Genomic DNA, 288,358 nt, shown 5'->3' with positions numbered 1-288,358 from the left:
CTCACTGTAACACTCTGATATATCCCACATCCCTCACTGTAACACTCTGATATACCCCACACCCCTCACTGTAACAGTCTGATATACCCCACACCACTCACTGTAAAACTCTGATATATCCCACACCCTTCACTCAAACACTCTGATATCCCCCACAGTCCTCACTGTAACACGCTGATATATCCCACGCCCCTCACTGTAACACTCTGATATACCCCACACCCTTCACTGTAACACTCTGATATATCCCACACCCCTCATGGTAACACTCTGATATTCCCCACACCCCTCACTGTAACGCTCTGATATATCCCACACCCCCTCACTGTTACACTCTGATATACACCACACCCCTCACTGTAACACTCTGATATACCCCACACCCCTCACTGTAACACTCTGATATATCCCACACTCCTCACTGTCACACTCTGATATACCCCACACCCCTCACTGTAACACTCTGAAATATCCCACACCCCCTCACTGTAACAGTCTGATCTCCCCCACACCCTCAGTGTAACACTCTGATATATCCCACACCCCTCACTGTAACACTCTGATATATCTCACACCCTTCACTGCAACACTGTGATATACCCACACCCCTCACGGTCACACTCTGATATACCCCACACGCCTCACTGTAGCACTCTAATATCCCCCACACCCCTCACTGTCACACTCTGATACAACCCACACCCTTCACTGCAACACTCTGATATACCCCACAGTCCTGACTGTAACACTCTGATATAACCCACACCCCTCACTGCAACACTCTGATATACCCACACCCCTCTCTGTTACACTCTGATATACCCACACCCCTCACTGTAACACTCTGATATATCCCACACCCTTCACTGTAACACTCTGATATATCCCACACCCTTCACTGCAACACTCTGATATACCCCACAGTCCTGACTGTAACACTCTCATCTAACCCACACCCCTCACTGTAACACTCTGATATTTCCCACACCCTTCACTGTAACACTCTGATATACCCCATAGTCCTCACTGTTACACTCTGATATATCCCACACCTCTCACTGTAACACTCTGATATATCACACACCCCTCACTGCAACACTCTGATACCCCTCACTGCAACACTATCCAAAACCGCACACCACTCACTGTTACACTCTGTTATATCCCACAGCCCTCTCTGTAACACTCTGATATACCCACACCTCTCACTGTAACACTCTGATATATCCCACATCCCTCACTGTAACACTCTGATATACCCCACACCCCTCACTGTAACAGTCTGATATACCCCACACCACTCACTGTAAAACTCTGATATATCCCACACCCTTCACTCAAACACTCTGATATCCCCCACAGTCCTCACTGTAACACGCTGATATATCCCACGCCCCTCACTGTAACACTCTGATATACCCCACACCCTTCACTGTAACACTCTGATATATCCCACACCCCTCATGGTAACACTCTGATATTCCCCACACCCCTCACTGTAACGCTCTGATATATCCCACACCCCCTCACTGTTACACTCCCAAAAACCCCACACCCCTCACTGTAACACTCTGATATACCCCACACCCCTCACTGTAACACTCTGATATATCCCACACTCCTCACTGTCACACTCTGATATACCCCACACCCCTCACTGTAACACTCTGAAATATCCCACACCCCCTCACTGTAACAGTCTGATCTCCCCCACACCCTCAGTGTAACACTCTGATATATCCCACACCCCTCACTGTAACACTCTGATATATCTCACACCCCTCACTGTAACACTCTGATATATCCCACGCCCCTCACTGTAACACTCTGATATTTCCCACACCTCTCACTGCAACACTCTGATATATCCCAAACCCCTCACTGTAACACTCTGATAGATCCCACACCCTTCACTGCAACACTCTGATGTACCCCACAGTCCTCACTGTGACACTCTGATGTATCCCTCACCCCTCACTGTAACACTCTGATATATCCCACAGCCCCCACTGTCACACTCTGATATATCCCACACCCCTCACTGTAACACTCTGATAAATCCGACACCCCTCACTGTAACACTCTGATATATCGCACACCCCTCACTGTAACACTCTGATGTAACCCACACCCCTCACTGTCACACTCAGACATTACCACACACTTCAATGTAACACACTGATATATCCCACACTACTCACTGTAACACTCTGATATATCCCACACCCCTGACTGTAACACTCTGATATCCCCCACACCCCTCACTTTAACACTCTGATATTTCCCACACCCTTCACTGCAACACTCTGAGATATCGCACACCCCTCACTGCAACACTCTGATATAACCCACACCCCTCACTGTAACACTCAGACATATCCCACACACTTCAATGTAACACACTGATATATCCCACACTACTCACTGTAACACTCTGATCTATCCCACACCCCTGACTGTAACACTCTGATATACCCCACACCCCTCACTGTTACACTCTGATATACCCCACACCACTCACTGTCACACTCTGATATATCCCACACCCTTCACTGTAACACTCTGATGTACCCACACCCCTTACTCTATCACTCTGATATATCCCACACCCCTCACTGTAACACTCTGATGTACCCACAACCCTCACTGTAACACTCTGAAATATCCCACACCCCTGACTGTAACACTCTGATGTACCCCACACCCCTCACTGTAACACTCTGATATACCCCACACCCCTCACTGTAACACTCTGATATATCCCACACTCCTCACTGTCACACTCTGATATAACCCACACCCCTCACTGTAACACTCTGATATATCCCACACCCCCTCACTGTAACAGTCTGATATCCCCCACACCCTCAGTGTAACACTCTGATATATCCCACACCCCTCACTGGAACACTCTGATATATCTCACACCCCTCACTGTAACACTCTGATATATCCCACACACCTCACTGTAACACTCCGACATATCCCACACACCTCACTGTAACACTGTGATGTACCACACACCCCTCACTGTAGCACTCTGATATACCGCACACCCCTCACTGTTACACTCTGATATATCCCACACCCCCTCACTGTAACACTCTGATATACCCCACAAACCTCACTGTAACACTCTGATATACCCCACACCCCTCACTGTAACACTCTGATATATCCCACACTCCTCACTGTCACACTCTGATATAACCCACACCCCTCACTGTAACAATCTGATATATCCCACACCCCCTCACTGTAACAGTCTGATATCCCCCACACCCTCAGTGTAACACTCTGATATATCCCACACCCCTCACTGGAACACTCTGATATATCTCACACCCCTCACTGTAACACTCTGATATATCCCACACACCTCACTGTAACACTCCGACATATCCCACACACCTCACTGTAACACTGTGATGTACCACACACCCCTCACTGTAGCACTCTGATATACCGCACACCCCTCACTGTTACACTCTGATATATCCCACACCCCCTCACTGTAACACTCTGATATACCCCACAAACCTCACTGTAACACTCTGATATACCCCACACCCCTCACTGTAACACTCTGATATATCCCACACTCCTCACTGTCACACTCTGATATACCCCACACCCCTCACTGTAACACTCTGAAATATCCCACACCCCTGACTGTAACACTCTGATGTACCCCACACCCCTCACTGTAGCACTCTGATATACCCCACACCCCTCACTGTAACACTCTGATATATCCCACACTCCTCACTGTCACACTCTGATATAACCCACACCCCTCACTGTAACACTCTGATATATCCCACACCCCCTCACTGTAACAGTCTGATATCCCCCACACCCTCAGTGTAACACTCTGATATATCACACACCCCTCACTGGAACACTCTGATATATCTCACACCCCTCACTGTAACACTCTGATATATCCCACACACCTCACTGTAACACTCCGACATATCCCACACACCTCACTGTAACACTGTGATGTACCACACACCCCTCACTGTAGCACTCTGATATACCGCACACCCCTCACTGTTACACTCTGATATATCCCACACCCCCTCACTGTAACACTCTGATATACCCTACAAACCTCACTGTAACACTCTGATATACCCCACACCCCTCACTGTAACACTCTGATATATCCCACACTCCTCACTGTCACACTCTGATATACCCCACACCCCTCACTGTAACACTCTGATATATCCCACACCCCCTCACTGTAACAGTCTGATATACCCCACACCCCTCACTGTAACAGTCTGATATACCCCACATCACTCACTGCAACACTCTCATATACCCCACACCACTCACTGTAAAACTCTGATATATCCCACACCCTTCACTCAAACACTCTGAGATACTCCACAGTCCTCACTGCAACACTCTGATTTCCCCCACACACGCTCACTGTAACACTCAGATCTTTCCCACTCCCCTCACTGCAACACTCTGATATACCCCACACCCGCTCACTATAACACTCAGATCTTTCCCACTCCCCGCACTGTAACACTCTGATATACCCCACACCCTTCACTGTAACACTCTGATATATCCCAAACCCCTCATGGTAACACTCTGATATTCGCCACACCCCTCACTGTAACGCTCTGATATATCCCACACCCCCTCACTGTTACACTCTGATATACACCACACCCCTCACTGTCACACTCTGATATACCCCACACCCCTCACTGTAACACTCTGATATAACCCACACTCCTCACTGTCACACTCTGATATACCCCACACCCCTCACTGTAACACTCTGATATATCCCACACCCCCTCACTGTAACAGTCTGATATCCCCCACACCCTCAGTGTAACACTCTGATATATCCCACCCCCCTCACTGTAACACTCTGATATATCTCACACCCCTCACTGCAACACTCTGATATATCCCACACACCTCACTGTAACACTCTGACATATCCCACACACCTCACTGGAACACTGTGATGTACCACACACCCTTCACTGTAACACTCCCAAAAACCCCACACCCCTCACTGCAGCACTCTGATATACCACACACCCCTCACTGTAACACTCTGATATACCCCACAAACCTCACTGTAACAGTCTGATATATCCCACACCCCTCACTGTAACACTCTGATATACCCCACACCCCTCACTGTCACACTCTGATGTATCCCACACCCTTCACTGTAACACTCTGATATATCCCACACCCTTCACTGTAACACTCTGATATACCCCACAGTCCTCACTGTGACACTCTGATATATCCCTCACCCCTCACTGTAACACTCTGATATATCCCACACCCCTCACTGTAACACTCTGATATATCCCACACCCGTCACTGTAACACTCTGATATATCGCACACCCCTCACTGTAACACTCTGATATAACCCACACCCCTCACTGTAACACTCAGACATATCCCACACACATCAATGTAACACACTGATATATCCCACACTACTCACTGTAACACTCTGATCTATCCCACACCCCTGACTGTAACACTCTGATATACCCCACAATCCTCACTGTTACACTCTGATATACCCCACACCACTCACTGTCACACTCTGATATATCCCACACCCTTCACTGTCACACTCTGATGTACCCACACCCCTTACTCTATCACTCTGATATATCCCACACCCCTCACTGCAACACTCTGATGTACCCACACCCCTCACTGTAACACTCTGAAATATCCCACACCCCTGACTGTAACACTCTGATATACCCCACACCCCTCACTGTAACACGCTGATATACCCCACACCCCTCACTGTAACACTCTGAAAAAACCCACACTCCTCACTGTCACACTCTGATATAACCCACACCCCTCACTGTAACACTCTGATATATCCCACACCCCCTCACTGTAACAGTCTGATATCCCCCACACCCTCAGTGTAACACTCTGATATATCCCACACCCCTCACTGTAACACTCTGATATATCTCACACCCCTCACTGTAACACTCTGATATACCCCACAAACCTCACTGTAACACTCTGATATACCCCACACCCCTCACTGTAACACTCTGATATATCCCACACTCCTCACTGTCACACTCTGATATACCCCACACCCCTCACTGTAACACTCTGATATATCCCACACCCCCTCACTGTAACAGTCTGATATCCCCCACACCCTCAGTGTAACACTCTGATATATCCCACCCCCCTCACTGTAACACTCTGATATATCTCACACCCCTCACTGCAACACTCTGATATATCCCACACACCTCACTGTAACACTCTGACATATCCCACACACCTCACTGGAACACTGTGATGTACCACACACTCTTCACTGTAACACTCTCAAAAACCCCACACCCCTCACTGCAGCACTCTGATATACCACACACCCCTCACTGTTACACTCTGATATATCCCACACCCCCTCACTGTAACACTCTGATATACCCCACAAACCTCACTGTAACAGTCTGTTATATCCCACACCCCTCACTGTAACACTCTGATATACCCCACACCCCTCACTGTCACACTCTGATGTATCCCACACCCTTCACTGTAACACTCTGATATATCCCACACCCTTCACTGTAACACTCTGATATACCCCACAGTCCCCACTGTGACACTCTGATATATCCCTCACCCCTCACTGTAACACTCTGATATATCCCACACCCCTCACTGTAACACTCTGATATATCCCACACCCGTCACTGTAACACTCTGATATATCGCACACCCCTCACTGTAACACTCTGATATAACCCACACCCCTCACTGTAACACTCAGACATATCCCACACACATCAATGTAACACACTGATATATCCCACACTACTCACTGTAACACTCTGATCTATCCCACACCCCTGACTGTAACACTCTGATATACCCCACAATCCTCACTGTTACACTCTGATATACCCCACACCACTCACTGTCACACTCTGATATATCCCACACCCTTCACTGTCACACTCTGATGTACCCACACCCCTTACTCTATCACTCTGATATATCCCACACCCCTCACTGCAACACTCTGATGTACCCACACCCCTCACTGTAACACTCTGAAATATCCCACACCCCTGACTGTAACACTCTGATATACCCCACACCCCTCACTGTAACACGCTGATATACCCCACACCCCTCACTGTAACACTCTGAAAAAACCCACACTCCTCACTGTCACACTCTGATATAACCCACACCCCTCACTGTAACACTCTGATATATCCCACACCCCCTCACTGTAACAGTCTGATATCCCCCACACCCTCAGTGTAACACTCTGATATATCCCACACCCCTCACTGTAACACTCTGATATATCTCACACCCCTCACTGTAACACTCTGATATATCCCACACACCTCACTGTAACACTCCGACATATCCCACACACCTCACTGTAACACTGTGATGTACCACACACCCCTCACTGTAGCACTCTGATATACCGCACACCCCTCACTGTTACACTCTGATATATCCCACACCCCCTCACTGTAACACTCTGATATACCCCACAAACCTCACTGTAACACTCTGATATACCCCACACCCCTCACTGTAACACTCTGATATATCCCACACTCCTCACTGTCACACTCTGATATACCCCACACCCCTCACTGTAACACTCTGATATATCCCACACCCCCTCACTGTAACAGTCTGATATCCCCCACACCCTCAGTGTAACACTCTGATATATCCCACACCCCTCACTGTAACACTCTGATATATCTCACACCCCTCACTGTAACACTCTGATATATCCCACACACCTCACTGTAACACTCTGACATATCCCACACACCTCACTGTAACACTGTGATGTCCCACACACCCCTCACTGTAGCACTCTGATATACCGCACACCCCTCACTGTTACACTCTGATATATCCCACACCCCCTCACTGTAACACTCTGATATACCCCACAAACCTCACTGTAACACTCTGATATACCCCACACCCCTCACTGTAACACTCTCATATACCCCACACCACTCACTGTAAAACTCTGATATATCCCACACCCTTCACTGAAACACTCTGAGATACTCCACAGTCCTCACTGCAACACTCTGATTTCCCCCACACACGCTCACTGTAACACTCAGATCTTTCCCACTCCCCTCACTGCAACACTCTGATATACCCCACACCCGCTCACTATAACACTCAGATCTTTCCCACTCCCCGCACTGTAACACTCTGATATACCCCACACCCTTCACTGTAACACTCTGATATATCCCACACCCCTCATGCTAACACTCTGATATTCCCCACACCCCTCACTGTAACGCTCTGATATACCCCACACCCCTCATGGTAACACTCTGATATTCCCCACACCCTTCACTGTAACACTCTGATATATCCCACACCCCTCATGGTAACACTCTGATATTCCCCACACCCCTCACTGTAACACTCTGATATATCCCACACTCCTCACTGTCACACTCTGATATACCCCACACCCCTCACTGTAACACTCTGATATATCCCACACCCCCTCACTGTAACAGTCTGATATCCCCCACACCCTCAGTGTAACACTCTGATATATCCCACACCCCTCACTGGAACACTCTGATATATCTCACACCCCTCACTGTAACACTCTGATATATCCCACACACCTCACTGTAACACTCTGACATATCCCACACACCTCACTGGAACACTGTGATGTACCACACACCCTTCACTGTAACACTCTCAAAAACCCCACACCCCTCACTGCAGCACTCTGATATACCGCACACCCCTCACTGTTACACTCTGATATATCCCACACCCCCTCACTGTAACACTCTGATATACCCCACAAACCTCACTGTAACAGTCTGATATATCCCACACCCGTCACTGTAACACTCTGATATACCCCACACCCCTCACTGTCACACTCTGATATATCCCACACCCTTCACTGTAACACTCTGATATGTCCCACACCCCTCACTGTCACACTCTGATATATCCCACACCTTTCACTGGAACACTCTGATATATCCCACACCCCTCACTGCAACACTCTGATATACCCCACACCCCTCACTGCAACACTCTGATATATCCCACATGCCTCACTGTCACACTCAGATATATCCCACACCTCTCACTGCAACACTCTGATATATCCCACAACCCTCACTGTCACACTCAGATATCTCCCACACTTCTCACTGCAACACTCTGACATATCCCACACCCCTCACTATGACACTCAGATCTTTCCCACTCCCCTCACTGTAAAACTCTGATATATCCCACACCCTTCACTCGAACACTCTGAGATACTCCACAGTCCTCACTGTGACACTCTAATATACCCCACACCCGCTCACTGTGACACTCAGATCTTTCCCACTCCCCTCACTGCAAGACTCTGATATACCCCACACCCGCTCACTATAACACTCAGATCTTTACCACTGCCCTCACTGTAACACTCTGATATACCCCACACCCTTCACTGTAACACTCTGATATATCCCACACCCCTCATGGTAACACTCTGATATATCCCACTCCCCTCACTGCAACACTCTGATATACCCCACACCCGCTCACTATAACACTCAGATCTTTCCCACTCCCCTCACTGTAACACTCTGATATACCCCACACCCTTCACTGTCACACTGTGATATATCCCACACCCCTCATGGTAACACTCTGTTATTCCCCACACTCCTCACTGTAACACTCTGATATACCCCACACCCCTCACTGTAACACTCAGACATATCCCACACACTTGAATGCAACACTCTGATATATCCCACACACTTCACTGCAACACTCTGATATACCCCACACCCCTCACTGAAACACTCTGACATACCCCACACGCCTCACTGTAACTGTCTGATATACCCCACATCACTCACTGAAACACTCTCATATACCCCACACCACTCACTGTAACACTCTGATATATCCCACACCTCTCGCTGTAACACTCTGATATATCCCACACCCTTCACTGTAACACTCTGATATACCCCACAGTCCTCACTGTGACACTCTGATATATCCCTCACCCCTCACTGTAAGTCTCTGATATATCCCACACCCTTCACTGTAACACTCTGATATACCCCACAGTCCTCACTGTGACACTGTGATATATCCCTCACCCCTCACTGTAACACTCTGATATATCCCACACCCTTCACTGTAACACTCTGATATATCCCACACCTCTCACTGTAACACTCTGATAGATCCCACACCCTTCACTGTAACACTCTGATATACGCCACACCCCTCACTGCAACACTCTGATATATCCCACACCCGTCACTGTAACACTCTGATATATCGCACACCCCTCACTGTAACACTCTGATACAACCCACACCCCTGACTGTAACACTCTGATATACCCCACACCCCTCACTGTAACACTCTGATATACCCCACACCACTCACTGTCACACTCTGATATATCCCACACCCTTCACTGTAACACTCTGATGTACCCACACCCCTCACTCTATCACTCTGATATATCCCACACCCCTCACTGGAACACTCTGATATATCCCACACCCCTGACTGTAACACTCTGATATAACCCACACCCCTCACTGTAACACTCTGATATACCCCACACCCCTCACTGTAACACTCTGATATATCCCACACTCCTCACTGTCACACTCTGATATACCCCACACCCCTCACTGTAACACTGATATATCCCACACCCCCTCACTGTAACAGACTGATATCCCCCACACCCTCAGTGTAACACTCTGATATATCTCACACCCCTCACTGTAACACTCTGATATATCCCACACACCTCACTGTAACACTGTGATGTACCACACACCCCTCACTGTAGCACTCTGATATACCGCACACCCCTCACTGTTACACTCTGATATATCCCACACCCCCTCACTGTAACACTCTGATATACCCCACAAACCTCACTGTAACAGTCTGATATATCCCACACCCCTCACTGTAACACTCTGATATACCCCACACCCCTCACTGTAACACTCTGATATATCCCACACCCCTCACTGTCACACTCTGATATATCCCACATCTCTCACTGGAACACTCTGATATATCCCACACCCCTCACTGTAACACTCTGATATACCCCACAGTCCTCACTGTAACTCTCTGATATATCCCACACCCCTCACTGTCGCACTCTGATATATCCCACACCTCTCACTGGAACACTCTGATATATCCCACAACCCTCACTGCAACACTCTGATATACCCCACACCCCTCACTGCAACACTCTGATATATCCCACGCCTCTCACTGCAACACTCTGATATATCCCACAACCCTCACTGTCACACTCAGATATCTCCCACAACCCTCACTGCAACACTCTGATATATCCCACACCCCTCACTGTCACACTCAGATATATCCCACACCTCTCACTGCAACACTCTGATATATCCCACAACCCTCACTGTCACACTCAGATATCTCCCACACCTCTCACTGCAACACTCTGACATATCCCACACCCCTCACGATATCACTCAGATCTTTCCCACTCCCCTCGCTGTAAAACTCTGATATATCCCACACCCTTCACTCGAACACTCTGAGATACTCCACAGTCCTCACTGTGACACTCTAATATACCCCACACCCGCTCACTGTGACACTCAGATCTTTCCCACTCCCCTCACTGCAACACTCTGATATACCCCACACCCACTCACTATAACACTCAGATCTTTCCCACTGCCCTCACTGTAACACTCTGATATACCCCACACCCTTCACTGTAACACTCTGATATATCCCACACCCCTCATGGTAACACTCTGATATATCCCACTCCCCTCACTGCAACACTCTGATATACCCCACACCCGCTCACTATAACACTCAGATCTTTCCCACTCCCCTCACTGTAACACTCTGATATACCCCACACCCTTCACTGTCACACTGTGATATATCCCACACCCCTCATGGTAACACTCTGATATTCCCCACACTCCTCACTGTAACACTCTGATATACCCCACACCCCTCACTGTAACACTCCGATATATCCCACACCCCCTCAGTGTAACACTCTGATATCCCCCACACTCCTCACTGTAACACTCTGATATATCCCACACACCTCACTGTAACACTCTGATATATCCCACACCTCTCACTGTAACACTCTGATATATCCCACACCCCTCACTGCAACACTCTGATATCCCCCACACCCCTCACGTTAACACTCTGATATATCCCACACCCCTCACTGTGACACTCTTATATATCCCACACCCCTCACTGGAAAACTCTGATATATCCCACACCCCTCACTGTAGCACTCTGACATACCCCACACCCCTCACTGTAACAGTCTGATATACCCCACATCACTCAGTGAAACACTCTCATATCCCCCACACCACTCACTGTAACACTCTGATATATCCCACACCCTTCACTGCAACACTCTGATAGCCTCCACAGTCCTCACTGTAACACTCTGATATATCCCACACCCCTCACTGTAACACTCTGATACATCCCACACCTCTCACTGTAACACTCTGACATATCCCACACCCCTCACTGTAAAACTCTGATATATTGCACACCCTTCACTGGAACACTCTGATCTACCCCACAGTCCTCACTGTGACACTCTGATATATCCCTCACCCCTCACTGTAACACTCTGATATATCCCACACCCCTCACCTTAACACTCTGATATATCCCACACCCCTCACTGTAACACTCTGATATAACCCACACCCCTCACTGTAACACTCAGACATATCCCACACACTTGAATGCAACACTCTGATATATCCCACACCCCTCACTGTAACACTCTGATATACCCCACACCCCTCACTGCAACAGTCTGATATACCCCACACCCCTCACTTTAACACTCTCATATACCCCACACCACTCACTGCAACGCTCTGATATGTCCCACACCCTTCACTGCAACACTCTGATATACCCCACACCCTTCACTGTAACACTCTGATATAACCCACACCCCTCACTGTAACACTCAGACATATCCCACACACTTGAATGCAACACTCTGATATACCCCACACCCCTCACTGCAACAGTCTGATATACCCCACACCCCTCACTTTAACACTCTCATATACCCCACACCACTCACTGCAACGCTCTGATATGTCCCACACCCTTCACTGCAACACTCTGATATACCCCACAGTCCTCACTGTAACACTCTGATATATCCCACACCCCTCACTGAAACACTCTGACATACCCCACACCCCTCACTGTAACAGTCTGATATACCCCACACCCCTCACTGAAACACTCAGACATACCCCACACCCCTCACTGTAACAGTCTGATATACCCCACATCACTCACTGAAACACTCTCATATACCCCACACCACTCACTGCAACACTCTGATATATCCCACACCCTTCACTGTAACACTCTGATGTACCCACACCCCTCACTGTAACACTCTGATATATCCCAAAACCCTCACTGTGACACTCTGATGTACACACACCCCTCACTGTAACACTCTGATATATCCCAAAACCCTCACTGTGACACTCTGATATATCCCTCACCCCTCACTGTAACACTCTGATATATCCCACACCCCTCACTGTAACACTCTAATATATCCCACACCCCTCACTGTAACACTCTGACATATCGCACTCCCCTCACTGTAACACTCTGATATAACCCACACCCCTCACTGGAACACTCAGACATATCCCACACACTTCAATGTAACAAACTGATATTCCCCACACCCCTCACTGTAACACTCTGATATATCCCACACCCATCACTGTAACACTCTGATATATCCCACACCCCTCACTGTAACACTCTGATATATCCCACACCCCTCACTGTAACACTCTGATATATCCCACACCCCTCACTGTAACACTCTGATATATCCCACACCCCTCATTGTAACACTCTGATATATCCCACACCCCTCGCTGTCACACTCTGATATATCCCACACCCATCACTGTAACACTCTGATATATCCCACACCCCTCACTGTCACACTCTGATATATCCTCATTTCCCGGCGGAGCAGCAGGAGAAGGTAGCGACTCTTCGGTGGGTAAGTGAAGGCAACAGGAGCTGTGTTTTAAAAGTTGTACTTACTGTTTTCCTTGTGTTCAAGTTACTTTTGGCGCGGGAGGAACCGGAAGCTGGACGGCAGCAAGGACTCCTGGGTAGGTATTTTCTTTAAAGGTGCGGAGCAGAGTTAACCCGAGATACTACACATGTAGTGTCTCACACCCATCCTCCTCCTCTAACCTAATAATAAGACCCTTTTTACCCTCCTCCTCTAGCCAAAAAGGACTGAACAGGTAAGCTATTTCACTGTTTTTGTTAATATCTATATTTGTACTTAATTAAGGGGTAATTGAGTAAAAGAAATGGCAGCCAGGGGAGTGCAGTGCTCCTCCTGCAGTATGTTCGAGGTGAGGGGAACCTCCGGTGACCCTGCCGACTTCACCTGCTGGAAGTGCATCCGTCTCCAGCTCCTATCAGACCGTGTTAGGGAACTGGAGCTGGAGCTGGATGAACTGAGGATCATTCGGGAAGCTGAGGGGGTGATAGATAGAAGCTACAGGGATGTCGTTACTCCACAAAACAAAGGCAGCTGGGTAACAGTTAGAGGTGGGAAGAGGTCAGTGCAGGGATCTCCTGTGGTCGTTCCCCTCAGCAACAAGTATACAGTTTTAGATACTGTTGGGGGGGACGGCCTATCGGGGGCAGGCTGCAGTGAACGGGCCTCTGGCACGGGGTCCTGCACTGTGGCTCAGAAGGGAAGGAGGGAGAATGGGAGAGCACTAGTCATCGGGGACTCGATGGTGAGGAGTACCGACAGGCGGTTCTGTGGGCGCAAGCGAGACGCACGGATGGTTTGTTGCCTACCTGGTGCCAGGGTCCGTGATGTTTGTGATCGCGTCTTCAGGATCCTTAAAGGGGAGGGGGAGCAGCCAGAGGTCGTGGTGCACATTGGCACCAACGACGTAGGAAGGAAGGGTGGCACAGATGTTAGAAGTGAGTTTAGGGAGTTAGGCTGGAAGCTGAAAGCTCGGACGGACAGAGTTGTTATCTCTGGTTTGTTGCCGGCGCCACGTGATAGTGAGGCTAGGAATAGGGAGAGAGCACAGCTGAACACGTGGCTGCAGGAATGGTGTAGGAGAGAGGGCTTCCAGTTCTTGGATAATTGGACTGCATTCTGGGGAAGATGGGACCTGTTCAAACAGGACGGGCTGCATCTGAACCAGAGGGGCACCAATATCCTGGGAGGGAGGTTTGCTAGTACTGTTCGGGAGGGTTTAAACTAGTTTGGGAGGGGGATGGGAACCGGACTTGTAGTCCAGGGACCAGTGGGTCCACTCAGAAAGACAAAGAGTGTAGTGAGGTATTGGGGAAGGTAGCACTGTCGCAGAGGACAGATGGGCACGGAGAAGGGTTAAAGTGCGTATACTTCAACGCAAGAAGCATCAGGAATAAGGTGAGTGAATTGAAGGCGTGGATGGGCACTTGGGACTACGATGTTGTGGCCATCACTGAAACGTGGATAGGTGAGGGGGAGGAATGGTTCTTGGAGGTACCTGGTTATAGATGTTTTCATAAGATTAGGAATGGTGGTAAAAGAGGTGGGGGGGTGGCATTGTTAGTTAGAAATAGTGTAACAACTGCTGAAAGAATTTTCGAGGAGGATCTGCCGACTGAGGCACTGTGGGTTGAGGTCAGGAACAGGAAAGGAGCAGTCACCTTGATGGGAGTTTTCTATCGGCCCCCCAATAGCAGCAGGGAGGTGGAAGAGCAGATTGGGAAACAGATTTTGGAAAGGAGCAGAAGTCACAGGGTAGTAATTATGGGGGATTTCAACTTCCCAAATATTGATTGGCAACTCTTTAGATCGAATAGTTTGGATGGGGTAGTGTTTGTGCAGTATGTCCAGGAAGCTTTTCTGACTCAGTATGTAGACTGCCCGACCAGAGGGGAGGCAATATTGGATTTGGTACTAGGTAATGAACCAGGGCAAGTGATAGAGCTGTTGGTGGGCGAGCACTTTGGAGATAGTGATCACAATTCTGTAGCATTCACTGTGGTAATGGAGAGGGATAGGTATGTGCAACAGGGCAAGGTTTACAATTGGGGGAAGGGTAGATATGATGCTGTCAGGCAGGAACTGAGGAGCATAAGTTGGGAGCATATGCTGGCAGGGAAGGGCACGGTCGAAATGTGGAACTTTTTCAAGGAGCAGATAGTAGGGGCCATTGATAAGCATGTCCCTGTCAGACAGGGAAGGGATGGTCATGTGAGGGAACCGTGGTTGACAAGAGAGGTTGAGAGTCTTGTTAGGAAGAAGAAGGATGCGTATATAAGGTTGAGGAAAAAGGGCACAGGCATAGCTCTGGAGGGATACAAGATGGCCAGGAAGGATCTGAAGAAAGGGATTAGGAGAGCTAAGAGAGGGCATGAAAAATGCTTGGCGGGTAGGATAAAAGAAAACCCCAAGGCCTTTTACGCGTATGTCAGAAATATGAGGATGACTAGGGGGACCGTAGGTCCGGTCAAGGACAATAGCGGGAGACTGTGTGTTGAGCCGGAAGAGATAAGTGAGGTTTTGAATGAGTACTTTTCTTCGGTATTTACGAATGAGAAGGGGTGTATTACTGAAGAGGACGGTGTGAAACAGACTGGTAAGCTCGAGGAAGTGCTCGTTAGGAGGGAAGATGTGTTGGGGTTTTTGAATAACTTGAAGATAGACAAGTCTCCCGGGCCTGACGGGGTATATCCAAGGATGTTATGGGAAGCAAGGGATGAAATTGCAGAGCCGCTGGCAATGATCTTTTCATATTCTCTGTTGACGGGGGTGGTACCAGGTGATTGGAGGGTGGCAAATGTTGTGCCCCTGTTCAAGAAAGGGAATAGGAACAACCCTGGGAATTACAGGCCAGTTAGTCTTACTTCGGTGGTAGGCAAGTTGATGGAAAAGGTGCTGAGGGATAGGATTTCTGAGCATCTGGAAAGACACTGCTTGATTCGGGACAGTCAGCACGGTTTTGTGAGGGGTAGGTCTTGCCTCACAAGCCTGATTGAATTCTTTGAGCAGGTGACCAAGCAAGTGGATGAGGGTAAACCAGTGGATGTGGTGTACATGGATTTTAGTAAGGCATTTGATAAGGTCCCCCATGGTAGACTTATGGAGAAAGTCAGGAGGCATGGGATAGTGGGGAATGTGGCCAGTTGGATTAAGAATTGGCTAACTGATAGAAGGCAGAGAGTGGTCTTAGATGGTAAATACTCAGCCTGGAGCCCAGTTACCAGTGGCGTGCCACAGGGATCAGTTCTGGGTCCTCTCCTGTTTGTGATTTTTATTAACGACTTGGATGAGGAAGTCGAAGGGTGGGTCAGTAAATTTGCAGATGATACAAAGGTTGGTGGAGTTGTGGATACCGAGGAGGGCTATTGTCGTCTGCAAAGGGACTTGGATAGGTTGCAGTGCTGGGCTGAAAAGTGGCAGATGGAGTTTAACCCTGAAAAGTGTGAGGTCGTCCATTTTGGAAGGACAAACACGAATGCAAAATACTGGGTTAACGGTAGGGTTCTTGGGCATGTGGAGGAGCAGAGAGACCTTGGGGTCTATGTGCATAGATCGTTGAAAGTTGCAACTCAAGTGGATAGGGCTGTGAAGAAGGCATATGGGGTGTTAGCGTTCATTAGCAGAGGGATTGAATTTAAGAGCCGTGAGGTGATGATGCAGCTGTACAGGACCTTGGTAAGGCCTCATTTGGAGTACTGTGTGCAGTTCTGGTCGCCTCATTTTAGGAAGGATGTGGAAGCCTTGGAGAGGGTGCAGAGGAGATTTACCAGGATGTTGCCTGGAATGGAGAATAAGTCTTACGAGGAAAGGCTGAACATTCTAGGCCTCTTCTCATTAGAACGGAGAAGGATGAGGGGTGACATGATAGAGGTTTATAAGATGATCAGGGGAATAGATAGGGTAGACAGTCAGAAACTTTTTCCCCGGGTGGAGCAAAGCGTTACAAGGGGTCATAAATTTAAGGTGAAGGGTGGGAGATATAAGGGGGATGTCAGGGGAAGGTTCTTTACCCAGAGAGTGGTCGGGGCATGGAATGCCTTGCCTGGGGAAGTTGTTGAGTCAGAAACTTTAGGGACTTTCAAACGGCTTTTAGATAGGTATATGGATAAAGGAGAATGGTGGGGTATAGATTAAATTGTCCTTGACAGAGGACAAAGGATCGGCACAACATCGTGGGCCGAAGGGCCTGTTCTGTGCTGTATTTTTCTATGTTCTATGTTCTATGTTCTATCCCACACACATCACTGTAACACTCTGATATATCCCACACCCCTCACTGTCACACTCTGATATATCCCACACCCCTCACTGTAACACTCTGATATATCCCACGCACCTCACTGTAACAGCCTGATATATCCCACACCCCTCACTGTAACACTCTGATAGATCCCACACCCCTCACTGTAACATTCTGATATATCCCACACCCCTCACTGTAACACTCAGACATATCCCACACACCTCACTGTGACACTCTGATATATCCCACACCCCTCACTGTAACACTCTGATATATCCCACACCCCTCACTGTAACACTCAGACATATCCCACACCCCTCACTGTAACACTCTGATATGTCCCACACTCCTCACTGTAACACTCAGACATATCCCACACTCTTCAATGTAACACTCTGATATTTCCCACACCCCTCACTGTAACATTCTGATATATCCCACACCCCTCACTGTAACACTCAGACATATCCCACACCCCTCACTGTAACACTCTGATATGTCCCACACCCCTCACTGTCACACTCAGACATATCCCACACCCCTCACTGTAACACTCTGATATATCCCACACCCCTCACTGTAACATTCTGATATGTCCCACACCCCTCACTGCAACACTCTGATATATCCCACACCCCTCATTGTAACACTCTGATATATCCCACACACCTCACTGTAACACTCAGACACATCCCACACCCCTCACTGTAACACTCTGATATATCCGACACCCCTCACTGTAACACTCTGATATATCCGACACCCCTCACTGTAACACTCTGATGTATCGCACACACCTCACTGTAACACTCTGATATAACCCACACCCCTCACTGTAACACTCAGACATATCCCACACACTTGAATGCAACACTCTGATATATCCCACACCCCTCACTGTAACACTATCATATACCCCACACCACTCACTGCAACGCTCTGATATGTCCCACACCCTTCACTGTAACACTCTGATATATCCCACACACTTCACTGCAACACTCTGATATACCCCACACCCCTCACTGAAACACTCTGACATACCCCACACGCCTCACTGTAACTGTCTGATATACCCCACATCACTCACTGAAACACTCTCATATACCCCACACCACTCACTGTAACACTCTGATATATCCCACACCTCTCGCTGTAACACTCTGATATATCCCACACCCTTCACTGTAACACTCTGATATACCCCACAGTCCTCACTGTGACACTCTGATATATCCCTCACCCCTCACTGTAAGTCTCTGATATATCCCACACCCTTCACTGTAACACTCTGATATACCCCACAGTCCTCACTGTGACACTGTGATATATCCCTCACCCCTCACTGTAACACTCTGATATATCCCACACCCTTCACTGTAACACTCTGATATATCCCACACCTCTCACTGTAACACTCTGATAGATCCCACACCCTTCACTGTAACACTCTGATATACGCCACAGTCCTCACTGTGACACTCTGATATATCCCTCACCCCTCACTGTAACACTCTGATAAATCCCACACCCCTCACTGCAACACTCTGATATATCCCACACCCGTCACTGTAACACTCTGATATATCGCACACCCCTCACTGTAACACTCTGATACAACCCACACCCCTGACTGTAACACTCTGATATACCCCACACCCCTCACTGTAACACTCTGATATACCCCACACCACTCACTGTCACACTCTGATATATCCCACACCCTTCACTGTAACACTCTGATGTACCCACACCCCTCACTCTATCACTCTGTATATCCCACACCCCTCACTGGAACACTCTGATATATCCCACACCCCTGACTGTAACACTCTGATATAACCCACACCCCTCACTGTAACACTCTGATATACCCCACACCCCTCACTGTAACACTCTGATATATCCCACACTCCTCACTGTCACACTCTGATATACCCCACACCCCTCACTGTAACACTGATATATCCCACACCCCCTCACTGTAACAGACTGATATCCCCCACACCCTCAGTGTAACACTCTGATATATCTCACACCCCTCACTGTAACACTCTGATATATCCCACACACCTCACTGTAACACTCTGACATATCCCACACACCTCACTGTAACACTGTGATGTACCACACACCCCTCACTGTAGCACTCTGATATACCGCACACCCCTCACTGTTACACTCTGATATATCCCACACCCCCTCACTGTAACACTCTGATATACCCCACAAACCTCACTGTAACAGTCTGATATATCCCACACCCCTCACTGTAACACTCTGATATACCCCACACCCCTCACTGTAACACTCTGATATATCCCACACCCCTCACTGTCACACTCTGATATATCCCACATCTCTCACTGGAACACTCTGATATATCCCACACCCCTCACTGTAACACTCTGATATACCCCACAGTCCTCACTGTAACTCTCTGATATATCCCACACCCCTCACTGTCGCACTCTGATATATCCCACACCTCTCACTGGAACACTCTGATATATCCCACAACCCTCACTGCAACACTCTGATATACCCCACACCCCTCACTGCAACACTCTGATATATCCCACACCTCTCACTGCAACACTCTGATATATCCCACAACCCTCACTGTCACACTCAGATATCTCCCACATCCCTCACTGCAACACTCTGATATATCCCACACCCCTCACTGTCACACTCAGATATATCCCACACCTCTCACTGCAACACTCTGATATATCCCACAACCCTCACTGTCACACTCAGATATCTCCCACACCTCTCACTGCAACACTCTGATATATCCCACACCCCTCACTGTAACACTCTGATATATCCCACACCCCTCACTGTAACACTCTGATATATCGCACTCCCCTCACTGTAACACTCTGATATAACCCACACCCCTCACTGGAACACTCAGACATATCCCACACACTTCAATGTAACACACTGATATTCCCCACACCCCTCACTGTAACACTCTGATATATCCCACACCCATCACTGTAACACTCTGATATATCCCACACCCCTCACTGTAACACTCTGATATATCCCACACCCCTCATTGTAACACTCTGATATATCCCACACCCCTCGCTGTCACACTCTGATATATCCCACACCCATCACTGTAACACTCTGATCTATCCCACACCCCTCACTGTCACACTCTGATATATCCCACACACATCACTGTAACACTCTGATATATCCCACACCCCTCACTGTCACACTCTGATATATCCCACACCCCTCACTGTAACACTCTGATATATCCCACGCACCTCACTGTAACAGCCTGATATATCCCACACCCCTCACTGTAACACTCTGATACATCCCACACCCCTCACTGTCACACTCAGACATATCCCACACACTTCAATGTAACACTCTGATATATCCCACACCCCTCACTGTAACATTCTGATAGATCCCACACCCCTCACTGTAACATTCTGATATATCCCACACACCTCACTGTGACACTCTGATATATCCCACACCCCTCACTGTAACACTCTGATATATCCCACACCCCTCACTGTAACACTCAGACATATCCCACACCCCTCACTGTAACACTCTGATATGTCCCACACTCCTCACTGTAACACTCAGACATATCCCACACACTTCAATGTAACACTCTGATATTTCCCACACCCCTCACTGTAACATTCTGATATATCCCACACCCCTCACTGTAACACTCAGACATATCCCACACCCCTCACTGTAACACTCTGATATGTCCCACACCCCTCACTGTCACACTCAGACATATCCCACACCCCTCACTGTAACACTCTGATATATCCCACACCCCTCACTGTAACATTCTGATATGTCCCACACCCCTCACTGCAACACTCTGATATATCCCACACACCTCACTGTAACACTCAGACATATCCCACACCCCTCACTGTAACACTCTGATATATCCCACACCCCTCACTGTAACACTCTGATATATCCGACACCCCTCACTGTAACACTCTGATGTATCGCACACCCCTCACTGTAACACTCTGATATAACCCACACCCCTCACTGTAACACTCAGACATATCCCACACACTTGAATGCAACACTCTGATATATCCCACACCCCTCACTGTAACACTATCATATACCCCACACCACTCACTGCAACGCTCTGATATGTCCCACACCCTTCACTGTAACACTCTGATATATCCCACACCCTTCACTGTAACACTCTGATATATCCCACACACTTCACTGCAACACTCTGATATACCCCACACCCCTCACTGAAACACTCTGACATACCCCACACGCCTCACTGTAACTGTCTGAAATACCCCACATCACTCACTGAAACACTCTCATATACCCCACACCACTCACTGTAACACTCTGATATATCCCACACCTCTCGCTGTAACACTCTGATATACCCCACACCCCTCACTGAAACACTCTGACATACCCCACACGCCTCACTGTAACTGTCTGAAATACCCCACATCACTCACTGAAACACTCTCATATACCCCACAGTCCTCACTGTGACACTCTGATATATCCCTCACCCCTCACTGTAAGTCTCTGATATATCCCACACCCTTCACTGTAACACTCTGATATACCCCACAGTCCTCACTGTGACACTGTGATATATCCCTCACCCCTCACTGTAACACTCTGATATATCCCACACCCTTCACTGTAACACTCTGATATACGCCACAGTCCTCACTGTGACACTCTGATATATCCCTCACCCCTCACTGTAACACTCTGATAAATCCCACACCCCTCACTGCAACACTCTGATATATCCCACACCCGTCACTGTAACACTCTGATATATCGCACACCCCTCACTGTAACACTCTGATACAACCCACACCCCTGACTGTAACACTCTGATATACCCCACACCCCTCACTGTAACACTCTGATATACCCCACACCACTCACTGTCACACTCTGATATATCCCACACCCTTCACTGTAACACTCTGATGTACCCACACCCCTCACTCTATCACTCTGATATATCCCACACCCCTGACTGTAACACTCTGATATAACCCACACCCCTCACTGTAACACTCTGATATACCCCACACCCCTCACTGTAACAGTCTGATATATCCCACACTCCTCACTGTCACACTCTGATATACCCCACACCCCTCACTGTAACACTGATATATCCCACACCCCCTCACTGTAACAGACTGATATCCCCCACACCCTCAGTGTAACACTCTGATATATCTCACACCCCTCACTGTAACACTCTGATATATCCCACACACCTCACTGTAACACTCTGACATATCCCACACACCTCACTGTAACACTGTGATGTACCACACACCCCTCACTGTAGCACTCTGATATACCGCACACCCCTCACTGTTACACTCTGATATATCCCACACCCCCTCACTGTAACGCTCTGATATACCCCACAAACCTCACTGTAACAGTCTGATATATCCCACACCCCTCACTGTAACACTCTGATATACCCCACACCCCTCACTGTAACACTCTGATATATCCCACACCCCTCACTGTCACACTCTGATATATCCCACATCCCTCACTGGAACACTCTGATATATCCCACACCCCTCACTGTAACACTCTGATATACCCCACAGTCCTCACTGTAACTCTCTGATATATCCCACACCCCTCACTGTCGCACTCTGATATATCCCACACCTCTCACTGGAACACTCTGATATATCCCACAACCCTCACTGCAACACTCTGATATACCCCACACCCCTCACTGCAACACTCTGATATATCCCACACCTCTCACTGCAACACTCTGATATATCCCACAACCCTCACTGTCACACTCAGATATCTCCCACATCCCTCACTGCAACACTCTGATATATCCCACACCCCTCACTGTCACACTCAGATATATCCCACACCTCTCACTGCAACACTCTGATATATCCCACAACCCTCACTGTCACACTCAGATATCTCCCACACCTCTCACTGCAACACTCTGACATATCCCACACCCCTCACGATATCACTCAGATCTTTCCCACTCCCCTCGCTGTAAAACTCTGATATATCCCACACCCTTCACTCGAACACTCTGAGATACTCCACAGTCCTCACTGTGACACTCTAATATACCCCACACCCGCTCACTGTGACACTCAGATCTTTCCCACTCCCCTCACTGCAACACTCTGATATACCCCACACCCGCTCACTATAACACTCAGATCTTTCCCACTGCCCTCACTGTAACACTCTGATATACCCCACACCCTTCACTGTAACACTCTGATATATCCCACACCCCTCATGGTAACACTCTGATATATCCCACTCCCCTCACTGCAACACTCTGATATACCCCACACCCGCTCACTATAACACTCAGATCTTTCCGACTCCCCTCACTGTAACACTCTGATATACCCCACACCCTTCACTGTCACACTGTGATATATCCCACACCCCTCATGGTAACACTCTGATATTCCCCACACTCCTCACTGTAACACTCTGATATACCCCACACCCCTCACTGTAACACTCCGATATATCCCACACCCCCTCAGTGTAACACTCTGATATCCCCCACACTCCTCACTGTAACACTCTGATATATCCCACACACCTCACTGTAACACTCTGATATATCCCACACACCTCACTGCAACACTCTGATGTATCCCACACCTCTCACTGTAACACTCTGATATATCCCACACCCCTCACTGCAACACTCTGATATCCCCCACACCCCTCACGTTAACACTCTGATATATCCCACACCCCTCACTGTGACACTCTTATATATCCCACACCCCTCACTGGAACACTCTGATATATCCCACACCCCTCACTGTAGCACTCTGACATACCCCACACCCCTCACTGTAACAGTCTGATATACCCCACATCACTCAGTGAAACACTCTCATATCCCCCACACCACTCACTGTAACACTCTGATATATCCCACACCCTTCACTGCAACACTCTGATAGCCTCCACAGTCCTCACTGTAACACTCTGATATATCCCACACCCCTCACTGTAACACTCTGATACATCCCACACCTCTCACTGTAACACTCTGACATATCCCACACCCCTCACTGTAAAACTCTGATATATTGCACACCCTTCACTGGAACACTCTGATCTACCCCACAGTCCTCACTGTGACACTCTGATATATCCCTCACCCCTCACTGTAACACTCTGATATATCCCACACCCCTCACCTTAACACTCTGATATATCCCACACCCCTCACTGTAACACTCTGATATAACCCACACCCCTCACTGTAACACTCAGACATATCCCACACACTTGAATGCAACACTCTGATATATCCCACACCCCTCACTGTAACACTCTGATATACCCCACACCCCTCACTGCAACAGTCTGATATACCCCACACCCCTCACTTTAACACTCTCATATACCCCACACCACTCACTGCAACGCTCTGATATGTCCCACACCCTTCACTGCAACACTCTGATATACCCCACACCCTTCACTGTAACACTCTGATATAACCCACACCCCTCACTGTAACACTCAGACATATCCCTCACACTTGAATGCAACACTCTGATATACCCCACACCCCTCACTGCAACAGTCTGATATACCCCACACCCCTCACTTTAACACTCTCATATACCCCACACCACTCACTGCAATGCTCTGATATGTCCCACACCCTTCACTGTAACACTCTGATATATCCCACACCCCTCACTGAAACACTCTGACATACCCCACACCCCTCACTGTAACAGTCTGATATACCCCACACCCCTCACTGAAACACTCAGACATACCCCACACCCCTCACTGTAACAGTCTGATATACCCCACATCACTCACTGAAACACTCTCATATACCCCACACCACTCACTGTAACACTCTGATATATCCCACACCCTTCACTGTAACACTCTGATGTACCCACACCCCTCACTGTAACACTCTGATATATCCCAAAACCCTCACTGTGACACTCTGATGTACACACACCCCTCACTGTAACACTCTGATATATCCCAAAACCCTCACTGTGACACTCTGATATATCCCTCACCCCTCACTGTAACACTCTGATATATCCCACACCCCTCACTGTAACACTCTGATATATCCCACACCCCTCACTGTAACACTCTGATATATCGCACACCCCTCACTGTAACACTCTGATATAACCCACACCCCTCACTGGAACACTCAGACATATCCCACACACTTCAATGTAACACACTGATATTCCCCACACCCCTCACTGTAACACTCTGATATATCCCACACCCATCACTGTAACACTCTGATATATCCCACACCCCTCACTGTAACACTCTGATATATCCCACACCCCTCACTATAACACTCTGATATATCCCACACCCCTCATTGTAACACTCTGATATATCCCACACCCCTCGCTGTCACACTCTGATATATCCCACACCCATCACTGTAACACTCTGATATATCCCACACCCCTCACTGTCACACTCTGATATATCCCACACCCATCACTGTAACACTCTGATATATCCCACACCCCTCACTGTCACACTCTGATATATCCCACACCCCTCACTGTAACACTCTGATATATCCCACACACCTCACTGTAACAGCCTGATATATCCCACACCCCTCACTGTAACACTCTGATACATCCCACACCCCTCACTGTCACACTCAGACATATCCCACACACTTCAATGTAACACTCTGATATATCCCACACCCCTCACTGTAACATTCTGATAGATCCCACACCCCTCACTGTAACATTCTGATATATCCCACACCCCTCACTGTAACACTCAGACATATCCCACACACCTCACTGTGACACTCTGATATATCCCACACCCCTCACTGTAACACTCTGATATATCCCACACCCCTCACTGTAACACTCAGACATATCCCACACCCCTCACTGTAACACTCTGATATGTCCCACACTCCTCACTGTAACACTCAGACATATCCCACACACTTCAATGTAACACTCTGATATATCCCACACCCCTCACTGTAACATTCTGATATATCCCACACCCCTCACTGTAACACTCAGACATATCCCACACCCCTCACTGTAACACTCTGATATGTCCCACACCCCTCACTGTCACACTCAGACATATCCCACACCCCTCACTGTAACACTCTGATATATCCCACACCCCTCACTGTAACATTCTGATATGTCCCACACCCCTCACTGCAACACTCTGATATATCCCACACCCCTCATTGTAACACTCTGATATATCCCACACACCTCACTGTAACACTCAGACATATCCCACACCCCTCACTGTAACACTCTGATATATCCCACACCCCTCACTGTAACACTCTGATATATCCCACACACCTCACTGTAACACTCTGATATATCCCACACCCCTCATTGTAACACTCTAATATACCCCACACCCCTAACTGTAACACTCTGATGTTTCCCACACCCTTCACTGTAACACTCTGATATACCCCAAGCCCCTCACTGTAAAACTCTGATATATCCCACACTCTTCACTGTAACACTCTGAAATATCCCAGACCCCTCACTGTCACACTCTGATATATCCCACACCCCTCACTGTAACACTCTGATATATCACACACCCCTCACTGTAACACGCTGATATATCCCACACCCTTCACTGTAACACTCTGATATATCCAACACCCCTCACTGTAACACTCTGATATATCCCACACCCCGAACTGTAACACTCTGATATATCCCACACCCTTCACTGTCACACTCTGATATATCCCACACCCCTCACTGTAACGCTCTGATATATCCCACACCTTTCACTGTAACACTCTGATATATCCCTCACCCCTCACTGTAACACTCTGATATCCCCACAACCCTCACTGTAACAACTCTGATATATCCCACACCCCTCACTGTAACACTCTGATATACCCACACCCCTCACTGTAACACTCTGATATACCCACACCCGTCATTGCAACACTCTGATCTATCCCCCACCCCTCACTGTAACACTCTGATATACCCCACAGTCCTGACTGTAACACTCTGATATATCCCACACCCCTCACTGCAACACTCTGATATATCCCACACCCCTCATTGTAACACTCTGATATATCCCACACACCTCACTGTAACACTCTGATATATCCCACACCCCTCACTGTCACACTCTGATATATCCCACACCCCTCACTGTAACATTCTGATATATCCCACACCCCTCACTGTAACACTCTGATATATCCCACACCCCTCACTGTAACACTCTGATATATCCCACACCCCTCACTGTCACACTCTGATATATCCCACACCCCTCACTGTAACATTCTGATATATCCCACACCTTTCACTGTCACACTCTGATATATCCCACACCCCTCACTGTAACACTCTGATATATCCCACACCCCTCACTGGAACACCACGATGTCTCCAGTGCCTTAAAATAAACAAGTAAACTGTGCCCTGGGGTTCATTTCGAGGAGAACAGAAGTGAAGAGCAGAGAATTTATGTTAATCTTGTTTTGAACCTTGGTGAGATCACACTTGCTTTATTTTGCGCAGTTCTGTTCATGACTGAATAGAAAGGAAATAGAGACAGAGGGCAGGTGTTGAAAGTGATTCAGAAGTACGATAACGCAACTGAGAGGAAGTGGTGCACAGCAAAGGCTGCATCTCCTTCTCAATACTGGAAACATCTGAGGGGTCTGTTTGAACACAGTCATTCTTAGCAACTCTCTGATCGACCCCACACCCCACCCCGTAACACTCTGATATATCCCACCACCCACCGTAACACTCTGATATACCCCACACCCCTCACTGTAACACTCTGATATATCCCACACCCCTCACTGTAACAGACGGGCTGGGACAATATTTAAGTGGGGGAGGGGTAATTACAATGATATTAGGCAGGAACTGGGGAGCTTAAATTGGGAACAGATGTTCTCAGGGAAATGCACGACAGAAATGTGGAGGTTGTTTAGGGAGCACTTGCTGCGACTGCTGGATAGGTTTGTCCCGATGAGGCAAGGAAGGGATGGTCGGGTGAAGGAACCTTGGATGACAAGAGATGTGGAACAGCTAGTCAAGAGGAAGAAGGAAGCTTACTTAAGGTTGAGTTCGCAAGGATCAGACAGGGCTCCAGAGGGTTACAAGGTAGCCAGGAAGGAACTGAAGAATGGACTTAGGAGAGCTAGAAGGGGACGTGAAAAAGTCTTGGCGGGTAGGATTAAGGAAAATCCCAAGGCGTTCTACACTTATGTGAGGAACAAGAGGATGGCCAGAGTGAGGGTAGGGCTGATCAGGGATAGTGGAGGGAACTTGTACCTGGAGTCGGAGGAGGTAGGGGAGGTCCTAAATGAATCCTTGCTTCAGTATTCACTCGTGAGAGGGACCTGGTCGTTTGTGAGGACAGCGTGGAACAGGCTGATATGCTCTAACAGGTTGAGGTTAAGAGGGAGGATGTGCTGGAAATTTTGAATGATATGAGGACAGATAAGTCCCCGGAGCCAGACGGGATGTACCCAAGGATATTACGGGAAGCGAGGGAAGAGATTGCTGCGCCTTTGGCGATGATCTTTGCGTCTTCACTGTCCACTGGAGTAGTACCGGATGATTGGAGGGTGGCAAATGTTGTTCCCTTGTTCAAGAAAGGGAATAGGGATAACCCTGGGAATTATAGACCAGTCAGTCTTACGTCAGTGGTGGGCAAATTATTGGAGAGGATTCTGAGAGACAGGATTTATGATTATTTGGAAAAGCATGGTTTGATTAGAGACAGTCAGTTTGGCTTTGTGAGGGGCAGGTCATGCCTCACAAGCCTTATTGAATTCTTTGAAGATGTGACAAAACACATTGATGAAGGAAGAGCAGTGGATGTGGTGTATATGGATTTTAGCAAGGCATTTGATAAGGTTCCCCATGGTAGGCTCATTCAGAAAGTAATGGGATACAGGGAAAGTTGGCTGTCTGGATACAAAATTGGCTGGCCCATCGAAGTCAGAGGGTGGTAGTAGATGGAAAGTATTCAGCCTGGAGCTCGGTGACCAGTGGTGTTCCACAGGGATCTGTTCTGGGACCTCTGCTCTTTGTGATTTGTATAAATGACTTGGATGAGGAAGTGGAAGGCTGGGTTAGCAAGTTTGCCGATGACACGAAGGTTGCTGGAGTTGTGGATGGTGTGGAAGGCTGTTGCAGGTTGCCATGGGACATTGACAGGATGCAGAGCTGGGCTGAGAAGTGGCAGATGGAGTTCAACCTGGAAAAGTGTGAAGTGATTCATTTTGGCAGGTCGAATTTGAATGCGGAATACAGGCTTAAAGACAGGATTCTTGGGAGTGTGGAGGAACAGAGGGATCTTGGGGTCCATGTCCATAGATCGCTCAAAGTTGTCACCCATGTTGATAGGGTTGTTAAGAAGGTATATGGTGTGTTGGCTTTCATTAACAGGGGGATTGAGTTTCAGAGCCGCGAGGTTATGCTGCAGCTCTCTAAGGCCCTGGTTCGACCACACTTGGAATATTGTGTTCAGTTCTGGTCGCCTCATTATAGGAAGGATGTGGAAGCTTTAGAGTGGGTGCAGAGGAGATTTACCAGGATGCTGCCTGGACTGGAGGGCATGTCCTACGAAGAGAGGTTGAGGGAGCTAGGGCTTTTCTCATTGGAGCGAAGAAGGATGAGAGGTGACTTGATAAAGGGGTACAAGATGATGAGAGGCATAGATCGAGTGGATAGCCAGAGACTTTTTCCCAGGGTGGAAAGGGCTATCACCAGGGGGCATAATTTTAAGGTGATTAGATGAAGGTTTCGGGGAGATGTCAGAGGTAGGTTCTTTACACAGAGAGTGGTGGGTGCGTGAATGCGCTGCCAGCGGTGGTCGGAGAAGCAGATACATTTGGGGCATTTAAGCGACTCTTGGATAGCTACATGGATGATAGTAGAATGAAGGGTATGTAGTCAGTTTGATGTTAGAGTACGTTCAAGGTTCGGCACAACACCGTGGGCCGAAGGGCCTGGACTGTGCTGTACTGTTCTATGTCCTATGTAACACTCTGATATATCCCACACCCCACACTGTAACACTCTGATATATCCCACACCCCTCACTGTAACCCTCTTATCTACCCCACACCGCTCACAGTAACACTCTGATATTTCCCACACCACTCACTGTAACACTCTGATTTACACCACACCCTTCACTGTAACACTCTGATATATCCCACACCACTCACTGTAACACTCTGATATATCCCACACCCCTCACTGGAACACTCTGATATATCCCACACCCCTCACTGTAACACTCTGATTTACACCACACCCTTCACTGTAACACTCTGATATATCCCACACCACTCACTGTAACACTCTGATATATCCCACACCCTTCACTGTGGCACTCTGATATATCGCACACCCTTTACTGTAACACTCTGATCGACCCCACACCCCTCACTGTAACACTCTGATATATCCCACACCCTTCACTGTAACATTCTGATATATCCCACACCCCTCACTCTAACACTCTGATATATCCCACACCCCTCACTGTAACAGTCTGATATATCCCACACCCCTCACTGTAACACTCTGATATGCCCCACACCCCTCACTGTAACACTCTGATATATCCCACACCCATCACTGTCACACTCTGATATATCCCACACTCCTAACTGTAACACTCTGATATATCCCACATCCTTCACTGTCACACTCTGATAGATCCCACAACCTTCACTGCAACACTCTGATATACCCCACACCCCTCACTGTAACACTCTGATATATCCCACACCCCTCACTGTAACACTCTGATATATCCCACATCCCTCAATGTAACACTCTGATATCCCCACCCCTCACTGTAACAACTCTGATATATCCCACACCCCTCACTGTAACGCTCTGATATACCCCACACCCCTCACTGTAACACTCTGATATACCCCACACCCCTCACTGTAACACTCTGATATATCCCACATCCCTCCATGTAACACTCTGATATCCCACACCCCTCACTGTAACACTCTAATATATCCCACACCCCTCACTGCAACAACTCTGATATATCCCACTCCCTTCACTGTAACACTCATATACCCACACCCGTCATTGCAACACTCTGATCTATCCCACACCCCTCACTGGAACACTCTGATATACCCACACCCCTCACTGGAACACTCTGATATACCCACACCCGTCATTGCAACACTCTGATCTATCCCCCACCCCTCACTGTAACACTCTGATATATCCCACACACCTCACTGTAACACTCTGATATATCCCACACCTCTCACTGTAACACTCTGATATGCCCCACACCCCTCACTGTAACACTCTGATTTCCCTCAGACCCCTCACTGTAACACTCTGATATATCCCACACCCCTCACTCTAACACTCTGATATATCCCACACCTCTCACTGTAACACTCTGATATATCCCACACCCCTCACTGTAACACTCTGATATACCCCACACCCCTCACTGTAACACTGATATACCCCACACCCCTCACTGTAACACTCTGATATTTCCCACATCCCTCACTGTAACACTCTGATATCTCCCACACCCCTCACTGTAACACTCTGATATCCCCCACAGTCCTGACTGTAACACTCTGATATACCCACACCCGTCATTGCAACACTCTGATCTATCCCACACCCCTCACTGGAACACTCTGATATACCCACACCCCTCACTGGAACACTCTGATCTACCCACACCCGTCATTGCAACACTCTGATCTATCCCACACCCCTCACTGTAACACTCTGACATACCCACACCCCTCACTGTAAACACTCTGATATATCCCACACCCCTAACTGTAACACTCTGATATATCCCACACCCTTCACTGTAACACTCTGATATACCCCACACCCCTCACTGTAACACTCTGATATATCCCACACCCTTCACTGTTCTTTTTTTCTTTTTCTTTTGGGTCTCCTTATCTCGAGAGACAATGGATACGCGCCTTGAGGTGGTCAGTGGTTTGTGAAGCAGCGCCTGGAGTGGCGAAAAAGGCCAATTCTGGAGTGACAGGCTCTTCCACAGGTGCTGCAGAGAAATTTGTTTGTCGGGGCTGTTGCACAGTTGGCTCTCCCCTTGCGCCTCTGTCTTTTTTCCTGCCAACTACTAAGTCTCTTCGACTCGCCACAATTTAGCCCTGAGTTTATGGCTGCCCGCCAGCTCTGGCGAATGCTGGCAACTGACTCCCACGACTTGTGATCAATGTCACACGATTTCATGTCGCGTTTGCAGACGTCTTTATAGCGGAGACATGGACGGCCGGTGGGTCTGATACCAGTGGCGAGCTCGCTGTACAATGTGTCTTTGGGGATCCTGCCATCTTCCATGCGCTCACATGGCCAAGCCATCTCAAGCGCCGCTAACTCAGTAGTGTGTATAAGCTGAGGGTGTTGGCCGCTTCAAGGACTTCTGTGTTGGAGATATAGTCCTGCCACCTGATGCCAAGTATTCTCCGAAGGCAGCGAAGATGGAATGAATTGAGACGTCGCTCTTGGCTGGTATACGTTGTCCAGGCCTCGCTGCCGTAGAGCAAGGTACTTAGGACACAGGCCTGATACACTCGGACTTTTGTGTTCCGTGTCAGTGCGCCATTTTCCCACACTCTCTTGGCCAGTCTGGACATAGCAGTGGAAGCCTTACCCATGCGCTTGTTGATTTCTGCATCTAGAGACAGGTTACTGGTGATAGTTGAGCCGAGGTAGGTGAACTCTTGAACCACTTCCAGAGCGTAGTCGCCAATATTGATGGATGGAGCATTTCTGACGTCCTGCCCCATGATGTTCGTTTTCTTGAGGCTGATGGTTAGGCCAAATTCATTGCAGGCAGCTGCAAACCTGTCGATGAGACTCTGCAGACACTCTTCAGTGTGAGATGTTAAAGCAGCATAGTCAGCAAAGAGGAGTTCTCTGATGAGGACTTTCCGTACTTTGGACTTCGCTCTTAGACGGGCAAGGTTGAACAACCTGCCCCCTGATCTTGTGTGGAGGAAAATTCCTTCTTCAGAGGATTTGAACGCATGTGAAAGCAGCAGGGAGAAGAAAATCCCAAAAAGTGTGGGTGCGAGAACACAGCCCTGTTTCACACCACTCAGGATAGGAAAGGGCTCTGATGAGGAGCCACTATGTTGAATTGTGCCTTTCATATTGTCATGGAATGAGGTGATGATACTTAGTAGCTTTGGTGGACATCCGATCTTTTCCAGTAGTCTGAAGAGACCACATTACCCCACAGTCCTGACTGTAACACTCTGATATATCCCAGACCCCTCACTGTCACACTCTGATATATCCCACACCCCTCACTGTAACACTCTGATATATCCCACACCCCTCACTGTAACACTCTGATATATCCCACACCCTTCACTGTAACACTCTGATATATCCCATACCCCTCACTGTCACACTCTGATATATCCCACACCACTCACTGTAACACTCTGATATTCCCCACACCCCTCGCTGTCACACTCTGATATACCCCACAGTCCTGACTGTAACACTCTGATATATCCAACACCCCTCACTGTAACACTCTGATATATCCCACACCCCGAACTGTAACACTCTGATATATCCCACACCCCGAACTGTAACACTCTGATATATCCCACACCCTTCACTGTCACACTCTGATATATCCCACACCCCTCACTGTAACGCTCTGATATATCCCACACCTTTCACTGTAACACTCTGATATATCCCTCACCCCTCACTGTAACACTCTGATATATCCCACATCCCTCAATGAAACACTCTGATATCCCCACAACCCTCACTGTAACAACTCTGATATATCCCACACACCTCACTGTAACACTCTGATATACCCACACCCCTCACTGGAACACTCTGACATACCCACACCCGTCATTGCAACACTCTGATCTATCCCCCACCCCTCACTGTAACACTCTGATATATCCCACACACCTCACTGTAACACACTGATATATCCCACACCCCTCACTGGAACACACTGATATGTCCCACACCCCTCACTGTAACACTCTGATATATCCCACACCCCTCATTGTAACACTCTAATATACCCCACACCCCTAACTGTAACACTCTGATGTTTCCCACACCCTTCACTGTAACACTCTGATATACCCCAAGCCCCTCACTGTAACACTCTGATATATCCCACACCCTCCACTGTAACACTCTGATATATCCCAGACCCCTCACTGTCACACTCTGATATATCCCACACCCCTCACTGTAACACTCTGATATTTCCCACACCCCTCACTGTAACACGCTGATATATCCCACACCCTTCACTGGAACACTCTGATATATCCCATACCCCTCACTGTCACACTCTGATATACCCCACACCACTCACTATAACACTCTGATATTCCCCACACCCCTCACTGCAACACTCTGATATACCCCACACCCCTCACTGTAACACTCTGATATACCCCACACACCTCACTGTAACACTCTGATATACCCCACAGTCCTGACTGTAACACTCTGATATATCCCACACCCCTCACTGCAACACTCTGATATATCCCACACCCCTCATTGTAACACTCTGATATACCCCACAGTCCTGACTGTAACACTCTGATATATCCCACACCCCTCACTGCAACACTCTGATATATCCCACACCCCTCATTGTAACACTCTGATATACCCCACAGACCTGACTGTAACACTCTGATATATCCCACACACCTCACTGTAACACTCTGATATATCCCACACCCCTCACTGTCACACTCTGATATATCCCACACCCCTCACTGTAACATTCTTATATATCACACACCCCTCACTGTAACACTCTGATATATCCCACACCCCTCACTGTAACACTCTGATATATCCCACACCCCTCACTGTAACATTCTGATATATCACACACCCCTCACTGTAACACTCTGATATATCCCACACCCCTCACTGTAACACTCTGATATATCCCACACCCCTCACTGCAACACTCTGATATCTCACACACCCCTCATTGTAACACTCTGATATATCCCACACACCTCACTGTAACACTCTGATATATCCCACACCCCTCACTGTAACACTCTGATATATCCCACACCCCTCACTGCAACACTCTGATATATCCCACACCCCTCATTGTAACACTCTGATATATCCCACACACCTCACTGTAACACTCTGATATATCCCACACCCCTCACTGTAACACTCTGATATATCCCACACCCCTCACTGTAACACTCTGATATATCCCACACCCCTCACTGCAACACTCTGATATATCCCACACCCCTCATTGTAACACTCTGATATATCCCACACACCTCACTGTAACACTCAGACATATCCCACACCCCTCACTGTAACACCCTGATATATCCCACACCCCTCACTGTAACACTCTGATATATCCCACACACCTCACTGTAACACTCTGATATATCCCACACCCCTCACTGGAACACACTGATATGTTCCACACCCCTCACTGTAACACTCTGATATATCCCACACCCCTCATTGTAACACCCTAATATCCCCCACACCCCTAACTGTAACACTCTGATGTTTCCCACACCCTTCACTGTAACACTCTGATATACCCCAAGCCCCTCACTGTAACACTCTGATATATCCCACACCCTTCACTGTAACACTCTGATATATCCCAGACCCCTCACTGTAACACTCTGATATATCCCACACCCCTCACTGTAACACGCTGATATATCCCACACCCTTCACTGTAACACTCTGATATATCCAACACCCCTCACTGTAACACTCTGATATATCCCACACACCTCACTGTAACACTCTGATATACCCCACACCACTCACTATAACACTCTGATATTCCCCACACCCCTCACTGCAACACTCTGATATACCCCACACCCCTCACTGTAACACTCTGATATACCCCACACACCTCACTGTAACACTCTGATATACCCCACAGTCCTGACTGTAACACTCTGATATATCCCACACCCCTCACTGCAACACTCTGATATATCCCACACCCCTCATTGTAACACTCTGATATACCCCACAGTCCTGACTGTAACACTCTGATATATCCCACACCCCTCACTGCAACACTCTGATATATCCCACACCCCTCATTGTAACACTCTGATATACCCCACAGACCTGACTGTAACACTCTGATATATCCCACACACCTCACTGTAACACTCTGATATATCCCACACCCCTCACTGTCACACTCTGATATATCCCACACCCCTCACTGTAACATTCTGATATATCACACACCCCTCACTGTAACACTCTGATATATCCCACACCCCTCACTGTAACACTCTGATATATCCCACACCCCTCACTGTAACATTCTGATATATCACACACCCCTCACTGTAACACTCTGATATATCCCACACCCCTCACTGTAACACTCTGATATATCCCACACCCCTCACTGCAACACTCTGATATCTCACACACCCCTCATTGTAACACTCTGATATATCCCACACACCTCACTGGAACACTCTGATATATCCCACACCCCTCACTGTAACACTCTGATATATCCCACACCCCTCACTGCAACACTCTGATATATCCCACACCCCTCATTGTAACACTCTGATATATCCCACACCCCTCACTGTAACACTCTGATATATCCCACACCCCTCACTGTAACACTCTGATATATCCCACACCCCTCACTGCAACACTCTGATATATCCCACACCCCTCATTGTAACACTCTGATATATCCCACACACCTCACTGTAACACTCAGACATATCCCACACCCCTCACTGTAACACTCTGATATATCCCACACCCCTCACTGGAACACACTGATATGTTCCACACCCCTCACTGTAACACTCTGATATATCCCACACCCCTCATTGTAACACTCTAATATCCCCCACACCCCTAACTGTAACACTCTGATGTTTCCCACACCCTTCACTGTAACACTCTGATATACCCCAAGCCCCTCACTGTAACACTCTGATATATCCCACACCCTTCACTGTAACACTCTGATATATCCCAGACCCCTCACTGTCACACTCTGATATATCCCACACCCCTCACTGTAACACTCTGATATATCCCACACCCCTCACTGTAACACGCTGATATATCCCACACCCTTCACTGTAACACTCTGATATATCCAACACCCCTCACTGTAACACTCTGATATATCCCACACCCCGAACTGTAACACTCTGATATATCCCACACCCTTCACTGTCACACTCTGATATATCCCACACCCCTCACTGTAACGCTCTGATATATCCCACACCTTTCACTGTAACACTCTGATATATCCCTCACCCCTCACTGTAACACTCTGATATCCCCACAACCCTCACTGTAACAACTCTGATATATCCCACACCCCTCACTGTAACACTCTGATATACCCACACCCCTCACTGGAACACTCTGATATACCCACACCCGTCATTGCAACACTCTGATCTATCCCCCACCCCTCACTGTAACACTCTGATATACCCCACAGTCCTGACTGTAACACTCTGATATATCCCACACCCCTCACTGCAACACTCTGATATATCCCACACCCCTCATTGTAACACTCTGATATATCCCACACACCTCACTGTAACACTCTGATATATCCCACACCCCTCACTGTAACACTCTGATATATCCCACACCCCTCGCTGTAACACTCTGATATATCCCACCACCCACCGTAACACTCTGATATACCCCACACCCCTCACTGTAACACTCTGATATATCCCACACCCCTCACTGTAAACTCTGATATATCCCACACCCCTCACTGTTACACTCTGATATATCCCACACCCCTCACTGTAACACTCTGATAAATCCCACACCCCTCACTGTAACACTCTGATATATCCCACACCCCTCACTGTCACACTCTGATATATCCCACACCCCTCACTGTAACATTCTGATATATCCCACACCCCTCACTGGAACACCACGATGTCTCCAGTGCCTTAAAATAAACAAGTAAACTGTGCCCTGGGGTTCATTTCGAGGAGAACAGAAGTGAAGAGCAGAGAATTTATGTTAATCTTGTTTTGAACCTTGGTGAGATCACACTTGCTTTATTTTGCGCAGTTCTGTTCATGACTGAATAGAAAGGAAATAGAGACAGAGGGCAGGTGTTGAAAGTGATTCAGAAGTACGATAACGCAACTGAGAGGAAGTGGTGCACAGCAAAGGCTGCATCTCCTTCTCAATACTGGAAACATCTGAGGGGTCTGTTTGAACACAGTCATTCTTAGCAACTCTCTGATCGACCCCACACCCCACCCCGTAACACTCTGATATATCCCACCACCCACCGTAACACTCTGATATACCCCACACCCCTCACTGTAACACTCTGATATATCCCACACCCCTCACTGTAAACTCTGATATATCCCAGACCCCTCACTGTAACACTCTGATATATCCCACACCCCTCACTGTAACACTCTGATATATCCCACCACCCACCGTAACACTCTGATATACCCCACACCTCTCACTGTAACACTCTGATATATCCCACACCCCTCACTGTAACACTCTGATATATCCCACACCCCTCACTGTAAACTCTGATATATCCCAGACCCCTCACTGTTACACTCTCATATATCCCACACCCCTCACTGTAACACTCTGATAAATCCCACACCCCTCACTGTAACACTCTTATATAAATCACACCCCTCACTGTAACACTCTGATAAATCCCACACCCCTCACTGTAACACTCTGATATATCCCACACCCCTCACTGTAAACTCTGATATATCCCAGACCCCTCACTGTTACACTCTGATATATCCCACACCCCTCACTGTAACACTCTGATATATCCCACACCCCTCACTGTAACACTCTGATATTTCCCACACCCCTCACTGGAACCCTCTTATCTACCCCACACCCCTCACAGTAACACTCTGATATATCCCACACCCCTCACTGTAACACTCTGATATACCCCACACCCCTCACTGTAACACTCTGATATATCCCACACCCCTCACTGTAACCCTCTTATCTACCCCACACCCCTCACAGTAACACTCTGATATATCCCATACCCCTCACTGTAACACTCTGATATACCCCACACCCCTTACTGTAACACTCTGATTTACACCACACCCTTCACTGTCACACTCTGAAATATCCCACACCCCTCACTGTAACCCTCTTATCTACCCCACACCCCTCACTGTAACACTCTGATATATCCCACACCCCTCACTGTAACCCTCTTATCTGCCCCACACCCCTCACAGTAACACTCTGATATATCCCACACACCTCACTGTCACACTCTGATATATCCCACACCCTTCACTGTAACACTCTGATATACCCCACACCCCTCACTGTAACCCTCTTATCTACCCCACACCCCTCACTGTAACACTCTGATATATCCCACACACCTCACTGTCACACTCTGATATATCCCACACCCCTCACTGTAACACTCTGATATATCCCACACCCCTCACTGTAACACTCTGATATATCCCACACCCCTCACTGTAACTCTCTGAAAAATCCCACATCACTCACTAACACTCTGATGTACCCCACACACCTCACTGTCACACTCTGATATATCCCACACCCCTCACTGTAACACTCTGATATATCCCACACCCCTCACTGTAACTCTCTGAAAAATCCCACATCACTCACTAACACTCTGATGTACCCCACACACCTCACTGTCACACTCTGATATATCCCACACACCTCACTGTCACACTCTGATATATCCCACACCCCTCACTGTAACACTCTGATATATCCCACACCCCTCACTGTAACACTCTGATATATCCCACACCCCTCACTGTAACTCTCTGAAAAATCCCACACCCCTCACTGTAACACTCTGATATATCCCACACCCCTCACTGTAACTCTCTGAAAAATCCCACATCACTCACTGTAACACTGTGATATGTCCCACACTCCTCACTTTAACATTCTGATATACATTCTGAAAGGGGACGGTGAACAGCCACAGGTTGTGGTACACATCGGTACCAATGACAAACGTAGGAAGAGTGATGAGGTCCTGCAGGGGGAGTTTAGGGAGTGAGGTAGAAAGTTAAAAAACAGGACCTCGAGGGTTGTAATTTCTGGATTACTCCCTGTGCCACGTGCCAGTGTGGCTAGAAATAGGAAGATAGTGCAGCTAAACACGTGGCTGAGCAGCTGGTGTAGAAGGGAGGGTTTCAGATATCTGGACTATTGGGATCTCTTAGGGGACAGATGGGACCTGTACAAGAAGGACGGGTTGCATCTAAACTGGAGGGGCACAAATATCCTGGCTGCAAGGTTTGCTAGTGTCACTCGGGAGGGTTTAAACTAGTGTGGCAGGTGGGTGGGAACCAGAGCAGGAGGACAGCTCGTGAAGTAAATGAGGAGGACATAGTAAATAAGGCCAGTAGGACTAAGAGGAAGAGCAGGCAGGGAGATGTTGCGGAGCACAGCGGGACTGGTGGTCTGAAGTGCATTTGTTTCAATGCGAGAAGTATAACAGGTAAAGCAGATGAACTTAGAGCTTGGATTAGTACTTGTAAATATGATGTTGTTGCTCTTACAGAGACTTGGTTGAGGGAAGGATAGGATTGGCAGCTAAATGTTCCAGGATTTAGAAGCTTCAGGCGGGATAGAGGGGGATGTAAAAGGGGTGGGGGAGTTGCATTACTGGTTAAGGAGAATATCACAGCTGTACTGCAGGAGGACACCTCAGAGAGGTCATGCAGCGAGGCAATATGGGTGGAGCTCAGGAATAGGAAGGGTGCAGTCACGATGTTGGGGATTTACTACAGGCCTCCCAACAGCCAGCGGGAGGTAGAGGAGCAGATATGTAGACAGATTTTGGAAAGATGTAAAGGTAACAGGGTTGTGGTGGTGGGTGATTTTAACTTCCCCTATATTGACTGGGACTCACTTAGTGCTAGGGGCTTGGATGGGGCAGAATTTGTGAGGAGCATCAGAGGGCTTCTTGAAACAGTATGTAGATAGTCCAACAAGGGATGGGGCCATTCTGGACCTGGTATTGGGGAATGAGCCCGGCCAGGTGGTCGAAGTTTCAGTGGGGGAGCATTTCGGGAGCAGTGACCATAATTCCATAAGTTTTAAGGTACTTGTGGATAAGGATAAGAGTAGTCCTCGGGTGAAGGTGCTAAATTGGGGGAAGGCTAATTATAACAATATTAGGCAGGAACTGAAGAATTTAGATTGGGGGCAGATGTTTGAGGGTAAATCCACATCTGACATGTGGGAGTCTTTCAAACGTCAGCTGATTAGAATCCAGGACCAGCATGTTCCTGTGAGGAAGAAAGACAAGTTTGGCAAGTTTCAGGAACCTTGGATAACGCAGGATATTGTGAGCCTAGTCAAAAAGAAAAAGGAAGCATTCGTAAAGGCTGGAAGGCTGGGAACAGATGAAGCACTTGAGGAAAATAAAGACAGTCGGAAGGAACTTAAGCAAAGAGTTAGGAGCGCTAAAAGGGGGTCATGAAAAGTCATTGGCAAACAGGATTAAGGAAAATCACAAGGCTTTTTATACATATATAAAGAGCAAGAGGGTAACCAGGGAAAGGGTTGGCCCACTCAAGGACAGAGATGGGAATCTATGCGTGGAGCCAGAGGAAATGGGCGAGGTGCTAAATGAGTACTTTGCATCAGTATTCACCAAAGAGAAGGACTTGGTGGATGATGAGCCTAGGGAAGGGAGTGCAGATAGTCTCAGTCATCTCATTATCAAAAAGGAGGAGGTGTTGGGTGTCTTGCAAAGCATTAAGGTAGATAAGTCCCCAGGGCCTGATGGGATCTACCCTCGAATACTGAGGGAGGCAAGGGTAGAAATTGCTGGGGCCTTGACAGAAATCTTTGCATCCTCATTGGCTGCAGGTGAGGTCCCAGAGGACTGGAGAATAGCCAATGTTGTTGCTTTGTTTAAGAAGGGTGGTAAGGATAATCCAGGAAATTATAGGCCGGTGAGCCTTACGTCAGTGGTAGGGAAATGATTAGAGAGGATTCTTCGGGACAGGATTTACTCCCATTTGGAAACAAACGAACTTATTAGCGAGAGACAGCATGGTTTTGTGAAGGGGAGGTCGTGTCTTACTAATTTGATTGAGTTTTTTGAGGAAGTGACGAAGATGATTGATGAAGGAAGGGCGGTGGATGTTGTCTGTATGGACTTTAGTAAAGCCTTTGACAAGGTCCCGCATGGCAGACTGGTGCAAAAGGTGAAGTCACACGGGATCAGAGGTGAGCTGGCAAGATGGATACAGAACTGGCTCAGTCACAGAAGACAGAGGGTATCAGTGGCTGGGTGTTTTTCTGAATGGAGGGATGTGACTGGTGGTGTTCCACAGGGATCAGTGCTGGGACCTTTGCTGTTTATAGTATATATAAATGATTTGGAGGAAAATGTAGCTGGTCTGATTAGTAAGTTTGCGGACGACACAAAGGTGGCTGGAGCTGCGAATGGATTCACTGTGGAGCATCCGCGATGCTGAGGAAGTCGTGGATAGCACGTTTAGTGAGGTGGTCACACCGCAGGTAATGGCTGCAGAGGCAGAAAAGTGATGGGTGACCACCAGGAGGAGGAGTAAGCGCAGGCAGTTAGTGCAGGGGTCCCCTGTGGCCATCCCCCTCTCAAACAGATATACTGCTTTGAATACTGTTGTGGGGGGTGGCCTCCCAGGGGAAAGCAGCAACAGCCAAGTTCGTGGCACCACGGATGGCTCTGCTGCACAGCAGGGGAGGAAAAAGAGCGGGAGAGCCATACTGATAGGGGATTCAATTGTAAGGGGACAGCTAGGTGTTTCTGTGGCCGCAAACGAGACTCCAGGATGGTATGTTGCCTCCCTGGTGCTATGTCAAGGATGTCTCAGAGTGGCTGCAGGACATTCTGAAGGGGGAAGGTGAGCAGTCAGAGGTCGTAGTACACATTGGTACCAACGACATAGGTAGAAAGAGGGATGAGGTCCTGCAACAAAAATTTAGGGAACTAGGTAGCAGATTAAAAAGCAGGACCTCAAAGGTTGTAATCTCTGGATTACTCCCAGTGCCATGTGCTAGTGAGTATAGGAATAGGAGGATAGAGCAGATGAATGCGTGGCTGAGGAGATGGTGCAGGAGGGAGGGCTTTAGTTTCCTGGATCACTGGGTCTGTTTCTGGCAAAGGTGGGACCTGTACAAGTTGGACAGGTTGCACCTAAACCGGAATGGGACAAGCATCCTTGCTGGGAGGTTTGCTGGTGCTGTTGGCGGGGGTTTAAACTAACTTGGCAGGGGGATGGGATACAGAGTGGAGGTACAGTAGGGGGGTGATGCACAGTCAAATATAGAAGAGAAACTGAGTCAGTCTGGAAGGCAGAGCAAATATAGACCTGGTAAGGCACAAGTGAAAAGTACAAGGCTGGATTGCATCTATTTTCATGCAAGGAGTCTTACCAGTAAGGCAGATAAATTGAGGACATTGATTAGCACATGGTATTATGATATTATGGCTATCACAGAGACATGGTTGAGGGAGGGGCAGGACTGGCAGCTCAATATTTCAGGGGATAGAATCTTCAGGCATGACAGGGGAGGGGGTAAAAGAGGAGGTGGCATTGCACTGTTGGTCAAGGAGTCAATTACTGCAGTAAGGAGGGATGATATCTCAGAAGGTTCCTCAAATAAGGCCGTATGAGTAGAACTTAAAACCAAAAAAGGGGCAATCACTTGGCTGGGAGTGTACTGAAGGCCTCCAAACAGTCAGGGAGAGATAGAGGAGCAGATATGTAGACAAATCTCAGAGGTGTAAAAATAATAAGGTAATAATAGTAGGGGATTTCAACTTCCCCAATATTAACTGGGATAGTCTTAGTGCAAAAGGCTTAAAGGGGGCGGAATTCTTAAAATGCATACAGGAGAGCTTTTTGAGCCAGTACGTAGAAAGTCCTACAAGAGAAGGGGCAGTACTGGACCTAATGCTCGGGAATGAAGCTGGACAAGTGGTAGAAGTGTCAGTGGGGGATCATTTCAGGGATAGTGACCATAACTCTGTAGGATTTAAGGTAGTTATGGAAAAGGACAAAAATGGACCGGAAATAAAGATACTGAATTGGGGGAAGGCCGATTTCAATCTGATTAAACAGGATCTGGCTAAAATGGACTGGGAGCAGCTACTTGTAGGAAAGTCTACATCAGATCAGTGGGAGTCATTCAAAGAGGAAATAGTGAGGGTTCAGGGCCAACATGTACCCATTAATGTGAAGGGTAGGACCAACAAGTCCAGGGAACCCTGGATGTCAAGGAATATAGAGGATTGGATAAGGAAAAAAAAGGAGGCTTATGGCAGATTCAGAGTGCTGAAAACAGCGGAGGCAATAGATGAGTATAGAAAGTGTAGGGGAGTACTTAAAAAAGTAATTAGGAGAGCGAAGAGGGGGTATGAAAAAACACTGGCGGGTAAGATAAAGGAAAATCCCAAGGCGTTTTATAAGTATATTAAGGGCAAGAGGATAACCAGGGAAAGAGTAGTGCCCATTAGGGACCAAAGTGGCAAACTGTGTGTGGAGCTGGAGGACATAGGTGAGGTTTTTAATGATTACTTTTCATCTGTGTTCACTATGGAGAAGGACGATGTAGGTGTAGAAATCAGGGAGGGGGATTGTGATATACTCGAAGAAATTAGCATTGAAAGGGAGGAGGTATTAGCGGTTTTAGTGGGCTTAAAAGTGGATAATTCCCCAGGCCCAGATGAGAGGTATCCCAAGCTGTTCTGTGAGGCAAGAGAGGAGATAGCAGGGGCTCTGACACAAACTTTCAAATCCTCTCTGGCCACAGGAGAGGTACCAGAGGACTGGAGGATGGCAAATGTGGTACCATTATTCAAGAAGGGTAGCAGGGATAAACCAGGTAATTACAGGCCGGTGAGTCTAACAACAGTGGTTGGGAAAATATTGGAAAAAATTCTGAGGGACAGGATTAATCTCCACTTGGAGAAGCAGGGATTTATCAGGGATAGTCAGCATGGCTTTGTCAACGGGAGATTATGTCCAACTAACTCGATTGAATTTTTCAAGGCGGTGACGAGATGTGCAGATGACGATAAAGCAGTTGATGTAGTCTACATGGACTTCAGTAAGGCTTTTGATAAGGTCCCACGTGGGAGATTGGTGAAGAAGGGAAGAGCCCATGGGATCCAGGGCAATTTGGCAATTTGGATCCAAAATTGGCTTAGTGGCAGGAGGCAGAGGGTGATGGTCGAGGGTTGTTTTTGCGAGTGGAAGCCTGTGACCAGTGGTGTACCGCAGGGATCTGTGCTGGGACCCTTGCTGTTTGTAGTGTACATTAATGATTTAGACGTGAGTATAGGAGGTATGATCAGTAAGTTCGCAGATGACACGAAAATTGGCGGTGTCGTAAATAGTGAGGAGGAAAGCCTTAGATTACAGGACGATATAGATGGGCTGGTGAGATGGGTGGAGCAGTGGCAAATGGAATTTAATCCTGAGAAGTGTGAGGTGATGCATTTTGAGAGGACTAACAAGGCAATGGAATATACAATGGATGGTAGGACCCTAGGAAGTACAGACGGTCAGAGGGACCTTGGTGTACTTGTCCATAGATCACTGAAGGCAGCAGCACAGGTAGATAAGGTGGTTATGAAGGCATATGAGATACTTGCCTTTATTAGCCAAGGCATAGAATATAAGAGCGGGGAGGTTATGATGGAGCTGTATAAAACACTAGTTAGGCCACAGCTGGAGTATTGTGTACAGTTCTGGGCACCACACTATAGGAAGGATGTGATTGCACTGGAGAGGGTGCAGAGGAGATTCACCAGGATGTTGCCTGGGCTGGAGTATTTCAGCTATGAAGAGAGACTGAAAAGGCTAGGGTTGTTTTCCTTAGAACAGAGAAGGCTGAGGGGGGACATGATTGAGGTATACAAAATTATGAGGGGCATTGATAGATTACATAGGAAGAGACTTTTTCCCTTAGTGGAGGGGTCAATAACCAGGGGGCATAGATTTAAGGTAAGGAGCAGGAGGTTTAGAGGGGATTTGAGGAAAAACATTTTCACCCAGAGGGTGGTTGGAATCTGGAACGCACTGCCTGAAGAGGTGGTAGAGGCAGGAACCCTCACAACATTTAAGAAGTATTTAGATGAGCACTTGAAACACCATAGCATACAAGGCTACGGGCCAAGTGCTGGAAAATGGGATTAGAATAGCTAGGTGCTTGATAGCTGGCACAGACACGATGGGCCGAAGGGCCTGTTTCTGTGCTGTATAACTCTATGACTCTATTATGATCATGGCTGATCATCCAACTCAGTATCCTGTTCCCGCTTTCCCCCCATATCCTTTGATCCCTTTCGCCCCAAGAGCTATATCTAACTCCTTCTTGAAAATATACAATGTTTTGGCCTCAACTGCTTTCTGTGGTAGCAAATTCCACAGGCTCACCACTCGCCGGGTGAAGACATTTCTCCTCATCTCAGTCCTGAAAAGTTTACCCCGTATCCTTAGACTATGATCCCTGGTTCTGGACTCCCCACCATCAGGAACATCTTTACTGCATCTACCCTGTTAATTACTGTCCAGTGTTTTATTGGTTTCTATGAGATCCTCCCTCACACTTCTGAGCTCCAGCGAATATAGTGTTACAGTGAGGGTTGTAGGGTATATCAGAGTGTTACAGTGAGAGGTATGGGGTATATCAGAGTGTTACAATGAGAGGTGTGGGGTATATCAGACTGTTAAAGTGAGGGGTGTGGGCTATATCAGAGTGTTACAGTGAGAGGTGTGGGATATATCAGAGTGTTACAATGAGAGGTGTGGGGTATATCAGAGTGTTACAATGAGAGGTGTGGGGTATATCAGACTGTTAAAGTGAGGGGTGTGGGCTATATCAGAGTGTTACAGTGAGAGGTGTGGGGTATATCAGAGTGTTACAGTGAGGGGTGTGAGATATATCAGACTGTTAAAGTGAGGGGTGTGGGCTATATCAGAGTGTTACAGTGAGAGGTATGGGGTATATCAGAGTGTTACAATGAGAGGTGTGGGGTATATCAGACTGTTAAAGTGAGGGGTGTGGGCTATATCAGAGTGTTACAGTGAGAGGTGTGGGGTATATCAGACTGTTACAGTGAGGGGTGTGGGATATATCAGAGTGTTACAGTGAGGGGTGTGGGATATATCAGAGTGTTACAGTGAGGAGTGTGGGATATATCAGAGTGTTACAGTGAGGGGTATGGGATATATCAGAGTGTGACAGTGAGGGGTGTGGGATATATCAGAGTGTTACAGTGAGGGGTGTGGGATATATCAGAGTGTTACACTGAGGGGTATGGGATATATCAGAGTGTGACAGTGAGTGATGTGGGGTATATCAGAGTGTTACAGTGAGGGGTATGGGATATATCAGAGTGTGACAGTGAGTGATGTGGGGTATATCAGAGTGTTACAGTGAGAGGTGTGGGATATGTCAGAGTGTTACAGTGAGGGGTGTGAGATATAGCAGACTGTTACAGTGAGGGGTGTGGGATATATCAGAGTGTTACAGTGAGGGGTGTGGGATATAGCAGACTGTTACAGTGAGGGGTGTGGGATATATCAGAGTGTTACAGTGAGGGGTGTGAGATATAGCAGACTGTTACAGTGAGGGGTGTGGGATATATCAGAGTGTTACAGTGAGGGGTATGGGATATATCAGAGTGTGACAGTGAGGGGTGTGGGATATATCAGAGTGTTACAGTGAGGGGTATGGGATATATCAGAGTGTGACAGTGAGTGATGTGGGGTATATCAGAGTGTTACAGTGAGAGGTGTGGGATATGTCAGAGTGTTACAGTGAGGGGTGTGAGATATAGCAGACTGTTACAGTGAGGGGTGTGGGATATATCAGAGTGTTACAGTGAGGGGTGTGGGATATATCAGAGTGTTACAGTGAGGGGTATGGGATATATCAGAGTGTGACAGTGAGGGGTGTGGGATATATCAGAGTGTTACAGTGAGGGGTGTGGTCTTTATCAGAGTGTTACAGTGAGGGGTGTGGAATATATCAGAGTGTGACAGTGAGGGGTGTGAGGTATATCAGAGTGTTACAGTGAGGGGTGTGGGATATATCAGAGTGTTACAGTGAGGGATGTGGGGTATATCAGAGTGTTACAGTGAGGGGTGTGGGATATATCAGAGTCTTACAATGAGGGGTGTGGGATATATCAGAGTGTTACAGTGAGGGATGTGGTCTTTATCAGAGTGTTACAGTGAGGGGTGTGGAATATATCAGAGTGTGACAGTGAGGGGTGTGAGGTATATCAGAGTGTTACAATGAGAGGTGTGGGATATATCAGAGTGTTACAGTGAGGGGTCTGGGAGATATCAGAGTGTTACAGTGAGGGGTCTGGGAGATATCAGAGTGTTACAGTGAGGGGTGTGGGATATATCAGACTGTGACAGTGAGGGGTGTGGGATATATCAGAGTCTTACAATGAGGGGTGTGGGATATATCAGAGTGTTACAGTGAGGGATGTGGGGTATATCAGAGTGTTACAGTGAGGGGTGTGGGATATATCAGAGTGTTACAGTGAGGGATGTGGGGTATATCAGAGTGTTACAGTGAGGGGTGTGGGATATATCAGAGTGTTACAATGAGGGGTGTGGGATATATCAGAGTGTTACAATGAGGGGTGTGGGATATATCAGAGTGTTACAGTGAGGGGTGTGGGATATATCAGAGTGTTATAGTGAGGGGTGTGGGATATATCAGAGTGTTACAGTGAGGGGTGTGGGATATATCAGAGTGTTACAGTGAGGGGTGTGGGATATATCAGAGTGTTACAGTGAGGGGGTGTGGGATATATCAGAGTGTTACAGTGAGGGGTGTGGGATATATCAGAGTGTTATAGTGAGGGGTGTGGGATATATCAGAGTGTTACAGTGAGGGGTGTGGGATATATCAGAGTGTTACAGTGAGGGGTGTGGGATATATCAGAGTGTTACAGTGAGGGGTGTGGGATATATCAGAGTGTTACAGTGAGGGGTGTGGGATCTATCAGACTGTGACAGTGAGGGGTGTGGGATATATCAGAGTGTTACAGTGAGGGGTGTGGGATATATTCGGGTGTTACAGTGAGGGGTGTGGGATATATCAGGGTGTTACATTGAGGGGTGTGGGGTCATAGAGTCATAACAGCATAGAATGTGGCCATTTGGCCAATCAAATTAATCCCAGCTCTCTGTGGAGCAATCCAGTCAGTCCCAGTACAGCGCTGTATCCTCGTCGCCCCTCAAATGTATTTCTCTCTGGTGCCTATCCAATTTCATTTGAAATGATTCATCATCTCCGCTTCTGTGTCTCCCTGCCTGGACCCAGGATCCACTCACCTGGTGTCTGAAGCCAGGTTATGGAATGGTCTGTATTTATTTTATTCAATGTTCCAGATTGGTATAAGTATCTTCAGACAGCAGAGTGCGTAAGCCACTCCTGGCTCTCAATACATGCTCCTCACCCCCTGGGTCTTTGTGACATTGAGTGACTGAGAATACCCACAGGGAGGGAGGGCCATTTGCAACAAGACTGAGTTGCTCCAAAATGACTCCAGTGGCTGAGGGTAGAACCCAGTGTGGTGCTGAGGGAAACCTGGGTGCTGTCAGCCTCTGTCTGTTCTGAGATCACTAATCTTGAGCTGGGCCAGTCGTTAAGGGAAGGAGAAAATCAGTGACACTGGAAATTGTCTGTGAGATTGTGTGTGTGTAGTCTATATCTGTGAGTGCATAGGATAGCATCAGAGTTTCGTGCTGATGCCCCCCACAGTCGAATAGCCTGCCCTCACTCACTCAGCTTTTAGGTGAATAGCTACTCGGGTGAGGTACTGGAGGGCGGCTGTAATGGAAAGAGTCTGATCCTTGAGGAGTGGAGGGGAGAGAACCCAGGAGGGAAGTTCGATTCATAGACCCTGTAGATTTGAGCTGCAATCACTTACTAATTTTTCCATTATGCGAAAAAGCTTATTTTGCAACAGACTGGCTGCGACACCTCGAACTCACCATTTAAGCAGTCAACTTGCTCCAATGTCTAGTCAGACCCCTCCTCCCAAATGACCTCATTTTTCAGGAACACCCTTTCTCAGCTGAGCTATGAGGGGGCTGGGGTGTCTGCTCCTTGTTCCTGAGTGTGTCTGCGTTTGGCCATGATTCAGGATTGAGTGTTTCACTGGCAAGGACGAGGTACCGAGAGCAGCAGCAGCCATGAGCCGTGCGGCTGGAGTTGGGCAAAGTTTGGGCAAGTTTTTCCGCTGGTCCCTTGTATTTGTGTTGTCCTCTCGTTCACTGGGATTTAACCTGGACTCGCTCAGCCCCGCCGTGTACAGCGGACCCCAGCACAGCTACTTTGGCTTCTCTGTGGACTTTTACATCCCCGACCCAGAAACGTGAGTGATTTTGGAACCTTGAAGACTCTGGGGGAACTTTATGTCCAAAAGTTTTTTTTTGTGTAAAGCCGGTTTTGAGAAGGGAGACAAAAAAGTTTTGCAAACTTTGAATAGAGTTTGTAACCGGGCTTCATCAAAGGGCAGTTGTCAGGGAAAGCAGTTTGTCCCTTGTTCTGATGTCCGATGAGTGAAGAGAATTCTCCCAGTTATTCTCTGCATGAAAAGTTCAGGGGCTTTAATTGCAAGTGTGTGAGCGGCCCGCGAGTATTCCTGTTTCTAACGGTGTTCCTTAGACTGGATTTAATTGATATATTTGTTGTGGTTGTTGGGCAAATTAAAGGGGCACCTCAGGGGTGAACCTGGGACATCATCGGGGGGTGGGGAGGGGGCACAGGGAGAGCGAGCCAGATCGTGAGGATCCTCCTGGGTTGAGTTGGGACACCGGGAGGGTGCGGATGTTGGTCCGGAGCCGGGAGACTGTGTGGAGGATCCGCTCAGCCGCCGAGCTTCTGTGTTCCTGATCGGGGACAGGATTTGAAGAGAGAGCCCGGCCCCCCTGGGCATGTGGCGTTTCAGTGAAATCACAACTCGTCCCACAGAAGATTTGCATTTTCTACCCTCTATCCAATCTCCAGCAAAAAGCTCCTGTATTGTGCAGAAAACCCCCTCCCTCCTTACTCTGCTGGACAGGAGACACCCCCCCCCCCCCTCCCTCCTTACTCTGCTGGACAGGAGACACCCCCCCCCCCCCTCCTTACTCTGCTGGACAGGAGACACCCCCCCCCCCCCTCCCTCCTTACTCTGCTGGACAGGAGACACCCCCCCCCTCCCTCCTTACTCTGCTGGACAGGAGACACCCCCCCCCCTCCCTCCTTACTCTGCTGGACAGGAGACACCCCCCCCTCCCTCCTTACTCTGCTGGACAGGAGACACCCCCCCCCCCCTCCCTCCTTACTCTGCTGGACAGGAGACACCCCCCCCCTCCCTCCTTACTCTGCTGGACAGGAGACACCCCCCTCCCTCCTTACTCTGCTGGACAGGAGACACCCCCCTCCCTCCTTACTCTGCTGGACAGGAGACACCCCCCTCCCTCCTTACTCTGCTGGACAGGAGACCCCCCCCCCCCCACTCCACTCCTTTGCTGGACAGGAGATCCCCCCCCCCCCCCCACTCCTTTGCTGGACAGGAGATCCCCCCCCCCACTCCTTTGCTGGACAGGAGATCCCCCCCCCCCACTCCTTTGCTGGACAGGAGACCCCCCCCCCCACTCCTTTGCTGGACAGGAGACCCCACCCTTGACTACTGTATAGGAGACCCCCTTTATTGTATAGAAGATCCCCTTTACTGTCCTGTCCAGGAGACCCCCTCCCCCTTTACTGTGCTCGACACGAGACGCCCTCCCCCTTTACTGTGCTCTACACGTGATCCCCCCCCCCCCCTTTAGTGTGCTGTACAGGAAACCCCCCCCCCCCTGCCTTTACTGTGCTGTACAGGAAACCCCCTTTATTGTATAGAAGATCCCCTATACTGTGCTGTACAGGAGACCCCCCCCCCCTTTACTGTGCTGTACAGGAGACCCCCCCCCCCTCCCTTTACTGTGCTGTCCAGGAAACCCCCTTTATTGTATAGAAGATCCCCTTTACTGTGCTGTCCAGGAAACCCCCCCCCCTTTACTGTGCTGCACAGGAGACCCTCCCCCTTTACTGTACAGGAGACGCCCCTTTTACTGTGCTGGACAGGAAACCCCCCCCCTTTTACTGTGCTGTTCAGGAAACCCCCCCCCCCCTTTTACTGTGCTGTGCAGGAAACCCCCCCCCCTTTACTGTGCTGTACAGGAGACCCCCTCCCCCTTTACTGTGCTGTACAAGAGACCCCCTCCCCCTTTACTGTGCTGGACAAGAGACCCCCTCCCCCTTTACTGTGCTGGACAAGAGACCCCCTCCCCCTTTACTGTGCTGGACAAGAGACCCCCTCCCCCTTTACTGTGCTGGACAAGAGACCCCCTCCCCCTTTACTGTGCTGGACAAGAGACCCCCTCCCCCTTTACTGTGCTGGACAAGAGACCCCCTCCCCCTTTACTGTGCTGGACAAGAGACCCCCTCCCCCTTTACTGTGCTGGACAAGAGACCCCTTCCCCCTTTACTGTGCTGGACAGGAGACCCCCTCCCCCTTTACTGTGCTGGACAGGAGACCCCCTCCCCCTTTACAGTGCTGGACAGGAGACCCCACCCTTGACTACTGTATAGGAGACCCCCTTTATTGCATAGAAGATCCCCTTTACTGGACTGTCCAGGAGACCCCCTCCCCCTTTACTGTGCTGTACAGGAGACCCCCTCCCCCTTTACTGTGCTGTCCAGGAGACCCCCTCCCCCTTTACTGTGCTGTCCAGGAGACCCCCTCCCCCTTTACTGTGCTGTCCAGGAGACCCCCTCCCCCTTTACTGTGCTGTCCAGGAGACCCCCTCCCCCTTTACTGTGCTGTCCAGGAGACCCCCTCCCCCTTTACTGTGCTGTCCAGGAGACCCCCTCCCCCTTTACTGTGCTGTCCAGGAGACCCCCTCCCCCTTTACTGTGCTGTCCAGGAGACCCCCTCCCCCTTTACTGTGCTGTCCAGGAGACCCCCCCCCTTTACTGTGCGGGACAGGAGACCCCACCCTTGACTACTGTATAGGAGACCCCCTTTATTGTATAGAAGATCCCCTTTACTGTACTGTACAGGAGACCCCCCCCCTTTACTGTGCTGTACAGGAAACCCCCCCCCCCTGCCTTTACTGTGCTGTACAGGAGACCCCCCCCCCTTTACTGTGCTGTACAGGAGACCCCCCCCCTTTACTGTGCTGTACAGGAGACCCCCCCCTTTACTGTGCTGTACAGGAGACCCCCCCCCCTTTACTGTGCTGTACAGGAGACCCCCCCCCCTTTACTGTGCTGTACAGGAGACCCCCCCCCCCCTTTACTGTGCTGTACAGGAGACCCCCCCCCCCCTTTACTGTGCTGTACAGGAGACCCCCCCCCTTTACTGTGCTGTACAGGAGACCCCCCCCCCCTTTACTGTGCTGTACAGGAGACCCCCCCCCCTTTACTGTGCTGTACAGGAGACCCGCACCCCCCCCTTTACTGTGCTGTACAGGAGACCCCCCCCCTTTACTGTGCTGTACAGGAGACCCCCTCCCCCTTTACTGTGCTGTACAGGAGACCCGCCCCCCGCTTTACTGTGCTGTACAGGAGACCCCCTTTATTGTATAGAAGATCCCCTTTACTGTGCTGTACAGGAGACCCCCCCCCTTTACTGTGCTGTACAGGAGACCCTCCCCCTTTACTGTACAGGAGACGCCCCTTTTACTGTGCTGTACAGGAGATCCCCCCCCCTTTACTGTGCTGTACAGGAGATCCCCCCCCCTTTACTGTGCTGTACAGGAGATCCCCCCCCCCTTTACTGTGCTGTACAGGAGACCCCCTCCCCCTTTACTGTGCTGTACAGGAGACCCCCTCCCCCTTTACTGTGCTGTACAGGAGTCCCCCTCCCCCTTTACTGTGCTGTACAGGAGTCCCCCTCCCCCTTTACTGTGCTGTACAGGAGTCCCCCTCCCCCTTAACTGTGCTGTACAAGAGACCCCCTCCCCCGTTACTGTGCTGGACAAGAGACCCCCTCCCCCGTTACTGTGCTGTACAAGAGACCCCCTCCCCCTGTACTGTGCTGTACAAGAGACCCCCTCCCCCTTTACTGTGCTGTACAGGAGACCCCCTCACCCTGTACTGTGCTGTACAGGAGACCCCCTCCCCCTGTACTGTGCTGTACAGGAGACCCCCTCCCCCTTTACTGTGCTGTACAGGAGACCCCCTCCCCCTTTACTGTGCTGTACAGGAGACCCCCTCCCCCTTTACTGTGCTGTACAGGAGACCCCCTCCCCCTTTACTGTGCTGTACAGGAGACCCCCTCCCCCTTTACTGTGCTGTACAGGAGACCCCCCCCCCTTTACTGTGCTGTCCAGGAAGCCCTCCCCCTTTACTGTACAGGAGACGCCCCTTTTACTGTGCTGGACAGGAGACCCCCCCCCCCCCCCTTTACTGTGCTGTACAGGAGACCCCCTCCCCCTTTACTGTGCTGTACAGGAGACCCCCTCCCCCTTTACTGTGCTGTACAGGAGACCCCCTCCCCCTTTACTGTGCTGTACAGGAGACCCCCTCCCCCTTAACTGTGCTGTCCAAGAGACCCCCTCCCCCTTTACTGTGCTGTCCAAGAGACCCCCTCCCCTTGTACTGTGCTGTACAAGAGACCCCCTCCCCCTTTACTGTGCTGTACAGGAGACCCCCCCCCCCCTTTACTGTGCTGTACAGGAGACCCCCCCCCCTTTACTGTGCTGTACAGGAGACCCCCCCCCCTTTACTGTGCTGTACAGGAGACCCCCTTTATTGTATAGAAGATCCCCTTTACTGTACTGTACAGGAGGACCCCCCCCCCTTTACTGTGCTGGACAGGAGACCCCCTTTATTGTATAGAAGATCCCCTTTACTGTGCTGTACAGGAGACCCCCTCCCCCTTTACTGTGCTGTACAGGAGACCCCCTCCCCCTTTACTGTGCTGTACAGGAGACCCCCCCCCCCTTTTACTGTGCTATACAATAAAGGGGGTCTCCTGTACAGCACAGTAAAGGGGGGGGGGTCTCCTGTACAGCACAGTAAAGGGGGAGGGGGTCTCCTGTACAGCACAGTAAAGGGGATCTTCTATACAATAAAGGGGGTCTCCTGTACAGAAGATCCCCTTTACTGTACTGTACAGGAGACCCCCTCCCCCTTTACTGTGCTGTACAGGAGACCCCCTTTATTGTATAGAAGATCCCCTTTACTGTGCTGTACAGGAGACCCCCTCCCCCTTTACTGTGCTGTACAGGAGACCTCCCCCCCTTTACTGTGCTGTACAGGAGACCCCCTTTATTGTATAGAAGATACCCTGTGCTGTATAGGAGACCCCCTCCCCCTTTACTGTGCTGTATAGGAGACCCCCTCCCCCTTTACTGTGCTGTACAGGAGACCCCCTTTATTGTAGAGAAGATCCCCTTTACTGTGCTGTCCAGCAAACCCTCCCCCTTTACTGTGCTGTACAGGAGACCCTCCCCCTTTACTGTGCTGTGCAGGAGACCCTCCCCCTTTACTGTGCTGTGCAGGAGACCCCCTCCCCCTTTACTGTGCTGTGCAGGAGACCCCCTCCCCCTTTACTGTGCTGTGCAGGAGACCCCCTCCCCCTTTACTGTGCTGTGCAGGAGACCCCCTCCCCCTTTACTGTGCTGTGCAAGAGACCCCCTCCCCCTTTACTGTGCTGTGCAAGAGACCCCCTCCCCCTTTACTGTGCTGTACAAGAGACCCCCTCCCCCTTTACTGTGCTGTACAAGAGACCCCCTCCCCCTTTACTGTGCTGTACAAGAGACCCCCTCCCCCTTTACTGTGCTGTACAAGAGACCCCCTCCCCCTTTACTGTGCTGTACAAGAGACCCCCTCCCCCTTTACTGTGCTGTACAAGAGACCCCCTCCCCCTTTACTGTGCTGTACAAGAGACCCCCTCCCCCTTTACTGTGCTGTACAAGAGACCCCCTCCCCCTTTACTGTGCTGTACAAGAGACCCCCTCCCCCTTTACTGTGCTGTACAAGAGACCCCCTCCCCCTTTACTGTGCTGTACAAGAGACCCCCTCCCCCTTTACTGTGCTGTACAAGAGACCCCCTCCCCCTTTACTGTGCTGTACAAGAGACCCCCTCCCCCTTTACTGTGCTGTACAAGAGACCCCCTCCCCCTTTACTGTGCTGTACAAGAGACCCCCCCTCCCCCTTTACTGTGCTGTACAGGAGACCCCCCCTCCCCCTTTACTGTGCTGTACAGGAGACCCCCCCCTCCCCCTTTACTGTGCTGTACAGGAGACCCCCCCTCCCCCTTTACTGTGCTGTACAGGAGACCCCCCCTCCCCCTTTACTGTGCTGTACAGGAGACCCCCCCTCCCCCTTTACTGTGCTGTACAGGAGACCCCCCCTCCCCCTTTACTGTGCTGTACAGGAGACCCCCCCTCCCCCTTTACTGTGCTGTACAGGAGACCCCCCCCTCCCCCTTTACTGTGCTGTACAGGAGACCCCCCCTCCCCCTTTACTGTGCTGTACAGGAGACCCCCCCTCCCCCTTTACTGTGCTGTACAGGAGACCCCCCCTCCCCCTTTACTGTGCTGTACAGGAGACCCCCCCTCCCCCTTTACTGTGCTGTACAGGAGACCCCCCCTCCCCCTTTACTGTGCTGTACAGGAGACCCCCCCTCCCCCTTTACTGTGCTGTACAGGAGACCCCCCCTCCCCCTTTACTGTGCTGTACAGGAGACCCCCCCTCCCCCTTTACTGTGCTGTACAGGAGACCCCCCCTCCCCCTTTACTGTGCTGTACAGGAGACCCCCCCTCCCCCTTTACTGTGCTGTACAGGAGACCCCCCCTCCCCCTTTACTGTGCTGTACAGGAGACCCCCCCTCCCCCTTTACTGTGCTGTACAGGAGACCCCCTCCCCCTTTACTGTGCTGTCCTGGAGACCCCCTCCCCCTTTACTGTGCTGTCCTGGAGACCCCCTCCCCCTTTACTGTGCTGTACAGGAGACTCCCTCCCCCTTTACTGTGCTGTACAGGAGACCCCCTCCCCCTTTACTGTGCTCTACACGTGATCCCCCCCCCCCTTTACTGTGCTGTACAGGAGACCCGCCCCCCTTTACTGTGCTGTACAGGAGACCCGCCCCCCCCCTTTGCTGTGCTGTACAGGAGACCTCCTTTATTGTATAGAAGATCCCCTTTACTGTGCTGTACAGGAGACCCCCTCCCCCTTTACTGTGCTGTACAGGAGACCCCCTTTATTGTATAGAAGATCCCCTTTACTGTGCTGTACAGGAGACCCCCCCCCCCTTTACTGTGCTGTACAGGAGACCCCCCCCCCTTTACTGTGCTGTACAGGAGACCTGCCCCCCCACTTTACTGTGCTGTCCAGGAAACCCCCTTTATTGTATAGAAGATCCCCTTTACTGTGCTGTACAGGAGACCCCCCCCCCCTTTACTGTGCTGTACAGGAGACCCCCTCCCCCTTTACTGTGCTGTACAGGAGACCCCCTTTATTGTATAGAAGATCCCCTTTACTGTGCTGTACAGGAGACCCCCCCCCCCTTTACTGTGCTGTACAGGAGACCCCCCCCCCCTTTACTGTGCTGTACAGGAGACCTGCCCCCCCACTTTACTGTGCTGTCCAGGAAACCCCCTTTATTGTATAGAAGATCCCCTTTACTGTGCTGTCCAGGAAACCCTCCCCCTTTACTGTGCTGTACAGGAGACCCTCCCCCTTTACTGTACAGGAGACGCCCACTTTACTGTGCTGTGCAGGAGACCCCCTCCCCCTGTACTGTGCTGTACAGGAGACCCCCCCCCCTTTACTGTGCTGTACAGGAAACCCCCTTTATTGTATAGAAGATCCCCTTTACTGTGCTGTACAGGAGACCCCCCCCCCTTTTACTGTGCTGTACAGGAGACCCTCCCCCTTTACTGTACTGTACAGGAGACCCTCCCCCTTTACTGTACTGTACAGGAGACGCCCCTTTACTGTACTGTACAGGAGACACCTCCTTTACGGTACTGTACAGGAGACCCTCCCCCTTTACTGTACAGGAGACGCCACTTTACTGTGCTGCCCAGGAGACCCTCCCCCTTTACTGTGCTGCCCAGGAGACCCTCCCCCTTTACTGTGCTGCCCAGGAGACCCTCCCCCTTTACTGTGCTGCCCAGGAGACCCTCCCCCTTTACTGTGCTGCCCAGGAGACCCTCCCCCTTTACTGTGCTGCCCAGGAGACCCTCCCCCTTTACTGTGCTGCCCAGGAGACCCTCCCCCTTTACTGTGCTGCCCAGGAGACCCTCCCCCTTTACTGTGCTGTACAGGAGACCCCCCCTCCCCCTTTACTGTGCTGTACAGGAGACCCCCCCTCCCCCTTTACTGTGCTGTACAGGAGACCCCCCCTCCCCCTTTACTGTGCTGTACAGGAGACCCCCCCTCCCCCTTTACTGTGCTGTACAGGAGACCCCCCCTCCCCCTTTACTGTGCTGTACAGGAGACCCCCCCCTCCCCCTTTACTGTGCTGTACAGGAGACCCCCCCTCCCCCTTTACTGTGCTGTACAGGAGACCCCCCCTCCCCCTTTACTGTGCTGTACAGGAGACCCCCCCTCCCCCTTTACTGTGCTGTACAGGAGACCCCCCCTCCCCCTTTACTGTGCTGTACAGGAGACCCCCCCTCCCCCTTTACTGTGCTGTACAGGAGACCCCCCCTCCCCCTTTACTGTGCTGTACAGGAGACCCCCCCTCCCCCTTTACTGTGCTGTACAGGAGACCCCCCCTCCCCCTTTACTGTGCTGTACAGGAGACCCCCTCCCCCTTTACTGTGCTGTACAGGAGACCCCCTCCCCCTTTACTGTGCTGTCCTGGAGACCCCCTCCCCCTTTACTGTGCTGTACAGGAGACTCCCTCCCCCTTTACTGTGCTGTACAGGAGACCCCCTCCCCCTTTACTGTGCTCTACACGTGATCCCCCCCCCCCTTTACTGTGCTGTACAGGAGACCCGCCCCCCTTTACTGTGCTGTACAGGAGACCCGCCCCCCCCCTTTGCTGTGCTGTACAGGAGACCCCCTCCCCCTTTACTGTGCTGTACAGGAGACCCCCTTTATTGTATAGAAGATCCCCTTTACTGTGCTGTACAGGAGACCCCCCCCCCCTTTACTGTGCTGTACAGGAGACCCCCCCCCCCTTTACTGTGCTGTACAGGAGACCTGCCCCCCCACTTTACTGTGCTGTCCAGGAAACCCCCTTTATTGTATAGAAGATCCCCTTTACTGTGCTGTACAGGAGACCCTCCCCCTTTACTGTACAGGAGACGCCCACTTTACTGTGCTGTGCAGGAGACCCCCTCCCCCTGTACTGTGCTGTACAGGAGACCCCCCCCCCTTTACTGTGCTGTACAGGAAACCCCCTTTATTGTATAGAAGATCCCCTTTACTGTGCTGTACAGGAGACCCCCCCCCCTTTTACTGTGCTGTACAGGAGACCCTCCCCCTTTACTGTACTGTACAGGAGACCCTCCCCCTTTACTGTACTGTACAGGAGACGCCCCTTTACTGTACTGTACAGGAGACACCTCCTTTACGGTACTGTACAGGAGACCCTCCCCCTTTACTGTACAGGAGACCCTCCCCCTTTACTGTGCTGCCCAGGAGACCCTCCCCCTTTACTGTGCTGCCCAGGAGACCCTCCCCCTTTACTGTGCTGCCCAGGAGACCCTCCCCCTTTACTGTGCTGCCCAGGAGACCCTCCCCCTTTACTGTGCTGCCCAGGAGACCCTCCCCCTTTACTGTGCTGCCCAGGAGACCCTCCCCCTTTACTGTGCTGCCCAGGAGACCCCCCCCCCCCCCTTTACTGTGCTGCCCAGGAGACCCCCCCCCCCCCCTTTACTGTGCTGCCCAGGAGACCCCCCCCCCCCCCTTTACTGTGCTGTACAGGACACCCCCCCCCCCTTTACTGTGCTGTCCAGGAGACGCCCCTTTACTGTGCTGTACAGGAGACCCTCCCCCTTTACTGTACTGCATAGGAGACCCCCTTTATTGTATAGAAGATCCCCTATACTGTGCTGTACAGGAGACGCTCGCCTTTACTGTGCTGTACAGGAGACCCCCTGTTTACAGTGCTGTACAGGAGACACACCCCCCCCCCGCCCCTTTACTGTGCTGTACAGGAGACCCTCTCCCTTGACTGTACTGTGCAGGTCACCCCTCCCTTGACTGTACTGTATAGGAGACCCCCTTTATTGTATAGAAGATCTGCATTAATATACTGGAGACCCCCTTCATTGTATTGAAGATCCCCTTTATTGTACTGTACAGCAGACCCGCCCTTTAATGTACTGTGCAGCAGACCCCCTGCCCCCCTTGACTGTACTGTATAGGAGACCCCCTTTATTGTATAGAAGATCCTCTTTACTGTACAGGAGATCCCCTTTATTGTATAGAAGATACCCTTTACAGTGCTGTGCAGGAGACCCCCTCCCCCTTTACAGTGCTGTGCAGGAGACCCCCTCCCCCTTTACTGTGCTGGACAGGAGACCCCCTCCCCCTTTACTGTGCTGGACAGGAGACCCCCTCCCCCTTTACTGTGCTGTGCAGGAGACCCCCTTTATTGTATAGAAGATCCCCTTTGCTGTGCTGTGCAGGAGACCCTCCCCCTTTACTGTGCTGTGCAGGAGACCCCCTCCCCCTTTACTGTGCTGTGCAGGAGACCCCCTTTATTGTATAGAAGATCCCCTTTGCTGTGCTGTGCAGGAGACCCTCCCCCTTTACTGTGCTGTACAGGAGACCCCCTCCCCCCTGTCCTTTACTGTACCATCTAGGAGACCCCTAGCCCCTCCCCTTTCCATTAAACCAGTTCAACACAGCTAAGAGTTTATTAAATTCTCACCTGTACCTGACCCTCAATGCGCCAAAGAGTGAAAAGGGAGCCAGTGCCCTGTGACTGCTGGAACTCTGCCCACGCCATCTCTGGTGCTGGATGGGCAGAGCAGGCCGTCATTTCCTGCAGTGCACTGATCAGACATCAAACAAATCCCGTGGGATATTCGCAAATGTGCCAAATGCTAAATGATCCTCATTTTCCCAATTGCCTGTAATGGTCGTTGAACCTGTCTGTTTCGCAACACAATTCCTGCTTCATGCAGCTCCCCGAACAAATCCTTTTCTTTAACCCCTCACAGAGGGGTGCGAATGGAGCAGAGGAGGGATTGGATCAGATGGTTCAAGGCAGGATTGCTGTGAAATACCACTCCAAGGTGTGGAAGAGATGCGATGGTATTGCTGAAATGGTCCTTTCCAAGATACTGTCACACCAGAGGCTGGCAGGGTGCGCAGAGCCTTGACTGTGTCGTTTCAGAAATGTCTGGTTCTTTTGCCCTCCTCCCTGGTCCTCGCACTATGTGAACATGTTGAACTGGAAATGAGTGTGAAAGTGTGGGGAGGGAGTGGGAGAGAGTGCCAAGTGGTGACATGACTGTTGCAAAAGTTGCAAGCACTTGCGTTCAGCCCTGGCCAAGTAGTCCAGATGTTGTGTGATTTCCTCAGTGCTTACATTTGATCCCCATGGCCCAGCAAACATGTGTGTGACTCGCCTGACGTAATGCTGCAGGATTTCCACTCACTCTGCACTGTGTCTGCCAGGGAGAGAAGAGGGCTGCTTTCCTCTCAAAGCTGCGTATTTAGCCCTGGATTGGAGCTCTGCAGCTCCACGCGCATTTATCCCAATTAACAGCGCGCCAGCGTGGATATTGTTGCCGGGTGAGAAGCTGACGGTGGTCGATTTGCTCTGACCAATCGCTGCTGCCGATGCTTCTTCTGCGCAAGGTGTTTTCCCCCCCCCCCCCACCCCGCCGCCTGCAAACCCCAGAGGCCTTTCCTCATTGTTTGGAAGTCAGGGTGCGAGCAGTATTTAGTGGGGTGCAGCTGTGGGTGGCTCTTTCTGATGGAGAATCCCGCTAGTCGGCAGACTGCAAAGCTGCTGAGGCTGTGCATGGCCCCTTTAAGACAGGCAAATGAAGACAGGAGGAAAAGGCTGTCGGTTGTCAGAGAATTGCCTGCATCCAAACAGGAACTCTGCTTTGAGTCGAGCACTTCAGCTTTGACTTCACTTTGCCCCAGTTCAGTGTGGATTATCATTGCCATTTAGCTCCCCCACCCTGACCGTTTACCACTGCTGACTCTGTCTGGGGCACCATGTTCTGTGGGAATTGACTGTACACATTGAAGTGGCTCACTTGTTATTCTGGACAGTGAGCAGGCAATTGAACTTGTCTGGGTAACAGTTTGTGATTCAGCTCATTACTCAAAGCGCAGGATGTTCCAACAGCATCACTGCATGGTGATCAGCAGCAATCACACTGGCTGATTCCGTTTGCCCAGCAGACAACCCAAAACCCCCGGTCCCTATAGGTTACTGCACAATGCCAGGGTACAGCACTGCAGGGGACATCTCCATCACTCGATATCAATGGGGTACAGTATTGCTGGGGACAAGTCTGTCACTCTGTAGCACTGAGTTACAGTACTGGTGGATACAAGTCTGTCATTGGATAACAAGGTGGGTGCACGTCTGACACTATATAACACTGGGGTTTCAGTACTGGTGGGTACAGGTCTGTCACTGTATAACACTGGGGTACAGTACTGGTGGGGACAGGTCTGTCACTGTATAACACTGGGATACAGTACTGGTGGGGACAGGTCTGTCACTGTATAACACTGGGATACAGTACTGGTGGGGACAGGTCTATCAGTGTATAGCACTGGGGTACAGTACTGGTGGGGACAGGTCTGTCACTGTATAACACTGGGGTACAGTACTGGTGGGGACAGGTCTGTCACTGTATAACACTGGGGTACAGTACTGGTGGGGACAGGTCTGTCACTGTATAACACTGGGGTACAGTACTGGTGGGGACAGGTCTGTCACTGTATAACACTGGGGTACAGTACTGGTGGGGACAGGTCTGTCACTGTATAACACTGGGATACAGTACTGGTGGGGACAGGTCTATCAGTGTATAGCACTGGGGTAGAGTACTGGTGGGTACAGATCTGTCACTGTATTACACTGGGGTACAGTACTGGTGGGCACAGGTCTGTCACTGCATAGCACTTGGGTACAGTACTGGTGGGGACAGGTCTGTCACTGCATAGCACTTGGGTACAGTACTGGCGGGGACAGGTCTGTCGGTGTGCAGCAGTTGGATAAAGTACTGGTGGGGACAGGTCTGTCAGTGTGTAGCACTTGGGGACAGGTCTGTCACTGTAAAGCACTTGGGTACAGTACTGGTGGGGACAGGTCTGTCACTATCACACTGGGGTACAGTACTGGTGGGTACAGGTCTGTCACTGTATAACACTGGGGTACAGTACTGGTGGGGACAGGTCTGTCACTGTATAACACTGGGGTACAGAACTGGTGGGGACAGGTCTGTCACTGTATAACACTGGGGTACAGTACTGGTGGGGACAGGTCTGTCACTGTATGACACTGTGGTACAGTACTAGTGGGGACTGGTCTGTCACTGTATAAAACTCGGGTAAAGTAATGGGGACAGGTCTGTCACTGCATGACACTGGGGTACAGTACTGGTGGGGTCAGGTCTGTCACTGCATAACACTGGGGTACAGTACTGGTGGGGACAGGTCTGTCAGTCTAGAATACTGGAGTACAGTACTGGTGGGGACAGGTCTGTCACTGTATCACACTGGGGTACAGTACTGGTGGGGACAGGTCTGTCACTATCACACTGGGGTACAGTACTGGTGGGGACAGGTCTGTCACTGTATCACACTGGGGTACAGTACTGGTGGGGACAGGTCTGTCACTGTATAATACTGGGGTACAGTACTGGTGGGGCCTGGTCAGTCAGTACATAACACTGGGGTACAGTACTGGTGGGTGCAGGTCTGTCACTGTATAGCACTGGGGTAACGTACTGGTGGGGACAGGTCTGTCACTGTATAACACTGGGGTACAGTACTGGTGGGTGCAGGTCTGTCACTGTATGACACTGGGGTACAGTACTGGTGGGGACAGGTCTGTCATTGTAGAACACTGGGGTACAGTACTGGTGGGTACAGGTCTGTCACTGTGTAGCACTTGGGTACAGTACTGGTGGCTACAGGTCTGTCAGTCCATAATAATGGGGTACAGTACTGGTGGGTACATGTCTATCCTTGTATAACACTGGGGTACAGTCCTGGTGGGTGCAGGTCTGTCACTGTATCACACTGGGGAACAGTACTGGTGGGGACAGGTCTGTTTGTGTATAATACTGGGGTACAGTACTGGTGGGGCCTGGTCAGTCAGTAAAAAACACTGGGGTCCAGTACAGGTGGGGACACGTCTGTCACAGATTAAAACTGGGGTACAGTCCTGGTGGGGACAGGTCTGTCACTAGAAAACACTGGGGTGCAGTACTGGTGGGGACAGGTCTGTCACTGTATAGCACTTGGGTACAGTACTGGTGGGGACAGGTCTGTCACTGTATAACACTGGGGTACAGTACTGGTGAGGACAGGTCTGTCACTGTATAACTCGGGTACAGTACTGGTGGGTACAGGTCTGTCACTGTATAACATTGGGGTACAGTACTGGTGGGGACAGGTCTGTCACTGTATAACACTGGGGTACAGTACTGGTGGGGACAGGTCTGTCAGTGTATAACACTGGGGTACAGTGCTGGTGGGTACAGGTCTATCAGTGTATAGCACTGGGGTAGAGTACTGGTGGGTACAGATCTGTCACTGTATTACACTGGGGTACAGTACTGGTGGGTTGAGATCTGTCACTGTACAAAACTGGGGTAGAGTACTGGTGGGTACAGGTCTGTCACTGGATAACACTGGGGTACAGTACTGGTGGGAACAGATCTGTCAGTGTATAGCACTTGGGTACAGTACTGGTGGGGACAGGTCTGTCACTGTATAACACTGGGGTACAGTACTGGTGAGGACAGGTCTGTCACTGTATAACTCGGGTACAGTACTGGTGGGTACAGGTCTGTCACTGTATAACATTGGGGTACAGTACTGGTGGGGACAGGTCTGTCACTGTATAACACTGGGGTACAGTACTGGTGGGGACAGGTCTGTCACTGTATAACACTGGGATACAGTACTGGTGGGGACAGGTCTATCAGTGTATAGCACTGGGGTAGAGTACTGGTGGGTACAGATCTGTCACTGTATTACACTGGGGTACAGTACTGGTGGGCACAGGTCTGTCACTGCATAGCACTTGGGTACAGTACTGGTGGGGACAGGTCTGTCACTGCATAGCACTTGGGTACAGTACTGGCGGGGACAGGTCTGTCGGTGTGCAGCAGTTGGATAAAGTACTGGTGGGGACAGGTCTGTCAGTGTGTAGCACTTGGGGACAGGTCTGTCACTGTAAAGCACTTGGGTACAGTACTGGTGGGGACAGGTCTGTCACTATCACACTGGGGTACAGTACTGGTGGGTACAGGTCTGTCACTGTATAACACTGGGGTACAGTACTGGTGGGGACAGGTCTGTCACTGTATAACACTGGGGTACAGAACTGGTGGGGACAGGTCTGTCACTGTATAACACTGGGGTACAGTACTGGTGGGGACAGGTCTGTCACTGTATGACACTGTGGTACAGTACTAGTGGGGACTGGTCTGTCACTGTATAAAACTCGGGTAAAGTAATGGGGACAGGTCTGTCACTGCATGACACTGGGGTACAGTACTGGTGGGGTCAGGTCTGTCACTGCATAACACTGGGGTACAGTACTGGTGGGGACAGGTCTGTCAGTCTAGAATACTGGAGTACAGTACTGGTGGGGACAGGTCTGTCACTGTATCACACTGGGGTACAGTACTGGTGGGGACAGGTCTGTCACTATCACACTGGGGTACAGTACTGGTGGGGACAGGTCTGTCACTGTATCACACTGGGGTACAGTACTGGTGGGGACAGGTCTGTCACTGTATAATACTGGGGTACAGTACTGGTGGGGCCTGGTCAGTCAGTACATAACACTGGGGTACAGTACTGGTGGGTGCAGGTCTGTCACTGTATAGCACTGGGGTAACGTACTGGTGGGGACAGGTCTGTCACTGTATAACACTGGGGTACAGTACTGGTGGGTGCAGGTCTGTCACTGTATGACACTGGGGTACAGTACTGGTGGGGACAGGTCTGTCATTGTAGAACACTGGGGTACAGTACTGGTGGGTACAGGTCTGTCACTGTGTAGCACTTGGGTACAGTACTGGTGGCTACAGGTCTGTCAGTCCATAATAATGGGGTACAGTACTGGTGGGTACATGTCTATCCTTGTATAACACTGGGGTACAGTCCTGGTGGGTGCAGGTCTGTCACTGTATCACACTGGGGAACAGTACTGGTGGGGACAGGTCTGTTTGTGTATAATACTGGGGTACAGTACTGGTGGGGCCTGGTCAGTCAGTAAAAAACACTGGGGTCCAGTACAGGTGGGGACACGTCTGTCACAGATTAAAACTGGGGTACAGTCCTGGTGGGGACAGGTCTGTCACTAGAAAACACTGGGGTGCAGTACTGGTGGGGACAGGTCTGTCACTGTATAGCACTTGGGTACAGTACTGGTGGGGACAGGTCTGTCACTGTATAACACTGGGGTACAGTACTGGTGAGGACAGGTCTGTCACTGTATAACTCGGGTACAGTACTGGTGGGTACAGGTCTGTCACTGTATAACATTGGGGTACAGTACTGGTGGGGACAGGTCTGTCACTGTATAACACTGGGGTACAGTACTGGTGGGGACAGGTCTGTCAGTGTATAACACTGGGGTACAGTGCTGGTGGGTACAGGTCTATCAGTGTATAGCACTGGGGTAGAGTACTGGTGGGTACAGATCTGTCACTGTATTACACTGGGGTACAGTACTGGTGGGTTGAGATCTGTCACTGTACAAAACTGGGGTAGAGTACTGGTGGGTACAGGTCTGTCACTGGATAACACTGGGGTACAGTACTGGTGGGAACAGATCTGTCAGTGTATAGCACTTGGGTACAGTACTGGTGGGGACAGGTCTGTCACTGTATAACACTGGGGTACAGTACTGGTGAGGACAGGTCTGTCACTGTATAACTCGGGTACAGTACTGGTGGGTACAGGTCTGTCACTGTATAACATTGGGGTACAGTACTGGTGGGGACAGGTCTGTCACTGTATAACACTGGGGTACAGTACTGGTGGGGACAGGTCTGTCACTGTATAACACTGGGGTACAGTACTGGTGGGGACAGGTCTGTCACTGTATAACACTGGGGTGCAGTACTGGTGGGGACAGGTCTGTCACTGTATAACACTTGGGTACAGTACTGGTGGGTACAGGTCTGTCATTGTATAACACTGGGGTACAGTACTGGTGGGGACAGGTCTGTCACTGTATAGTACTTGGGTACAGTACTGGTGGGGACAGGTCTGTCACTGTATAGCACTTGGGTACAGTACTGGTGGGGACAGGTCTGTCGGTGTGCAGCACTTGGATAAAGTACTGGTGGGGACAGGTCTGTCAGTGTGTAGCACTTGGGGACAGGTCTGTCACTGTAAAGCACTTGGGTACAGTACTGGTGGGGACAGGTCTGTCACTGTAAAGCATTTGGGTACAGTACTGGTGGGGACAGGTCTGTCACTGTATCACACTGGGGTTCAGTCCTGGTGGGTGCAGGTCTGTCACTGGATAACACAGGGGTACAGTACTGGTGGGTACAGGTCTGTCACTGTATGACACTGTGGTACAGTACTAGTGGGGACTGGTCTGTCACTGTATAAAACTCGGGTACAGTAATGGTGGGGACAGGTCTGTCACTGCATGACACTGGGGTACAGTACTGGTGGGGTCAGGTCTGTCACTGCATAACACTGGGGTACAGTACTGGTGGGGACAGGTCTGTCAGTCTATAATACTGGAGTACAGTACTGGTGGGGACAGGTCTGTCAGTCTATAATACTGGAGTACAGTACTGGTGGGGACAGGTCTGTCACTGTATCACACTGGGGTACAGTACTGGTGGGGACAGGTCTGTCACTGTATCACACTGGGGTACAGTAATGGTGGGGACAGGTCTGTCATTGTAGAACACTGGGGTACAGTACTGGTGGTGACAGGTCTGTCAGTCCATAATAATGGGGTACAGTCCTGGTGGGTACATGTCTGTCCTTGTATAACACTGGGGTACAGTCCTGGTGGGTGCAGGTCTGTCACTGTATGACACGGGTACAGTACTGGTGGGTACAGGTCTGTCACTATCACACTGGGGTACAGTACTGGTGGGGACAGGTCTGTTTGTGTATAATACTGGGGTACAGTACTGGTGGGGCCTGGTCAGTCAGGAGATAACACTGGGGTCCAGTACAGGTGGGGACACGTCTGTCACAGATTAAAACTGGGGTACAGTCCTGGTGGGTACAAGTCTGTCACTGTATAACACTGGGGTACAGTACTGGTGGGTACAGGTCTGTCACTGTATAACACTGGGGTACAGTACTGGTGGGTACAGGTCTGTCAGTGTATAACACTGGGGTACAGTACTGGTGGGTACAGGTCAGTCAGTGTATAACACTGGGGTACAGTAATGGTGGGGACAGGTCTGTCACTGTATAACATTGGGGTACAGGACTGGTGGGTACAGGACTGTCACTGTGTAACACTGGGGTACAGTACTGGTGGGTACAGCTCTGTCACTGAAAAACACTGGGGTACAGTACTGGTGGGGACAGATCTGTCACTGTATAACACTGGGGTACAGTACTGGTGGATACAGATCTGTCAGTGTATGACATTGCGGTACAGTACTGGTGGGTACAGGTCTGTCACTGCATAATACTGGGGTGCAGTAATGATGGGGACAGGTCTGTCACTGTATAACATTTGGGTACCGGACTGGTGGGTACAGGACTGTCACTGGATAACACTGGGGTACAGTACTGGTGGGTACAGGTCTGTCTCTGCAACACTGGGGTACAGTACTGGTGAGTCCAGGTCAGTCAGTGTATAACACTGGGTTACAGTACTGGTGGGTACAGGTCTGTCTCTGCAACACTGGGGTACAGTACTGGTGGGGTCAGGTCTGTCACTGTATAACACTGGGGTACAGTACTGGTGGGGACAGGTCTGTCACTGTATAACAATGGGGTACAGTACTGGTGGGAACAGGTCTGTCACTGTATAACACTGGGATACAGTACTGGTGGGTACAGGTCTGTCTCTGCAACACTGGGGTACAGTACTGGTGGGTACAGGTCTGCCTCTGCAACACTGGGGTACAGTACTGGTGGGTACAGGTCAGTTAGTGTATCACACTGGGTTACAGTACTGGTGGGGACAGGTCTGTCACTGTATAACACTGGGGTACAGTACTGGTGGGGACAGGTCTGTCTCTGTATAACACTTGGGTACAGTATTCGTGGGGACTGGTCTGTCACCATATAACACTGGGGTACAGTACTGGTGGGGACAGGTCTGTCACTGTATAACACTTGGGTACAGTACTGGTGGGTACAGGTCAGTCAGTCTATAACACTGGGGTGCAGTAATGGTGGGGACAGGTCTGTCACTGTATAACATTGCGGGACAGTACTGGTGGGTGCAGGTCTGTCACTGTATAACACTGGGGTACAGTACTGGTGAGGACAGGTCTGTCACTGTATAACACTGGGGTACAGTACTGGTGGATACAGATCTGTCAGTGTATGACATTGCGGTACAGTACTGGTGGGTACAGGTCTGTCACTGCATAATACTGGGGTACATTACTGGGGGGGGACAGGTCTGTCACTGTATAACGCTGAGGTACAGTACTGGTGGGTACAGGTCTGTCACTGTATAACACTGGGATACAGTACTGGTGGGGACAGGTCTGTCACTGTATAACACTGGGGTACAGTACTGGTGGGTACAGGTCTGTCACTGTATAACACTGGGGTACAGTACTGGTGGGGACAGGTCTGTCTCTGTATAACACTTGGGTACAGTATTCGTGGGGACTGGTCTGTCACCATATAACACTGGGGTACAGTACTGGTGGGGACAGGTCTGTCACTGTATAACACTTGGGTACAGTACTGGTGGGTACAGGTCAGTCAGTCTATAACACTGGGGTGCAGTAATGGTGGGGACAGGTCTGTCACTGTATAACATTGCGGGACAGTACTGGTGGGTGCAGGTCTGTCACTGTATAACACTGGGGTACAGTACTGGTGAGGACAGGTCTGTCACTGTATAACACTGGGGTACAGTACTGGTGGATACAGATCTGTCAGTGTATGACATTGCGGTACAGTACTGGTGGGTACAGGTCTGTCACTGCATAATACTGGGGTACATTACTGGGGGGGGACAGGTCTGTCACTGTATAACGCTGAGGTACAGTACTGGTGGGTACAGGTCTGTCACTGTATAACACTGGGATACAGTACTGGTGGGGACAGGTCTGTCACTGTATAACACTGGGGTACAGTACTGGTGGGTACAGGTCTGTCACTGTATAACACTGGGGTACAGTACTGGTGGGTACAAGTCTGTCACTGTATAACACTGGGGTACAGTACTGGTGGGTACAGCTCTGTCACTGTATAACACTGGGGTACAGTACTGGTGGGGACAGGTCTGTCACTGTATAACACTGGGGTACAGTACTGGTTGGGTACAAGTCTGTCACTGGATAACATGGGTACAGTACTGGTGGGGACAGGTCTGTCACTGTATAACACGGGTACAGTACTGGTGGGGACAGGCCTGTCACTGGAAAACACTGGGTTACAGTACTGGTGGGTACAAGTCTGTCACTGTATAACACTGGGGTACAGTGCTGGTGGGTGCAGGTCTGACACTGGGGTACAGTCCTGGTGGGTATACGTCTGTCCACTGTATGACACTGGGGTACAGTACTGGTGGGCTCGGTCTGTCAGTGTGCAACACTGGGGTGCAGTACTGGTGGGTACAGGTCTGTCACTGTATAACACTGGGGTACAGTACTGGTGGGTACAGGTCAGTTAGTGTATAACACTGGGTTACAGTACTGGTGGGGACAGGTCTGTCACTGTATCACACTGGGGTACAGTACTGGTGGGTGCAGGTCTGTCACTGTATGACACTGGGGTACAGTAATGGTGGGGACAGGTCTGTCATTGTAGAACACTGGGGTACAGTACTGGTGGTGACAGGTCTGTCAGTCCATAATAATGGGGTACAGTCCTGGTGGGTACATGTCTGTCCTTGTATAACACTGGGGTACAGTCCTGGTGGGTGCAGGTCTGTCACTGTATGACACGGGTACAGTACTGGTGGGTACAGGTCTGTCACTATCACACTGGGGTACAGTACTGGTGGGGACAGGTCTGTTTGTGTATAATACTGGGGTACAGTACTGGTGGGGCCTGGTCAGTCAGGAGATAACACTGGGGTCCAGTACAGGTGGGGACACGTCTGTCACAGATTAAAACTGGGGTACAGTCCTGGTGGGTACAAGTCTGTCACTGTATAACACTGGGGTACAGTACTGGTGGGTACAGGTCTGTCACTGTATAACACTGGGGTACAGTACTGGTGGGTACAGGTCTGTCAGTGTATAACACTGGGGTACAGTACTGGTGGGTACAGGTCAGTCAGTGTATAACACTGGGGTACAGTAATGGTGGGGACAGGTCTGTCACTGTATAACATTGGGGTACAGGACTGGTGGGTACAGGACTGTCACTGTGTAACACTGGGGTACAGTACTGGTGGGTACAGCTCTGTCACTGAAAAACACTGGGGTACAGTACTGGTGGGGACAGATCTGTCACTGTATAACACTGGGGTACAGTACTGGTGGATACAGATCTGTCAGTGTATGACATTGCGGTACAGTACTGGTGGGTACAGGTCTGTCACTGCATAATACTGGGGTGCAGTAATGATGGGGACAGGTCTGTCACTGTATAACATTTGGGTACCGGACTGGTGGGTACAGGACTGTCACTGGATAACACTGGGGTACAGTACTGGTGGGTACAGGTCTGTCTCTGCAACACTGGGGTACAGTACTGGTGAGTCCAGGTCAGTCAGTGTATAACACTGGGTTACAGTACTGGTGGGTACAGGTCTGTCACTGTATAACAATGGGGTACAGTACTGGTGGGAACAGGTCTGTCACTGTATAACACTGGGATACAGTACTGGTGGGTACAGGTCTGTCTCTGCAACACTGGGGTACAGTACTGGTGGGTACAGGTCTGCCTCTGCAACACTGGGGTACAGTACTGGTGGGTACAGGTCAGTTAGTGTATCACACTGGGTTACAGTACTGGTGGGGACAGGTCTGTCACTGTATAACACTGGGGTACAGTACTGGTGGGGACAGGTCTGTCTCTGTATAACACTTGGGTACAGTATTCGTGGGGACTGGTCTGTCACCATATAACACTGGGGTACAGTACTGGTGGGGACAGGTCTGTCACTGTATAACACTTGGGTACAGTACTGGTGGGTACAGGTCAGTCAGTCTATAACACTGGGGTGCAGTAATGGTGGGGACAGGTCTGTCACTGTATAACATTGCGGGACAGCACTGGTGGGTGCAGGTCTGTCACTGTATAACACTGGGGTACAGTACTGGTGAGGACAGGTCTGTCACTGTATAACACTGGGGTACAGTACTGGTGGATACAGATCTGTCAGTGTATGACATTGCGGTACAGTACTGGTGGGTACAGGTCTGTCACTGCATAATACTGGGGTACATTACTGGGGGGGGACAGGTCTGTCACTGTATAACGCTGAGGTACAGTACTGGTGGGTACAGGTCTGTCACTGTATAACACTGGGATACAGTACTGGTGGGGACAGGTCTGTCACTGTATAACACTGGGGTACAGTACTGGTGGGTACAGGTCTGTCACTGTATAACACTGGGGTACAGTACTGGTGGGGACAGGTCTGTCTCTGTATAACACTTGGGTACAGTATTCGTGGGGACTGGTCTGTCACCATATAACACTGGGGTACAGTACTGGTGGGGACAGGTCTGTCACTGTATAACACTTGGGTACAGTACTGGTGGGTACAGGTCAGTCAGTCTATAACACTGGGGTGCAGTAATGGTGGGGACAGGTCTGTCACTGTATAACATTGCGGGACAGTACTGGTGGGTGCAGGTCTGTCACTGTATAACACTGGGGTACAGTACTGGTGAGGACAGGTCTGTCACTGTATAACACTGGGGTACAGTACTGGTGGATACAGATCTGTCAGTGTATGACATTGCGGTACAGTACTGGTGGGTACAGGTCTGTCACTGCATAATACTGGGGTACATTACTGGGGGGGGACAGGTCTGTCACTGTATAACGCTGAGGTACAGTACTGGTGGGTACAGGTCTGTCACTGTATAACACTGGGATACAGTACTGGTGGGGACAGGTCTGTCACTGTATAACACTGGGGTACAGTACTGGTGGGTACAGGTCTGTCACTGTATAACACTGGGGTACAGTACTGGTGGGTACAAGTCTGTCACTGTATAACACTGGGGTACAGTACTGGTGGGTACAGCTCTGTCACTGTATAACACTGGGGTACAGTACTGGTGGGGACAGGTCTGTCACTGTATAACACTGGGGTACAGTACTGGTTGGGTACAAGTCTGTCACTGGATAACACGGGTACAGTACTGGTGGGGACAGGTCTGTCACTGTATAACACGGGTACAGTACTGGTGGGGACAGGCCTGTCACTGGAAAACACTGGGTTACAGTACTGGTGGGTACAAGTCTGTCACTGTATAACACTGGGGTACAGTGCTGGTGGGTGCAGGTCTGACACTGGGGTACAGTCCTGGTGGGTATACGTCTGTCCACTGTATGACACTGGGGTACAGTACTGGTGGGCTCGGTCTGTCAGTGTGCAACACTGGGGTGCAGTACTGGTGGGTACAGGTCTGTCACTGTATAACACTGGGGTACAGTACTGGTGGGTACAGGTCAGTTAGTGTATAACACTGGGTTACAGTACTGGTGGGGACAGGCCTGTCACTGTATAACACTGGGGTACAGTACTGGTGGGGACAGGTCTGTCTCTGTAGAACACTGTGATGCAATGCTGGTGGGGACTGGTCTGTCACTGTATAACACTGTGGTGCAGTACTAGTGGGGACTGGTCTGTCACTGGATGACACTGGGGTACAGTCATGGTGGGGGTACAGGTCTGTCACTGCATGACACTGGTACAGTACTGGTGGGTACAGGTCTGTCACTGTAAAACACTGGGGAACAGGACTGGTGGGTACAGGTCTGTCACTGTATAACACTGGGGGACAGTACTGGTGGGGACTGATCTGTCACTGTATAACACTGTGGTACAGTCCTGTTGGGGACAGGTCTGTCACTGTGTAACGCTGGGGTGCAGGACTGGTGGGGACAGGTCTGTCCCTGTGTAACACTGGGGTGCAGGTCTGGTGGGTACAGGTCTGCCACTGTATAGCACTGGGGTACAGTACTGGTGGGTACAGGTCTGTCACTGTATAACACTGGGGTACAGTCCTGGTGGGTACAGGTCTGTCACTGTATAACACTGGGGTACAGTACTGGTGGATACAGGTCTGTCACTGTAAAACACGGGGGTACAGGACTGGTGGGTACAGGTCTGTCACTGTGTAACACTGGGGTACAGTACTGGTGGGGACAGGTCTGTCACTGTATGACACTGGTGTACAGTGCTGGTGGGAACAGGTCTGTCACACTGACACTGGTGTACAGTACTGGTGGGGACAGGTCTGTCACTGTATAACACTGGGGTACAGTACTCGTGGGGACAGGTCTGTCACTGTATAACACTGGGGGACAGTACTGGTGTGTACAGGTCTGTCACTGTATGACACTGGGGGACAGTACCGGTGGGTACAGATCTGTCACTCTGGAACACTGTGATACAGTCCTGTTGGGGACAGGTCTGTCACCGTATAACACTGGGGTGCAGTGCTGGTGGGAACTGGTCTGTCACTGCATAACACTGGGGGACAGTCCTGGTGTGGACAGGTCTGTCACTGTATAACACTGTGGTACAGTCCTGTTGGGGACAGGTCTGTCACTGTGTAACACTGGGGTACAGTACTGGTGGGGACAGGTCTGTCACTGTATAACACTGGGGTACAGTACTCGTGGGGACAGGTCTGTCACTGTATAACACTGGGGTGCAGTACTGGTGGGGACAGGTCTGTCACTTTATGACACTGGGGTGCAGCCCTGGTGGGTACAGGTCTGTCAGTGTAGAACACTGGGGTGCAGTACTGGTGGGGACAGGTCTGTCACTTTATGACACTGGGGTGCAGCCCTGGTGGGTACAGGTCTGTCAGTGTAGAACACTGGGGTGCAGTGCTGGAGGGGACTGGTCTGTCACTGTGTAACACTGGGGTACAGTACTGGTGGGGACAGGTCTGTCACTGTATAACACTGGGGTACAGTACTCGTGGGGACAGGTCTGTCACTGTATAACACTGGGGTGCAGTACTGGTGGGGACAGGTCTGTCACTTTATGACACTGGGGTGCAGCCCTGGTGGGTACAGGTCTGTCAGTTTAGAACACTGGGGTGCAGTGCTGGAGGGGACTGGTCTGTCACTGTGTAACACTGGGGTACAGTACTGGTGGGGACAGGTCTGTCACTGTGTAACACTGGGGTACAATACTCGTGGGGACAGGTATGTCACTGTTTAACACTTGGGTACAGTCCTGGTGGGGACAGGTCTGTCACTGGATAACACTGGGGTGCAGTACTGGTGGGTGCAGATCTGTCACTGTATGACACTGGGGTACAGTACTGGTGGGTATAGGTCTGTCAGTGTGTTACACTGGGGTGCAGTACTGGTAGGTACAGGTCTGTCACTGTATAGCACTGGGGTACAGTACTGGTGGGGACAGGTCTGTCACTGTATGACACTGGTGTACAGTACTGGTGGGGACAGGTCTGTCACTGTATAACACTGGGGTCCAGTACTCGTGGGTACAGGTCTGTCACTGCATAACACTGGGGGACAGGACTGGTGGGTACAGGTCTTTCAGTGTAGAACACTGTGATGCAGTGCTGGTGGGGACTGGTCTGTCACTGTATAACACTGTGGTGCAGTACTAGTGGGGACTGGTCTGTCACTGGATGACACTGGGGTACAGTCATGGTGGGGGTACAGGTCTGTCACTGCATGACACTGGTACAGTATTGGTGGGTACAGGTCTGTCACTGTAAAACACTGGGGAACAGGACTGGTGGGTACAGGTCTGTCACTGTAAAACACTGGGGAACAGGACTGGTGGGTACAGGTCTGTCACTGTAAAACACTGGGGTACAGTACTCGTGGGGACAGGTCTGTCACTGTATAACACTGTGGTACAGTCCTGTTGGGGACAGGTCTGTCACGGTGTAACACTGGGGTACAGTACTGGTGGGGATAGGTCTGTCACTGTATAACATTGAGGTACAGGACTGGTGGGTACAGGTCTGTCACTGTGTAACACTGGGGTACAGTGCTGGTGGGAACAGGTCTGTCACACTGACACTGGTGTACAGTACTGGTGGGGACAGGTCTGTCACTGTATAACACTGGGGTACAGTACTCGTGGGGACAGGTCTGTCACTGTATAACACTGGGGGACAGTACCGGTGGGTACAGATCTGTCACTCTGGAACACTGTGATACAGTCCTGTTGGGGACAGGTCTGTCACCGTATAACACTGGGGTGCAGTGCTGGTGGGGACTGGTCTGTCACTGCATAACACTGGGGGACAGTACTGGTGGGGACAGGTCTGTCACTGCATAACACTGTGGTACAGTACTGGTGTGTACAGGTCTGTCACTGTATGACACTGGGGTACAGTACCGGTGGGTACAGATCTGTCACTCTGGAACACTGTGATACAGTCCTGTTGGGGACAGGTCTGTCACCGTATAACACTGGGGTGCAGTGCTGGTGGGGACTGGTCTGTCACTGTATAACACTGGGGTACAGTACTGGTGGGTACAGGTCTGTCACTGTATAACACTGTGGTGCAGTACTAGTGGGGACTGGTCTGTCACTGGATGACACTGGGGTACAGTCATGGTGGGGGTACAGGTCTGTCACTGTCTGACACTGGTACAGTACTGGTGGGGACAGGTCTGTCACTGTATAACACTGGGGTACAGTCATGGTGGGTACAGGTCTGTCACTGTAAAACACTGGGGAACAGGACTGGTGGTTACAGGTCTGTGACTGTATAACACTGGGGTACAGTACTGGTGGGGACAGGTCTGTCACTGCATAACACTGGGGTACAGTACTGGTGGGGACAGATCTGTCACTGTATAACACTGTTGTACAGTACTGGTGGGGACAGGTCTGTCACTGTGTAACACTGGGGTGCAGGACTGGTGGGTGCAGGTCTGCCACTGTATAACGCTGGGGTGCAGTCCTGGTATGTACAGGTCTGTCACTGTATAACACTGGGGTACAGTCCTGGTGGGTACAGGTCTGTCACTGTATAACACTGGGGTACAGTACTGGTGGGTACAGGTCAGTCACTTTACAACACTGGGGGACAGTACTGGTGGGGACAGGTCTGTCGCTGTGTAACACTTGGGTACAGTACTGGTGGGTACAGGTCTTTCACTGAAAAACACTGGGGTACAGAACTGGTGGGTTCAGGTCTGTCAGTGTATAACACTGTGGTACAGTACTGGTGGGTACAGGTCTGTCACTGTATAACACTGGGGTACAGTCACGGTGGGTACAGGTCTGTCACTGTATGACACTGGGGTACAGTCATGGTGGGTACAGGTCTGTCACTGTGTAACACTGGGTGACACGACTGGTGGGTTCAGTTCGGTCAATGTATAATACTGTGGTGCAGTCCTGTTGGGGACAGGTCTGTCACTGTATGACACTGGGGTACACTATTCGTGGGGACTGGTCTGTCACGATATAACACTGTGGTACAGTACTAGTGGGTACAGGTCTGTCACTGTATAACACTGGGGTACAGTACTGGTGGGGACCAGACTGTCACTAGATAACACTGTGGGACAGTACAAGTGGGGACTGGTCTGTCACTGTATAACACTGGGGTACAGTACTGGTGGGGACAGGTCTGTCACTGTATGACACTGGGGTACAGTACTGGTGGGGACAGGTCTGTCACTGTGTAACACTGGGGTGCAGTACTGGTGGGTACAGGTCTGTCACTGTGTAACACTGGGGTACAGTACTGGTGGGGACAGGTCTGTCACTGTATGACACTGGGGTACAGTCCTGGTGGGGACAGGTCTGTCACTGTGTGACACTGGTGTACAGTGCTGGTGTGTACAGGTCTGTCACTGTATGACACTGGGGTACAGTACCGGTGGGTACAGATCTGTCACTCTGGAACACTGTGATACAGTCCTGTTGGGGACAGGTCTGTCACCGTATAACACTGGGGTGCAGTGCTGGTGGGGACTGGTCTGTCACTGTATAACACTGGGGTACAGTACTGGTGGGTACAGGTCTGTCACTGTATAACACTGTGGTGCAGGACTAGTGGGGACTGGTCTGTCACTGGATGACACTGGGGTACAGTCATGGTGGGGTTACAGGTCTGTCACTGTATGACACTGGGGTGCAGGACTGGTGGGTACAGGTCTGCCACTGTATAACGCTGGGGTGCAGTCCTGGTATGTACAGGTCTGTCACTGTATAACACTGGGGTACAGTCCTGGTGGGTACAGGTCAGTCACTTTACAACACTGGGGGACAGTACTGGTGGGTAAAGTCTGTCGCTGTATAACACTGGGGTACAGTACTGGTGGGTACAGGTCTGTCACTGAAAAACACTGGGGTACAGTACTGGTGGGTTCAGGTCTGTCAGTGTATAACAGTGTTGAACAGTACTGGTGGGTACAGGTCTGTCACTGTATAACACTGTGGTGCAGTACTGGTGGGGACAGGTCTGTCACTGTATGACACTGGTACAGTACTGGTGGGTGCAGGTCTGTCACTGTATGACACTGGGCTACAGTCACGGTGGGTACAGGTCTGTCACTGTATGACACTGGGGTACAGTCATGGTGGGTACAGGTCTGTCACTGTATAACACTGTGGTACAGTACTAGTGGGGACTGGTCTGTCACTGTATAACACTGGTACAATACTGGTGGGTACAGGTCTGTCACTGCATGACACTGGTGTATAGTACTGGTGGGGACAGGTCTGTCACTGTATAACACTGGGGTACAGTACTGGTGGGGACAGGTCTGTCACTGTATAACTGTGTCACAGTATGAGTGGGGACAGTTCTGTCACTGTATAACACTGGGGTACATTCCTGGTGGGGACAGGTCTGTCACTGTATCACACTGGGGTGCACTGCTGGTGGGGACTGGTCTGTCACTGAATAACACTGGGGTACAGTCGTTGTGGGGACAGGTCTGTCAGTGTATAACACTGCGGTCCAGTCCTGGTGGGGACAGGTCTCTCACTGTGTAACACTGGGGTGCAGTACTGGTGGGGACAGGTCTGTCACTGTATAACACTGGGGTACAGTACTGGTGGGGACAGGTCTGTCACTGTATCACACTGGGGTACAGTACTGGTGGGGACAGGTCTGTCACTGTATAACTCTGGGATACAGTCCTGGTGGGGACAGGTCTGTCACTGTATGACACCGGGGTGTCGGACTGGTGGGTACAGGGCTGTCACTGTATAACACTGGGGTACAGTCCTGGTGGGTACAGGTCTGTCACTGTATAACACTGGGGTACAGTCCTGGTGGGGACAGGTCTCTCACTGTGTAACACTGGGGTGCAGTACTGGTGGGGACAGGTCTGTCACTGTATAACACTGGGGTGCAGTACTGGTGGGGACAGGTCTGTCACTGTGTAACACTGGGGTACAGTCACGGTGGGGACAGGTCTGTCACTGTATGACACTGGGGTACAGTCACGGTGGGTACAGGTCTGTCACTGTATGACACTGGGGTACAGTCATGGTGGGTACAGGTCTGTCACTGTATGACACTGGGGTACAGTACTAGTGGGGACTGGTCTGTCACTGTATAACACTGGTACAATACTGGTGGGTACAGGTCTGTCACTGCATGACACTGGTGTATAGTACTGGTGGGGACAGGTCTGTCACTGTATAACACTGGGGTACAGTACTGGTGGGGACAGGTCTGTCTGTATAACTGTGTCACAGTACGAGTGGGGACAGTTCTGTCACTGTAGAACACTGGGGTACATTCCTGGTGGGGACAGGTCTGTCACTGTATAACACTGGGGTACAGTACTAGTGGGGACAGGTCTGTCACTGTATAACTCTGGGATACAGTCCTGGTGGGTACAGGTCTGTCACTGTCTGACACTGGGGGACAGTCCTGGTGGGTAAAGGTCTGTCACTGTATGACACTGGGGTACAGTCCCGGTGGGGACAGGTCTGTCACTGTCTGACACTGGGGTACAGTTCTGGTGGGTATACGTCTGTCACTGTATGACACTGGGGTACAGTACTGGTGAGCACAGGTCTGTCACTGTATAACACTGGGATACAGTACTGGTGGGTACAGGTCTGTCACTGCATAACACAGGGGTACAGTCCTGGTGGGGACAGGTCTGTCACTGTATGACACTGGTGCACAGTGCTGGTGGGGACAGGTCTGTCACTATGACAGTGGTGTACAGCCCTGGTGGGTACAGGACTGTCGCTCTCGAACTCAGGGGAACAGTACTGGTGGGGACAGGTCTGTCACTGCATAACCCTGGGGTACAGTCATGGTCCCGACAGGTCTGTCACTGTATTACACTGGGGTACTGTCATGGTGGGTACAGGTCTGTCACTGGATGACACTGGGGTACAGTCATGGTGGGTACAGGTCTGTCACTGGATGACACTGGGGTACAGTACGAGTGGGGACAGTTCTGTCACTGTATAACACTGGGGTACATTCCTGGTGGGGACAGGTCTGTCACTGTATGACACCGGGGTGTCGGACTGGTGGGTACAGGTCTGTCACTGCACAACTCTGGGGTACAGTCCTGGTGGGTACAGGTCTGTCTCTGTACAACACTGGGGTACAGTCCTGGTGGGTGCAGGTCTGTCTCTGTACAACACTGGGGTACAGTCCTGGTGGGGACAGGTCTGTCACTGTTTAACACTGCGGTACAGTACTGGTGGGAACTGGTCTGTCAGTGTATAACACTGGGGTACAGTACTGGTGGGTACAGGTCTGTCACTGTATAACACTGGGGTACAGTACTGGTGGGTACAGGTCTGTCACTGTATAACACTGTGTTACAGTCCTGGTGGGGACAGGTCTGTCACTGTATAACAGTGTGGTACAGTACTGGTGGGTACAGGTCTGTCACTGTATAACACTGGGGTACAGTACTGATAGCTACTGGTGGTTGCAGGTCTGTCACTGTATAACACTGGGGTACAGTACTGGTGGGTACAGGTCTGTCACTGTATAACACTGGGGTACAGTACTGGTGGGGACAGGTCTGTCACTGTATAACACTGGGGTACAGTACTGGTGGGGACAGGTCTGTCACTGTATAACACTGGGGTACAGTCCTGGTGGGTACAGGTCTGTCACTGTATAACACTGGGGTACAGTCCTGGTGGGGACAGGTCTCTCACTGTGTAACACTGGGGTGCAGTACTGGTGGGGACAGGTCTGTCACTGTATAACACTGGGGTGCAGTACTGGTGGGGACAGGTCTGTCACTGTGTAACACTGGGGTACAGTCACGGTGGGGACAGGTCTGTCACTGTATGACACTGGGGTACAGTCACGGTGGGTACAGGTCTGTCACTGTATGACACTGGGGTACAGTCATGGTGGGTACAGGTCTGTCACTGTATGACACTGGGGTACAGTACTAGTGGGGACTGGTCTGTCACTGTATAACACTGGTACAATACTGGTGGGTACAGGTCTGTCACTGCATGACACTGGTGTATAGTACTGGTGGGGACAGGTCTGTCACTGTATAACACTGGGGTACAGTACTGGTGGGGACAGGTCTGTCTGTATAACTGTGTCACAGTACGAGTGGGGACAGTTCTGTCACTGTAGAACACTGGGGTACATTCCTGGTGGGGACAGGTCTGTCACTGTATAACACTGGGGTACAGTACTAGTGGGGACAGGTCTGTCACTGTATAACTCTGGGATACAGTCCTGGTGGGTACAGGTCTGTCACTGTCTGACACTGGGGGACAGTCCTGGTGGGTAAAGGTCTGTCACTGTATGACACTGGGGTACAGTCCCGGTGGGGACAGGTCTGTCACTGTCTGACACTGGGGTACAGTTCTGGTGGGTATACGTCTGTCACTGTATGACACTGGGGTACAGTACTGGTGAGCACAGGTCTGTCACTGTATAACACTGGGATACAGTACTGGTGGGTACAGGTCTGTCACTGCATAACACAGGGGTACAGTCCTGGTGGGGACAGGTCTGTCACTGTATGACACTGGTGCACAGTGCTGGTGGGGACAGGTCTGTCACTATGACAGTGGTGTACAGCCCTGGTGGGTACAGGACTGTCGCTCTCGAACTCAGGGGAACAGTACTGGTGGGGACAGGTCTGTCACTGCATAACCCTGGGGTACAGTCATGGTCCCGACAGGTCTGTCACTGTATTACACTGGGGTACTGTCATGGTGGGTACAGGTCTGTCACTGGATGACACTGGGGTACAGTCATGGTGGGTACAGGTCTGTCACTGGATGACACTGGGGTACAGTACGAGTGGGGACAGTTCTGTCACTGTATAACACTGGGGTACATTCCTGGTGGGGACAGGTCTGTCACTGTATGACACCGGGGTGTCGGACTGGTGGGTACAGGTCTGTCACTGCACAACTCTGGGGTACAGTCCTGGTGGGTACAGGTCTGTCTCTGTACAACACTGGGGTACAGTCCTGGTGGGTGCAGGTCTGTCTCTGTACAACACTGGGGTACAGTCCTGGTGGGGACAGGTCTGTCACTGTTTAACACTGCGGTACAGTACTGGTGGGAACTGGTCTGTCAGTGTATAACACTGGGGTACAGTACTGGTGGGTACAGGTCTGTCACTGTATAACACTGGGGTACAGTACTGGTGGGTACAGGTCTGTCACTGTATAACACTGTGTTACAGTCCTGGTGGGGACAGGTCTGTCACTGTATAACAGTGTGGTACAGTACTGGTGGGTACAGGTCTGTCACTGTATAACACTGGGGTACAGTACTGATAGCTACTGGTGGTTGCAGGTCTGTCACTGTATAACACTGGGGTACAGTACTGGTGGGTACAGGTCTGTCACTGTATAACACTGGGGTACAGTACTGGTGGGGACAGGTCTGTCACTGTATAACACTGGGGTACAGTACTGGTGGGGACAGGTCTGTCACTGTATAACACTGGGGTACAGTACTGGTGGGGACAGGTCTGTCACTGTATAACACTGGGGTACAGTACTGGTGGGGACAGGTCTGTCACTGTATAACACTGGGGTACAGTACTGGTGGGGACAGGTCTGTCACTGTATAACACTGGGGTACAGTACTGGTGGGTACAGGTCTGTCACTGTCTAACACTGGGGTACAGTCCTGGTGGGGACAGGTCTGTCACTGTATAACACTGGGGTACAGTACTGGTGGAGACAGGTCTGTCACTGTATAACACTGGGGTACAGTACTGGTGGGGACAGGTCTGTCACTGTATAACACTGGTGTACAGTATTGGTGGGTACAGGTCTGTCACTGTATAACACTGGGGTACAATACTGGTGGGGACAGGTCTGTCACTGGATAACACTGGGGTACAGTACTGGTAGCTACTGGTGGGTGCAGGTCTGTCACTGTATAACACTGGGGTACAGTACTGGTGGGGACAGGTCTGTCACTGTATAACACTGGGGTACAGTACTGGTGGGTACAGGTCTGTCACTGTATAACACTGGGGTACAGTACTGGTGGGGACAGGTCTGTCACTGTATAACACTGGGGGACAGGACTGGTGGGGACAGGTCTGTCACTGTATAACACTGGGGTACAGTACTGGTGGGGACAGGTCTGTCACTGTATAACACTGGGGTACAGTACTGGTGGGTACAGGTCTGTCACTGTATAACACTGGGGTACAATACTGGTGGGGACAGGTCTGTCACTGGCTAACACTGGGGTACAGTACTGGTAGCTACTGGTGGGTGCAGGTCTGTCACTGTATAACACTGGGGTACAGTACTGGTGGGTGCAGGTCTGTCACTGTATAACACTGGGGTACAGTACTGGTGGGTACAGGTCTGTCACTGTATAACACTGGGGTACAGTACTGGTGGGGACAGGTCTGTCACTGTATAACACTGGGGTACAGTACTGGTGGGGACAGGTCTGTCACTGTATAACACTGGGGTACAGTCCTGGTGGGGACAGGTCTGTCACTGTTTAACACTGCGGTACAGTACTGGTGGGAACTGGTCTGTCAGTGTATAACACTGGGGTACAGTACTGGTGGGTACAGGTCTGTCACTGTATAACACTGGGGTACAGTACTGGTGGGTACAGGTCTGTCACTGTATAACACTGTGTTACAGTCCTGGTGGGGACAGGTCTGTCACTGTATAACACTGTGTTACAGTACTGGTGAGGACAGGTCTGTCACTGCATAACAGTGTGGTACAGTACTGGTGGGTACAGGTCTGTCACTGTATAACACTGGGGTACAGTACTGATAGCTACTGGTGGGTACAGGTCTGTCACTGTATAACACTGGGGTACAGTACTGATAGCTACTGGTGGTTGCAGGTCTGTCACTGTATAACACTGTGGTGCAGTACTAGTGGGGACTGGTCTGTCACTGGATGACACTGGGGTACAGTCATGGTGGGGGTACAGGTCTGTCACTGTCTGACACTGGTACAGTACTGGTGGGGACAGGTCTGTCACTGTATAACACTGGGGTACAGTCATGGTGGGTACAGGTCTGTCACTGTAAAACACTGGGGAACAGGACTGGTGGTTACAGGTCTGTGACTGTATAACACTGGGGTACAGTACTGGTGGGGACAGGTCTGTCACTGCATAACACTGGGGTACAGTACTGGTGGGGACAGATCTGTCACTGTATAACACTGTTGTACAGTACTGGTGGGGACAGGTCTGTCACTGTGTAACACTGGGGTGCAGGACTGGTGGGTGCAGGTCTGCCACTGTATAACGCTGGGGTGCAGTCCTGGTATGTACAGGTCTGTCACTGTATAACACTGGGGTACAGTCCTGGTGGGTACAGGTCTGTCACTGTATAACACTGGGGTACAGTACTGGTGGGTACAGGTCAGTCACTTTACAACACTGGGGGACAGTACTGGTGGGGACAGGTCTGTCGCTGTGTAACACTTGGGTACAGTACTGGTGGGTACAGGTCTGTCACTGAAAAACACTGGGGTACAGTACTGGTGGGTTCAGGTCTGTCAGTGTATAACAGTGTTGAACAGTACTGGTGGGTATAGGTCTGTCACTGTCTAACACTGTGGTACAGTACTGGTGGGTACAGGTCTGTCACTGTATAACACTGGGGTACAGTCCTGGTGGGTACAGGTCTGTCACTGTATGACACTGGGGTACAGTCACGGTGGGTACAGGTCTGTCACTGTATGACACTGGGGTACAGTCATGGTGGGTACAGGTCTGTCACTGTGTAACACTGGGTGACACGACTGGTGGGTTCAGTTCGGTCAATGTATAATACTGTGGTGCAGTCCTGTTGGGGACAGGTCTGTCACTGTATGACACTGGGGTACACTATTCGTGGGTACAGGTCTGTCACTGTATAACACTGGGGTACAGTACTGGTGGGGACCAGACTGTCACTAGATAACACTGTGGGACAGTACAAGTGGGGACTGGTCTGTCACTGTATGACACTGGGGTGCAGTACTGGTGGGTACAGGTCTGTCACTGTGTAACACTGGGGTGCAGTACTGGTGGGTACAGGTCTGTCACTGTGTAACACTGGGGTACAGTACTGGTGGGGACAGGTCTGTCACTGTATGACACTGGGGTACAGTCCTGGTGGGGACAGGTCTGTCACTGTGTGACACTGGTGTACAGTGCTGGTGTGTACAGGTCTGTCACTGTATGACACTGGGGTACAGTACCGGTGGGTACAGATCTGTCACTCTGGAACACTGTGATACAGTCCTGTTGGGGACAGGTCTGTCACCGTATAACACTGGGGTGCAGTGCTGGTGGGGACTGGTCTGTCACTGTATAACACTGGGGTACAGTACTGGTGGGTACAGGTCTGTCACTGTATAACACTGTGGTGCAGGACTAGTGGGGACTGGTCTGTCACTGGATGACACTGGGGTACAGTCATGGTGGGGGTACAGGTCTGTCACTGTATGACACTGGGGTGCAGGACTGGTGGGTACAGGTCTGCCACTGTATAACACTGGGGTACAGTCCTGGTGGGTACAGGTCAGTCACTTTACAACACTGGGGGACAGTACTGGTGGGTAAAGTCTGTCGCTGTATAACACTGGGGTACAGTACTGGTGGGTACAGGTCTGTCACTGAAAAACACTGGGGTACAGTACTGGTGGGTTCAGGTCTGTCAGTGTATGACACTGGTACAGTACTGGTGGGTGCAGGTCTGTCACTGTATGACACTGGGGTACAGTCACGGTGGGTACAGGTCTGTCACTGTATGACACTGGGGTACAGTCATGGTGGGTACAGGTCTGTCACTGTATAACACTGTGGTACAGTACTAGTGGGGACTGGTCTGTCACTGTATAACACTGGTACAATACTGGTGGGTACAGGTCTGTCACTGCATGACACTGGTGTATAGTACTGGTGGGGACAGGTCTGTCACTGTATAACACTGGGGTACAGTACTGGTGGGGACAGGTCTGTCACTGTATAACTGTGTCACAGTACGAGTGGGGACAGTTCTGTCACTGTATAACACTGGGGTACATTCCTGGTGGGGACAGGTCTGTCACTGTATCACACTGGGGTGCACTGCTGGTGGGGACTGGTCTGTCACTGAATAACACTGGGGTACAGTCGTTGTGGGGACAGGTCTGTCAGTGTATAACACTGCGGTCCAGTCCTGGTGGGGACAGGTCTCTCACTGTGTAACACTGGGGTGCAGTACTGGTGGGGACAGGTCTGTCACTGTATAACACTGGGGTACAGTACTGGTGGGGACAGGTCTGTCACTGTATCACACTGGGGTACAGTACTGGTGGGGACAGGTCTGTCACTGTATAACTCTGGGATACAGTCCTGGTGGGGACAGGTCTGTCACTGTATGACACCGGGGTGTCGGACTGGTGGGTACAGGGCTGTCACTGTATAACACTGGGGTACAGTCCTGGTGGGTACAGGTCTGTCACTGTATAACACTGGGGTACAGTCCTGGTGGGGACAGGTCTCTCACTGTGTAACACTGGGGTGCAGTACTGGTGGGGACAGGTCTGTCACTGTATAACACTGGGGTGCAGTACTGGTGGGGACAGGTCTGTCACTGTGTAACACTGGGGTACAGTCACGGTGGGGACAGGTCTGTCACTGTATGACACTGGGGTACAGTCACGGTGGGTACAGGTCTGTCACTGTATGACACTGGGGTACAGTCATGGTGGGTACAGGTCTGTCACTGTATGACACTGGGGTACAGTACTGGTGGGGACAGGTCTGTCACTGTATAACACTGGGGTACAGTACTGGTGGGGACAGGTCTGTCTGTATAACTGTGTCACAGTACGAGTGGGGACAGTTCTGTCACTGTAGAACACTGGGGTACATTCCTGGTGGGGACAGGTCTGTCACTGTATAACACTGGGGTACAGTACTAGTGGGGACAGGTCTGTCACTGTATAACTCTGGGATACAGTCCTGGTGGGTACAGGTCTGTCACTGTATAACACTGGGGTACAGTACTGGTGGGTATAGGTCTGTCACTGTCTGACACTGGGGTACAGTCCCGGTGGGGACAGGTCTGTCACTGTCTGACACTGGGGTACAGTTCTGGTGGGTATACGTCTGTCACTGTATGACACTGGGGTACAGTACTGGTGAGCACAGGTCTGTCACTGTATAACACTGGGATACAGTACTGGTGGGTACAGGTCTGTCACTGCATAACACAGGGGTACAGTCCTGGTGGGGACAGGTCTGTCACTGTATGACACTGGTGCACAGTGCTGGTGGGGACAGGTCTGTCACTATGACAGTGGTGTACAGCCCTGGTGGGTACAGGACTGTCGCTCTCGAACGCAGGGGAACAGTACTGGTGGGGACAGGTCTGTCACTGCATAACCCTGGGGTACAGTCATGGTCCCGACAGGTCTGTCACTGTATTACACTGGGGTACTGTCATGGTGGGTACAGGTCTGTCACTGGATGACACTGGGGTACAGTCATGGTGGGTACAGGTCTGTCACTGGATGACACTGGGGTACAGTACGAGTGGGGACAGTTCTGTCACTGTATAACACTGGGGTACATTCCTGGTGGGGACAGGTCTGTCACTGTATGACACCGGGGTGTCGGACTGGTGGGTACAGGTCTGTCACTGCACAACTCTGGGGTACAGTCCTGGTGGGTACAGGTCTGTCTCTGTACAACACTGGGGTACAGTCCTGGTGGGTGCAGGTCTGTCTCTGTACAACACTGGGGTACAGTCCTGGTGGGGACAGGTCTGTCACTGTTTAACACTGCGGTACAGTACTGGTGGGTACAGGTCTGTCACTGTATAACACTGTGTTACAGTCCTGGTGGGGACAGGTCTGTCACTGTATAACAGTGTGGTACAGTACTGGTGGGTACAGGTCTGTCACTGTATAACACTGGGGTACAGTACTGATAGCTACTGGTGGTTGCAGGTCTGTCACTGTATAACACTGGGGTACAGTACTGGTGGGTACAGGTCTGTCACTGTATAACACTGGGGTACAGTACTGGTGGGGACAGGTCTGTCACTGTATAACACTGGGGTACAGTGCTGGTGGGGACAGGTCTGTCACTGTGTAACACTGGGGTACAGTGCTGGTGGGGACAGGTCTGTCACTGTATAACACTGGGGTACAGTACTGGTGGGGACAGGTCTGTCACTGTATAACACTGGGGTACAGTACTGGTGGGGACAGGTCTGTCACTGTATGACACTGGGGTACAGTACTGGTGGGGACAGGTCTGTCATTGTATAACACTGGGGTACAGTACTGGTGGGGACAGGTCTGTCACTGTATAACACTGGGGTACAGTACTGGTGGGGACAGGTCTGTCACTGTATAACACTGGGGTACAGTACTGGTGGGGACAGGTCTGTCACTGTATAACACTGGGGTACAGTACTGGTGGGGACAGGTCTGTCACTGTATAACACTGGGGTACAGTACTGGTGGGTACAGGTCTGTCACTGTCTAACACTGGGGTACAGTCCTGGTGGGGACAGGTCTGTCACTGTATAACACTGGGGTACAGTACTGGTGGAGACAGGTCTGTCACTGTATAACACTGGGGTACAGTACTGGTGGGGAGAGGTCTGTCACTGTATAACACTGGGGTACAGTATTGGTGGGTACAGGTCTGTCACTGTATAACACTGGGGTACAATACTGGTGGGGACAGGTCTGTCACTGGATAACACTGGGGTACAGTACTGGTAGCTACTGGTGGGTGCAGGTCTGTCACTGTATAACACTGGGGTACAGTACTGGTGGGGACAGGTCTGTCACTGTATAACTCTGGGGTACAGTACTGGTGGGTACAGGTCTGTCACTGTATAACACTGGGGTACAGTACTGGTGGGGACAGGTCTGTCACTGTATAACACTGGGGGACAGGACTGGTGGGGACAGGTCTGTCACTGTATAACACTGGGGTACAGTACTGGTGGGGACAGGTCTGTCACTGTATAACACTGGGGTACAGTACTGGTGGGTACAGGTCTGTCACTGTCTAACACTGGGGTACAGTCCTGGTGGGGACAGGTCTGTCACTGTATAACACTGGGGTACAGTACTGGTGGAGACAGGTCTGTCACTGTATAACACTGGGGTACAGTACTGGTGGGGACAGGTCTGTCACTGTATAACACTGGGGTACAGTATTGGTGGGTACAGGTCTGTCACTGTATAACACTGGGGTACAATACTGGTGGGGACAGGTCTGTCACTGGATAACACTGGGGTACAGTACTGGTAGCTACTGGTGGGTGCAGGTCTGTCACTGTATAACACTGGGGTACAGTACTGGTGGGTGCAGGTCTGTCACTGTATAACACTGGGGTACAGTACTGGTGGGTACAGGTCTGTCACTGTATAACACTGGGGTACAGTACTGGTGGGGACAGGTCTGTCACTGTATAACACTGGGGTACAGTACTGGTGGGGACAGGTCTGTCACTGTATAACACTGGGGTACAGTACTGGTGGGGACAGGTCTGTCACTGTATAACACTGGGGTACAGTACTGATAGCTACTGGTGGTTTCAGGTCTGTCACTGTATAACACTGGGGTACAGTCCTGGTGGGTACAGGTCTGTCACTGTATAACACTGTGTTACAGTCCTGGTGGGGACAGGTCTGTCACTGTATAACACTGTGTTACAGTACTGGTGAGGACAGGTCTGTCACTGTATAACACTGGGGTACAGTACTGATAGCTACTGGTGGGTACAGGTCTGTCACTGTATAACACTGGGGTACAGTACTGATAGCTACTGGTGGTTGCAGGTCTGTCACTGTATAACACTGTGGTGCAGTACTAGTGGGGACTGGTCTGTCACTGGATGACACTGGGGTACAGTCATGGTGGGGGTACAGGTCTGTCACTGTCTGACACTGGTACAGTACTGGTGGGGACAGGTCTGTCACTGTATAACACTGGGGTACAGTCATGGTGGGTACAGGTCTGTCACTGTAAAACACTGGGGAACAGGACTGGTGGTTACAGGTCTGTGACTGTATAACACTGGGGTACAGTACTGGTGGGGACAGGTCTGTCACTGCATAACACTGGGGTACAGTACTGGTGGGGACAGATCTGTCACTGTATAACACTGTTGTACAGTACTGGTGGGGACAGGTCTGTCACTGTGTAACACTGGGGTGCAGGACTGGTGGGTGCAGGTCTGCCACTGTATAACGCTGGGGTGCAGTCCTGGTATGTACAGGTCTGTCACTGTATAACACTGGGGTACAGTCCTGGTGGGTACAGGTCTGTCACTGTATAACACTGGGGTACAGTACTGGTGGGTACAGGTCAGTCACTTTACAACACTGGGGGACAGTACTGGTGGGGACAGGTCTGTCGCTGTGTAACACTTGGGTACAGTACTGGTGGGTACAGGTCTGTCACTGAAAAACACTGGGGTACAGTACTGGTGGGTTCAGGTCTGTCAGTGTATAACAGTGTTGAACAGTACTGGTGGGTATAGGTCTGTCACTGTCTAACACTGTGGTACAGTACTGGTGGGTACAGGTCTGTCACTGTATAACACTGGGGTACAGTCCTGGTGGGTACAGGTCTGTCACTGTATGACACTGGGGTACAGTCACGGTGGGTACAGGTCTGTCACTGTATGACACTGGGGTACAGTCATGGTGGGTACAGGTCTGTCACTGTGTAACACTGGGTGACACGACTGGTGGGTTCAGTTCGGTCAATGTATAATACTGTGGTGCAGTCCTGTTGGGGACAGGTCTGTCACTGTATGACACTGGGGTACACTATTCGTGGGTACAGGTCTGTCACTGTATAACACTGGGGTACAGTACTGGTGGGGACCAGACTGTCACTAGATAACACTGTGGGACAGTACAAGTGGGGACTGGTCTGTCACTGTATGACACTGGGGTGCAGTACTGGTGGGTACAGGTCTGTCACTGTGTAACACTGGGGTGCAGTACTGGTGGGTACAGGTCTGTCACTGTGTAACACTGGGGTACAGTACTGGTGGGGACAGGTCTGTCACTGTATGACACTGGGGTACAGTCCTGGTGGGGACAGGTCTGTCACTGTGTGACACTGGTGTACAGTGCTGGTGTGTACAGGTCTGTCACTGTATGACACTGGGGTACAGTACCGGTGGGTACAGATCTGTCACTCTGGAACACTGTGATACAGTCCTGTTGGGGACAGGTCTGTCACCGTATAACACTGGGGTGCAGTGCTGTTGGGGACTGGTCTGTCACTGTATAACACTGGGGTACAGTACTGGTGGGTACAGGTCTGTCACTGTATAACACTGTGGTGCAGGACTAGTGGGGACTGGTCTGTCACTGGATGACACTGGGGTACAGTCATGGTGGGGGTACAGGTCTGTCACTGTATGACACTGGGGTGCAGGACTGGTGGGTACAGGTCTGCCACTGTATAACACTGGGGTACAGTCCTGGTGGGTACAGGTCAGTCACTTTACAACACTGGGGGACAGTACTGGTGGGTAAAGTCTGTCGCTGTATAACACTGGGGTACAGTACTGGTGGGTACAGGTCTGTCACTGAAAAACACTGGGGTACAGTACTGGTGGGTTCAGGTCTGTCAGTGTATGACACTGGTACAGTACTGGTGGGTGCAGGTCTGTCACTGTATGACACTGGGGTACAGTCACGGTGGGTACAGGTCTGTCACTGTATGACACTGGGGTACAGTCATGGTGGGTACAGGTCTGTCACTGTATAACACTGTGGTACAGTACTAGTGGGGACTGGTCTGTCACTGTATAACACTGGTACAATACTGGTGGGTACAGGTCTGTCACTGCATGACACTGGTGTATAGTACTGGTGGGGACAGGTCTGTCACTGTATAACACTGGGGTACAGTACTGGTGGGGACAGGTCTGTCACTGTATAACTGTGTCACAGTACGAGTGGGGACAGTTCTGTCACTGTATAACACTGGGGTACATTCCTGGTGGGGACAGGTCTGTCACTGTATCACACTGGGGTGCACTGCTGGTGGGGACTGGTCTGTCACTGAATAACACTGGGGTACAGTCGTTGTGGGGACAGGTCTGTCAGTGTATAACACTGCGGTCCAGTCCTGGTGGGGACAGGTCTCTCACTGTGTAACACTGGGGTGCAGTACTGGTGGGGACAGGTCTGTCACTGTATAACACTGGGGTACAGTACTGGTGGGGACAGGTCTGTCACTGTATCACACTGGGGTACAGTACTGGTGGGGACAGGTCTGTCACTGTATAACTCTGGGATACAGTCCTGGTGGGGACAGGTCTGTCACTGTATGACACCGGGGTGTCGGACTGGTGGGTACAGGGCTGTCACTGTATAACGCTGGGGTACAGTCCTGGTGGGTACAGGTCTGTCACTGTATAACACTGGGGTACAGTCCTGGTGGGGACAGGTCTCTCACTGTGTAACACTGGGGTGCAGTACTGGTGGGGACAGGTCTGTCACTGTATAACACTGGGGTGCAGTACTGGTGGGGACAGGTCTGTCACTGTATAACACTGGGGTACAGTCACGGTGGGGACAGGTCTGTCACTGTATGACACTGGGGTACAGTCACGGTGGGTACAGTTCTGTCACTGTATGACACTGGGGTACAGTCATGGTGGGTACAGGTCTGTCACTGTATGACACTGGGGTACAGTACTAGTGGGGACTGGTCTGTCACTGTATAACACTGGTACAATACTGGTGGGTACAGGTCTGTCACTGCATGACACTGGTGTATAGTACTGGTGGGGACAGGTCTGTCACTGTATAACACTGGGGTACAGTACTGGTGGGGACAGGTCTGTCTGTATAACTGTGTCACAGTACGAGTGGGGACAGTTCTGTCACTGTATAACACTGGGGTACATTCCTGGTGGGGACAGGTCTGTCACTGTATAACACTGGGGTACAGTACTAGTGGGGACAGGTCTGTCACTGTATAACTCTGGGATACAGTCCTGGTGGGTACAGGTCTGTCACTGTATAACACTGGGGTACAGTACTGGTGGGTATAGGTCTGTCACTGTATGACACTGGGGTCCGGTCCTGGTGGGTATAGGTCTGTCACTGTATGACACTGGGGTACAGTCCCGGTGGGGACAGGTCTGTCACTGTATAACACTGGGGTACAGTACTAGTGGGGACAGGTCTGTCACTGTATAACTCTGGGATACAGTCCTGGTGGGTACAGGTCTGTCACTGTATAACACTGGGGTACAGTACTGGTGGGTATAGGTCTGTCACTGTATGACACTGGGGTCCGGTCCTGGTGGGTATAGGTCTGTCACTGTATGACACTGGGGTACAGTCCCGGTGGGGACAGGTCTGTCACTGTCTGACACTGGGGTACAGTTCTGGTGGGTATACGTCTGTCACTGTATGACACTGGGGTACAGTACTGGTGAGCACAGGTCTGTCACTGTATAACACTGGGATACAGTACTGGTGGGTACAGGTCTGTCACTGCATAACACAGGGGTACAGTCCTGGTGGGGACAGGTCTGTCACTGTATGACACTGGTGCACAGTGCTGGTGGGGACAGGTCTGTCACTATGACAGTGGTGTACAGCCCTGGTGGGTACAGGACTGTCGCTCTCGAACTCAGGGGAACAGTACTGGTGGGGACAGGTCTGTCACTGCATAACCCTGGGGTACAGTCATGGTCCCGACAGGTCTGTCACTGTATTACACTGGGGTACTGTCATGGTGGGTACAGGTCTGTCACTATTAGACTGGCACAATACTGGTGGGTACAGGTCTGTCACTGCATGACACTGGGGTACATTCCTGGTGGGGACAGGTCTGTCACTGTATGACACCGGGGTGTCGGACTGGTGGGTACAGGTCTGTCACTGCACAACTCTGGGGTACAGTCCTGGTGGGTACAGGTCTGTCTCTGTACAACACTGGGGTACAGTCCTGGTGGGTGCAGGTCCGTCTCTGTACAACACTGGGGTACAGTCCTGGTGGGGACAGGTCTGTCACTGTTTAACACTGCGGTACAGTACTGGTGGGAACTGGTCTGTCAGTGTATAACACTGGGGTACAGTACTGGTGGGTACAGGTCTGTCACTGTATAACACTGGGGTACAGTACTGGTGGGTACAGGTCTGTCACTGTATAACACTGTGTTACAGTCCTGGTGGGGACAGGTCTGTCACTGTATAACAGTGTGGTACAGTACTGGTGGGTACAGGTCTGTCACTGTATAACACTGGGGTACAGTACTGATAGCTACTGGTGGTTGCAGGTCTGTCACTGTATAACACTGGGGTACAGTACTGGTGGGTACAGGTCTGTCACTGTATAACACTGGGGTACAGTACTCGTGGGGACAGGTCTGTCACTGTATAACACTGGGGTACAGTGCTGGTGGGGACAGGTCTGTCACTGTGTAACACTGGGGTACAGTGCTGGTGGGGACAGGTCTGTCACTGTATAACACTGGGGTACAGTACTGGTGGGGACAGGTCTGTCACTGTATAACACTGGGGTACAGTACTGGTGGGGACAGGTCTGTCACTGTATAACACTGGGGTACAGTACTGGTGGGGACAGGTCTGTCACTGTATAACACTGGGGTACAGTTCTGGTGGGGACAGGTCTGTCACTGTATAACACTGGGGTACAGTTCTGGTGGGGACAGGTCTGTCACTGTATAACTCTGGGGTACAGTACTGGTGGGTACAGGTCTGTCACTGTATAACACTGGGGTACAGTACTGGTGGGGACAGGTCTGTCACTGTATAACACTGGGGTACAGTACTGGTGGGTACAGGTCTGTCACTGTCTAACACTGGGGTACAGTCCTGGTGGGGACAGGTCTGTCACTGTATAACACTGGGGTACAGTACTGGTGGAGACAGGTCTGTCACTGTATAACACTGGGGTACAGTACTGGTGGAGACAGGTCTGTCACTGTATAACACTGGGGTACAGTACTGGTGGGGACAGGTCTGTCACTGTATAACACTGGGGTACAGTATTGGTGGGTACAGGTCTGTCACTGTATAACACTGGGGTACAATACTGGTGGGGACAGGTCTGTCACTGGATAACACTGGGGTACAGTACTGGTAGCTACTGGTGGGTGCAGGTCTGTCACTGTATAACACTGGGGTACAGTACTGGTGGGTGCAGGTCTGTCACTGTATAACACTGGGGTACAGTACTGGTGGGTACAGGTCTGTCACTGTATAACACTGGGGTACAGTACTGGTGGGGACAGGTCTGTCACTGTATAACACTGGGGTACAGTACTGGTGGGGACAGGTCTGTCACTGTATAACACTGGGGTACAGTACTGGTGGGGACAGGTCTGTCACTGTATAACACTGGGGTACAGTCACGGTGGGGACAGGTCTGTCACTGTATGACACTGGGGTACAGTCACGGTGGGTACAGGTCTGTCACTGTATGACACTGGGGTACAGTCATGGTGGGTACAGGTCTGTCACTGTATGACACTGGGGTACAGTACTAGTGGGGACTGGTCTGTCACTGTATAACACTGGTACAATACTGGTGGGTACAGGTCTGTCACTGCATGACACTGGTGTATAGTACTGGTGGGGACAGGTCTGTCACTGTATAACACTGGGGTACAGTACTGGTGGGGACAGGTCTGTCTGTATAACTGTGTCACAGTACGAGTGGGGACAGTTCTGTCACTGTATAACACTGGGGTACATTCCTGGTGGGGACAGGTCTGTCACTGTATAACACTGGGGTACAGTACTAGTGGGGACAGGTCTGTCACTGTATAACTCTGGGATACAGTCCTGGTGGGTACAGGTCTGTCACTGTATAACACTGGGGTACAGTACTGGTGGGTATAGGTCTGTCACTGTATGACACTGGGGTCCGGTCCTGGTGGGTATAGGTCTGTCACTGTCTGACACTGGGGGACAGTCCTGGTGGGTAAAGGTCTGTCACTGTATGACACTGGGGTACAGTCCCGGTGGGGACAGGTCTGTCACTGTCTGACACTGGGGTACAGTTCTGGTGGGTATACGTCTGTCACTGTATGACACTGGGGTACAGTACTGGTGAGCACAGGTCTGTCACTGTATAACACTGGGATACAGTACTGGTGGGTACAGGTCTGTCACTGCATAACACAGGGGTACAGTCCTGGTGGGGACAGGTCTGTCACTGTATGACACTGGTGCACAGTGCTGGTGGGGACAGGTCTGTCACTATGACAGTGGTGTACAGCCCTGGTGGGTACAGGACTGTCGCTCTCGAACTCAGGGGAACAGTACTGGTGGGGACAGGTCTGTCACTGCATAACCCTGGGGTACAGTCATGGTCCCGACAGGTCTGTCACTGTATTACACTGGGGTACTGTCATGGTGGGTACAGGTCTGTCACTATTAGACTGGCACAATACTGGTGGGTACAGGTCTGTCACTGCATGACACTGGGGTACAGTACGAGTGGGGACAGTTCTGTCACTGTATAACACTGGGGTACATTCCTGGTGGGGACAGGTCTGTCACTGTATGACACCGGGGTGTCGGACTGGTGGGTACAGGTCTGTCACTGCACAACTCTGGGGTACAGTCCTGGTGGGTACAGGTCTGTCTCTGTACAACACTGGGGTACAGTCCTGGTGGGTGCAGGTCCGTCTCTGTACAACACTGGGGTACAGTCCTGGTGGGGACAGGTCTGTCACTGTTTAACACTGCGGTACAGTACTGGTGGGAACTGGTCTGTCAGTGTATAACACTGGGGTACAGTACTGGTGGGTACAGGTCTGTCACTGTATAACACTGGGGTACAGTACTGGTGGGTACAGGTCTGTCACTGTATAACACTGTGTTACAGTCCTGGTGGGGACAGGTCTGTCACTGTATAACAGTGTGGTACAGTACTGGTGGGTACAGGTCTGTCACTGTATAACACTGGGGTACAGTACTGATAGCTACTGGTGGTTGCAGGTCTGTCACTGTATAACACTGGGGTACAGTACTGGTGGGTACAGGTCTGTCACTGTATAACACTGGGGTACAGTACTCGTGGGGACAGGTCTGTCACTGTATAACACTGGGGTACAGTGCTGGTGGGGACAGGTCTGTCACTGTGTAACACTGGGGTACAGTGCTGGTGGGGACAGGTCTGTCACTGTATAACACTGGGGTACAGTACTGGTGGGGACAGGTCTGTCACTGTATAACACTGGGGTACAGTACTGGTGGGGACAGGTCTGTCACTGTATAACACTGGGGTACAGTACTGGTGGGGACAGGTCTGTCACTGTATAACACTGGGGTACAGTACTGGTGGGGACAGGTCTGTCACTGTATAACTCTGGGGTACAGTACTGGTGGGTACAGGTCTGTCACTGTATAACACTGGGGTACAGTACTGGTGGGGACAGGTCTGTCACTGTATAACACTGGGGTACAGTACTGGTGGGTACAGGTCTGTCACTGTCTAACACTGGGGTACAGTCCTGGTGGGGACAGGTCTGTCACTGTATAACACTGGGGTACAGTACTGGTGGAGACAGGTCTGTCACTGTATAACACTGGGGTACAGTACTGGTGGGGACAGGTCTGTCACTGTATAACACTGGGGTACAGTATTGGTGGGTACAGGTCTGTCACTGTATAACACTGGGGTACAATACTGGTGGGGACAGGTCTGTCACTGGATAACACTGGGGTACAGTACTGGTAGCTACTGGTGGGTGCAGGTCTGTCACTGTATAACACTGGGGTACAGTACTGGTGGGTGCAGGTCTGTCACTGTATAACACTGGGGTACAGTACTGGTGGGTACAGGTCTGTCACTGTATAACACTGGGGTACAGTACTGGTGGGGACAGGTCTGTCACTGTATAACACTGGGGTACAGTACTGGTGGGGACAGGTCTGTCACTGTATAACACTGGGGTACAGTACTGGTGGGGACAGGTCTGTCACTGTATAACACTGGGGTACAGTACTGATAGCTACTGGTGGTTTCAGGTCTGTCACTGTATAACACTGGGGTACAGTCCTGGTGGGGACAGGTCTGTCACTGTTTAACACTGCGGTACAGTACTGGTGGGAACTGGTCTGTCAGTGTATAACACTGGGGTACAGTACTGGTGGGTACAGGTCTGTCACTGTATAACACTGGGGTACAGTACTGGTGGGTACAGGTCTGTCACTGTATAACACTGTGTTACAGTCCTGGTGGGGACAGGTCTGTCACTGTATAACACTGTGTTACAGTACTGGTGAGGACAGGTCTGTCACTGCATAACAGTGTGGTACAGTACTGGTGGGTACAGGTCTGTCACTGTATAACACTGGGGTACAGTACTGATAGCTACTGGTGGTTGCAGGTCTGTCACTGTATAACACTGGGGTACAGTACTGGTGGGTACAGGTCTGTCACTGTATAACACTGGGGTACAGTACTGGTGGGGACAGGTCTGTCACTGTATAACAGTGGGGTACAGTACTGGTGGGGACAGGTCTGTCACTGTATAACACTGGGGTACAGTACTGGTGGGGACAGGTCTGTCACTGTATAACACTGGGGTACAGTGCTGGTGGGGACAGGTCTGTCACTGTGTAACACTGGGGTACAGTGCTGGTGGGGACAGGTCTGTCACTGTATAACACTGGGGTACAGTACTGGTGGGGACAGGTCTGTCACTGTATAACACTGGGGTACAGTACTGGTGGGGACAGGTCTGTCACTGTATAACACTGGGGTACAGTACTGGTGGGGACAGGTCTGTCACTGTATAACTCTGGGGTACAGTACTCGTGGGTACAGGTCTGTCACTGTATAACACTGGGGTACAGTACTGGTGGGGACAGGTCTGTCACTGTATAACACTGGGGTACAGTACTGGTGGGGACAGGTCTGTCACTGTATAACACTGGGGTACAGTACTGGTGGGGACAGGTCTGTCACTGTATAACACTGGGGTACAGTACTGGTGGGTACAGGTCTGTCACTGTCTAACACTGGGGTACAGTCCTGGTGGGGACAGGTCTGTTACTGTATAACACTGGGGTTCAGTACTGGTGGAGACAGGTCTGTCACTGTATAACACTGGGGTACAGTACTGGTGGGGACAGGTCTGTCACTGTATAACACTGGGGTACAGTACTGGTGGGTACAGGTCTGTCACTGTATAACACTGGGGTACAGTACTGGTGGGGACAGGTCTGTCACTGGATAACACTGGGGTACAGTACTGGTGGGGACAGGTCTGTCACTGTATAACACTGGGGTACAGTACTGGTGGGGACAGGTCTGTCACTGTATAACACTGGGGTACAGTACTGGTGGGTAAAGGTCTGTCACTGTATAACACTGGGGTACAGTACTGGTGGGTACAGGTCTGTCACTGTATAACACTGGGGTACAGTACTGGTGGGGACAGGTCTGTCACTGTATAACACTGGGGTACAGTACTGGTAGCTACTGGTGGGTGCAGGTCTGTCACTGTATAACACTGTGGTCCACTACTGGTAGGGACAGGTCTGTCACTGTATAACACTGGGGTACAGTACTGGTGGGTACAGGTCTGTCACTGTATAACACTGGCGTACAGTACTGGTGGGTACAGGTCTGCCACTGTATAACACTGGGGTACAGTACTGGTGGGTACAGGTCTGTCACTGTATAACACTGGGGTACAGTACTGGTAGCTACTGGTGGGTGCAGGTCTGTCACTGTATAACACGGGTACAGTACTGGTGGGGACAGGTCTGTCACTGTATAACACTGGGGTACAGTACTGGTGGGTACAGGTCTGTCACTGTATAACACTGGTGGGTACAGGTCTGCCACTGTATAACACTGGGGTACAGTACTGGTGGGTACAGGTCTGTCACTGTATAACACTGGGGTACAGTACTGGTAGCTACTGGTGGGTGCAGGTCTGTCACTGTCTAACACTGGGGTACAGTACTGGTGGGTACAGGTCTGTCGCTGTATAACGCTGTGATACAGTACTGGTGGGGACAGGTAGTCACTGTTTCACACTGGGGTACAGTACTGGTGGGGACAGGTCTGTCACTGTATAACACTGGGGTACAGTCCTGGTGGGGACAGGTCTGTCACTGTATAACACTGGGGTGCAGTACTGGTGGGGACAGGTCTGTCACTGTATAACACTGGGGTACAGTACTGGTGGGGACAGGTTTGTCACTGTATAACACTGGGGTACAGTACTGGTGGGGACAGGTCTGTCACTGTATAACACTGGGGTACAGTACTGGTGGGGACAGGTCTGTCACTGTATAACACGGGTACAGTACTGGTGGGGACAGGTCTGTCACTGTATAACACTGTGGTACAGTCCTGTTGGGGACAGGTCTGTCACTGTATAGCACTGTGGTACAGTACTGGTGGGTACAGGTCTGTCACTGTATGACACTGGGGTACAGTCCTGGTGGGTACAGGTCTGTTTCTGTATAACACTGGTGGGGACAGGTCTGTCACTGTATCACTTTGGGGTACAGTACTGGTGGGTACAGGTCTGTCACTGTCCAATGCTGGGGTACAGTACTGGTGGGTACAGGTCTGTCTCTGTATGACACTGGGGTACAGTACTGGTGGGTACAGGTCTGTCACTGCATAACGCTGGGGTACAGTCCTGGTGGGGACAGGTCTGTCACTGTATGACACTGGGGTACAATCCTGGTGGGGACAGGTCTGTCACTATATAACACTGTGGGACAGTACTAGTGGGGACTGGTCTGTCACTGTATAACACTGGGGTCCTGTACTGGTGGGGACTGGTCTGTCACTGTATAACACTGGGGGACATTACTGGTGGGGATAGGTCTGTCACTGTGTAACACTGGGGTACCATACTGGTTGGGGACAGCTCTGTCACTGAAAAACACTGGGGTACAGTACTGGTGGGTTCAGGTCTGTCTGTGTATAACACTGGGGTACAGTGCTGGTGGGTACAGGTCTGTCAGTGTGGAACGATGGGGTTCAGTACTGGTGGGTACAGGTCTGTTACTATTTTACACTGCGGTACAGTCCTGGTGGGGACGGGTCTGTCACTGTATAACACTGGGGTGCACTGCTGGTGGGGACTGGTCTGTCACTGTATAATACTGGGGTACAGTCGTGGTGGGGACTGGTCTGTCAGTGTATGACACTGGGGTACAGTACTGGTGGGGACTGGTTTGTTACTGTATACCACTGGGCTACAGTACTGGTGGGGACGGGTCTGTCACTGTATAACACTGGGGGACAGTCCTGGTGGGTACAGGTCTGTCACTGTATAACACTGGGCTACAGTACTGATAGCTACTGGTGGTTGCAGGTCTGTCACTGTATAACACTGGGGTACAGTACTGGTGGGTACAGGTCTGTCACTGTATAACACTGGGGTACAGTACTGGTGGGGACAGGTCTGTCACTGTATAACAGTGGGGTACAGTACTGGTGGGGACAGGTCTGTCACTGTATAACACTGGGGTACAGTACTGGTGGGGACAGGTCTGTCACTGTATAACACTGGGGTACAGTGCTGGTGGGGACAGGTCTGTCACTGTGTAACACTGGGGTACAGTGCTGGTGGGGACAGGTCTGTCACTGTATAACACTGGGGTACAGTACTGGTGGGGACAGGTCTGTCACTGTATAACACTGGGGTACAGTACTGGTGGGGACAGGTCTGTCACTGTATAACACTGGGGTACAGTACTGGTGGGGACAGGTCTGTCACTGTATAACTCTGGGGTACAGTACTCGTGGGTACAGGTCTGTCACTGTATAACACTGGGGTACAGTACTGGTGGGGACAGGTCTGTCACTGTATAACACTGGGGTACAGTACTGGTGGGGACAGGTCTGTCACTGTATAACACTGGGGTACAGTACTGGTGGGGACAGGTCTGTCACTGTATAACACTGGGGTACAGTACTGGTGGGTACAGGTCTGTCACTGTCTAACACTGGGGTACAGTCCTGGTGGGGACAGGTCTGTTACTGTATAACACTGGGGTTCAGTACTGGTGGAGACAGGTCTGTCACTGTATAACACTGGGGTACAGTACTGGTGGGGACAGGTCTGTCACTGTATAACACTGGGGTACAGTACTGGTGGGTACAGGTCTGTCACTGTATAACACTGGGGTACAGTACTGGTGGGGACAGGTCTGTCACTGGATAACACTGGGGTACAGTACTGGTGGGGACAGGTCTGTCACTGTATAACACTGGGGTACAGTACTGGTGGGGACAGGTCTGTCACTGTATAACACTGGGGTACAGTACTGGTGGGTAAAGGTCTGTCACTGTATAACACTGGGGTACAGTACTGGTGGGTACAGGTCTGTCACTGTATAACACTGGGGTACAGTACTGGTGGGGACAGGTCTGTCACTGTATAACACTGGGGTACAGTACTGGTAGCTACTGGTGGGTGCAGGTCTGTCACTGTATAACACTGTGGTCCACTACTGGTGGGGACAGGTCTGTCACTGTATAACACTGGGGTACAGTACTGGTGGGTACAGGTCTGTCACTGTATAACACTGGCGTACAGTACTGGTGGGTACAGGTCTGCCACTGTATAACACTGGGGTACAGTACTGGTGGGTACAGGTCTGTCACTGTATAACACTGGGGTACAGTACTGGTAGCTACTGGTGGGTGCAGGTCTGTCACTGTATAACACGGGTACAGTACTGGTGGGGACAGGTCTGTCACTGTATAACACTGGGGTACAGTACTGGTGGGTACAGGTCTGTCACTGTATAACACTGGGGTACAGTACTGGTGGGGACAGGTCTGTCACTGTATAACACTGGGGTACAGTACTGGTGGGGACAGGTCTGTCACTGTATAACACTGGGGTACAGTACTGGTGGGTACAGGTCTGTCACTGTATAATACTGGGGTACAGTACTGGTGGGTACAGGTCTGTCACTGTATAACACTGGCGTACAGTACTGGTGGGTACAGGTCTGCCACTGTATAACACTGGGGTACAGTACTGGTGGGTACAGGTCTGTCACTGTATAACACTGGGGTACAGTACTGGTAGCTACTGGTGGGTGCAGGTCTGTCACTGTCTAACACTGGGGTACAGTACTGGTGGGTACAGGTCTGTCACTGTATAACGCTGTGATACAGTACTGGTGGGGACAGGTAGTCACTGTTTCACACTGGGGTACAGTACTGGTGGGGACAGGTCTGTCACTGTATAACACTGGGGTACAGTCCTGGTGGGGACAGGTCTGTCACTGTATAACACTGGGGTGCAGTACTGGTGGGGACAGGTCTGTCACTGTATAACACTGGGGTACAGTACTGGTGGGGACAGGTTTGTCACTGTATAACACTGGGGTACAGTACTGGTGGGGACAGGTCTGTCACTGTATAACACTGGGGTACAGTACTGGTGGGGACAGGTCTGTCACTGTATAACACGGGTACAGTACTGGTGGGGACAGGTCTGTCACTGTATAGCACTGTGGTACAGTCCTGTTGGGGACAGGTCTGTCACTGTATAGCACTGTGGTACAGTACTGGTGGGTACAGGTCTGTCACTGTATGACACTGGGGTACAGTCCTGGTGGGTACAGGTCTGTTTCTGTATAACACTGGTGGGGACAGGTCTGTCACTGTATCACTTTGGGGTACAGTACTGGTGGGTACAGGTCTGTCACTGTCCAATGCTGGGGTACAGTACTGGTGGGTACAGGTCTGTCTCTGTATGACACTGGGGTACAGTACTGGTGGGTACAGGTCTGTCACTGCATAACGCTGGGGTACAGTCCTGGTGGGGACAGGTCTGTCACTGTATGACACTGGGGTACAATCCTGGTGGGGACAGGTCTGTCACTATATAACACTGTGGGACAGTACTAGTGGGGACTGGTCTGTCACTGTATAACACTGGGGTCCTGTACTGGTGGGGACTGGTCTGTCACTGTATAACACTGGGGGACATTACTGGTGGGGATAGGTCTGTCACTGTGTAACACTGGGGTACCATACTGGTTGGGGACAGCTCTGTCACTGAAAAACACTGGGGTACAGTACTGGTGGGTTCAGGTCTGTCTGTGTATAACACTGGGGTACAGTGCTGGTGGGTACAGGTCTGTCAGTGTGGAACGATGGGGTTCAGTACTGGTGGGTACAGGTCTGTTACTATTTTACACTGCGGTACAGTCCTGGTGGGGACGGGTCTGTCACTGTATAACACTGGGGTGCACTGCTGGTGGGGACTGGTCTGTCACTGTATAATACTGGGGTACAGTCGTGGTGGGGACTGGTCTGTCAGTGTATGACACTGGGGTACAGTACTGGTGGGGACTGGTTTGTTACTGTATACCACTGGGCTACAGTACTGGTGGGGACGGGTCTGTCACTGTATAACACTGGGGGACAGTCCTGGTGGGTACAGGTCTGTCACTGTATAACACTGGGCTACAGTACTGGTGGGTACAGGTCTGTCACTGTATAACACTGCGGTACAGTACTGGTGGGGACTGGTCTGTCACTGTCTAGCACAGGTACAGTACTGGTGGGTACAGGTCTGTCACTGTATGACACTGGGGTACAGTCCTGGTGGGTACAGGTCTGTCACTGTGTAACGCTGGGGTGCAGTACTGGTGGGGACAGGTCTGTCACTATATAACACTGTGGGACATTACTGGTGGGGATAGGTCTGTCACTGTGTAACACTGGGGTACAGCACTGGTGGGGACAGGTCTGTCACTGTATAACACTGGGGGACATTACTGGTGGGGATAGGTCTGTCACTGTGTAACACTGGGGTACAGTACTGGTGGGGACAGGTCTGTCACTGTATAACACTGGGGTACAGTACTGGTGGGGACAGGTCTGTCACTGTAGAACATTGTGGTACAATATTAGTGGGGACTGGTCTGTCACGATGTAACACTGTGGTACAGTACTAGTGGGTACAGGTCTGTCACTGTATAACACTGGGATACAGTACGAGTGGGGACTGGTGTTTCACTGTATAACACTGTGGTACAGTACCAGTGGGTACAGGTCTGTCACTGTATAACACTGGGGTGCACTGCTGGTGGGGACTGGTCTGTCACTGTATAACACTGGGGTACAGTCGTGGTGGGGACGGGTCTGTCGCTATGACACTGGGGTACAGTCCTGGTGGGTACAGGTCTGTCACTGTATAACACTGGGGGACATTACTGGTGGGGATAGGTCTGTCATTGTGTAACACTGCGGTACAGTCCTGGTGGGGACGGGTCTGTCACTGTATGACACTGGGGTACAGTACGAGTGGCGACAGTTCTGTCACTGTGTAACACTGTGGTACAGTACTAGTGGGTACAGGTCTGTCACTGTATAACACTGGGGTGCACTGCTGGTGGGGACTGGTCTGTCACTGTATAACACTGGGGTGCAGTCGTGGTGGGGAGAGGTCTGTCAGTGCATAACACAGCGGTACAGTCCTGGTGGGGACAGGTCTGTCACTGTAGAACACTGGGGTGCAGTACTGGTGAGGACTGGTCTGTCACTGTATAACATTGGGGGACAGCCGTGGTGGGGACTGGTCTGTCAGTGTATGACACTGGGGAACAGTACTGGTGGGGACCGGTCTGTCACTATATAACACTGTGGTACAGTACTAGTGGGGACTGGTCTGTTACTGTATAACACTGGGGTCCAGCACTGGTGGGGACAGGTCTGTCACTGTATATCACTGGGGAACAGTACTGGTGGGGACAGGTCTGTCACTGCATAACACTGGGGTCCAGTCCTGGTGTGGACAAGTCTGTCACTGTATACCACTGGGGTGCAGTACTGGTGGGGACGGGTCTGTCACTGTATAACACTGGGGGACAGTCCTGGTGGGTACAGGTCTGTCACTGAAAAACACTGGGGTACATTCCTGGTGGGGACAGGTCTGTCACTGTATAACACTGGGGTGCACTGCTGGTGGGGACTGGTCTGTCGATGCATAACACTGGGGTGTCGGACTGGTGGGTACAGGTCTGTCACTGTATAACACTGGGGTACAGGACTGGTGGGTACAGGACTGTCACTGTGTAACACTGGGGTACAGGACTGGTTGGGGACAGGTCTGTCACTGTATAACACTGGGGTACAGTACTGGTGGGTACAGGTCTGTCACTGAAAAACACCTGGGTACAGTACTGGTGGGTTCAGGTCTGTCACTGTTTTGCACTGGGGTACAGTACGAGTGGGGACTGGTGTGTTACTGTATAACACTGGGGTTCAGTACTGGTGGAGACAGGTCTGTCACTGTATAACACTGGGGTACAGTACTGGTGGGGACAGGTCTGTCACTGTATAACACTGGGGTACAGTACTGGTGGGTACAGGTCTGTCACTGTATAACACTGGGGTACAGTACTGGTGGGGACAGGTCTGTCACTGGATAACACTGGGGTACAGTACTGGTGGGGACAGGTCTGTCACTGTATAACACTGGGGTACAGTACTGGTGGGGACAGGTCTGTCACTGTATAACACTGGGGTACAGTACTGGTGGGTAAAGGTCTGTCACTGTATAACACTGGGGTACAGTACTGGTGGGTACAGGTCTGTCACTGTATAACACTGGGGTACAGTACTGGTGGGGACAGGTCTGTCACTGTATAACACTGGGGTACAGTACTGGTAGCTACTGGTGGGTGCAGGTCTGTCACTGTATAACACTGTGGTCCACTACTGGTGGGGACAGGTCTGTCACTGTATAACACTGGGGTACAGTACTGGTGGGTACAGGTCTGTCACTGTATAACACTGGCGTACAGTACTGGTGGGTACAGGTCTGCCACTGTATAACACTGGGGTACAGTACTGGTGGGTACAGGTCTGTCACTGTATAACACTGGGGTACAGTACTGGTAGCTACTGGTGGGTGCAGGTCTGTCACTGTATAACACGGGTACAGTACTGGTGGGGACAGGTCTGTCACTGTATAACACTGGGGTACAGTACTGGTGGGTACAGGTCTGTCACTGTATAACACTGGGGTACAGTACTGGTGGGGACAGGTCTGTCACTGTATAACACTGGGGTACAGTACTGGTGGGGACAGGTCTGTCACTGTATAACACTGGGGTACAGTACTGGTGGGTACAGGTCTGTCACTGTATAATACTGGGGTACAGTACTGGTGGGTACAGGTCTGTCACTGTATAACACTGGCGTACAGTACTGGTGGGTACAGGTCTGCCACTGTATAACACTGGGGTACAGTACTGGTGGGTACAGGTCTGTCACTGTATAACACTGGGGTACAGTACTGGTAGCTACTGGTGGGTGCAGGTCTGTCACTGTCTAACACTGGGGTACAGTACTGGTGGGTACAGGTCTGTCACTGTATAACGCTGTGATACAGTACTGGTGGGGACAGGTAGTCACTGTTTCACACTGGGGTACAGTACTGGTGGGGACAGGTCTGTCACTGTATAACACTGGGGTACAGTCCTGGTGGGGACAGGTCTGTCACTGTATAACACTGGGGTGCAGTACTGGTGGGGACAGGTCTGTCACTGTATAACACTGGGGTACAGTACTGGTGGGGACAGGTTTGTCACTGTATAACACTGGGGTACAGTACTGGTGGGGACAGGTCTGTCACTGTATAACACTGGGGTACAGTACTGGTGGGGACAGGTCTGTCACTGTATAACACGGGTACAGTACTGGTGGGGACAGGTCTGTCACTGTATAACACTGTGGTACAGTCCTGTTGGGGACAGGTCTGTCACTGTATAGCACTGTGGTACAGTACTGGTGGGTACAGGTCTGTCACTGTATGACACTGGGGTACAGTCCTGGTGGGTACAGGTCTGTTTCTGTATAACACTGGTGGGGACAGGTCTGTCACTGTATCACTTTGGGGTACAGTACTGGTGGGTACAGGTCTGTCACTGTCCAATGCTGGGGTACAGTACTGGTGGGTACAGGTCTGTCTCTGTATGACACTGGGGTACAGTACTGGTGGGTACAGGTCTGTCACTGCATAACGCTGGGGTACAGTCCTGGTGGGGACAGGTCTGTCACTGTATGACACTGGGGTACAATCCTGGTGGGGACAGGTCTGTCACTATATAACACTGTGGGACAGTACTAGTGGGGACTGGTCTGTCACTGTATAACACTGGGGTCCTGTACTGGTGGGGACTGGTCTGTCACTGTATAACACTGGGGGACATTACTGGTGGGGATAGGTCTGTCACTGTGTAACACTGGGGTACCATACTGGTTGGGGACAGCTCTGTCACTGAAAAACACTGGGGTACAGTACTGGTGGGTTCAGGTCTGTCTGTGTATAACACTGGGGTACAGTGCTGGTGGGTACAGGTCTGTCACTGTATAATACTGGGGTACAGTCGTGGTGGGGACTGGTCTGTCAGTGTATGACACTGGGGTACAGTACTGGTGGGGACTGGTTTGTTACTGTATACCACTGGGCTACAGTACTGGTGGGGACGGGTCTGTCACTGTATAACACTGGGGGACAGTCCTGGTGGGTACAGGTCTGTCACTGTATAACACTGGGCTACAGTACTGGTGGGTACAGGTCTGTCACTGTATAACACTGCGGTACAGTACTGGTGGGGACTGGTCTGTCACTGTCTAGCACAGGTACAGTACTGGTGGGTACAGGTCTGTCACTGTATGACACTGGGGTACAGTGCTGGTGGGTACAGGTCTGTCACTGTGTAACGCTGGGGTGCAGTACTGGTGGGGACAGGTCTGTCACTATATAACACTGTGGGACATTACTGGTGGGGATAGGTCTGTCACTGTGTAACACTGGGGTACAGCACTGGTGGGGACAGGTCTGTCACTGTATAACACTGGGGGACATTACTGGTGGGGATAGGTCTGTCACTGTGTAACACTGGGGTACAGTACTGGTGGGGACAGGTCTGTCACTGTATAACACTGGGGTACAGTACTGGTGGGGACAGGTCTGTCACTGTAGAACATTGTGGTACAATATTAGTGGGGACTGGTCTGTCACGATGTAACACTGTGGTACAGTACTAGTGGGTACAGGTCTGTCACTGTATAACACTGGGATACAGTACGAGTGGGGACTGGTGTTTCACTGTATAACACTGTGGTACAGTACCAGTGGGTACAGGTCTGTCACTGTATAACACTGGGGTGCACTGCTGGTGGGGACTGGTCTGTCACTGTATAACACTGGGGTACAGTCGTGGTGGGGACGGGTCTGTCGCTATGACACTGGGGTACAGTCCTGGTGGGTACAGGTCTGTCACTGTATAACACTGGGGGACATTACTGGTGGGGATAGGTCTGTCATTGTGTAACACTGCGGTACAGTCCTGGTGGGGACGGGTCTGTCACTGTATGACACTGGGGTACAGTACGAGTGGCGACAGTTCTGTCACTGTGTAACACTGTGGTACAGTACTAGTGGGTACAGGTCTGTCACTGTATAACACTGGGGTGCACTGCTGGTGGGGACTGGTCTGTCACTGTATAACACTGGGGTGCAGTCGTGGTGGGGAGAGGTCTGTCAGTGCATAACACAGCGGTACAGTCCTGGTGGGGACAGGTCTGTCACTGTAGAACACTGGGGTGCAGTACTGGTGAGGACTGGTCTGTCACTGTATAACATTGGGGGACAGCCGTGGTGGGGACTGGTCTGTCAGTGTATGACACTGGGGAACAGTACTGGTGGGGACCGGTCTGTCACTATATAACACTGTGGTACAGTACTAGTGGGGACTGGTCTGTTACTGTATAACACTGGGGTCCAGCACTGGTGGGGACAGGTCTGTCACTGTATATCACTGGGGAACAGTACTGGTGGGGACAGGTCTGTCACTGCATAACACTGGGGTCCAGTCCTGGTGTGGACAAGTCTGTCACTGTATACCACTGGGGTGCAGTACTGGTGGGGACGGGTCTGTCACTGTATAACACTGGGGGACAGTCCTGGTGGGTACAGGTCTGTCACTGAAAAACACTGGGGTACATTCCTGGTGGGGACAGGTCTGTCACTGTATAACACTGGGGTGCACTGCTGGTGGGGACTGGTCTGTCGATGCATAACACTGGGGTGTCGGACTGGTGGGTACAGGTCTGTCACTGTATAACACTGGGGTACAGGACTGGTGGGTACAGGACTGTCACTGTGTAACACTGGGGTACAGGACTGGTTGGGGACAGGTCTGTCACTGTATAACACTGGGGTACAGTACTGGTGGGTACAGGTCTGTCACTGAAAAACACCTGGGTACAGTACTGGTGGGTTCAGGTCTGTCACTGTTTTGCACTGGGGTACAGTACGAGTGGGGACTGGTGTGTTACTGTATAACACTGGTACAGTACTAGTGGGTACAGGTCTGTCACTGTATAACACTGGGGTGCACTGCTGTTGGGGACTGGTCTGTCACTGTATAACACTGGGGTACAGTACGAGTGGGGACAGTTCTGTCACTGTATAACACTGTGGTACAGTGCCAGTGGGGACTGGTCTGTCACTGTACAACTCTGGAGTACAGTCCTGGTGGATACAGGTCTGTCACTGTATCACAGTGCGGTACAGTCCTGGTGGTTACAGGTCTGTCACTGTATCACACTGGGGTACAGTCTTGGTGGGGACAGTGCTGTGACTTTTTAACACTGGGGTACAGTCCTGGTGGGGACAGGTCTGTCACTGTATAACACTGGGGTACAGTATTGGTGGGGACCGGTCTGTCACTATATCACACTGTGGTACAGTACTAGTGGGGACTGGTCTGTCACTGGTGATCACTGGGGTACAGTACTGGTGGGGACAGGTCTGTCACTGTATAACACTGGGGTGCAGTACTGGTGGGTACAGGTCTGTCACTGTATAACACTGGTACAGTACTAGTGGGGACTGGTCTGTCACTGGAGATCACTGGGGTACAGTACTGGTGGGGACAGGTCTGTCACTGTATAACACTGTGGTGTAGTACTATTGGGTACAGGTCTGTCACTGTATAACACATGGGTACAGTACTGGTGAGGACAGGTCTGTCACTGTATAACACTGGGGTACAGTCTTGGGGACAGGTCTGTCACTGTTTAGCACTGGGGTACAGTCCTGGTGTGGACAGGTCTGTCACAGTACAACACTGGGGTACAGTACTGGTGGGGACAGGTCTGTCAATGTATAACACTGGGGTATAGCACTGGTGGGGACAGATCTGTCACTGTATAACGCTGTTGTGCAGTACTGGTGGGGACAGATCTGTCACTGTGTCGCACTGGGGTACAGTACTGGTGGGTACAGGTCTGTCACTGTATAACACTGGGGTACAGTCCTGGTGGGTACAGGTCTGTCACTGTATAACACATGGGTACAGTACTGGTGAGGACAGGTCTGTGACTGTATAACACTGGGGTACAGTCTTGGGGACAGGTCTGTCACTGTTTAGCACTGGGGTACAGTCCTGGTGTGGACAGGTCTGTCACAGTACAACACTGGGGTACAGTACTGGTGGGGACAGGTCTGTCACTGTATAACACTGGGGTATAGCACTGGTGGGGACAGATCTGTCACTGTATAACGCTGTTGTGCAGTACTGGTGGGGACAGATCTGTCACTGTGTCGCACTGGGGTACAGTACTGGTGGGTACAGGTCTGTCACTGTATAACACTGGGGTACAGTCCTGGTGGGTACAGGTCTGTCACTGTATAACACTGGGGTACAGTACTGGTGGGTACAGGTCTGTCACTGTATAACACTGGGGTACAGTACTGGTGGGTACAGGTCTGTCACTGTATAGCACTGGGGTACAGTACTTGTGGGTACAGGTCCGTCACTGTAAAACACTGGGGTACAGTACTGGTGGGGACAGGTCTGTCACTGTATAACACTGGGGTACAGTACTGGTGGGGACAGTTCTGTCACTGGATCACTCTGGGGTGCAGTCCTGGTATGTACAGGTCTGTCACTGTGCAACACTGGGGTACAGTCCTGGTGGGTACAGGTCTGTCACTGTGCAACACTGGGGGACAGTACTGCTGGGGACTGGTTTGGCACTGTAAAACACTGGGGTACACTACTGGTGGGTTCAGGTCAGTCAGTGTATAACACTGGGGCACAGTCCTGGTGGGGATAGGTCTGTCACTGTATAACACTGGGATACAGTACTGGTGGGGACAGGTCTGTCACTGTATAACACTGGGGTACAGTACTGGTGGGTACAGGTCTGTCACTGTATAACACAGGGGTACAGTACTGGTGGCCACAGGTCTGTCACTGTATGACACTGGGGTACAGTACTGGTGGGTACAGGTCTGTCACTGGATAACACTGGGGTACAGTACTGGTGGGTACAGGTCTGTCACTGGATAACACTGGGATACAGTCCTGGTGGGAACAGGTCTGTCACTGTCTAACATTGGGGTACAGGTCTGTTACTGTATAACACTGGGGGACAGTACTGGTAGGGATAGGTCTGTCACTGTATAACACTGGGGTACAGTACTGCTTGGGGACAGGTCTGTCACTGTATAACAATGGGGTTCAGTACTGGTGGGTACAGGTCTGTTACTGGATAACACTGCGGTACAGTACTGGTGGGGACTGGTCTGTCACTGTGTAACACTGGGGGACAGTCGTGGTGGGGACAGGTCTGTCGCTATGACACTGGGGTACAGTCCTAGTGGGTACAGGTCTGTCACTGCATGACACTGGGGGACAGTACGAGTGGGGACAGTTATGTCACTGTATTACACTGGGGTACAGTGCTAGTGGGTACAGGTCTGTCCCTGCATAACACTGGGGTGCACTGCTGGTGGGGACTGGTTTGTCACTGTATGACACTGGGGTACAGTACTAGTGGGGACAGGTCTGTCTCTGTATAACACTGGGGTACAGTCCTGGTGTGGACAGGTCTGTCACTGGATACCACTGGGCTACTGTACTGGTGGGGACTGGTCTGTCACTGTATAACACTGGGACAGTACTGGTGGGTACAGGTCTGTCACTGTTTGACACTGGGGTACAGTCCTGGTGGGTACAGGTCTGTCACTGGATAACACTGGGGTGTAGGACTGGTGGGTACAGGTCTGTCACTGTATCACAGTGGGGTAAAGTCCTGGTAGGGACATGTCTGTCACTATAACACTGGGGTACAGTCCTGGTGGGTTCAGGTCTGTCAGTGTGGAACGATGGGGTTCAGTACTGGTGGGTACAGGTCTGTTACTATTTTACACTGCGGTACAGTCCTGGTGGGGACGGGTCTGTCACTGTATAACACTGGGGTGCACTGCTGGTGGGGACTGGTCTGTCACTGTATAATACTGGGGTACAGTCGTGGTGGGGACTGGTCTGTCAGTGTATGACACTGGGGTACAGTACTGGTGGGGACCGGTTTTTTACTGTATACCACTGGGCTACAGTACTGGTGGGGACGGGTCTGTCATTGTATAACACTGGGGGACAGTCCTGGTGGGTACAGGTCTGTCACTGTATAACACTGGGCTACAGTACTGGTGGGTACAGGTCTGTCACTGTATAACACTGCGGTACAGTACTGGTGGGGACTGGTCTGTCACTGTCTAGCACTGGTACAGTACTGGTGGGTACAGGTCTGTCACTGTATGACACTGGGGTACAGTCCTGGTGGGTACAGGTCTGTCACTGTGTCACGCTGGGGTGCAGTACTGGTGGGGACAGGTCTGTCACTATATAACACTGTGGGACATTACTGGTGGGGATAGGTCTGTCACTGTGTAACACTGGGGTACAGCACTGGTGGGGACAGGTCTGTCACTGTATAACACTGGGGGACATTACTGGTGGGGATAGGTCTGTCACTGTGTAACACTGGGGTACAGTACTGGTGGGGACAGGTCTGTCACTGTATAACACTGGGGTACAGTACTGGTTGGGGACAGGTCTGTCACTGAAAAACACTGGGATACAGTACGAGTGGGGACTGGTGTTTCACTGTATAACACTGTGGTACAGTACCAGTGGGTACAGGTCTGTCACTGTATAACACTGGGGTGCACTGCTGGTGGGGACTGGTCTGTCACTGTATAACACTGGGGTACAGTCGTGGTGGGGACGGGTCTGTCGCTATGACACTGGGGTACAGTCCTGGTGGGTACAGGTCTGTCACTGTATAACACTGGGGGACATTACTGGTGGGGATTGGTCTGTCATTGTGTAACACTGGGGTACAGTAATGGTTGGGGACAGGTCTGTCACTGTATAACACTGGGGTACAGTACTGGTGGGTACAGGTCTGTCACTGAAAAACACTGGGGTACAGTACTGGTGGGTTCAGGTCTGTCAGTGTATAACACTGGGGTGCAGTCGTGGTGGGGACAGGTCTGTCAGTGCATAACACTGCGGTACAGTCCTGGTGGGGACAGGTCTGTCACTGTAGAACACTGGGGTGCAGTACTGGTGAGGACTGGTCTGTCCTGTATAACATTAGGGGACAGCCGTGGTGGGGACTGGTCTGTCAGTGTATGACACTGGGGTCCAGCACTGGTGGGGACAGGTCTGTCACTGTATGACACTGGGGTACAGTACGAGTGGCGACAGTTCTGTCACTGTGTAACACTGTGGTACAGTACTAGTGGGTACAGGTCTGTCACTGTATAACACTGGGGTGCACTGCTGGTGGGGACTGGTCTGTCACTGTATAACACTGGGGTGCAGTCGTGGTGGGGACAGGTCTGTCAGTGCATAACACTGCGGTACAGTCCTGGTGGGGACAGGTCTGTCACTGTAGAACACTGGGGTGCAGTACTGGTGAGGACTGGTCTGTCCTGTATAACATTGGGGGACAGCCGTGGTGGGGACTGGTCTGTCAGTGTATGACACTGGGGTCCAGCACTGGTGGGGACAGGTCTGTCACTGTATATCACTGGGGAACAGTACTGGTGGGGACAGGTCTGTCACTGCATAACACTGGGGTCCAGTCCTGGTGTGGACAAGTCTGTCACTGTATACCACTGGGGTGCAGTACTGGTGGGGACGGGTCTGTCACTGTATAACACTGGGGGACAGTCCTGGTGGGTACAGGTCTGTCACTGAAAAACACTGGGGTACATTCCTGGTGGGGACAGGTCTGTCACTGTATAACACTGGGGTGCACTGCTGGTGGGGACTGGTCTGTCACTGTATAACACTGGGGTGTGGGACTGGTGGGTACAGGTCTGTCACTGTTTTGCACTGCGGTACAGTATTAGTGGGGACTGGTCTGTCACGATGTAACACTGCGGTACAGTACTGGTGGGGACTGGTCTGTCACTATATAACACTGTGGTACAGTACCAGTGGGTACAGGTCCGTCACTGTATAACACTGGGGTACAGTCCTGGTGGGGACAGGTCTGTCACTGTATAACACTGGGGTACAGTATTGGTGGGGACCGGTCTGTCACTATATCACACTGTGGTACAGTACTAGTGGGGACTGGTCTGTCACTGGAGATCACTGGGGTACAGGACTGGTGGGGACAGGTCTGTCACTGTATAACACTGGGGTACAGGACTGGTGGGGACAGGTCTGTCACTGTATAACACTGTGGTGTAGTACTATTGGGTACAGGTCTGTCACTGTATAACACATGGGTACAGTACTGGTGAGGACAGGTCTGTCACTGTATAACACTGGGGTACAGTCTTGGGGACAGGTCTGTCACTGTTTAGCACTGGGGTACAGTCCTGGTGTGGACAGGTCTGTCACAGTACAACACTGGGGTACAGTACTGGTGGGGACAGGTCTGTCACTGTATAACGCTGTTGTGCAGTACTGGTGGGGACAGATCTGTCACTGTGTCGCACTGGGGTCCAGTACTGGTGGGTGCAGGTCTGTCACTGTATAACACTGGGGTACAGTCCTGGTGGGTACAGGTCTGTCACTGTATAACACTGGGGTACAGTCCTGGTGGGTACAGGTCTGTCACTGTATAACACTGGGGTACAGTACTGGTGGGTACAGGTCTGTCACTGTATAGCACTGGGGTACAGTACTTGTGGGTACAGGTCCGTCACTGTAAAACACTGGGGTACAGTACTGGTGGGGACAGTTCTGTCACTGGATCACTCTGGGGTGCAGTCCTGGTATGTACAGGTCTGTCACTGTGTAACACTGGGGTACAGTCCTGGTGGGTACAGGTCTGTCACTGTGCAACACTGGGGGACATTACTGCTGGGGAATGGTTTGGCACTGTAAAACACTGGGGTACACTACTGGTGGGTTCAGGTCAGTCAGTGTATAACACTGGGGCACAGTCCTGGTGGGGATAGGTCTGTCACTGTATAACACTGGGATACAGTACTGGTGGGGACAGGTCTGTCACTGTATAACACTGGGGTTCAGTACTGGTGGGTACAGGTCTGTCACTGTATAACACGGGTACAGTACTGGTGGCCACAGGTCTGTCACTGTATGACACTGGGGTACAGTACTGGTGGGTACAGGTCTGTCACTGGATAACACTGGGGTACAGTACTGGTGGGTACAGGTCTGTCACTGGATAACACTGGGGGACAGTACTGGTAGGGATAGGTCTGTCACTGTCTAACATTGGGGTACAGTACTGCTTGGGGACAGGTCTGTCACTGTATAACAATGGGGTTCAGTACTGGTGGGTACAGGTCTGTCACTGGATAACACTGCGGTACAGTACTGGTGGGGACTGGTCTGTCACTGTGTAACACTGGGGGACAGTCGTGGTGGGGACAGGTCTGTCGCTATGACACTGGGGTACAGTCCTAGTGGGTACAGGTCTGTCACTGCATGACACTGGGGGACAGTACGAGTGGGGACAGGTCTGTCACTGTATTACACTGGGGTACAGTACCAGTGGGTACAGGTCTGTCTCTGTATAACACTGGGGTACAGTCCTGGTGTGGACAGGTCTGTCACTGGATACCACTGGGCTACTGTACTGGTGGGGACTGGTCTGTCACTGTATAACACTGTGGTACAGTACTAGTGGAGACTGGTCTGTCAGTGTATAACACTGGGGTACAGTACTGGTGGGGACAGGTCTGTCACTGTATAACACTGGGGTACAGTACTGGTGGGGACAGATCTGTCACTGTATAACACTTGTACAGTACTGGTGGGGACAGATCTGTCACTGTATAACACTGTTGTACAGTACTGGTGGGTACAGGTCTGTCAATGTATAACACTGGGGTACAGTACTGGTGGGGACCGGTCTGTCACTGTATATCACTGGGGTCCAGTACTGGTGGTGACAGGTCTGTCACTGTTTTACACTGGGGTACAGTACTGGTGGGGACAGGTCTGTCACTGTTTAACACTGGGGTCCAGTACTGGTGGTGACAGGTCTGTCACTGTATAACACTGGGGTACAGTCCTGGTGGGGACTGGTCTGTCACTGTATGACACTGGGGTACAGTCCTGGTGGGTACAGGTCTGTCACTGGATAACACTGGGGTGTAGGACTGGTGGGTGCAGGTCTGTCACTGTATCACACTGGGGTACAGTATTGGTGGGGACAGGTCTGTCACTGTATCACACTGGGGTACAGTCCTGGTATGTACAGGTCTGTCACTGTATAACACTGGGGTACAGTCCTGGTGGGTACAGGTCTGTCACTGTGTAACACTGGGGTACAGTAGTAGTGGGTGCAGGTCTGTCACTGTTTAACTTTGGGATACAGTACTGGTGGCCACAGGTCTGTCACTGTATAACACTGGGGTACAGTACTGGTGGCCACAGGTCTGTCACTGTAAAACATTGGGGTACAGTCCTGGTGGGTACAGGTCTGTCACTGTATAACACTGGGGTACAGTACTGGTGGGGACAGGTCTGTCACTGTATAACACTTGGGTACAGTCTTGGTGGGGACAGGTCTGCCACTGTTTAACACTGGGGTGCAGTCCTGGTGGGTACAGGTCTGTCACTGTATAACACTGGGGTACAGGACTGGTGGGGACAGGTCTGTCACTGTATAACACTGGGGGACAGTCTTGGTGGGGACAGGTCTGTCACTGTATAACACTGGGGCAGAGTCCTGGTGTGGACAGGTCTGTCACAGTATAACACTGGGATACAGTACTGGTGGGTACAGGTCTGTCACTGGAAAACACTGGGGTACAGTCCTGGTGGGTACAGGTCTGTCACAGTATCATACTGGGGTACAGTACTGGTGGGGACAGGTCTGTCACTGGATCACACTGGGGTACAGTCCTCGTATGTTCAGGTCTGTCACTGTGTAAGACTGGGGTACAGTCTTGGTGGATACAGGTCTGTCACTGTGCAACACTGGGGGACAGTACTGCTGGGGACAGGTCTGGCACTGTAAAACACTCGGGTACACGACTGGTGGGTTCAGGTCGGTCAGTGTATAACACTGGGGTACAGTCCTGGTGGGGATCGGTCTGTCACTGTATAACACTGGGGTACAGTAGTAGTGGGTGCAGGTCTGTCACTGTTTAACTTTGGGATACAGTACTGGTGGGGACAGGTCTGTCACTGTATAACACTGGGGTACAGCACTGGTGGGGACAGATCTGTCACTGCATAACGCTGTTGTGCAGTACTGGTGGGGACAGTTCTGTCACTGTGCAACACTGGGGTACAGTACTGCTGGGGACTGGTTTGGCACTGTAAAACACTGGGGTACACTACTGGTGGGTTCAGGTCAGTCAGTGTATAACACTGGGGCACAGTCCTGGTGGGGATAGGTCTGTCACTGTATAACACTGGGATACAGTACTGGTGGGGACAGGTCTGTCACTGTATAACACTGGGGTACAGTACTGGTGGGGACAGGTCAGTCTCTGTATAACACTGGGGTACAGTACTGGTGGGTACAGGTCTGTCACTGTATGACACTGGGGTGCAGTACTGGTGGGTACAGGTCTGTCACTGTATAACACTGGGGTACAGTCCTGGTGGGGACAGGTCTGTCACTGTATAACATTGGGGTACAGGTCTGTTACTGTATAACACTGGGGGACAGTACTGGTAGGGATAGGTCTGTCACTGTATAACACTGGGGTACAGTACTGCTTGGGGACAGGTCTGTCACTGTATAACAATGGGGTTCAGTACTGGTGGGTACAGGTCTGTTACTGGATAACACTGGGGTACAGTACTGGTGGGTACAGGTCTGTCACTGGATAACACTGCGGTACAGTACTGGTGGGGACTGGTCTGTCACTGTGTAACACTGGGGTACAGTCGTGGTGGGGACAGGTCTGTCGCTATGACACTGGGGTACAGTCCTAGTGGGTACAGGTCTGTCACTGCATGACACTGGGGTACAGTACGAGTGGGGACAGTTCTGTCACTGTATTACACTGTGGTACAGTACCAGTGGGTACAGGTCTGTCCCTGCATAACACTGGGGTGCACTGCTGGTGGGGACTGGTCTGTCACTGTATGACACTGGGGTACAGTACTGGTGGGGACCGGTCTGTCACTATATAACACTGTGGTACAGTACTAGTGGGGACAGGTCTGTCACTGAATAACACTGGGGTACAGTACTGGTGGGGACAGGTCTGTCTCTGTATAACACTGGGGTACAGTCCTGGTGTGGACAGGTCTGTCACTGTATACCACTGGGGTACAGTACTGGTGGGGACGGGTCTATCACTGTATAACACTGGGGTACAGTCCTGGTGGGTACAGGTCTGTCACTGTGTAACACTGGGCTACTGTACTGGTGGGGACTGGTCTGTCACTGTATAACACTGGTACAGTACTGGTGGGTACAGGTCTGTCACTGTTTGACACTGGGGTACAGTCATGGTGGGTACAGGTCTGTCACTGGATAACACTGGGGTGTAGGACTGGTGGGTACAGGTCGGTCACTGTCTAACACTGCGGTCCAGTCCTGGTGGGTGCAGGTCTGTCACTGTATCACAGTGGGGTAAAGTCCTGGTCGGGACATGTCTGTCACTGTATAACACTGGGGTACAGTCCTGGTGGGTACAGGTCAGTCAGTGTAGCACAATGGGGTACAGTAATGGTGGGGACAGGACTGTCACTGTGTAACAATGGGGATCAGTACTGGTGGGTACAGGTCTGTCACTGTGTAACACTGGGGTACAGTAGTGGGTGCAGGTCTGTCACTGTTTAATTTTGCAATACAGTACTCGTGGCCACAGGTCTGTCACTGTATAACACTGGGGTACAGTACTGGTGGCCACAAGTCTGTCACTAAAACATTGGGGTACAGTCCTGGTGGGTACAGGTCTGTCACTGTATAACACTGGGGTACAGTACTGGTGGGGACAGGTCTGTCACTGTATAACACTGGGGTACAGTCTTGGTGGGGACAGGTCTGTCACTGTATAACACTGGGGCAGAGTCCTGGTGTGGACAGGTCTGTCACTGTGCAACACTGGGGGACAGTACTGCTGGGGACAGGTCTGGCACTGTAAAACACTTGGGTACACTACTGGTGGGTTCAGGTCGGTCAGTGTATAACACTGGGGTACAGTCCTGGTGGGGATAGGTCTGTCACTGTATAACACTGGGGTACAGTAGTAGTGGGTGCAGGTCTGTCACTGTTTAACTTTGGGATACAGTACTGGTGGGGACAGGTCTGTCACTGTATCACAGTGGGGTACAGTCCTGGTGGGGACAGGTCTGTCACTGTATAACTCTGGGGTGCAGTACTGGTGGGTACAGGGCTGTCACTGTATAACACTGGGGTGCAGTCCTGGTGGGTACAGGTCTGTCACTGTATAACACTGGGGTACAGTACTGGTGGGGACAGTTCATTCAGTGTATAACTTTGGGATACAGTACTGGTGGGGTACAGGACTGTCACTGTACAACACTGGGGTACAGTACTGGTGGGTACAGGTCTGTCACTGTATAACATTGGGGTACAGTACTGGGGGACAGGTCAGTCACTGTATCACAGTGGGGTACAGTCCTGGTGGGTTCAGGTCTGTCAGTGTCTAACACTGGGGTGCAGTACTGGTGAGGACTGGTCTGTCACTGTATCGCACTGGTACAGTACTGGTGGGTACAGGTCTGTCACTGTATGACACTGGGGTACAGTCCTGGTGGGTACAGGTCTGTCTCTGCATAACACTGGTGTATAGTACTGGTGGGTACAGGTCTGTCACTGTATGACACTGGGGTACAGTCCTGGTGGGTACAGGTCTGTCACTGGATAACACTGGGGTGTCGGACTGGTGGGTGCAGGTCTGTCACTGTGTAACACTGCGGTACAGTCCTGGTGGGTACAGGTCTGTCACTGTATAACTCTGTGGTGCAGTACTGGTGGGGACAGGTCTGTCACTGTATAACACTGGGGTACAGTCTTTGTGTGGACAGGTCTGTCACTGTATAACACTGGGGTGCAGTACTGGTGGGGACAGGTCTGTCACTGGATAACACTGGTTCAGTACTAGTGGGGACTGGTCTGTCACTGTATAACACTGGGGTCCAGTACTGGTGGGGACAGGTCTGTCACTGTATAACACTGGTACAGGTCTGTCACTGGATAACACTGGGGTGTAGGACTGGTGGGTACAGGTCTGTCACTGTATAACACTGCGGTACAGTCCTGGTGGGTACAGGTCTGTCTCTGTATAACACTGGTGTATAGTACTGGTGGGTACAGGACTGTCACTGGATAACACTGGGGTGTAGGACTGGTGGGTACAGGTCTGTCACTGTATAACACTGCGGTACAGTCCTGGTGGGTACAGGTCTGTCACTGTATAACACTGGGGTACAGTCCTGGTGGGGACATGTCTGTCACTGCATAACTCTGGGGTGCAGTACTGGTGGGTACAGGTCTGTCACTGTATAACTCTGTGATGCAGTACTGGTGGGTACAGGTCTGTCACTGTATAACACTACGGTACAGTCCTGGTGGTTACAGGTCTGTCACTGTATAACACTGGGGTACAGTACTGGTGGGGACAGGTCTGTCACTGTATAACACTGGGGTACAGTCTTTGTGTGGACAGGTCTGTCACTGTATAACACTGGGGTACAGTACTGGTGGGGACAGGTCTGTCACTGTATAACACTGGGGTACAGTACTGGTGTGGACAGGTCTGTCACTGTTTAACACTGGGGTACAGTCCTGGTGGGTACAGGTCTGTCACTGTATAACACTGGGGTACTGTAATGGGGACAGGTCTGTCACTGTATAACATTGGGGTACAGGACTGGTGGGTACAGGACTGTCACTGTATAACACTGGGGTACAGTACTGGTGGGTTCAGTTCTGTCACTGTATAACATTGGGGTTCAGTACTGGTGGGGACTGATCTGTCACTGTATAACACTGTGGTACAGTATTAGTGGGGACTGGTCTGTCACTAAAGAACACTGTGGTACAGTACTAGTGGCTGCAGGTCTGTCACTGTATAACACTGGGGTACAGTACTGGTGGGTACATGTCTGTCACTGTATTACACTGGGGTACAGTACTGGTGGGTACAGGTCTGTCACTGCATAACACTGGGGTGCAGTACTGGTGGGGACAGGTCTGTCACTGGATAACACTGGGGTACGGTACTGGTGGGGACAGGTCTGTCACTGTATAACACTGGGGTACAGTACTGGTGGGGACAGGTCTGTCACTGGATAACACTGGGGTACAGTCCTGGTATGTACAGGTCTGTCACTGTATAACACTGGGGTACAGTCCTGGTGGGTGCAGGTCTGTCACTGTGTAACACTGGGGTACAGTACTGGTGGGTGCAGGTCTGTCACTGGAAAACACTGGGGTGCAGTACTGGTGGGTACAGGTCTGTCACTGTATAACACTGGGGTACAGTACTGGTGGGTACAGGTCTGTCACTTTAAAACACTGGGGTACAGTACTGGTGGTGACTGGTCTGTAACTGTATCTCATTGGGGTACAGTACGGCTGGGGACAGGTCTGTCACTGCACAACACTGGGGTACAGTGCTGGTGGGGACAGATCTGTCACTGGATAACACTGGGGTACAGTCCTGGTATGTACAGGTCTGTCACTGTATAACACTGGAGTACAGTAGTAGTGGTTATAGGTCAGTCACTGTGTAACACTGGGGTACAGTACTGGTGGGGACAGGTCTGTCACTGGATAACACTTGGGTACAGTCCTGGTGTGGACAGGTCTGTCACAGTATAACACTGGGGTACAGTACTGGTGGGGACAGGTCTGTCACTGTATAACACTGGGGTACAGTACTGGTGGGGACAGATCTGTCACTACATAACACTGTTGTACAGTACTGGTGGGGACCGATTCTGTCACTATATAACACTGTGGTACAGTATTAGTGGGGACTGGTCTGTCACTGTATAACACTGGGGTCCAGTACTGGTGGGGACAGGTCTGTCACTGAATAACACTGGGGTACAGTACTGGTGGGGACAGGTCTGTCACTGTATAACACTGGGGTACAGTCCTGGTGTGGACAGATCTGTCACTGTATACCACTGGGGTACAGTACTGGTGGGGACGGGTCTGTCACTGTTTAACACTGTGGTACAGTAGTAGTGGGTGCAGGTCTGTCACTGTATTACACTGGTACAGTACTGGTGGGTACAGGTCTGTCACTGCATGACAGTGGGGTGCAGTCCTGGTGGGTACAGGTCTGTCTCTGGTAACACTTGTGTATAGTACTGGTGGGTACAGGTCTGTCACTGCATGACACTGGGGTACAGTCCTGTTGGGTACAGGTCTGTCACTGTATAACACTGGGGTGTAGGATTGGTGGGTCCAGGTCTGTTACTGTATAACACTGGGGTACAGTCCTGTTGGGGACAGGTCTGTCACTGTACAACTCTGGGGTACAGTCCTGGTGGATACAGGTCTGTCACTGTGTAACACTGCGGTACAGTCCTGGTGGTTACAGGTCTGTCACTGGATAACACTGGGGTACAGTACTGGGAGGGACAGGTCTGTCACTGTATAACACTGGGGTACAGTCTTTGTGTGGACAGGTCTGTCACTGTATAACACTGGGGTACAGTCCTGGTGGGTACAGGTCTGTCACTGTATAACACTGGGGTACAGTACTGGTGGGGACAGGTCTGTCACTGCATAACACTGGGGTACAGTCCTGGTGGGGACAGGTCTGTCACAGTATAACACTGGGGTACAGTACTGGTGGGGACAGGTCTGTCACTGGATAACACTGGGGTACAGTGCTGGTGGGGACAGATCTGTCACTGTATAACATTGGGGTACAGGACTGGTGGGTGCAGGTCTGTCACTGCATAACACTGGGGTACAGTACTGGTGGGTTCAGGTCTGTCACTGTATAACATTGGGGTACAGTACTGGTGGGGATCGGTCTGTCACTGTATAACACTGGGGTACAGGACTGGTTGGGGACAGGTCTGTCACTGTATAACACTGGGGTACAGTACTGGTGGGTACAGGTCTGTCACTGAAAAACACTGGGGTGCAGCACTGGTGGGTTCAGGTCTGTCATTGTATAACACTGGGGTGCAGTCGTAGTGGGGACAGGTCTGTCACTGTATAACACTGGGGTACAGTCTTGGGGACAGGTCTGTCACTGTATAACACTGGGGTACAGTACTGGTGGGGACAGATCTGTCACTGTATCACACTGGGGTACAGTCCTGGTATGTACAGGTCTGTCACTTTAAAACATTAGGGTACAGTCCTGGTGGGTACAGGTCTGTCACTGTATAACACTGGGGTACAGTACTGGTGGGGACAGGTCTGCCACTGTAGAACACTGGGGTACAGTCTTGGTGGGGACAGGTCTGTCACTGTACAACACTGGGGTACAGTACTGGTGGGGACAGATCTGTCACTATATAACACTGTTGTACAGTACTGGTGGGGACAAGTCTGTCACTGTATAACACTGGGGTACAGTCCTGGTGGTTACAGGTCAGTCAGTGTAGCACAATGGGGTACAGTAATGGTGGGGACAGGACTGTCACTGTATTACATTGGGGTACAGTCTTGGTGGGTACAGGTCTGTCACTGTCTAACACTGGGGTACAGTACTGGTGGCCACAAGTCTGTCACTAAAACATTGGGGTACAGTACTGGTGGCCACAGGTCTGTCACTGTAAAACATTGGGGTACAGTCCTGGTGGGTACAGGTCTGTCACTGTATAACACTGGGGTACAGTACTGGTGGGGACAGGTCTGTCACTGTATAACACTGGGGTACAGTCTTGGTGTGGACAGGTCTGTCAGTGGAAAATACTGGGGTACAGTCCTGGTGGGTACAGGTCTGTCACAGTATCATACTGGGGTACAGTACTGGTGGGGACAGGTCTGTCACTGGATCACACTGGGGTACAGTCCTCGTATGTTCAGGACTGTCACTGTATAACACTGGGGGACAGTACTGCTGGGGACAGGTCTGGCACTGTAAAACACTCGGGTACACTACTGGTGGGTTCAGGTCGGTCAGTGTATAACACTGGGGTACAGTCCTGGTGGGGATAGGTCTGTCACTGTATAACACTGGGGTACAGTAGTAGTGGGTGCAGGTCTGTCACTGTTTAACTTTGGGATACAGTACTGGTGGGGACAGGTCTGTCACTGTATAACACTGGGGTACAGTACTGGTGGGGACAGGTCTGTCACTGTATAACTCTGGGGTGCAGTACTGGTGGGTACAGGGCTGTCACTGTATAACACTGTGGTACAGTCCTGGTGGGTACAGGTCTGTCACTGTAGAACACTGGGGTACAGTCCTGGTGGGTACAGGTCTGTCACTGTATAACATTGGGGTACAGTACTGGTGGGTACAGGTCTGTCACTGTATAACACTGGGGTACAGTACTGGTGGCCACAGGTCTGTCACTGTGTAACATTGGGGTAAGGTCCTGGTGGGGACAGTTCATTCAGTGTATAACTTTGGGATACAGTAATGGTGGGGACAGGTCTGTCACTGTATAACATTGGGGTACAGGACTGGTGGGTACAGGACTGTCACTGTACAACACTGGGGTACAGTACTGGTGGGTACAGGTCTGTCACTGTATAACATTGGGGTACAGTACTGGGGGACAGGTCAGTCACTGTATCACAGTGGGGTACAGTCCTGGTGGGTTCAGGTCTGTCAGTGTTGAACACTGGGGTACAGTCCTGGTGGGGATAGGTCTGTCACTGTATAACACTGGAGTACAGTAGTAGTGGGTGCAGGTCTGTCACTGTTTAACTTTGGGATACAGTACTGGTGGTGAAAGGTCTGTCACTGTGTAACACTGGGGTACAGTACTGGTGGGGACAGGTCTGTCACTGGGTAACACTTGGGTACAGTCCTGGTGTGGACAGGTCTGTCACAGTATAACACTGGGGTACAGTACTGGTGGGGACAGGTCTGTCACTGTATAACACTGGGGTACAGTACTGGTGGGGACAGATCTGTCACTACATAACACTGTTGTACAGTACTGGTGGGGACCGATCTGTCACTATATAACACTGTGGTACAGTATTAGTGGGGACTGGTCTGTCACTGTATAACACTGGGGTCCAGTACTGGTGGGGACAGGTCTGTCACTGAATAACACTGGGGTACAGTACTGGTGGGGACAGGTCTGTCACTGTATAACACTGGGGTACAGTCCTGGTGTGGACAGATCTGTCACTGTATACCACTGGGGTACAGTACTGGTGGGGACGGGTCTGTCACTGTTTAACACTGTGGTACAGTAGTAGTGGGTGCAGGTCTGTCACTGTATTACACTGGTACAGTACTGGTGGGTACAGGTCTGTCACTGCATGACAGTGGGGTGCAGTCCTGGTGGGTACAGGTCTGTCTCTGGATAACACTGGGGTGTAGGATTGGTGGTTCCAGGTCTGTTACTGTATAACACTGGGGTACAGTCCTGTTGGGGACAGGTCTGTCACTGTACAACTCTGGGGTACAGTCCTGGTGGATACAGGTCTGTCACTGTATCACAGTGGGGTAAAGTCCTGGTGGGGACATGTCTGTCACTGTATAACTCTGGGGTGCAGTACTGGTGGGTACAGGTCTGTCACTGTGTAACACAGCGGTACAGTCCTGGTGGTTACAGGTCTGTCACTGGATAACACTGGGGTACAGTACTGGTGGGGACAGGTCAGTCAGTGTATAACACTGGGGTACAGTACTGGTGGGGACAGGTCTGTCACTGCATAACACTGGGGTACAGTCCTGGTGGGGACAGGTCTGTCACAGTATAACACTGGGGTACAGGACTGGTGGGTGCAGGTCTGTCACTGCATAACACTGGGGTACAGTACTGGTGGGTTCAGGTCTGTCACTGTATAACATTGGGTTACAGTACTGGTGGGGATCGGTCTGTCACTGTATAACACTGGGGTACAGTACTGGTTGGGGACAGGTCTGTCACTGTATAACACTGGGGTACAGTACTGGTGGGTACAGGTCTGTCACTGAAAAACACTGGGGTGCAGCACTGGTGGGTTCAGGTCTGTCATTGTATAACACTGGGGTGCAGTCGTAGTGGGGACAGGTCTGTCACTGTATAACACTGGGGTACAGTCTTGGGGACAGGTCTGTCACTGTATAACACTGGGGTACAGTACTGGTGGGGACAGATCTGTCACTGTATCACACTGGGGTACAGTCCTGGTGGGTACAGGTCTGTCTCTGTATAACACTGGGGTACAGTACTGGTGGGGACAGGTCTGCCACTGTAGAACACTGGGGTACAGTCTTGGTGGGGACAGGTCTGTCACTGTACAACACTGGGGTACAGTACTGGTGGGGACAGATCTGTCACTATATAACACTGTTGTACAGTACTGGTGGGGACAAGTCTGTCACTGTATAACACTGGGGTACAGTCCTGGTGGGTACAGGTCAGTCAGTGTAGCACAATGGGGTACAGTAATGGTGGGGACAGGACTGTCACTGTATTACAATGGGGTTCAGTACTGGTGGCTACAGGTCTGTCACTGTGTAACACTGGGGTACAGTAGTAGTGGGTGCAGGTCTGTCACTAAAACATTGGGGTACAGTCTTGGTGGGTACAGGTCTGCACTGTCTAACACTGGGGTACAGTACTGGTGGCCACAGGTCTGTCACTGTATAACACTGGGGTACAGTACTGGTGGCCACAAGTCTGTCACTAAAACACTGGGGCAGAGTCCTGGTGTGGACAGGTCTGTCACAGTATAACACTGGGATACAGTACTGGTGGGTACAGGTCTGTCACTGGAAAACACTGGGGTACAGTCCTGGTGGGTACAGGTCTGTCACAGTATCATACTGGGGTACAGTACTGGTGGGGACAGGTCTGTCACTGGATCACACTGGGGTACAGTCCTCGTATGTTCAGGACTGTCACTGTGTAACACTGGGGGACAGTACTGCTGGGGACAGGTCTGGCACTGTAAAACACTGGGATACAGTAATGGTGGGGACAGGTCTGTCACTGTATAACATTGGGGTACAGGACTGGTGGGTACAGGACTGTCACTGTACAACACTGGGGTACAGTACTGGTGGGTACAGGTCTGTCACTGTATAACATTGGGGTACAGTACTGGGGGACAGGTCAGTCACTATCACAGTGGGGTACAGTCCTGGTGGGTTCAGGTCTGTCAGTGTTGAACACTGGGGTGCAGTACTGGTGAGGACTGGTCTGTCACTGTATCACACTGGGGTACAGTCGTGGTGGGGACTGGTCTGTCAGTGTATGACACTGGGGTATAGTACTAGTGGGGACTGGTCTGTCACTGTATCGCACTGGTACAGTACTGGTGGGTACAGGTCTGTCACTGTATGACACTGGGGTACAGTCCTGGTGGGTACAGGTCTGTCTCTGCATAACACTGGTGTATAGTACTGGTGGGTACAGGTCTGTCACTGTATGACACTGGGGTACAGTCCTGGTGGGTACAGGTCTGTCACTGGATAACACTGGGGTGTCGGACTGGTGGGTACAGGTCTGTCACTGTATAACACTGCGGTACAGTACTGGTGGGTGCAGGTCTGTCACTGTATAACAGTACGGTACAGTCCTAGTGGTTGCAGGTCTGTCACTGAATAACACTGGGGTACAGTACTGGTGGGGACAGGTCTGTCACTGTATAACACTGGGGTACAGTCTTTGTGTGGACAGGTCTGTCACTGTATAACACTGGGGTACAGTACTGGTGGGGACAGGTCTGTCAGTGTATAACACTGGGGTGCAGTACTGGTGAGGACTGGTCTGTCAGTGTATGACACTGGGTTACAGTACTGGTGGGGACTGGTCTGTCACTGTATAACACTGGGGTGCAGTACTGGTGAGGACTGGTCTGTCAGTGTATAACACTGGGGTACAGTACTGGTGGGGACTGGTCTGTCACTCTTTAACACTGGTTCAATAGTAGTGGGGACTGGTCTGTCACTGTATAACACTGGGGTCCAGTACTGGTGGGGACAGGTCTGTCACTGTATAACACTGGGGTACAGTCCTGGTGGGGACTGGTCTGTCACTGTATAACACTGGTACAGTACTGGTGGGTACAGGTCTGTCACTGTATGACACTGGGGTACAGTCCTGGTGGGTACAGGTCTGTCACTGTATAACACTGGTACAGTACTGGTGGGTACAGGTCTGTCACTGTATGACACTGGGGTACAGTCCTAGTGGGTACAGGTCTGTCTCTGTATAACACTGGTGTATAGTACTGGTGGGTACAGGTCTGTCACTGGATAACACTGGGGTGCAGGACTGGTGGGTACCGGTCTGTCACTGTATAACACTGCGGTACAGTCCTGGTGGGTACAGATCTGTCACTGTATAACACTGGGGTACAGTCCTGGTGGGCACATGTCTGTCACTGTATAACTCTGGGGTGCAGTACTGGTGGGTACAGGTCTGTCACTGTATAGCTCTGGGGTGCAGTACTGGTGGGTACAGGTCTGTCACTGTATAACTCTGTGGTGCAGTACTGGTGGGTACAGGTCTGTCACTGTATAACACTGGGGTACAGTCCTGGTGGGGACAGGTCTGTCACTGTATTACACTGGTACAGTACTGGTGGGTACAGGTCTGTCACTGCATGACAGTGGGGTACAGTACTGGTGGGGACAGGTCTGTCACTGTATAACACTGGGGTACAGTACTGGTGGGGACAGGTCTGTCACTGTATAACACTGGGGTACAGTACTGGTGGGGACAGATCTGTCACTGTATTACACTGGTACAGTACTGGTGGGTACAGGTCTGTCACTGCATGACAGTGGGGTGCAGTCCTGGTGGGTACAGGTCTGTCTCTGGATAACACTTGTGTATAGTACTGGTGGGTACAGGTCTGTCACTGCATGACACTGGGGTACAGTCCTGTTGGGTACAGGTCTGTCACTGTATAACACTGGGGTGTAGGACTGGTGGGTCCAGGTCCGTTACTGTATAACACTGCGGTACAGTCCTGGTGGGTACAGGTCTGTCACTGTATAACACTGGGGTACAGTCCTGGTGGGGACAGGTCTGTCACTGTACAACTCTGGGGTACAGTCCTGGTGGATACAGGTCTGTCACTGTATCACAGTGGGGTAAAGTCCTGGTGGGGACATGTCTGTCACTGTATAACTCTGGGGTGCAGTACTGGTGGGTACAGGTCTGTCACTGTGTAACACTGCGGTACAGTCCTGGTGGTTGCAGGTCTGTCACTGGATAACACTGGGGTACAGTCTTTGTGTGGACAGGTCTGTCACTGTATAACACTGGGGTACAGTCCTGGTGGGTACAGGTCTGTCACTGTATAACACTGGGGTACAGTACTGGTGGGTACAGGTCAGTCAGTGTATAACACTGGGGTACAGTAATGGTGGGGACAGGTCTGTCACTGTATAACATTGGGGTACAGGACTGGTGGGTGCAGGTCTGTCACTGTATAACACTGGGGTACAGTACTGGTGGGTTCAGGTCTGTCACTGTATAACATTGGGGTACAGTACTGGTGGGTACAGGTCTGTCTCTGCAACATTGGGGGACAGTACTGGTGGGGACAGGTCTGTCACTGTATAACACTGGGGGACAGTACTGGTGGGGATCGGTCTGTCACTGTATAACACTGGGGGACAGTACTGGTGGGGACAGGTCTGTCACTGTAGAACACTGGGGTACAGTAGTAGTGGGTTGCAGATCTGTCACTGTAAAACATTGGGGTACAGTCCTGGTGGGGACAGATCTGTCACTGTATAACACTGGGGTACAGTAGTAGTGGGTGCAGATCTGTCACTGTATAACATTGGGGTACAGGACTGGTGGGTGCAGGTCTGTCACTTTTTAACACTGGGGTACAGTACTGGTGGGTTCAGGTCTGTCACTGTATAACATTGGGGTACAGTACTGGTGGGGATCGGTCTGTCACTGTATAACACTGGGGGACAGTACTGGTGGGGATCGGTCTGTCACTGTATAACACTGGGGTACAGTACTGGTTGGGGACAGGTCTGTCACTGTATAACACTGGGGTACAGTACTGGTGGGTACAGGTCTGTCACTGAAAAACACTGGGGGACAGTACTGGTGGGGACAGGTCTGTCACTGTATAACACTGGGGTACAGTCTTGGGGACAGGTCTGTTACTGTATAACACTGGGGTACAGTGCTGGTGGTGACAGATCTGTCACTGTATAACACTGGGGTACAGTACTGGTGGGGACAGATCTGTCACTGTATCACACTGGGGTACAGTCCTGGTATGTACAGGTCTGGCACTGTGTAATACTGTGGTACAGTCCTGGTGGGGATAGTTCTGTCACTGTATAACACTGGGGTACAGTAGTAGTGGGTGCAGATCTGTCACTGTAAAACATTGGGGTACAGTCCTGGTGGGTACAGGTCTGTCACTGTATAACACTGGGGTACAGTACTGGTGGGGACAGGTCTGCCACTATAGAACACTGGGGTACAGTCTTGGTGGGGACAGGTCTGTCACTGTCTGACACTGGGGTACAGTACTGGTGGGGACAGATCTGTCACTATATAACACTGTTGTACAGTACTGGTGGGGACAGGTCTGTCACTGTCTGACACTGGGGTACAGTCCTGGTGGGTACAGGTCTGTCTCTGCAACACTGGGGTACAGTACTGTTGGGGACAGGTCTGTCACTATATAACACTGTTGTACAGTACTGTTGGGGACAGGCCTGTCACTGGATGACACTGGGGTACAGTACTTGTGGGGACAGGTCTGTCAGTGCATAACACTTGGGTACAGTCCTGGTGGGTACAGGTCTGTCACTGTATAACACTGGGGTGCAATACTGGTGGGCACAGGTCTGTCACTGTATAACACTGGGGTACATTACTGGTGTGTACAGGTCTGTCAGTGTATAATACTGGGGTACAGTACTGGTGGGTACAGGTCTGTCACTGTATAACACTGTGGTACAGTCCTGGTGGGTATAGGTCTGTCACTGTATGACACTGGTGTACAGTACTGGTGGGGACAGGTCTGTCACCAGGACACTGGTGTACAGTACTGGTGGGGACAGGTCTGTCACCAGGACACTGGTGTACATTACTGGTGGGGACAGGTCTGTCACTGTAAAACATTGGGGTACAGTCCTAGTGGGTACAGGTCTGTCACTGTATAACACTGGGGTACAGTACTGGCAGGTACAGGTCTGTCAATGTATAACATTGGGGTACAGTACTGGTGGGGACAGGTCTGTCACTGTATAACACTGGGGGACAGTACTGGTGGGTACAGGTCTGTCACTGTATAACACTGTGGTACAGTATTCGCGGGGACTGGTCTGTCACTAAATAACACTTTGGTACAAGTCTGTCACTGTATAACACTGGGGTACAGTCGTAGTGGGGACAGGTCTGTCACTGTTTCACACTGGGGTACAGTCTTGGGGACAGGTCTGTTACTGTATAACACTGGGGTACAGTGCTGGTGGTGACAGATCTGTCACTGTATAACACTGGGGTACAGTACTGGTGGGGACAGGTCTGTCACTATCACACTGGGGTACAGTCCTGGTATGTACAGGTCTGGCACTGTTTTACACTGGGGTACAGTCCTGGTGGGTACAGGTCTGTCACTGTGTAACACTGTGGTACAGTCCTGGTGGGGATAGGTCTGTCACTATCACACTGGGGTACAGTAGTAGTGGGTGCAGATCTGTCACTGTAAAACATTGGGGTACAGTCCTGGTGGGTACATGTCTGTCGCTGTGTAACACTGGGGTACAGTACTGGTGGGGACAGGTCTGTCACTATCTAACACTGTTGTACAGTACGGGTGGGGACAGGTCTGTCACTGTATGACACTGGGGTACAGTCCTGGTGGTTGCAGGTCTGTCACTGGATAACACTGGGGTACAGTACTGGTAGGGACAGGTCTGTCACTGAAAAACACTGGGGGACAGTACTGGTGGGGACAGGTCTGTCACTGTATAACACTGGGGTACAGTCTTGGGGACAGGTCTGTTACTGTATAACACTGGGGTACAGTCCTGGTATGTACAGGTCTGGCACTGTGTAATACTGTGGTACAGTCCTGGTGGGGATAGTTCTGTCACTGTATAACACTGGGGTACAGTAGTAGTGGGTGCAGATCTGTCACTGTAAAACATTGGGGTACAGTCCTGGTGGGTACAGGTCTGTCACTGTATAACACTGGGGTACAGTACTGGTGGGGACAGGTCTGCCACTATAGAACACTGGGGTACAGTCTTGGTGGGGACAGGTCTGTCACTGTATAACACTGGGGTACAGTACTGGTGGGGACAGATCTGTCACTATATAACACTGTTGTACAGTACTGGTGGGGACAGGTCTGTCTCTGCAACACTGGGGTACAGTACTGTTGGGGACAGGCCTGTCACTATATAACACTGTTGTACAGTACTGTTGGGGACAGGCCTGTCACTGGATGACACTGGGGTACAGTACTTGTGGGGACAGGTCTGTCAGTGCATAACACTGGGGTACATTACTGGTGGGTACAGGTCTGTCACTGTATAACACTGGGGTGCAATACTGGTGGGCACAGGTCTGTCACTGTATAACACTGGGGTACATTACTGGTGTGTACAGGTCTGTCAGTGTATAATACTGGGGTACAGTACTGGTGGGTACAGGTCTGTCACTGTATAACACTGTGGTACAGTCCTGGTGGGTATAGGTCTGTCACTGAATGACACTGGGCTACAGTCCTGGTGGGGACAGGTCTGTCACTGTATGACACTGGTGTACAGTACTGGTGGGGACAGGTCTGTCACCAGGACACTGGTGTACAGTACTGGTGGGGACAGGTCTGTCACCAGGACACTGGTGTACAGTACTGGTGGGGACAGGTCTGTCACCAGGACACTGGTGTACAGTACTGGTGGGGACAGGTCTGTCACCAGGACACTGGTGTACATTACTGGTGGGGACAGGTCTGTCACTGTAAAACATTGGGGTACAGTCCTGGTGGGTACAGGTCTGTCACTGTATAACACTGGGGTACAGTACTGGCAGGTACAGGTCTGTCACTGTATAACATTGGGATACAGTACTGGTGGGTACAGGTCTGTCTCTGCAACACTGGGGTACAGTACTGGTGGGGACAGGTCTGTCACTGTATAACACTGGGGGACAGTACTGGTGGGTACAGGTCTGTCACTGTATAACACTGTGGTACAGTATTAGCGGGGACTGGTCTGTCACTGTATCACACTGGGGTACAGTCCTGGTATGTACAGGTCTGGCACTGTTTTACACTGGGGTACAGTACTGGTGGGTACAGGTCTGTCACTGTGTAACACTGTGGTACAGTCCTGGTGGGGATAGGTCTGTCACTATCACACTGGGGTACAGTAGTAGTGGGTGCAGATCTGTCACTGTAAAACATTGGGGTACAGTCCTGGTGGGTACATGTCTGTCACTGTGTAACACTGGGGTACAGTACTGGTGGGGACAGGTCTGTCACTGTATGACACTGGGGTACAGTCCTGGTGGGTACAGGTCTGTCACTATCTAACACTGTTGTACAGTACTGGTGGGGACAGGTCTGTCACTGTATGACACTGGGGTACAGTACCAGTGGGTGCAGGTCTGTCACTGTATAACACTGGGGTGCAATACTGGTGGGCACAGGTCTGTCACTGTATAACACTGGGGTACATTACTGGTGTGTACAGGTCTGTCAGTGTATAATACTGGGGTACAGTCCTGGTGGGTATAGGTCTGTCACTGAATGACACTGGGGTACAGTACTGGTGGGGACAGGTCTGTCACCAGGACACTGGTGTACAGTACTGGTGGGGACAGGTCTGTCACTGTAAAACAATGGGGTGCAGTCCTGGTGGTTACAGGTCTGTCACTGGATAACACTGGGGTACAGTACTGGTGGGGACAGGTCTGTCACTGTATAACACTGGGGTACAGTCTTTGTGTGGACAGGTCTGTCACTGTTTAACACCGGGGTACAGTCCTGGTGGGTACAGGTCTGTCACTGTATAACACTGGGGTACAGTACTGGTGGGTACAGGTCAGTCAGTGTATAACACTGGGGTACAGTAATGGTGGGGACAGGTCTGTCACTGTATAACATTGGGGTACAGGACTGGTGGGTACAGGTCTGTCACTGTATAACACTGGGGTACAGTACTGGTGGGTTCAGGTCTGTCACTGTATAACATTGGGGTACAGTACTGGTGGGTACAGGTCTGTCTCTGCAACACTGGGGTACAGTACTGTTGGGGACAGGTCTGTTACTGTATAACACTGGGGTACAGTACTGGTGGGGACAGGTCTGTCACTGTATAACACTGGGGGACAGTACTGGTGGGGATCGGTCTGTCACTGTATAACACTGGGGTACAGTACTGGTTGGGGACAGGTCTGTCACTGTGTAACACTGGGGTACAGTACTGGTGGGTACAGGTCTGTCACTGGAAAACACTGGGGTGCAGCACTGGTGGGTTCAGGTCTGTCACTGTATAACACTGTGGTACAGTATTAATGGGGACTGGTCTGTCACTAAATAACACTGTGGTACAAGTCTGTCACTGGATAACACTGGGGTACAGTCGTAGTGGGGACAGGTCTGTCACTGTATAACACTGGGGTACAGTCTTGGGGACAGGTCTGTTCCTGTATAACACTGGGGTACAGTGCTGGTGGTGACAGATCTGTCACTGTATAACACTGGGGTACAGTACTGGTGGGGAAAGGTCTGTCACTGTATCACACTGGGGTACAGTCCTGGTATGTTCAGGTCTGGCACTGTATAACACTGGGGTACAGTCCTGGTGGGTACAGGTCTGTCACTGCATAACACTTGGGTACAGTCCTGAAGGGTACAGGTCTGTCACTGTATAACACTGGGGTGCAATACTGGTGGGCACAGGTCTGTCACTGTATAACACTGGGGTACAGTCTTGGTGGGGACAGGTCTGTCACTGTATGACACAGGTGTACAGTACTGGTGGGGACAGGTCTGTCACCAGGACACTGGTGTACAGTACTGGTGGGGACAGGTCTGTCACTGTAAAACATTGGGGTGCAGTACTTGTGGGTACAGGTCTGTCACTGTATAACACTGGGGTACAGTCTTGGTGGGGACAGGTCTGTCACTGCATAACACTGGGGTACAGTACTGGTGGGGACAGTTCTGTCACTCTATAACTTTGTTGTCCAGTTCTGGTGGGGACACGTCTGTCACTGGATAACACTTTGGTACAGTCCTGGTGGGTACAGGTCTGTCACTGTATAACACTGGGGTACAGTACTGGTGGGTACAGGTCTGTCACTGTATAACACTGGGGTACAGTGCTGGTGGGGACAGTTCTGTCAGTGTATAACACTGGGATACAGTACTGGTGGGGACAGGTGTGTCACTGTATAACACTGGGGTACAGTACTGGTGGGTACAGGTCTGTCACTGTATAACACTGGGGTACAGTACTGGTGGGGACAGTTCTGTCACTGTATACCACTGGGGTACAGTACTGTTGGGGACAGGTCTGTCAGTGTATAACACTGGGATACAGTACTGGTGGGGACAGGTGTGTCACTGTATAACACTGGGGTACAGTACTGGTGGGTACAGGTCTGTCAGTGTCTAACACTGGGGTACAGTACTGGTGGGGACAGGTCTGTCAGTGTCTAACACTGGGGTACAGTACTGGTGAGTACAGGTCTTTCACTGTATAACACTGGGGTACAGTACTGGTGGGTACAGGTCTTTCACTGTATAACACTGGGGTGCAGTACTGGTGGGGATCGGTCTGTCACTGTATAACACTGGGTTACAGTACTGGTTGGGGACAGGTCTGTCACTGTATAACACTGGGGTACAGTACTGGTGGGTCCAGGTCTGTCACTGAAAAACACTGGGGTGCAGCACTGGTGGGTTCAGGTCTGTCACTGTATAACACTGGGGTACAGTACTGGTGGGGACAGTTCTGTCAGTGTCTAACACTGGGGTACAGTACTGGTGGGGACAGGTCTGTCAGTGTATAACACTGGGGTGCAGTACTGGTGGGTACAGGTCTGTCAGTGTCTAACACTGGGGTACAGTACTGGTGGGGACAGGTCTGTCAGTGTCTAACACGGGTACAGTACTGGTGAGTACAGGTCTTTCACTGTATAACACTGGGGTACAGTACTGGTGGGTACAGTACTTTCACTGTATAACACTGGGGGGCAGTACTGGTGGGGATCGGTCTGTCACTGTATAACACTGGGTTACAGTACTGGTTGGGGACAGGTCTGTCACTGTCTTACACTGGGGTACAGTACTGGTGGGTACAGGTCTGTCACTGTATAACACTGTGGTACAGTATTAGTGGGGACTGGTCTGTCACTAAATAACACTGTGGTACAAGTCTGTCACTGTATAACACTGGGGTACAGTCGTAGTGGGGACAGGTCTGTCACTGTTTCACACTGGGGTACAGTGCTGGTATGTACAGGTCTGGCACTGTTTTACACTGGGGTACAGTCCTGGTATGTACAGGTCTGTCACTGTGTCACACTGTGGTACAGTCCTGGTGGGGATAGGTCTGTCACTGTGTAACACTGTGGTACAGTCCTGGTGGGGATAGGTCTGTCACTGTATAACACTGGGGTACAGTGCTGGTGGTGACAGATCTGTCACTGTATAACACTGGGGTACAGTACTGGTGGGGACAGGTCTGTCACTGTATCACACTGGGGTGCAGTCCTGGTATGTACAGGTCTGGCACTGTTTTACACTGGGGTACAGTACTGGTGGGGACAGGTCTGTCACTGTGTAACACTGTGGTACAGTCCTGGTGGGGATAGGTCTGTCACTGAATGACACTGGGGTACAGTACTGGTGGGGACAGGTCTGTCACTATGACACTGGTGTACAGTACTGGTGGGGACAGGTCTGTCACTGAATAACCCTGGGGTACAGTAGTAGTGGGTGCAAATCTGTCACTGTAAAACATTGGGGTACAGTCCTGGTGGGTACAGGTCTGTCACTGTGTAACACTGGGGTACAGTACTGGTGGGGACAGGTCTGCCACTGTATAACACTGGGGTACAGTGCTGGTGGGGACAGGACTGTCACTGTATAACACTGGGGTACAGTACTGGTGGGGACAGGTCTGTCACTATGACACTGGGGTACAGTCCTGGTGGGTACAGGTCTGTCACTATCACACTGGGGTACAGTACTTGTGGGGACAGGTCTGTCACTATATGACACTGGGGTACAGTACCAGTGGGTGCAGGTCTGTCACTATCACACTGGGGTGCAGTCCTGGTGGGTACAGGGCTGTCACTGTATAACACTGGGGTGCAATACTGGTGGGCATAGGTCTGTCACTGTATAACACTGGGGTACATTACTGGTGTGCACAGGTCTGTCAGTGTATAATACTGGGGTACAGTACTGGTGGGTACAGGTCTGTCACTGTCTAACACTGTGGTACAGTCCTGGTGGGTACAGGTCTGTCACTGAATGACACTGGGGTACAGTACTGGTGGGGACAGGTCTGTCACTGAATGACACTGGGGTACAGTCCTGGTGGGGACAGGTCTGTCACTGTATGACACTGGTGTACAGTACTGGTGGGGACAGGTCTGTCACCAGGACACTGGTGTACAGTACTGGTGGGGACAGGTCTGTCACTGAAGAACATTGGGGTGCAGTCCTGGTGGTTACAGGTCTGTCACTGGATAACACTGGGGTACAGTACTGGTGGGGACAGGTCTGTCACTGTATAACACTGGGGTACAGTCCTGGTGGGTACAGGTCTGTCACTGTATAACACTGGGGTACAGTACTGGTTGGGGACAGGTCTGTCACTGTATAACACTGGGCTACAGTACTGGTGGGTACAGGTCTGTCACTGGAAAACACTGGGGTGCAGCACTGGTGGATTCAGGTCTGTCACTGTATAACACTGGGGTACAGTCGTAGTGGGGACAGGTCTGTCACTGTATAACACTGGGGTACAGTCTATTGGACAGGTCTGTCACTGTGTAACACTGGGGTACAGTGCTGGTGGTGACAGATCTGTCACTGTATAACACTGGGGTACAGTACTGGTGGGGACAGGTCTGTCACTGTTTCACACTGGGGTAGAGTCCTGGTATGTACAGGTCTGGCACTGTATAACACTGGGGTACAGTCCTGGTGGGGACAGGTCTGTCACTGCATAACACTGGGGTGCAAAACTGGTGGGCACAGGTCTGTCACTGTATAACACTGGGGTCCATTACTGGTGTGTACAGGTCTGTCAGTGTGCAATACTGGGGTACAGTTCTGGTGGGTACAGGTCTGTCACTGAATGACACTGGGGTACAGTCCTGGTGGGGACAGGTATGTCACTGTATGACACAGGTGTACAGTACTGGTGGGGACAGGCCTGTCACCAGGACACTGGTGTACAGTACTGGTGGGGACAGGTCTGTCACTGTAAAACATTGGGGTGCAGTACTTGTGGGTACAGGTCTGTCACTGTAGAACACTGGGGTACAGTACTGGCAGGTACAGGTCTGTCACTTGCTAACACTGGGGTACAGTCCTGGTGGGGACAGGTCTGTCACTGGATAACACTTTGGTACAGTCCTGGTGGGTACAGGTCTGTCACTGTATAACACTGGGGTACAGTACTGGTGGGTACAGGTCTGTCACTGGATAACACTTGGGTACAGTCCTGGTGGGGACAGGTCTGTCACTGTACAACACTGGGGTACAGTACTGGTGAGTACAGGTCTGTCAGTGTATAATACTGGGGTACAGTACTGGTGGGTACAGGTCTGTCACTGTATAACACTGTGGTACAGTCCTGGTGGGTATAGGTCTGTCACTGAATGACACTGGGGTACAGTCCTGGTGGGGACAGGTCTGTCACTGATTGACACAGGTGTACAGTACTGGTGGGGACAGGTCTGTCACTGAATAACCCTGGGGTACAGTACTGGTGGGTACAGGTCTGTCACTGTCCAACACTGGGGTACAGTACTGGTGGGGACAGGTCTGTCGCTATGATACTGGGGTACAGTACTGGTGGGTACAGGTCTGTCACTATGTAACACTGGGGTACAGTACTAGTGGGGACAGGTCTGTCACTGTATGACACTGGGGTATAGTCCTGGTGGGGACAGGTCTGTCACTGTATGACGCTGGGTACAGTACTGGTGGGTCCAGGTCTGTCACTGTATAACACTGGGGTACAGTACTGGTGGGTACAGGTCTGTCACTGTATACCACTGGGGTACAGTACTGTTGGGGACAGGTCTGTCACTGTATAACACTGGGGTACAGTACTGGTGTGTACAGGTCTGTCAGTGTGCAATACTGGGGTACAGTTCTGGTGGGTACAGGTCTGTCACTGAATGACACTGGGGTACAGTCCTGGTGGGGACAGGTATGTCACTGTATGACACAGGTGTACAGTACTGGTGGGGACAGGCCTGTCACCAGGACACTGGTGTACAGTACTGGTGGGGACAGGTCTGTCACTGTAAAACATTGGGGTGCAGTACTTGTGGGTACAGGTCTGTCACTGTAGAACACTGGGGTACAGTACTGGCAGGTACAGGTCTGTCACTTGCTAACACTGGGGTACAGTCCTGGTGGGGACAGGTCTGTCACTGGATAACACTTTGGTACAGTCCTGGTGGGTACAGGTCTGTCACTGTATAACACTGGGGTACAGTACTGGTGGGTACAGGTCTGTCACTGGATAACACTTGGGTACAGTCCTGGTGGGGACAGGTCTGTCACTGTACAACACTGGGGTACAGTACTGGTGAGTACAGGTCTGTCAGTGTATAATACTGGGGTACAGTACTGGTGGGTACAGGTCTGTCACTGTATAACACTGTGGTACAGTCCTGGTGGGTATAGGTCTGTCACTGAATGACACTGGGGTACAGTCCTGGTGGGGACAGGTCTGTCACTGATTGACACAGGTGTACAGTACTGGTGGGGACAGGTCTGTCACTGAATAACCCTGGGGTACAGTACTGGTGGGTACAGGTCTGTCACTGTCCAACACTGGGGTACAGTACTGGTGGGGACAGGTCTGTCGCTATGATACTGGGGTACAGTACTGGTGGGTACAGGTCTGTCACTATGTAACACTGGGGTACAGTACTAGTGGGGACAGGTCTGTCACTGTATGACACTGGGGTATAGTCCTGGTGGGGACAGGTCTGTCACTGTATGACGCTGGGTACAGTACTGGTGGGTCCAGGTCTGTCACTGTATAACACTGGGGTACAGTACTGGTGGGTACAGGTCTGTCACTGTATACCACTGGGGTACAGTACTGTTGGGGACAGGTCTGTCACTGTATAACACTGGGGTACAGTACTGGTGGGGACAGGTCTGTCAGTGTCTAACACTGGGGTACAGTACTGGTGGGGACAGGTCTGTCAGTGTCTAACACTGGGGTACAGTACTGGTGGGTACAGGTCTTTCACTGTATAACACTGGGGTGCAGTACTGGTGGGTACAGGTCTGTCAGTGTATAACACTGGTGTACAGTACTGGTGGGTACAGGTCTTTCCCTGTATAACACTGGGGTACAGTACTGGTGGGTACAGGTCTTTCACTGTATAACACTGGGGTGCAGTACTGGTGGGTACAGGTCTGTCACTGTATAACACTGGGGTGCAGTATTGGTGGGTACAGGTCTGTCACTGCATAACACTGAGGTACAGTACTGGTGGGGACAGGTCTGTCACTGCATAACACTGAGGTACAGTACTGGTGGGTACAGGTCTTTCACTGTATAACACTGGGGTGCAGTACTGGTGGGTACAGGTCTGTCAGTGTCTAACACTGGGGTACAGTACTGGTGGGTACAGGTCTTTCACTGTATAACACTGGCGTACAGTACTGGTGGGTACAGGTCTTTCACTGTATAACACTGGGGTCCAGTACTGGTGGGTACAGGTCTTTCACTGTATAACACTGGGGTGCAGTACTGGTGGGTACAGGTCTTTCACTGTATAACACTGGGGTACAGTACTGGTGGGTACAGGTCTTTCACTGTATAACACTGGGGTGCAGTACTGGTGGGTACAGGTCTGTCACTGTATAACACTGGGGTACAGTACTGGTGGGTACAGGTCTGTCACTGTATAACACTGGGGTACAGTACTGGTGGGTACAGGTCTTTCACTGTATAACGCTGGGGTACAGTACTGGTGGGTACAGGTCTTTCACTGTATAACACTGGGGTGCAGTACTGGTGGGTACAGGTCTGTCACTGTATAACACTGAGGTACAGTACTGGTGGGGACAGGTCTGTCACTGCATAACACTGAGGTACAGTACTGGTGGGTACAGGTCTTTCACTGTATAACACTGGGGTGCAGTACTGGTGGGTACAGGTCTGTCCGTGTCTAACACTGGGGTACAGTACTGGTGGGTACAGGTCTTTCACTGTATAACACTGGCGTACAGTACTGGTGGGTACAGGTCTTTCACTGTATAACACTGGGGTACAGTACTGGTGGGTACAGGTCTTTCACTGTATAACACTGGGGTGCAGTACTGGTGGGTACAGGTCTTTCACTGTATAACACTGGAGTACAGTACTGGTGGGTACAGGTCTGTCACTGTATAACACTGGGGTACAGTACTGGTGGGTACAGGTCTGTCACTGTATAACACTGGGGTACAGTACTGGTGGGTACAGGTCTGTCACTGTATAACACTGGAGTACAGTACTGGTGGGGACAGGCCTGTCACTGTATAACACTGGGGTACAGTACTGTTGGGTACAGGTCTGTCACTGTATAACACTGGAGTACAGTACTGGTGGGTACAGGTCTGTCACTGTATAACACTGGGGTACAGTACTGGTGGGTACAGGTCTGTCACTGTATAACACTGGAGTACAGTACTGGTGGGTACAGGTCTGTCACTTTTGAACTCTGATTTTGTAGATTATCTGCCTTTGCTTTCAGAGCATCGCAAAATTTGATTTGTTATTTTAGTTGGGATGTGAGGAATTGTGATGCTTCTCTCTGGTGAGTGCACGGCAGCTGATTGTCTGTGTGGCTGAGCTTCAATGTTATGAGGTGGAAGTGTGAGTGATGCTCCTGTGTGTGCAGGCTCTGACATCCGCTCACAATCGAATGCAGTTCCAACCTCTTGTTGTGGCGCCACCCAATGGCTGATATCAATACTGCCATGAGGGAGCACAATCAGATGTTCCCAGTGTCTGGAAGCAGCCTCTGCACCAGAGTTTTTTGTGTTTCCTTGGCCCCCAGCCAATTGCACAGGTGATCGGAATGTATAATAGTCCCTCATTATGATTTAAAAACAGTGGAAATCCCAGTGGCAAACCTTTCTGCTTTTAGAAACAAATAAAGAGTTAGTTGTGCTGCTCTGAACTGCAGTGATGCTGTGGGTTGCTGCTGTGCCTATCCTCCATTGTATAAATGTAGGGTGAGGTTTGTGTCCTGATGTAATGTGTGAATCCCTGTCTGGACAAAGGATACATTGTAATTCTCTTCAGGATTCATTTCCTTAGTTGAATGTTCATACCTTGTTCCCTCCCCTTTCTCTCCTGACTGCCACGTCTGCTGCTGTGACATGATTCTGTGGGCACTGGGCATCGTCTGGGCACCCAACCCCAAGTGTCCATTTTTTTCAGGTGTGTGTGCTGGCATGGTCATTGGCAGCCCAGCAGGCTGAGGGCTGAAGTTGGTGTTGGCAGGTTGCTGGGTTTGAATCTTGCCCGCCGGGCAATAGGAGTGAGATGTTGTAGGATTGCAGAGAGAAAGTGAGGGTTTATATGGAGTGAGCTGGTCCTGCTGTCGTCTCCTGGCTGTTTTGCAGGATAGTGGGATCAGGGTCACGCCTGTCGGTGATTGGTTTGCAGTGGTGACTTCCTGGTATGCAGTCGATTTAAGTATGAGGGAGAATCACAACTGCAAACTTCAGATACCTGCTGCAGCTTAGTTCATTGCATCATGATCTGCCTGAGGCTGCTCCAAGGGTGCAGCATTGACTGAGATCTCCCAACTCAGTACAGACCAGGTATTAAAGCTCTTATTTACATGGGGATTTTGGTGAGAAATAATGGAAAGACTTACATTGATACAGCACTATGAACAAACTCATGACATCCCAAAGCGTTTTACTGCAAATGAATGACTTTTGAAGTCACAGAATCACGACAGTGCAGAAAGAGGCCATTCGGTCCGTCGTGTCTGCACTGGCTCTCCGAAAGAGCAACTCCCTCAGTTCCATTCATCCACTTTCCCCCCATAACTCTGCACATTCTTCCTTTTCATATAACTGTGTAATTCCCTTTTGATTACTTCAATTGAACCTGCCTCCATCATGTTTCCAGGCAGTGCATTCCAGACCTTAACCACTCACTGCGTGAACAAGTTTTTCCTCATGTCACTTTTGCTTCTCTTACCAAATACTTTAAATCTGTGCCCTCTCATTCTTGATCCTTTCACGAGTTGTAACAGTTTCTCTCTATCTACTCTGCCCAGACCCCTCATGATTTTGAATACCTCTATCAAATCACCTCTCAGCCTTCTCTTCTCCAAGGAAAACAGTCCTAACTTCTCCAATCTATCTTCATAACTGAAATTCCTCATCCCTGGAACCATTCTCGTGAATCTTTTCTGTACTCTCTCCAATGCCCTCGCGTCTTTTCTAACGTGCGGTGCCCAGAACTGGACGCAATACTCCAGGTGAGGCCGAACTAGTGTCTTATACAAGTTCAACATAACTTTCTTGCTCTTGTACTCTATGCCCCTATTAATAAATCCCAGGATACTGTATGCTCTCTCAACCTGTCCTGCCACCTTCAATGACTTATACACATATACACCTAGGTCCCTCTGCTCCTGCACCCCTTTAGAATTGTACCCTTTATTTTATATTGTCTCTTCATGTTCTTCCTTGCAAAATGAATCACTTCACATTTCTCTGCATTGAACTTCATCTGCCACCTGTCTGCCCATTCCACCAACATGTCTGTCCTTTTGAAGTTCTACATTATCCTCCTCACAGTTCACAATGCTTCCAAGTTTTATATCATCTGCAAATTTTGAAATTGTGTCCCCGCCACTGAAGTTAAACTGACTGGCCTGTAGTTGCTGGGCTTATCTTTACGCCCTTTTTTGAACAAGGGTGTAATGTTTGCGATTCTCTAGTCCTCTGGCACCACCCCCACGTCGAAGGAAGACTGAAAAATTATGGCCAGTGCCTCCGCGATTTCCACCCTCACTTCCTTCAGTATTCTTGGATGCATCTCATCTGGTTCTGGTGCTTTATCCACTTTAAGTACAGACAGCTTATCTAATACTTTATCAATTCTAAACCTCTCTAGTGTCTGACATACCCCCTCTTTCAACATTGCCTTGGTTGCATCTTCTTCCTTGGTAAAGACAGATGCAAAGTATTCATTTAATACCTCAGCTATGCCCTCTGCCTCCATGTGTAAATCCCCTTTCTGGTCCCTATCGGCCCCACTCCTCCTTTTACTATTTATATGTCTATCGAAAACTTTGGGATTTCCTTTAATGCTAGCTGCCAGTCTCTTTTCATGCTCTCCCTTTGCTTCTCTTATTTGCGTTTTAACTTCCTCTCTGGATCTTCTCTATTCAGCCTGGTTCTCAATAGTATTTTCTACCTGACATCTGTCATAAGCACACTTTTTCTTCTTTATCTTAATCTCTTTTGTCATCCGTAAGCTCTGGATTTATTTGCCCTACTTTTCCCCTTCGAGGGAATATACCCTGACTGTGTCCGAACTATCTCTTCTTTGAAGTTAGCCCATTGTTCAGCTACTGGTTTTCCTGCCAGCTTTTGACTCCAGTTTATTCACCCCAGCTCCATTCTTACCCCATTAAAGTTGGCTTTCCCCCAGTTAATTATTCTTTCCCTGGATTGCTCTTTGTCCTTTTCCATAGTCAGCCTAAACCTTATGATACAATGATCACTCTCCCCTAAATGCTCTCTTACTGATACTTGATCCACTTGGCCCACCTCATTCCCAAGAACCAGGTCCAGCAGTGCCTCCTTTCTCGTTGGACTAGAAACATATTGTTGTCAAAAATTTTCCTGAATACACTCTAGGAACTCTTGCCCCTCTCTGCCCTTTACATTCCTATTATCCCAGTCTATGTTTGAATAATTAAAGTCCTCCATTTCCTTGCAAATTTGTTCCTCCACATCCTTCCCACTAGCTGGTGGCCTATAGACAACACCGAGCAATGTAACTGCAACTTTTTTGTTCCTTAGCTCAAGCCAAATTGATTCTGTCCTTGACCCCTCTAGGACATCCTTTTTCTCCAGCATTGCAATGCTCTCCTTAATATCGCCACCCCTCCCCCTTTTTTCCCCTTTCCTATCTTTCCTGAACACCTTGTATCCAGGAATATTTAACACTCAATCCTACCCTTGTTTGAGCCAGGTCTCTGTTATAGCCACAATATCATATTTCCACATGGCAATCTGCGTCTGTACCTCACCAGTCTTGTTAACCACACTCCGTGCATTCACATACATGCACGTTAACCCTGATTTAGACTTTATTACTTTCTCCCTTACTCTGACCCCAACTCATAACTTACTATTCCCTACTCTCATGCTATCTATCTCCCCCAGTATTCTGCGCACCTTGGTATTCCTCTAATACTTGCTCCTGGTTCCCACACCCCTGACAAGTGACCAGTTTTGCTTTGCTCCAATCTGAACTCCCTCTCAGGTTCCCATCCCCCTGATAATTTAGTTTAAACCCTTCCCAACAGCACTAGCAAAACTCCCTGCAAGGATATTCATCCCAGTCTTGTTACGATGCAACCCGTTCATCTTGTACAGGTCCTACCTGCCCCAGGAGCGGTCCCAATGTCTCAGAAATCTGATGCCCTCCCTCCTACACCAGTTCTCCAGCCATGTGTTCAATCGAACAATTCTTCTATTCCTATGCTCACTCACAAGTGGGACTGAGAGTAATCCTGAGATTATTTCCTTTTGAGGTCCTGCTTTTTAATCATCTTCCTCGCTTCCTGAAATCTGCTTTCAGGACCTCATCCCCCTTCCTACCTATGTCACTGGTACCAATGTGGACCACGACCTCTGGCTATTCACCCTCCCCCAGAAGAATGTCCCATAGCCACTCCGTGACATCCTTGACCCTGGCACCAGGAAGGTAACACACCATCCTGGAGTCACATTTACTGCCACAGAAACATCTGTCTGTTCCCCTAACTAATGAATCCCCCATCACTACTGCTCTTCCACTCTTCTACCTCCCCTCCTGTGCAGCTGAGCCACCTGTGATGCCACAAACTTGGCTCTGACTGCACTCCTCTGCGGAACCATCACCCTCATCGTTATCCAAAATGGATTGTCTCAGGGGACTCCTGCACCATCTGCCTGGTTCTCTTCGACTGCCTGGTGATCACCCATTCCCTCTCTGCCTGCATACTCCAAACCTGTGGTGTGACCACCTCCCTAAACGTGCTATCCACGTAGTTCTCTGCCTCGCGGATGCACTACAGTGACTCCAGCCACCGCTCAAGTTCCAAAACCAGAGCTCAAGCCTGTGCAGCCGGAGACACTTCCTGCAGATGTGTTTGTCTTGGACGCATGGTGCGTCCATGACTTCCCAAATACCACAGGCTATACATTCCACTCGGCCGAGCTGCCCGGCCATACCTTAACTTTACAGACTATTTATTATAAGTAGAATAGCTTACCAGTTACTCACCCAACAGCCCCTTCCACTGCACTGAAGCAAGAACCAAATACTGGAGGTTAAAAAAGGAACACCTCCCTCTTCATCAAACTCGCCACTCACCACACTCAAATCTCCACACTCTGCTTCCAATCTGCACCCAGAACTCTGTATTTATACTTTGTGAAGCTGAAACTGCAGCAACCAGATTGGACCAGTCAACTACTTAGCTAATCAGCTACTCTGCAGTAGAGCCTGTTAATCCCTGCCTAAGACTGGAAGAAACTTACTTTACTTTATTCACCCTACTTTATCTTGAGGGTAAATCCCAGTTAAATGCTAACTGCAGACAAGATTTTTATAAAGATAACACTTAAAATCCCCATTTACCAAACTCAAATCTCCACACTCTGTTTGCAATCTGCATGCCGTTTAGTGCAGTCAATGTTATAGTGTAGGAAATGTGGCAACCAATTGCTGCATAGCAAGATCCCACAAGGAGCAATATGGTAAGAGAAACATAGAAAATAGGAGCAGGAGTAGGCCATTCGGCCCTTCGAGCCTGCTCTGCCATTCATTATGATAATGGCTGATCATCCAACTCAGTAACCTGTTCCCGCTTTCGCCCCATACCCTTTGATCCCTTTAAACCCAAGAGCTATATCTAACTCCTTCTTGAAAACATACAATGTTTTGGCCTCAACTGCTTTCTGTGATAATGAATTCCACAGGCTCACCACTCTCTGGGTGAAGTAATTTCTCCTCATCTCAGTCCTGAAAGGTTTACCCCGTATCCTTAGACTATGACCCCTGGTTCTGGATTCCCCCACCATCAGGAACATCTTTCCTGCATTTACCCTGTCAAGTCCTGTTAGAATTTTATAGGTTTCTATGAGATCCCCCCTCACTCTTCTGAACTCCAGCGAATATAATCCTAACCGACTCAATCTCTCCTCATACGTCAGTCCCACCATCCCAGGAATCAGTCTGGTAAACCTTCGCTGCACTCCCTCTATAGCAAGAACATCCTTCCTCAGATAAGGAGACCAAAACTGCACACAATATTCCAGGTGTGGCCTCACCAAGGCCCTGTATAATTGCAGCAAGACATCCCTGCTCCTGTACTCGAATCCTCTCGCTATGAAGGCCAACATACCATTTGCCTTTTTTATTGCCTGTTGCACCTGCATGCTTACCTTCAGCGACTGGTGTACGAGAACACCCAGGTCTCGCTGCATATTCCCCTCTCTCAGTTTATAGCCGTTCAGATAATCTGCTTTCCTGTTTTTGCTACCAAAGTGGATAACCTCACATTTATCCACATTATACTGCATCTGCCATGCATTAGCCCACTCACTCAACTTGTCCAAATCACCCTGAAGCCTCTCTGCATCCTCCTCACAACTTACCCTCCCACCCAGTTTTGTGTCATCTGCAAATTTGGAGATATTACATTTAGTTCCCTCATCTAAATCATGAATATATATATTGTGAATAGCTGGGGTCCTAGTACCAATCCCTGCGGTACCCCACTAGTCACTGCTTGCCATTCGGAAAAAGACCCATTTATTCCTACTCTTTGTTTCCTGTCTGCCAACCAATTTTCTATCCATTGCAATACACTACCCCAATCCCATGTGCTTTAATTTTACATGCTAACCTTTTATGTGGGACTTTGTCGAAAGGCTCCTGAAAGTCCAAATAAACCACATCCACTGGCTCCCCCTCATCAACTCTACTAGTTACATCCTCAAAGAATTCTAGTAGATTTGTCAAGCATGATTTCCCTTTCATAAATTCATGCTGACTCTGTCCAATTCTACCACTGTTCTCCAAGTGCTCTGCTATAAAATCTTTGATAATGGGCTCTAGAATTTTCCCCACTACTGACGTCAGGCTGACTGGTCTATAATTCCCTGCTTTCTCTCTACCTCCCTTTTTAAATAGTGGGGTTACATTAGCTACCCTCCAATCTGTAGGAACTGTTCCAGAGTCGACAGAATCTTGGAAGATGACCACCAATGCATCCACTATTTCTCGGGCCACTTCCTTAGGTACTCTGGGATGCATACCATCAGGCCCTGGGAATTTATCGGCCTTCAATCCCATCAATTTCCCCAACACCATTTCTCTACTAATACTGATTTATTTCAGTTCCTCTCTCTCACTAAACCCTGTGTTCCCCAACATTTCTGGTATGATATTTGTGTCCTCCTTTGTGAAGACAGAACCAAAGTATGCTTTTAGTTGGTCAGCCATTTCTTTGTTCCCCATAATAAATTCCCCTGTTTCTGACTGTAAGGGACCTACATTTGTCTTCACCAATCTTTTTCTCTTCACATACCTATAGAAACTTTTACAGTCAGTTTTTATGTTCCCCACAAACTTGCTCTCGTACTCTATTTTCCCCTTCTTAATCAATCCCTTGGTCCTCCTTTGCTGAATTCTAAACTGCTCCCAATCCTCAGGTCTGTTGTTTTTTCTGGCAGATTTATATGCCTCTTCCTTGGATCTAATGCTATCTCTAATTTCCCTTGTAAGCCATGGTTTAGCTACCTTTCCCCGTTTTACTTTTGCGCCAGACAGGGATAAACAATTGTTGCAATTCATCCATGTGCTCTTTGAAAGTTTGCCATTGTCAATCCACCGTCATCGTTTCCCAATCCATCATAGCCAACTCGCGCCTCATACCTTCATAGTTTCCTTTACTAAGATTCAGGACCCTAGTCTCAATCAACTACGTCACTCTCCATCTTGATGAAGAATTCTATCACTTTATGGTCGCTCGTCCCCAAGGTGTCTCGCACAACTAGATTGTCAATTATTCCTGTCTCATTACACAATACCCAGTCTAGGATGGCCTGTTCTCTCGTTGGTTCCTCAACGTATTGGTCCAGAAAACCATCCCATGTATACTCCATGAATTCCTCCTCTACGGTATTGTGACCAATTTGATTTGCCCAATCTATATGCAGATTAAAGTCACCCATAATTACAGATGTTCCTTTATCGCATGCGTCTCTAATTTCCTGTTTAATGCCATTCCCAACATCACCACTACAGTTTGGGGGTCTATATACAACCCCCACTAACGTTTTTTGCCCCTTAGTGTTTCTCAGCTCTACCCGTACAGATTCCACATCGTCAGAGCTAATATCTTTCCTCACTATTGCGTTAATTTCCTCTTTAACCAGCAATGCAACTCCACTGCCCTTTGTTTTTTGTCTGTCCTTCCTAAATACTGAATACCCCTGGATGTTCATTTCCCATCCCTGGTCACCCTGCAGCCACGTCTCCGTAATCCTGACTATATCATACCCGTTTACATCTATTTGCGCGATTAATTCAAATTTGCGCAGATAATGACCCGGTTGAGGATTAGATTTTGTAATACTGGGGTACAGTACTGCTGGGTGCATGTCTATCGACAACAACTACCATTTCTATAGCACCTTTGACAAAATGTCCCAAGGCACTTCTTGGGATATTTAGAAAGCAAATTTAACACTGAGCCACAAAGAAACATTAGGAAAGGTTACAAAAAGCTTGGTCAACGAGGTAGGTTTTAAGGAGCATCTTAAAGGAGAAAAGCAAGATGGAGAGGTTTAGGGAGGGAATTCCAGAGCCTGGGGCCGAGGCAACTAATAACACGGCCACCAATGGTGGAGTGATTAAAATCAGGGATGCTCAAGAGGCCAGAATTAGAGGAGTGCAGATATCTCGGAGGGGTGTGGGACTGGAGGAGATTACAGAGATAGGGAGGGGCGAGGCCATAGAGGGATTTGAAAACAAGGATGAGAATTTTAAAATCAAGATGTTACTTGACCGGGAGTCAATGTAGGTCAGCGAGCACAGGGGCGATGGGTGAAAGGGACTTGGTATTAGTTAGGACACGTGTTTTGGATGGCCTCAAGTTTACAGAGGGTAGAATGTGAGACACCAGCCAGGAGAGTATTTGAATAGTCAAGTCCAGAGGTAACAGAGACATAGATAAGGGTTTCAGCAGCAGATGGGCTGAAGCAGGGGTGGAGTTGGGCAATGTTACTGAGGTGGAAATAGGTGGTCTTAGTAATGGCGCATATAAGAGGTCAGAAGCTCATCTCGGGGTTAAATATGACACCGAGGTTGCAAACAGTCTGGTTTAATCTCAGACAGTTGCCAGGGAGAGGGATGGAGTCGGTAGCTGGGGGATGGAGTTTGTGACAATGGCTTCAGTCAGAGAATCATAGAATGGTTTACAGCACAGACAGAGGCCACTCGGTCTGCCATGTCTTGGCTGATTCTCTGCTAGAGCAACTCAGCTAGTCCCACTCCTCTGCCTTTCTCACATAATCCTGCAACATTTTTTTCTTCAGATAATTATCCAATTCCCTTTTTGAATCCATGATGGAATCTGCCTCCATCACACTCTCAGGCAGTGCATTCTGGATCCTAACCACTCGCTGCGTAAAAAAGTCTTTCCTTGTGTTGTTGCTTCTTCTGCAAATTACCTTAAATCCGTGTCCTCTGGTTCTCGACCCTTCCGCCAATGGGAACAGTTTCTCTCTATCTACTCTGTCCAGACAACTCATGATTTTGAACACCTCTATCAAATCTGCTCTTAATCTTCTCTTCTCCAAGGAGCCTCAGCTTCTCCAATCTATCCATGTAACTGAAGTTCCTCATCCCTGGAACCATTCTCGTGAATCTTTTCTGCACCCTCTCTAAAGCCTTCACACCTACTGGGTGTGGTGTCCAGAACTGGACACAATACTCCAGTTGAGGTCAAACCAGTGTTTTATACAGGTTTATCATAACTTCCTTGTTTTTGTACTCAATGCCCCTATTTATTAAGCCCAGGATCCCATGTGCTTTATTAACCATTTTCTAAACCTGCCCTGCTATCGTCAATGACCTGTACGCATATACTCCTAGATCCCTCTCCTCCTGCGATTGCTTTTAGAATTGCACACTTCAACTGATATTGCCACTCCTCGTTCTTCCTACCAAAATGAATCACTTCACACTTCTCTACATTAAATTTCATCTGCCATATATCTGCCCATTCCACCAGCCTGTCTATGTCCTCTCAAAGTCTATCACTATCCTCCTCACAGTTCACAATACTTCCAAGTTTTGTCATCTGCAAATTTTGAAATTGTGCCTTATACGCTCAAGTCTAGGTAATTAATATCTATGAAGAAAAGCAGTGATCCGAACACAGACCCCTGGGGAATTCCACTATATACCTTCCTCCAGTCCAAAAAACAACCCTTCACCACGACTCTCTGTTTCCTGTCATTCAGCCAGCTTCGTATCCATGCTGCTACTGTCCCTTTTATTTCATAAAGTTTAACTTTGCTGACAAGCCTGTTCTGTGGCACTTTATCAAATGTCTCTTTGAAGTCCACGTACACCACATATATATGAGGGTGTATGTTGCATGTCAGATGAATTCTTCAAGAGAGGACCAGGCCAAATACATTAAGTTGAGAGGGGAGGTGAAGAGAAAAGTAAGACTGGCAAAGAGAGAATATGAGAATAGAATAGCAGTTAACAGAAAAGGGAAAAAAATCTTCTCCAGGCATGTCAATAGTAAGCGGGTAGTAAGAGGTGGAGTGGGGCCTGTTAGAACAAAGAGGGTAATTATATGTTTAGAGGCACAGGGCAAGGCTAGAATACTTAATGAGTACTTTGTATCAGAGTTTACTAATGAAGAGGAATCTGACAAAATATCAGTAAAAACAGAGAGTAGAGGCAATGGATGGGGTAAAAACTGAGAGTGAGGAGGTACTGGAAAGGCTGGCTATGCTTCAAGTGGATAAGTCACCTGATCCGGATGGCTTGCATCCCAGGTTGCTCAAGGAAGTGGGAGTGGAGATAGCGGAAGGGCTCACCATAATCTTCCAATCTTCCCTAGATACGGGGGAGGTTCCAGAACCTTGGAGAATGGCAAATGTGACACCCTTATTCAAGAAAGGGTATAAGGACAGTCTGAGTAACTGCAGGCCAATTAGTTTAATATCAGTGAGGGTAAGATTTTAGAAACAGTAATCGGGGGAAAAAGTCAACAGGCACTTGGAGAGGTTTGAGTTAGTTAAGGAGAGCGAGCATGGATTTGTAAAAGACAGATCGTGCTTGACTAATCTAATTGAATTTTTTGATGAAGTAACAGAGAACCTTGATGAAGGGAAAGCAATGGATGTTGTTGAAAGCATTTGATAAAGTATCACATAAAAGGCTGGTTTAACAAAATTTGAGGCTCATGGAACAGGAGGGTCAGTGTCCAGTTGGATTAAAAATTAGCTTAAGGACAGAAAACAGCGAGTTGTGGTAAGTGGTTGTTTTTCCAGACAGGAGGATGGTAGACAGTGATGTTCCCCAAGGTTCAGTGCTAGGATCACGGCTTTTTTGATGTATATAAATGACTTGGATCTTGGAATACAGAGTAGAATTTCAAAATTTGCCGATCATACCAAACGTGGAGGTGTGGCAAATAGTGAGGATGATGCAAACCGCCTACAACAGGACATCAATAGGCTAGCAGAATAAGCAGACAAGGGGCAGATGGAATTCAATACTGACAAGTGTGAGATGATGCACTGTGGCAGAAGGAACGGGGAGAGGCAATATAGACTTAATGGCACAGTTCTAAAGAATGTGCAGGAACAGAGAGACTTGGGGGTGCAGGTGCATCGATTTTTGAAGGTGGCAGGACATAGAATCATAGAACGTTTAAGGCACAGAATGAGGCCACTTGGCCCATTGTGTCTGTGCTGGCCGAAAAACAACCCACCTATCCTAATCCCACCTTCCAGCATTTGTCCGTAGCCCTGCAGGTTACGGCACTTGAGGTGCATATCCAGACTCCTTTTGAATGAGTTGAGGGTCTCTGCCTCAACTACCCTTTCAGGCAGTGTGTTCCAGACACCCACCTCAAAGTTTTTCCTCTTCTCCCCTCTAATTATTCTACCATTCACTTTAAATGTATGCCCACTCGTCACTGACCTCTCTGCTAAGGTGAATAGACCCTTCACCTCCACTCTATTCAGGCCCCTCAAAATTTTGTACATTTCAGTCAGATCTCCCCTCAGCCTTCTCTGTTCCAAGGAGAACAACCCCAGCCTATCCAATCTTTCCTCATAGCTGCATTTTTCCAGTCCTGGCAACATCCTTGTAAATCTCCTTTGTACCCTCTCTAGTGCAATTAGTTCCGCACCTGAAGCTAAAGACCAGTTCTATGAACAACTCCATAACATCATTAGCAGCATCCCCAACACCGAACACCTATTCCTGCTGGGGGACTTTAATGCCAGGGTTGGGGCCGACCATGACTCATGGCCCTCCTGCCTTGGGCGCTATGGCGTTGGAAGGATGAATGAGAACGGGCAGAGACTGCTTGAGTTGTGTACCTATCATAACCTCTGCATCACCAACTCGTTCTTTCACACTAAACCCTGTCACCAGGTTTCATGGAGGCACCCAAGATCACGTCGTTGGCACCAGCTAGACCTCATTGTCACAAGGCGAGCCGCCTTAAACAGTGTTCAAATCACACGCAGCTTCCACAGTGCGGACTGCGACACCGACCACTCCCTGGTGTGCAGCAAGGTTAGACTCAGACCAAAGAAGTTGCATCATTCCAAGCAGAAGGGCCACCCGCGCATCAACACGAGCAGAATTTCTCACCCACAGCTGTTACAAAAATTTCTAAATTCACTTGTAACAGCCCTTCAAAACACTCCCACAGGGGATGCTGAGACCAAGTGGGCCCACATCAGAGACGCCATCTATGAGTCAGCTTTGACCACCTACGGCAAAAGTGCGAAGAGAAATGCAGACTGGTTTCAATCTCATAATGAAGAGCTGGAACCTGTCATAGCCGCTAAGCGCATTGCACTTTTGAACTACAAGAAAGCCCCCAGCGATTTAACATCCGCAGCACTTAAAGCAGCCAGAAGTACTGCACAAAGAACAGCTAGGCGTTGCGCAAACGACTACTGGCAACACCTATGCAGTCATATTCAGCTGGCCTCAGACACCGGAAACATCAGAGGAATGTATGATGGCATGAAGAGAGCTCTTGGGCCAACCATCAAGAAGATCACCCCCCTCAAATCTAAATCGGGGGACATAATCACTGACCAACGCAAACAGATGGACCGCTGGGTTGAGCACTACCTAGAACTGTACTCCAGGGAGAATGCTGTCACTGAGACTGCCCTCAATGCAGCCCAGCCTCTACCAGTCATGGATGAGCTGGACATACAGCCAACCAAATCGGAACTCAGTGATGCCATTGATTCCCTAGCCAGCGGAAAAGCCCCTGGGAAGGACAGCATTACCCCTGAAATAATCAAGAGTGCCAAGCCTGCTATACTCTCGGCACTACATGAACTGCTATGCCTGTGCTGGGACGAGGGAGCAGTACCCCAGGACATGCGCGATGCCAACATCATCACCCTCTATAAAAACAAAGGTGACCGCGGTGACTGCAACAACTACCGTGGAATCTCCCTGCTCAGCATAGTGGGGAAAGTCTTTGCTCGAGTCGCTCTGAACAGGCTCCAGAAGCTGGCCGAGCGCGTCTACCCTGAGGCACAGTGTGGCTTTCGTGCAGAGAGATCGACTATTGACATGCTGTTCTCCCTTCGTCAGATACAGGAGAAATGCCGTGAACAACAGATGCCCCTCTACATTGCTTTCATTGATCTCACCAAAGCCTTTGACCTCGTCAGCAGACGTGGTCTCTTCAGACTACTAGAAAAGATCGGATGTCCACCAAAGCTACTAAGTATCATCACCTCATTCCATGACAATATGAAAGGCACAATTCAACATGGTGGCTCCTCATCAGAGCCCTTTCCTATCCTGAGTGGTGTGAAACAGGGCTGTGTTCTCGCACCCACACTTTTTGGGATTTTCTTCTCCCTGCTGCTTTCACATGCGTTCAAATCCTCTGAAGAAGGAATTTTCCTCCACACAAGATCAGGGGGCAGGTTGTTCAACCTTGCCCGTCTAAGAGCGAAGTCCAAAGTACGGAAAGTCCTCATCAGAGAACTCCTCTTTGCTGACGATGCTGCTTTAACATCTCACACTGAAGAATGCCTGCAGAGTCTCATCGACAGGTTTGCGTCTGCCTGCAATGAATTTGGCCTAACCATCAGCCTCAAGAAAACGAACATCATGGGGCAGGATGTCAGAAATGCTCCATCCATCAATATTGGCGACCACGCTCTGGAAGTGGTTCAAGAGTTCACCTACCTAGGCTCAACTATCACCAGTAACCTGTCTCTAGATGCAGAAATCAACAAGCGCATGGGTAAGGCTTCCACTGCTATGTTCAGACTGGCCAAGAGAGTGTGGGAAAATGGCGCACTGACACGGAACACAAAAGTCCGAGTGTATCAGGCCTGTGTCCTCAGTACCTTGATCTACGGCAGCGAGGCCTGGCAAACGTATGCCAGCCAAGAGCGACGTCTCAATTCATTCCATCTTCGCTGCCTTCGGAGAATACTTGGCATCAGGTGGCAGGACTATATCTCCAACACAGAAGTCCTTGAAGCGGCCAACATCCCCAGCTTATACACACTACTGAGTCAGCGGCGCTTGAGATGGCTTGGCCATGTGAGCCGCATGGAAGATGGCAGGATCCCCAAAGACACATTGTACAGCGAGCTCGCCACTGGTATCAGACCCACCGGCCGTCCATGTCTCCGTTATAAAGACGTCTGCAAACGCGACATGAAATCGTGTGACATTGATCACAAGTCGTGGGAGTCAGTTGCAAGCATTCGCCAGAGCTGGCGGGCAGCCATAAAGACAGGGCTAAATTGTGGCGAGTCGAAGAGACTTAGTAGTTGGCAGGAAAAAAGACAGAGGCGCAAGGGGAGAGCCAACTGTGCAACAGCCCCAACAAACAAATTTCTCTGCCGCACCTGTGGAAGAGCCTGTCACTCCAGAATTGGCCTTTATAGCCACTCCAGGCGCTGCTTCACAAACCACTGACCACCTCCAGGCGCGTATCCATTGTCTCTCGAGATAAGGAGGCCCAAAAGAAAGTGCAATTACATCCTTTCTGTAATGAGGTGACCAGAACTGCAAACAGTACTCAAGTTGTGGCCTAACCAATGAGTTATACAGTTCCAGCATAACCTCCCTGCTCTTACATTGTACACCGAGGCTAATAAAGGAAAGGATTCTATATGCCTTCTTAACCACCTTATCGACCTGTCCTACCAACTTCAGGGATCTGTGGACATTCACTCCAAGGTCCCTCACTTCCTCCACACTTCTCAGTGTTCTCCCATTAATTGTGTATTCAAATGGCACATATTGAGAGAGTGGTTAGTAAAGTATATGGGATTTTGGACTTCATAAATAGAGGCATTGAGTACAAAAGCAGGGAAGTTATGCTGAATCTTAAAAAGCTCTGATTAGGCCCCAACTAGAGCATTGCATCCAGTCCTGGTCACCACACTTTAGGAAGGATGTGAGGGTCCTAGAGAGGGTGCAGAGGAGATTTACCAGATTGGTTCCAGGGATGAGGGATTTTAGTTACAAGGTTAGGTTGGAGAAGCTGGGGTTGTTCTCCTTGGAGCAAAGGATATTGAGGGGAGATTTGATGGAGGTGTACAAGATTATGACAGGTTTAGATAGGGTAGGCAAAGAAAAGCTGTTCCCATTAGCTGATGGTACAAGGAGTAGGGGACACAGATTTAAGGTTTTGGGCAAGAGATATGGGGTGGGGGGATGTGAGGAAGAGCTTTTTTACACAGCGGGTGGTAATGACCTGGAACTCACTGCCTGCAAGGGCGGTGGAAGCAGATGATCAATGATTTCAAAAAGAAATTGGATGGGCACTTGAAGGAAATAAAATTGCAAGGCTACAGGGATCGAGCAGTGGAGTGGGACTGACTGGATTGCTCCGTGGAGAGCCAGCATGAACTCGATGGGCTGAATGGCCTCCTTTTATGCTGTAAATGACTCCATGATTCCAACCGCATTACCTTCATCAACCTCTCTGTTACCTCATCAAAAATCTCAAGCAAGTTAGTTAAACATGATTTGTCCTTAACAAATCTGTGCTGGCTTTCCTTAATGAATCTACGTTTGTCCAAATGACTGTGTAATTTTGTCCCAAATTATCATTTCTATAGGGTTTCCCACCACTGAAGTTAAACTGACTGGTCTGTAGTTGCTGGGTTTATCCTTACACCCTTTTTTGAACAGGGGTGTAACAGTTGCAATTCTCTAGTCCTCTGGCACCATCCCTGTATCTGAGGAGAATTGGAAGATTATGGCCAGTGCCTGTGTAATTTTCACCCTTACTTCCCTCAGTATCCTCGAATGCATCTGATCTACTCCGGGAGATTTATCAACTTTAAGTATTGTACTTAACGGCTCTTCTCTCCCACTGCACTTTGCTGCTCTGCTCCAATATTTAATTGGAGGAAATTTCTGCTCATCCAGTACTGGATGTTGGATAAGCAGTCTGATAATTTAGCAACAGTGGAGGAGTGGAGAGAGGTGGTGGTGAGGTAGAGCTGGGTGTCGTCAGTGAACGTGGAAATTAACAGTGCTTTTGGATTATGTCGCCGAGGAGCAGCATGTAGATGAGAAATAGGAGGGGCCAAGGATAGATCCTTGGGGGACACCAGAGGTAACAGAGCAGGAACAAAGAACAGTACAGCACAGGAACAGGCCATTCGGCCCTCCAAGCCTGCGCCAATCTTGATGCTTGCCATAAACTAAAACCTTCTGCAAATCCGGGGTCCGTCAAGATGCCTCTTAAACGTCTCTATGGTACCTGCTTCCACCACCTCCCCCGGCAACAAGTTCCAGGCACTGGAACTTACCCCCTGTGTAAAGAACTTGCCTCGCACATCCCCTCTAAACTTTGCCCCTCTCACCTTAAACCTATGGCCCCTAGTAACTGACTCTTCCACCCTGGGAAAAAGCTTCTGACTATCCACTTTGTCCATGCCGCTTATAACTTTGTAAACCTCTATCATGTCGCCCCTCCACCTCCGTCGTTCCAGTGAAAACAATCCGAGTTTATCCAACCTCTCCTCATAGCTAATGCCCTCCAGACCAGGCAACATCTTGGTATACCTCTTCTGTACCCTCTCCAAAGCCTCCACATCCTTCTGGTAGTGTGGCGACCAGAATTGCACACAATATTCTAAGTGTGGCCTAACTAAGGTTCTGTACAGCTGCAACATGACTTGCCTATTTTTATACTCTATGCCCCGACCGATGAAGGCAAGCATATGCCGTCTGCCTTCTTGACTACCTTATCCACCTGCGTTGCCACTTTCAGTGACCTGTGGACCTGTACGCCCAGATCTCTCTGCCTGTCAATACTCCTGAGGGTTCTGCCATTCACTGTATACTTCCCACCTGCATTAGACCTTCCAAAATGCATGACCTCACATTTGTCTGAATTAAACTCCATCTGCCATTACTCCGCCCAAGTCTCCAACCGATCTATATCCTGCTGTATCCTCTGACAATCCTCATCACTGTCCGCAACTCCACCAACCTTTGTGTCGTCCACAAACTTGCTAATCAGACCAGCTACATTTTCCTCCAAATCATTTATATATACTACAAACAGCAAAGGTCCCAGCACTGATCCCTGCGGAACACCACTAGTCACATCCCTCCATTCAGAAAAACACCCTTCCACTGCTACCCTCTGTCTTCTATGACCAAGCCAGTTCTGTATCCATCTTGCCAGCTCCCCTCTGATCCCGTGTGACTTCACCTTTTGTATCAGTCTGCCATGAGGGACCTTGTCAAAGGCTTTACTGAAGTCCATATAGATAACATCCACTGCCCTTCCCTCATCAATCATCTTTGTCACTTCCTCAAAAAACTCAATCAAATTAGTGAGACACGACCTCCCCTTCACAAAACCATGCTGCCTCTTGCTAATAAGTCCATTTGTTTCCAAATGGGAGTAAATCCTGTCCCGAAGAATCCTCTCTAATAATTTCCCTACCACTGACGTAAGGCTCACCGGCCTATAATTTCCTGGATTATCCTTGCTACCCTTCTTAAACAAAGGAACAACATTGGCTATTCTCCAGTCCTCTGGGACCTCACCTGTAGCCAATGAGGATGCAAAGATTTCTGTCCTGGTGGGTAAAGGTCTGTCACGGTATAACTTTGGGGTACAGTACTGGTGGGTACAGGTCTGTCACTGTATAATCCTGGGTACAGTACTGGTGGGGACAGGTCTGTCACGGTATAACACTGGGGTACAGTACTGGTGGGGACAGGTCTGTCACTGTATAACACTGGGGTACAGTACTGGTGGGTACAGGTCTGTCACTGTATAACACTGGGGTACAGTACTGGTGGGTACAGGTCTGTCACTGTATAACACTGGGGTGCAGTACTGGTGGGTACAGGTCTGTCACTGTATAATCCTGGGTACAGTACTGGTGGGGACAGGTCTGTCACGGTATAACACTGGGGTGCAGTACTGGTGGGTACAGGTCTGTCACTGTATAACACTGGGGTGCAGTCCTGGTGGGGACAGGTCTGTCACTGGATAACACTGGGGTGCAGTCCTGGTGGGTACAGGTCTGTCACTGTATAACACTGGGGTACAGGACTGGTGGGTACAGGTCTGTCACTGTATAACACTGGGGTGCAGTCCTGGTGGGTACAGGTCTGTCACTGTATAACACTGGGGTGCAGGACTGGTGCTAATCACCACAAAATACATAGTCTCTGTCCTGCTCTTGTCGTCGCAGTGTTGATATGGTTGGTCCAGTTCAGCTTCTGATCAATGGTGACCCCCCCCCCCCCCCACCGCCCCCCCCCCCACAATACTCCAGCTGTTGATGGGGTCTCGGTGATGGTGGTGGCATTGCAGATCAGTGGTAAATAGTTGGACTCTGTTGTTGGAGATGGTCATTGCGTTGTCCTTGGTCAGCCCAAGCTTAAATGTTGTCCTACAGTGGATGGTCTGATTATATTCATCGCAGTTTTGTTTTCCCTCAATGATGGTCTTTTGTTTTTGATTTTTTAAAAAAAAAGGAAAAGAAAACCAGTCATTTCCTGACCTTGTGATTTCCAAACAGTTGTTTAATCTGCAAGGAAACTGTTTCTCTCAAATTGGCTCTGCGACTTGCCCTCTAACTGAAATCAGGAAGTGTCTATGTACACCTGTAAACCTTGTGGTCAGCAGGAACTGAATTGGACACCGTACCACCTTAGCTGCAGAGTAATACATTACGTGTTACATGGTCACATTTTCTGACCTCCTGTAAGAAACCTCAGTTATTAATTGAGCCTTGTGGCAGAATGCCCAACCTTGAATTGACCATTATTTGGTTAACCGTGGGTTACTGGACCATGCTCTTGGCTGTGGGCTATCTGGGAGTTGTCTGATGGCCAGTACAGTTTAAGTTGTGCCTTTGTTTCAGCAACCAGAGGGGTCAAGTGTGTCCTCACATCTATCTGTACCTGCACCATGTTCTGCTGATCAATGTGAAAGGCTTGTTGTTCCTGTCGGTCTTTCCTCATTTGTCAGTGAGTGTGAATGTTCTCTTTTTAAGTGGTGGCTCCAGTGACCTGACTGGTTGGAGGGAGCTGTGTCCAGACAATGCCAGGAAACTGATATAACTTCGGGTGGAAGGAATAATTAGCTCTTGTCAAGCAGCCAACCTTTGGGACTGGGTCATTGTTGTGGTGCAGCTTAACTGTCTGTCAGTTGGGCCCAGTAACTTCCTTCCCCCCCCACAACCATCTCATCCCCAAAAGCCAACTGCAATTCTCTCAATGACGTCCTCAAACAAAAATGTGAAGCAACAGGATGGAATGTTAATCCGAGACTCACTGAGTAAACATCTCTATGTTGATGGACTGAGTCACCTTTCAGTTGCAATGATTAACATTTCCCTGAGGTGGTAGATCAGTCACAGGTGCATGGTAATAGAATGTTCTGGAAGAACACTGGGACACGATGAAAGAATGAGATGCCAAGAGGTGACAGGGAGGGGGTGACCGGCTGGCAGGCCAGGTACTCTGATGTGGTCCGACCCGGATGATGAAGTGAGCCTGTGCAGGTCTAGTCCTGTCCCAGTACCCTTTCTGATGTTTATTGAGAAGTCAGGTTAAATGCAAGTAGTTCCCAAGTGAAAGTTCTGAAAAGTTTGATGTGTCAATGATGTAAGGTTGTATGTGAGACTTTACAGTATAGTAGGGAAGCTCTGAACAATCTAGATTACTCGCATTTATCTTTGGTGCAGAAGGAAGATTGTTTATAAAACAAAAGACGTTTGCGCAATTAATCAAAACTTCTCATGAAAATAGCATTCAAAAACTTAATGAGCTGCCAGGAGCGCCTGTGAGAAATCACGAACAATGAGTTACCGTCTGTTACTGTGCATTCTGTGACACCTGTCAAGATCAGAATGCTACAAAATAAATGATCTATTGTTCTTCAAAGACCTTGGTCAGTGGAGGTCAAAGGTCTGTTGAGGCATTGCAATGTCAGTCTTCCTCTCAGAGATTCTGGGAGTCAACTCTTAAATCCTAGGGGATTGGGCCAATGGAAGTTGTGTTGAAATGTGTAATGGAGATTCTTGTGATCTGGAAAGTGTTGGGTTTGGGGCTATCATGAAGGACTCTGTGCATTGGTGTTATGTGTCAGTGTCCTGCGCATGACTGGGCACACGTTTGGAAATTAATTAGTCTAAGATAATTGTCAGAAATTGCCTCAAATTTGTAAATGGATGACCAGCGGTGACTCTGAAACAACCTCCTCTTACTTGGCGTGTGCAGGAGGAAGGCTGTGTCTTTTTCTGCAACATGCTTAAAGCTGAGCGTGTACTGGAAAGAGAAGAGATGATGTTTCGGGTGAGATGTTTGGCCAGAACAGACATCATCAGTTGGAGAGGTCCCTTTAATAGTGCTGAGGGTGAGGAGAGAGCTGCGGCAGTTTGTATCTAGATCGACAAAGCTGTTATGCACATCCTTTTCATTCCTGTCTCTGCAGCCAGATGAAATCAATGTGCTGGAAAGAGTCCACACAGCTCAATCAGATTTTTAAAATAGCCCAGTCCAAATTCCAGGTCAAATCCTGCTGGCTAGGCTGATTCCTCCATGCTGAGGACAATGTTGGAAAAACTCCAAGTGTCCCCTTCCCTCCTCTCCAGTCTTGCTGGGGCATAGACCATTGGCACTGCTAGGTCTCCAAAACCTCTCATGCCACCCAAAAGTGTATGGGATATTCGACCATGGAGGCGGCATTACAGCCAAGCCTGATCCTGCCCTTGCGATCTGGAGCAAGGGCCCTAGCTGACCTTTTTTGCCCCCTTTCCCTCTCTGGGGCACTGAGACCAATTGTTAGCGGCCTCCCGACTGTTTGAGTCACCTCGGCACAAACTGGGAACGAAACCTGGTACTGTTTGGTCTCGGTGCTTTTTACCCATTTGAAGAGCTTAAAGGCGAAATTCAACCTCTTGCCTAACTCATTATTTGAAGTTGTCTGTTTTGGAGTGGGTTGAGGGGGGAGAAGGATTTGATTGACTTTGGCTTAGTGTCCTGTCGCCCAGATACATCACATGGAAATGAAGGGTGTGTGAGAAAGAAGCTGGAGTGGGCCTGAATTGTGCAAATGCTCGTCAGGACTGTACATGTTGAAATCAGCTTCCTGTACTCCAGCTTACATGGTCCACATCCATTTCCCGACATGTGCTGATGATGAGTGTCACATTATGCAGGATGTGTGATGTGGTTTTACTGCAGTGCTCTGTTTTCGGAATATATGGCTATCAGATTTACGTTGTGCTGGATTTGATGCTAAATTAAATCCTTCTGTCAGGCTCTCTTTCGCCAGCTTTCAATATTAGTGGCCAGTATGTACTCGCTGCATAGTGTGAGTGTGTGCCATTGAGTACATTGCTGTCTGTACAGGGCTCTGTTGGACGTGAGGCTTCATTGCAGGGGTCACATCTGGGCATGCTCCATCCTTTTCACTTTTTACAACATACTTTCTCAGCATTCCTGTCCCTGTTTACAATGAGTAAGAATTGGGAATCACAAGACTTGTGGCAAACAGCAAGCACCTTGGAGCTATTGATTGTAGCACAGTGGGTAGCATTGCTGCCTGTCAATTAGAAGATCATGGGTTCAGGACCCACTCCAGAGCTTTGAGCATATAATCCAGGCCAGCACTCCAGTGGAGTACTAAGTACTAAGAGGCTGTGTCTTTCTGTCTTTCCACTCATGTTCTGGAGGATCTCTGTTCGTTCACTTTAAAACCTGCTTCCTCCTTACTTCATATTGCAGTTATGTCCACTCTGTCATCGTGGTTGGGCTGCTTGGGGATCAATGGTTGCTGTTCTCATTGAGAGAGTCATTACAGCACAGAAGGAGGCCATTCAGCCCGTCGAGTCCATGCCGGCTCTCTGTAGAGCAATCCAGTCAGTCCCATTCCCCTGCTTTATCCCCGTAACCCTGCAGGTTTATTTTTCTCAAGTGCTCATCCAATTTCTTATTGAAATCATTCATCGTCTCCACTCGTAGGCAGTGAGTTCCAGGTCATTACCACTCGCTGTGTAAAAAAAAAAATAGTTCTTCCTCACATTCCCCCTGCATCTCTTGCCCAAAACCATAAATCTGTGTCACCTAGTCATTGCATCATCAGCTAATGGGAACAGCTTTTTTTTGTCTACCTTGTCTACCTTATCTAAACCTGTCATAATCTTGTACACCTCTCTCAAATCTCCCTCAATCTCCTTTGCTCCAAGGAGAACAACCCCAGCTTCTCCAATCTAACCTTGTAACTAAAATCCCTCATCCCTGGAACCATTCTGGTAAATCTCCTCTGCGCCCGTGTCAAAGACCCTCACACTTCAGGAAGGATGGGGGAATGAGACTGATTGGATTGCTCTACAGAGAGTGGGCATGGACTCGATGGGCAAAGCGAGCAGTTCTTCAGGGACTTTGCTGGTTATAATTCAGGAGCGAATGATTAAAGTTGAACATACTTTGTAATCCAGGATGTAACACTGCAGACTGTCTATGTATCCTATGGAGGAGTTATTATTGGAGCATGCTATTTGACCACTTGGGATGTTGTAATTAACCTTAATCTTGGATGCTTGGTCTGTGCGAAATGGTCAGGGGCTCCTTCAGGATGGAAGCCAAACCGTCCCACGGGGACAGGAAGGGACTGAGTTGAGATGCTTCTCGGGAAGACGGAACCAGCCTCCGTGTGCTAAAGGGATGCTGCAGTAAAAGCACCAGTCCTAGTCTAACAGGAACCCCTGCGAGCACTTCACAAGATGGGCAGGGAGAGTCTGAAGGGATGGTCTGAAAGCTAGGTTTTCAATAGATTTTAGAGACAGGGAGAAAGTGAGGCCAGATTGTTGGGGGAGTAGATATGGGCCCACGCAGCCATCTCCTGACCAGTGATTCAGTTCTCAGCGACAGCATCTACCCACACAAATCCACTACCGTAATCACATGACGCTTGGGCGAGTGGGATGCCTGTGGTTCTGTTGTCGCTGCTATTCTGGATGTTTATGTTCCAGTAACATTACTCATAAGAAGTTGGAAGTTCCAAACTCCTACTTAACTTTTTTTTTTTGTAATCCTATTATTTGCGTGCTGGTGTGGGAAGGGAGACACGTAAAAGGGTTAATCTTTGGTAAGATCACGGAACCGTCAGTTTGAAGATAGCTGCGGCACAGGAGATGGAATGCTGAGTGTTGGCTGGGCACCGAGGGATACACATTCTGTATCAAAGCATTCTCCAGTGCTGGCACAGTGCCAGCAAATAGACTTTGAACAATCACACACCACGGGGTGTGCCGGGAATTTAAGTTGCTGCTAATTCCACTCTAATTGAAGCTTGTTCTCTTGTGTTTGTGATTTGATCATTCTCCAGAGGATTGGCAGGGCTGCCAATACCCAGAGCTAATGTCCTGCTGAAAGGTTCTGAGTATTTGCCTGCTCATGGGTGGCAACTAATTGGTAAGGGTGGAGGCTCTGAGATCAACTTTCCGGAGCTAGGCATGGCCTTGGGGGTCCACAGTGAGGTTGGTTGCAAGGCCATACCTCTTCCTTACCAGCCTGCTATTTCCATTCTACCTCCTCATCTCAGAAACGTGTGCAGGGCACACCGAGGACAAAGGCTGGCTTCACTCTTCTTGTCAGAAGTTACTCGATGTTGCCATGCCAATCCAATGATCTTGAAGTTCTGAGGTTTTAGATTAGATTAGAGATACAGCACTGAAACAGGCCCTTCGGCCCACCGAGTCTGTGCCGACCATCAACCACCCATTTATACTAATCCTACACTAATCCCATATACTAGGTCTAACCTAGTAGCTCCCTGTTTACTGTCGGAGTTCAGACCGAGTGTCACCATCCAGGACAATCTCATCAGACAGAAAGCAGGAGCATGGCGGTGACTGCATGGGTGGAATGTACTGGGGCAGGCGCCCCGGGTCATGGGTGCCAACGTCCCATTCAGCCTCCGGCAGAAGGTAGCAGGTGGCATGTTTGGAGGGAGTAGTTTGGAAACTGGCACGATGAAGATGGTCAGATGTTTCTGTACATTGCGCCAGCCGCTGAAATGCTCTGTACAATCTTCAACTCGTCTTGCATTCTTCTGTTGCGAAGGCTTGTATCTTTTCACAGATGAGTGGAGAGATGGTTGAGTGTAGGGGGCAGAGGTGGTATGAGTGGGTCAGCCAATTGAAGAGCATAGGACAGATCCCATTCCTTTCCATGGGCCAGTGCTTTGGCCTGCGCTCAGGGTGCCCGACAGCCTCGTAATGCCAGCAGAATTCAGCAGGATCTTGCTGGGAAAGATTATAACAGCAGATTCCATCAACATTTCTCCACTTCCTAATGTTTTTCCCAGTCCAGGTCTGGGTGTGGAGTATCAGGCAGGACACTGGGCCTCTGGGACGCTGGACCTGTGTTGGTGAGAGAATAATGAATCGAGGAAGTCAGCCCGATCACTGGGGAGCGTGCGGGTGGACTGTGGTGAAGGTCGGGAATGGACTCACTGTCTGGGTTCCCATGAATGTCCACTTGGATGAGGTAGTGGAGGGTGGCTCGCGCCTGTGGAACCCCAGCCCCAGTGCCATCAGGAGGTTGGCCAAGATACTTGTGCTGGCATGTTCTTGTTTTTGTGTCTGGAGAGAGGGTGAGAGGTCAGGTCATTCCTGCTTGTAATTTGATAGGTTAGTGACTGTCGAGGTTACTGAGTGTCGATTTTAACTGTCGCCAAGCCAATCATTGACGAGGAATGGAGGATTTTCTTCCACTCAATAACTTTCCCATGAGTGAGCAGAAATTATAACCTAAACTACGAGAAGCCATCATTTGAGACATAATTAGTGAGTCTTTCAAGATGGGTAGTTTCATCACGCATTGCCAGCATGGATTTGTGAAATACAATCCGTGTTTGATAAATGGAATAGTTTGTTGATGAGGTGACTGATTGCAGAGATAAAGGAAAGGCAATAGCCACTGTGTATATGAAGGTGTTGGGAAAAGTCCCTCTTGAGAGGGTTCTTAAAAGAATTCAGACATGAGGAGCTGGATTTTCTCTCCGGGAGTAGGAAATAGGAATCGGGACTGTTTCCAGATCCCAAACCCTCCCCCAGGAGGAAGCAGTCACTCATTGGGAGGGGCACCCTTTTAATTGGCCTGGAGATAGGCTCGCCGGCCAATTAAGGGCGGTGGGCGGGCTCTCGAAGCTGGAGAGCCAATCAGAGGCCTTCCATCTTGAAAGGAGCAGCAGGCTGTAATGGATGGTAAGAAAGACAGAGGGCTCTTCAAGATAGAGGTGCCCTTTCTCCAACTTCCTTAAAACTTTAATTAAAAAAATGGATCTTGCATCCAGGCAGGCAGGGAGGGCCTGTCTGGATTGCCAGCCCCTGGCCTGCCCCTGGGTGCCCACCTCCAGACATCTAAACTGGCCACCGCCATGCGGGACCCTGGAGGCCGACTGGAAAATTAATTGAACTTAAGTTTCTTAACGGGCCGAATCGGCAACCCAGCACATGCGGGCGTGTAGGTCTGCCGACCCCAATGCCGCCGACGTTAAATGGCCTGGAGGTGGGATGGAGTCAGGGAGCACGCATGTTGGCCAGTGGGGCTAATCTTCAGCCATGCCCACCTCTGAAATTCCAGCCCATGGTGTAGGCAGGGTAGATAGGAAGTTAGTTGACAGACAGAAAACACAGGTAAATGGGTATTGCTCAGATAGGAGAAGGGTTGGAATTGATGTTCCCTGGGAGTCAGTGCTGGGCCCACTTTTGTTCAGTAGAAACAGATGATTTGGACTTGCTATAAGGAGCCTGATATTGGAATTGCTAATAGTGGATTTGGCAAACAGCAAGGAGAAGTGTAAAAAAAAAACCTCAGGAAAACATTGACAGGTTAATGGAATGGGCAGAAGGATGGTGAATGGAATTGAAGGTGAAGTTTTTTTTTAAAATTCATTCCTGGGACGTGGGCGACGCTGGCTAGGCCAGCATTTGTTGCTCATCCTAATTGCCCTTGAGAAGGTGGTGGTGAGCTGCCTTCTTGAACCGCTGCAGTCCATGTGTTGCAGATACAGCCACAGTGCTGTTAGGAAGGGAGTTCCAGGATTTTGACCCAGCGACAGTGAAGGAACGGCGATATAGTTCCAAGTCAGGATGGTGTGTGACTTGGAGGGGAACTTGCAGGTGGTGGTGTTCCCATGCATTTGCTGCTCTTGTCCTTCTAGGTGGTAGAGATCACGGGTTTGGAAGGTGCTGTCACAGGAGACTTTGTGAGTTGCTGCAGTGCATCTTGTAGATGGTACACACTGCTGCCACTGTGCTTTGGTGGTGGAGGGAGTGAATGTTTGTGGATGGGATGCCAATCAAGCGGGCTGCTTTGTCCTGGATGGTGTCGAGCTTCTTGTTGTTGGAGCTGCACCCATCCAGCCAGGTGGAGAGTATTCCATCACACACCTGACTTGTGCCTTGTAGATGGTGGACAGGCTTTGGGGAGTCAGGAGGTGAGTTACTCACCACAGAATTCGTAACCTCTGACCTGCTCTTATAGCCAAGTTGGTCCAGTTCAGTTCCTGGTCAATGGTAACCTCCAGCTTGTTGATAGTGGGGGATTCAGTGATGGTAATGCCATTGATTGTCAAGGGGAGATGATTAGGTTCTCTCTCGTTGGAGATGGTCATTGACTGGCACTTGTGTGGTGCAATTGTTAATTATTACATATCCGCCCTAGCCTGGATATTGTCCAGGTCTTGCTGCATGTCGACACTGGCTGCTTCAGTATGAGGAGTTGAGAATGGAACTAAACACTGTGCAATCATCAGCGAACATCGCCACTTCTGATCTTATGACGGAGGGAAGGTCATTGATGAAGCAGCTGAAGATGGTTGGGCCTAGGACACTACCCTGAGGACACTATCCTGCAGTGATATCTTGGAGCTGAGATGATTGACCTCTAACAACCACAACCATCTTCCTTTGTGCCAGGTGCGACTCCAACCAGTGAAGAGTTTTCCCCCCGATTCCCATTGACTCCAGTTTTGCTAGCACTTCTTGATGCCATACTCGGTCAAATACTGCCTTTATGTCAAGGGCAGTCACTCTCACCTCACCTCTTGAGTTCAGCTCTTCTGTCTATGTTTGGAGCAAGGCTGCAATGAGGTCAGGAGCTGAGTGGCCCTGGCGGAACCCAAACTGAGCGTCAGTGGGCAGGTTATTGCTAAGCAAGTGCCGCTTGATAGCACTGTCACCGACATCTTCCATCACTTTACTGATGATTGAGAGTAGGCTGATGGGGCGATAATTGGCCGGTTTGGATTTGTCCTGCATTTTGTGTACAGGACAAACCTGGGCAATTTTCCACATTGTCGAGTAGATGCCAGTGTTGCAGCTATACTGGAACAGCTTGGCTAGGAGCGCGGCTAGTTCTGGAGCACAGGTCTTCAGTACTATTGCCGGAATGTTGTCAGGGCCCATAGCTTTTGCAGTATCCAGTGCCTTCAGTCTTTTCTTGATATCACGTGGAGTGAATTGAATTGGCCGAAGACTGGCATCTGTGATGCTGAAGATGGATCATCCACTCGGCACTTCTGGCTGAAGATTGCTGCAAATGCTTCAACCTTATCTTTTGCACTGATGTGCTGGGCTCCCCCATCATTGAGGATGGGGATATTTGTGGAGCTTCCTCCTCCTGTTAGTTGTTTAATTGTCCACCACCATTCTTGACTTGATGTAGTAGGACTGCAGAGCTTAGATCTGATCCGGTGGCTGTGGGTTCACTTAGCTCTGTCTATTGCGTTCTGCTTCCGCTGTTTGGCTTCACCAGGTTGACACCTCAATTTTAGGTATGCCTGGTGTGTGGCAGTCTGTTTTTGGAGAAGAATAAGTGATGGGAGGATATACTCAATGGGAAGATCCTGAAGGGTGGGGAGGAACAGAGACTCGGGGGTTCAAATAAATAATTCCTCAAGGATGTGAGTGCAGGTAGATAAAGAAAACGGGGTCAATAACGTGTTGGGTTTTATTAATGGCCTGGGGTGCCAGATTAGAGGGGTAATGATAAATTGGAAAAAACACTGCTTTGGCTGTTAGGCCATTGTTTGAATCCTGTGTTTGGATTTGGGAGTCCCATCATAGAAAAACCACAGGGAGAGCACACAGTTTAGATTCACCAGGATGATGTCACAGATGGGGAACTATTTACAAAGGGTTTTGACAAAGAAATTGATAGAGGAAACCTATTGCCTTGGGTTGTGGAGTCAGTGAGGGGTCATCAATTTAAAATTATCGCTGAGAGGAAGGAGAGTGGTTAGCAGAGATTTCTTGACACTGAGGGCTGGAATCTTACAGCGGGTGATTGAGGCAGAGACTACTGCTTTTCAGGGGAAATTGAATCTGAATATTTGAAGCAGAGGACGTTACAGGGCTATGGGGCGAGTGTGGAGCAGTGGTGTTAGTTTTGGATTGCTGGAGCAATGAGCTGCCACAGAGACAAAGGGAGTAATTTGAAGCGAACTCAACAGATTGGGAGTGGTTTTGTGACAGAAACTGATCACTGGGTGGAATGGGCAGCGACGGGTAAAGCACGTGACCCAGTCTCGAGTGCGCAGATTGTACAATGTACTGGTTGTGAATTTGCCAGCCTGAACCAGACTCAAAATGGCAGCTGGGATCCACACGGTACCATTGGTCAGTCTTGGTATTTGTCAGAGATGGATCCCGCCCCCTACCAACGATGAGCCTCCATGTCCAGAGTCTGGCTGTTGGAGGAGGCACTGTCAATTAGATAGAGTATCTCCTCTTTGTCATTGCCACCCAGGCTGTGCCCTCATCTGTCTCTGTCTAGGTGGCTGCAAGTTCCACTGCCAGTGAGCTTCGAGCTTTGTTAGCGGATGGAGTGTGGTGAGGGTCGAGCATTGGAGGTGAGGTCCATGTTGACTTCATTTGGTTGTGCAGTGTACACTGAGGGTCAAAGTGCAGGTGACTTGGCCAACGTAGCCGACCTCCTCGGCACTTTATTTTTGGGTATGCTGTTATGCAAAATTACTTAAGTGACGATGACATCAGGTCACTGACCTGAAACGTTAACTCTGCTTCTCTCTCCGCAGATGTTGCCTGACCTGCTGAGCATTTCCAGCACTTTCTGTTTTTATTTCAGATTTCCAGTAGTTTGCTTTCTAGTACATTGAAGCCGAACTCTTCTCAACTGCACCTCTGCCTCCTTTTAACCATCTGAAGGTTTCCCCGGTGGCTCGCTAGTAAAATGCACTGCCTGATGGGGTACTCAGCCACATAGAGGCTCCAGGTTTGATCACCCACTGCTGACACTTGGGGCTGGATTTAATGGAGGTGAAAGGGGTCCCGTCACTGGGCACGAAAGCTGGGGGGACGTGGGGGGTGACCCCAAAAGGAGGGCCCCCTTTCCCTGGAGCCCGCTGCCACCTATTCCCTGCCACCCCCATCTCTGGCAAAATGCCCGTGAGGCAGCAAGAGGTCCTTAATTGGCCACTTGAGTGGCTCAATTGGGCTCTGGGCAGGCTGGCCGTCTGCCATTTTGCCTTCGGTGGGAAAGGTGGGTGTGGAGGCAGGAAGACATCAGGCATGCAACCCGATGCCTTCCCGTGCCATTTTGCCAGCCTTCCCACCTCCCAGCCCATTGCCAATAGGCTGGTAAAATTCAGCCCTGGGTGTCTGCGTTCACACATGAAGAATGGGCAAAAACAAAAGCAAATCACTTCGGTTACTAAAATCTACAAGTGCTGAAAATACTCAGCAGGTCAGGCAGCATCTGTGGAGAGAGAGAGACAGAGTTAATGTTTCAGGTCAGTGACCTTTCATCTGGAAAATGTCAGCAAAGTAAGAAGTTTTAAGGAAGAACAGAGCCAGGGAAAGTGGGTGTGTGGAAAGAACAAGAGAAGAAAGTATTTGATTGGGTGGAGGGCAGCAGTGATTAAATGACTAAAGTGGTGAGGCAAAGCATGGACACTTGGCAGTGGGAAGAGAGAGCAACCGATGCCCTTGAAGCTTGACCTAAGCAAGAAGTCTGAACCTTGAGGAGCGGAGGAGGCAAGTGGACCTTCTTGGCAGGCTGTATGTCCCTCAGAACACAACTCATTGTCTGAAACCGAAGCCCTGGTAGATGTTAAGTGTTGGATTTTATTGTTTAAATCTGGCGCACGTTGAGCTGGCTGGGGTTCTGCAGTGCCGATCAAAGAATGCAACCTGCATGTTTTTAAAAATATATTCATTCATGGGATGTGGGTGCTGCTGACAAAGCCAGCATTTCTTGCCCATCCCCAGTTAACCTTGAGAAGGTGGTGCCTTGAACCACTATAGTCCACGTGCTGAAGGTATTCCCAGTGCCTTTAAGGAGGGAGATCCAGGGATTTTGATCCGGCAACGATGAAGGAATGGTGATATTGTTCCAAGTCAGGATGGTATGTGGCTTCGACAAGTCTGTCATTGTGTAACGCTGGGGGTACAGTACTGGTGGGTACAGGTCTGTCACTGTATAACACTGGGGTACAGTACTGGTGGGTACAGGTTTGTCACTGTATAACACTGGGGGACAGTACTGGTGGGTACAGGTCTGTCACTGTATAACACAGAGTACAGTACTGGTGGGTACAGGTTTGTCACTGTATAACACTGGGGGACAGTACTGGTGGGTACAGGTCTGTCACTGTATAACACAGAGTACAGTACTGGTGGGTACAGGTCTATCACTGTATAACACTGGGGTACAGTACTGGTGGGGACAGGTCTGTCACGGTGTAACACTTGGGTACAGTACTGGTGGGGACAGGTCACAAGAGTCATTACAGCACAGAAGGTGGTCATTCGGCCCTTTGAGTCTATGCCAGCTCTCTGTCGAGCAATCTAGTCAGTCCCATTCTCCCCTCTACTCCGTAGCCCTGCAAGTTTTTTTCCCTCAAGTGCCCATCCAACTTCCTTTTGAAAGCATTGATTATCTCCGCTTCCACCACCCTTGTGGGCAGTGAGTTCCAGGTCATTACCACTCACTGCATAAAAAAGTTCTTCCTCACATTCCCCCTGCATCTTTTACCCAAAACCTTAAATTTGTATCCCCTAGTCATTGCATCATCAGCTAATGAGAACAGCTTTTCTTTGTCTACCCTATACAAACCTGTCATAATCTTGTACACCTCGATTAAATCTCCCCTCGATCTCCATTTCTCCAAGGCAAACAACACCAGCTTCTCCAACCTAACCTTGTAACTAAAATCCCTCATCCCTGGAACCATTCTGGTAAATCTTCCCCACAGCCTCTCAAGGATCCTCACATCCTTCCTGAAGTGTGATGACCTGAACTGGATGCAATACTCTGGTTGTGGCCTAGCTAGAGCTTTTATAAAGGTTTGGCATAATTTCCCTACTGTTGCACTTAACACCTTTATTTATGAAGCCCAAGATCCTGTCACTGAATCCCCCACTGTCAACATCCTAGGGGCTACCATTGACCAGAAACTGAACTGGAGTAGCCATATAAATACCATGGCTACAAGAGCAAGTCAGAGGCTAGGAGTCCTGCGGCGAGTAACTCACCTCCTGACTCCCCAAAGCCTGTCCACAATCTACAAGGCACAAGTCAGGAGTGTGATGGAATACTCTCCACTTGCCTGGATGGGTGCAGCTCCAACAACACTCAAGAAGCTCGACACCATCCAGGACAAAGCAGCCCGATTGATTTGCACCCCATCTACAAACATTCACTCCCTCCACCACCGACGCACAGTGGCAGCAGTGTGTACCATCCACAAGATGCAGTGCAGCAACGCACCAAGGCTCCTTAGACAGCACCTTCCAAACCTGCGACCTCTACCAACTAGAAGGACAAGGGCGGCAGATGCATGGGAACACCACCACCTGCATGTTCCCATCCAAGTCACACACCATCCTGACTTGGAACTATGTCGTCGTTCCTTCACTGTCACTGGGTCAAAATCCTGGAACTCCCTTCCTAACAGCACTGTGGATGTTCCCAAATCACATGGACTGCAGCGGTTCAAGAAGGCAGCTCACCACCACCTTCTCAAGGGCAATTAGGGATGGGCAATAAATGCTGGCCTGTCACTGTATAACACTCGGGTACAGTACTGGTGTGTATACCAGTGGATACTCTATAGCACCCCATGCTATGTTTGCCCCTTATTTCATTGTAGGTTCCTTACCTAAGAAGCAAAAGAGGAAATAGCAGAAGGTCTGACCATCATTTTGTAGTCCTCAATGGATACAGGTGTGGTGGCAGAGGATTGGAGGACTGCTAACATTGTACCTCTGTTTAAAAAGGGAGCGAGGGATACACCGAATAATTGCAGGCCACTCAGTCTAACCTCAGTCGTGGGCAAATTATTGGAATCTATTCTGAGAGACAGGATAAACTGTCACTTAAAAGGGCACAGATTAATCAAGCATAGTCAGCATGGATTTGTTAAGGGAAGATCTTGTCTGACCAACTTGATTGAATTTTTTGAAGAAGTAACAAGGAAGATAGATGAGGGTACTGCAATTGATGTTGTCTACATAGATTTTAGCAAGGCTTTTGACAAGGTCTCACGGCACACTGGTTAAAAAATAAAATCCCATGGGATCCAGGGAAATGCAGCAAGGTGGATACAAAATTGGCTCAGTGGCAGGAAACAAAGTGTAATTGCTGACTAGTGTTTTAGCGACTGGAGGGCTGTTTCCAGTGGCGTTCCTCAGGACTCAGTACTGGGTCCCCTGCTTTTTATGGTATATATTAACGATTTGGACGTAACTGTAGGGGGCATGATCAAGACGTTTGCAGATGACACAAAGATTGGTCATGTGGTAGATAGCGAGGAGGATAGCTGTAGGCTGCAGGAAAATATTGATGGTTTGGTCAGATGGGCAGAAAAGTGGCAAATGGAATTCAACTTGGAGAAGTGTGAGGTGATGCATTTGGGGAGGTCAAACAAAGCAAAGGAATGCACAATTAATGGGAAAATACTGAGAGGCGCAGAGGAAGTGAGGGACCTTGGAGTGAATGTCCACAGATCCCTGAAGGTAGCAAGACAGGTCGATAAGGTGGTTAAGAAGGCATATGGAATCCTTTCCTTTATTAGCCGAGGTATAGAATATAAGAGCAGGGAGGTTATGCTGGAACTGTATAACTCATTGGTTAGGCCACAGCTTGAATACTGTGTGCAGTTCTGGTCACCTCATTACAGAAAGGATGTAATTGCACTAGAGAGGGAACAGAGGAGATTTATGAGGATGTTGCCAGGATTGGATAAATGCAGCTATGAGGAAAGATTGGATAGGCTGGGGTTGTTCTCTTTGGAACAGAGAAGACTGAGGGGATATTTGATTGAAATGTACAAAATTGTGAGGGGCCTGGTTAGAATGGAGGTGAAGGGTCTGTTACCTTAGCAGAGAAGTCAGTGACTAGGGGGCATAGATTTAAAGTGACTGGTAGAAAGATTAGAGGGGAGATGAGGAAGATTTGTTCCTGCAGAAGGTGGTGGGGGTCTGGAACTCACTGCCTGAAAGGGTAGTTGAGGCAGAAACCTTCAACTCATTTAAAAGGAGTCTGGATATGCACCTCAAGTGCCGTAATCTGCAGGGCTACGGACCAAATGCTGTTGGAGCTGCAGGTTGACAAGTCCCCGGGTTCTGATGGACTTCATCCTAGGGTGTTAAAAGAAGTGGCTAGTGAGATAGTTGATGCGTTAGTTTTAATTTTCCAAAATTCCCTAGATTCAGGGAAGGTTCCATTAGATTGGAAAATAGCGAATGTAACTCCTTTATTCAAAAAGGGAGGGAGACGGAATGCAGGAAACTACAGGCCAGTTAGCTTAACATCTGTCTTAGGGAAAATGTAAGAAGCTATTATTGAAGACGTTATAGCAGGGCATTTAGAAAAATTCAAGGTAATCAGGCAGAGTCAACATGGTTTTGTGAAAGGGAAATCATGTTTACCCAATTTATTGGAGTCCTTTGAGGGAGTTACATGTGCTGTGGTTAAAGGGGAAGTGGTAGATGTATCATACTTAGATTTCCAGAAGGCATTTGATAAGGTGCCAAATCAAAGGTTATTACAGAAAATAAAAGCTCATGGTGTAGGGGATAACATATTGGCATGGATAGAAGATTGGATAGCTAACAGGAAACAGAGAGTAGGCATAAATGGGTCATTTTCTGGTTGGCAAGATGTAACGAGTGGTGTGCCACAGGGATCTGTGCTGGGGCCTCAACTTTTTATAATTTATATAAATGACTTGGATGAAGGGACGGAAGATATGGTTGCTAAATTTGCTGATGACACAAAGATAGCTAGGAAAGTACTTGTGAAGAGGACATGAGGCTACAAAGGGATATAGATAGGTTATGTGAGTGGGCAAAGACCTGGAAAATGGAATATAATGTGGGAAAGTGGGAAATTGTCTACTTTGGCAGGAAGAATAAAAAAGAAGCATATTATTTAAATAGTGAGATTGCAGAGCTCTGAGATGCAGAGGGATCTGGATGTCCTAGTGCATGAATCGCAAAACATTCATATGCAGGTACAACACATAATTAGGAAAGCTAATAGAATGTTATCGTTTATCGCGAGGGGAATTGAATACAAAAGTAGGGAGGTTATGCTTCAGCTATAGAGGGCATTGGTGAGACCACATCTGGAGTACTGTGTACAGTACTGGTCTCTTTATTTAAGGAAGGATGTAAATGCGTTGGAGGCAGTACAGAGAAGGTTTACTAGACTAATACCTGGAATGGGTCGGCTGTCTTATAAGGAAAGATTGGACAGGCTAGGCTTGTATGCACTGGAATTTAGAAGAGTAAGAGGCGACTTGATTGAAACATATAAGATCCTGAGGGATCGTGACAGGGTGGATGTGGAAAGGATGTTTCCCCTTGTGGGAGAATCTAGAACTAGGGATCGCCCAATTAAGACGGAGATGAGAAGAAAATTTTTTCTTAGAGGGTCGTGAGTCTTTGGAACCCTCTTCCTCAAAAGGCAGTGGAAGCAGAGTCTTTGACTATTTTGAAGGTAGATGTAGATAGATTCTTGATAAGCAAGGGGGTGAAAGGTTATTCAGGGTAGGTGGAAATGTGGAGTAATCAGTTCAGCCACGAACTTATTGAATGGTGGAGCAGGCTCGAAGGGCCGAGTGGCCTACTCCTGCTCCTAATTTGTATGTTCATATTAGACTGGGTGGCTCGTTTTACGGCCGGCGCAGACGCAATGGGCCAAGTGGCTTCTTTCTGTGCCGTAAACTTTCTATGATTCTATACCCTAAGGTTGTGAAAGGGCCCTATGGATCAATTTGACTTAAGGCTATGTGTTTCCTTTTACAGCGTCTTGTAGGATAATGTGAACTTCTAAACCTGTTTCGGGAGGCTGACTTTGTGTTCAATAGAATTGAAGTTTGAGTGTGAAGGTTGTGGCCAAAATCCACCTGGTTTAATTTGTCTCAGCTCCAGTGACAGTGATGTGTAGCATTGTTGCCCCATTGACTACTATCAATACAGAGTCATTTTCTGGGAAAGTCACTCTTCAGAAGAAAAGCAAACTGGATAGTCCAAGACGAGCTGTTCAATTGGCGTCGTCTGCTCAAGGGCGGGAGTGGCCAAAAGCTTGTTTTCCTTTTACCAACCGGTTAACATGCAACCCCAAGTATTGGGCGGGGAGAACTGTGTGAAGAAGTACTAAGTCAAAAGGTCATGGGTTCACGGCTCACTGAAGACCTTGGAACACATGATATATGTTAACACTTTCAGTACTGAGGGAGAGTTGAACACATGATATAGGTTAAGACTTTCCATACTGAGGGTGCATCAGGCAGATGTCGAAGGTTCCTTGGAATTATCAGAAAAAAACTTGGCAGTTCTGTTGTCCTTGCCACCATTCCTCGCTCAACTAACGCCAACACAGTTTATCTCATCCTCTGTCTAATTTCTGTCCCTGGGTACTTTCTGTGCAAAACTGCCTGTAGTCTCTGCTGACATGAGACTGCACTTCAAAAAAAAAACGTAATTGCTTGTGAAGCATTTTGGGGCGTCCTAACAATGTGTTCGGGTGTGATATTTAATGTAAGTTCTTTGTGTGAAGGAGTGTTTCCTGACGCCAGCCCTGAGCGTGTCTCTAACTGGTTTGTACCTGCCCTTCCATCGAATCGGGAATTGGGAGGGTGGGGGAGCATTTGACACCTTTTCGATACCTTGGCACACCTGACCCCCTTACCTCATGGCAAGACTGAAGAGTGCCAACAGTTGTGTTGCATTTCTGTCATGTTGGTAATGTTGCTGGCCAGGGCATGTTAACCAGATGAAGCTGGAGATGTTTCACTGAGTTCAGTGGGTGTTGTGCAATAGGTAATTTCTGAATTGTCTGATCTGACTGCCAGTGAAGAGGAAGGACAGTGTGAGCATGAAGCAACACAGCCCTCCGATTGAATGAAGCTTGCGATTGATGCATTATCTCCCTGACTGGGCCTGTCTACAAGTTCTGATCATCAGACTTGATAGTTTGCAGTGAGGTGTGGGTGCAGAGTGAATAGAGGGAGTGGGATAGGAAAGGCTCATCCTGAGCACTACAAGTTAAGGCATGAACATGGTGCACTTGTGCAAACTGTATACACTGATCAATGCATGGAGCGGGCAGGGCTATCAGTATGGCAGATGAGACCCAGCCTGGTGAATTTCCTCCAAACTCCTCACGCTCCACTGCGGGAATGTCTTTGCAACCCCATTTACACAGTGTACTTCACGCAGAGTTCCAGCAGTGGAACAGGAGCAGCTCCAAGGTAATTTCTGGCCAAAAACTCTGGAGTCATTCAAGGGGCCTTTAGGTACTGCGCTGTGGGGATCGTTTTTATGGAAAGATGAATTAGATGGGCCAAATGGCCTCCCTCATCTGTTAACTCATCTCGGAACATCTGTGATAAAGATAATTCCATATTCTCCATTTTTTTGAGACTGCTCAAACGATCGTCTTGTCTATAAATAGAAAGCTATCTGTTAATTTGCTGAACGTTTCATACGTGTGCTCAAAGGATTACCAGAAGCATTTTTCACAGTCTCACAAAATTGTTACAGTGCACTAGGAGGCCATTCAGCCCATCGTGTCTGCACTGGCTCTCCGAAAGAGCAGTTCACTTAGTGCCATTCCCCGCCTTCTCCCCGTAACCTTGCACATCCTTCCTTTCCATATAATTCCCTTTTGATTACTTCAATTGAACCTGCCTCCACCATGTTTCCAGGCAGTGCATTCCAGACCTTAACCACTTGCTACGTGAAAAAGTTTTTCCTCATGTCACTTTTGCTTCTCTCACCAAATACTTTAAATCTGTGCCCTCTCGTTCTCGTTCCTTTCACGAGTGGGAACAGTTTCTCTCAATCTACTCTGTCCAGACCCCTCATGATTTTGAATACCTCTATCAAACCACCTCTCAGCCTTTTCTTCTCCAAGGAAAACAGTCCTAACTTCTCCAATCTACCTTCATAACTGAAATTCCTCATCCCTGGAACCATTCTCGTGAATCTTTTCTGTACTTTCTCCAATGCCCTCATGTTTTTCTTGAAATGCAGTGCCCAGAACTGGACGCAATACTCCAGCTGAGGCCGAACTAGTGTCTGATACAAGTTCAACATAACTTCCTTGCTCTTGTACTCTATGCCCTTATTAATAAAGTCCAGGATACTGTATGTTTTATTCACCGCTCTCTCAACCTGTCCTGCCACCTTCAATGACTTATGAACATATACACCCAGGTCCCTCTGCTCCTGCACCCCATTTAGAATTGCACCCTTTATTCTACATTGTCTCTCCATGTTCTTCCTACCAAAATGAATCACTTCACATTTCTCTGCATTGAACTTCATCTGCCACCTGTCTGCCCATTCCACCAACTTGTCTATGTCCTTTTGAAGTTCTACACTATCTTCCTCACAGTTCGCAATGCTTCCAAGTTTTATATCATCTGCAAACTTTGAAATTGTGCCCTGTACACCAAGGTCTAGGTCATTAATATATATCAGGAAAAGCAAGGGTCCCAACACTGATCCCTGGGGAACTCCACTACAAAGTGGGCGGCAGAGTGGCGCGATGGTTAGCACAGCAGCCTCACAGCTCCAGCGACCCGGGTTCGATTCTGGGTACTGCCTGTGTGGAGTTTGCAAGTTCTTCCTGTGTCTGCTTGGGTTTCCGCCGGGTGCTCCGGTTTCCTCCCACAGCCAAAGACTTGCAGGTTGATAGGTAAATTGGCCATTGTAAATTGCCCCTAGTGTAGGTAGGTGGTAGGAGAATGGTGGGGATGTGGTAGAGAATATGGGGTTCGTGTAGGATTAGTATAAATGGGTGGTTGTTGGTCGGCACAGACTCGGTGGGCCAAAGGGCCTGTTTCATTGCTGTATCTCTAACTAAACTAACTAACTAACTAACTAACTAAACATTCCTCCAGCCTGAAAAACATCCGTTAACCACGACACTTTGTTTCCTGTCACTCAGCCAATTTCCTATCCATGTTGCTACCGTCCCTTTTATTTCATGAACTACAAGTTTGCTCACAAGTTACGTGGCACTGTATCAAACGCCTTTTGAAAGTCTATGTACACTACATCAACAGCATTGCCTTCATCAACCCTCTCTGTTACCTCCTCAAAAAACTCCAGCAAGTTAGTTAAACATGATTTTCCCTTAAGAAATCCATGCTGGCTTTCCTTAATTAACCCACATTTGTCCATGTAACTATTAATTTTGTCCTAAATTATTTTTTTCTAGAGGTTTCCCCACTACCGACATTAAACTGACTGGCCTGTAGTTGCTGGGCTTATCTTTACACCCTTTTTTGAACAAGGGTGTAACATTTGCAATTCTCCAGTCCTCTGGCACCACCCCTGTATCTAAGGAGAATTGGAAAATTATGGTCAGTGCCTCTGCAATTTCCACCCTCACTTCCCTCAGTATCCTTGGATGCATCTCATCTGGCCCTGGTGCTTTATCCACTTTAAGTACAGACAGCCTATCTAATACATCCTCTTTATCAATTTTAAACCCCCCTAGTGTCTGACTTGCCTCCTGTGTCACCATTGCCTGGGTTGCATCATCTTCCTTGGTAAAGATAGATGCAAAGTATTCATTTAATACCTCAACTATGCCCTCTGCCTCTACATGTAAATCCCTTTATGATCCCTAATAGGCCCCACTCCTCCTCTTATCACCCTTTTACTATTTATGTGTCTATAGAAAACTTTCATTTTCATGACTTGCCCAAGGTCTGAATGTTAGTGCTGGGAATGGGACTGTTACCATTTTAGGCATCCAGTAACAGCATCAAACACTCCCAGGACAGGTACAGCACAGGGTTAGATACAGAGTAAAGCTCCCTCTACACTGTCCCCATCAAACACTCCCAGGACAGGTACAGCAGTGTATAGTTGTCTGCTTTTCCCTGACTCTGTGGTTCTACATCCTACTCAAGCCATCCTGTGATTTTGATGTGCTCCTAACCACATATTCACACCATCACTAAGACCGCCTATTTCCACCTCTGTAACATCGTCCAACTGTGCCCCTGCCTCAGCTCATCTTCTGCTGAAACCCTCATTCATGCCTTTGTTACCTCTAGACCTGACTATTCCAATGCACTCCTGGCTGGCCTCCCACATTCTACCCTCTGTAATCTTGAGGACATCCAAATGTCTGTTGCCCGTGAGCCTTGTCCGATGGGCGGTGACCATTTCAAATGGATTTCCCCTGAGAATGCTCTGTTTGGGTCTGGTTATGTGGAGCATGACTACAGCAAGAAACTAGTCCGGTTCACCTGTAATTGCTGTCGTGACGAGCACCATAACAAGGTGATCAGTTGACTCCGTCCTGCAAACGGTCATAGAATTACCCCACTCTCCAATTTCTCCCCAGGGCTCCAGTATCTATTCTTCATCTCAGAGTATGGACACTGAGCAGATGCAGGTATCCAGCCTTGGAGAAAATTATCTCACAGACACACACACATCGCTGGGTGTTATACAGGAGTGGGACTCTTGGCGGACTCTCTCTCGTTCAACACCAAAACCCAGACGAAATAGGACACACTTATTGCCACCTTAGGCTGCAGTCAGCCAACTCAGCTCAGAATTGAATGAGAGAACATTCGGAACAGGAGGAGGCCATTCAGTCCCTCGAGTCTGTTCTGTCGCTCAACTAGATCATGGCTGATCTGTATTGTAATTCCATCTGCCTTGGTCTGAAGGGAGCAGTTAGTCACTGTGTAAAACACTTCGACCATTGGAATCTTAAACAATCTGTGATTTCCAAAACCTCTTGCTCTCTACAGTTTCGAATGCACAATTTTGGGTGTTTTACACGGCCTTTATGCCTCTTGGGGCTGAGATGAGGCCACAAAGCACAAGAGTAAAGGTTGCAAGGCCATCCAGGTGCTCGCGTGGTGGGGTGTGGGACTGCCTCTGGTGTGTGCTTCCACTTAGCATCAGCTTTGATTTCCAAGACGAGCACCTACTTTGGTCAAACTTCACGACAGAACAGGAATGCTATCAGTTTCCTGATCCCTGCCATGCCCTGTCTGGCCAGGTTTCTCCTACCACTGGTATACAAATTCGCCAGAAAAAACAACAGACCTGAGGATTGTGAGCAGTTTAGAATTCAGCAAAGGAGGACCAAGGGATTGATTTAAGAAGGGGAAAATAGAGTACGAGAGCAAGCTTGCGGGAAACATAAAAACTGACTAAAAGTTTCGATAGGTATGTGAAGAGAAAAAGATTGGTGAAGACAAATGTAGGTCCCTTACAGTCAGAAACAGGGGAATTTATCATGGGGAACAAAGAAATGGCTGACCACCTAAAAGCATACTTTGGTTCTGTCTTCACAAAGGAGGACACAAATATCATACCAGAAATGTTGAGGAATGCAGGGCTTAGTGAGAGAGAGGAACTGAAAGAAATCAGTATGAGATAAATGGTGTTGGGGAAATTGATGGGATTGAAGGCCGATAAAATCCCCAGGGCCTGATAATCTACATCCCAGAGTACTTAAGGAAATGGCCCCAGAAATAGTGGATGCATTGGTGGTCATATTCCAAGATCCTATAGACTCTGGAACAGTTCCTACAGATTGGAGGGTAGCTAATGTAACCCCACTATTTAAAAAGGGAGGTAGAGAGAAAGCAGGGAATTATTGACCAGTTAGTCTGACGTCGATAGTGGGGAAAATTCTAGAGTCCATTATCAAAGATTTTATAGCAGAGCACTTGGAGAACAGTGGTGGAATCGGGCAGAGTCGGCATGGATTTACGAAAGGGAAATCATGCTTGACAAATCTATTAGAATTCTTTGAGGATGTAACTAGTAGAGTTGATGAGGGGGAGCCAGTGGATATGGTTTATTTGGACTTTCAGGAGGCTTTCGACTAAGTCCCACATAAGAGATTAGTGTGTAAAATTAAAGTGCATGGGATTGGGGTAGTGTATTGCGATGGATAGAAAATTGGTTGGCAGACAGGAAACAAAGAGTAGGGATAAATGGGTCTTTTTTCGAATGGCAGGCAGTGACTAGTGGGATACCGCAGGGATCGGTGCTAGGACCCCAGCTATTCACAATATATATCAATGATTTAGATGAGGGAACTAAATGTAATATCTCCAAATTTGCAGATGACACAAAACTGGGTGGGAGGGTGAGTTGTGAGGAGGATGCAGAGAGGCTTCAGGGTGTTTTGGATAAGTTGAGTGAGTGGGCAAATGCATGGCAGATGCAGTATAATGTGGATAAATGTGAGGTTATCCAGTTTGGTAGTTAAAACAGGAAGGCAGATTATTATCTGAACGGCTATAAACTGAGAGAGGGGAATATGCAACGAGACCTGTGTGTTCTCGTACACCAGTCGCTGAAGGCAAGCATGTCAGTGCAACAGGCGGTAAAAAAAACAAATGGTATATTGGTCTTCACAGCGAGAGGATTCGAGTACAGAAGCAGTCTTGCTGCAATTATACAGGGCCTTGGTGAGGCCATACCTGGAATATTGTGTGCAGTTTTGGTCTCCTTATCTGAGGAAGTATGTTCTTGCTATAGAGGGAGTGCAGCGAAGGTTTACCAGACTGATTCCTGGGATGGCAGGACTGACGTATGAGGAGATTGAGTTGGTTAGGATTATATTCACTGGAGTTCAGAAGAGTGAGGGAGGATCTCATAGAAACCTATAAAATTCTAACAGGACTTGACAGGGTAGATGCAGGAAGGATGTTCCCGATGGTGGGGGAGTCCAGAACCAGGGGTCATAGTGTAAGGATACGGGGTAAACCTTTCAGGACTGAGATGAGGAGAGATTTCTTCACCCAGAGAGTGGTGAGCCTGTGGAATTCACTACCACAGAAAGCAATTAAGGCCAAAACATTGTATGTTTTCAAGAAGGAGTTAGATATAGCTCTTGGGTCTGAAGGGATCAAAGGGTATGGGGGGAAAGCGGGAACAGGTTACTGAGTTGGGTGATCAGCCATGATCATAATGCATGGTGGAGCAGGCTCGACGGGCCGAATGGTCTCCTCCTGCTCCTATTTTTTATGTTTCTATGTTTGTTGAAGAGGCGCAGGAAAAGTTCTCGAGTCCCGACAAGCACCTCTCTCTTTATTTGAGGGAATGTTGTAGCTTGTTTCTTGGGGACTCTGCAATTGCAGGAAGCAAGAGACTGACCGCATTCTGTTGGAAATGGAAACCATCAGTGGCGCAATGTGGTGCCTCAGAGGGAGAACTGCTTGTCACTGTCTTGTCAGAACCTGTTTGTTTTCTTGTCTTTCTGTTCTACTAGCATAATTACTTCATGTACCAAATTTACCTCACCCAACCCTCAGCACAGGATCCCTGCTCATAAAGGGCCAGGCCAGGAAGTTAAAATGTTACTACTGGTGATTTACTTTCCCATGTGTGATTTACCAATGGCATAGGACGGCCATTTTCCACTTTGGAGAGTGTGTTAGAAGCTCTTTTACCAGCTGGCAGTGTCCTGATCTACAGCAAACTAGCCTGGCTCTACTGGTATCCTGCATGCTGTGGTAAACTCTCACTCCTAGAGCTGCAATCTCGCCGTAGTGCATCACCACACAGAAAGGGCCCGATCTATAATGTGTGCCACTCTGCCTATTAACATCCACAGGTGGGTAAGATCTGACCTGTTCTTGTAGAGGTGGCAAAAAGCTGGTCTCTCTGGTCGTGACTAGTGGAAGATAATTCCTCTTGTAAATCTATTTTTCAATCTAATTCGCTAATTTGCCATAAATACAATCAATTTTAATCTTTTGAAGGCTCACGTGGAACTTGATAAATGCTTTCTTTGACTTTTTTCCCCCCTCGATCGGATCGGCCTCAAGCAGTGTGACAGCTCCCTTCCACAAAGGTTTAAGCTTCCTGTTTCCTGTTTGTTGCCATGGTGATGGTAGTGCTCCCATGGAGATGAGCTGTGACTGGGTGCAGTGAAGATACTTTGTGTTAAATCATGTTGAGAAAATCAGGCAGTCCACATTTTGGGTCTCTTGTATAGAGTCTGCAATTGAGTTCCACCATCGGCGGCCATGCCTTCAGCTGCTGAGGCTCTCAGCTCTGGAAATTTCTCCATTAACCTCTCCGCCTCTCGATGCTCCTGGAAGGACCTTCCTTAAAACCTACCTCTTTGTCATCTGACCTAATATCTCCTTTTGTGGCTCAGTGTCAAATTGTGCGTTGTAACTTGGGACATTTAATTATGTTAAAGGTGCTATATAAATGCATGTTGCTGTCATTGTTGTTGAGTTCGGTCCTTATAAATGAGGCTTCTTGCAGGTTGTTGGCACAACTCTGCTCGAAGCGTCAGTTAAAGGCTCGCTCATCCCAATTCTGTCAGCATGACGGTTTCTGACATTGTTGATTTTTGTTCTTTCAGGCCAAGCCTTCTTATTGGAGCTCCCAAAGCCAATACCAGTCAGCCGAACATAACGGAAGGTGGCGCCGTATACTCATGTGCCTGGGGCACGAATGACACAGATTGCCAGCAGGTTCCTTTTGATCTAACAGGTACCGTTTTGGTTGTTCTGAGATGCTCTGCTCTGTGGTTGGGAGCCTGAGCCACACTGATCTCATCCAATATATGATAAAATAATGGATAATTAAGAGGCAAACAGGTTCAGGGAAGGGTTGTCGGCTCAAATTTCTGTCTCTTTGAGGGTTGATTTAAATTTTGAGTTTATTTTATTTTTAAATTTTTTTTTCTCTGGAGGTTGCTGCCATCTTTGCCCTTAGAAATTGGTGGGTGTTTTTTTCTTGAAGGTCACTCGGGGGTCATTGAGAGTCAGCCACATCGTGTGAGACTGAAGTCACGTGTAGGCCCAGACCAGGCAGGGTTGGCAGGTTCCCCTCCCTGGAGAACGTTTGTCAACCAAATTTAGTGAATTTAGATTTGCAATTTGCCATAGTGGGATTCGAACTCTCAACCTTCTGGGTTGCCTGCCCAGGACCACAAGGCAGTACACGACCGTACGGGGGGATTTGCCCCTTACACTGTGACTGCTGGGTTCATACTACTGCCTCCGAGAGAAATCAGTCATCTCATGAAGCCCCTCCATTTGATTGAGGTCACAATGCTGCGGTGAGAGGGGGACAACCTCCGAGATTGAACTGCTGCTGAAGGTTGATGGACCCAGTCAGCTCGATGTTCAGCAAAAAAAAAAATTGATTGAATTCCCTGCCGGCAGTGCATGATGTTGTATTAAATGTCTACCTAAAATGTGATGGAATCCAAGCGCCAGTCGATCCATGTTGGGTTTGGTGAGGGGAGCCTGAGGCCTAATCCTGTTGCTAGGAGACGAGCTCAGGTGAAGAAGAAAACGAATTGCGATCGTTCTGTTTTAAAACATAAGACTGTGAGAAACAGGCTCAGGATTTGTGTTTGGTCTACACTCATTGCTGACAAACCACTGCACATTTTAATTCCCTCCAGGCAAGGGTTTTTTCCCTCTGAAAAAATAAATTATTGCAACATGTGGAAGAGTGATATGAAAACCAAATGGGAATTCTCTTGTAGTAGGTCTTTGTGCTAACTCCGGAAAAAATGTGACTCTGAGCCAAAACAGTCCAGCACAGTAGTTGTACAGGGAGAGAGCTCCCCCCAGCCCACCCTCCCCATTTTATAGAAACATAGTTAGATCAAGTGATCTTTTTTTCTGCATTAAGGACATTGAACTTCATGCATGAAGTGAAGTTGGAATGAGCCTATATTTATACTTGAAGTTGGCACTGTTGATGTTAAAATCCCGGCCAACATGCAAATCAGGGAGTCGAGCTTCCTTTCTCTCAGAGGCTTGCAGGCCTGATTCTATTTTAGTGGCACAGGGCGTGAAATGGCAGAAACATGCTGTTTCAGAGACGTGTCATTGTATTTTGGTGGGTCCAAAGCGAGAGGGTCACGGGAGCAACCGTTAGCCCCTTGCCTCCACATGATGAATGAAGAGAAGTGGTCCAGGAATGATTTGTGAGTGTTTGGAGCTCGAGAGCATAGATGCCCCGTCTTTCATTCTCCCTTGACAGAAGGGGTGGGAAGACGGAGCAATTTGCAAACATTTTCTCAGCAAATTGGAGGGGTCTCCCTCAGAAGGAAGAGGGCGGCAGTGTCAGGGAGTGGCCCTTAAATACCACCTAGCCCCGGCCCTCAGTGCTCTTCCTTGAGGGAGCTGGCGGCCTTCTGAAGGCTTCAACTGAGCACACGTAACACGACAGGATCTCAATGGTCACTTTTTATGAACAATATCCAACAATACAGTAAGACCTGGTTGCAAAGAACTTCCTGTCTCACTCAGCAGCCATGAGGTGATTGGCTGTCTGTTGCGAGGTGACTGTGCTCCAGCTGGAAGTTGGCAGAAAAGATCAAAGGTCGCGGACAATTGCCACCACTCTCCCCTCGACACCCTTCAGTTTTCTCCCAGGTTCAAGCCCCAGACTGTTCTGAAACCAGGGCTGAGGAAGGGATGCTGTAATTGGCCTCAACCTCCATAGACCAGAATACGAAGGGTCAATCCCTTGCTCCTGATTACTCTCCAGTGGGTCAACCGCTGGGTTGCGCACTACCTAGAACTGAACTCCAGGGAGAATGTTGTCACTGAGACTGCTCTCAATGCAGCCCAGCCTCTACCAGTCATGGATGAGCTGAACATAGAGCCAACAAAATCGGAACTCAGTGATGCCATTGATTCTCTAGCCAGCGGAAAAGCCCCTGGGAAGGACAGAATTACCCCTGAAATAATCAAGAGTGCCAAGCCTGCTATACTCAACACTACATGAACTGCTATGCCTGTGCTGGGATGAGGGAGCAGTACCACAGGACATGCGCGATGCCAATATCATCACCCTCTATAAAAACCGAGGTGACTGCAACAACTACCGTGGAATCTCCCTGCTCAGCATAGTGGGGAAAGTCTTTGCTTGAGTCGCTCTAAACAGGCTCCAGAAGCTGGCTGAGCGCGTCTACCCTGAGGCACAGTGTGGCTTTCGTGCAGAGAGATCGACCGTTGACATGCTGTTCTCCCTTCGTCAGATACAGGAGAAATGCCGTGAACAACAGATGCCCCTCGACATTGCTTTCATTGATCTCACCAAAGCCTTTGACCTCGTCAGCAGACGTGGTCTCTTCAGACTACTAGAAAAGTTTGGATGTCCACCAAAGCTACTAAGTATCATCACCTCATTCCATGACAATATGAAAGGCACAATTCAACATGGTGGCTCCTCATCAGAGCCCTTTCCTATCCTGAATGGCGTGAAACAGGGCTGTGTTCTCGCACCCACACTTTTTGGGATTTTCTTCTCCCTACTGCTTTCACATGCGTTCAAGTCCTCGGAAGAAGGAATTTTCCTCCACACAAGATCAGGGGGCAGGTTGTTCAACCTTGCCCGTCTAAGAGCGAAGTCCAAAGTACGGAAAGTCCTCATCAGGGAACTCCTCTTTGCTGACTATGCTGCTTTAACATCCCACACAGAAGAGTGTCTGCAGAGTCTCATTGACAGGTTTGCGGCTGCCTGCAATGAATTTGGCCTAACCATCAGCCTCAAGAAAACGAACATCATGGGACAGGACGTCAGAAATGCTCCATCCATCAATATTGGCGACCACGCTCTGGAAGTGGTTCAAGAGTTCACCTACCTAGGCTCAACTATCACCAGTAACCTGTCTCTAGATGCAGAAATAAACAAGTGCATGGGAAAGGCTTCCACTGCTATGTCCAGACTAGCCAAGAGAGTGTGGGAAAATGGCACACTGACACAGAACACAAAAGTCCGCGTGTATCAAGCCTGTGTCCTCAGTACCTTGCTCTATGGCAGCGAGGCCTGGACAACGTATGTCAGCCAAGAGCAACGTCTCAATTCATTCCATCTTTGCTGCCTCCGGAGAATACTTGGCATCAGGTGGCAGGACCGTATCTCCAACACAGAAGTCCTCGAGGTGGCCAACATCCCCAGCTTATACACACTACTGAGTCAGCGGCGCTTGAGATGGCTTGGCCATGTGAGCCGCATGGAAGATGGCAGGATCCCCAAAGACACATTGTACAGCGAGCTTGCCACTGGTATCAGACCCACCGGCCGTCCATGTCTCCGCTTTAAAGACGTCTGCAAACGCGACATGAAATCCTGTGACATTGATCACAAGTCGTGGGAGTCAGTTGCCAGCGATCGCCAGAGCTGGCGGGCAGCCATAAAGGCGGGGCTAAAGTGTGGCGAGTCGAAGAGACTTAGCTGTTGGCAGGAAAAAAGACAGAGGCGCAAGGGAAGAGCCAACTGTGTAACAGCCCCGACAAACAAATTTCTCTGCAGCACCTGTGGAAGAGCCTGTCACTCTAGAATTGGCCTTTATAGCCACTCCAGGCGCTGCTTCACAAACCACTGACCACCTCCAGGCACTTACCCATTGTCTCTCGAGATAAGGAGGCCAAAGAAAGAAATCCCTTGCTCCTGACCACTATCCAGTGACCCCCACTGGAAAGGTCAGCTGAGCAGCAGATTGTTCTCTGCTCTGATGCTCCTGCTGATCAAGGAGCTGCTACCACGCGTTGCAGAGACTCACACATGAGTAAAGGCAACGCAGGGAGATAAACGAGGGTTGCTGGGGCCAATGGGGTCAGCTCCCTCAGGCGACAGAGAGAGAAACCAACCGTATCCCAGTGAGAGTCAACACCTTCAGGAGAGAGAGAGAGAAACCAACCGCATCCCAGTGAGAGTCAACACCTTCAGGAGAGAGAGAGAGCAAGAAACCAACCGTATCCCAGTGAGAGTCAGCACGTTCAGGAGAGAGGGAGAGAAACCAACCGTATCCCAGTGAGAGTCAGCATCTTCAGGAGAGAGAGAGAAACTCTACCCCAGTGAGAGTCAGCACCTTCAGGAGAGAGAGAGAGAAACCAACTGTACCCCAGTGAGAGTCAGCACCTTCAGGTGAGAGAGAGAGAAACCAACCGTACCACAGTGAGAGTCAGCACCTTCAGGAGAGAGAGAGAGAGAGAGAGAGCGAAACCAACCGTACCCCAGTGAGAGTCAGCACCTTCAGGAGAGAGAGAGAAACCAACTGTATCCCAGTGACAGTCAGCACCTTCTGGAGAGAGAGAGAAACCAACTGTACCCCAGTGAGAGTCAGCATCTTCAGGAGAGAGAGAGAGAAACCAACTGTACCCCAGTGAGAGTCAGCACCTTCAGGAGAGAGAGCGAAACCAACCGTACCCCAGTGAGAGTCAGCATCTTCAGGAGTGAGAGAGAAACTGTACCCCAGTGAGAGTCAGCATCTTCAGGAGAGAGAGAGAAACTGTACCCCAGTGAGAGTCAGCACCTTCTGGAGAGGGAGAGAGAGAGAGAAACCAACCGTATCCCAGTGAGAGTCAGCATCTTCAGGAGAGAGAGAGAGAGAAACCAACCGTATCCCAGTGAGAGTCAGCACCTTCAGGAGAGAGAGAGAGAAACTGTACCCCAGTGAGAGTCAGCATCTTCAGGAGAGAGAGAGAGAAACTGTACCCCAGTGAGAGTCAGCACCTTCAGGAGAGGGAGAGAGAAACTGTACCCCAGTGAGAGTCAGCACCTTCTGGAGAGAGAGAGAAACCAACTGTACCCCAGTGAGAGTCAGCATCTTCAGGAGTGAGAGAGAAACTGTACCCCAGTGAGAGTCAGCATCTTCAGGAGAGAGAGAGAAACTGTACCCCAGTGAGAGTCAGCACCTTCTGGAGAGGGAGAGAGAGAAACCAACTGTACCCCAGTGAGAGTCAGCACCTTCAGGAGAGGGAGAGAGAGAGAAACCAACTGTCCCCCAGTGAGAGTCAGCATCTTCAGGAAAGAGAGAGAGAGAAACCAACCATATCCCAGTTAGAGTCAGCACCTTCTGGGGAGAGAGAGAGAAACCAACCGTACCCCAGTGAGAGTCAGCACCTTCTGGAGAGAGAGAGAGAGAGAGAGAAACCAACTGTACCCCAGTGAGAGTCAGCACCTTCAGGAGAGAGAGAGAGAGAGAGAGAGAGAGAAACCAACTGTACCCCAGTGAGAGTCAGCACCTTCAGGAGAGAGAGAGAGAGAGAAACCAACTGTACCCCAGTGAGAGTCAGCACCTTCAGGAGAGAGAGCTAATTCATCACCTTTGGTAGTGCATCTCATGGACTTTATGCTGAAGTTTACCTGATCCATCTCCAAAGGCCTCTTCCCTCCTTGTTTTGCCTCCTCCCTGACATGTTAGGTTTTACTGGCGTACGGTTCCATAAGTGCAGCACTTCATCTGTTGGCTCGCATATCGTGTGTTGGCCTCGAGAGAGAATTTGACGGGGGAGGAGCTGCCGGGGGTGGGGAGGGGGAGCAAAGAATCGTAACAAGCCCCAATTCTCTTCTGACTCACCTATTCCGAGCAGGAGTTCCTGCCTCCAGGGCAGTGAGGCCAGTTGTACAGTGATCTACGATGAGATTAGCTAGTGCAGGAGGTGGTTTCTGCGATTTGCCTGGTCAGAATGGCTGAGTAACCCTCAGTGGATGAACTCTGCGAAGCCATGCTTTATCGGGCCAGTGCCTCTCACCACAGCCCATCTGTGGAGCTAATGGCTGCTTCCTCCACACACCACAGGAGACCTTTGCTGTTCTGGCTGTGTGGGCTGGATGGATCCGTCGTTTCGAGTTACATATTCTGGCCAAGATCCTGGAGAGCTGCTGGCCTGGAATTGAATGCAGTCGGAGCAGGGACTATGGGATTTGCAGATGATGTGGTGGGTTTGCATCCTGCACTCACCAGTGAGATGGTGGCAGTGTTTCAAGTTTACATTGGACGTAAGTGAAGGAATTCAGGAAGATGTTAATGAAATGTTGAGTGCTTTGTATGGCAGTCACTGCCAGATCATGTTTTATGGGCCCACACCCGGGTTGGCCTCTTGTCTCGAGCACTGAGGGATTCCGTGACTAGGTCGATGGATTTTTGGCTTGCAAATGTGAAAACCTCGGCAGAATTTCTGGCTTCCAAGGGCAAAAGAAGAAAAACCTGGTGATGTGTTAATGTGTGGCTGTTCAAACTGGGCTGATGAACACAGCCTCACTTATTGCTGGTGCAAGTGGTCTGATCGAAATGGGAAGCCCGATAGGTTGTGACTGCACGACACGAGCTCCAACACTGTACCTGCTGAATGGGACTCCTTACACCAGGCGACCTGAGAGTTTATTCGTGCGTTCCCTTGTCTTCTAAGTCGATCTTTTAAAGATGGTCGCATTTCAAACTGCCATTGTTTGCAAACGCTGCCTGACAGGGTTGGATTTTAACCCCTGCCTGTTGAGGATGATGTGGACGGGGGATGGTCACAATATGGCGTCTTCCATCCCCCAGCCTTTGCAACTTAGCAGAAAACCGGGCCTACTTTACAGTCGGATTTAACTGGCGAAATGGGGAGGGCCGCATGCTTGATACCATGGGGACAGCCATCAGAGACCAGGGGAAGTACTTGGGTACCTTTCCTGTGGAATCCTTGTGGGCCAGGAGGAGTAGGAATGTTCCCACAGGAGCCCCTGCACCCTCCCCAGGCCTTGCTTCTTCATACTGCATGAGACACCAGTCACATGGAGTTTATCTTCTGGTTTCTGAGGCCAGGAGGGAGCTGGATGCACGTGAGCAGAGACGCTCAATATTGGACGGGGTTGGGTGCTCGGTATTGACTGTATTGTCGCAGCTTTGCCAGGGAGCTCCGTTCCCCTTCCCCACCAGAAACCCGCCACAAAGCACAACGCCAGCACGGTTGTTCATCCAAATTCGATGGAACCGCTTCTTCTGCATGGGCCTTTTCATGTGTTCCTCTGACCTTCGCCCTTCAGTTTGCTTCCTGGAATGCTTGGCGCTGTGTGCGAGCCAAAACTAGCTGTTTTATTATCCTTCGGGATGGTGCTGGTCAAGTGTTTGGGTGGATGTTGTGAAGTTTGTTTGTCTTGATCGAGGGGAGGGGATAACATGACAGAGTCACATCCTGTGCCTTTAGAAAACAACTGCTTTAGCTTTAACACTGGCTGGAATGTCAGGCATTAATACTCCCTGGCAGTTTGTCAGGACCCAACATCGGGCTCGAATACACCGATTGGTTGTGCAGTTGGGACTTTTGCGCTTGTCTGCTGCATCTGATATCTGGTGCAGGCGGGCCTATTATATCCGGAAAGGAAAAGTGAAACTTCTGCCTGGGTGGGGCATTTTGCTTTGTTTCTGATGTCCTCCCTCTGAAGTGAAGGCGAAACTAAGGAAAGAAGTAGTCAACTCATTTTTTTTTTCAAAAAGCTCGTCGATGTCACGCACAGGCATTTCGCCAAGCTTTCGCTCGTACTTTGAGGAGAAAATTCTTGACTTAAAGCTCAGTAAATTCATGTAAACACTTTCCAAAGCATGCAACGAAAAAAAAACTAGTTGTACAGACATCTCTGAGTTGTCACCTGTGGTTCAGTGATGGCAATCTCCCCTCCTCTGCATCAAAAGGCTGTGACACCAGGGACTTGACCCATAATCCAGGCTGACACTCCTAGTGCAGTACTGAGGGAGCGCTGCACTGTCGGAGGGTCAGTACTGAGGGAGCGCTGCACTGTTGGAGGGTCAGTACTGAGGGAGCGCTGCACTGTCGGAGGGTCAGTACTGAGGGAGCGCTGCACTGTCGGAGGTGTCATCTTTTGAATGTGTTGTTAAACTGAGGCCCTTGCGGGGGGAGTTCTCCCCAATGTCCTGGAGGCAATATTTATCCTCAACCAGCTTCACTGAAAACAGATCATCTGGCAATAGGAACATAGGAGCAGGAGTAGGCCAATTCAGCCCATCGATCCTGCTCTGCCATTCCATTAGATCATGGCTGATCATCTACCTCAACACCACTTTCTCATTTCTGTCTTGAACATACTCAATGATCGAGTTTCCACAGCCTCCTCGGGTAGAGAATTCCACAGATTCACCACCCTCTGAGTAAAGAAATTCCTCCTCAATTCAGTCTTGAATGGCCTGCCCCTTATTCTGATACTGTGTCCCCTAGTTCTGGACTCACCAGCCAGGGGAGACATCCTATCCACAGCCACCCTCTCGCGTCCTGTAAGAATTTTGTACGTTTCAATGAGATCACCTCTCACTCTTCAAAACTCTGGAGAATACAGGCCCAGTTTCCTCAATCTCTCCTCATAAAACAATCCCCCCCATCCCAGGGATTAGTCTGATGAACCTCCATTGCACTCCCTCTATAGCAACTATATCCTTCCTTAGATAAGGAGACCAAAGCTGTACACAATACTCCAGGTGCAATCTCACCAAGACTCTATACAATTACAGCAAAACATCTTTATACCTGTACTCAAAACCCCTTACGATGAAGGCCAACATACCATTTGCCTTCCTAATTCTTGCTGCACCTGCATACTAGCTTTAAGTGACTCATGAACAAGGACACCAAGGTCCCTTTGCACATCAACACATCTCATCCTCCCACCATTTAAGAAATACTCTCTTTCTATTCCTCTTACCAAAGTGGATCGCTTCACACGTATTCACATTATTCTCCATCTTCCATGTCCTTGCCCAGTCACTTAGCCTGTCCAAGTCTCCTTGAAGCCTCCTTGCATCCTCCTCACAACTTACATTCCCTCCTAGTTTTGTGTCATCAGCAAATTTGGAAATATTACATTTGGTCCCCAGATCCAAGTCATTTATATAGATTGTGTACAACTGTCGCCCAAGTTGCGGTATCCCACTAGAAACAGCCTGCTATCCTGGGAACCCATTTATTCCTACTGTCTGCTTTCTGTCTGTTAACCAATTCTCAATCCATACCAGTATGTTACCCCCAATCCCATGTGCTCTAATTTTGTTTACTAACCTCCTGTGTGAGACCTTATCAAAAACCTTCTGTAAATCCAAATACACCACATCCACTGGTTCTCCTTTATCTATACTACAGGTAATATCTTCAAAAAACTCCCAACAGGTTTGTCAACAGTTTTGTGATGTATTTCATTGCTCTCTGTGGGAGCTTGCTGTGTGCAAACTGGTTTCCTACATTGTAATAACTGTTCTTCAAAAAGTACTTCCTTGGCTGTAAAAGCAATTGTGACTCATTGGGAAGTGAGTGTTGTAAACTCCTGACTTGAATCGATAATTGGGCTTGACCACCACTGAGGGTGTGTGCCGCCTGCCAGCAGTCTGTGCTGTCGGTCCTGTGTCAGACCGTACCGCAGTGATGCAGGAAAGGGGGTTGTGCTCAGGAAATGAGTGCTTATTTTGACTCTGGGCCTTTTGATGCTCTCTCAGATCCTGCTTCCTAAGCACATTGTGGGTCAGACTGGTGAGAGAGGGTGACAGCACTGCACCTCCCAGCAACTTTGGTTAGACAGGAAACCAAGGATCCTGTCTTCAGTCCTGTTTGTCGGCCTGCGTGGTATTTTGAGCACTGCACCTTCTGGGCTTTAATTGTTCTTGCATTCTGTTTATTCCTCTTCCCAAAATGACCTCTGAATGAAAGCAGGCAGTTTAGCGTGCATGACGTCCTCCACGTAACCGGTGACATCTGACCTTTGCAAGGGCACGTCATCAAATGCAACTGTGAGGCAGAGAGGCAAATGGCAATCGAGGAGACTCGATTCTTAGGAAAGCCGCCTGGATTTCTCATTTGTAAAACTGGATCCAATGGGAGGGGAAGCCACATGGGAAGGAGGAGACGGTGAGGCACATTTGGCGGGGGAGGGGTGGAGGTGAAGAATTGAGGCCACATGGGAGGGAAGGACACTTTAATGCAGATAGATTACGGAAAAAAATAACATATGCAGCTTCCAGGAAAGAATGGAGGTTTTGTTGGAAGTGAAAAGATGTTGAATCTGCTGGGCAGACATTTGGTTTGAATTTCATCAGGCTCCAAAGGAAGTGTAGGCCCCAAATAAAACAGTCGCATTCACCCTGTGGGACTAAAGACTGGAGCGTCTGATGATGGATGAAGACTGGAGGTAGAACTGCACGAGGACAATTAAAATCACAAACTTCAACACCAGCCCTGGTGAATCAAGGGACAAGTTGCTCCACTTGGTGCTGAGAGAGTCGGCAAGGCACTGAAATACCCAATCAGGCAATTCCAGTTCTAGCCTTTTAATGGACATGAAATGAAGGGAGGAATGATCCTGGAAAATAGCCAACAGATAGAGTAAATAGCATAATCATTTCAAACATCTGGAATTACTGAAACTAAACAAAAAGGGAGCTTAGCATTTTTACCGGGGGGCTTGTGTCACAGATGTCAAAGTGCTTCACACTTAATGTATTATTTTGTAGCACAGCTTTTGTAGCCATTGTGTTGTACACAGCAAGATCCCACAAACAGCAACTGCAATGAGTGGCCAGTCAATTTGTCTTTTTGCGATGCTGTTGGTTGAGCGATAATTATTGAGCCAGGAGAACGCTCTGCTCTTAGTGTCCTGGGCTCTTTTACAGCTATTTAATGTCTGGTCTGTCAGATGACACCTCCCAGCAGTGCAGCACACCCTCAGTAATGCACGTGGGGCTTGATCCTCTGATCTTCTGAATCGGGGGTCGGAGGGTGGGGGTTGTGCGGGTGGGGAGCAAGAATGTTACTAACTTAGAGACTGGCTACAATAGCCCAGAGACTGGCTACAATAGCCCAGAGACTGGTGGAAAAATAATGTTGTGTTCGCGGCACTGTGCATTATTATTGTGTAAAAGTCAGCACTTTGTGCTGAGGGTGAGATGCGACATGAATTGCAAGTCTCCGCAAGTTAAAACTGGAAGCTCTATCCCGCAGGTAGGAAATTGTTCCGAGAGATTTATAAAATTTAAAATGGAATTTTTTAAATACTTTCTCTTGCTTTCCCTTTTGTCTTTTTTCTCTTTTTTTAAATTCAGTCTTCCTCCTTATTTCTCTTTTTGTCTCCAATTTGACTTTACTTCACCTGATTTCCTGCTCTGTCATCTCTGTTTATCGCTTTTTTTCACTGGTTGAGGAGATGGACTGTTGGTTCCAGATGCCCCGATCCAGGAAATTCTGGACCAATGTCATCTGTTTATGCTCCGATCATTATCAGAAAAGTAGTGTTGGGGCAGTTGTTTTTCTAGATCACATTGACTGGATCGAGTCCAGTGTTTGGGTGAAGTTGTACATGGGACAGCATTCAGGCTTAATGACTTCATGGCCTGGTATTGGCTGGTTGGCAGCGAATGGAGGGAGAGGGGGATTGGAGGGTGTGGAGGGAGTGGAAGAGATTGTGGGTTGGGGGAGCTGGGCAGATCACCAGGGGGTTTAGAGCAGGGAGGGAAGCAGTTTACTTAGAGGGGCCCAGAGGGAAGCCCTCCTCCCCCTTCTTCTCCGCCTCCTCTTTCTCCTCTTTCTCCTCTTCCTCCTGGCCCACAAGCAGTGCTGGAAAGGCCCTTACCTGCTGGCTCCGCCCATTCTCGCCTCCCTCCAGCTTTCGGTTGTCCTGAGCCCTCGGAAATCCACCCACGGCCATTAAACCACCTCGCTGTTCAAATCTGAGGCACAGAGCCTCGTTAACATATTCTAACCACCGGCCCACCTCTGGAGAGCAGGTTAAAAACGGAAGGGGACGAGTTGGATTCAGGCTTCAGATTTTTGAAATTTTAACCCCCGCAGCTCCCCTCTCACGTGCCATTAGGGATGGGGGTAAGACTCCTCAACCAACTTCCTCCCCCCTTTCCCCCACCACCACAATGAGTAAACGGTCAAAATGTGTCTGCAGCCCTTCCCAGATTAGTGAGCTATCCAATTGGACAAGGCGGCTGACATGAGAACCAGTTTTATGTCCCGCCAGCTCCTTGGGTGAAGGCCTGACACAACAAGAGGCCCAGATTTGGTCAGGCCAATCGCCAGCCTCCGCAAATCTGGTGGCTTCAACTTTGGCCTGCAGCAGTTTAGCACTGGGAGCCAGCACTGTCTGGCCAATGTAATAGTTGCTACGACTGCGTTCTATTCAGCAACTAATGATTTCCATGATGGAGATTTACTATTGTAATGTAGAAAATGTGGCAGCCAATGTTCACACAGCAAAATCCCACAAACAGTAATGAGATAAATGACCAGCTAATCGGTTAGCAATGTTGGTTGAGGGATAAATATGGGCTCATCCAAAAGATGGCACCTCTGATAGTGCCGCACTCCCTCAGTCCTGCACTGGGAATGTCGGCCTGGATTCTAGGCTCAGTGGGATTTTAGATCCCAGTCAAGTTGAAAATGATGTGATGGGAAACTCCTCACTTCAAGCTAAATGTAAGCCACATCTCTGCATGCGACTCTGTTCGTGCTGGCCAATCTGGAGGGTCCTTTTACCCTTTGTATTTTGAAATGTTTTCATTTCGATGACTCGCACTGATCTTGAAGTCAAGCCTCAGTTCCTTTGACCAGGAACATAATTTTACTCTGCTTACTATACCTCGATCAAATTTATTCGAACAGAGCCTTCATTGGCTCCTCCTCCTCTTCGAAACAGTAATCCTATACTGGACTTTGTTTTACCAAACACATAATTTATTTAAATCCTAAAAGACACATATTTACAGTAGCCACAGGAAATAAACCTTTGCCACTTCATGTTGACTCCGTGACTAAATTATATGTTTACATAGTTGTGTTTTTTTTAAATCCTTCACTCAACAACTGCGGAAGTTCACTTGCTTATTTTCCTCCAAGCTTTCACTCCCATACCCTCTCTTTCTGGAGGCTCCAACTCAAACTGGGGTGATTTGGAAGTTGCAGGTTTGATAATTCCCTCAACAGTGACCGGGGACTTTGTGAATATAAATAACCATCCCTCGATTAAAAGGACCTGCTAACAAGATGCACATTTGAATTGTGCGGTTTGGCTTCTTGCCTCAAGCAAACTGCCCAAACTGACAAAAATGGGCATAACATTGTATTGAAGTAGAATGGGCCATTATTTCTGGGGGTCAGACTTTCTTTTGACTCCTCTGTACAGTCTCCAACTGAAAGAAGCCCAAAAGCGAGCTAAATCTTGGACAGCAATGTTTCATTTCTGTTGTATGTGCGCCTGTTTGTGAGCTCAATGGAAGTTTGTTCGGAGGTCTTGTATTTGCCTGGTCTTTTCACTCCCGGTCTCAGCGAATTCCCAGAGTTCAACATTCGGATTGCAACCGGCTACCGGGAGCCAATGGCCTGAGCTTGGGTTTGGTTTGCTGGTTTAATTTTTCTCCTCCTCTTTCCCCCATCCTACTCTGCCCTTCAGGCACATTTGCGTCACCACTCACAGTTGAGATGAGCTAACTCGGCATAAACTGCAGTCATGTCAAGTTTAGTTACCACGTTTAATAATAAGGTTGTTCAGTTTTCACTGTGGTTACAGCAGTGTGTGTATTGGCTTCAAACACTGCGGTCTTTGTACAGATGACCTGCACGTACTCTCAGGCAGAGCCTATCTGCAGATGTAAAGGCTGCTTTGCTTTGTTTAAGCTGAATGAATATTGATGGTTTATATGTTTGTGTTTTTGAGGGTGACTGACCTAGACGCTACTGGACTGAATCTGACCTTTCATGAAGGATCTTCCCCACCCTTTAGATTAGTTGGTTTAGGGGAAATGCATGCTCTGCACACACCACCAGAATGTTGAGCCCTCTCAGTGTCACATATACTCCCTACTCCTGTGTCCAGTACACAGCTGGCCCCTCCAACACACTTTATTCCTCGAGGAGCGGATTGTTGTTCACAGTGCCTCATCTGGATCGGACTTCCCAACAGAGATACTGGTCATTCCCAGAAAGACATCACCCTCGAGGTCTCCCTGATGTCAGGAGCCTCCTGGCTGCGCAGCTATGGTCGAAATGCAATGCAAGGCAAATAGAAGTATCTCTCAGTTGACGGGGCTGAAAAGGCTATCAAAGTCACTGGGCAAAGTGATCCTAAAGGAATCTGGGCCAGTCCCGTCAAACCTGGGGCAACCTAAGAGAAATCTAATTGGGAAAGTTCACCGTTGACTCGCTCTTTATTCAAGGTTTCAAAATGAATGATGAGGTAAAATTGCAGGAAAATGCCATCTCCCACATTTGGTTCATTCCATAAAGCCCCCTGCTCCCTCTACAGCTACTGGCTTTACAAAGATACACTTGTGAACATTAACAGACACTTGAATAACTGAGTACAGGACTCCCCTGTGTGGGGGGGTGGGGGTGGGGGGCGATGATGGTGACAAACTGCATGAGGAGCACAATGTGGACGTACTGCCTGCTCCAAACCTGGAGTCAAACCCTTCCCCTCTGAAAGAGCACCATCCATTTGTCAGTGGGTTGCCACGTAGTTGTTAATTGGTTCAGTGCTTTATGCAAATTATTTGACAATTGAACCCAGTTGGGGCATTGGCCACTTCTTATTTTGGACCTGAATTCAGTTCATCCTGAGTTCATATATCTGATGTTCTAAACTTTTGAACTTTGTTCAAATTCCTTATGTAAACTGTACTGTTGGTTTTCGTTTCAGCTTAGGTCAAACAGATTTGATTTTCAGTTCTGGCCCAACACTTTGTTTAAGGACTCGCCCATAATTCTTACCAAAGGTTGGTCCCCTGTTCAATTTAGGTCCAGAACTGCTTCTCATTGTTTTATCCACCATGACGCCAATCAGGAGTGAGCCTTGTTTCATCAACTTTGGGATCTTTGCACATTTACTGAGCAGTGCTGTCTAGATTTCACTGCCGATGATGTCCTTGGAAAATCTGTCCCGATGGCTGGTTTTACAGTTCCTCGGTTGGAACATCTTTCCCGCTGAACTGTACCACATAGGACCACAGGAATTACTGGAAGAAAAAAAAGCAAGTTCCACCTAGTTTGCCTTCTATCATCTTGTTGTCACATGATGCAATGATTAAGGGGTTGTTGACTCCCAATAGCAATCAATCTCTATTGATGAGTCTGCAACAGACCGAACATGGGGCTGGATTTTACAGGGTCCCCGATGTCCGGCTCCGTGGCGGGGCAGGGGGTGGCTGGAAGATCGGCCTGCCACTGAGCCTGACACCGGGAGGGCCGGGCCCAATCTTCCCGGCAGCAGTGAGGCTCTGTGCCCCCCGCCCCCCCCCCCCCCCCAGTTGCTGGATGACAGGGCCTGGGTTAACATATGTTAATTATTGCTGAAAATAGAGACATGTTGTCGAAGCTTTTCGTCTTGCACTCATCAGGATAATCCGCAAGAATACCCAATGTAAGGGAAAACAACAACTTTAGACTGTATGAGAAGAGAGTGCTGATTGGTTGGCAAGTGAACTCTGGTAGAGGTGTTGCCATGGAGAATGCACCAGTTTATGGTGACTGACAGTTAACTGCCAAGATTTGTTTGAAATTTAAACCAGGCAGCTTGACTCTGATTGGTCAAGGCATTGTCCTGAGGAATGAACCAGCGAATGGCTGTCACTTATTTTGTTTAGCTGAAACAGGCACAATGTGTGTACATGTTCTTTCTGTCTGCTAGGAACAGGACCCTGTGTATTTAATATATGTAGCTTCCAGTTCGCGCAAATACGCCACACTGCGAGCCCGACTGACAATCTTAAATTGGTTGTCAGTGTAATTCTTAGCACACTGTGGATTGTTTAACAAATGTTGTCCAATTGCGAAATCATATCTAATGTTGGACACTGTGGTGCGGAAGGGGGGAATGTGAGATTTTTTTAGTACGGGGTGGTGCGGGGGCGGGGGGTGAGCCAGCGTCAAACTTTCATCATTAGTGTAGGGGATAGTGGGCAGGGGTGAACTGTGAACTTTGTTTAGTTTGTGGGGGGGGGGAGGTCATATTTGAAAGGTGTGTTTTTTTGGGGGGGGTGGGGGGAGGGCAGATACTTAATTTCATTGTTTTTGGGAGGGTGGGAAAGGGGCGACTAGAATGGGGGTGGGGTGGGGAAGGGAACAGTGGTTCCCTTTAACAATTTTAATGTGCTGGCAGGACTGGCTGCCCTTGAAAAATGGCGCCAGTGCCTATGCAAGGCAGCTGACGCCATTGGCAGCGTCTGAGAGCCCGCCCCCTCCGTGTGATTGGGTGGTGGGGTGGGCCGACCAGGGTATTTAAATGAGCGGCTGTGCACGCGGGCTGCCATTTTTTTTGCCCACCGCCACTCCCAGCGGCCGGCGCTTAAAATGCAGTCCATGAGGTGAGGGAAACTCCCAGTGGTGGAGAGCTTTGGGAACCAAAGCTCCGAAGTCACTGGCTCCTCCCAAACACATTACACTCACCACACGTCACATCTTAAATTACTCACAGACTGTCCCAAAATATTATTTTCAGAAAGAAATCCAGCTACTTTTACATTTGAAGGAATCAATGCTGTTTCCACCCTCTCCCAGGGGCGACTGTTCCATAGGTTGACCTCTCGCTCTTGGTATTGACTGAACTTGTGTTTTGCCTGCAGGTAACCGACTACACAATGAGACCGAAGTCCTGGAGTTCAAATCTAACCAGTGGTTTGGTGCAACGATTCGAGCGTACAATCACACTATCCTGGTGAGTTGTGTTTCTGAGTTGGAGTGTTTCCGAATGTGTTGAGCACGCCCCTGTACTCCATGCCATTGGGGAGGATGGAGATCACTGTGGGTCAGACTGTTGGGCATTGAGATGGTGCAATGCTGTGTATATGTATGGACTTGGGCAAGTGGGTGCTGAATGGAAGGGCAGACTGCACAATGCCAGCAAGTCGCTCGCTCTGCCGTGCGGTTCTTGACCTGTCACTGAGTCGTGTTGGTGTGAAGTCGGCTGCTGACGGTTCAGTCCTTGGGTTAGCTGTGAGCTGGATACCAGGTGACTTTTCTTGAAAAAGCCCACTATGCTCTACTGACTGCTCAGTGGCTAAAGGTTCTAACAGGTGGGAGACTGAGCCCGAGAGAGCAGGGAGATTACAGCTTCCTCCCTCGATGCTGAATCAATGGCTCCCACTCGGGCAGCTGCCAGCTACTATATCTTGGCGTGATGACGACGGGTTGGAAAAGGGACAATTGAGCAAAGTTCTTAGCACTGTCTGGTGACTCCCTGCTGGCCGTTGTGTATCCACCCCTCTCCCCTCCCCGATCCATTGATGACCCGCTGTGTATCCACCCCCCCCTCCCCTCCCCGATCCATTGATGACCCGTTGTGTATCCCCCCCCCTCCCCTCCCCGATCCATTGATGACCCGCTGTGTATCCACCCCCCCTCCCCTCCCCGATCCATTGATGACCCGTTGTGTATCCACCCCCCCTCCCCTCCCCGATCCATTGGTGACCCGCTGTGTACCCCCCCCTCTCCCCTCCCCGATCCATTGATCCGCTGTGTATCCCCCCCCTCTCCCCGATCCATTGATGACCCACTGTGTATCCCCCCCCCCTCCCCTCCCCGATCCATTGATGACCCGCTGTGTATCCCCCCCCCCTCCCCTCCCCGATCCATTGATGACCCGCTGTGTATCCCCCCCCCCCTCCCCTCCCCGATCCATTGATGACCCGCTGTGTATCCCCCCCCCCTCCCCTCCCCGATCCATTGATGACCCGCTGTGTATCCCCCCCCTCCCCTCCCCGATCCATTGATGACCCGCTGTGTACCCCCCCCTCCCCGATCCATTGATCCGCTGTGTATCCCCCCCCTCTCCCCTCCCCGATCCATTGATGACCCGCTGTGTATCTCCCCCCCCCCCCCCCCTCCCCGATCCATTGATGACCCGCTGTGTATCCACCCCCCCCTCCCCTCCCCGATCCATTGATGACCCGCTCTGTATCCCCCCCCACCCCCTCCCCGATCCATTGATGACCCGCTGTGTATCCCCCCCCCCCTCCCCGATCCATTGATGACCCGCTGTGTACCCCCCCCCTCCCCGATCCATTGATCCGCTGTGTATCCCCCCCCTCTCCCCTCCCCGATCCATTGATGACCCGCTCTGTATTCCCCCCCACCCCCTCCCCTCCCCGATCCATTGATGACCCGCTCTATATTCCCCCACACCCCCTCCCCTCCCCAATCCATTGATGGTTGAGCTTTGGGCCCCCAATACAAACTTGTTTGTTTCCTCTCCCATTTGCTTCTCTCGCTTATTTTCAAATCCTCCTCCTTAAGCCTTACCCATTTACTATCACTTCACTCCGCTCTACCTTCTTCCTGCTCCATCACCCACCACCACCACCCCTCCCTTACCCCGGTTATGGGATGTTTGGTTGTAGGTGTGTTTGGGTAGTTTGGGCCCTCCAAAACAGTTGAAATACATATGTCAATACACTTGGCTTACCAATCCTCCAGAATTGTGCTGGTGTCTCCGGAATTGAAGAAAGTAGGAATATAGGAAAAGGAGTCAGCCATTGAGTCCCTCAGGCCTGTTCTGTCACTCAATTAGATCAGGGTTAAATTAATTCAATATTTAGCCCTCAACCAATATCACAAAAACACATTATCTGGTGACTTATCTCATTATTGTTATTGGGAGCTTGCTGTGTGAAATTTGTTGCCAATTTACCTGCATTACAACAGTGACGAGAATTCAAAAGAACTTCATTCACTATGGAATGCTTTGGAGTGTCCTTAAATCATGAAAGGCACGATAGAAATGAATGTTTCTTAACCTACCTTTCACAGGTCTGTCACTGTCTAACACTGGGATACTGTACTGCTGGGTACAGGTCTGTCACTGTATAACACTGCGGTACAATACTGGTGGGTACAGGTCTGTCACTGTATAACACTGGGGTACAGTACTGGTGGGTACAGGTCTGTCACTGTATAACACTGTGGTACAGTACTGGTGGGTACAGGTCTGTCACTGTATAACACTGGGGTACAGTACTGGTAGGGACAGGTCTGTCACTGTATAACACGAGGGTACAGTTCAGGTGGGGACAGGTCTGTCACTGTATAATCCTGGGGTACAGTACTGGTGGGTGCAGGTCTGTCACTGTATAATCCTGGGGTACAGTACTGGTGGGGACAGGTCTGTCACTGTATAACCCTGGGGTACAGTACTGGTGGGGACAGGTCTGTCACTGTATAACACTGGGGTACAGTACTGGTGGGGACAGGTCTGTCACTGTATAACACTGGGGTACAGTACTGGTGGGGACAGGTCTGTCACTGTATAACACTGGGGTACAGTACTGGTGGGGACAGGTCTGTCACTGTATAACACTGGGGTACAGTACTGGTGGGGACAGGTCTGTCACTGTATAACACTGGGGTACAGTACTGGTGGGGACAGGTCTGTCACTGTATAACACTGGGGTACAGTACTGGTGGGGACAGGTCTGTCACTCTATAACACTGGGGTACAGTACTGGTGGGGACAGGTCTGTCACTGTATAACCCTGGGGTACAGTACTGGTGGGGACAGGTCTGTCACTGTATAACACTGGGGTACAGTACTGGTGGGGACAGGTCAGTCACTGTATAACCCTGGGGTACAGTACTGGTGGGGACAGGTCTGTCACTGTATAACACTGGGGTACAGTACTGGTGGGGACAGGTCTGTCACTGTATAACCCTGGGGTACAGTACTGGTGGGGACAGGTCTGTCACTGTATAACACTGGGGTACAGTACTGGTGGGGACAGGTCTGTCACTGTATAACACTGGGGTACAGTACTGGTGGGGACAGGTCTGTCACTCTATAACACTGGGGTACAGTACAGTAGGTGATCCATCTCGACCTCCTCCTGAAGTTTCCAGCATCACAGGTGCCAGTCTTGGGCCAGTTCGATTCACTCCACTTCATATCAAGAAATGTCTGAAGGCACTGGATGCTGCAAAGGCTATGGGCCCTGACACTAGTCCGGCAATAGTACTGAAGACCTGTGCTCCAGGTCTTGCCGTGCCCCTTGCGAAGCTGTTCCAGTACAGTATGGGCAGCACAGTGGCGCAGTGGTTAGCACCGCAGTTTCACAGCTCCAGCGACCCGGGTTCGATTCTGGGTACTGCCTGTGTGGAGTTTGCAAGTTCTCCTTGTGTCTGCGTGGGTTTTCACCAGGTCCTCCGGTTTCCTCCCACAGCCAAAGACTTGCATGTGATAGGTAAGTTGGCCGTTGTAAATTGCCCCTAGTGTAGGGAGGTGATAGGGAATATGGGATTACTGTAGGGTTAGTATAAATGGGTGGTTGTTGGTCGGCACAGACTCGGTGGGCCGAAGGGCTTGTGTCAGTGCTATATCTTTAAATAATAAAAAAAATAAAAATAATACAATACTGGCATCTACCCGGCAATGTGGAAAATTGCTCAGGTATGTCCTGTACACAAAAAGCAGGACAAATCCAAGCCGGCCAATTACCGCCCCATCAGCCTACTCTCAATCATCAGTAAAGTGATGGAAGCGGTTGTTAACAGTGCTATCAAGCAGCACTTGCTCAGTAATAACCTACTCACTGATGCTCAGTTTGGGTTCCACCAGGGCCACTTGGCTCCTGACCTCATTACAGCCATGGTCCAGAGCTGAACTCCAGAGGTGAGGTGAGAGTGACTGCCCTTGACATCAAGGCAGCATTTGACCGAGTATGGCATCAAGGAGTTTGAGCAAAACTGGAGTCAATGGAAACTGGGGGGGAAAACGCTCAGCTGGCTGGAGTCATACTTGGCACAAAGGTAGATGGTTGTGGTTGTTGGGAGGTCAATCATCTCAGCTCCAGGACATCACTGCAGGAGTTCCTCAGGGTAGTGTCCTAGGCCCAACCATCTTCAGCTGCTTCATCAATGACCTTCCTTCAATCATAAGGTCAGAAGTGGGGATGCTCGCTGATGATTGCACAATGTTCAGCACCATTCACAACTCCTCAGATACTGAAGCAGCCTGTGTAGAAATGCAGCAAGACTTGGACAATATCCAGGCTTGGGCTGATAAGTGGCAAGTAACATTCACACCACACAAGTGCCAGGCAATGACCATCTCCAACAAGAGAGAATATAACCATCTCCCTTTGACGTTCAATGGCATTACCATCGCTGAAACCCGCACTATCCTGGGGGTTACCATTGACCAGAAACTGAACTGGACCAGCCACATAAATGCTGTGGCTACAAGAGCAGGTCAGAGGCTGGGAATTCTGCAGCGAGTAACTCACTTCCTATCTCCCCAAAGCCTGTCCACCATCTACAAGGCACAAGTCAGGAGTGTGATGGAATACTCTCCACTTGCCTGGATGGGTGCAGCTCCAACAACACTCAAGAAGCTCGACACCATCCAGGACAAAGCAGCCCACTTGATTGGCACCCCATCTGCAAACATTCACTCCCTCCACCACCGACGCACAGTGGCAGCAGTGTGTACCATCTACAAGATGCACTGCAGCAATGCACCAAGGCTCCTTAGACTGCACCTTCCAAACCCACGACCTCTACCAACTAGAAGGACAAGGGCAGCAAATACATGGGAACACCACCACCTGCAAGTTCCCCTCCAAGTCACACACCATCCTGACTTGAAACTATATCGCCGTTCCTTCACTGTCGCTGGGTCAAAATCCTGGAACTCCCTTCCTAACAGCACTGTGGGTGTACCGACACCCCAAGGACTGCAGTGATTCAGGCAGCTCACCACCACCTTTTCGAGGGCAATTAGGGATGGGCAATAAATGCTGGCCTAGCCAGCGATGCCCACATCCCCTGAATGAATTTTTTTTTCAAGTACTGGTGGGTACAGGTCTCTCACTGTAACACTGGGCTGCAGTACTGGTGGGTACAGGTCTGTCAGTGAGAGTGGAACAACTTCAGGGGATTAATTAAGGAGATCACTCATAATTGAAGTGTTTTGGGTTAACTGCGGTTTATTTGCCCAATATTCTAAATAGATCCAGTTGCAGCGATTCTGGTCTGTGTTTGTATGACACTGATTCCTGTCATGCTGACATTGTACTGAATTCTTCTGTACACTGCTGTTCAACTCAACCAAAAAGCTCATCTGCCTTCCATTATGACCAAGTAACAAGAGCCCCTCTCATTGTATAATGCATGATTGAACTCAGTCACCCTGTGGAATGGACAAACTACTTCCAGCTCCAGAATTCTAAACTGGGAGCATGAATGTGTGTGGACATGTGTCACGGCACGTGGGTAGTTTTGGTCAGTGTCAGTGCCTTGCCTGCTTATTTTTTTTTTTGCTCCCTCTTGTTTTTTGCGCGCACTCTTTTTAATGCCCTCTCTTTCTTTCATGCCGTCTCTCTTTTTGAGTCTTTAATTCTGCGATTGGAATTTGCCTTTTCCTCTGCCAGCAGGGAGTTGCTGTTAAATGAAGTGTTCCTGACAGTATCTGGATGTCTGCTCTGTGTGTAGGCGGGAGGAACAAGGGCTGCATCCAGGTTCATTGTAGCCTTTGCCCTTTCAAAAGGGAGAATCGAAGTTGCAAGTTGCGCTTCGCAGGATAGTTCCAGGAAGCTGTTGACTGATGTCCCCTTCAGTCAGTCAGATTATGTTCAATAGATAAATAGTTAGAGCTGATTAAACCTGCCCACACAGGTATTAAATTTTCAAATGTCATCCCATTCGGCAATAGTCTGATATTTGGTGACCGTTTGTAGAAGGTCATGTCGTCGTTATGTTTACTTGACGAATAATCCGGAGAACATGAGTTCAAATCCCAGCAGGGCAGTTGCTCCTGCAACTCTGGTCTTTTACACATTGCTCACTTCCATTGCTCCACCATTGACGGCGATACCTTCAGTTGCCTGGGCCCTAAGCTCTGGGGTTCCCTCCCTAAAACCTCTGTCTTTCTCCCTCGCTTTCCTCCTTTTAAGACGTTCCTGAAAACCGACCTCTTTGACCAAACTTTTGGCCACCTGACCTAATATCTCCTTCTCTGTGCACCTTGGGTTGTTTCACTGCATGAAAGGTGCTATTTAAATGCAGGTTGTTGGAGGTCAATCATCTGAGCTCCAGGACATCACTGCAGGAGTTCCTCAGGGTAGTGTCCTGGACCCAACCATCTTCAGCTGCTTCATCAATGACCTTCCTTCAATCATAAGGTCAGAAGTGGGGATGTTCACTGATGATTGCACAATGTTCAGCACCATTCGTGATTCCTCAGATACTGAAGCAGTCTGTGTAGAAATGCAGCAAGACCTGGACAATATCCAGGCTTGGGCTGATAAGTGGCAAGTAACATTCGTGCCACACAAGTGCCAGGCAGTGACCATCTCCAACAAAAGAGAATCTAACCATCTCCTCTTGACATTCAATGACATTACAATCGCTGAATCCCCCTCTATCAACATCCTGGGGTCACCATTGACCAGAAACTGAACTGGAGTAGCCATATAAATACCGTGGCTACAAGAACAGGTCAGAGGCTAGGAATCCTGAGACGAGTAACTCGCCTCCTGACTCCCCAAAGCCTGTCCACCATCTGCAAGGCACAAGTCAGGAGTGTGATGGAATACTCTCCACTTGCCTGGATGGGTGCAGCTCCAACAACACTCAAGAAGCCCGACACCATCCAGGACAAAGCAGCCCGCTGGATTGGCACACCATCCACAAACATTCACTCCCTCCACCACCGACGCACAGTGGCAGCAGTGTGCACCATCTACAAGATGCACTGCAGCAATGCACCAAGGCTCCTTCGACAGCACCTTCCAAACCCGCGACCTCGACCAACTAGAAGGACCAGGGCAGCAAATGCATGGGAACACCACCACCTGCAAGTTCCCCTCCAAGTCACACACCATCCTGACTTGGAACTATATCGCCGTTCCTTCACTGTCGCTGGGTCAAAATCCTGGAACTCCCTTCCTAACAGCACTGTGGGTGTACCTACCCCACATGGACTGCAGCGGTTCAAGAAGGCAGCTCACCACCACCTTCTCAAGGGCAATTAGGAATGGGCAATAAATGCTGGCCTGGCCAGCGACGTCCACATCCCATGAATGGATAAAATAAAAGGTTGTGGTTATAGAAACATAGAAAATAGGAGCAGGAGTACGCCATTCGGCTCTTCAAGCCTGCTCCGCCATTCATTATGATCATGGCTGATCATCCAACTTGTTGTTTAGCCACAGAGAGAATTGTAGCTGGGCCCAGTCCTTTGTGCTGCTGTTTGAGGAAGGTCCAATGTTCTGATGAAATTCTCAGCACCATGCGGCCCCCGTCACGCTGTTCTCTTACAGACATTGAGTAGCATCTTCTGCCACCAAGCTGTGCTCGTGGGTGGTGTTGAAGAGCTATAACTGGGTCTGATATTTCCTCTCCATTAACCAAGGGAAATGGAGACCAACTGTAACCCTGAGGGAGGCAACGTCACTGGACTTGTAATCCAAAGACCCAGACCAATGGCAGATGGTGAAACTTGAATTCCCTTTAATAAATCTGAAGCCATTGTCAATTGTTGTAAAAACCCACCTCGTTCCCTAATGTGCTTCAGGGAAGGAAATCTGCCGTCCTTACCTGGTCGACATGGGACTCCAGACCCACAGCAATGTGGTTGACTCTTAATTGCCCTCTGAATTTTTTTTTAATTCATTCATGGGATGTGGGCATCATTGGCCAGGTCAGCATTTATTGCCCATCCCATGGGTGACTCAGCTGTGCAGGGAGGGAGGAGAAAAGACATGAGAGCAATCGTGATAGGGGATTTTATAGTTAGGGGAACAGATAGGCGTTTCTGTAGTTGCAGACATGATTCCAGGATGGTATGTTGCCTCCCTGGTGCAGGGGTCATGGATATCAGCGAGCGGCTGCAAAGCATTCTGGAGGGCGAGGTTGTACAGCCAGAGGTCATGGTTCACATTGGTACCAACGATATGGGTGAAAACAAGGGATGAGGTCCTGCAGGCTGAGTTTCGGGAGGTGGGAAAGATGTTAGCAAGCAGGACCTCAAAGGCAATAATCTCCAGATTACTCCCAAGGCCACATGCTAGTGAGTATCGAAGTAGGAGAATACACCAGATGAATGGTTGGCTGGAGAGATGGTGCAGGACGGAGGACTTCAGACTTCTGGGGCATTGGAACTGGTTCTGGGGAAGGTGGGACCTGTACAAGCCGGACAGTCTGCACCTGAACAGAACTGGGACAAATATCCTTGCAGGAAGGTCTGCTCGTGCTGCTAGGATGGTTTAAACTAGATTGGCAGGGGGATGGGAACCGGAGGGCATTTTCAGATGGGACAATTTCAGGGCAGGGAACGGAGGCAGAAAATTAATGAGTGATTCTGAAAGACAGAAGAAGCAAAGGTTAAAAAATGTGCAGGACAGGAATTTGGCAGTGTTAAAAGGTATTTATTTAAATGCAAGGAGTATAGTAAATAAAGCCGATGAGCTGAGGGCACAGGTAGACACATGGCAGCATGATATCATTGCTATAACAGAAACTTGGCTTAAAGAGGGGCAAAAATGGCAGCTCAATATCCCTGGATATAGAGTTTTCAGACAGGCTAGAGAGGGGTGTAAAAAAGGAGCGAGTGTAGCATTATTAGTTAAGGAATCAATATGGAATGATATGCTAAATGAATCATCAAATGAGGCCATATGGGTTGAGCTCAGAAATAAAAAAGGGGCAGTCACACTACCAGGAGTGTACTATCGACCACCAAATAATGAGAGGGAGATAGAAGAACAAATATGTCAGCAAATTTCTGAGTGCAAAAACTATAGGGCAATAATAGTTGGGGATTTCAATGACCCTAATGTCAACTGGGATACAAACAGTGTGAAGGGCACAGAGGGCACAAAATTCTTGAACTGCATTCGAGGGAACGTTTTTAGCCAGCATGTAACAGGTCCAACGAGATGGAGTGCAATTCTAGATTTAGTCTTCGGAAATGAAGCTGGGTAAATGGATGAAGTAGCAGTGGGTGACCATTTTGGAGATATTGACCATAATACAGTTCAGTTTAGCATTATTATGGAAAAGGACAAGGATAGAACAGGAGTAAAAGTTCTAAATTGGGGGAAGGCAAATTTTATGAAAGTGGATTGGATACGAATACTTAAAGGAAAATCAGTGGCAAACCAATGGGAGGCATTCAAACGCGAGGTTCTACAGGCACAGTGTAGGCATGTTCCCACAAAAATAAAGGGTGGTACTGCCAAATCTAGAGCCCCCTGGTTATCTAGAAGCTTACAGGGTAAGATAAAGCAGAAAAAGAAAGCTTATGCCAGTCACAAAAAACTTAATATTTTAGAAAGCCTCGAGGAGTATAGAAAGTTCAGGGGTGAAGTAAAAAAGGAAATTAGAAAAGCAAAGAGAGGACGTGAAAAAAATTATTGGCAGGTAAAATCAAGGAAAACCTAAAGCTGTTGTATCAGTACATTAAGAGCAAGAGGATAACTAAGGAAAGAGTAGGGCCGATCAGAGCTGTACAAGGGAACTTACACGTGGATGCAGAAGATGTGGACAGGGTTCTTAATGAGTACTTTGTCTCTGTCTTCACAAAGGAGAGGGATGATGCAGACATTGTAGTTAAAGAGGAGTGTGAAATATTAGATACGATAAGCAAAATGAGAGAGGAAGTACCAGAGGGTCTGACATCCTTAAAAATGGATAAGTCACCAGGGTTGAATAGATTGTATCCCAGGCTGTTAAAGGAAGCCAGGGAGGAAATAGCGGATGCACTGAGGATCATCTTCAAATCCTCACTAGATACAGGTGAGATACCAGACGATCGGAGGTCTGCAAATTTTGTACCATTGTTTAAAAAGGATGTGAGGGATAGGCCAGGTAATTATAGGCCAGTCAGTCTGACCTCAGTGGTGGGCAAATTATTAGAATCAATTCTGAGAGATAGAATAAACTGTCACTTAGAAAGGCATGGATTAATCAGGGATAGTCAGCATGGAATAGTTAAGGGAAGGTTGTGTCTTACTAACTTAATTGAATTTTTTGACGAAGTAACAAGAAGGATTGATGAGGGTAGTGCAGTGGATCAGTCTACATGGATTTTAGTAAGGCATTTGACAAGGTCCCGCATGGCAGACTGGTCAGTAAAATGAAAGTCCATGGAATACAGGGGAAAGTGTCAAGTTGGATCCAAAATTGGCTCAGTGACAGGAAACAAAGGGTAATGTCGACAGATGTTTTTGCGAATGGAAAGCTGTTTCCAGTGGTGTTCCACAGGGCTCAGTGTTGGGTCCCTTGCTGTTTGTGGTATATATTAATGATTTGGACTTAAATGTGGGAGGCATGATTGAGAAATTGCAGATGACGCAAAATTGGCTGTGTAGTGAAGAGGATGGCTGTAGATTCCAGAATGATATCAATGGTTTGGTTGAGTGGGTGGAAAAGTGGCAAATGGAATTCAATCCTGAGAAGGGTGAAGGAATGCACTTAGGAGGGCCAACAAAGTGAGGGAATACACAATAAACGGGAGGATATTGATAGGGGTAGAGGAAGTGAGAAACCTTGGAGTGCATGTCCACAGGTCCCTGAAGGTGGCAGGACAGGTAGATAGAGTGGTGAAGAAGGCAGATGGAATGCTTTCCTTTATTGGCCGAGGTTTAGAATATAAAAGCAGGGATGGAATGTGGAAATTGTATAAAATGCTGGTTAGGCCACAGTTGGAGTATTGCATATAGTTCTGGTCACCACATTACAGGAAGGACATAATTGCTCTGGAGAGAGTACAGAGGAGATTTACAAGAATGTTACCAGGGCTTGAAAGTTGCAGCTATGAGGAAAGATTGGATAGGCTAGGATTGTTTTCATTAGAACAGAGGAGGCTGAGGGGTGACTTAATTGAGGTGTACAAAATTATGAGGGACCTAGATAGAGTAGACAGGAAGGACCTGTTTCCCCTAGCAGAGAGGTCAATTACCAGTGGGCACAGATTTAAGGTGATTGGTAGAAGGATTAGAGGGGACATGAGGAAAAACTTTTTCACCCAGAGGGTGGTGGGTGTCTGGAATTCACTGCCAGGGATGGTGGTTTCAGAAACCTTCAATTCATTTAAAAGGTACCTGGACATGCACTGGAAGTGCTGTAACCTGCAAGGCTACGGACCAGGTGCTGGAAGGTGGGATTAGAATGGGCGGCTAGTTTTTTCAGCTGGCACAGACACGATGGGCTGAATGGCCTCTTTCTGTGCTGTAACTTTCCTATGGTTTCTGACTGGGTGGCAACAGTCTGCAAATCTCCCTCTCTCGCTTTCTTTCTTTCTCCCTCGAGCTCTTCTCTCAGCCAATCTCGTTCTTTTCCAGGCCTGTGCCCCTCGCTACAAGTGGAGAGGCAATGAGCAGCTACGTGAGCTGGTGGGGACCTGCTACCTCTCTCTCAGGAACTTCAGCAATGTGGTGGAGTATGCACCATGTCGCACAAGTAAGTGTTGCCTTGTGTCTGTACCATTTTGATGTTGGTGGGGTATTCCATGGAAATACCGCCACACCCCGCTAATCATAATTCTGAGAAATTGCCCTTCACACTGTCACTTTTCCTGTGTTTGAATTTCCCCTCCCATTTTGTGGAAGTCCTTCGAACACTGACCCCCCCCACCACCCCCCCCCCACCCCGCCCTAGTGACTCACATAAGTAACCAGTCCTTGTCTGAGCCTCGATGGGTTGTGTGATTGAACTTGATCTATCTGCCAATCCTTGGCTGAGCTCAGCTAACATTGCCTGGACCAGAGCTTGCTCCTGGAGCCCTCTTCAGCCTGTTGGTCAGTGCTATACTGGGTAGTGCATTCATCCAGAGACCCTCCTTCCAGTTTCTCATTCGTTCTTTCTCCTGTTTGATGTGGGTAAGAGCACTTCATCGTGCTTTGGACTGGTTTTGTCGGTGTTTTTTTCAGCCCCATTAATGCTTTGTGGTGTCGTAAAATTCAGGCCCGTGTGAGGCTGATCAGAATGTGGTGTTTCCTTTTTAACGGAGTGTGCCCTGCCCTGTTGAGAGGGCAGGATAACACAGAATGGAGGGTGGGCAAGAATCTGTTGGCCATAAGGCCATGCAGAGCCCCAGCATGAGCCTCTCCTGGCAGCTCCCATGAGCAGTATTGGTTCAGTCACACCACCTCCATTCTACTCTCCTTCGCATTGTGTTGGTGTGTATGATATTGTGATTTAAGTAATGGTGCTGTTCATGTTTTGACAGATTGGCACACGCCAGCAGGCCAGGGGTACTGCCAGGGTGGGTTCAGCGCTGACTTAACAGAGGTAAGTGTCTCACACCTTCCAGTTGACCATCCTGAACTATGCCATTGCTTACTTCTTTTTGCTGGTTTGACACTGACTATCACCTTGAGGGGAAGCACCAGGTATAGTTTTAGGAGCCACTTCCTGGGAGGACCCTGCATTCCTTGCTGGGAGTTATTGGTGATGGTGCCACCTTCAGTATCCCTGAGGAGCTGGACTTGAAAAGATGACTAAACTGCACTTGAAGGAAATATTTTCCAAGGTATTCTTGGCAAGACAAGTGGCAGCAGAGGATTCAGTGTCAGGGCAGTGGGCACTGTTTCCAATGCAAAGTCTGACCTTGACAAGGTTTGAGTGTTGCGGGTGTGTAAATCCAAGTCTTTGGGACATTGTGAGGCTTCAACCAGGGTTGAGCTAAAAGAATCTGTGCGCCTAGCCCCACCCGCCTGGTTAACCAATAGTTGTACAGCTTAATAAACATGGCAGTCCTGGGAGAAGTCAATGAGCCACACAGAACAGACAGTTCTGTGGCACAGTGGCGCAGTGGTTAGCACCGCAGCCTCACAGCTCCAGGGATCCGGGTTCGATTCTGGGTACTGCCTGTGCGGAGTTTGCAAGTTCTCCCTGTGTCTGCGTGGGTTTTCCCCGGGTGCTCCGGTTTCCTCCCACATCCAAAGACTTGCAGGTTGATAGGTAAATTGGCCATTATAAATTGCCCCTAGTGTAGGGAGGTGATGGGGAATATGGGATTACTGTAGGGTTAGTATAAATGGGTGGTTGTTGGTCGGCACAGACTCGGTGGGCCGAAGGGCCTGTTTCAGTGCTGTATCTCTAAAAAAAAAATAAATAAATAAATAAAAAAAAATAAAAGTACCAGGTTTGACCACTGCTCAGAGCTGAATTAGCTGATCTTGGCCAAGGGTGAGGTGGGAGGTGCTACAACTGGTATCTTTTTTTTTTAAAAAGATACAGCACTGAAACAGGCCCTTCGGCCCACCGAGTCTGTGCCGACCAACAACCACCCATTTATACTAATCCTACATTAACTCCATATTCTCTACCACATCCCCACCATTCTCCTACCACCTACCTACACTAGGGGCAATTTACAATAACCAATTTACCTATCAACCTCCAAGTCTTTGGAGGTGGGAGGAAACCGGAGCACCCGGAGGAAACACACACAGTCACAGGGAGAACTTACAAACTCCACACAGGCAGTACCCAGAATTGAACCCAGGTCGCTGGAGCTGTGAGGCTGCGGTGCTAACCACTGCGCCACTGTGTCGCCTGGATGCGTTAGTGAGTTGGCAGAAACATTAGCTCATGATATACAGACTGACTGGGCATTGAACTTTCTTTACCTGCTTGGTTCGTACCACACTAGGCCGCATGTGTGCCCACTTGAGTCTGCATGGCAAGCTGCATGCTGACCAGTTTGGATTGATGGCTCCTTCTCGTGTGTAGCATTGCTCTTCACTCCATCCAGTGCCATGTTTACCTTGGGGCCTGCCAGGGGCGTGAGTGCTGATTCTTCCCAACATGGCATTAACCTGTTGTGTACCAGACTAGAATTTATCCAGTGGTCACATGACCGTTTTCCTGTGTTCTGGGGAGTTTCAACAGGTGTCCCTGGGCACTGACTCTGAACGCAGCGAGGCAGAGTCTGTGTTTTACTGGATCGAGGGGATGGATTCAGGGAGGGGGGCGGATTCGGGAGAGGGGCATGGCGGGATGGGTTTTTGGTGAGGGGGTGGGGGTGAGCTTGGAGGGGCCTCTGATGTCATGAGCTGGAACTTACAACGACCAATCATTGGTTGTGGAATGAAGTCAATTGTTGTCTGATCCACTGTGGCTGGATTAGTGAGTGTGGGTGTGGGGCAGTGTCAGTGTTCACGGTGAAGTGGGTGGGTGTGGGGTGTGCTCAGCGCAGCTGCTTGCTTCGTTTGCGCCAGAGTACGTGCGGGCATGGTCAATAATGCCAGCTGTCTGTGTTCTTGCAGAGTGGGCGAGTGGTGCTTGGAGGGCCTGGCAGTTTCTACTGGCAAGGTAAGACATTGCATGTTCCAGGGAGCAGTGTCGTCTTTGGGAGAATGGGGCGTGGAGTGCCTCAGCTAGTGGGTCACTGCTGGGACCTGGGACCTGGGACCACGATCTGAAATCGTGTCTTGTCTGTTACTCTCTGTCCCCGCCTCTGTCTATCCCTCCCCCACACTTTATCTGTTATTCCCCCAAAATAAATCCCATGATTAGTTCATTAAAAAAAAAATCCAATTCAGTAAAGTGAATATTTGAAGAACACGAAATGCTCCTGTCTGAGATTGCTCGACTTCCTAAGTGCCTCTCCGTGCTGGTGTACTCTGGATGTCGGGCATCACATGTTCACACAGTGAGGAGGGGACGTCCTGTTCGGGAAGAGGTTGAGGGCTTCAGGAACGTGGCAACGTTGTGAAAGGGATTGACAGCAGCCCCCATGCCGAGGCCTGACCTCACCCCAGGCGCAGGCTCTGGCCCCTGGTAGGCCTTCCGACTGAGGGCTACGAGGCGAACTGAGCATGTGACCTAGAAAGCTGCATCATGGGAGCTGTGTTGGTTCAACGTCGAGATGTCCCGTGTCTCTCAGTTTTGGGGTGGGGGCGGGTGGGCTTTGCTCCAGGACTCCAGTGAGCTAATCTTTGTCTTGGTTTTTCCTTAGGCCAGCTGGTTTCTGCAGATATGAAAGACATTGCTCAGCCTCAGTTTGAGTTTAATTTCATTCAGTATACCAATGGAGAAATCCGCACTCCCCTGTCTCCTGGCTCCTTTGATGATAGTTACCTTGGTAAGTCAGCCTTTCCCTCTGATGTGTGTCTTGTTAGTGTCTAGCTACGTGGAATCTTAATGGAACTGATTTCACATCCTGGCTGTTTATTCTAGGAGCTTTACCTCTCTGGCGTGCTGCTGTATCTCTCACACTCGATAGCTATGAGGACTAGGATGGGGGAAGGGGAGAGTCGCGAGCCGTCAGCTCTGGCCCTGTCTTACTGGTCACGATACTTGGACAAAATCCCTGCCCATTGACTTGTCCTTTCTCTGTGATTTGGACTGTGTTGTGTGAGAATGATGTAGACAAACCTCTCCCCTCCCCCCACCACTCGTCAATATTCTGGCTTCTGTATCTCATTGCTCAATTACTGGCTTGAATCTGCCTTCCCCGCCACTCCCATTATATCATTCATTGTGTGTGAGGATCCTTCATTTACTTTGAACTCCACTGCTCTTCTTTCAATCGTGGCTTTAGGCACTTTTTGTCCACCTGAGAGAGCAGACAGGCCTTGGCTTAACATTTTGTTTGATAGAGTGCCCCTCCGACAGTGCAGCACTCCCTCAGTGCTGACCCTCCGACAGTGCAGCACTCCCTCAGTGCTGACCCTCCGACAGTGCAGCACTCCCTCAGTGCTGACCCTCCGACAGTGCAGCACTCCCTCAGTGCTGACCCTCCGACAGTGCAGCACTCCCTCACTACTGCATTGGGAGTGTTAGCCTAGATTTTTATGCTCAAGTCTCTGGAGTGGAGCTTGAACCCATGACCTTTGGACTGGCGAGATGACAGTGCTCACACGGAGCCACAGCAAACCATGAACATTTACTTTCCTACATGAGTCCTTCTTGTCAGAAAGACCCACAGAAAGTGTCGCTGGTACCCTTATGCCAACAGTCCCACAAAGGCACACTGGTACCGCTGGTTTCTCCAAGCGCTGCTCTGCCGTGGTTGGTTACGTGTAAATCTGCTGGAACTCACCAATTTTCAAACAATAAACAGGTCCTGCCAGATTTTCCCATTTGACCTCTAGCAGCTGTGCAATGGTGGGCGTTGGGTAGCGCCAGCTGCGACATCAGCACAGACGGACTCCTGATGGGATACTCCCCGAGTTGAGTAACATCACGGTGCCTGTCGTCCATGTTCCTCGGGTGGCCCGTGCTTCCTTACTGGGAGCGCTGAAGGTGAGGAAGAGTCCCTGGACTGAGTTTAGGGGAGGTGGCGGGGGTCCCGACGCAGGCTGAAAAGGTGAGGGGAACCCCCGCCTCGGCCCTTCGGAGTGCTCCCCACCCACCCTGGCACAATTTAACGGCGCTCAGGCACTTAAACTGCCTGGCACCGTGAGCCACGTCCCTTTAAAGACAGGCATCCACCTCCAAGAGCTGCCAAGCAATGAGGGCGGGGGAGTCTTAGTAGAGGGCAACCTTTGCTACTGGGGGCTCTCCATGGGCCACAGGTTGCCCACAGAGGAGGACCCCCACCTCCCCCGACCACCCCAGCCCGCAGGGATGCCACCTTGTTTTATTGGGTGACTTCCCTACATGGTGGAGGCTCCCCTCGCTGCTGGCATCATTCCAGTGGTGGCATGAAGAGGCCCTTAAGTGGATATTGATTGGCCACTTAAGGGCGTCAATTGGCCTCTGGGCAGGAAGGCCATTTTCAGCCTTTCCCGCCCGTGACCTAATTGCGGGGTGACGGGAAAGGATTGGCACTCTGCTCCCCCGCCTTCCGTTGCGATTCTGTGGGCACCCCCCCAACCTCCCAGCCCGTCTTACGGGGGCCCATTAAATTCCGCCCCCTGTGTGGGGAATTAATGGAGAAGCAAATGTGTTGAAGGACTGGCATGAGGAGCAGATGTTGGAGTACGTGTTTATTCTGAGAGTACCTGATGGGGGTGGGAGTGAGTCAAAGACGGGAACGATTGGTCCCGAGTCCCAAATGGTGTAAGATGGCGCACGTGATGGTGGTAGTAAAGTGCAAGGTCCAAGAGGTAAGCAGACATTCCCATTCCTTGTCGGCTGCTGTCTGCCTCCATCCCAGCACTAACCGGCAGTCTTCCTCTTTCACAGGTTACTCTGTGGCAGTTGGGGAGTTTAGTGGAGATTCCATTGAAGGTAAGAATTATACGCACTGCATTCGAGAGAATTGTCGAACTGGTCATCTTGTTTTATTTGTTTCCTGCTGAGTTTCAATTCCCAGCAAGTAACTTATTGGGCCTTACAGAATGATTCTTTGATTGAGCTTGTGTTTATCATTTACAATCCCAGGGAGTATGAGCAATTTAGTTTGTTTTAATTTGTAACGTTTAAGGATTGTTGTTGAGAAAGAGAGCAAAATGCCTCAGAACTGGGCAAATATTGCAGCAGCAAGAAGGAGGTTCACCGGCCTAGTTGGGCCCCTCTGGGCCTGGCTGTGTCCCTCTGGACCGAGCTTCCATGGTGAGTTTTTATCTTGGCCTTTGGGAAGGGCTTCTGGGTTGAACAAATGGAGTTTGTGCATCTCGATACTTTCTATTGCCCCGTCCTGCCCATTTGGCTGAGATTTGTGGTCCAGACTGAGGATGAAACCAGATATCTCAAGTTTTCAAAATAAAACCCTTCTCTTTCCTCTCACTCTGAGATTGGCAAATTATAAAATACATGCTTTTAGGATGTGGGTATCACTGGCATCTGGTGCCAACCCCGAGTTCCTCTGTGAAGGCGGTAGTGAGCTTTCATCAACTGTGTGAAAATGCTCTGACATTGAGTCAATCGTGGGTTTGGTACTACATGCAGGTAGGTTCCCTTAGCAGCAGTGAACCAGCTGGGTTTATATGCCAAGTTGGCATCTTTCATGGTCACTTATTGCTGCCCGCCACAACTTAGCAGATTTATTGAACTCACTTACATAACAGTGCTATGGTGGGATTTGAGCTCGTGACCTCTGGGTTGCTGGTCTAATACCATAACCACTGCACTACCATACCCGTTGGGTTATGGAGGTACAAGCGCTGGACAGGATACAGGAAAAAGCATGGCATCTGATGGCTAATTCCTTTTCCGTTCTTGTCTCTGCTGCATTCGTACTTGCTTCTCTCTTATTTGATCGGTTGTTACTATAGTCGATTCTCCTCTGAACTTTCATCTTCTTTCTAAGTTTCCACCACACTATCCTACACACTCTACCAATCCCCTCATTGTGCTAGCATTGGGATTCCTGGTAGTGTTGCTCCTGTCTATAGTGTTCTGCTCCTTGACTCTTCACACTGCTCCAGTGATGTAAACACAGTTTAATTATTGTCAGGTTTGTAAAATGCTGCTTCAGAGCTGGTTTGGTGCTTGCGAATTTTGAAAGTGTTTCCTCTCTGCAATTATGACCTTTGCCCTTGGACTTTTCTCAACAATGGCTGAATTTTAATGCTGGAGACTCTGAGCAGATTGGGCAGGGTGCACACATTTTATACCCCCCTGGTCTTGTGCAGTAGGACTGGGGACTTACAGAAACTCTTCCACAAGAGTTGCCTGTTTCTGGTTTTGGTGACACCAGTTCAGTGATTCGAGCTCTAAAGCAGCGTATTTCTCATTTCCAGGCTCTTTCTCCCTTTCAAGGGCCTCTCGCCACTTTGCAGCCTTCAGTGAGGAAGGCAAGTGAGTGAGAGTGGCCCTACAGCAAGTAAACATCTCCATATGTGGAGCATTTGTAGCCAGAAGGCAGTGGAGTTGTGTGCCAAGCTACCAGGGGAGGGCATTGATCAATAGGGAGCTCAAAATGGACTTGAGAGAGTTGCACCTTCTTCTAGTGTGATAAAGATTTCAGGGATTTAGGTGACGAGGAAGGAGGTTTGAGGGAGGGGAAGGAGTGGGTTTTGAGGTAGGTGGATGAGGTGGTTTGAGGGAGGGGAGGAGGGAGGTTTGACAGATGGGGAGGAAAGGACTTGGAGGAGGGGGGGGGTTTGAGGAAGATGGGGGTGGAGGAGGAGGGTTTGAGAGAGATGAAAAGGAGGAGGGTTTGAGAGAGATTGAGAGGAGGAGGAGAGGGGTTTGAGGGAGATAGTGAGGAGGAGAGGGGTTTGAGGGAGATAGTGAGGAGGAGAGGGGTTTGAGGGAGATAGTGAGGAGGAGAGGGGTTTGAGGGAGATAGTGAAGAGGAGAGGGGTTTGAGGGAGATAGTGAAGAGGAGAGGGGTTTGAGGGAGATAGTGAAGAGGAGAGGGGTTTGAGGGAGATAGTGAAGAGGAGAGGGGTTTGAGGGAGATAGTGAAGAGGAGAGGGGTTTGAGGGAGATAGTGAAGAGGAGAGGGGTTTGAGGGAGATAGTGAAGAGGAGAGGGGTTTGAGGGAGATAGTGAAGAGGAGAGGGGTTTGAGGGAGATAGTGAAGAGGAGAGGGGGTTGAGGGAGATGGTGAGGAGGGTTTGAGAGAGATGAAGAGGAGGAAGAGGAGGGTTTGAGGTGAAGAGGAGGAGAGGGGTTTGAGGTGAAGAGGAGGAGAGGGGTTTGAGGTAGATGGTGAGGAGGGTTTGAGGGAGATGGTACTGAGGAGGAGGGTTTGAGGGAGATGATGAGGGTTTGAGGGAGATGAGGAGGAGAGGGGTTTGAGGGAGATGGTGAGGAGGAGAGGGGTTTGAGGGAGATGGTGAGGAGGAGGAGGGATTGAGAGGAGGAGAGGGGGTTGAGGGAGATGGTGAGGAGGAGGGTTTGAGATGAAGAGGAGGAGAGGGGTTTGAGGTAGATGGTGAGGAGGAGGAGGGTTTGAGGGAGATGATGAGGAGGAGGGGGGTTTGAGATGGTGAGGAGGAGAGGGGTTTGACGGAGATGGTGAGGAGGAAGAGGGTTTGAGGGAGATGATGAGGAGGAGGAGGGTTTGAGATGGTGAGGAGGAGAGGGGTTTGACGGAGATGGTGAGGAGGAAGAGGGTTTGAGGGAGATGGAGAGGTGGTCGATGTGGTTAATCAATGAATAAAAGGAGGGAAGGAATGTCCTGTTTGATTTTCAGTGTTCTTTGTGTCCTAGTTCTTGATGGTAACACAATAGCTGTGTGTTTCTCTGTAATGGGAGACAGATGATGTGTGTCTTCTTGTTCACAGATTATGTCACTGGGGTGCCTCGTGGACCGGAGACTATTGGATATGTAAGCAATGATTTCTGGTGAATAAAATTTGCAGTCAGACACTTCAGATCTGAGCTGTTATCAAACTCGTCAAAGGGTGACTGCTGAGCTGCCGGAACAGTGCTCACTTCCACAGCCGGCCTCTCTCTAGCTAAGGCAGGAACATTACCAGAAAGTCCGCAGCATCCAGAGACTCGAGCTCAGCCTGTTTCAGAGCCTGCCCTCTCTGTGCGGATCCGTGGTCTGCCAGGGTACCTCGTGACCCTGCATACACTGACCCTGGATTCTGGGCCAGTGGTTCCCAGTGTGATACTTTTAACAGGTTGAACTGACGAAAGGGGTCCCCGCTCCGAGCATCTCCATCATTCCTACATTCTTGCGGCTTTGAGAATCACCACGGTTATTCCCCCCCCCCACTTATTCTGCATTCCCCCATCTGGGGAAACAGTTTCTCGGTATCTGTGCTCTTGAATTCCTTTATCATTTTAAACACCCTGATCAGATCACTGTATAAACTGAAGGGAATACAGGCCTAGTCGACACAACCCACCCTTGTAATTTAACCCTTTCAGCCCTGTTATCATTTTGGTGTAAGACTGTTCACATTGAGTGAGGAAACACGGTGATGTCACACGCTGTATTGTTCTTTACCTGTTCCCTCCCGGTAGACACATGCTCCAATTAGTTTAGTTTAGAGATACAGCACTGAAACAGGCCCTTCGGCCCACTGAGTCTGTGCCGACCATCAACCAGACTGTACAGAATAAATATTTGATGGCACCGCCATCTCTCCCAGTCACTTGTGAGAAACACACAGTGCACACTAATATCGGGAGCAGCATGGTGGTGCCCGTTTTCTACACAGTGTGAACAATCTCAGGAAGGAATAACGATCACTCCTATTTCACTTTAACTGAGGGCTCCTCACTCACTACCTTGAAACCCAATTTGGGCTGAACTGCTGCCAAATGAAACCTCCCATTTCATTGCTGCTTCTGATGTTCTGCAGTCACCCGGGGTAACACCTTGTGGTCTCCTCGTTGCCGTTACCAATTGCAGGAGAGCAGCACGGACTCAATCTTGTTCCATTCTCTCTAAACAGGTGAGCATTTTAAACGGGACGACTATGAAAGCCATATTCAACTTCTCTGGTGAGCAAGTAAGTTTCTCCAATTGCTTGGTTTCTCCCGACCCACCCCCCCCCCCCACCCCCCTCGATTTCTTTTTCTTTAAGGTCTGAAGACTTTAAGCCGTCTGTTGTTCAGGCTCCTGCCAACACTCACTTAGTGGGCTCCTCCATTGGCACAGTTGGTAAATGTGCTATCGGTTGTGCCAACTGAGCCAAACAAACCAGGAAGGGTCCATCTCTGTGTCTACAGAGGGAGCTAATCAGGGTGCTCCCTGGCTCCAGGAGGAATGTATCAATTAATCAGAGCGTTCCCCTCCCAATCACTATCCAGTGACTTCTGCTGGAAGGAGAAGCAAGGACGGGAGCAGACGCACACCACAGTCCAATAGCCTGCTGGCCACCCAGGCGCCAAGTGTGAAGTGTGGCCAATTGGATGAGATATCAGAGGGTGACTGATGCCCGTGGGGCTGTACCCCAGTGCACAGTCAGCACACTAAGGAGACGGTGAATGGAAAATTGATGAGAAAATTTAGTCTCTTGTGTGAATGAGCCTTGCTTTTGGGTGAGTGTTGGTTGGATGCTGCAGGGACGCACGTTAGCATGCCTTTGTGTTGAGGGTGGACGAGACAAAGCTAGGTGGGAATGTAAGTTGTGAGGAGGACACAAAGAGGCTGTAAAGAGATATAGACAGGTTAAGTGAGTGACCAACAAGGTGGCAGATGGAGTATAATGTGAGGACGTGTCAGGTTATTCACTTTGGTCATAATAGAAAAGCAGAATATTTTTTAAAAGGCATAAAACATCTAAATGTTGATGTTCAGAGAGACTTGGATGTACAGAAAGTTAACATGCAGGTACAGCAAGCAATTAGGAAGGCAAATGACATGTTGGCCTTTATTGCAAGGGGATTGGAGTACAGGAATAAAGAAATCTTGCTACAATTGTACAGGGTGTTGGTGAGACCACACTTGGAATACTGTGCAGTTTTCGTCTCCATATTTAAGGAAGGATATACTTGCCTTGGAAGTGGTACAGCCAAAGGTTCACTAAATTGGTCCTTGGGGTGAGGGGGTTGTCCTATGATGAGAGGCTGAGCAAACTGGGCCTATATTCTCTGGAGTTCAGAAGAATGAGAGGCGATCTAATTGAGACATACAAGATTCTGAAAGGGCTTGATAGGGTAGAAGCTGAGAGATTGTTTCTGCTGGTCGGGGAATCTAGAACACGGGGACACAGTCTCAGGATAAGGGGTCAATCATTCAGGACTGAGATGAGGAGAAATTTCTTCACTCAGAGGGTTGTGAATCTTTGGAATTCTCTACCCCAGAGGGTTGTGGATGTTCTGTCATTGTTGAGTATATTTAAAGCTGAGATAGACAGAGTTTTGGTCTCTTGGGAAATTAAGGGATATGGAGAGTGGGCGGGAAAGTGGAATTGAGGCAGAAGATCAGCCATGATCGTATTGAATGGGGGAGCAGGCTCGAGGGGCTGAATGGCCTACTTCCTGCTCCTAGTTCTTATGCGCTCCCACAAACTGCATACGCATGCCACTTTGCGAAGTCAGACTGAGATGGAGGATGTGGATCAGACGGGAGCAATTCAGTGACCAGGAAGGGTCACATAAATCATCATTGATGTAATGCTGAGCACTGATGACTGTAGGGCTTGAGCTATGAAGCCCACAAGGTCCTAATTTGGACTATTGATCTATGGCGAGTGAGCTGATCTCGGCTTCAGTAGCCCTGGGTTTAGTGGAGGAGGGGGAAATTGGTCAGTATTCCTGCTCCTGATCACTGTCCCCACGATCCTGCTGGAAAGTGCATGTGCTTCAGACGAGGACATAATCTGGCTTGGCTGCGGCGCTCCCTGCAGTCGAGCAGCTGGCCTACAGCTGTACAGTGAGCAATGCAAGGGCAGCCAGTGTGAGTGCAACTCTACCCCAGGAGGGGGTTGGCTACTTTCAGGAGGGGAGGCAGGGGATTGGCGGCAGATATTTCCCGCTCTCTAAGGAGCATGACTTGGCTGGTGAAAGGTTTGCGCTTTGCTGGATTGGGAACCTTTGCAAGGAGAAAGGGGACTGCTCAAACAGCGGTCAACGCACACGTTGCAATTCAATGAAGTACTGAGAACTCTCATCTTAATTCTTTCCAGATGGCCTCCTACTTTGGATATTCCGTGGCAGTGACTGACATCAACAGTGATGGGTAAGTTTAGCCCGGTCAGAGGGGAAGTCTCTGGCACCGTGCTCAGTGAGTTAGCTCCTCCAACCGGCATTTCATCAGAAGTGATTGTTAAAATAGCTGCCAAATGTGATTTCCTCTTTTAATCACTTGTGCGTGTGTCATCGTGTTCTGCAAAGTCTTTCAGGGAGAGAGCAGACGGGGAGATGCACAGAACCAAGCAGCCTGCTCCCAGCCCTTTCCAATTAAAGCTGAACTCCCCATGTCTTGGTGTACTGTTTCGGGCCAGCATGTGGGCTCCTGTGATACCCGCCCCTCCCTCCCAGTTAAATCCAACGCAGGCATCCTGTTAAAACCGAACCTGCCAGCCCATGTGGCCCAGTCTTTATGGAGCACCAGATCCCCAAGCACAGTGACTTCTGCTCAAAACCAAGGTTCTGTCTCTCACTCGCAGGTGGAGCAGTGCTGCAGTTGGGATCTTGCTGTGCCAGCGGCTTTCGATGGTCCGAATGCAGTCAGGGTGCGGTTTGCAGTGGTGAATTGATTTGTCAGTATTTCAGCAGGCCTGGGTGATGCAGTGGTTTCGACACCACAGCCTTGGAGTGTTTAGGCTGGAATCCACAGCAGGCCCAGTCAAGACGGCATGGTCTCCCCTCCCTGGCTGTGAAGTCCCTGCAGCATCAGAGATCAGACATTCGGGGCGGGGGGGGGGGGAGCGGTGGTGCCACAGCACAATTGATAATCTCGCTCAGAGTGATGATTCATGTGGGGAAGTGATCAATTTTCACACCAGTGCTGTAGGAAGCTCACCTGAGCTTTATTCTGCATCTAACCAGTACACAGTCTGTTACTCGGGAACTAACTTCAGTGCTGATTTCACAGGCTGGATGACGTTTTGGTTGGCGCCCCGATGTTCATGGAGCGGGAAGCCGGGGGCAGGCTGCAAGAGGTCGGACGGGTCTATATTTATTTACAAACCAGCTTGTTGGAGTTCAATGTCAGTCAGAACCTGACTGGTACAGATGCCTATGGACGATATGGGACCTCAGTAGCAGTGTTGGGAGACCTGGATCAAGATGGATTCAATGGTATGTAGAGTGTGATGTGCAGTACGCTCAAAGCACAGCAGGGTAGTGTATGGCTCTTGTTCTCTGAATCATAACCCAAGTCCCTCGCCTCCCAGCAGGTACACCAGGTCAGAGTTTCACTCCCAGCCCTGGGTAAAACTGTCGCCAAATTGCTGCAGGGCTGGATTTGTTAACTTGGATCTAGTTCTTGTTCCGTGAGTTACTGAAAGCACTCATTGGCTGCTTCAGTGAGATCTGGCCTCGAGATCTCTCCTGAGGCTGAAAGGAAGAGCAAGTTTGACACTTGGTGATGGAAGTTGAGCTGCTGAAATCGATTTCGAGTCTGGCATCTCTGAAGGCCCTGGGTAGTATGGGATGGCAGTGGCTTTGTAAAGTTACACCTAACCCAATCTTTGTGAGATGGGTTGGGGGTTGGATTATGCATAAGCAGTGCCTTTGAGAGAAAGAAGAGAAAATGGACGGCCGAAAGAGAGTAAAAAGAAAATCAGCTGGGAGCTGGTGAATGTTGCATTGGGCTCACATTCTTCTTCTGCCCACAGATGTGGCAGTCGGAGCCCCTTATGCCGGGGATAACCACCAGGGCCTGGTCTACATCTACAACGGGCGACCTGACGGCCTTAACAGCACCCCTTCCCAAATCCTGGCGGGCATGTGGGCGACCACCACCAGCATGCCAGCGAGCTTCGGATTCGCAGTACGGGGAGCAATGGACCTCGACATGAATGGGTATCCAGGTAAGGCACGTGCATGAAGGGGTGGTGCTGTGAACAGGGAGAAGGGCATCACCAAGCCACACTGGGTGGTAGGTGTCATCCATCAGCACATCTCTATCACACTACATTGTGTGTTTCACACTTGAAATTGAACGAGTTTAAACTTCCTCCGTAATTGTCTCTCCAGTTGGTACATTGCACACTGGAGAAGAGATTTTGTTGTGCTTCAAATTTTTGTCACACGAGTGATCTCCATCAGTTACATTTTCTGTTTGCACTGTGTGTTTTTAGATACAATACTACACAACAGGTACACAGTCAAAATACTGGTGCTATCAGTCTTGGATAATGGGTGACTTGAATTCTTCAAAAACAGAATAGGACAAGGGGTTTATCCCGTAGAGTAGATCAGGAGAAACTTTCCTCTGGAGGAGGGATTTAGGACAAGGAGGCTCAATCTTAAAATTCAGGCAAGGCTGTTCGGGAGGGGAATCAGGGAGCACCTTTTCACACACAGGCTAGTGGAAATCTGGAGCTCTTGTCAAAAAAAAAGCTGCAGATGCTGGGGGACAATTGACATATTTTAGGAGTGAGAGCAATGGAATTTTGTTGGGTAAGGGGATATTGAGCAACGACAGGAAAATGGAGCTGGGGTACTGTTCAGCCATGATCTAATTGAATGGTAGAACAGGCTTGAGGGGCCGAATGGCCTCCTCCTGGACCTAATGTTCCTAAGCGTAATGTAAGTGTCAAAAGAAGGGGAGGAGTTTGCTACAATGTGAGGAGGTCAGGACTGATTTCTGGATAAGGGCAGTTCAAGGATAGAGACCATGCTCGATGTAGTTCTAGAAAATGGACTGCAATAATTACATTGAGTCGACAGCAGAGAAACAGGCCACTCGGCCCAGCTGGTCTATGCCAGCATTTGTGCTCCACAAGACCCTCCTCCTACCCTGCTTCATCTCAGTCTACATCAGCATAATCTTCTGTTCCTCTCTCCTTAATGTACTTATCTAGCTTCCCCTTAAGTGTATCTATACTATTCACCTCAATCACTCCCTGTGGTAGCGAGTTCCACATTCTCACCACTCTCTCTGGGTAAAGAAGTTTCTCCTGAATTCCTTATTGACTATCTTATATTTATAGAATCATAGAATGGTTAGAGCACAGAAAGAGGCCATTCAGCCCCTATTGCCTGTGCCGTCTCTCTGCAAGAGAAACTCACCCAGTCCCACTCCCCCACCTTTTCCCAGTTGCCCTGCATTTTTTTTTCTCTCTTCAGATAATTATCCAATTCCCTTTTGAATGCCTCGATTGACCCTGCCTCCACCACACTCTCAGGCAGTGCGTTCCATCAAACCCCTTCATAATTTTAAAGGCCTCAATTGGGCCACCCCTTAGCCTTCTCCATTCTGGAGAATAAAAGCCCTAGTCTGTTTAATCTTTCCTGATAAGAGTATCCTCTCAGTTCTGGTATCAACCTTCTGGATTTTCTTTTCACCACCTTCAGTGCCTCTATATCCTTGTTACAATATCGAGACCAGAACTGTGCACATGCTCCATTTAATATCACTTCTCTGCTTTTCAATTCTATCCCTCTAGAAATGAACTCCAGTGCTTTGTTTCTTTTTCTTAATGGCCTTATTAACCTGTGTCGTGACACTTAGTTTATGTCTCCGCCACCCCCCCACCCCCCCCCCCCCCACAGATCCCTCTGCTCCTCTACCCCATTTTGACTATTTTCCAAGGCATCCCTCATGCTTCCTACCAAAATGCCTCACACTTATCTATTTTGAAGTTCATTTATTCTTTACATCCCCATTCTGCAAGTTTATTAATGTCACCTTGTATGTTGTCACGTTCTTCCTCAGTATGAGCAATGCCCCCCTATTTTGTGTCGTCCACAAATTTTGAAATTGTACTTCTGATTCCCAAGTCCAAATCATTTATGTAAATGGTGAACAACAATCATCCAGTCACTGATCCTTGTGGAACACCACTTCCAGCCTTTTGCCAATCTGAGTGAATACCTTCCACTCCCACGCTCTGTTTTCTTGCTGTCCATCCCAATGCCTGTCCCCTAACTCCACATGCTCTGACCTTGATCCGGAGTCTACTGAGCGAAAACCTTTCAAAAATCCAAATATATTTACTGCGTTACCCTTGACTACTCTTTCTCACGTGTATTCGAAGAATTCAATAAGGTTGGTCAAGCATGACCTTCCTTTTTAGAATCCCTGTTCTTTATTGTATTTTCAGTTTTGAGCTGTTTTTCTATTACATCTTTGATTTAGGGTTCCATTATCTTTCCTACCACTGACTTTAAACTAATTGGTCTATAATTCCCTGGATTTGCTTTATCTCCCTTTTTATATCGGAATCCCAGTAGCTGTCAGCTAGTCCTCTGGCAATATTCCCTTTTCTAATGAATTTAACTCACACCAAGTCCCGTTCCCCTATCGCCCCCGTGCTCGCTGTCCTACATTGGCTCCCGGTCAAGCAACGTCTTGATTTTAAAATTCTCATGCTTGTTTTCAAATCCCTCCATGGCCTCGCCCCTCCCTATCTCTGTAATCTCCTCCAACCCCACAACCCTCCGAGATATCTGCACTCATCTAATTCTGACCTCTTGAACATCCCTGATTTTAATCACTCCACCATTGGTGGCCGTGCCTTCAGTTGCCTCGGCCCCAAGCTCTGGAATTCCCTCCCTAAACCTCTCCACCTCACTTTCCCCCTTTAAGATACTCCTTAAAACCTACCTCTTTTGACCAAGCTTTGGTCACCTGACCTAATATCTCCTTATGTGGTTCGGTATCTAATTTTGTTTCATATTGATCCTGTGAAGCACCTTGGGATGTTTTATTATGCAAAAGGCTCGATATAAAATTAAGTTGCTTTATGTCTATAATAATGTCTCTGCTATCTCTTGCATAACTTCTTTTAATGTGAGTGGATGCAATCCATCTGGACCAGGAGTTTTATCTTCTCTCAGTTTGATTAGTTTATCAATTAGATTTCCCCTTTCTATCTTAAATGTCATTATTTCCCTTTTCAATCTCTTCCTCTAATGTCATGTCCATCATGTTAGATCCCCGGTAAATACCGAGGCAAAGTAATTATTTAATGTTTCTATTATTTAATGTTTCTGCTATTTCGCGTCATTACCTGTGAGTTTATTGTGTGTGTCCCTTAGTGGCCCTATCCCTATTGTGATTTTTCATGTTAGTTAAGTGCCTGTGCTTCACTACAAAATGTAATTATCAAGGAATAGTGAAGTAATTAATGTTGATGAACAAGGTTCTGTCCCTGCTCTGTATTGAGTCAGCTGGTCTCTGCTGGGAAAGTGGCCAGGGGACGACAATTGGTCTTCAGGTTCCTGGCTTAAGGAAAGAAATGAATTAGTCTGTGTTGCTGCTTCAGATCATTATCCAGTGACTGTTGTGGAGAGTGTGAGAGAGGGAAAGTTGAGGCAATTCGAGAGGGGGCACAGATTTAAGGTGATTTGTAGAAGGATTAGAGGGAACATGAGGGGAAACTTTTTCACCCAGTGGGTGGTGGGTGTCTGGAATTCGCTGCCAGGAATGGTGGTGGAGGCAGAAACCTGCAATCCTTTTAAAAGGTACCTGGGCATGTACCTGAGGTGCTGTAACCGGCAAGGCTATGGACCAGGTGCTGGCAGGTGGGATTAGTTTTGCGGATAGTTTATTCGGCCGGCGCAGACACGATGGGCTGAATGGCCTCCTTCTGTGCTGTACTTTTTCTATGGTTCTATAGTTCTCGAGTATGGGCAGCTGAAGGCAATGGTTGGAAGAAGAGGGGGCCGGGGGATGCACGAGAAGCTGGAGAAACGGAAAGATCAATGGGATTGTAGCACAGGAAGGTTGGTGATGGGTGAGGCCATGAAGTGAATTAAACATAAAGACAAGGATTTTTAAAATGGAGGCGTTGCCAGATCAAGAGCTGATGTAGATCAGCGCGCACAGGGGTTGAGGGTGAATGGGACTTGGTGCGAGTTAGGATACAGGCAGCAGAGTTTTGGATGAGCTCAAGTGTATTGGGTGGGAAGCCAGCCAGAGGAGCAGTGGAATAGTGGAGTGTGGAGGTGACAGAGGCGTTGGGGAGGGTTTCAGCGTTAGATGAGCTGAGTCAGAGGCGGAGGCTGCACAATTGCTGACATGTCCCAGCATCACACCAGACCTATTGAAAGGCTCAGGGCAGCTGCAACTTAGACTGGGACTCATACAACACAGGGCAAGTTGACACCTGCTGTGCTGAAAATGCTGTGACGATCGCATGTTGGGTTCATTAACTCTAGCCGTCAATGCTTCAAAGCTTTGCATTTTATCTTAGCAGTTCAGCCTAAACACAAAGCTTTAGATCTGAAGTTTCCTTGGAAATAAGAAAACAAATACAACCCATCACAGCCATTTGAAACTTTGAATTCAGTTCAAATGAAATCTAGAAATAATAATAGAATCAAAAGCTGCTACCGGTAAAACTGACCAGGACACTGTCAGATTGTTGTAAAAACCCACCTGGTTCACTCATGTCCTTTAGGGAAGGAAATCTGCTGTCCTTACCTGGCCTGGCCTACATGTGACTCCAGACCCACGGCAATGTGATTGGCTCTTAACTGTCCTCTGAAATGACCTAGCAAGCCACTCAGTTGTATCAAACCATTAGAAGCAAGAAAGAATTGGAAACATTTTTTAAAAAATACATCTGTGACTGAAAATGTCAGGGTCAAAGTGCCATTCACAATGATGACTGAAGGGTCAAGTCATAGAGTCATCATGGGACATGAGGAGCCAACTTGGCCAATCGAGTCCATGCAGGACTTAATTTAAAAGCCCCTGAAGCTGAGTAAGTGCTGGAGTAAGAGGATCATGAGGTCACAAAAGATCTCTCAGGGGTGAGGTGGCTGTCAGAGGTAGCGGGTACAATCAGCAGCCAAACAAATCTACTCAACTGGTATAAGTGAACATGTAGCCAGATCTCAAGGACACAACATTCTGGTGTATGGATTGTAGAGCTGTAGCTCGAGAAAAGATTTAGAGAACAGCTATCCATTCACACTCTGGGACTGGGTACAGTGGGTGATCACACTGTCCTTTCACACTCTGGGACTGGGTGGTACAGTGGGTTATCACACTGTCCTTTCACACTCTGGGACTGGGTGGTACAGTGGGTTATCACACTGTCCATTCACACTCTGGGACTGGGTGGTACAGTGGGTTATCACACTGTCCTTTCACACTCTGGGACTGGGTGGTACAGTGTGTTATCACACTGTCCATTCACACTCTGGGACTGGGTGGCACAGTGGGTGATCACACTGTCCTTTCACACTCTGGGACTGGGTGGTACAGTGTGTTATCACACTGTCCATTCACACTCTGGGACTGGGTGGTACAGTGGGTTATCACACTGTCCATTCACACTCTGGGACTGGGTACAGTGGGTTATCACACTGTCCTTTCACACTCTGGGACTGGGTACAGTGGGTTATCACACTGTCCATTCACACTCTGGGACTGGGTACAGTGGGGTTATCACACTGTCCATTCACACTCTGGGACTGGGTACAGTGGGGTTATCACACTGTCCATTCACACTCTGGGACTGGGTGGTACAGTGGGTTATCACACTGTCCATTCACACTCTGGGACTGGGTGGTACAGTGGGTTATCACACTGTCCTTTCACACTCTGGGACTGGGTGGTACAGTGGGTTATCACACTGTCCTCTCGCACTCTGGGATGGGGTGGTACAGTGAATTTCACACTGTCCTTTGACACTCTGGAACTGGGTGGTACAGTGGGTTATCACACTGTCCGTTCACACTCTGGGACCGGGTGGTACAGTGGGTTATCACGCTGTCCTTTCACACTCTGGGACTGGGTGGTACAGTGAATTTCACACTGTCCTTTCACACTCTGGGATGGGGTGGTACAGTGGGTTATCACGCTGTCCTTTCACACTCTGGGACTGGGTGTTACAATGGGTGATCACACTGTCCTTTCACACTCTGGGACTGGGTGGTACAGTGGGTGATCACACTGTCCTTTCACACTCTGGGACTGGGTGTTACAATGGGTGATCACACTGTCCTTTCACACTCTGGGACTGGGTGATACAGTGGGTTATCACACTGTCCATTCACACTCTGGGACTGGGTACAGTGGGTTATCACACTGTCCATTCACACTCTGGGACTGGGTACAGTGGGTTATCACACTGTCCATTCACACTCTGGGACTGGGTACAGTGGGGTTATCACACTGTCCATTCACACTCTGGGACTGGGTGGTACAGTGGGTTATCACACTGTCCATTCACACTCTGGGACTGGGTGGTACAGTGGGTTATCACACTGTCCTTTCACACTCTGGGACTGGGTGGTACAGTGGGTTATCACACTGTCCTCTCGCACTCTGGGATGGGGTGGTACAGTGAATTTCACACTGTCCTTTGACACTCTGGAACTGGGTGGTACAGTGGGTTATCACACTGTCCGTTCACACTCTGGGACTGGGTGATACAGTGGGTTATCACGCTGTCCTTTCACACTCTGGGACTGGGTGGTACAGTGAATTTCACACTGTCCTTTCACACTCTGGGACTGGGTGGTACAGTGAATTTCACACTGTCCTTTCACACTCTGGGACGGGGTGGTACAGTGGGTTATCACGCTGTCCTTTCACACTCTGGGACTGGGTGGTACAGTGGGTGATCACACTGTCCTTTCACACCCTGGGACTGGGTGGTACAGTGGGTGATCACACTGTCCTTTCACACCCTGGGACTGGGTGGTACAGTGGGTGATCACACTGTCCTTTCACACTCTGGGACTGGGTGGTACAGTGGGTGATCACACTGTCCTTTCACACTCTGGGACTGGGTGGTACAGTGGGTGATCACACTGTCCTTTCACACTCTGGGACTGGGTGGTACAGTGGGTTATCACACTGTCCTTTCACACTCTGGGACTGGGTGGTACAGTGGGTGATCACACTGTCCTTTCACACTCTGGGACTGGGTGGTACAGTGGGTTATCACACTGTCCTTTCACACTCTGGGATGGGGTGGTACAGTGAATTTCACACTGTCCTTTCACACTCTGGGACTGGGTGGTACAGTGGGATGTTATTGGAATGTCACCTCTTTTGCTCAGTTAAATTTCTGCGTTTTTTTCAGATGTAATTGTTGGGGCGTTTGGAGTTGATCGAGCTGTGGTTTACAGGTAGGAACTTGAAATCGACCCGTTCAGCCGCAATGCTGTTGGTTTCTTCGATAGTTGTGACTGTATCATTTTGACGCCAATCATTCAGGCATGAATTATGGTACCGATTGGCACTCTGAGAACCCAGTCAGTGTGGTTTTGCAGTACTGGGAGATTTCGTGGACCTTACCCCCTGATCGACGGTGCAAATTCAGAGGTTTAATGCTCACCTCTGATAGTCACCTAAACACGTTTTCTGCCTATATTCCACAATCGCCATCTTGTACCACATTCAACTGGCCATTTGTCATATATGAAGCTAGCTGGTGAGCAGCATGTAATTGGGCTTTGGGGGGCATCACAGCTGAACCCAATCCTGTACTTAACTGGCATCTGCACAATGGAGAATGACCCAGTTGAAGCCAGTATGATTTTTTTCCAGGATTAATGGAAATGATTAAATGTCTTCTGATTCTGTGCTTTCAAATCTTCTTAACACTTGTTAATCCTGTAAGGTGGATATGTATCTCGCTGTCCTCGAGTGCTCCGCGTTCCCCAGTTTTCTCAAGGGCCCTGGATTCCCCGGTTTACCCGAGAGCTCCGAGTTCCCCGACGGCTCCAGGTTTCCCAATTTGCCCCAGGGCTCCGTGTTCCCCGGTTTCCCTGAGGGCTCCAGGTTTCCCAGTTTCCCCCAGGGCTCCGTGTTCCCCCATTTCCCGGAGGGCTCCGTGTTGCCCAGTTTCCCCGAGGGCTTCGGGTTTCCTCGAGGTCTCCGGATTCCCTGGTTTTCCCGAGATCCCGGGTTCACACACAGCAGACAGCTTTTCTGGAAAAGGCCTTCTTGAATTGGCAGCTGGATTGTGTCACAAGCTGGGCCATGTCCAAGCTGAGGCTGTCGTGATATAATTAGATCCGAGTCACTGGGAGCTCCACTATCTGTTAACTGGCGGTCACAGTAAAGTCAATCCCCCAGCTTCCTGCCCACAACCAGCAAAACCAAGTCACTTACAAGTAGGATTTCACTGACTTAATACTGAAATCTTCTGATCGAGCTGAGACTCGGTGCTGGCACAGACACTCGCTTGTTTTCCAGTACATCGGATAGTTGTGATATGCCTTCTATCATCTGGCCCCCTTGCTCAGTGTTCTGCTTATACCCTGACTATCTCTGGTCTCAATTTTAACTGCCCCATGTCTGGCGGAAACCAGAGGGCAGTTAAAATAGAGACCCAATCTTCTCCCTCCCCAATCTGCTTGGGGTTCTCTTTAAATTTGCCAATCAGGCTCCGCTGATGAATTGGGGCCTGGTTTGTGATTTCAGCCTGAGGCGTGAATGCGGGAGCAGTGAGTGTGTGCAAGGCTGAACCTGCCGGGAGCTGTGTGGGGAGGCAGAAGAGGTAAATTGAGTTTCTATTTGTTTTCATTGCCTTGTGGACCAGGAAGGACAGGAGCAGAAACACCAGGAAATCTTGGGCCAAGGCATCCAGAACCCCCTCCCCTCCCCTCACCAGACTGTCAGAGATTATTCCCGCCAGTCTCCAGTGATAACCTCTTGCTGCCCGGTTTCAAGCCAGGGTCGGGAGAGAGTTGGGGTCTGCTTGTGAGCTTTTTGCTCACCTCAGCCTCTCTCACACACTGATCCCACACTGAGTTAAATCATTGTCATCATCTATTCAGCCTTGGAGATGGCTGGAGGATGTTCCCCATCAATGTGAAGCTGTTTTTGCTGAACGTTCTGCTGACTCGTGTAAATTGACTGTTTAAGTACTGAATCCCTTTCCATTCCAACCCCGAATGTCACTTATCTCGTAGACTGTGGGTATACTGTTTGCTGACCTTTGTTCCCATAGCAACTGTTCAAGTAACTGACCCTTGGTCTCTTGGTCCTAGGGCCAGACCGATTGTCCGGGCACGTGCCACCTTGAAGGTGAACCCTCCAGTCTTCAACCCGGAGGAGAAAGGATGCACCATAAATGGCACTGACATCCAGGTCACATGGTACGTATGTTATTCCAGCCAATTTCTTTTTGTTTTTTATTCATTCATGGGATGTAAGCGTTGCTGGCTAGGCCAGCATTTATTGCCCATCCCTAATTGCCCTCGAGAAGGTGGTGGTGAGCTGCCTTCTTGAACCACTGCAGTCCATGTGGGGTAGGTACACACACAATGCTGTTAGGAAGGGAGTTCCAGGATTTTGACCCAGCGACAGTGAAGGAACGGCGATATAGTTCCAAGTCAGGATGGTGTGTGACTTGGAGGGGAACTTGCAGGTGGTGGTGTTCCCATGCATCTGCTGCCCTTGTCCTTCTAGCTGGTAGAGGTCGCGGGTTTGGAAGGTGCTGTCTAAGGAGCCCTGGCGCGTTGCTGCAGTGCATCTTGCAGATGGTACACACTGCTGCCACTGTGCGTCGGTGGTGGAGGGAGTGAATGTTTGTGGATGGGGTGCCTATCAAGTGGGCTGCTTTGTCCTGGATGGTGTCGAGTTTCTTGAGTGTTGTTGGAGCTGCACTCATCCAGGCAAGTGGAGAGTATTCCATCACACTCCTAACTTGTGCCTTGTAGATGGTGGACAGGCTTTGGGGAGTCAGGAGGTGAGTTACTCCCCTCAGGATTCCTAGCTTCTGACCTGCTCTTGTAGCCACGGTATTTATATGGCTACTCCAGTTCAGTTTCTGGTTAATGGTAACCTCCGGGATGTTGATAGTGGGGGATTCAGCAATGGTAATGCCATTGAATGTCAAGGGGAGATGGTTAGATTCTCTCTTGTTGGAGATGGTCATTGCCTGGCACTTGTGTGGCATCAACGCTACTTGCCACTTATCAGCCCAAGCCTGGATATTGTCCAGGTCTTGCTGCATTTCTACACGGACTGCTTCAGTATCTGAGGAGTCACGAATCGTTAGGATTGTCTCTCACTGGCCGTGCTGAATGGAGAATCCTCCATTGTGGCAAATCTACAAATTCAGCAGGATTTTGTAATGAGAGTCGTGTTCTATACCCCACTGTGTGAAAGCTTCTTCAAGCCATGCACTTGAAGTGTGAATATTCTCAAGCAGAATGTCTTTTATCAGCAGTAATGGATTTTGGGCAATTTCTGTGACCCCTCACCTCCTGATAGATCTCAAGCAAGCAGTCCCTGACAGGGCCATGTGGTTAAAAAAACAAATATTCAGTAAGGATGAATGAAGAAATGTACAGCGTATCTTCACCCGTCTTTTGGATGAAATGTTAACCCGAGGCCCCGTCTGTCCTCTCGGGTGGATGTGAAAGATCCCATGGCCACTATTTTGAAGAAGAGCAGGGAAGTTCTCCCCAGGGTCCTGGGGCCAATATATATCCCTCAACCAACATCACTAAAAACAGATTATGTGGTCATCATCACATTGCTCTTTGTGGGATCTTACTGTGCATAAATTGTCTGTTGCATTTCCTACATTACAACAGTGACTACACTTCAAAAGCACTTCATTGACTGTAAAACGTTTTGAGATGTCCAGTGGTCGTAAAAGGGCTCTATATAAATGCAAGCCTTTTTTTTAAACACTCTGCTCTTCAGTCATCTCATCCAAGGGACTGAGTGAGTCGACCGATCAACACACTGACCTTTGACCTCAGCCCAGACTCCATCCAGGTCCTTGGGTTCAAAAGATTCGGCATTGGGGCCAAATTGACAATCTGAGACCACAAGTAAAACCTGGTTTGTGAAATGGGAATGTCCGACTCGTGCATTTCAAGATACCTTAAGGACACAGCTTGTGGGGGAGGGGGACGCAGTATGGAGAAAATCGCACTTAATATGATGTCTAACCTGTCCAGCACTTAGCAGTTGCGAGATACAAAAATGGAGGGCAAAGCACTTTCTCAGCACTAGTCTTCCTCACCTTGAGTACAAAATTCCACCCCACCATGTAACATTCTCCCATAATCCCAGTTGGGTTCATCCAAACCTGTTCGGCCGGAATCTTCGGCCCCCCTTACAACCCCCTCACCCCACGAGACCCCTCCCACCCTGACCTACCTGTGGCCTGGGTCCAGCACTCCTCCTGGGCCTCGGGTGGGTGCTGCACCGGCAGCAGCCACCACCTCCGCGGTGGCACTGCTCATTTAAAGAGCTTCCGGCCTCTGATTGGTCAGCAATTCTCAGAGGGCAGAACCTCCGTCGCTGGGGGTCTTGATCCCGTGGGAGGCCTGCTGCTGTCCAGTTAAGTGCCTAATTGGCACTTGATTCAGTGGACCTCCCACAGAAGAGACGATGCGGGGTTCACAGCATCACTTTTGCCAGAGGTCGAGACCCCTGCTGTCCGGATAAAACCCCGACCATCGAAGTCGGTTCAAGGGACAGTTATGTTTCTGGTGAGAGAAGGGATTGAATCCGTGCTTTGTGTATGCTGCTGAGGTGTGCACTTTAACCCCATGTAAAGTGGGTTGTTGCGTACTGGAAGAGGGTGTGTCTGTTCTGGTGTGACCAGAATGGGAATATCTATCAGTTGGATTGTGGAATAGATACCTATAGGGTTTTAGTTCAACTGCAGAATGAATCAGGACCTGGTCACTCTGCAGTCCAGGCTGCATGGCCTAGGATGTTGACCACATTGTTCTGGCAGTGAATGGCCACCTAAACCTCCAATATGGCGGGCAGGTTGCACCCTCTCATTGCAAGGGGACAGGTATAGCATCGCCTGAATGCCTGCTTTTGGACACGCTCAAATCCGAAGGCCACAGAACTCTCCCGTGTGATTGATCTTCATTCTCACACCAGCTCAAAAAATCCAGTTGTTGCCTTTCTGTCTACTCGAAGTGGGAGTGAGCACTGGGCTGTGGGAGCTGGCAGCTTGACTCCCCTCATTTCAACAGCAAAACATCCCTGCCTAATGACTCTGTACTCTGCTCTGAAAGGCCGAAGCTTGCCAAAATGAATTGTCAGCACTTTCCCCAAAGGCAGAATCAAACACAACCGGGGTCAACACCAGTTCCAACCCTTACCCCCATGTACAACAACATCTCTTCCCTAACTGCCCCCCCCCCCCCACTTGCCCTCCACTGATTCTGCTTGGGGTACAGGTCAATGCCCCTTATACCTCACCAAGTTGGCTGTTCTTTGAGGGAGTCCAGATAATGAGTGTTGGCTGGCTGCTTAACTGAGGGAGGCATCACGACTGGGCCCAGTTCTGACCTCGCCTGATGTTGCCACAGACACTGGATAGTGGTTAGGAACAGGAACCCTTCCTTTTGTTTTATTTTTCCCGTCCTTCTGCTCTAACCCAGGGACACGTAACTGTTGCCCAGAGTGAGAGCAGGGCTCGGCCTTGTTCCTTGTGCTTAGTAGGGCACAGCTGCCCAGTCAGATTCTGCTCATGCCCCGTCTGAGTGAGCGATCAGTCTGAATCAAACTGCCGGGCCCAACACTAGGAGCTGTTGGTAGTACTTGACCTCCATAGACATGTTCACAGCGCTCCTGAGCTGTGTTTAGGGGCGTCTGTGTTCATCTGCTTTTGATGGTCTACTTGTCACTTGGAATGTGCTAGAATGCCACCCAGTCTTCTGCTTTAGGAGATTTAACCCTCTCCACACTAACCCAGCTCCAACTGTCACATGGGCAGATAAAATGGCTCTGGCTCCCCTGGTGACTAAGTGGGGTACTGCACCTCACTGAACACCAGGCCTAATCCTGGACTCTGTGCTGAGTGAGCAGATGTGTTTGGATGAAAGGGCATTGTGTCCATTTGACCTCATCCTTTCACACATTCAGCCCAACCATCTTCCTCTTAAAGCTTCAATGCCCAACTGAACAGGCAGGCAGGAGATCAGCTTGAAATTGTCTGAGGGTTGGCAGCTTGACGGGGAGATGGTGCAGTGGTAATGTCAATCAACTAGTAATCCAGAGTCCCAGGCTTGTGCCATGGGGACATGGGTTAGAGGAGGGGTATAATTGGACCAGGACAATGGTGGGAGGGGAATAATTGGACCGGGATTTTGGTGGGAGGGGAATAATTGGACCGGGACAGTGGTGAGAGGGTATAATTGGACCGGGACAATGGTGGGAGGGTAGAATTGGACCAGGACAATGGTGGGAGGGTATAATTGGACCAGGACAATGGTGGGAGGGTATAATTGGACCAGGACATAAGGGGGTACGCAAAATTTGACTTGAGGATCCTAGGCGATTGACACTGGGAAGTGTAAACATGGAGTGCAATGAATTCAGTTCAGGAACAGTGTGAGATTTTGGTTATTAAATCCGAGCGAGTGTGGACATGTGATTAAATGCAGAGCTCTGGGGCTGAGTGCAGCTCAGGGAGACAGTGGGAAACCTCCTGACAGCATTCTGTGACCCGAAGCCACGATAAACCTCCTGTGAAGCTGAGGTGGCAAGGATGGGCTGCAATTCGATGAGGTTTCAAGTTGTCTCGAGTGTTACCATTTCCTCCTCTTCCATCTTTTGGATGAGATGTTAACCTGAGGCCCTGTCTGCCCATCGGGTGGATGTAAAAGATCCCATGGCCAGTATTTTGAAGAAGAGCGGGAGAGTTCTCCCTGGTGTATTGGCCGAATGTTTATCCTCAATCAACATCATAAAAAGAGATGATCTGGTCATTATCACATTGTTGTTTGTGGGATCTTGCTGTGCACAAATTGGCAGCTGCGTTGCCTACATTACAACAGGGACTACACTTCAAAGAGAAAAAGTACTTCATTGGCTGTAAAGTGCTTTGAGACGTCTGGTGGTCCTGAAAGGGTGCTATATCAATGCAAGTGTTCCTTTTTTTCTCTTTCACAGCATCAATGTCAGCTTTTGTCTCAGTGCTTCTGGGAAACACGTACCGGACTGGATTGGTAAGTGTGACCGTTGTGTTGTTCGGGTGTACCTATGGTGTGATACAGTACACAGGGCAAAGCAATGCCAGTTTGAATCATGCTCGGATAGTTGGCAGTAAGGTGCCGCCTAAATGCAAGAATTATTCAAATTTCTATGACAGAATGAAAACTGATCAGCCCTGGCTCAGTGGGAGTCACTCACACCTCCGAGTCAGAAGGTTGTGGGTTCAAGTCCCACGGCAGGGACTTGCACAATATCTAGGCTCCTTGTGCAGTACTGAGGGAGTGCTGCACTGTCGGAGGGTCAGTACTGAGGGAGTGCTGCACTGTCGGAGGGTCAGTACTGAGGGAGTGCTGCACTGTCGGAGGGTCAGTACTGAGGGAATGCTGCACTGTCGGAGGGTCAGTACTGAGGGAGTGCCGCGCTGTCGGAGGGTCAGTACTGAGGGAGTGCCGCACTGTCGGAGGGTCAGTACTGAGGGAGTGCTGCACTGTCGGAGGGTCAGTACTGAGGGAGTGCCACACTGTCGGAGGGTCAGTACTGAGGGAGTGCCGCACTGTCGGAGGGTCAGTACTGAGGGAGTGCCGCACTGTCGGAGGGTCAGTACCGAGGGAGTGCCACACTGTCGGAGGGTCAGTACTGAGGGAGTGCCGCACTGTCGGAGGGTCGGTACTGAGGGAGTGCCGCACTGTCGGAGGGGTCAGTACTGAGGGAGTGCTGCACTGTCGGAGGGTCAGTAATGAAGGAGTGCCGCACTGTCGGAGGGTCAGTACTGAGGGAGCGCTGCACTGTCGTAGGTGCCATCTTTCACATGTCGTGTCAAACCAAGACCTTTCTGCTGTTCAGATTGGACATTAATGGTCCCATGGCACTATTTGGAAGCTCTCCTGGTGTCCAACCCATCATTCCTCAGCAGCACCTCCAAAACGAGATTAACTGGTCCCTCATCTTGGTGTCTATGTGACCCTCTGTGCGTCCCTCTGTGTGTGTAATTTGCCTGCACAATACTGACTCCACTTCACAGTACTGAGCTGAAGGTGCAGTCCTGGGGATGCTTGAGTGATGTGGTAAGGTGCTGGATTTAATGCAGGGCTTTCTCCCTCACCCTAAGAGCACAGCATGTTCGGGTTGCGTACAAAACAGGAGCAAGTGCAGGACTGAGTGCTGTCCGGGCAGGCTCGGGGCACTTGGAGCATTTCTTTCTGACAGTTTTGGTCTTTGCTGAACTCTTGCTCCATTTTCAGATGTGCTCAGTGTAAAGAACCCCGTGCCATCCAACAACTGGTCACTAACCTGTGTACAAGAAGATCAAATATACAGAGAAATGGTACACGACAAGGGGTATTTGTGCTGTATGACAGTGTGGGAAGTGTGTGTTGTTGTTTCAGTGTGTGCACTAGTGCATGAGTGTGAGTGAGAGGGTGACAAGCTCAGTATAAGAGGCCGGGGAACTTGCGTTTCGAGCAAGGATATATTTTGATCGAGAAATCACTGAGCTCTGAGATATTGTGGAAGGAAATCGCGCCACAAATATTCACTGGAGTCCCTGAGATCGGTGATGATTGATCGATTGGCAAAAATAAAAGCCACCACACGTGTACGAAATAAGCAGTTCTTTCAGCTCCTTCCTTTCACCCTCCATCCACCTCTCCCGCTCTCCCGCCCTCCCTCTCTTCAGCTCAGATCTGTGTTCTCTTTTTGAAGGTTTTAAAGTGGAGTTACAGTTGGACAAGCTGAAGCAGAAAGGAGCGATAAAGCGAGTGCTGTTCCTCGATTCTCGCCAGTCTGTCTTTCAGGACAGTATTGTCATTAACAATGGGCATGAAGAGAGATGCCAAGATCTGAAGGTCTATCTGCGTGTAAGTGATGGGGCTCCCTTCACGGTTACTGATCTGCGCCCTATTTATCATCTGGAGATTCTGGCCTGGCAGACGGATTGTTCAATGCTGTTAATGTCAATGAGTTAATCCTAAAACAGGCTCTTATAATTCCCAATTAGGAGAGTCTGTGATATATTAGACCCACTCATGGTTTGAAATTATTAACCTTTTATTTACCTTTAATACTTTTATTCAAAACTTAAGTTGAATGAGGGATAAAGAATTGTTTTTTGTGCTGTGCATTTGGGTTTGATACTTGCCGGCATCTCTCGCTGTAGAAGTTGAAGAAAATAATGAATTATGTTCAGCCCCCACACCCCTCAGATCTGAGCTGGAACACTGCCCCATAAAGGGGTAAATGAGATTCCTTGCAGATATTGTCCACTTTGTTGGGGAACATGCTCAGGTCCTGCTAATCTTGACATTCAGGTTTGACGCAGTCATTTCTCTCACAATATGGAAATTTTCTCTCGCTCTGCTTAACCAGTTCATGGCCACCTCTTGATTGCAACTTGACCTTTGCACTTTGATCTTGTGGAAATGGCCAATGAACTTTCCAGATCTCTCATTATTTAACATAAAGTTGACACTGAGGCTGAATTTGAAACTCTTACTGTTGAGATTTAGAAGATGGTGTTTCTTGGCAGGAAGAACATGAATTCCGAGATAAGCTGTCATTGATCCACATCGCAATGAACTTCAGTCTGGATCCAAGGGCCCCAGTTGACAATCACGGCCTGCAGCCAATCCTCAGCTATTCAACACGTGACTATCTAGCACAAGAGGTAGGTGCTTTTTTTTTTTTACAGTGAGGCTAGACCGTCTCGTTACCGTCTGAAAACGATGACTGAAGGAACAAGTGCCGAGAGCTCGTTGCGAAGTGGTGCTGTGGTGTTTATGTTCCCAAAACAGGCTGTTCCAGTGAACAAATTCAAACGTGATGATGCGGAAGTTGAGTTAGTCACTGGGTTCCCGATCACTGTGTTCCCTGGTGTCGTGCAGGAAGCAGGGAAGCAGCAGTTGTGTTTGGGCTGGGAGCTGGTCTGAGCCAGACATCCCCTGATTGTCCCAATGCCAATCTTGTGTCTGTGCCAACTTTCATGCTTTTCCAGTACGTCCAGCTTCACCATTTTAAAAAGGACAAGCATCAAAGTTAGGAAGATCTTGGCTTAACTACATTGGAAAAGAGTGGTAATTGCCCTGTTATTTCTGAAAACCCACCTCATCATTCATTTGGTTGGCCTGTCTGTCTCTGTGTTCTCATACAATTACAACATTCATTCAGTATTCGCCTGGTCTCCATATTGTTCTCGAGCTGTGAGAATACAAGTGGCTTCTGCCTTCCACCATCTGCCTTGCAGAGGGAATAAGATCTACGCCCAGGCCTCTGCCCATCTGCTACTGAGGCCAGCCACCAGGAGCTGAGCAGAACAGACGAATGTGACTCAGTCTCATTGTTTTATTCTTTCCTGTATCTCTGCATCGACCTACATTGGCTCCCCATCCGGCAACACCACGATTTTTAAAGTTCTCCTCCTCGTTTTCAAATCCCTCCATGGCCTCGCCCCCTCCCTATCTCTGTAATCTCCTCCAGCCCTACAACCCTCCGAGATATCTGCACTCCTCTAATTCTGGCCTCTTTTGCATCCCCGATTTTAATCACTCCACCATTGGTGGCCATGCCTTCAGTTGCCTGGAATACCCTCCCTACACCTCTCCGCCTCGCTTTCCTCCTTTAAGACACTCCTTAAAACTGACTACTTTGACCAAGCTTTTGGCCATCTGCCCTAATATCTCCTTATGTGGCTCGGTGTCAAATTTTGTTTGATAATGCTCCTGTGAAGCACCTTGGGATGTTTTACTATGTGAAAGAAGCAAAAGTGACATGAGGAAAAACTTTTTCACGCAGCGAGTGGTTAAGGTCTGGAATGCACTGCCTGGAAACGTGGTGGAGGCAGGTTCAATTGAAGCATTCAAAAGGGAATTAGAGAGTTATATGAAAAGGAAGAATGTGCAGGGTTATGGGGAGGAGGCAGGGGAATGGAACTGAGGGAATTGCTCTTTCAGAGAGCCAGTGCGGACACGATGGGCCGAATGGCCTCCTTCTGCGCTGTAACAATTCTGTGAAAAGTACTATTTAAATACAAATTGTTGTTGTAGGTGCCTCGCCCCACTTTTGTCCTCCCCTCAAATGTTTTTGTATATTGATGGTAACTCCTTGGCGAGTGGGGTGGGGAGGGGTCCTGTACCTTGTTCTTGCTGGTCCTGTGAAGTTCAGCCACCCATGTTGGTGCTCTCCTAGGCTGAGGAGAGTTGTGGTGATGGAGCTGTGCTGCACAGTCCCTGCACTGCAATTGACTTGTTTCTATTGTCTGGTGGCCTGTTCATACTATGAGACACAGTGAGGTTTGTATTGTAGTACAGGGATCAGTCCATGTTCTTCAATGGGTCTTGGGGCTGGGGGGGGGAATGATGCCCACATTCCCTGATGGTTGGGATTTGAAGAGACTGATGGATATTGTGCTCTGTCGCTTACCTGTTGGAGTAACTGAACTTTTGGGATCTCAAACTGGAGAGGACACGGCCCTCAGTCTTGACCTGATATCCTTGTCTATAGGTGCTTTCTAATCTCCTCCTCGCACTCCCCCTCACCCCCTGCCCCCGCCCACCACCTCATCTCATCTCAGAGTACGAGAGCAAGCTTGCGGGAAACATAAAAACTGACTGTAAAAGTTTCGATAGGTATGTGAAGAGAAAAAGATTGGTGAAGACAAATGTAGGTCCCTTACAGTCAGAAACAGGGGAATTTATTATGGGGAATAAAGAAATGGCTGACCAACTAAATGCATACTTTGGTTCTGTCTTCACAAAGGAGGACACAAATATCATAACAGAAATGTTGGGGAACACAGGGCTTAGTGAGAGAGAGGAACTGAAAGAAATCAGTATTAGTAGAGAAATGGTGTTGGGGAAATTGATGGGATTGAACGCCGATAATTCCCCAGGGCCTGATGGTATGCATCCCAGAGTACTTAAGGAAGTGGCCCTAGAAATAGTGGATGCATTGGTGGTCATCTTCCAAGATTCTATAGACTCTGGAACAGTTCCTACAGATTGGAGGGTAGCTAATGTAACCCTGGAAAATTCCAGAGGCCATTATCAAAGATTTTATAGCAGAGCACTTGGAGAACAGTGGCAGAATCGGGCACAGTCAGCATGGATTTACGAAAGGGAAATCATGCTTGACAAATCTACTAGAATTCTTCGAGGATGTTACTAGTAGAGTTGATGAGGGGGAGCCAGTGGATGTGGTTTATCTGGACTTTCAGAAGGCTTTCGACAAAGTCCCACATAAGAGATTAGTGTGTAAAATCAAAGCGCATGGGATTGGGGGTAGTGTATTGCGATGGATAGAAAATTGGTTGGCAGACAGGAAACAAAGAGTAGGGATAAATGGGTCTTTTTCCGAATGGCAGGCAGTGACTCGTGGGGTACCGCAGGGATCGGTGCTAGGACCCCAGCTAGTCACAATATATATTAATGATTTAGATGAGGGAACTAAATGTATTATCTCCAAATTTGCAGATGACACAAAACTGGGTGGGAGGGTGAGTTGTGAGGAGGATGCAGAGAGGCTTCAGGGTGATTTGGACAAGTTGAGTGAGTGGGCTAATGCATGGCAGATGCAGTATAATGTGGATAAATGTGAGGTTATCAACTTTGGTAGTAAAAACAGGAAGGCAGATTATTATCTGAACGGCTATAAACTGAGAGAGGGGAATATGCAGCGAGACCTGGGTGTTCTCGTACACCAGTCGCTGAAGGTAAGCATGCAGGTGCAACAGGTGGTAAAAAAGGCAAATGGTATGTTGGCCTTCATAGCGAGAGGATTCGAGTACAGGAGCAGGGATGTCTTGCTGCAATTATACGTGTATATTCCAGGCCACACCTGGAATATTGTGTGCAGTTTTGGTCTCCTTATCTGAGGAAGGATGTTCTTGCTATAGAGGGAGTGCAGCGAAGGTTTACCAGACTGATTCCTGGGATGGCGGGACTGACGTATGAGGAGAGATTGAGTCGGTTAGGATTATATTCGCTGGAGTTCAGAAGAGTGAGGGAGGGTTTCATAGAAACCTATAAAATTATAACAGGACTTGACAGGGTAGATGCAGGAAGGATGTTCCCGATGGTGGGGGAGTCCAGAACCAGGGGTCATAGTCTAAGGATACGGGGTAAACCTTTCAGGACTGAGATGAGGAGAAATTTCTTCACCCAGAGAGTGGTGAGCCTGTGGAATTCGCTACCACAGAAAGCAGTTGAGGCCAAAACATTGTATGTTTTCAAGAAGGAGTTAGATATAGCTCTTGGGTCTAAAGGGATCAAAGGGTATGGGGCGAAAGCGGGAACAGGTTACTGAGTTGGATGATCAGCCATTATCATAATGAATGGCGAAGCAGGCTCGAAGGGCCGAATGGTCTCCTCCTGCTCCTATTTTCTATGTTTCACCATGACATGGCACTGCTTTGAACTGCTGTGCAGACTGCAAGCAATAGAAAGCATTTGAAAGTTGATGGTGGAGTTAGTTCATGTGGATGGTGATGCAATGTGGGGTTTACATTGTTAATGGGCTCTGCCGTCGTGAGGATCCTTTTGCTTTTGCTGAAACCTGACCCAAACTGGGCAGGGTTTTGGTTCACGTGCTTTCCGATTCAACGCAGCAAATGATTTCTCTTTCTTGTTAACTTTAACCAGGCCCAGATACAGCTAGACTGTGGTGACGATAACATCTGTGTTCCAGACCTGCAGCTCTCTGTGCATGGGTAAGCACTGCTCTCAACGTGAAGCAACTTTTACAAGGGGAATAAATTTGGTACAGGAGTGACATGTATACAATTCAATAGGAATGAAAACTTGGCACCCCCAGTGCCTGTAGAAAGCTTTCATGGCCACCAGTGAATTGGTGACCCCTCAGTCTGCACCATGCCATGCTAGACCACAGTGTACCAACCTGGCATGGCAGGCACCCATATGGCACTCTCCCAGTGGGACTTTCACACTGCATTTCTCTCTCTCCCTCTTTTTCACTCTTGCTCTTTCTTTCTCTCTATCTTGCTCTCTTTCTCACTCTCTCGAGCTCCCTCTCACTTTCTTTCTCTCTCTCCCTCTTTCGCTCTCTCCCTCTTTCGCTAGCTGTCTTTCTCACATACGCTCTCTTTCTCTCCCCGTCCCCCGACTGCCTTGTTTCCTTGAGCTTTTTCGGCTGCATGACCCGATGTCTGTCACCATTATCAACCTACAAGGCTGTCCTTGAGTTCTGGGCTCTTCTACCGATGAACTGCACACAAGAATGAGTGGCTTTATTGGGACTGAATAAAATCAAGCGGTTCTATCTCAGTCCCCTAAGGGTCGCTCACTCACTGTCAGAAAGTCTTGGTTTCAAGCCTCACTCCAAGACTTGAGATCAGCTGAACCTAAGTGCAGTACTGAGGGAATGCTGCATTGTTGGAGGTGCCATCCTTTGGATGATGCATCAACCTGCTGGATGTTCAGATGGACGTTAAAGATTCCACCACGCTATTCGAAGCGGAACAGAGGAATTCTCCTGGTGTCCTGGCCAACATTCTTCCCTCAACCAACAACACCAAAAACAGACTTACTGCTCATATAGAGAGCCAGTGCAGACACAATGGGCTGAATGGCCTCCTGTGCTGTATCAATTCTGAAATCTCGTTACTGTTTGTGGAATCGTTCTGTGCACAAATTGGCTGCTGTCTTTGCCTACATTACAATAGTAATTTCAGTTCAGAAGTATTTTGTTGGCTGTGAGGTCCTCTGTCGTGTCACAAACTCTGAATATATGGACTAGACCCTGTGCAGTATCATTGTACTATAAAGCTGTGGAACCCTTGCAGGGATCGTAAAACTGTGTACCTTGGTGATGAAAATCCACTGATGCTGACTTTCGATGCAAGGAATCAGGGGGAAGGAGGTGCATATGAAGCAGAGCTGTATGTATTTGTGCCACCTGAAGCTGAATACAGTGGAATTATGCGAAATGAGGTAGGTTCCGGAATGAATTTACTGCACAATGTCATTTATTTTCTGTACTTCCAATCTAATCTCTATTCCATTCTGAAAGGAATAGAAAAGAGTAACTGGTCCATTGAACCAGTCTAACCCTGTGTTGTACCTGTCCTGGGAGTGTTTGATGGGACAGTGTAGAGGGAGCTTTACTCTGTATCTAACCCCATGTTGTACCTGTCTTGGGAGTGTTTGATGGGGACAGTGTAGAGGGAACTTTACTCTTTAGTTTAGTTTAGAGATACAGCACTGAAACAGGCCCTTCGGCCCACCGAGTCTGTGCCGACCATCAACCACCCATTTATACTAATCCTACACTAATCCTACACTAATCCCATATTCCTACCACATCCCCACCTGTCCCTATATATTTCCCTACCACCTACCTATACTGGGGGCAATTTATAATGGCCAATTAACCTATCAACCTGCAAGTCTTTGGCATGTGGGAGGAAACCGGAGCACCCGGAGAAAACCCACGCAGACACAGGGAGAACTTGCAAACTCCACACAGGCAGTACCCAGAATTGAACCCGGGTCGCTGGAGCTGTGAGGCTGCGGTGCTAACCACTGCGCCACTGTGTAGAGGGAGCTTTACTCTGTATCTAACCCCCGTGCTCTACCTGTCCTGGGAGTGATTGATGTGGACAGTCTAGAAGGGCGTTTTACTCTGTATCTAAACCCGTTTTGTTTTTCTTTTTTTTCTGGGAGTGTTTGTTGGGGACACTGTATCTAACCCCTTGCTTTACCTGCCCTGGGAGTGTTTGGGGTTTATCTGGACTCTGGGTCTGAATGTTGAACTGCACCATGTAGTGGTGTGCTGGATCTGGTGCTGAGATGATAGCTGACAGCATCACAGATGGACCCTTGTCTAACCTTGTCGCTGTCTGATTGCAGAGCCTGGCCATGCTTAGCTGTACCTATGAGAACCAAACTGTGGTCTGTGACCTGGGCAACCCAATGAAGTCTGGAACAAATGTAAGTGTGGTGGCTGGGTGCTGGGGAGAGAGCTTTTGGATTTGTGTTGTAACCTGGAGTGTGTGGGTGGGTGAGAGGAGGGGCGATTGCTGTCGTACAGAGAAATGGAGCCTCACAGTGGAGAGGGAAAGTATGTGGTGGTGGAGGGGGAAGAAGGCAGTGAGGTGGCTCTCTGCACAACTCTGAAATATCCACTGGTAATGTTGGTGCTGGGGCGATCGGTGTAGAGTTTGGGGGCTTACTGACCTCAGAAACCCTATTTTCAGCTCTTGGTAATTCTGCAGTTTGTGTTGCTCCGGAAGTGACCCAGGCTGGTTGATCAGAGCTATTCCTGCACTGTTGGATGTTGAGCATTGCTTACCTGATCTCCATTGTGTAACGGGGGTGGGCAGAGCTAAGAAGACTGAGGGACCTCCCTTCCTTGTCCAACCCCTCTCCCCCTCACTCTTTCTGCCTCTCTCTCTCCTCTGTTTCTGTGAGCTGACAAAGTTGATGAGGCAGTCCGTGTGCTACCGTTTTCCCCCCTTCTTTATTTCTCACAGCTGTTTGTGCACACATCAGATCAGTCTTGTGCTAATACTGATCATCAACTCAATTGGCTTCCTGTTTTGAGTGTGTGTGGTCACTGAGCGAATAGATACTGTTACAAATAATAAATAATGATGCAGGGTCCGCTTCGATTGCCGGACTGGTTAACACAGAGGCCTGGACTAATAATCCAGTGAACTCGAGTTCAGATCCCACTGTGGCACTTTGAGAATTTAAGTACCATTTTTTAAAAAAACTGGAAGTGAAAAGCTGCTATCAGTAAAAGTGACTATGAAACTGTCGGATTCTCGTAAAAACTCAACGGATTCACTAATGTCCCTTTAGGAAGGGAAACCTGCTGTCCTTATCCTGGTCTGGCCCTATATGTGACTCCAGTCCCACATGAACAGGGTTGACTGTTAAATGCTCTCGAAGCAGCCGAGCAGATCACTGGGTTATATCAAACCACTACCAACAATTCCAGAAGGCCCACCGCCAACTTCTCAGGGCAACTAGAGATGGGCAGTAAATACCATCCTTGCCAACAACGCCCATATCCAGAGAAAGAATAATTTTTAAATAATCAGGGCAACAAGACCTCAGTGAAATGCAGACACGGTGGCCCTGGTATTTACTGGGGCAGGATTTCCAAACGGGGTGTGGGGGAGGGGAGGGCAGCTTACCCTGAAAGCTGCAGAGTTTCGGCGCCACAGTGAACATGCATAATCTTTAAACAAGTTTGTGTGGTAGTGGTTGTGAGGGAGTGTTGTGGGTACAGGGTGGCTTGTCGGGCCGTTGGGTGATCGAAGGGAGTCAGAGACAGGTTAGGGATCGGGGAGGATCGGTGATCGCCTTGGGGGGGGGGGGGATCTGTTTCTGAGGAGGGGGTGTCTGATTGCAGAGGGGAAGCAGGATTGTTTGATGGGCGGGGTGCGGAGCCGCTCGTCCTTCTCCCAGTCCACAAGCAGTGCTAGAAAGGCACTTCCCCCTTCCACACAGCAGCTCGTGCCTCCTTTTATCTGTTGGGTTTTCTGAGACCCAGGGAATTCGGACGGCCAGGATTAGACCTGTGGCACTCAACCTCATTAAAATATTTAAATGAGCAACCTGCCTCATGAGAGTGGATTGGCCCACCTCTCCTGCCGAACCCCGCTCCATTAAAACCAGACTTGGACAGGTTCGAGGCAGGTTGGGTTTGGGTTTGAGATTTTTTACCGTTTTGACATCCCACCTGGCCCAAACCCTCCCGTTTTTGGAGGTTAAAATTCCCATCCGTTTTTCTTCTTTATGGGAAACTTGACGGTGTGCGCTCGATTGTTCCAAATTGGTTGGTTGGGAATGGTAAGGTTGTTTACCCACAGTGACAAATACCCAAAGCGTTGGGCACCTCCTGACCGTGTGTGCCCACCTTCAATCTTCCAACTGGCTTCCTGTGCTCCAGGTGGAGATGAGGTGATACCGTGACCGATTGAAAGATCTAACGTGCTCTGTCCCTAACAGCTCTCAGGTGGCCTCCGATTCAAAGTCCATCAGCTGCACGACGACAAGAAATCCATCGAGTTTGAGCTGCAGATTCGCAGGTATGTCCATGTGCCGGAGACAGCCCTACCAACCTGCTGGAGAAATCATTCAAAAAAAGAAATCCAGCAAAAAGCCCGGAATGAATTCTTTTTTTTTTGTGCCTATTTACGAGGCCCTCTCAGCCCCATCTGTCATGTCGCTCCAATCAGCACAGCTCGCAGGGTCAGAGAAGCTCGCAATCCTTTGCAGCGCATCACAGTGCAGTCCCTGGGGAAGGTAACCGCTGGTGTGAGCCTTCCACCAAGCTTTAGCTACCGTCTGAGGAGATGAAAGATGTTGCATTCACGATGACCCTCAAAACGACAGTGTCTTGTGAACGGTTAGCTGCGACCTAAACAGTTTTTAACCGGTTAACTCCTGATTTGCGATGGGAGGGGTTAGTGTTTCAGCACGCAGCAGTCAGGCCTGGCTTCAGCCAGCTAGTACTCCGTGCGATGAGAGGCTAGTTTTGGTCGTGCTTGTGTAGAGTTGTCAGCTGAGATGTGAAATGGTGCTCACCCACCCCAAAGCACTGGGATCTGTTTATACCCATGGCTGAAAATACACGGAGTACCAGCTTCTGATAACTTGTCAAACAGTGAAATGTAGGCTCTAATGAGTGCCTCATGTCTGTGAGCCACGAATCTCAACCCTCTTGACCAGCTCCTGATCTTTATCCAATCACCAATGGAATATGTACACGCTCTGACAAGCTTGGTTTTAATGGCCCCAGCAGTCTAGGCGCTCACAAGAATGACCATAAAAATGGCCAGATTGTCATAAAACTCCAACTGCTTCACCAGTGTCCTTTCAGGGAAGGGAAGATGACAGCCTTGCCTGGTCCAAACCTACATCTGGTTGCCTCTTAATGAAGTGGCACAGCAAGTTGGTCAGTTATACAAACAATTGCCACAAAGAACAATGCAGTGGTTGAAGTGAAAGGTCCACTCCTCCACCAGCCTCATCAGCATTGCCTAAATCCTGAGACAAAAAAACCAGGGCCTCTCTGAGGTCTGTCGCAGGCCCAGGGAGTTGGCTGCCTCCGTGTTCTCTCATGTTTGTTTTTCTTTTCCCTTTGCAGTAAGAACCTAAATAATTCGAGAAGTGAGATTGTCCCTTACAGACTGGATGTCGAGGTCACAGCACAAGTCAGCATTCAAGGGTGAGAATCGCTCTTTACCTCACTTCCTTCACAAACTGGAACTCCTCAACACTTCAGCTTTGGACTAGGCCTGTCAAGGCGGGGGAGGTGTGGGGGGAGGGGTAGCGCATGCGAAGGATGTAAGACCTCTGACATCCAGGTGATGTCCGCCTGGGCTGTGGTTCTGAGTGCAAGGAGTTGGCCTGAGGCAGGGGCAGTGGGGAGGCAGGGAGATCTCCTCAGCATCACCCTCCAGCTCAGTGAAACAGCTTGCGAACCCCGAGACATGCCTGGGGCCCTTGGGATCAGAAGAAGAGGAAGGAAAATTGGGAAGCAGTCAAACTCTGGTTACATCATGCTATTGTAGTAATTATCTCATGGAATTGAGAGGGTGAATGTCAAAGGTGCAATAACGGTTGAAACAAAAGGATTTGGAGAGGAGGGGGGTGAATTTTCATTTCCACTCTGTGATGATGAAGGGGCAACTCTTGACCAACAGCAAACTCTGATTTTGTCCATTGATATATACAGGAAGTGAGAGGAATGCTGTCTTCAGACCAAGTACTCGCTGCCTTCTCCCCCTCGCGCTGCCCATTCGAACTCGAAAGGTTTAATTTCTGCTTTTCTCTCTTTTTTTTTTTTTGACCAGCGTCTCAATTCAGGACAAGATTCTCTTCCCCATCCCAAACTGGAAGCCCAAGAAAAGGCCAGTCAATGAAGAGGATATTGGGCCTCCTGTTAAACATGTGTTTGTGGTTTGTATCATCAGTCATGCTGCTCAATTTGGCAATCTCTCTGCACACTGGGGTGGGAAATAGGAATGTGAACCGTGCAACAGAGGGTCACGTGTATCTAACCCCCTTTTATTTTTTATGGGGACAGTGGAGAGGGAGCTTTACTCTGTATGTAACCCCGTGCTGTACCTGTCCTGGGAGTGTTTGAAGAGGACAATGTAGAGGGAGCTTTACTCTGTATCTAACCCTATTTTTTTTTTCTTCTTTGATGGGGGACAGTGTAGAGGGAGCTTTACTCTGTATCTAACCCCGTTTTTTTTTTAGGAAATTGTAATGGCAGCTTTACTCTGTATCTAACCTCTGCTGTACCTGCCCTGGCAGTGTTTGAAGGGGACAGTGTAAAGGCAGCTTTACTCTGTATCTAACCCCCGTGCTGTACCTGTCCTGTGAGTGTTTGATGGGGACAGTGTACAAAGAACAGTACAGCACAGGAACAGGCCATTCGGCCCTCCAAGCCTGCGCCGATCTTGATACCTGCCTAAACTAACACCTTCTTCACTTCCGGAGCCCATATCCCTCTATTCCCATCCTATTCATGTATTTGTCAAGGTGCCTCTTAAATGTCGCTATCGTATCTGCTTCCACCACCTCCCCTGGCAGCAAGTTCCAGGCACTCACCACCCTCTGTGTAAAGAACTTACCTCGCACATCCCCTCTAAACTTTGCCCCTCGCACCTTAAACCTATGTCCCCGAGTAACTGACTCTTCCTCCCTGGGAAAAAGCTTCTGACTATCCACTCTGTCCATGCCACTCCTAACTTTGTAAACCTCTATCAGGTCGCCCCTCCACCTCCGTCGTTCCAGTGAAAACAGTCCGAGTTTTTCCAACCTCTCCTCATAGCTAATGCACTCCAGACCAGGCAACATCCTGGTAAACCTCTCCAAAGCCTCCACGTCCTTCTGGTAGTGTGGCAACCAGAATTGCACGCAATATTCTAAGCGTGGCCTAACTAAGGTTCTGTACAGCTGCAACATGACTTGCCAATTTTTATACTCTATGCCCCGACCAATGAAGGCAAGCATGCCGTATGCCTTCTTGACTACCTTATCCACCTGCGTTGCCACTTTCAGTGACCTGTGGACCTGTACGCCCAGATCTCTCTGCCTGTCAATACTCCTGAGGGTTCTGCCATTTACTGTATACCTCCCACCTGCATTAGACCTTCCAAAATGCATTACCTCACGTTTGTCCGGATTAAACTCCATCTGCCATTTCTCCGCCCAAGTCTCCAACCGATCTATATCTTGCTGTATCCTCTGACAATCCTCATCATTATCCGCAACTCCACCAACCTTTGTGTCGTCCGCAAACTTACTAATCAGACCAGCTACATTTTCCTCCAAATCATTTATATATACTACAAACAGCAAAGGTCCCAGCACTGATCCCTGCGGAACACCACTAGTCACATCCCTCCATTCGGAAAAGCGCCCTTCCACTGCTACCCTCTGTCTCCTATGACCGAGCCAGTCCTGTATCCATCTTGCCAGCTCACCTCTGATCCCGTGTGACTTCACCTTTTGTACCAGTCTGCCATGCGGGACCTTGTCAAAGGCTTTACTAAAGTCCACATAGATAACATCCACTGCCCTTCCTTCATCAATCATCTTCGTCACTTCCTCAAAAAACTCAATCAAATTAGTAAGACACGACCTCCCCTACACAAAACCATGCTGTCTCTCGCTAATAAGTTCGTTTGTTTCCAAATGGGAGTAAATCCTGTCCCGAAGAATCCTCTCTAATAGTTTCCCTACCACTGACGTAAGGCTCACCGGCCTATAATTTCCTGGATTATCCTTGCCATCCTTCTTAAACAAAGGAACAACATTGGCTATTCTCCAGTCCTCTGGGACCTCACCTGTAGCCAATGAGGTTGCAAAGATTTCTGTCAAGGCCCCAGCAATTTCTTCCCTTGCCTCCCTCAGTATTCGAGGGTAGATCCCATCAGGCCCTGGGGACTTATCTACCTTCATGCTTTGCAAGACACCCAACACCTCCTCCTTTTTGATAATGAGATGACCGAGACTATCTGCACTCCCTTCCCTCGGCTCATCATCCACCAAGTCCTTCTCTTTGGTGAATACTGATGCAAAGTACTCATTTAGCACCTCGACCATTTCCTCTGGCTCCACACATAGATTCCCATCTCTGTCCTTGAGTGGGCAAACCCTTTCCCTGGTTACCTTCTTGCTCTTTATATATGTATAAAAAGCCTTGGGATTTTGCTTAATCCTGTTTGCCAATGACTTTTCATGACCCCTTTTAGCCCTCCTAACTCCTTGCTTAAGTTCCTTCCTACTGTCTTTATATTCCTCAAGTGCTTCGTCTGTCCCTAGCTTTCCAGCCCTAACAAATGCTTCCTTTTTCTTTTTGACTAGGCTCACAATATCCCGTGTTATCCAAGCTTCCCGAAACTTGCCAAACTTGTCTTTCTTCCTCACAGGAACATGCTGGTCCTGGATTCTAATCAGCTGACGTTTGAAAGACTCCCACATGTCAGATGTTGATTTACCCTCAAACAGCCGCCCCCCAATCTAAATTCTTCAGTTCCTGCCTAATATTGTTATAATTAGCCTTCCCCCAATTTAGCACCTTCACCCGAGGACTACTCTTATCCTTATCCACAAGTATCTTAAAACTTATGGAATTATGGTCACTGCTCCCGAAATGCTCCCCCACTGAAACTTCGACCACCTGGCCGGGCTCATTCCCCAATACCAGGTCCAGAATGGCCCCATCCCTAGTTGGACTATCTACATACTGTTTCAAGAAGCCCTCCTGGATGCTCCTCACAAATTCTGCCCCATCCAAGCCCCTATCACTAAGTGAGTCCCAGTCAATATCGGGGAAGTTAAAATCACCCACCACTACAACCCTGTTACCTTTACATCTTTCCAAAATCTGTCTACATATCTGCTCCTCTACCTCCCGCTGGCTGTTGGGAGGCCTGTAGTAAACCCCCAACATCGTGACTGCACCCTTCCTATTCCTGAGCTCCACCCATATTGCCTCGCTGCATGACCTCTCTGAGGTGTCCTCCCGCAGTACAGCTGTGATATTCTCTTTAACCAGTAATGCAACTCCCCCACCCCTTTTACATCCCCCTCTATCCCGCCTGAAGCTTCTAAAGCCTGGCACATTTAGCTGACAATCCTGCCCTTCCCTCAACCAAGTCTCTGTAATAGCAACAACATCATATTTCCAAGTACTAATCCAAGCTCTAAGTTCATCTGCCTTACCTGTTATACTTCTCGCATTGAAACAAATGCACTTCAGACCACCAGTCCCGCTGTGCTCAGCAACATCTCCCTGCCTGCTCTTCCTCTTAGTCCTACTGGCCTTATTTACTCGTTCCCCCTCATTTATTTCACTTGCGTCCTACTGCTCTGGTTCCCACCCCCCTGCCACACTAGTTTAAACCCTCCTGAGTGACGCTCGCAAACCTTGCAGCCAGGATATTAGTGCCCCTCCAGTTTAGATGCAACCCGTCCTTCTTGTACAGGTCCCATCTGTCCCTGAAGAGAGCCCAATGGTCCAGATATCTGAAACCCTCCCTTCTACACCAACTGCTCAGCTGTAGAGGGAGCTTTACTCTGTATCTAACCCCGTGTTGTACCTGCCCTGGGAGTGTTTGATGGGAACAGTGTAGAGGGAGCTTTACTCTGTATCTAACCCCGTTTTTTTTTTGTATGTCGAGGGGGCCTTTATTCCTCAGGCCCCCTTTATGTACATATTTACATTTTTTAAATGTAATCTCCTTTTGTATTTGTTTAGCTTTCCAACAATGGTCCCAGCTCCATCAGTCACTCTATCCTGCACGTGACCTGCCCGATTAAGTTTCAGAATGGGTGGCTGCTCTATGTCACCAATTACGAATCAGATGTTCCCCTCCTGAATTGTACAGCGAGCAGCCCCCTCAACGCTCTCCATCTGAAGGTAAGAGGAAGACTGGTCAGTACCGCCTTGCTTGTTCTCTCTCAGACACTGACTCACCTCCTCTGTATTTCCAGCAATTTATGTTTTTCATTCAGATTTGCCAGTTTTCTGTTTACCGATTTTTATGTATATATTTTTTGAAGTTTGATGACACCACAAAGCCTGAGAGCAGTTGTTGGGATTGAAGTCTGACTCCCTGTTTGAGCTGACTTTCATGTGATCTGTAAGTCACACTGTTGAGTCATGTGCCCATGCTGCACTCTCTCACTCACCCCTGACAGTATCTTTGGAAACGGCGCACAGGTTGGGTTCCAATAGTGATGGGAGCAGGGTGAGGGGGGGTTGAGATGTAAGTGGGCAGTGTGCCACCAATGGAAGTGCAAGACCAGCTGCGGGCATCAAAAGGATGCTGATGCCCGCCAGCAGAGTGGGCCATTGAGGCAGATGATCGAGTCAGAGCTGCTGGCGTGACTCGGAGAATGGCTTCAGGCTTAAGGTGAAGGAAATTTCAACGCATCTCGTACTTGATGTTGGACAATAGAGTATAGCGACATTGATGCTTGTAGTTCAGAGTAATCTGTTCATGACGAATGGGAAGCAGCAATGAGAGAGGCTTCAGATTCAGCAGTGTGGGCCTGGGGACAGAAACTATTGGAGATGTACTGGAGCTCTTAGATCAACAATGAGTGGAAACCATGAGAACTGTGAAGGGGAATGGAGCAGTCAGTGGTGTCAAAGGTAGCCGAGAGGTCAAGAATAGGACCAGGTAATGCAGAGGTTATAGAAAAAGAGGAACTTAGAAAAATCATCATCACTAGAGAAAAAGTACTGAGCAAACTATCGGGGTTGAAGGCAGACAAGTCCCCAGGGCCTGATGGCCTACATCCTAGGGTCTTAAAGGAAGTGGCAGCGAAGATAGTGGATCCATTGGTTATCATATTCCAAAATTCCCTGGATGCGGGAAAGGTTCCAGTGGATTGGAAAAAAGCTAATGTTACGCCCTTATTCAAAAAGGGAGGGAGGCAGAAAATAGGAAACTATAGACCAGTTAGTTTAACATCTGACGTTGGGAAATTGTTAGAATCCATTATTAAGGAAGTAATAACAGGACATTTAGAAAGTCAGAACGCAATCCATCAGAGTCAGTATGGTTTTATGCAGGGTAAATTGTGTTTGAATAATTTGTTAGAGTTCTTCGAAGCTATAACAAGAAAAGTGGATAATGGGGATCCTGTAGATGTAGTATATCTGGACTTCCAGAAGGCATTTGATAAGGTGCTGCACAAAAGGTTAATACACAAGGTAAGATCACATGGGGTTAGGGGCAATTTATTAGCTTGGATAGAAGATTGGCTAATCAACAGAAAACAGAGAGTCGGGATAAATGGGTCTTTTTCTGGTTGACAAGATGTAACTAGTGGAGTGCCACAGGGTTCAGTCCTCGGGCCCCAACTATTTACAATCTATATGAATGACTTGGATGCAGGGATAGAAGGTATTATAAGCCAAATTTGCAGATGATACTAAAATAGGCGGGATAATAAGTTGCAATAAAGAAATAAGAAATTTATAAATGGATATGGATAGATTAGGTGAATGGGACAAAAATTGGCAGATGGATTTTAACGTGAATAAATGTGAGGTTATCCATTTTGGTCGGAAGAATAGAAAGGCAAGTTATTATCTAAATGGAGAGAAACTTCAGAGTGCTTTGGTGCAGAGGGATCTGGGTGTCCTCGTGCATGAATTGCAGAAAGCGAGTATGCAGGTACAGCAGGTGATAAGGAAGGCAAATGGAATTTTGGCATTAATTGCTAAAGGAATAGAATATAAAAGTAGGGAAGTGTTGCTGCAACTGTACAAGGCATTGGGGAGACTGCATCTGGAGTATTGTGTACAGTTTTAGTCCCCTTACTTGAGAAGGGATGTAGTTGCATTGGAGGCAGTTCAGAGGAGGTTCACTAAATTGATTCCAGAGATGAGGTGTTTGTCTTATGAAGAGAGATTGAGCAGTTTAGGCCTTTACTCTCTATAGAGTTTAGAAGGCGGGGCTAAAGTGTGGTGAGTCGAAGAGACTTAGTAGTTGGCAGGAAAAAAGACAGAGGCGCAAGGGGAGAGCCAACTGTGTAACAGCCCCGACAAACAAATTTCTCTGCAGCACCTGTGGAAGAGCCTGTCACTCTAGAATTGGCCTTTATAGCCACTCCAGGCGCTGCTTCACAAACCACTGACCACCTCCAGGCACTTACCCATTGTCTCTCGAGATAAGGAGGCCAAAGAGAAGAGTTTAGAAGAATGAGAGGAGATCTAATTGAGGTATATAAGATGATTAAGGGGATTGACAAAGTAGATGTAGAGAGGATGTTTCCTCTTGTGGGGCAATCTAGAATGAGAGGTCATAGTTTTAGGATAAGGGGTAGCAGATTTAAAACAGAGATGAGGAGAAATTACTTCTCTCAAAGAGTCATGAGTCTGTGGAATTCACTACCCAGAGTGCAGTGGATGCCGGGACATTGGGTAAATTTAAGGAGGAGATAGACAGATTTTAAATTAGTAATGGTTTGAAGGGTTATGGAGAACGGGCAGGAAAGTGGAGTTGAGGCCAAGATGAGATCAGCCATGATTGTATTGAATGGCGGAGCAGGCTCGAGGGGCTGAATTGCCTACTCCTGCTCCTAGTTCTTATGTTCTAAGTGACAGTGGGTCACATCAGGGCCTAATAGGATGTCTCTGTCATGGGAGGATTGGAACTGGACTGAGAGTGGGGGTAGGATAGGGCAAACATGAACAGCAAGGGCCAAGAAGCTTGGAGGAAAAGCCAGCGGGAGAGTTTGGATTGCTCCTCTAAGCTGTGTCAATGTTAGTTTTCCACCTGGTTTCTGTGACGGGCGAGAGGAGATCCAGATTCGAGAGTGTAGTGTCGACGATGTGGCTTGTGCCCAGGGAGCCAGTTTGAGTTTGATTGCTTATTCTAAAATGTTAATGGAGCGGATAATTGAATTTGAGAATGACCTGACCTCGGGGGTCGCTGCTCCTCCATGTCACAAGATGAGTCACATGACCAGTGCTCCTCTTCATTAACGTTTGTGTAAAACCCACGAGGTCAGTAACACTGAATGGAAGTGACAACTATGACAGAAGTCTGAGAAATGCTGCAATAAATTGTATGTTCATTCAGAATCCATCGCTCCCAATCCTCTGCACAAACCTCTCGATAAAATGGCTGCCAACCAAGCTCTTTCATTTCAAAAGACAACTTCACTATGTAGAGTGCCGTGGTTAGCACCTTATTAAATGTGCAGTCAGATCCTCTCAACACTCCAAGCAGCTGCATGTCCGGGAACATTACAAGCCCCAGGCTTCAGTTTTCTCTCCCTTCTGTCATCTTGTTTTTACATTGCCAGAGTAAAACCAAAGCCTGCAAAAGAATGAAATGACAGCCTGAACTGACCAGTTGACATGCTTGAGAACCCAGCTGTGTGCTGCAAGATGATGTGGGCAATGAGTTCAGAGTGGCACAGTGGTGGCACTGTACATTTACCAGCACTGACTCTGTCTGGGTGCCTTCAGTTGATGCACAGGCCTGCACACCAGCTTCCTGAACAGGATGTCGGGCACAATACATATCCAGATGGTGCCCTGAGCTCTGACCCACAAAACGCTGTTATTCTGTGGGGAGCAGAAATCCAAATGACTTTATCGGGCTACATCTTGTGTAAGACCGACATCACACAGAAGCCCCTGTGTGAAATTCCTTGTGTTTCCAGAGACAGCAGCCCCTTGGGAGGATGTTTGTCCTGTGCAGTGGCTTTTAAAGGGAGATAGTTCGAGTCTAGCACAAGCAGTGCTTGTGTGATGAGGCTCAGTGCAGGCTAGCTCAGGAAACCCCCTCAGTGCTGTAAGATGGCAAAGTTCTGCGGTTTCCCAGTTGACTCGAGTGTCCAGATGTCCTGCCGCACCTACCCCCTCCCCAGTGTAGTACTGAGTCAAGCACACCAAACCCTCCCTGGCCTATGTTGAGGTAGGGTGCTGGTAGGGTTTGCTACATTTGCCCTCAGTGTCCCTGGGTTTGGGAGGGAGGAGTGTTCAAACTGCCTGGATTACTACCCTGCTGGACAACATTCAGGCTTGAGCTGATAATTGACAAGTTACATTCGTGCCACATGAGTGCCATGAGACGCTGTGGGCCATCATCAGCATCAGAATTGTACTCAACCACAATCTGTAACCTCATGGCCCAGTATATCCCCCACTCTACCATTACCATCAAGCCGGGGGGATCAACCCTGGTTCAATGAAGAGTGCAGGAGGGCATGCCAGGAGCAGCACCAGGCATACCTAAAAATGAGGTGTCAACCTGGTGAAGCTACAACACAGGACTATCTGCATGCCAAACTGCGTAAACAGCATGCGATAGACAGAGCTAAGCGATCCCATAACCAACGGATCAGATCTAAGCTCTGCAGTCCTGCCACATCCAGCCGTGAATGGTGGTGGACAATTAAACAACTAACTGGAGGAGGTGGCTCCACAAATATCCCCATCCTCAATGATGGGGGAGCCCAGCACATCAGTGCAAAAGATAAGGCAGAAGCATTTGCAACAATCTTCAGCCAGAAGTCCCAAGTTGATGATCCATCTCGGCCTCCTCCTGCAGTCCCCAGCATCACAGATGCCAGTCTTCAGCCAATTTGATTCACTCTGCGTGATATCAAGAAACGACTGAAGGCACTGGATACTGCAAAAGCTATGGGCCCTGACAATATTCCGGCAATAGTACTGAAGACCTGTGCTCCAGAACTTGCCGCGCCCCTAGCCAAGCTGTTCCAGTACAGCTACAACACTGGCATCTACCCTGCAATGTGGAAAATTGCCCAGGTATGTCCTGTACACAAAAAGCAGGACAAGTCCAACCCGGCCAATTACCGCCCCATCAGCCTACTCTCAATCATCAGTAAAGTGATAGAAGGGGTCGTCAACGAAAGAGCTGAAGTCCAGAGGTGAGGTGAGAGTGACTGTCCTTGACATCAAGGCAGCATTTGACAGAGTATGGCATCAAGGAGCCCTAATAAAACTCAAGTAAAATTGGAATCAGGGAAAGCTCTCTGCTGGCTGGAGCCATACCTAGCGCAAAGGAAGATGGTTGTGGTTGTTGGAGGTCAATCATCTCAGTCCCAGGACATCACTGCAGGAGTTCCTCAGGGTAGTGTCCTTGGCCCAACCATCCTCAGATGCTTCAGCAATGACCTTCCTTCAATCATAAGGTCAGAAGTGGGGATGTTCGCTGATGATTGCACAATGTTCAGTACCATTCGTGACTCCTCAGATACTGAAGCAGTCCGTGTCGAAATGCAGCAAGACCTGGACAACATCCAGGCTTGAGCTGATAAGTGGCAAGTAACATTCGCGCCACACAAATGCCAGACAATGGCCATCTCAGACATGAGAGAATCTAACCATTTCCCCTTGATGTTCAGTGGCAATACGATCACTGAATCCCCCACTATCAACATCCTAGGGGCTACCATTGACCAGAAACTGAACTGGAGTAGCCATATAAATACCGTGGCTACAAGAGCAGGTCAGAGGCTAGGAATCCTGCGGCGAGTAACTCACCTCCTGACTCCCCAAAGCCTGTCCACCATCTGCAAGGCACAAGTCAGGAGTGTGATGGAATACTCTCCACTTGCCTGGATGGGTGCAGCTACAACAACACTCAAGAAGTTCGACACCATCCAGGACAAAGCAGCCCGCTCGATTGGCACCCCATCTACAAACATTCACTCCCTCCACCACCGATGCACAGTGGCAGCAGTGTGTACCATCTACAAGATGCACTGCAGCAACTCGCCAAGGCCCCTTAGACAGCACCTTCCAAACCCACAACGAACACATAGAAGGACAAGGGCAGCAGACACATGGGGAATACCACCACCTGCAAGTTCCCCTCCAAGTTACACACCATCCTGACTTGGAAATATATCGCCGTTCCTTCACTGTCACTGGGTCAAGATCCTGGAACTCCCTTCCTAACAGCACTGTGGGTGTACCTACACCCCAAGGACTGCAACTATTCAAGAAGGCAGCTCACCACCACCTTCTCAAGGGCAATTAGGGATGGACAATAAATGCTGGCCTAGCTAGTGATGGTAACATCCCATGAATGAATTTAAAAAAATTGAAGCTCCCTCTGCAGTGCCCCATTAAACACTCTCAGTCTCAGAGTAGAAAAGAGAGTGACTGAGCCTCAGTCCCCTAGATTGACATGAGATGGGAATAGAGCAGTGGTTTGTATCTGTCTGATAACTTTTCAGGGTAGATCCTGATGGGGCTGAGCTTCACTTCCTGTAACGCCCTGGAGTTCAATGTCAGTATTAGTTGCTTTAGTAGACATGTTGAATGAGTGTCTGCTAGCAGCAGTGGTGGTTCCCCTGCTTCGTGCCTTTGCCTTGCCCCACTTAATGAACTGCCCCTTGTCCTCCTCATTGTGCGGTTTCTCTCCTCCTGCCTCCCGCTGAATCCGGCGATGCCAAATCTTTCAATAGTCGATTCAAAATTCCTCGTGCTTCCTCTCTTTCCTAACGCCTCCCCCCATAGAATGTGCTGAACATCTTCCTATAATTTCTCAGCTGCAGTCCAGAAAGGAGATAGTCTACCATGTCAGTGTGGCAACCTCGGCAGGCTCCGTCATGTAACCTGTTTCCCCCACCCCTGCTCCACCAAACAGTTCCTGCTGTCCCACCTGGTTATGATGTTGGCACTGGTCTGTGGAGAACACTGACCCCTGCAGGCCCTGATTGGTACTGATACTCAATGGAGCCTTGCCTCAACTTGACCTTGGAGAACAGATAATCTGTTGAAAAGACTGAAAAAAGCACAGAGAATCGAAAGGTGGCTGAGGATTGGAGGCCCCCCTCAAGACACTGGGCCCCACACTGGTTGTGTGATCAGTGAGCCAAGCGGTCAGTGCCCATCATGTTCTAATCTGTAATAGAGGACTCTTCGTAAATGAGGGAAAGTTTGGATTCTGCCTTCAGGCAGTCATGCAGTGTACTGAGGTGTAGTTCCCTCTCTCTCTCAGTCCTTTTTCTACTCTGCCTGTTGGGGAGGTGTGAAGTTAAGCAACAGTGAGGGAGGGATGGTGGCTGTAACATCAGGGCCACCTGGTGGTTACTGATGGCACAGACATGATGCTTCCCAGATCCGTGTGGGAAGTGAGAATGGGGGAAAACACCGGGTTCTCAGTTGGAAATGGGAAGGGTTGAAATAGGAATTGGGAATGTGACTGAACACTGGACCGAGGTTGAACTCAGCAGTGAGAAGTGTGTGGAGTACACAAGCAGGGCAGTGTGGATTCAGGAAGCCAATCTGCTTGGAGTGGCTGCTGGACGTGAGACTGCAACCATCAGTCGCGTGTCCCCGGCTCTCAGTACTGGACTCAGTATCCCACCTCTCCCTCTCCTCCAACAGCCTCCCTTGTCTTCTAACACTTCCTGTACTTTCCCCCCCCCCCCACTCCTTTAGCTGCAGAACCCACCAGTGGAGCCGGCCCTGATGTTGACCACAAATTCAGAGGAGCTGGAACATTCTATTCGCCGTCGGGAAGCGTCGTGGGAGCGACTGAAGGAGCCTGAGAGCCTGGTGAGTGATTGCGAGACGGAGAGAGAATGTCTACTGTTCTGGTTTTATGTGCCAGTATTGACAGGAATAAGAGGAGAGTGGAGTGATTAGGACCATACCACACACTGAAATGAGGGAAAGAAGGGGACTCAGCGTCTCATTTATACCCCCCCCCCCCCTCCTCCTAATCCCTCATGTGGTACATGCTCAGGCTCTGGGTTTTTCTACCAGTTGCTGTATTTCACTGTGAATTTATAAGTGGGAGGGGCTTTGAATGTTTTGGGTGTTGATTTGTGACTGTGGGAGCTGCAGGTAATCAAATCTTGGTGTGAATGGAGCAAGTGTCCCAGTGAGGAGGGGGTTGCGGTGGTGGGTGGGGGGGGGGGGGGGGGGCGGTTAAGATCCTGTAAACACACATTACATCAGGTCCCCACACTCACTAGGGCCACATTGCACTGAAATGTGAAGGTGACTGAGGTGGAGGTGGACTTTATAACTTACCCTCTTAACACATTGACATCTTTAGAATCAGCAACCAGAACCTCCCTGTTCCAGCTGTGTATAAAACCGAGATGGCAGCTCAGGCCTCACTCTAACTGAGGACCAGTCGGAACTTCTCCCCATTTCTCCTCTTGCCCACCCCTCCTCTCCCAAGCTAAAAGCTTTGGGAAAGGCATCAAAAACCTGACACAGATCGCAAAGGCCTGGATTCCATCCCTCGTCTGTGCTGCGTTTGCTCATCTCAGAAGGGCTGCTCGGTGGGTGTGGCAGCAGATAAGGGGCCTACAATTGACTCTTATGCCCCTGATCGCTCTTCCACAACCCCTGGGAAGTGGGGGCGGCAGGACAAGCTGGGCCTGGATCAAATCTGGCTTTGATGTCCCAGAAGCCCAACATCCTGATGCTCATGGTCTCAGCTCATGGATGGAGCAAGACCCTTTGGAAAGGTACAGGCAGGTGCCCTGTGTACCCCAGCAAGGAGTGGGGGGACTTCAGGAGACGAGTGGAGAGAAATGGTCAAAAGAGGCCATAGCTGGATGGGCTACGGGGTTAGAGCAGGGAAATTGGACTCTCTGGATCACTCTACGGAGAGCCTGCATGGACTTCTGTGCTGTAATGACTCTATGACTCTGATTCGTTGGGGATTCTGTCAAACTCTGGCGTTGCACTTGGCAGACGGTGGTGACCCTGCTGTCAAATCCCTCCCACAAATGGAATGATTCAGCGACTCAAAGGAAAGTTCAACCTGGACACCCAGCTCTAACTCACCACCACCTCTCTCGACTCCTCCACTGTTGCTAAATTATCAGACTGCTTATCCGACATCCAGTACTGGATGAGCAGAAACTTCCGCCAATTAAATATATGGGAAGCCATTGTTATTGGTTCCCGCTCCAAATTCCGTTCCCTAGGTACCGACTCCATCCCTCTCCCCAGAAACAGCCTGACACTGATGCAGACTGTTCGTGACCTCATATTTGACCGCGATGAGCTTTCAACCTCAGATCCGTGCCGTCACAAAGATCGCCTATTTCCACCTCTAACATCGCCCGACTCTGCTTCTGTCTCAGCTCATCTGCTGAAACTCTCATCCATGCCTCTGTTACCTCTACACTTGACTATTCTAACTCACCCCTGACTGGTCTCCCACATTCTACCCTCCATAAACTTGAGGTCATCCAGAACTTTGCTGCCCGTATGCTTAATTCATACCAACTCCAGTTCTCCTATCACCCACTTGCTCGCTGACCGACATTGGCTCCCAGTTAGACAACGCCTCCATTTTTAAAAAAAATTCTCATCCTTATTTTCGAAATCTCTCCATGGCCTCACTCCTCCCTATCTCTGTAATCTCCTCCAGCCCCCACAACCCGCCGAGATATCTGCACTCATCTAATTCTGACCTCTTGAACATCCCCGATTTTAATCACTCCACCATTGGTGACCGTGCCTTCAGTTTCCTCGGCCCCAACCTCTGGAATTCCCTCCCTAAACCTCTCCACCTCACTTCCCTCCTTTTAAGACACTCCTTAAAACGTACCTCTTTGACCAAGCTTTTGGTCACCTGACCTAATATCTCCTTATGTAGTGCGGTGTTGAATTTTATTTTATAATGCTCCTGTGAAACGCCTCGGGACATTTTATTACATTAAAGGCGCTATATGAATGCAAGTTGTTGCTGGACATGTCAGAACAGAGAGTCTATTGGTCATATTTGCTAATAGGATATTCAATTGCTACGCTAATGATGCACTGAGTGTTTGGAGAGACTCTGTCCATCCTGTGCCTCTAGGTGGACCCCACCTGTGAAATATTTCACACTTTAATTGGACAACCTAATATTCAGGCAATGGTTGGATTGTTGCAGGGGGCCAAGGGGTCGGAGGTTACTTCTCTGCCCCTTTGTTTACTTTCACAGCTGAATGGAGCTGCCTGCAGGACCTTTATGTGTCTCACTGTCAGTCCTATTGGCTTGAAGGGCAGGCTGATTGCTCTTTGACCTTTTGACATTATTCAGAGTCATCCCAGATAGGGAGCTACATTGATAATGGAACGGGTCCATCCTAAAATGGGTGAATTCCTTATTACAGTACTCAGTCTCAGAGGCTTATCATAATACCGGTAAGGTGGGGATGGGGTGGGAAGGAAGGGAAGAGGTACCCTGGGTCTGGAGCAGGAGGGAGGGAGGGAGGGAAGGGGCGGGGGTTGGGATGGCTGGGTGGTGGTAGGAGGTACCTGGTTCTGGGATGAGGGTGCCTGGTCTGGGTGGGCAGAGAGGAATGACTGTGATCTGAGGTCCTGGAGGAATCTGACAATTTTGTACTTGGATTGGATTCACGCTCCATACAGAGAGGAGATTCCTCGTGTAGGCCCATTCCTCCTCTTCGTTCGTGTCTGCGCCTGGCATTGGGTCCTCCTTCCCCTGGTAAGGGAAGTGTGGAACAATCTCTGGGAGTTATTCCCAGAATTAATCAACAGACACATTCACCTTCCCATTCTTTCATGATTTTTTTTTCCTGATGGATGCACCCACCCGTGAGATACTGGGACACACACACCCAGATGGTCTCAGGTGTAGTGCTGGTCTCTCCTGAGTGAGCTAACCTCAGCTGCAGTGACAGTAAGGGTTATGATTGATCTCAGCGATGGTAGGGAGGTAAATCAGCTAAGGTTCCTGCTCCTGATCACTGTCCAGTGATTCCTGGGTTAGAGAGAGGGGGCGAAATCAGCCAGGGTTCCTGCTCCTGATCACTGTCCAGTGACCCCTGGGTTAGAGAGAGAGGGGGAAATCAGCCAGGGTTCCTGCTCCTGATCCTGGTACAGTGACCCCTGGGTTAGAGAGAGGGGAAATCAGCCAGGGTTCCTGCTCCTGATCACTGTCCAGTGACCCCTGGGTTAGAGATAGTGGGAAATCAGCCAGGGTTCCTGCTCCTGATCACTGTCCAGTGACCCCTGGGTTAGAGAGAGAGAGGGGAAATCAGCCAGGGTTCCTGCTCCTGATCACTGTCCAGTGGCCCCTGGGTTAGAGAGAGGGAGGAATCAGCCAGGGTTCCTGCTCCTGATCACTGTCCTGTGACCCCTGGGTTAGAGAGAGGGGGGAATCAGCCAGGGTTCCTGCTCCTGATCACTATCCTGTGACCCCTGGGTTAGAGAGAGGGGGGAATCAGCCGGGGTTCCTGCTCCTGATCACTGTCCAGTGATCCCTGGGTTAGAGAGAGAGGGGAAATCAGCTCGGGTTCCTGCTCCTGATCACTGTCCAGTGACCCCTGGGTTAGAGAGAGGGGGGAATCAGCCAGGGTTCCTGCTCCTGATCACTATCCTGTGACCCCGGCTGGTAAAATGCACCTGTGTGGGTGTTGGCCGGTGGGGACCAAATCAGGGTTTGGCTCCAATTGCATTGGTTGGTCAAACAGCCTCCCAATAATGTGCCATCTAGATATACGCATGACGAGTCACCCGGGTGAGGTGCCCTGCCCTCAGGAGAGGGGGAGAGGTGGAAAGATGAAGGGGTAACAAATTTCCTGACCTGTTAGGATTCCACATTTGTGATGCGTGTGTGTTATTTCTGTTTCTCGTTCTTGGCATGTCCTGTGCAAACAATAATTGTAAAATAGAACTTCCTTCTGCAGTGAGGCAGAGAGTTCCAGACTTGAACTATCTACACAGGAGCATTTTAAATGTCAGCATTCGATGAGTATTGGCAGCCCATGTATAATGGATGAATCGGGACCACATGGTTCAGTTCCGGGCTTGCATCTGTAACCCTTTGGGTCTAAAAGACTTTTTTCTCCCCCTCCCCTCCCCTCCCCTCCCCTCCCCTCCCCTCCCCTCCCCTCCCCTCCCCTCCCCTCCCCTCCCCTCCCCTCCTCACCGAGCTTCCCTTCCTTCTCACTTCCTCATTGTTAACTTCTGTCCCCTGGGAGTCGAGCCATTCCCAGTTTCTGGAACAACTGATTTCATCAGCTGGAAACTCCAGTGAAGTCACCTTGAAGCTTCCTCTGAATTTGCAGAGAACAGACTTGACTTCCTCACAGGGTCACTGATTCATAGGGACTGAATAAAGACAGTTTCTGTGCTTCTTGTGTGGGAATCTGGGACGTTTCCTGCTGTTTTGGGCTGGAATTTCCGATTCTGTCAATAGTCTGAAGACGAATGTTGCAGTTTAATATTAGAATAGAGAGACCCAACAAGGATATTCCAGCACGGATTTCTTATCCCCACATCTTTTCCCTGTCCCCCAATCGGTTGGTCACATTTTCTAATGAACAGGGTTTCTTCCATTATCTGGTTTTTAAAAAAACCAATAGAGCGAGTGCTGTTGATCTCTGGAGCTAACCCTTGATGCCCTTTCTGATAGATATTGATTTAATTTCTCTTAAAAAGTTCCAGGTGAATCAACTCCCCTCTCTGGGATGCTGCACACTTCTGTTTGTGAGAGAGAAACGTTTCTTAACCACAAACCTTGATTAAGGTTAGAGAATGTCGTGTCCTCTACTCCTATGCTCATTGCCCAGCTTAAGTAATTTTCACCCCACTGATGTCTCATTATTGTGAAGACCTGGATCACACTTCCCTTCAGTCTTGTCTTCAGTGAAAGTAAGTTTAGTTGCCTGGGTCTGTCTTTCTTCACCTCAGTCTCTTCTAAGGTCTCCAGTTGTCCTGGTCAATTTTCTCTGAATCCTTTGATTCGTTGAGGCAAGTGACCAAAACTGCCACCCCTACTTCAGAACTTACCATTGATCCATTAGAGTAATCCTCTTGTAGTCCAATGCCTTTGAGGTGTGCCCCAGTGCCTGAGTTGCCTCCGTAATAACTGCCTCACTTCAAGCAGTGTCTGGTCAATGATATCTCCCCAAGTCAGTTCCTTCATCCTCTGCCCACTGGAATCTCACGCAAGTCCTTTTGTTTTAACACCGTTAACCCTAGAGCATCAACACAGTGATTCCTAATTCAGTAGGTGTCTTCGATCACTAGTGAGTCATGGGATACGTTTTGGTTTTGTTTTCTGGATGTGCTTTAGGGATGTAACCACAACAACAAAGACACAAGGGGCAGCTAAGAATTTGCAGACTATGGTTTTGGAAGTGGATTTTTTCTTTTTGTTCTTCAAAAAATAAATCTGTGCTTGTAGTACCCCCTCCTTGAACCTTCTCGTAGTCTCTCATATTACAGGGGGATGTTTTAATGTTTTAGTTGGCTCTAGTTACTGTATGCCTTGTGGGCTCTGTTTGTCATTGTTACATCCCTACAACATGGCCAGAGAAATGTACGGTTCACACTGACTACGGGCATGTGGAGTGTTCACATAAAACCAAACACCACATGCACCATGACTGGGAACAGTTACAGAACTGATATTATATATAAACAGTATGATTGTTGGCTAAACAGTAATATTAACAGTCCTTACAGTACCTAATGAGGAGACAGAAGGAGCAAGGAGCTGGAGCAGAGAGCTGGAGCAGCCAACAGCAGAATGGCGAACAGTGACCGGGAGCAGTCAGCCAGCGAAAAAAAAGTAAGCAGCAGCAAACCAACCAATAGCGGCTAACCAGCAGCAGCAAACCAACCAATAGCGGCTAACCAGCAGCAGCAAACCAACCAATAGCGGCTAACCGGCAGCAGCAAACCAACCAATAGCGGCTAACCAGCAGCAGCAAACCAACCAATAGCGGCTAACCAGCAGCAGCAAACCAACCAATAGCGGCTAAACAGCAGCAGCAAACCAACCAATGGCAGGCGACCAACCAGCAGCAGCAAGTTAACCAATAGCAGCCAACCAGCAGTAGCAAGGCAACCAATAGCGGCTAACCAGCAGCAGCAAACCAACCAATAGCGGCTAACCAGCAGCAGCAAACCAACCAATGGCAGGCGACCAACCAGCAGCAGCAAGTTAACCAATAGCAGCCAACCAGCAGTAGCAAGGCAACCAATAGCGGCCAACCACTAGCAGCCAACCAGCAGCAGCAAGGCAACCAATAGCGGCCAACCCTCGGCAGCAAGGCAACCAATAGCGGCCAACCCTCGGCAGCAAGGCAACCAATAGCGGCCAACCCTTGGCAGCAAGGCAACCAATAGCGGCCAACCCTTGGCAGCAAGGCAACCAATAGCGGCCAACCCTTGGCAGCAAGGCAACCAATAGCGGCCAACCCTTGGCAGCAAGGCAACCAATAGCGGCCAACCCTTGGCAGCAAGGCAACCAATAGCGGCCAACCCTCAGCAGCAAAGCAACCAATAGCGGCCAACCCCAGCAGCAAAAGCAAGCAATAGAACAGGAAGTTGGAATTTGACAGTGCAATCATGGAAGTCTCGCTGGAGCAAGAGTGCGAGACTTCCATTTAACAGAGAAACTTACTGTAAATGCCGATCTCCTACTCCCGGCCCCATTCTGCTGCTGCTGCCGCCGGTTCTGCTCCAGCTCCGGTAATGCTCGGCTGTAATGCTCTCTGTAACTGCCACCACTCCAGCCCCACTCTTGATGCTACCTCCAATTCTGACCAAGCCGGGAATGGTGGCGGTACAGGCGGGACGTCCCGTAAGTAAGCGTTGCAGCCGTGCCGAATCGGCAGCCGCGGCAGAGTGGTGCCGGGATTGGGAGTTGGGAGGTCGGCATTTATAGTAAGTTTCTCCGTAGTGCGGAAGTCTTGCACCCTTGCTTTTGCTGTGGCAAGACTTCCATAATTCCGCCGTCAAATGCAAAATTCCAGGCAGCCAATCGCATTTTGTGATTCTGTCCAATTTTCCCTGTGGAAATGGACTTGCTTTACTCCTAATATAAATCCTTGGTGCCCAGAATCATCGATATTACCTCCCTCACTATCCTTCTCGGGAGACCAAACTGGACGCAGTACTTCAGTTCAATCTTCGCAGTCGCACCCCCTTTGAATAGTTTCCTTCTTTTGGCTCCTTGCTCCCAATACCAGGAACATGGGAACAAAGATAGCTCCTCGAGGCTGTATACCGCCTCCTGTTTTTAGTGCCATCTATCAAACATGAGACTATTTAAGGAACTCCGGAGATTCATGCAATGAAAGAGTGTGAATAATTGAACGCACTTTTCCCTATTACGTTCACAATTGATATCATTTTGCTGAGAGCTTTGGCGATTCCAACAGTGTTCCCACCGCGCAGCCTGGGTTGGATGTCTTGCCAAGAAAATGATTTTAAAACTGTAGCCATAGCTTCTGCGGGAATGGGATTTTTTCAAAATCAAGTGGTTTGCACAGAGTCGGAATGGAACGATTGAAGAATTCCCATTCGGTTCCGACTGGGGTGAACACACTGAAAGAATGCAACGATCAGTTGTGATATGGATGAAAGCACGATGCTGCTGAGCATCCAGTTGTCCTGAACTGTGGGAGTCGAGCATCCAGTTTAATGAGGAACTTAGTAATATTTACTGGATCAGTAAGATTTGCTGAAGGCACATCTCGGTCAAAAAGCTTTGGGTATTGCTGAAGATTTCAAAATTGTGCCATGAATCTGCTGTGTTTTGGCTGAATTGAGGAGGCTGCCTGCAAACTGCCAAAGTGATGCATTTTTCAAAGAGGCTGCAGACGGTGAGAAAAAGCACAACCTGGTTTGGAGCGTGGAAGCTGTGGATAAATCTCCACGGAAACCCTTGACAACACCTGCAGTCCCAGTGGGAGCAGAAGGCAAAGGGAAGTCTCCCTCTTGTGGCGGGGAGGGGGAAGTGATTCACAATGCAGGTTATAGTTGCCGCAAAATGGCGGCGAGCTGCCAATATCATCAGATGGACATGTATGTGAAGAGTGTCCTAGGAAACAGCAATGCTCGAGAAACTCAGGTGTAACACAGGGAAAAGTGAGATGTTGAGTACAAAATGAGAATCAAGGTTGTTTAAAAAGGCTCCAACTAGCTGTGAGGAAAATGAAGATTGCCGCAGTAGTGAAACTATATCAGCTGAGGATTAGCAGTGGAAAATTCGTATTCAACGCCACAAAATCGCAAGCAAACCCTGAAGTTCTGCCAGTACAGATCTGTTTAAGAGCTTTGTCTGCAGGGGGTGGGGGTGGGGGGTGGTGCGGAGTCATACCTTCCCTGGCTTTTGGGGGGTTGAAGCAGGGTGAATTGACTCAAATTTCGCAATCGAAAAATCTTGCTTAAAAACACAGTGCACTTATCTACCTTGAAAAGTTCCCCTCACTTGAGCCCACATTAAGTAAGAAAACCTTTCTGCGCCAAGCCAGCTTTCCAAGCTCCCCTCTCCCCCGCTGCTGTGATACTGATGTTCAGGAGCTCTCACTGCACTTACTCTCTCTCAACAGCCCTGATCTTGGATTTTGCTCCTTTCCCAGAGCACCTGTTGAGTTGAACTGCCTTTTCTGATGTTTTGGGATTACTTTCCTGGACTCTATTGTGCACCTCTCTGCATTGCTCTTTGACCCTTGGTGACCACCTCGTGACGCATTCTAAAGAGGAGAAGACAACCAAAAATAGAGAAAAGCTGATAAAAGAGAGAAAATGAGGATTTGGGGAGCCATTTTTTTTTCATTGAAGGAGATTGCGAAATACAGTATGGAGAATAAAGTTAAAAATGGGTCAAGTATGAAAGAAACCCGTTGAGAGTGCGCTGCACACTGTAAAGCCAGACTTAGATTGGCACTTTCACACTTGAACAAAGTGGTTTCAGGCATCCACTGTGAAATAGCCAGTCTCTGGAAATTGTCAGTCAGGAGCTTAGCCTTGCAGAAAGCTTTTGCTGAAGTTCCACATGAAAGGCTTACTGTGAAGCCAGAATGTAGGATGTAGATTAGCAGTTGGCTGAAAGAGGAAGCAGCATGCAGTGGTTAGAGGAGTGACATCAGGCTGGGGAGATGTACTGAGTGGAGCAGTCCGAGGATTGGTGCTGGTACGATTTGATGAAATTCAATGCTGATGAGTACACTGTGGTACATTTTGGAAGGAATTGAACTGTCTAGGAGAGAGTCCAACAAAAATCTGGGAGTGAGGTTAGACTCGACACTAAGTGACCAGTCACTGCAGGCCAGCAATCAAAGTACTCCGAGTGTCTGAGGCCATTTGACTCCAGTTGTACAAGGCTCTGGCCAGACACCAGAGAGAGGTCTGAGGGCCAGAATCATTGCAGAGAGGAGCCGTAGTGCGGAGCCCAAGGGTCAGAGAGACTCTTCAGCCTTCCAAGGACACTAATGAGTAGGAACGCCATCGAGTTAGATAAGCTGTGAAGTGGCAATGAAAAGGTTCAACCTGAGTCATTACCTCAAGGACAAGGGGTCACAGGTAGAAACTGGGAAGAGACAAGTTGAGGTCTGATGCCAAGGAGCACATCACGCAGAGTGACCAATACATGGAATGGGCTCCTGGGACGGGAGGTTAAAACTCTGGAGTCATTCAAGAGTTAGATGGTGTAATGAGGGATCATAGGTTTCAATGACAGAATGAATTAGATGGGCTCAATGGCCTCTCTGCTGTACTGATTTCTGTGCCAGTCTCACTCTGGGTACACCAAAGCCAAGCAATGTGAGACTCCCTTCCAGGAGCCTTCCTTGCACCACTGGGATGCAGTCTAACTCCTGCCTGTGACTGCAGTTCCTGTAATGAACATCCATCAGCTTGCTTTGTCCTGGTTGCTGAAGGACACAGGACAGATCAGAAGCCATGTTTGATTGGAATGGGGTGTGGGGAAATGCTGGGTCTGGAGGATGGGATGTGTCTGGGTGCCACAGGCCTGAACCTGCGCGAGGAAGGGAGTGACCTTTGTATTAACTTCGAACTTGTGACAGCTTGGCAATCGAAAGACTGAGATTGAGTTGAATGTCCTTTTAATGGCTTTATAGTATGAATTCAATAAGGTATCCAAACTTAATGGAAGTCTCATTTTCTATCCATTTTGAAGCAGGAGGAATGTACAGTCCAGAGGAGAGGTGGGTTGGGGACAGTGATAGCTGCCGATGGGAAGTAGAGATCTGATTAGGAGAGGGTAGGGGGTGGGCTCAGGCATCGGGCAGCAGTGGCTGTTGGTAGAGGGAGGATAAGGCAAGGGAAGGAGGGAGTAACAATGACCGTCGTCGCAAGATGTCTACTTGGGTCCTTCTGTTAACTCCTTTCACTGCCCTGCGAGGTGCTGGTGCTGGACTGGCAGCCCTGGCGCTAATCTAATGATACTTCAGCAGTGGAGATTTTGCTTTTGCCAGCGGGGGAGGGTGGGCTGCAGTGTCCCCAGCTGCACTCTCCCTGCAGTCCTCTCCCAATCCCCCTGTAGCCCTGTCAATGGGCTGGCTCTCGGAGGTCAGTTGGATGCACTGTGTGTCAATAGCAAACTGCAGCATTCAGAAAGCTGGGCAATCCTCACTGTTAAGGGGCATCTTACAGGAGGTGGCACATAATTGCCTGGAACAGATTCCTGTTGGTTGCCCAGAGCCTGGCTCCATTGTATTATACAGGGAGAGGCCCAGGTGAGTTTATCTAACCTGGGTGCTGAAGGGCCAGACAACTCTGACTTGCTGCGGAGAGGCCAGCTCAGAGGAACGAGACCTGAAGTAAAGGGGATGGCACTGCATGTTGATGGTGGATTGGCCTGTCACTGGTACCCAGGCAATGGAATTCTGTACATTAATACTTTTTGGGTGGATGGTCAAACAAATGAGTTGGTTCCCAGACGAAGAACAATCGGCAGAGGAGCTTTATATTTTTAAAAAAGCAGTGGTTCAACAAATGCCCTAATGCAGAGCCCCCTGCCAGGCTGGGAGACTGGTAAGTATGTGCCAGCCGCCCCTCCCCCGGTGCCCTTGAACAGAAAGCTCTTGCTCAAGGGTGGGAAGTGAATTTCTGTCTGTGATCAGCAACCATTCCAAGCAGGTCAGGTTTGGTGGAGCCGTGTCCTGCCCTGGGTATTAATCAGCATCTTGCACCCTTTCTCTTGGCAGAACTGCCAGCATGTGGAGTGTCTGAACTTGATTTGCAAGGTCGGCCTGCTGGAGAAGGGGGACAACGTAGTCCTGACAATCAGATCGCGGGTGTGGGCACACACCTTCCTCCAGGTAACGTCTGCTCTGTTGCTGAAATGAGACAGGTGTGGGATTTCATGTTACTGTCAATACATTACCGCGTCCACCATCACCCACTGATACTGAATCCAAGTGGCCCTGTCAGAGCCTAGACAGTTTGACCATGGGGCGAGGGGGCATCGTAGTCGAACACATTGTTGCCACGGGTGGTCAGATGGCCTGGTTGTGAACAGGACGAGGCAATCAGTCGGACATTAACCTTCAACATCTGGGACCTGGGTCGATGAAAGTCTCCTCTCTCTGCGAGGTGAAATGAGTGTGGCCTGTTCAGTCCAGTTCCTAATAGACAGGTCGACAGCACAAAACTGTCCCTAATTAGCAGCTAATTATCAATCTGGCTGTCAGGCTACAGGAAGGTGTGGGGAATGTTCGAAAAGGCCAGTGTTCTAAGGTGGGAGCTGAGGTACATTATTCAGAGAGTGTAGAGGGAGTTTTACTCTGTATCTAACCCCCGTGCAGTACCTGTCCTGGGAGTGTTTGATGGGGACAGTGTAGAGGGAGTTTTACTCTCTATCTAACCCCTGTAATGTACCTGTCCTGGGAGTGTTTGATGGGGACAGTGTAGAGGGAGTTTTACTCTCTATCTAACCCCTGTAATGTACCTGTCCTGGGAGTGTTTGATGGGGACAGTGTAGAGGGAGCTTTACTCTGTATCTAAGCTGTATAGTTTGATCATAACACTGTCTACCTGAATTGGAAGGTATTCCAATCCTGAGCACAATCATCCTGCCATGGATGTTTTCACTGAGAGGACGTTGTGCTGAGGTTTGGTACAGCATGTGAACTGCAGCCTTCCCTTTCTCGTACCGGATGGCTAAAAGTCATCCCTGTCAAGTCGTCCACATATAAGTGTGTGTCATTGTGTTTTATTTCAGAGAGAGAATCATCCATACTCCCTGCAATGTAATGCATCATACCAGGTTCACACAATGCCCTATCGGATCCTACCAAATGACTACCCTAAAGGGACCATACAGGTAAGATCTCTTCTGCCAGGCCACTCTGCCTGTTCCACTGGCTGCCTTTCGCATCAATTCCTTCCATGCTGGCACCTCCCGACATTCCAGAGGCCATCCTGCACAGGGAACAGCATTCCTGACCTTGTGTAAGGTCACAGGGCGGATCAGGAGCTTGGAGTTCAAACCTGAAAGCATGAATAACACAGTAAAGGTCAACACTTTGCAGCAAGTAAGGTAGCTAGCTGACTGGTGGAATCACAGTGAGAGGAGGCTCAGAGCTGAGCTACTGAGGTCCTTCACCTGCTGCCCATTCGACCTGCCACTGAAATGCAGTCCGCCACTGCTCCATGCTGCAGATCACAGTAGTGCCGGGGGTGATACGATGCCCAACAGGGACATTGCTGACACTTGCCCTCTGGAGAGTGAAACAAGAGGTCGTCGGGCAGATAAGTGGGGCAAAGAAGAGGGAGCACGACACAAAACCAACCTGGCAGATTTCCCATTAAAACCTTATCGAAGGCAATTCTGATGAAGTATCTTGGAGTCACTCAGTTACAATAGGCTGAGCCAATCCAGGGTGGTCTTCTACAGATTTGCGTGTGCTTAAAGACAGCCGAGGTCTGGATCAACCTTCACGGTGCTGCACCACATGGCCAAATAGCCTGTTGCGCCTCACCCATGAGTGGCCATGACTGGGAGCTGTGCAGTGAGAGTCAGTGCTTTTGGAGGGGGAGGCAGGAGGAGAGGAAGCTGACGTAAAGGCCTGCTCGAGTCTGCACATGAAACTCAACCCGAGCCTGACAGAACCACAGCCGACCCGGCCTGAGTCCTGTGATTTTTTTTTTTCCCGCGCCCGACCCAACCGCCGGAATGAAGTTGATTATATTAAAGAAGTTGTGCTGTACCTTGGATGGAATCGCTCACTGCAGACTAGTGCGAAGTCCAAATGCACGTTTCCTGCCTCGACGTCCTGGCTGTCGCTGTGTCCAACCCGGCCTGACCCGAGCCGAGCCCCGAATGTCAGACCTGGAAGAGCGACCTGACCCAACCTGAACCCGACACATGTCGTTGGGTCGGGTTCGGGTCGGGTAGCCATGCTCTAAGCTGACCTTGGACTTTGCTGATGCTTCAACAGTGACACCCACTGGCAAAAGTCAACAATTACAAGTGTCAAAGCTGAGCAACAAAAAGAACTTGGATTTTGATAGCACCAATCAACTGCAACAGAACATAGATAGGCTAGTGGCATATGCAGACAAGTGGCAGATAGAATTTAATACAGAGAGGTGTGAGGTGATGCATTTTGGCTGAAGGGATAGGGAGAGGCAATATAGACTAAATGGCACAGGTCTAAGGAGTCTGCAGGAACAGAGGGACCTGGGGTTGCATGTGCATAGATCTTTGAAGGTGACAGGACATATTGAGAGAGTGATTAACAAAACACTTTGGATCTTGGGCTTCATAAATAGACGCACTGAGTACAAAAGCAGGGAAGTTATGCTGAACCTTTATAAAGCTCTGGTTAGGCCACAACTAGAGTATTGCATCCAGTTCTGGTCACCACACTTTAGGAAGGATGTGAGGGTCCTAGAGAGGGTGCAGAGGAGATTTACCAGAATGGTTCCAGGGATGAGGGATTTTAGTTACGTTAGGTTGGAGAAGCTGGGGTTGTTCTCCTTGGAGCAAAGGAGATTGAGGGGAGATTTGATAGAGGTGTACAAGATTATGATAGGTTTAGATAAGGTAGACAAAGAAAAGCTGTTCACATTAGCTGATGGTACAATGACTAGGGGACATAGATTTATGGCTTTGGGCAAAAGATGCAGGGGGGATGTGAGGAAGAACTATTTTATGCAGTGAGTGGAAATGACCTGGAATTCACTGCCTACGAGGGTGGTGGAAGCAGAGACGACGAATGATTTCAAAAGGGAATTGGATGGGTACTTGAGGGAAATAAACTTGCAGGGTTACAGGGATAGAGTGGGGGAATCGGACTGACTGGATTGCTCGACAGAGAGCCAGCATGGACTCGATGGGCTGAATGGCCTTTTCCGTTGCTGTAACCACTCTATAACTCTATGCCACCTTTTAGATCCTCGGGAGTCCCAAAGCACTTTACAGAGTAGTCACTGTTGTTTTGTAGGGAAATTTAGTAGCTATTTGCACACTGCAAGGTTCCACAAACAGCAATGGAAGAATGGTGAGATAATTTTTTTTTTAGTGAATTAAACACGAATACAAAAGCAAAATACTGTGGATGCTGGAAATCTGAAATAAAAACAGAAAATGCTGGCAATCCTCAGCAGGTCAGGCAGCATCTGTGGAGAGAGATAAAGGGTCACTGACCTGAAATGTAAACTCTATTTCTGAGAGAGCTGCCCAGCACCTCTCATGCCATGGGATCTTTTCCAGCCACCTTAAAGGGCAGATGGGGTATCAGTTTCACATCTCCTTGAAAGACACCACCTCCAACAGTGCAGCACCCCCTCAGCCCTGCACTGGAGATCATGAGTTCAAGCCCCACTGCAGAGACCTGACCCATGATCTTCTGAGACAGACGGAAAGAGTGAGCTGAAATAAAAGGAGGAATGTACAGCATGAGGAAGAGGGAGTCAGCAGCGACTCCTCTCTCTCTCTCTCTCCCTCTCTCTCTCTCTCTCTCTCTCTCTCTCTCTCTCTCTCTCTCTGTCTCTCTGTCTCTCTGTCTCTCTCTGTCTCTCTGTCTCTCTCTGTCTCTCTGTCTCTCTGTCTCTCTCTCTCTGACCTCGTCATCCTCTTGGAAGTGAGGGGTGATGAGCGCAGTTTTGAAAGCAAGAGAGGGGCAGTATCTGAGGGGAGGGAAGTGTTAACAATATCAGCTAACATGGGGGCCAGGAGGGGGAGTTGGGTCGTCAGCAGCTTAGTGCAAATAGAGTCAAGGGAGGTGGGTCTCGTGGACAAGATGAGCTCGGAGAGGGTATGAAAGCAGATAACAGAGAAACGAGAGACGATATGAGTTCAGGGCTAGGGCAGAGAGAGCCTTCGAGGAAGTTTGGCCAGGTGGGCTAGTGGAAGGGAGGGATGTGGCAGAGCCAGCTGATTGAATGGTCTTGATCTTAGTGACAAAGAAATCCATGAGCTCCTCTCACTTCTGGTTGGAGGTGAGGGTGGAGGATACGGAGGAGAGGGGTTTAAGAATTACAGAATGGCTACAGCACAGAAGGAGGCCATTCTGCCCTGTCGAGTCCGTGCCGACTCTCCACAAGAGCAGTTTAGCTAGTCGCACTCCCCTGCCCTTTTCCCCTGAGCCCTACAAATTTTCTCTCTTCAGGTGCTTAAATCTTTTGAAAGTCCTGATTGAATCGGCCTCCACCACACTCTCAGGCATTGCATTCCAGATCCTAACCACTCGCTGCATAAAATGTTTTTCCTCGCGTCGCTGTTGGTTCTTTTGCCAATCGCCTTAAATCCATGTTCTCGACTCTTCCACCAATGGGAACAGTTTCTCTCTCTCTACTCTGTCCAGTGATTTTGAACACCTCGATCAAATCTCCTCTCAACCTTCTCTAAGGACAACAACCCCAGCTTCTCCAATCTATCCACGTAACTGAAGTCCCTCGTCCCTGGAACCATGCTCACAGATCTTTTCTGTGCCCTCTCTAAAGCCTTCACATCATTCCTAAGAAAAGGGTTTGCAGTGGAAAAGAGAATCTGGAGGTTATCTTTGCACTCCAGCATCAGCCCGGCAGTTTCAGCAGAGGTGAGTGAGGCCCATTAGAGCTTGATGCGGTCAAGCCAGATGTGGTGATGAATGGTTAAACTAGTTTGTGTGTCAGATACACACAAGTGTGCGCCCCTTGGACTCGAGAGACTAGCAATGAGGGCCGTAACGGAGGAATGATGAGGCTAGGAGAGAGGCTTTTACTGGCGTCTAGAGCATCAAAGCTGAAGGTGAGGCAGTGATGAAGCAGACTGTTAGCAAAAGAGGAGCAAGGTCTCACCAGTTGCTCATGCCTCGAGTTTTGCGTACAGTTTAGACTGACCTCACTGTGTGCTTTGTCTGTAGGTTTCCACGTCTATGGTATGGATCAAGCCTGAGAGTTCGTATGCTGCCCCTCTCTGGATTATAATCCTGGCTGTGTTAATAGGCCTGCTCCTGCTGGCTCTCCTCATCTTCATCTTATACAAGGTACGTTTTTTCCTGCTTCATCCCCAAATCCACTGCTGTTCTCGGCATAATCCCATGCCAGTTTTCAGTTTCAAGCCGCAGTTGAATCGGAAGTTGTCTGAGACAGGGTGAGGCAGTGGGTGGCCCTTCTCCTTCTGGCACCCGGGCTCAAAACTAGGCACAGGGGATGAAGGGCTCCTCTCTCAAATGGGGCCTAGGTCAGAGACCTCCCCTTCACCCCAGGATCTAGGTTCAAATCCAGTCACAGTTATCACGGGATGGAAGTCTCCTCTGCTGCCAGTAAGGGTTCAGAGGGAGGTGTCCCATTGCTCAGCACTAACCTTGTGACAGGAAACGTGTATTGAAAGACAAGGCCGCAGTCTCGGAACTCTGCTCAAGGTGGGTTTTTTAATGACTCTGCCAAAGTCTTCAACCCAC

At 49.4% G+C, this 288,358-nt stretch overlaps 1 protein-coding gene across 2 annotated transcripts; it reads left to right on the top strand.

Moving 5' to 3' along the window:
- The first annotated feature begins 51,467 nt into the window (after window positions 1-51,467).
- Window positions 51,468-282,762, top strand: LOC137358727 (integrin alpha-5-like). Of its 2 annotated transcripts, none has more exons than XM_068024987.1 (28): window positions 51,468-52,060; window positions 190,087-190,217; window positions 207,076-207,167; window positions 218,782-218,899; window positions 219,669-219,730; window positions 221,713-221,758; window positions 222,405-222,530; window positions 224,579-224,623; window positions 227,572-227,615; window positions 228,697-228,753; window positions 230,875-230,927; window positions 231,786-231,991; window positions 232,531-232,725; window positions 239,905-239,950; window positions 241,820-241,927; window positions 246,708-246,763; window positions 248,451-248,605; window positions 249,274-249,411; window positions 253,379-253,446; window positions 254,539-254,686; window positions 255,605-255,685; window positions 257,714-257,793; window positions 258,855-258,935; window positions 259,564-259,669; window positions 263,484-263,645; window positions 271,170-271,286; window positions 277,179-277,284; window positions 282,674-282,762. In XM_068024987.1, exons 1-27 carry the CDS (start codon window positions 51,879-51,881, stop codon window positions 277,254-277,256), a joined length of 2,781 nt encoding a protein of 926 aa, XP_067881088.1. In that variant the 5' UTR covers window positions 51,468-51,878; the 3' UTR covers window positions 277,257-277,284; window positions 282,674-282,762. The 2 variants fall into 2 exon arrangements, with proteins under 2 accessions (XP_067881088.1, XP_067881086.1); XM_068024985.1 differs by having other exon boundaries at window positions 277,170-277,284.
- The last annotated feature ends 5,596 nt before the right edge of the window (window positions 282,763-288,358 follow it).

This window comes from Heterodontus francisci, chromosome X (assembly GCF_036365525.1).
Source record: "Heterodontus francisci isolate sHetFra1 chromosome X, sHetFra1.hap1, whole genome shotgun sequence".
NCBI lineage: Eukaryota > Metazoa > Chordata > Chondrichthyes > Heterodontiformes > Heterodontidae > Heterodontus > Heterodontus francisci.
The sequence above is the reverse complement of the archived record's forward strand: the minus strand, read 5'-3'. Positions and strand labels throughout refer to the sequence as shown.

What these genes read in the sequence shown, in the direction of transcription:
- LOC137358727 (XM_068024985.1), top strand. Translation starts at nt 51,879, where the DNA reads ATGAGCCGTGCGGCTGGAGTTGGGCAAAGTTTGGGCAAGTTTTTCCGC. An exon ending in CTGCAGCTCTCTGTGCATGG is followed by an intron (nt 253,447 to 254,538) that starts GTAAGCACTGCT and finishes GAACCCTTGCAG; the next exon opens with GGATCGTAAAACTGTGTACC. An exon ending in GTGGAATTATGCGAAATGAG is followed by an intron (nt 254,687 to 255,604) that starts GTAGGTTCCGGA and finishes GTCTGATTGCAG; the next exon opens with AGCCTGGCCATGCTTAGCTG.